The sequence below is a fragment of the Chlorocebus sabaeus genome, chromosome 13 (genome assembly GCF_047675955.1).
Source record: "Chlorocebus sabaeus isolate Y175 chromosome 13, mChlSab1.0.hap1, whole genome shotgun sequence".
Lineage (NCBI taxonomy): Eukaryota > Metazoa > Chordata > Mammalia > Primates > Cercopithecidae > Chlorocebus > Chlorocebus sabaeus.
Genome location: NC_132916.1, coordinates 1,979,069 through 2,267,426, shown reverse-complemented (window position 1 = coordinate 2,267,426; position 288,358 = coordinate 1,979,069). Strand labels below are relative to the sequence as shown.

The window sequence follows — 288,358 nt, the reverse complement described above, 5'->3', positions numbered from 1 at the left end:
CCAGGGCTGAGAGCCTCTGCACTTTGTCATACTTGCTCTCCCATCCCGGCTAGCTGGCTCCTGGCCACAGTCCCAGGTGAGCTGTGGTTGGATGCATTTGTGCTGGAAGGTTCTGCAGCTTGGCTGGATGGGGGATGTCTGGTTTTGGCCCAATTCCTGTCAGATGATAGATGATCTCACTGCTTCACTTCGATCATCTCTAAAATGGATCTGGACATCTTTTAACCTCATGTCTTCCATCTGCAAACACAGTGAGTATTTTGATCAATGCAAATACGGCCCCAAGAAATTGCAAACAGTTCTCTGATATCGCTAATACCTTTTACTATTAGGCAGTCCAAAAAAACCCAGTGCTGGGCATCTTAAAATTATGTTCTTAGTTGAAGCCTCTAGGTGAAAACCTGGTCTTAGTAAAACTGTACTTACAGTCAAATTCCACTGACACTCAAAGCATTATTATTATTTTCATTTTTCATCTTAAAAATTATTTGCAGATTCCCTGGCTCTCCTTGAATCTCTCAGTGTTTTGCATTTTAAGTTTTTTCAAGGTTCTGACAAATGCCATGACAAAACGAGGAAAGAGTGTCGCGTTTAAACGAAAAGTTTAGCAAAGAGGAGAGGCTGTGACGCTGGAGATGGACGAGGCGCCCGGACGCTGGAGATGGACGAGGCGCCCGGACGCTGGAGATGGACGAGGCGCCCGGACGCCGTGAATTTGTTCCTTCTACCCTCTCTGAATTTCAAACGAGAATTGGAAAATACAGTAAGTATTCAAGATTTTAAACTGTAATGCAGTGAAATACTCCTTTCTTCGCAGGGTCTTTCCTGGAGGCAGGGATGTGCGACCTCCTTTGGAAAAAGTCTTATTCACGGTGTTGTGTAAACCTGGCCGTGTGTTCACGTCAGTGGAGGCTTCAGGAGGGAGAATTTCCCAAGAAGAAGGTCACTTCTGGCCTCGCTTTCTGGGACATCAACAGACTCACAGAGAATCCGAAAATCAGAGAATCCATGCCAGGGGAAGGCAGAGGTGGCCTGTTTCTCTGCTTAGAAGGAGCTGAAGGCCCTTGTGAGGACGGGTCTATCCAGGAAGCTCCTTTGGGGAAACCAAGCAGAAAGGAGGCCTCAGCAAATTCCCCTGAGAGACACAGAGAGTAAATATTTCCCCCCCGCAACCCGGCCTCCTTATTTTGGTCCTCTCCTTGCTTACATGCTAATTGCAATACCTAGGTCAGGACCAAAACACAGGAGAAAGTAACAGCAGTAAGGGACATAGGAGTGAGGCCACCTGGCCAAGTGTGATCTTGCTTCCAGGACCAACGAATGCACAGCCAAACAGATGTGAGACCACACAGCTTATCCTGCCGCCTGCCTTCTGTAGCTGCGCTTCTCATTCTTCCTACCACCCCAGGATTCATCCCGCCTCGCCCAGCACTGCCCCTTGTGCTGTCCTGAAGGTCTTACCTCCTGTGGCTCCTTCTGCCCCATCCTGGTGACTGCCCACACTCCTTTCATGGCCTTCTGCCCCATCCTGGTGATAGTCCACACTCCTTTCGTGGCCTTCTGTCCCATCCTGGTGACAGTCCACACTCCTTTCGTGGCCTTCTGCCTCATCCTGGTGACAGTCCACACTCCTTTCGTGGCCTTCTGTCCCATCCTGTTGACTGTCCACACTCCTTTCGTGGCCTTCTGTCCCATCCTGGTGACTGCCCACACTCCTTTTGTGGCCTTCTGTCCCATCCTGGTGACTGTCCACACTCCTTTTGTGGCCTTCTGTCCCATCCTGGTGACTGTCCACACTCCTTTTGTGGCCTTCTGTCCCATCCTGGTGACTGTCCACACTCCTTTCGTGGCCTTCTGTCCCATCCTGGTGACAGTCCACACTCCTTTCGTGGCCTTCTGTCCCATCCTGGTGACTGTCCACACTCCTTTCGTGGCCTTCTGTCCCATCCTGGTGACAGTCCACACTCCTCTTGTGGCCTTCTGTCCCATCCTGGTGACTGTCCACACTCCTTTCGTGGCCTTCTGTCCCATCCTGGTGACTGCCCACACTCCTTTCATGGCCTTCTGCCCCATCCTGGTGATAGTCCACACTCCTTTCGTGGCCTTCTGTCCCATCCTGGTGACAGTCCACACTCCTTTCGTGGCCTTCTGCCTCATCCTGGTGACAGTCCACACTCCTTTCGTGGCCTTCTGTCCCATCCTGGTGACTGTCCACACTCCTTTCGTGGCCTTCTGTCCCATCCTGGTGACTGCCCACACTCCTTTCGTGGCCTTCTGTCCCATCCTGGTGACTGTCCACACTCCTTTCGTGGCCTTCTGTCCCATCCTGGTGACAGTCCACACTCCTTTCGTGGCCTTCTGTCCCATCCTGGTGACAGTCCACACTCCTCTTGTGGCCTTCTGTCCCATCCTGGTGACTGTCCACACTCCTTTCATGGCCTTCTGTCCCATCCTGGTGACAGTCCACACTCCTCTTGTGACCTTCTGTCCCATCCTGGTGACAGTCCACACTCCTCTTGTGGCCTTCTGTCCCATCCTGGTGACAGTCCACACTCCTCTTGTGGCCTTCTGTCCCATCCTGGTGACTGTCCACACTCCTTTCGTGGCCTTCTGTCCCATCCTGGTGACTGTCCACACTCCTTTCGTGGCCTTCTGTCCCATCCTGGTGACTGTCCACACTCCTTTCGTGGCCTTCTGTCCCATCCTGGTGACTGCCCACACTCCTTTCGTGGCCTTCTGTCCCATCCTGGTGACTGTCCACACTCCTTTCGTGGCCTTCTGTCCCATCCTGGTGACTGTCCACACTCCTTTCGTGGCCTTCTGTCCCATCCTGGTGACTGTCCACACTCCTTTCGTGGCCTTCTGTCCCATCCTGGTGACTGTCCACACTCCTTTCGTGGCCTTCTGTCCCATCCTGGTGACAGTCCACACTCCTTTCGTGGCCTTCTGTCTCATCCTGGTGACAGTCCACACTCCTCTTGTGGCCTTCTGTCCCATCCTGGTGACTGCCCACACTCCTTTCGAGTGCCCACCTGTGCAAATCCCAGCATGGCCTGCCTCCTTCTGTGTGTACTGCTCAACCCTGCACCCCGCCCTGCTCCCCACACCACGGTGGGAAGCAGCCACGTCTTTTCCTCCCCGTGTCCTGCACCTGGAGCACAGCCCACGTGACGGAAACCCAGGCTCTTTCCTTGAGGGAATAAAAGCAAATGGAGCTAGGCGTGGTGGCTCACACCTGTAATCCCAGCACTTTGGGAGGCCGAGGTGGGCAGATAATCTGAGGTCAGGAGTTTGAGACCAGCCTGGCCAACATGATGAAACCCCATCCCTACTAAAAATACAAAAATTAGTAGGGCGTGCTGGTGGGCGCCTGTAATCTCAGCTATTCGGGAGGTTGAGGCAGGAGAATCGCTTGAGCCCAGGAGGTGGAGGTTGCAGTGAGCCAAGATTGTGCCATTGGCACTCCAGCCTGGGTGACAGAGGGAGGCTCCATCTCAAAAAATAAAAAATAAATAAATTTTAAAAAAGGGAACAGAAGGCTCAGGTCAGTGCTCTGCTAGGCTCTTCAAATACTTGCTTTGGTATTTAAATTAAAACAATGTATCTAGTTGAGCTTCTTGTTTACATTTTAAAGGCCAGTCTTTTTTTTTTTTTAAGACAGGAAGATGCTTCCATCTTCCCACAGCTAATTGATTCTATCACCTACTAAAAGTAGGAAAGAGCTCTGGGGTGGAAAAGCCCCTTTCATCCTGACAGATGCTGAACACCCACGCACAGGGGCTTTCCAGCCCCAGGGAGAAATCCCACGTGGGCCTGGTGTGGTGCGTGCACACAAAACACAAGACAACATACGCTCACCAGCAGGTCATCCACGTCTCGTTTACATTTCATACTGTAGCTGACGCAGCGTCCCTACAACATAAAATCACAGTATGTTGCTTATAGATCTGAACCCTCAATATAATGTCACATCCGACTGTACGCAATGTTTCTACGATGAATACGTTTCAGTGCAACGAGAACATGAACAATGAACGCAAGTGTGAGCAGTGTCTTAGAGTTACTTTATTGGTAACATACAATGCTGTTTCTTTTTATTGTTGCAATAAAATGAACCCATAAGCTTTGTGCTATAGTGCCCAGGAGCTGACAGACAGCAGGAGAGGGGCCTCATTAAGAATTCATGAGAAGATTAGCCCCAGGCTGGGCAGGCCTGTCTGTCTCCTGCGCTTGTTCCTGAATTAAGAAGTGCTCACGTGGCAGGGCCTGCTTTGGACGGCATCACCACTGCCACCAGGGGGCACCCTCGGCTCACGCTGGGCCCTGCCCTCCTGTCCACGGCCGGGCTGAGACGGTCCTCTGGTCTGTGCCTGGCCTGGGACCCTTCTCTTTGTCTGTGCCCTGGCTGGGACCCTCCTCTGGGTCCGTGTCTGGCTTGAGACCCTCCTCTGGGTCCGTGTCTGGCCTGGGACCCTCCTCTGGGTCTGCGTCCAGGCTGGGACCCTCCTCCTTATCTGCGCCGGGGCTGGGACCCTCCTCTGGGATGCAGAAAGAGGCCTGGGACGAGTGGATGTGCACAGAGGCCTCCACAACTCCCTGCAAGCTTGGTTACACCCAACCTCAAATCATCTTCTCTCCACCATGCTAGAGCCAACCACGCCTCCCGAGGAGCAGGTGCCTCCTCTCTGAGTGGCCAGAGAGACCCGGATGTGATGCCAGCAGAGAAGCAGGCGAGAAAAGCGTAGAAGGGCGTGGGGTCAATCGCCGACGGCAGGACCCCGGGGGAATCTTTCCAAGGCGTCTTGGTGAGTCCAGGCTGGGCTCTGGATGTCCTGGCCACAGGGCTGGGGTGTGGGTCCCCAGGGGCGGCAGAGCTTCTGTGTCCCCGCTGTGTCCCCTCAGGCTGGTGGGCACATGGCACCCCAGGATACACAGGACTGTGTGATTTAGAAAAACACCATGCAGACGAATTGTTATTTTACAAAGCTGGCTTGTAATGAATGCTTTGGTCAGAAAATGCAAGGCTGCCTGACTCCCCTTTCTGTCATCTTCGAAAGAAGGAGGCAAAAGCCACGATCTGACCAGCACGGGAGCCCAGACTGGAAAGTCAGGAGAGATGAGGCTGCTGGCTAGACGCAGGTGTTTATGAAACAGGCTAGGCAAGATTTGGGGAGCGAGGGCCCGGCCTTTCCCCCTGCATCACTTGCCCTTAACCATTCTCATGTGAGCTTTGGAGCCACATTGCTATGAGCCTTGCTCTAAAGTAACACCAACTTTTTAAGCGGCAAATATTTGAAGGTGCCCACCGGCATGTTCCTCACTGTGAAACGCGTCGCTTGATCCTGCAGGGTCAGAGGTGAGGGCTGCTGAGGACCTATTTGTTGCCATCACTGATCAGCCTAATTTAAAAAGAAACGGTTGCTTGAGCCTCACACGAGCAGCCTGAGGCGAATTGATCTTAGGAGAAGCTGCGCACCTCCTGTGGCCCAGATGGATGATGGGAATAAACTCGTTTCCAGGGCTTTACAGGAAAATCACCTCCCTTCAGAAAATGACTAAAAGTGTTTTGTGTTTGATGCCACCATTTAGCTTGTCCCTCAGGTCTGATTTAACCTGCGGGTAGAGTTGATTCTATTCACCTTGCCATGTGTCTCTGTCTCCTCTTCTTACAAGGACACCAGCCATTGGATGAGGGCTGGCCCTAACCCAGGATGACCTCATCCGAATTGCAGTAAGTCTGCAAAGAGTCTGTTCCAGGGAAGTTCATGTTCATGGGAGCTGAGGGGAGGAATGGGACACCAGTTTCTAGGGGACACAATTGAACCCATAGCCAGTGGTCAGGCTGCATGGACAGGGAGGCCACCGAGGTGCCTCCTGTCCCCCGTGCAGAAGGTCACGGCCTTGCAGGAGTGGCTCTCCCACCATTAGACGGTGCTGCAGCCTCAGGGACGGGCCCTCCAGTGCTCCTCCCTCCTCAGTGGGGAAACTGATCCCAGGACCTGCACTTCTCAGGACATGGTGCTGTTCCCATGCTCTGTATTCTGATTCTGAAAAGACCCGCATAGGACGCTGTGGCCCGGCAATCCTGGCCTCCACACGCAGTTCCCAGGAGGGCTGGGAGGAGGTGTTGGGAGAAGTGAGGAATGGTCATGGCTGTTCAGGTGCCTTTGGGAGGAACCTTGGTTAGGCACCCAGGACACAAGCTGGCGACAACAGCCGGAGGCACTGGAGCTGGGGGTCAGAGGTTGGGCACATGCACACTGGCCCAGGCCCGTGCAGCCACGCCCATGTAAATGCACACACACACAAACGTCTACGCATGTGTGCAGCACACACCCACATCACCAGCCAGGCCCATGTACACACACACATGAACACCCACACATATGTGTGCAGCACACACCCACATCCCAGGCCAGGCCCATGTACACGCACACACACACACACAAACACCCATATCACAGGCCGAGACCATGTACACGCACACACACACACAAACACCCCCATCCCAGGCCAGGCCCATGAACATGCACACACACACACACACACACACGCCCACGTATGTGCTATGTGTCCAGCACACATCCCCATCCCAGGCCCATGTACACGCACACACACACACGAATGCCCACCCATATGTGTGTAGCATGCACCCACATCCCAGGCTGGGCCATGGCCAGGTGTGTGGCCTTCGGGCTGGGGGCTGCGCCCTGGGGTCTTTGTCTCCGTGGTGAGGCAGCCTCTGGACTTTCTCTCCCCCTCAAACCCGGGGGTGGTGCCATGACCCATTCTGTGTGGCCGCCTGTCTCTTTCTCAGAAGAGTGGTCTCATGGAAGGTCCTAGAGCTGACACCTGAGTGGGGTTAACAAAGCCTCATTCACCGGGCTGTGCTCATTTTATGGCCAATGTTTGGTTCCCTTGAAGACCCAGGCTACTTTGATGTGAACATTTGCTCCTTCAGAAGTCAACGCTGTTGATCTGGAGCAACGGTTCCCCTAACTGAGCTGAAACCTTCCCTGTAACTCCGCAGGGGCAGCTCTTCCTAATCGCCTTTTATTGCTTTATAGGTGCCTGCAGCTTGGATAAGCTGGGGCACAGCAGGCCGTTATTGATAAGGACATTTAATACGTAACAAGCGCCAGGTGACATTTCCTCGTGGCTGCCGGTAGGGATGTGGGCTCAGATGTGAACCAAATGGAGAGAAAGAGACGATTGTGAAGGGAACAGAAAACAAACGGCCACCTGCTCTGCCACCCATGGAAGAACACCTGTGTTGACTTAGCCCGCGGTGAGAATTCGCTTTCCAACCAATACCGTGTTTTATTTACCTAGAAAGACCCATATCTGCAGTTCTCCCTTTTCACCAGAAAACTGACAGCATCAAAAGGAGATAACTCCTTTCTTCTTTTAATTGAAGAAGGTGGGAGAAAGGAACTCTTTCAAGGGAAGCAGCCCAAGCTGTGGGGCAGGCTCAGATGTGGGCGCTGTGGTCGAGCTGTGGTGTTTGCTTCCATTTGCTGAGGGCCCGAGCCTGGGTAGGGTTCATCCTCCCTGGAGACAGAGGTGGGAGATGCGCTTTGCTGTCCTCTCTGGCTGAAGTCACCAGGGCAGAACTGCACTTCTGTGGCTGGCGTGGGTCACACTGACTCCCAGTGTGATCCCCACACCTGCCTCTGTTCCCTGGGTCCTGTCCCCGGCACCTCCGGAGGCCCCTTTTTCACCTTTGGGATGCAGGCTGTCCCCAAGGTCTCTACAGTCCACAGGCCCCAAGCTTCTTCCACCAATGAGTGTGCAGAATTTGGTGGCAAAATAATCATTCTCCTTATTTTTATTACGTACTCTTCAAGCAAACGCGGTACATTGAAGAATGGGAATGACAGATCCCTTCCATGCTTCTAACCTCTCTGTGAGGGTCAGTTCCTAGAACGTTTTATGGTAGATACAGTTAAGTAGTTCTTTCCCATGCAATTGTTAAAGATGAGCACTAGACAATGGTGTTGCTTTTTCCGGAGGTAAGAGAGGCGCTGATAAAGGGACCAAGCCAAGGTGTCCTCCAGGAAGGAGAAGGAGCTGGGGTTCAATGCCCAAATCCCAGGGCTCAAGCTGCTGGCTGAGGTGGATGGCCAGGCTGGATGCCACAGTAGGGGAGGCTGAGGCCAGCTGCTCAGCCTCTGTGATCCATGCTGTGACTTCCAGCAATCCTGGAGCGATGGGCATTGACGCTTCAGAGTTGAGGATTCTTGGCTCAACCCAGCGACCCAGACCCTCCCATGGTCCCAGCCTCAGGACTCCGTGAATGACCAGACAGCAGACACATGCTCAGGTGAAACTCAACTCACTTCCTCCCACCAGCTCCCGCCATCCCTGCCTGCAGGAGCTCCTCTGCCACTGGCTCCACGTAGCCTCCGGAGGGGGCTGGTTCAGGTCCAGCCCGGCCGCCATCCGCACAGCCTCCAGGTACAGCCCCTTGGAGCCTGGGCAGGACAGAGCCTGCTGAGGCACCTGGATCACAAGTGGGAAGTGGGCTCCTTTTCGCTTTTCTGGATGACACGGGGAGGGATATTGCTGGAAGTGAACCCTTCCTTCCAGAGTCTGCTGCTGGGTGAGGGCATCCCGCCTTCCTGGCTCCTCTTCGCCGAGGCTGAGCTGCAGGAAGCCCTGTTTGCAGCTTCCCTGTGGCGGCTGCTGTCAGTGTCTCTTGTTTCAGGGATCTCGGGGCAGATCTCACGCCGACCCAGGGTGAAAACAGACATCAGGCTCAGCTATGGCCCCTCTGGTTCTGGAAGCTGAGTCCTCCCAGCCAGCTGCTGAAACATGCGAACTGCACTCCACGGCTGCCCAGGGCAGTGGTATTTGCACTAAGTCCCCTGAACACTGGGGTTTTGCAGACATGACCTGGGGTGGGGTGCGTGACAGCAGGTGCCCCGGTCCCTCAGCCCCTTCTCCCTGCCATCAACCCTGCTCTTCCCATTTCATTCGTTGGCATTTCAAAGAATGATGTTTGCAAAAAAAGGTTCTGACGCCAAGAAACTGTGAGCCCCAGTGGCTAGGCCTCTTGTGTCAACACCTCTATGGACGCTGCAAGCCTGGTGCCTGCCCCACAGTCATGGCATGGTGGCCTGCCCCAGACCTATTGTCAGGCCAACCCAGCAACCGTTCCCCTGGGACAGGGAGCGGGCCTTGGACCTGCCTCCAGCCTGCCCTGTGTCAAAGTGACCCTCCACGTGGAAGCCACAGGTCCCTGGGGCAGGTTATAGTGCATGGATGTAGAGTAGATGGGTGGATGTGAATCTCACTTCTGTCACTATTTAGCTTTGGAAGCTTAATCACTGCATGTGATCCAAATGTCTTATCTGTGAGATGAACATAATAGTGACGACTTGATACAATTGTGCCGATTAAAGAAAGCAGTGTTCTTGGATACCTCACGGGTACCTGGAGAGTGATGCGTGATCCCTGTAGGCTGCCACAGTGCCCGCAGCTTCTGATGGGAACCCATGGCGCTGCCTCGGTCCTCCGTTCTCCTGGATTAGACCAGCCCCTAAGAGGCTCTGCCTTTCCCCTCACAGCGCCTTTGTTGCCCCCGCCTCTTCAGCCCCATCTTACCTCCTGTTTTTGTTTGGGAATGAGCTCCTGTGTTCATCCTGAGGCTGATGTGGACAGGGAAATCTAGGAGATAGAAATCCATGGCTCTTTTCTTTTCAGCAATATAGTCAACTATGCCTAAGGAAACTTTATTATGATAGAAAATTTTAAAAATATGGTCTAAAACAGGCTGGGTATGTTGGCTCACGCCTGTAATTTCACCACTTTGGGAGGCCAAGGTGGGAAGGTTGTTTGAGGCTAGGAGTTTGAGACCAGCCTGGGCCACAAAGTGAGATCCCATCTCTAAAAAACAGAAATATTAGCTGTGCCCGGCTGCACACACGTGTAGTCCCAGCTGCCTGAGAGGCTGAGGTGAGAGGATTGCTCAAGACCAGCAGTTTGAGGCTGCAGTGAGCCATGATGGTGCCGCTGCACCCCAGGCTGGGCAACAGAGCAAGGCCCTGTCAAAAAAAAAAAAAAGTCCTAAAACAGTAACCATGGGTATTATTTTAAGTCTGAGTGAGAGGAGGCATGAGAGAGCCGAACTATAGACAAGTAATATCAGTGCCAAGGTAAACTCTAGGGTATTCTGCCCACATACTCGGTTAGGAACTGGGGTTCATATTTGAAAATGGCCCGTGGATATTTAGTAATCAGACGCAGTTGTGAATCTGGTTTTGCATCTTAAAAGCCGGGACAGCCGTGTTTAATTTTGAGTTACTTTTTAAAGTTGTAAAAGAGGAATTGTTCTGGGGCGGTGTGATGCAGACGAGAACCAGGTGCAGCTGGGCCCCCTGTCACCTGGCCTTTCCTCTCAGCCTTTGTGGCACGGCTGGCCCTCTCCGCTGTGCAGCACTCTGCTCTTAACGAGGTAACTCAATATGAGAATTAATTACCCCGATTCTAAGAGCCACATCGAATCAAAGGTTGGGTACCAGCTAGACGCTTGGCTCATCTGTCTCTAGAAGCAGGTCAATATGATGGAATAATGTTTTTAAATGGTTTTCCCTTAAAAATCTCTCTCCATCTGTCTGTTTGTAAACAGCTTAAATTTATCAACATAATGGTGTCCACACATTTGATAAATTAGAATATCTAAGCTAATATATCTTTTTTCTAAGGCCTCATAAAATCTGATGTTTATAATTTTCCTGTAGTTACAATGTAAAAATAAAAGCCTGAGACCCCAGAGAGGGCCCTGTCACAGATGCACACAGCTAAATGCATTTTTAAAGTACAGGCATCTCTTGGGGGCTTTTTGTTTGGTTTGATTTTGGTTTGGGGTTTGCATTTTCATACCACAAGATGCTAAGTAATCTGTTGATTCAGTAAAGTATGTATTTAGTTTCCAAAGAGGGCTCTGAGAAAGCTGGCGTCGTGAAGCAGCCAGGACACAGAGCTGAATTAAGGGCCAAGACCCTTACGGCCCTCCACGTCCCGGAGGGCCCCACCTGGTGATGGTGGAGAAGCTGGATGCCAACTCCAGGAATTGCCCAGCACCGCCCTGAGCGACACTGGCAGGCTGTCTTGTGTTCCCTTAAAGCAAGCTGCTGGAACCTGTGTCCCGGCGACAGTGCTGGGCGTGGCAGACAGGCCAGGTTCAGGACTGGCTCATCCCTGTGGCAACACTGTCATCACTCTATTTTTTCTTGTGGATATTTTCTGTTCTTCCACCAGCCTCCGCTGTGAATCTAAGAGGAACAAATTAGTTAGTTTTTAAATCTGATGTTTGTATTTCCACTCTTCCCGGCCTCTTCCCAGCCTGGAATTCACCACCGTGATGACCTCCAGGCGAGGTCACCTCTCCCTGACTTCTGATATCCACATAGCCTAGGGCGGAGCTCAGACAAAACCTGCTAGTTCTGAATTCTGCGCTCTGGGAACCTCAGTGCCTCTGCAGTTCTCACCCCTGAGAATTCCTTATCTGTGGTCTGCACTCTCCACCTGCCTATGCAGCTGGGAAGGCTGACATTGATAGAATGGGTCTCCAGGCACCCCCGGCCTCGGAGGTGGGGTCGTCCCGGAAAGACAGTTCGGACACAGGCCATGCGACCACATGCTTCTTGCAGATGCAGCTGTGTGGCCAGCTCCTCCCCGCTGCGCAGTTTGATGGATAGATCTTTCCGATTTCCTCTTCTACTTGAATTAAACACCTACTCATATTTAACGGGCCAGAGCTGCCAATTCCCACTGGCATGTGGGGAGTCCAACAATCTCCCGCACAGTTGTCCTGTTCCGGCTCTGATACCGGCTGACGCCTGAGCTCAGGCGGCCAGGCCCCTGGGACCTCTGTTTCCTCCTGGCTGAAGCAAGAGATGGTCCCTCGGGCCTCTCCCAGAATTGTCAGCATTCCTCGCGTGTCTATGATTTAATTTAACTTTATTTCCAAACTGTTCTTCCCTGGCAACCTAATAAATCAGCGTCAGAACCGGAACACACTCCTGAGGTTACTCCTCTATTCTACCCCAGGTGCCGTTGGCTGCCTGTTGGACCCGTTCTCCCGCTCACCCCCAGTTTCTACTTCTCCACAGACTGTGCCGTCTGCCCAATGCCCTGGATACAGAGGGTGCCTCTCAGAGGAAGCGGAGTCTACCCCAGCTTTAAGGGATACACCCTCACTAGTCCAAAAATAAGGTTTGCTACAGAGTTTCTGGGGAAGGATTTTTGCTCTAAAAAAGACATACGGAGAGATTTCCCCCTCTCCACTGGATTTCGTCTATTTAGGTGCAATGGTGCGTTCTTACTCCTAGCCTGAGAATGACCACATGTAAGTTGGGGCAAAGCTGAGTGACCGGCAGGAGGCAGAGTCTCAGTCCCACAGAGTCTGAGTCCCGCACAGCCTGAGTCCACACAGCCGGGGTCCACATAGCCTGAGTCCCACACAGCCTGAGTCCCATGCAGCCTGAGTCCACACAGCCCGAGTCCACACAGCCTGAGTCCACACAGCCTGAGTCCCACGCAACCTGAGTCCACACAGCCCAAGTCCCACACAGCCCGAATCCTATGTAGCCGGAGTCCCATGCAGCCCGAGTCCACACAGCCTGAGTCCACACGGCCCTAGTCCACGCAGCCCGAGTCCACACAGCCCAAGTTCGAGTCCCACGCAGCCCGAGTCCACACAGCCCTGCTGGGTGATGCACTCATGACATGGGGCATGTGATTTTCCCACTGCAGCTGCAAAAACCACACACACTTAGTGGCTCAAAACAATACAAATCTACCATCTTGTAGTTCCGTGGGCCAGAAATCAGTCCCACTGGGCCCAAGTCAAAGTGTCCACAGGGGTGGCCCCTTCTGGAGGCTCCAGGAGAACCCCTTCCTGCCTGTTCTAGCTTCCAAGGCCACTGTGGTCCTCATCTCCTGGCCCCCGCCATCTTCAGAGGGCATTGCTTCAACCCCTGCCCCTGACACCATGGCCCTTCCCTCTCCCGAGGTCAGCGGCCCTCTGCCTGTCTTTTCCAGGGACACCTGTGATTGATTGAGGGAAATTTAGGGCCACCCAGATCATCCAGGGCCATCTTTCCTCTCCAGGCCCTTTCCTCAGTCACATCTGCAAAGTCCCTTTTGCCACGCAAGGCCACGTCCCCACGTGCCAGGGATCAGGGTGTGGCACCACGGGCATCAGATTCCAGGGATCAGGGCGTGGCACCGTGGGCATCAGGTTCCAGGGATCAGGGTGTGGCACAACGGGCATCAGATTCCAGGGATCAGGGTGTGGCACCATGGGCATCAGATTCCAGGGATCAGGGCACGGCACCATGGGCATCAGATTCCAGGGATCAGGGTGTGGCACCACGGGCATCAGATTCCAGGGATCAGGGCGTGGCACCGCGGGCATCAGATTCCAGGGATCAGGGCGTGGCACCATGGGCATCAGATTCCAGGGATCAGGGCGTGGCACCGCGGGCATCAGATTCCAGGGATCAGGGCATGGCACCACGGGCATCAGATTCCAGGGATCAGGGTGTGGCACCACGGGCATCAGATTCCAGGGATCAGGGCGTGGCACCATGGGCATCAGATTCCAGGGATCACAGCATGGCACTGTGGGCATCAGATTCTGGGAATTAGGGCGTGGCACCGTGAGCATCATGATTCAACCTTCCACATCGGGTAGGCTGTGTCCTTCATGTTGAAGTTATATGCATTCTGACAGGTACAAACATTCCAGGTTAATTTCTTCATAATTAAGGAAGAATTTCCAATGGCCCCTCACCCAAGCCATGCTAAAAAGGTGAATGAATCAGGCCTGCTGAGTGCCAGCCATTGCTGCCACCCATGCCCTCTCTACCCTCAAGTTCCAGGGTCCTTGTTTAGAAAATTACCTACTCCCAAGGTGCCAGGCTGCGGGCATCTGCACAACAGTGAGTGACATTCATTCAAAGAAAATACAAGAGCCCAGTATGGGAGCCATGAGTCACCTGCTGTCACGTTTCCACCAGACACCCGCCCACCACCCACCACCAGCAGGGATGCTGGTCTCCACGATGTGGTCATGTTTCCACCAGACACACCTGTCCACCACCCACTGCTGGCATGGCTACTGGTCTCCACGATGTGGTCACGTTTCCACCAGACACCCATCCACCACCCACCACCAGCAGGGCTGCTGGACCCCACGATGTGGTCACGTTTCCACCAGACACTCGTCCACCACCCACTGCCGGCAGGGCTGCTGGACTCCACGAGAGCATGTGAATGACAGCATGAACTGGTGCCAAAAGTCTCCCTTCGGAGCCTTACGGGCATTCAGCTGGTGACTGCCCAGAGTGGCCCTGCGGCCTATGGACACGTAGACGGGTTTTCTGCACGGGATGGTCATAGGTCTTTAGCTTTTCCTGCTTATTATTTTTAATCAGGAGAGAAACCAAAAATGATGGCTGGTGCAGGGTTGGATTGAGACGCAGTTGTGACATAGGTCCATTGGAAATGCTCCTGACACCCCCGCCTGCCGCTTTCTGTCTGACGCCCCTGGGGCTGCATGCGCTTGCCCGTGTTGTTCACAACGCCCGGTGCTTTGGTGTGTAATGTCACCAAGGGTTCTCCAAACCTTCAGAAGTGCCCACGCAGCTGTTACTCAAACTCAAGGGCTGTGGCAAATTAGGTAGAACCGGGACGGTGAAAGCTGGGTGGTGAAAGTTTTAGGGGAAGGAGGCAGGAATTACTGTGTGCTGGGCATGTGTTAGAGCCTAAGAATTCTGTCATGCACGTGCTCCTTATTCCATGTAATTTAAAATTTAAAATCCTGGGGAGCCGGCATTAGTGTCCTAATTTTACAGGCTTGGAGACAGGATTTCACAGAGGCTAACTCCCTTGTTTAATGTCACAGAGTCCTGTGCTGGGATTCAAAGCCAGCGCTGCCCAGGTCAGCCGACGGCGACCGGTTCTTCAGGAACTCACCTACAGTGAGTGAGTTTTGCTTTTGAAAACACCACTGGAAGGCCACCATCAGTGGCGTATTTTATGGACACCCCCTACCCGCACCCAGGTGTGGTCACAGGGCCTTAAGCCTTGGGACCCAGGGAGAGCCTGGGGCAGACTTCTCCGTGATCTGATCAAATATCTGGTCAGCTTCTAGGACAAGAGGTGACCCAGCAGATGTGATTTGGATGCTGGAATATTGGTGCTGAGGAGACATTTTACACGGGCCTTCAGAAGGAGGAGAATGTGTTGTGGACCATTTGTGTGTGTGCGTGTGTGCATGTGTGTGTATGTGTTTGCATGCGTGTGTGCGTGTTTGCATGCATGTGTGCGTGCGTGTTTTCATGTGTGTGCGTGTGTCCATGTGCGTGTGTGCACATGCGTTTGTGCACGAGTGTGTGCACGCACCTGTGTATGTGTGCATGTATGTGTGTGCATGCATGCGTGTGTTTTTACATGCATGTGTGCATGTTTGCATGTGTGTGCATGCGCGCCTGTGTGTGCACATGTTTTCGTGTGTGTGCATGTGCACATGCGTTTGTGCATGCGTGTGTGCGTGTGTGTGCGCACGTGTGTGCGTGTGCATGTGCACGTGTTTGCATGAGTGTGTGTGTTTGTGCATGGCAGTTTTAAGTTACTAGTTTTTAAAGTCAGCACATTTTCATTGACTCAACTTGGTCAAAAATCTATCTCAGAATTTGGAGCCCATTAAAAGAAAGTTCAATGAGAAGCCCATGTCTTCTCTTGGTCAACAATGGAACTTCTATAGAAATACTTAGGCAAAGACCTGAGTTTCCTCTGACCTACTTCTGGTGTTGAATCTGCTAAAGCTTGATAAGAATTTGATAATTCTGGGTTAGTAGTTTTTTTCTGGGTGGAATTGCTTTTTCACCACCTGTGTGTAAGGGGAGGGATCGTCTGTCCTAAGGACCTGGTGGAAGCTGAAAGGGGCTCTGTTGGTTTCTACAGAAAAGTGAAGAGTAAGTCTGTCCATAAACTGCCTGGTCAGAAGGCCAACTTCTCCCACAAAGGCCACATGACACATGGAGAATTCAACATCAATATTGAGTAAATGTGTCGGAATCTTACATTTTAATTTCCCAGTTACTGGACTGTGCATTCCCACATTTACAATTATTGAAGTATGTTCAGGAATGTAGAGTGTGAGGTTTATATAATCTTGAGCAGTGCCCCTGCTTTTAAGAGTGAATTATTTTTTAAATGTAAATGAGACTCATCTCTCTTGGATCTGAAGCTTGCTGTCACCTACCAGGACCTGAGACTCCTCCCGGAGCTTCCCGTTTTCCTTAGGAGGAAGCGCTATTGTTTCAGTGGATGTGTGGTGAAGGGCAAGTTCTCCTAATGTGAACACTGTTCATGAAAGTTTTGCCATTTTTCTTCTTCTTTGTGAACAGCCGTTAGCTGGTGAGCTGGGGAAACAGGGCCACAGGGGAGTCTGGCCTATGGGGGTGTCCGGACAGAGGGGCCGGCTGCGTGAGCCTCCTGGGATGCCTCTGCCAGCCTTGAGCATTCTGTCAGTCCGGGCGGAGAAAACATGCTTTTCCAAGTCAGAAACCACTCATAAATCATGGGTTAGGAGTTTCCACATCACCACAAATCCAGCGCTGCTGAGAGTTAAAACGCGTCCTTGCCCCGCACACGCACAGGCTCTCTCTGTGCTATCACCATCCATCTGGTCTCTGGGGCCCGTTTCCAGAATGTGAGGAGACGAGGGCTTGGGGCACGCCTGCCGCTGTCCTCACGGACTCCTGGGGCAGCCCGGGGCACCCGCGAGAACCCGCCCCGCCACCACCAGCCAACTTGGAGGCAACAAAGAGTGAATCAGAAATGCATGGCTGACATTTCCCTGAAAATAAATATATGCTAAAAAATTAAAGGGAAATGTGGTTGGCCAAATGCATTTGGGGTTTTAATCAAACCAAAGTTATGTGAAAAACAGCCTGAAATACTCAAGTCACCGAGGCCTCGGGCGAGGGTCCGCGAAGACTCCCTGGGCACTCGTCTGTGGGGGGGACAGGGCCGGCTCTGGCTTGGCCCCCTCCTTCCTCCCATGGGGCTTCTTCCCGGGCACACAGAGCCAGGCAGGGTTAATAATGTTTATTACGTGCTTTGATGAGGCAACTGTCTATTTGAAGAAAGTAAGATCAGTTTATATATTGAATCTGAAATAAACATACCCATATGAAGAGAATTTTTTTTTCAAATTTTCCTTCTTTCGAGAGGCCCCATATAATCCTTTTGCTGCTTTATGGAGACTGCACACGTCCCTTGAAAGCATTAAGGAGGGAAACAAAGCTCAGTGGCCGGTGGAGCTGCCCCCACTGAATCTGGGCATAATTCCATCTCAAATGAAAGTGGGCGGAAGAGCTATGAAAACAATTTTGGAAAGGTGGTCGGCTGTGACTCAACACCTCGGGGAATATTTAGGAAACTCATTGAATTTGCCTGTGGACATGGCAACTGAGTTCCCCAATGCACGTGTGAGAATATCGTGAGGTTGTCCTGTCCCGAATTCTGAGGCACAAGAAAGGACAGGAGCAGAGGCCTGTGTGGTTCGTGGATCACCCAAGTCCCAGCTCTGCCTTCGTCCTGATGCCAAACCGAGGAGGTCTGCATTTTCATCTGGGAAGGGGATGGAGTATCTGTGCCCCTGGCATGACCATGGGGAAAGCCTTCTGCTCCACCCATGGGAAGCCAGACCACGGTCTTGCTCACGTTCTGAAAGACAAGGACCTTTGGGGGTTGGCAAACGGAAATAATTCAGATGCATCCTCCCGGTGAGCAGGGCACCTCTGTGCCTGCCGGTGGGTCTGGCTCCGGTTTTGCAGCTGCAGGTCTTGTAAAGCCATGGGAGCTGCCTGCCAAGCTGCTGGTAGCTGGAGGCCTTGGCCGAGGTGGGCTGTAGTGCATGTGCCTGCACAGGTGTGCCCACCCAGGTGTGCCTGCCCAGGTGTGGGGCTTGTCTCACACACTCCTTGTGCCAGTTTTTCCTCCCAGCTGGAAGTCAACAAGGACAAATAGCCCCAGGTCCCTTAAACTGGAAACTGTCAGTCACCCATTCCTCCTGGTGTGATGTGTGTGAGAGAACATGGTGCTTTGTACACACGTGTGAATGTGGACGGCACAGCACGTGCATTCCACATGTGTTCTATGGGGGCTGCTGGGATGTTGCAGCCGCTCTTGCAGACACAAGCTGAATTCTCGCTTTCACATTATGGAAAAGACCTGGCACTGCAGTGGAGGTTGTGGAACCTTCTGCTAATATTTGGCCTGGGGGTGCTGGAAGATCCCTACTCCTTGATGAGACACCCCTGGAAGCTGGCTGAGGGCACTGCCTTCCTGTGAGTCCCTGCCGCAGCCTGGCAGCGCTTCCAGCTATCTGACTGGGCTTGCCACACACCTGGGCTGATCCCTGTCCCTGAGCAGGAGCCACACTTCACCCAACAGCTTTCCTTTCTCTTTTAGGAGGGGTGAGGTTGGAAGGAAAGACAGGTTTGATTGAAAACCAGGCAGACTTTTGCAGATTTATTTTTTAATTTTGCATTTCTTTGAGTCACAGAATCCAAAAATAGTTATGTGGATGCAAACACATAATTAAGGCAAACAGCAGCAAAGGGGACATGAGGAGTGGAACCCCCTCTCCACCACCTTTCACCAGCATTTCTGTGACCCAAGGGGACGTGAGGGAGGGAGCCCCCTCTCCTCCACTGTGCACCAGCACCGCTGTGACCATTGGTGTCATTATTCTTTAATGGAGGGTCCTGTGCTTGGTTTCAAAGACCTCCTCCAGCTGGGCCGCCTCAGGCAATTTCTTGCCTGGTTTTAACTCATCATGTGTGGATATATCATGTGTGTATGTGCCATGTTGTATATGCAGGGCATATGTGTATACACCACATGTGGACTCGCCAGATGCATTACATCGTATGTGTAGATGCCACGTGTGTATAAGCCACGTGTGTATATATGTGTGTTCATAGGTATGCACCACATACATTTAAACTAAAGCCCCTGCAGGCATGTGCTGGTCCACCCCTGCCTTGAGTGCCTGCACACATCCAAGTTCAGGGCTAGTCTGGACAGAACTGGGGTCTCGGGGGCTTACCCCGTCAGGGCCCCAGGGCTTGGCAGCCTTTCCCATCCTGAGTTTTAATTCAGTGCAGGAGGTTCTGGAGGCCTTGTGTACAGGCTGACCACCTCCTGAGCATTGAGTCTTCGGTGGGTGACGTTTACTGAGGTTCCTGCAGTGGGACTGTGCAGCCGCCACTGGTGAACTCAGAGCAGGACCTGCCCTGAAGGAACCGCAGGGGACAGGGCAGTGTCCATGCCAGCCTTGCGGCTCTCTTCCTCTTCTGTCCTCAGAGGCCTTGCAGGGCCGTGGATGGCCGGGGCGGTGTGAGGAGATGGGGACACATGGCAGCAGGGGCCCTTGGGTGGAGGAAGCCGGCAGGGTGCAGCTGTCCCTCTGTCTCAGCTGCCCATTGTGTAGAACTGGCCCAAGCCTGGGGCCTTCTCTCTGTTTAGCCTCTGTCCCCAGCAGAGGTTCTCAGGCCTGTGTTTCCGTCTGTCCATCAAAGGGGCTCCGTCAAGCCCTGGAGGTCCCCGGGGAGGAGACGGTGGCCTACCTCCGGCCACCAGGCCTGCCTCAGAGGGTAGAGCCCTGCTTTATCTATTTTGTTTGTTTGCCTTTCCAGGCAAGATTTTTTTAAAGAAAGAAATCTGAGTCTGAGGCTAAAAGAAAAAGTTTGGAAACCCCTACTTTAGGTTTTCGATGACTGCTGTGTACTTACTCTGCTAAAATAAATGCTGCTTTGCTCCACTGTCGTTCAGCTCGGCATCAGCAATCGTTGCTGTTCTCGTGAGAGCTGCTGGCCTCGCGGGCAGGATGTCCATATGGAGTGCTGCCTGCGGCAGCGGGAGCCGGCCGACCACACACACGGGCTGTGTATTCAACATCGCCTCTGTGAACTGTGCCCTGGAAGTGACTTCTGAGTCGACAAACCAAAAACTCAACAGCCCGTAAGAAACTAAGCTACAATCATATACAGAAAATGCCCACATCACATACAGAGATAGAGCAATACCTGCGTATGTTCAACTAAACTCAGTCTTTAAAGCTTCCATTGGATGTCAGCTCTGTCAGTTATACAAATTGAGGACAGTCTTGGTCCCTGCCCTTGAAATGAGATTGGTTGAAATAATATTCTGTTGTTTAAAATACTTTAATTTCCTGTAATAGCATCACCATGTTCTGGGTGCACATGAAAAGTTAGCCATTTCCTAAAATTATTACACAGTAAGATTTGCTCAGATTCCTGATAGTCTTTCGTTAGGAGTGTATTGAGCATGTGCGAGGTTGAACACACGTGGTGGCGGCCTGGTGAGGGGCCAGGTGTCTCCTCAGGCCTTGGTGGGAGCTCCCAGGGATCCTGAGGCTGCAGCCTCAGCCAGGGCCTCCTGCCCTGCTCCAGACAGGCCAGGGTGCTGGGGGCCAGGCCTGCTCGTGGGAGGAAGCCTGCGGTGCATGCTGTGTTCTGGTGCCCAGAGTCCCACAGAGCTGCCTGCCAAGTGGACAATTCATGACAACCCTCCTCCCTGCCCATCCCCGGCTCACACCCCGGGACCACCTCCCACAGTAACCACCTTCACTCAGACCCTTGTTTCCTGGGAAACCAAACCTTCCTAAGACACACTGATGTAGAAATCCCAGCACTCACGGAGCTGTTTACACAAATGAGTCAACAAAACCAGACACAGGTGCGAGGAGCACAGTGGCAAAGTCCAACCACCGCGGCCCCGGGCTGGGGTCAGACGGACAGGCATTTGCTCCGGCTGCTATGGGGGGACGTGGTCGGGTCGGCTGTCTCCTGAAACCAAACCCAGTGTCCTTTTCCAGGTAGGAATTTGAAGCGACCAGTTGTCTGCACCAGGGCGCAGGGGAGCTTGCTGTCTGCCGTGGCCTCGGGTCCTCTGTTGCAGCGTGAAAATGTGGGGTGAAAGGCCTTCACGCCTCTGCCTGCCCTCCTCAACCGAGCCCCGGGACACCCTGGCTCCTGGAGGTGGGAGGACGGTATCACCTCCTGACCTGAGCAGCACCTGCTGCTCCTGCCACCTTCTCCCGAATCCCTGGCTGCCTTATCCTCACACCTGAACAGAGGAAACCATCACACCTTTGTGCCTGATGAGGGAGGTCCAGAGGGCTTAAACCTCGCCTGCTGTGATTTCCACAGCGTTCTCCATAGGCATAAGCGGGGGTCATCCTCTAGCCGAGGGGGAGCTGTCCAGCCGACCGCCGGAAGCTGTTCTCCAGCTGCTCCCAGCCCAGCCCAGGCCAGCCAGCCCCATCTGTGTGTGCGGCCTGAAACCCATGATGCTGTTGCCAATCCTTGCTTCTCAGCGGAATGTGTTTTCTTATTACAATGTAGTACAGACTTAAAAGAGGACATCGAAAAGTTGAATTGGAAGGAGGAAGAACGGGAAGAAGTGTTATCATCTTAACACCTGGAAGTCTCTTCAAATTTTGATCTATTTCCTAAAATACACACATGCATGTGAACATAGGCACATGCATGGATACACTGTGTGCACACCGGGGAGGTAGTGAGCACATGTGCTTTGTGGTCAAATGGAATTAATTAGTGTTGCCAGGTAACACGCACTTCCTCAGGACACTCATTTTAAGGGTGATGATATTAATAATAGGAACCACCCCCCCGGGCTATTGCAGGGGTTACAGGAGGAAGTAGCACAGAACCCGGGGGGCTAGGGCAACTATCCTCAGGTACAGATACCAGCTTCCATATAATGGTACATACTTGTGGGTGTTGTGTAAACACGCTTACAAAAAACAACACTGAGACCAGACTGAAACATTTTCTCTTGACCCCATACTTTAAAAACTTTCCTATATCCCACATGAATCTTGTTCTGTAATTTATGAAACCCATCCCCTCTTGTGAGGGCAGTTTTGAGCTTCTCTCTTTACATGTCCTTCTCTGAGTAATCACAGTGGAGATTTCTGGCAATTTCTCTAAACTAAAATGGAGGAACTTTAGTTATATTCCTGTAGCCCTGGTGGGCGCGTGGCCACATCTCAGGATTGATTCTGACTTGAATTCACTGCCACCCTCCAGGAAATGGTAATTTCCAGTATCTCCTTGCTCCCCGCAAGGACTCAATGATCTCTCCTTTTTCAGCCAAGGAAATGAGGTTTGCTGGGGCGAGGTTCCCTGCATCTGTTGGTGCCCCATCCCCTCCTGTTTGCCTCATTTTCCCTTCCTCTTCATGGCCTCCCTCTCCTGCTTGTTACAACCACGGTTTCACCTACATGCTGCTAATTTTAAAAAACCAGGCACTATTGATAAAAATAAGGGAATTCACAACACGGGTCGTGCATCAATGGGGCCCCTCCTGGCTTCCCTCCTCCTGCTTCTGCCGGCAGACCCACAGTTCCGGTTTCTGTGGAAGGGCCAGAGGAGCAGGAAATGGTTAAACAGTGATCGATCAATTGAACAATCCGGATCCGAGGCTCGCAAGCTGCACTGCCCAAGGGTGTCTGACCCGCCCTCTGCGGCCCTGGACTGCCTGGGGCGCTGCACTAGCTACAGTTGGGAAGGCTCCAGCATAACATTCCCTGGGGCTGGGACAGGTTGACTTTGTCACTGGTGCAGTTTGTCAGGATGCAGGCTCTGCTGGCCGCTGCTCAGGGTCCCTCGTCATGAACCCCACTGACATGCGCATGCCCCGCACTTGCTCCTCCTTTTAGCCAACCACCCTTCTTCCTGAGGTGGTGACCAAGCAACCTCACAGCAAAGGCAGCGGCGCAGCTTCATGCCCAGAGAGACGGGTGGGTCCTGAGACCCTGGTGGCCCCCTCAGGGCTCCTCCCAAGTGCAGCCTGTGTTTGAACAAAGCAGTGCCCTGTTCAAATAACAGCAAGGAAGAGTGAGCACAGAAGGTGAAGCCCTGGAGCCCAGGAGAGCTTCCTGAGTCCCCATGACATGAAGCATGGGGAGCAAAACAACAAAGCTGCTCTGGATTCCTCGCCCCAAGACTCAGGGCTTCTAGAACACCCACACCTCCCGGCAGGCCTAGGGGACGTCTGGGGGGCTGGGAGGTCAGCTCTGCCCTCTGCTGAACCCAGTTCCTCACCCCTGCACCCAGAGCACACCTGTCCCTGTACCCAGAGCACACCTGTCCCGACCTCATCCCCCAGCACACCTGTTCTGTCCTTATCTCACAGCACATCTGTCCTATCCCCATCCCCCAGCACACCTGTCCTGTCCCTCATCCCCAGCACACCTGTCCTGTCTTCATCCCCCAGCACACCTGTCCCTCATGCCTCAGCACACCTGTCCCATCCCCATCCCCCAGCACACCTGTCCTGTCCCCAGCACATCTGTCCTGTCCCTCATCCCCAGCACACTTGTCACTCATGCCTCAGCACACCTGTCCTGTCCCCCTCCCCCAGCACACCTGTCCTGTCCCTCATGCCTCAGCACACCTGTCCTGTCCCTCATGCCTCAGCACACCTGTCCTGTCTTTCATGCCCCAGGACATCTGTCCTGTCCCTCATCCCCAGCACACCTGTCCTGTCTTTCATGCCTCAGCACACCTGTCCTGTCCCCATCCCCCAGCACACCTGTCCTGTGCCTTATCCCCAGGACACCTGTCCTGTCCTCATCCCCAGCACACCTATCTTATTCCTCACCTCCTGCTCACATAGCAGGCCCGGTCATGGGCTCTAGTAGTTTCATATATATATATATTTTTTTTCATAGCTCTAGGTACTCCTCCCTTATACTGAGGAGCTGTACTAGTCAACCTCACCCAGACAGATTCAGGACCAGAAATCTGCTCTCCCTGTGCCCAGTGTTTCAGACAGAATACTGACAAATGGCAATGTGCATATCCCTAGAGGCCAAGGCTCTGAACACACTCCTGGATAAGGAAACCACTTTGGGAGGCCAACACGGGCGGACCACTTGAGGCCAGGAGTTCGAGACCAGCCTGGCCAACATGGTGAAACCTCATCTCTACTAAAAATGCAGAAACTTAGCTGGGCATGGTGGCACGCACCTGTAATCCCAGCTCCTCGGGAGGCTGAGGCAGAAGAATCACTTGGACCTGGGAGACAAAGGTTGCAGTGAGCCAAGATCATGCCACTGTACTCCAGCCTGGGTGACAGAGTGAGACTCCATCTCAAAAACAAACAAACAAACAAAAAACAGAGTTAGAGATTTTAGCTTGTACTTAGGAGCTCAGAGCGGGAAGCCTCTGGGGACAGGAAAGCTTCAGTGTCCCTGTCACACCATCCTGGCGGTTTCCAAGGAACAGATACAGCATCACAGAGAAGGGTGTCACAGTGAGGGTTCCCCCGCCTTGCTCGTCCACGTTCCAGTTTCCTGGCTTTGAGGAAACCCAAGCCTCCCTGGCCAGGTTTCTCATCTGCCCAGTGGGGGCTGGGAAGGCTACTTCCAAGCTCTGTGAGCTGAGTCCCTAGTCCTGTGATTTGGGTGCTGCCCTGAACACCCGGTGAGGCAGCCCAGACGGGGCCCAGCACAACCCAGATGCTCCCGGCAGGAGGCGGTGGATCTCCCACCTCTCTCTGCCCTCTGCCCTGCTGGGCATGGAGCGGGTCTCCCTGGGGAAAGCAGGGCTGTGCCAGAAGGAACGCGTGGAACTGGGAATGTCAGAGCCAAGGGACTCTGGAGTTGGTCCTGGCCAGCCGTGCCTGAGGTGCTGGGTCACGGAAGCTGGAACCAGTGACTTGCAAGAGCCCCGTGGGTGGTGGGGGGTTCCAGCCCGTGTGCAATGTTGCAATGAGGGAGCCCACATAGAGCCCCACGGTGGTGGGTCTCTCCAGCCTGTGTGTGGTGTTGCAATGAAGGAACCTGCGTGGAGGCCCACGGTGGTCGGTTTCTCCAGCCTGTGTGTGGTGTTGCAATGAAGGAACCCGCGTGGAGGCCCACGGTGGTGGATCTCTCCAGCCTGTGTGTGGTGTCACAATGACGGAGCCCATGTCCACAGGGCCCAGGCTTGGTGTGGCTGGGTCACATCTGCACTGGGCCCTGATCCACAGGGAATCTGAGCAGGCTGAAAGAGTCCCTGAATTAGCACACGGGTGAATCCACTCACACCCGGCCTGGAGACACGTCGACTCTAGCAATGGGCAAGGGGTTCATGAAGGGATCAGTGGCACAGTGGATTCATCAACAGATGACTCACAACTAAGCTTTGCGCTTTTGGTTTCACCACACACACCAGGTTGCCCCCTGCATCCCCTCTTCTGGGGTCTGCCCCTCTGGAGAACCTCGCTTCCCCCTGCCCCTACCCCTGCCACTTACATCTGAGAGACAGAGATCTGAGGATTCTACCTTGACTCTGTCCCGGGGCCTGTCCCTTCCTCCTGTTCTCACGGCCTCATTTCGGGTCCAGGCCCTGCACAGGGCTCACCTGACCTCTGAAAAGCCTTAATTTCCTCCTTCAATCTTTCTCCCACATCCAGGTCAGCGCAGCTAAGATCTCAGAGTGCAGGGCTCAGGTCAGAGCTGGGGCTGCTCCCGTGGTCACTGTAACCTCAAACTCTCCATGGCTCCACACAGCCTAATACACAGAGTGCAAAATCTGTCTACCTGGGCAGAAGGCAGACGCTCCCCAAAATCCATGCATTGAAGTCCAACCCCCAGTGCCTGGGAAGGCGTCCTGATTTGGGAAAGGGCCATTGCAGCTGGGCTTAGCTGAGGGGCGGTCACCCTGGAGAACTGGGCCTAGTCCAATATGACGGTGTCCTCAGAGGCACAGAGACAGGAACATGGGGGATGACGGCTGCATGGCGATGGAGAGGGAGAAGGGGGCAGGACCACCAGCAACCACTGAAGCCAGAGAGAGGCCGGAGCAGAGCCTCCCCCACAGCCCCACAAGGAGCCAGCCTTGTGGCACCTGGACCTGGGGCTTCTGGCTTTGAGACTGTGAGACAACCCACATCTGTTTGTTGGGCTGCCCCGTCCACAGTCCCCTGTTCAGGCCCAGGACGCTGGTGACACCTGTTCGGGCCCAGGACGCTGGTGACACCTGTTCAGGCCCCACCCATAGTCCCCTGTTCAGGCCCAGGATGCTGGTGATACCTGTTCAGGCCCAGGATGCTGGTGATACCTGTTCAGGCCCAGGACACTGGTGACACCTGTTCAGGCCCAGGACGCTGGTGACACCTGTTCAGGCCCAGGACGCTGGTGACACCTCCCTATCAGTTCCCTGCACAGCACACCTGAGTCAGTCCCTGGCTTCGGAATATGTTTGCGTATTTCCCCAGGCCAGGCTCCAGGTTTTCCTGTCTTTTTCTCCACCGGTCAAGATCCTAATCACCCTTATGGCCTTGTCCAGCTGCTCCAAATTCCCCAGGCAGGAGTTCTCCTTTAATTCCTACCTGGACTGGGCGCCTCTCGCTTGGGCCCCGTCTGCCTGATTTTGCAGGCGTGTCTCTTCTTTCACTTCTTTCCCTCTCCCTCCTGACTACCTCGCTCAGTGAACTTGCGGGACCTTCGGGCGCATCCATCACACTGTGTTGGGCGCTGGGCACAGAAAATGAGGACCAGGTCGCACCTTTGGGCTTTTCTGAACGAAAAGGCAAAAGCGCACAGACATGTAACCAGAATGTGGGCAGGCCCCTCCAGTCTGCCCCTTCAGCCCTCCCCTCCCCACCCGCTGCTCTGGTTGCAGCTTCCCGCCGTCAGGAGCCACTGGGGGTGTCCCTGCACCTGCGTCCACTCCCAGAGCCCACCGGAGGGCCCAGGGTGGGATTCGTGATGGACAGAATCGTGCACCCAGAGTCACATGCTGGAGCCCTCACTCCCGTTTCCATCTGAGGAGGTGACAATGAGAAGTTTCCATCTACGCACCGGGAAGAGGGTCCTCCCCGGAAACCATGCCTGGCACTGTGACTCAGGACCTGCAGCCTGTCATTCAGGGACCTGCCACTGTGAGTCAGGGAGCTGCAGCCTCCGAAGCTGTGAGGGATCTTCATAACTACTCCCTGTTTGGGACTGGGGAGGGCATCCTCACAGGGACCAGACACCCAGGGCCGTGTGGACATCAGGATGGGGTCTAGAAGATGAATGGTGGGTGCCGTGGGGGAGCCAGTCTTTTTTTTTTTTTTTGAGATGGAGTCTCGCTCTGTCCCCCAGGCTGGAGTGCAGTGGCCGGATCTCAGCTCACTGCAAGCTCCGCCTCCCGGGTTCCCGCCATTCTCCTGCCTCAGCCTCCTGAGTAGCTGGGACCACAGGCGCCCGCCACCTCGCCCGGCTAGTTTTTTGTATTTTTTTAGTAGAGACGGGGTTTCACCGTGTTAGCCAGGATGGTCTCCATCTCCTGACCTCGTGATCCACCCGTCTCGGCCTCCCAAAGTGCTGGGATTACAGGCGTGAGCCGCCGCGCCCGGCCCGAGTGAGCGATTCTGAATGCTGAGGCAGGCGCAGAAGGACTTAGGGATGCAGCTGGCAGCGTGACACACTCTTCCTGGGAAGGTGGCACCCGCAGAGCGAAGGAGCCCCCAGCTCTGGGCTCAGCACAGCCTCGGCACCCTGATTGACCCCTCAGCTGCACCGTCTCAGGCCTGTGGCATCAGGCATGTGTTCTAGGGCTAGCCTCACAAAGTCCCACAAACCAAGGAACAAATCAATGGCAGGAATGTATCCTCTCACAGTTCTGGAGGCCAGAAATCCGAGATCAGGGTGCCAGCGGGGCCTGGCTCCCTCGGAAGAAGCCAGGGAGGGACTGACTCCAGGCCTCTCCTGTTTCGAGAATGTCCTCCACCTGTGACCAGTGAGCATAACACCAGTCACTGCACGGCGTCTCCGCATTCCCTCCTCTCAGGAGGACACGGGTCGTGTGGGATGAGGGAGCACAGTGCTGAGCTCGTTTTGACATGATCACCTGTGTGAAGGCGTCATCTCCACATAAAGTCCCATTCGGAGTCGCCAGGGTTAGGACTCACTCCACTGGGAGACCTTGGCCGGCAGCACGCGTTGGTCATTGGTTTCCTCCTCTGAAAAGGTAACAACGGCCTCTACGTCTTAAGATTGTAACAAGCATTTAATAAGGAAGGAATGTGAAGTACCGGACTCTGTTGTGAACACAGGAATATGAATAATTCTCTCAGAGATGCATCCAGACCCACCTGGCTTGTGCTTGCTGGCAGCATTTCTGAGCTGCGAACTCCCGCCCCGTCACCAGGAGGAAAGCCCCCAGCGGCGATGCTGTAGACCCCGGCTGACCAGGCCCGCAGCAGACACGAACCTCACCGGTATCCTTTAATCTAACGTCCAATAACTGGACTTTCAATATCTCCCTCGGGGACGCCTGCCTAACAAGCTGTCAACAACGTGGTTACTCCCATAGGGCACAGCCATGGAAATGAAAATTAGTCACAGGCCAGGACGCGCATGTCAAGGCAAACAGGTCGGAGGGAACAGGTGTGTCTTACACTGAAATGGATACAGCGAAAAGACAGGCTGACAACGAGCCAGGGAAAGGTGAACGGACACCTTTCCTAAACAATAGGGTTAAAGGTGCTTCAGCCAAAGCTCCAGAACGCCCACGTGGGAATGCTTCCTGCTGAAATGGAAACGTCTCACCAAGAGTGGACACAGTCCTGTCCAGATCCAGCCCTGGATACTTCCTGGTCAATAAAACCCCCTGATGTGCACCACTGATTGAGTCAGAGCAAATAAAGTGAGTTACGGAAGCCGAACGACGGGCGCTCTGAGGGCAGTCGAGCAGACACAGCTCCAGACAGAGTGCGGTCCAGCTCACACCGGAAGCCTCGGAGCTCCGCCGCCCACGGCCAGAGGTGAGCACATCACAACATCCCAGACGGTGCCCTCCTCCAGGGACCCTTCCAGCAAAGCATGGAATCCATGAGGTTATCGGATGCCCGTAGCCCGGTAACACGAAGATATTTATACCATCCCCATCAGTACATGTTACCACACTGCAAGCTGCAAACCCATTTTTGTTTTCAGTTATGCTCATACAGATTCATCTTTAAATGGGCAGGAGCTTTGGGAGTTTTTTCCAACAGCAGAAATTGATATGTTCATCCATTTTATTCTCCTATCTGATGTCCTGTGATCAGTAAAGTGCGTTTTCCAGGCAACTAACTGGGGTCAGAAATGTCAGCTGGGGAACAGAGGGAATATATCTGCCTTACAATGCATTCAAGATGTTACAGGAAATGAATAAATGCTGATTCACTTACTCAAAGCAATGAATATTCAACTTTATACTTTAACCCAGGAATAGACTACGAACTTCTTCCAGAGTGGGAAGCCCCTCTGGGACTTGTATTTCCAGAGACAGGAGTGATGTGCTTGAACCCTGGACCTGCCTGTGGGCTACAGTCACAGACACATTCTGCCACCATCCTGTTCTGCACCAGACAGGCTTCCCCTGGCAGCGACTTTCCCTGGTAACGATGTCAGGAAATAGTGCCGCATTGGGTTAATCTTGAGGGGCAAAGAAAGCTTGCTCTCCCATCTTTTGTGGAGGGATTTAGCAAAGCCAAAGAACGTGGCTTCTTGGTATCTGACAAGTTTTTAACCAGGTACAAGAGGGAGATACTTGTTATTTATAGTTATAATTGTCTTCTATGAAGATGGTTTCCAGGATCTCTGCAGAGTGTGGACGGCGGTTTTGTTAGGTGGACCCCTCATAAACCCTGCTGATAAATGAATGCAGATAGGGAGCCTGGTCTGAAGTGTCGGCTGGACAGACTTGAGTTGTTATGTGCAAGGGAGTCAGAAGCATTGGGAATTCCTGCCTAGTGTTAGAGAGGGGGTGTCAGGAGGTGAGGGAGAGAGAAAGATGGGGAGATGGATGGGCAAAGCCTGGGTGTTCTGCATAGAGACTTGGAGAAGGTGAGAAATCCCTGGGGTTAGGCTTCTAGGAACTTGGGGTTCAAGATGGTGGACAAAACGCATCCACTCAGCACCCGCTGTGCCCAGGGCCCATTGCATTGTAGTTCAGTTGTAAAGAAGGGAGTAAAATCATAAAAGCAATAAGGACAGAAGGGAGAACCAAGGGCAGATCAGAGAGCTTGACTGAAGCTGAGGAGATGAAAAGATGAGAGAGTGTCAGGTGGATGAGTAAGTCAAACAGAGGACACACATCTCAGAAAACACCAGGGGTCAGGGAAGGGCAATGGGATGCGCACAGCTGGCTCTCTGGAGGACTAAGGAAGGGCAGGTCCTCCAGGCCAGAAGAGGAGAATTCCATGAGAAACTGAGGCACTGTCTTAGCAGAGTGCAGCTTCTCTGTGCGCGCCAGTGCCTGAGAAAGGCAGATGTCTCATTGACCTGGCCTTTTGCTCCCAAATACAAATTAACAACCAACGGGGCTTTCTGTGCCTTCAACAGAGACAACCGATGTGAACAGAACCAACAAGTGATTCAGCATGGAAGACAAATGATCCATGAAACATGAGAACAGAACTCCGGAAACATCTGAATGACACAAAGTCAATGCTCCTGGGTTACTAAAAAATAATTTTAAAAAGCTTCTATGAAAACTGAATAATAAAAGAATAAGAAAATATTTCTGAATATTATATATGTGATGGAAGGAATGTTTTAGATAAAGGAGTTAAATAATAGAGTAAGGGTAATTAAAGATTGAATTTGGAAACTTGAAGATAAAAGCCAGATTCTTTCTCAGAACAAGGATTAAGACAAAGGGGTGAAAAACATGAAGGGAAGTTGAAGGAATGCAATCAGTCAAGCTTGGAACCTGATCTCCTTCTCACAAGGACATTAGGAGAGAACAGAAAATGGGATAGAAAAACAATCAAAGACATGACACAAGAAAAATGTCAAGCTGAAGAAAGGCAGAAATCCTTAAGCTGAGAGCACTCATTAGGTGTGGAGCAGGATCAATGGAAAATGAAGTGCACAAGATCATATTCTGTTTAAATTCAGACTTACAAGAATAATCAACTAGAAGATACCAAAAGTGTCCAGAAAGAGGCCAGGCTCAGTGGCTCACATCTATAATCGCAGCACTTTGGGAGGCCAAGGCGGGCAGATCACCTGCGGTCAGGAGTTTGAGACCAGCCTGGCCAACATGGTGAAACCCTGTCTCTACTAAAAATACAAAATTTAGCCAGGTGTGGTGGCTCATGCCTGTAATCCCAGCTACTCAGGAGGCTGAAGCAGAAGAATCACTTGAACCCGGGAGGCAGAGGTTGAAGTGAGCTGAGATTGAGCCATTGCACTCCACCCTGGGCAACAAGAGTGAAATTACATCTCAAACAAAAAATAAAAAGTGTCCAGAAAGAACCAAAAAGTATTACGTACAAAAACAGGAACCAGATCTGCAAACATCTCACTATACAAACTACCATACCCTTAAGGAAGAAAAAGAGAAACAACTTCGAAGTGATGAGGAAGAGTGATTTTGAACCCCAAATTCACAAACTATTAGTAAGTGTGAGAAGGGGAAAATGAAGGCATTTTCAGACCAACTGAGAATAATAAAATTTACCTTACACATTGACATTGATTTTAAAAGACCAATTTTCTTCAGTAAATCATACAAGGAATCTAGAAAACAAGGATGACGTGGGATTGATTTAAGAAGAAATGGAATTAATCCAGGAATTCAGTGGTGAAGAGACCAGGAGGACAGCTGGGCAGGGATCCTAGAAATCAGTCTGGAAGAGGCAGTCAGAGCCCCTGGAATACACTCTTCAAAGAGGAAGCACATTCCGTCCAAAAAGCTTCATGATGGAAGACCCAGAGGAACGGGGCTATGTCAGGAAAGCATGCGTTGTCTGCAAGAAACCCTGAGAAAACAAATAACTAGTTGGAAGCCCTGAGAAAACAAATAACTACAAAATACTCACCATCCACATGCATTGGCTCCCATCCCCTCTGGCCCTGCTCCAGCCCCTGCCCCTCATTGCTTCTTCTCTGCTGGATTTTTTTTCACGGCTATAAAAATATGCTGTTTTCCTTCTATCTCCAAAAAAATCCTCCCACTTTACTTCACTTTCTCCCTCACTTAGTGCCCTGTTTCTCTGTTGGTGTTTATATCAGAAACCCCCAACATGCTGCCCCCACTTGCTGTGTGCTTTTCCTCCTGGCTCCTCTTGAATCCACTCTTCTGCTCCCTCGCCTATGCTGGTAATGACAAGGTCCCAGGGACCTCTCCATTACGAAATCCAACTGTGCGTTCTTCCTGTTCCTCTTCCCAGGTCTACCGGTGGCATGTAGCACAACCTTGCCCTCATCTTTGAAATCCTTCCTTCCTGTAACACCTGAGGCCCCCACTTCCTGGCATTCATCCTGCCTCGTGTTTCTTCCTTAGTCTCACTCTGCCCTGACATCACCCGACCCGTAACATGGGAATAGCACGTGGCCCCGGGCTTGGACTTTCCTGTTGTCCTGTCTTCTTTCACTTCCCTGCTGATTCAATTAGGCAGAGTTCTCCAGAGAAATAAAACCAATAGGACGGACATGTAGATAGATGATAAATAGATTGAGATAGATGGAAAGATATCTGTTATAATAAATTAGCTCATGTGATTATAGAGGCTGAGGAGTCCCACGATCTGAAGCTGTCAAGCTGGAGTCCCAGGAGAGCCCAGGGTTCAGTTCCAGTCTGAAGGTAGCAGGCGTGAGGCCTCAGAAGAGCTGGTGCTTCCATTTCAGACCAAGGGCAGGAAAAGACCAACGTCCCAGCTCCACAGAGAGGCAGGAGGAAGTCCCTCTTCCTTGGCTTTTTTGTTACACTCAGATCACCAACTGCTTGAGCGAGGCCCACTCATATTGGGGAGGGCAATGGGTGAGTTCAGTCCACCATTCAAATGTTCATCTCATCCAAAACACCCTCAGAGACACATCTGGAAATAACACTCAATGAAATGTCTGGGCAGCCCATGGCCCAGTCAACACAAAATTAGCCACAACAATTCACTTCTTGTCAATGTGGAATCTGTACACATCTCCTCAAAGCATACTTAATCTCAAAATGAAGATAATTGTAAGGTCAAAATTCTGCCTATCATGATGTAACTGTCCTGAGTACAACCAAAAATGCACTAGCTCCTTCCTGCAAAAGAAAGCAAAGTCCTTGGGTGATGTTTTGGCTTCTATTTGATATCCCATGATTTAAATAGTATAATGTAAAATTAACACGACTTAATACTATGATATAAAGGCAACACATCATATGTTACATAAGGTAATGAGAGAAGAGCAAACATAGGTATTTATATATACACATATATAAATTAATCTTATTAAGGTCATAAGAAAAAATTACGACCTTATTATTGTCTTTATTTTGAGATTAAGTATGGCTTTAGGAGATGTGTATGGGTGCCAAGTTGACAAGAGGTGGACTCGTGGATAACTTTATGCATCAACTTGACTGGGCCATTCATACACACACACCACACACACACTCTCACACACACACATACACACACACTCTCACACTCATAACAAAATAAGGAGAAAATCCTCATGAAGAATACAGCCCTCATTCCTATAACTGGTCCCATGGTCATAGCTGGTATTTACAACACATGACTGGTAAGTGGTCCCACGATTATAGCTGGTATTTACAACGACTTTCTTCTACTACCCACTCTGTGTTCCCTTTGCTGTTAGCAAGCACCTTGGCTGCTCATGGTTCTTTACCTATGGAGTGACTCAAACCTTCATTCTTGAAGGTTCTGGGCCATGTGTAGTCCTACCTGGATTAGGCTGAGTTTTCCACTGACTTAATCACAGGGCAGGGTAATACTAAGAGACAGCCTCAGAAATCTCCTGTATTCCAGACACAGTCTTCCTTACCTCCACTTGGAATAGTATAGGCCAATTTCCTCTTAGAAGCCAGGATCCATCACCCCAGCTGCACAGGGACTCGCTTTTTTGCATACGGATTCAGAAGCAGAAGGAGCCTGAAGTGGCAAGAGCATTGGTCTTCACTTCCGGGTCAGCGGAATCAGTGCTGTGTCTCCTGGTGGAAGCATGCCTTTCTTTGTATTCTTTGTAACTAAGGACTCTAGGTTAGCAGAGCGTAAAGTTGGAAGCAAAAATGTTGCCAATGGGTTACTAGGGGTGATAGGGAGTGCCACTCCTATTTCCACCTCTTGATTCCTGGAGCATGATTCTGGCTCTAGGAGAAAGGGTGCCATTATCGGACACAGATTCAGAACACACACAGCATTCTGGAGAACCCTGCCCCAGCCCACAGGGTACTGCCACCTAGCTGGTGCTGTAACTGCATCTTCTAAAGCCATTCCATGGTTCCATCAAGCCAGCTGCCTCAGGATGGCAGAGAACGCAGTAAGATCCTGAATTCCAGGAGCATGGGCCCATTGTTAACACTTCTTTTGTTGCAAAGTGAGTTCCTTGATCAGAAGCAATGCTGTATTCTGTAAGCTCATGGATGGTAGGTGTGGCAGAAGTGTAGCATTCAGGGAAGGAAAATGCATACCTAGAGTATCTATTCTAATAAACACAAAATACTGGCCCTTCCATGATGGACTCGATCCAATGTAATCCCACCCCATGCAGCTGACTGATCACCCTGGGAGTGGTGCCACACTGGGGGCTCAGGGTTGGTCTCTGCTGCTAGCAGACTGCCCACGCAATGGCTGTTGCAGTGAGTGAAAGTCCATGTCACTGAGCCCATGCATATCCTCCACTCCTGCCACCAAGGCCACTTGGTTTCTGAGCCCACTAAATAATGACAGTGGTGGCTGGGGAAAGAGGCTGAGTGGCATCCACACAACGGGTCATCCTATCCACTTGATTACTAAGCACTCTGCTGAGGCACCCTTTGGTGAGCGTTCACATGGGACGCAAATGTCTTTATGGTTATTTTGTTATTTTTTTTACCCACTAAGAGAGGTTTATGCATGTATCTTTTCCCTACATTTTCTTGTTCCCAATTTTCTAATCATGTTCCTTCCAAGTTCCTGACCATCCAGTCACACCACTGGCTGCAGCCCATACACGGATATGAAAGCATACATCTAGAATTTCTCCTTCTAAGCAAAGTGCACAACCACATGCACTGCCTGGAGTTCTGCTGACCAGGCAAGTTTCCCTTCCCCGTGTGCTTTAGGGACGTCCCCGAAAGGGGCTGCAGTGCTGCTGCTGACTTGCGGGTGATGCCTGCATGTGGTGAAGAACCATCTGGAAGCCGGGCTCTAGCCTTGCTTTCCTCTCTCAAATGATCACAGGGAACTCTCGGTGGGGACACAGGTGCAGGCTGAGACAGAAGGCAGTGGAGCAGGGGTGAGGACTGTGGGCATTTGGGCCACTTCTTTACATAACTTACTCGTGCCCTCAGGGCCTACTGCGCCAGATCCCAGGCACGCCCCTTCCATTTGAGGACAGAGTGTCACTGTGCATGCTCAACTTTACACTTTGGTGGGTCAGATACTCTAGATATGAATGTTCTGTCCCTGAATGCAATGCTTCTGCCAAAACTACCATCCATGTTCTTACAGAATGCCTTATCTGCCATCATGTATTCATGCAGCATTGCTTCTCATCAAGGGACTCATTTCACAACAAAAGGTATCATAAGCTTATAATAATCCACTGTCATTTTCCAAGAGCCTGTCTTCTGCACAAGCCAAATAGAAGAGTTGAATGGAGATGTGGGAATCGCCATCCTTGCCTTCAAGCCTTCGATGGTGGTGCTAATCTCTGCTATCCCTCCAGTTCATGAAGGGCAGCTCAGATCACATAGCAACTTGGTGAGTCAATAGCTTAGCATTCAGGCCGGGGGCAGTGGCTCATACCTGTAATCCCAGCACTTTGGGAGGCCAAGGCGCGTGAACCACTTGAGGTCAGGAGTTCAAGACCAGCCTGGCCAAGATGGTGAAATCCCGTCTCTACTAGAAATACGAAAATTAGCCAGATGTGGCACGCACATGTAATCCCAGTTACTCAAAAGGCTGAGGCAGGAGAATTGTTTGAACCCAGAAGGTGGAGGTTCCAGTGAGCTGAGATCATGCCACTTAGCATTCTGTCTGCTAGGGCCCGTTAGCAGGCCAAGAGCTGGTACTCAGAAGGGGAAAAATTATTCACAGAGGATGACAAGGCTTTGCACTAAGATTCACCTACACGGCCCTGTCCAAGGCTCCCCAGGGCATCCCCGTCTGCCACTGACACCTCAAGCACTGCTGGCTCTGCTGGGTCAAGTGGCCCAAGTGGCAGAGCAGCTGACACAGCACCCTGCACCTGTTGCAGTGCCATCTCCTGCTCTGGGCTCCACTCAAAACCATCAGCTTTCTAGGTCACTCAGTAAATGGGCTGGAACAGCACACTCAAGAGAGGAATGTGTTGCCTTCAAAATCCAAGTAGGCCTGCTAAGCATGGTGCCTCTTTCTTGGATGTAAGAGGGGCCAGATGCAACAAGCCTTTCTCCACCTTACAAGGGCTCTCTTGACAGGCCCCACAACACTGGACCCCTAGAAATTTCACTGACATCGAAGGCCCCAGAATTTTTGTCAGATTTATTTTCCACCATTGAAACATAAATGTCTCACCAGTAATTGTAAGGCGGTTGCTTCTTCTGACTCACTAGGAACAACCAGCACAATGTCAATGTAATGGGCCAGTGTGACATCGTGTGGAAGAAAAAGATGAACAAGATCCCTGGAAACAAACCATGACACAGGGCAGGAGAGGGGACAGACCCCTTCAGTGGGACAGTGAAGGTCACTGCTGGCCTTACCAGCCGAAAGCAGACTGCCTATGAACAGAGGTGGAGAAAGAGGCTCTTGGTAGATCAGTAGCTGCATGCCAGGGAATGTGTTAGTTTGCTTAAACAGAGAAACCATATCTGCTACAGCAGATGCAACGACAGCCACCACCTGGTTAAGTTTATAAGAATCCACTGTCATTTTCCAAGAGTCTGTCCCTGCACAAGCCAAATAGAAGAGCTGAACGGAGATGTGGTGGGAATCACCACGCCTGCATGCTTCAGGCCTTTGATGGTGGCGCTAATCTCTGCAATCCCTTCAGGGATGTGGTGTTGCTTTTGACTTACTTTTTTCCTTTCACCAATACTTTGAGAAATAAGTTAGTAAGGGGAATTTTTGAAGGACGATCCCTTCTGATAATCACTTCTGTGATCTCTTCTCTACAGACCAGACCTTACAGTGAAAACTGCAGCCACTCAATTAGAAAACCTAAATGCAGCAGGAGTAATTGGATCCCAGGGTGGCAGGAGACAAGGGGAGGACCCAACTGCTAGAGGCATGGTGGGCAGAGTTTGCATGATGAATAGCAGAGTCAAAGAAGCAACCAGAACTGTCTGAATGAAGCAGACCTATGGCATTGTTGAGTTAATTACGGCATTTCTGGAAATGAAATAGGAAATCTATTGAATTCTTACTTGACCTGCATAAGCAGAAAAGCTATAGGTCAAATGAACAAAGGTCTAACTTGAATCAAAAATGGAGAATCATGGCTCCTCAATTAACTCTCAGACTTGAGCCAATTTACAGACCTAGAAACTCCGAATGAAGAGGAAGCCACATCCCCTTAAAGAAGTACTCCAGTAACATGCCGAAAATTTATACTGCTAATCTTTCTCCCAGTCTTCCCCCACAGGGACCTATCGTTTTCTTCCAAAGAAACTGTGCATTGGTGAAAAGGAAATAATTAAACCTTTCAGGGACTACTAGACACGGCTCTGAACAGACATTAATTCCAGAACTTAGATGTCACTGTGGTCACTGATACTTTGAGAAATAAATTTGTGAGGAATGTTTTCTGAACCCTCCATGTGTGGTGAGTAGATCTGAAATGACAAATCCACTCTAGTATACCAACATCTCTAAGCCTTTTGAATCTCTTCCTCTACGTTAGACCCAGGCAGGCCTGAGATTTTCACTTCACTCACTGACATCTAGCCCCACATACTGAGAGAGCTCTTTGTCACTTCCCAATCTCCAGCATTAAATGCAGAACCTCTGCTTACTGCGCCCATATCAATAAATTGTGGTTGGTCCAACTTTAGGTTCCTCCACAATTATTCCACACCCTTAATATCCATTTCCACAGTGCTCCCTGGATTTCAGTCTGTGCAAATTAGAAAACCTATGTAGTTCTCTTGGACAGTAGTGTGCTGCTTCATGGGGCACACTTTGAATCTCACCTTTGGGGGTCTGCAGGGACTTGAGCCTGGTGATTGGTCCAGAAGCAAAACAAAAGACGGGTGGTGATGGTGGTGGCCCCTGAGAAGTCAGAATTGTCTTGCATGGCAACTGCCTCAGGAAAAGTCATCACCACGTCCTTGGGCAAAGAAAGGTTAAGCCCCTCAGACAGAGGTAGAATGGCTGATGCCACTGAGGGTGGAGAGGCCATTTCCACCACGGGTGGGAAGGCCATGTTTGTTGGCAAAAAGACTCATCAGAATTTAGGAGATCAATGTCCCCAGCTTCACCAGGGTCTTCCCACACATCCTTGTCCTCACAGGATTCCATTCTTTCCCATTCAATGACCTCATTTTAACAGTAGACATCCTAAGAGGCTGAGAGTTCAACTTGGGCTGTAATTCATCCAGGTACAGGATGAGATTCTGGGTTTGATTTTCAGTGATCTCAACCCTGTAGCTACAGGAGAGGAAGGTCTCCTTTAGGGCGCATATAGAAGCTTCAGATCATTTATCTGGGGCGTGAGTTGGGAATCTGAATCCTTGAGCTCATTCTTTTCTTTCCCCATTTTGTCCAGTGACATTAGAAGCAACCAGCCAATCTCACTCTATTTGTTCATTTTCCAAACATGCTTGAAAGTATCATATTCACTGTTATCCAGATCGTTGCTTCTTATCAGCGCTTGACTAGGAGGATCCAGTGGAGATATTTTGCATGTCTTTATTTCCAAATCATGCCATGGACCGCCAGTGCTCTCTTTACCACTGGAAAATAGAATAGAATCATTAGAATCTCTAACTCTAATAAGATTAGAGAGCCAATTCTAGAAATACCAGAACCAATTCAGAAAACTCAGTCTTAAAATTCTCTTTCATATATATATGTAATTAACTCATAAAATTCTGAAGGCTGAGAAGTTCCAAGATCTGCAGTGGGCAAGCTGGGGGCCCAGGAGAACTGAACCCAGATCTTCCACCACTGCTGCCACACACTGGCCCAGGCCACCATCACTTCTTGTCTGGAATGCTCTACCATCCTCCTTCTTCCACCCTTGCTCATGTTCCACATCCCCCTCCCAATTTATTATCTTCATAGCAGAGGGAGTGCTCTGATTTAAAAACACAAGTCAGACAATAAGACCGTCTTGTTAAACAGTTCAGTGATTTCCAGTAATATTTGACTGAAATCCAAATTTCTCAGCATGGCCTTCGAGGCACTGCACCCTGATGACTTGATCTCACTTCTCCTATCACCACCCCCTCGGGGCCCATTTCAGCCTCAGGAGTTGCCTGACCACCCTGACCACACAGCAGGCAGCCTCAGAGCTGTTGCTCATGCTGCTCCTGAGCCTGAAGGTACTTTCCCCTGATATCCAAATGGCTTGTTCCTTCTCTGTCTTCCTGAAGTCTCCGCACAGCTGTCACATTCCAAGTGAAGCCTTCTCCTCTTCCTTGTTCGGGTGACAATGGCCTTGCCTCTGGCTTCCCCCGCCACCCAACAGTTCCACGTGCTGTGTCCCTGGAACATAAGCTCCAGGGATGGGGTGTTCTGTCTGCTTGCTGACCATGACACAGCCAGTCCTGACTCAATTAATATCTGTTGAGTGAATAAAACAGCATATAAAGCAAAGTAAAATTCGACATGGTTTTAAGCAGCAGAAAAAGTATAAGGAAAGAATATCCACTTAACAGCAGAAATGCTTTCCTTTAAGCAGTCTAGTTTGAACATAGTCTCAAGCTACTTAATTACGCAGGGAAATAATTTTATAAAAGGATAAAATATAAATGACTTTTTTAGTGTTTAAAATCAGCATAAGGAACATTTCAGAGTCATTGCATAGGAAGGAAAGTGACAGCCACATGCTTTAATCATCTAGAAGGAAGGCTCTGACAGAGCTGTGAGGTGGGAAGGAAGGGAGGAGAGCCGGGAATGCAGGTTGGCACATTTCCTTTTGGTATAATGCGGGGAAGCAATAGGCATAGTCTACAGGTGAGGCCTCGAACAGAGCCATGATCAGATTTGAGAAGTGCTAAGAAGGGGGCAGTGACAGGCAATGTAAATGTTAAATTCCCGAACTTTCACGTGTCAGTGGATAACTGCATAAAATTGATATATCCAAAGGCAGAAGGATTCATCCCCTGTAGAGGGCAATTGAGCACTGTGTGTCGAAGGAACAGGTGCACAGGTGCACAGATACACCCTTCGCCTGTGATCCCCTGCCCTGCAATGCCCTTGCCCTATCCTATGTCCTTGCAAACACATGCATTGATGTGCAAACGGCACCTGGAGCAGCTCAGATTCCAACGACGAGGGGCTGGTGGGAAAACCTGTAGCCCACAGGGCCATGGAATGCTACGGAGTTTACAAAAGAAGGAGCAGCGTCTCCAGGTGCCCAGATGGAAAGTTTTCTAAAATCAGCTGCTAAGTGAAAAAGCAAGGTCCTAAACAGTGTCTACATTGTGCTATCTTTAGTGTTAAAAAAAAAAAAAAGGCTGAAAGGGCCGGGTGCAGTGGCTCACGCCTGCAATCCCAACACTTTGGGAGGCCGAGGCCGGTGGATCACCTGTGGTCGGGAGTTTGAGGCCAGCCTGTCCAACATGGAGAAACCCCATCTCTACTAAAAATACAAAACTAGCTGGGCTTGGAGGCGTGCCTATAATTTCAGCTACTTGGGAGGCTGAGGCAGGAGAATCGCTGGAACCTGGGAGGCGGAGGCTGTGGTGAGCCGAGATTGTGCCATTGTACTCCAGCCTGGGTAACAAGAGCGAGACTCCATCTCAAAACAAAACAAAACAAAACAAAAAAAGGCGGAAAATAGGAAGGTCTATCTCTATTTTCTTTTGTGTGCATAAACTCCCAAAGGACACATGGATGGACCATGAGACATGACTGCCTCTGGGAGTGGGAAAGCGGCAGACAGGTGCACAGGGGAGAAGGAGTCACTGGATAGCTCTGAATAATCTTTGGTTTTTAAACTGTGTGGATGTATTATCTATGAAAACAATTAGAAATTAGTGGGCCTGCATATTAGTGGTATCTATGCACTATTCTGAATTACAGAAGTGCTCAGAAGAAGAGCTGAAAGCCAGAAACAAAAGGCGCTGGAACCAGACACTGGGGCCGTGGGAGGGACCTGAAAGATGGAAAACCTTCGCTTTCCGTTGCAGGACCCTTTCCACTGGCTGAGATTTTTCTGCACCCATGTTCGTGATGACTTTAATAAGTTGAAAACATTAGAGTTGCTTAAAAACGGGGGTATCTGCTACGTGACGTTTTCTGCGGTGTATAACCTGTTCCCTGTGACCCACAACACTTCCCTGAAGGATTCGCTGTGCACAAACGCCTCACATCTGTGGCTGTCAGAGAGGCATCAAGAAGGTACCAGCACAGCTGCAGGATGATGGACAGCCAATGAGAGCCGCGCAGCGCTGGCGTCAGCCTCAGAGGTGAAGCTGGGGGGCTCCCAGCAGGATGCAGAGAGTCTTGGGGTGCCCCGGGCTTCCCCGGGGCTCAGGTGGGGGATTGGTCATGGGAACCTAGGCCTCCATGGGCGAATGGCCCAGGAGTGGAGGGAAGGTCCACAGCTTAGCTTCTCTGAGGTTCTTCGGGAGGTGGAGGGAGTCCTCACTGTACTCCCTGAGACTGAGGTCAGTGTGGGAACTAAGTTTGCTCACAGAGTGAATCACACTGGAATTAAGTGCTACATTTTTGGTTTTATACAATAGAAAAATTGTTCCTTATTTCCTTCAAAGAAAACAAATTTGTGGCTGACTACTTAGCAGAGCTTGTCCCGTCGTCGTCGCGAGGCTGTTTGCCCTTGGGAAGGAGGGGTGGCCCGTCCCTGGCCCTGCAGGCATCCGCACAGCCAGATGGTCACCCACACGTTTCCTTAGGCATGGGATCCAAACACCAGACGTGCATGGAGCCTGGCGGGCCTTGGACTCTGCGTGAAAGGAAGGCTGTTCTCAGGCCTGCGGCGCACAGCCTGCCAGGGCGGGCGCAGTGGGGAGCTCTTGGCTGCCAGCCCTTCATGACTGGGTCTCTCTCTAGACATTCCTTCATGGGCCCCTCACCACCCTGCATACCCAGCCCAGCAGCTCTGTACCGTGGACAGGAGGGGACCCGGTTCTAGAAGACCTTCCATTGCGCTGAACCCAAGGCCCTGGGCGAGCTCCCCACCGCCCCGCCCCCACCTCCTTTCCTGGAGTGGCCAGAGCCAGTAAGTTCCACCAGTAGGTTCCCTGCCTGCTGCTGGGAGGCAGTTAGGCCTGTAGCCGCTGGGTCAGATGGCTGAGTCTGGCCTCTCCATGTGAGCTGGGCATGCATTTTCTCACCCCCAAAGCAGTAACGATGTTATCGACCTCACAGTGATTATTATTTTATTTTTTGATGAAGTAGGTTTTGATGTAAGGAAAATGCTCAAATGAGCAGCTGTGGGCACACACAGCAAGCTGCCGTAAACAGCCACGGCAACAGATTCTCTTATGACGGGTCTGAGCACGTGGCCCTGCTTCGGGACTGGACAAGCGTTTCACCTGCTTCCACCGGCCTGTGACAGGTCTCCTTTCACAGACGAGGGGGTCACGACAAGGGCGGGAAGGTGCCATCCTCCTCACAGAACATGCACATCACAAAGCCATAGGTGGCCAAGGCAGTCGGCTCCAGGGAAAGGCAGGCAACATGACTGTGGACAGAGGACAAGGTCAGAGATGGGGAGCAGCGGCCAGTCTTGGGGCAAAGTGTGGACAAGGAGCACCGCTGCGTCGCTCCAGGTCACCAGGCAGCAGCCTGTTTCAGGCTGGAGAACTCAGGCCTGCTTGTGGAAAGGGACTGTGGCCCCAGATAGCTCAGGGCTGTGAGCAGGGCCCGGCTTGCTCCCCCAAAATGCCATCTCTGTAGATCAAACCTTGAAGCTGGTGTGAAACACATTATCCACCAGACCATCCTTTCCAGTTATTGTTGTAAAATACAGTTACTGTTTTTCCCAATTTCTGCAGAAAACTACATTCTTCTATTCTCACATGGGAAGTGTGAGATCATAATCTTTGTGTAGAGAAGAAACTGGAGAAGCTGTAGTGGAGGGACATTCTTGACACCCAGCTGAGGACCATGGCATCCATACAGGTGAATTAGGACAGTAAGGGGCACCGTGGCATCTGTGCAGGTGACCTGGGACAGCGAGGGGGTACTGCAGCATCTGTACAGGTGACCCAGGACAGCAAGGGGCACCGTGGTGTCTGTGCAGGTGACCCAGGACAGTGAGGGGCACCGTGGCATCTGTGCAGATGACCTGGGATAGTGAGGGGCACTGTGCCATCTGTGCAGGTGACCAGGCATAGTGAGGGGCACCGTGGCGTCCATGCACGTGACCTGTGACACACACCCACAAGAAAAGGGTTTGTTCTGGGCACGCCTACAGGGCAGGCCAGGGGACCTGTCTATCCTCTCTGCCACGAGGGTCTTGATTTCCTAGCGTTTTCTGGGTCTTTATTTTAAGTATCTCTCCTGATTGTACCTGAAAGTTTTCTTTTAAATCCAGAAACTATTAATCACTGAATGATTCACTGAGAAGTACTGAACCGTAATTATGGAATGAATCACATGCAATTTAATAACGATTTAACTCAAATATTTATAAAAATGTGCTCATAGCGACAGTGTGGTTCTGATATTTAGCCAGGCGGGTGAAGAGAAATGTCCCTGCTTTGACCTGGGCCGGGTCGTCCGTCCTGCCTGAGCTCTGTGCCAGGGTAGAGCTCCGAATCCTCTGCCTGGAAAGTGAATAATTCACCGCCAGGCTCTGGAAGCCCAGCCGGGGAAGAGGCCGGGCTTTGGCTCACATCCCTCCCGGTCTCACAGGACCTCCCTGCCCCGTGGTGGCTGGCGTCCCTGTCCACCCTCGCTCTGACCATTCCCATCGACTCACCTCCAGAAGCCGCTGAGGCCTAGGCGAGGGGGGCACCCAGGCAGAGCTCACCAGCACTCCCGGGCGTAGCCGGCTCTTCACACAGGCCGGAGGCAGCTGGGCCTCCAGGTCTTGAGCCTGGAAGAATTTTCTACCTCAAGTCCCCTCGGGGCTCAGCTTCCTCCACCGCAGGCTCAGAAACCCCGTCTGCTTTCCAAAAAGTTTGTGGGTGTCATTTTCTCTTCTGTCACCCCCATCCTGGTAGGCACATACCTTAAAACATTCTCTTGACTTGAATAGGCCGTTTTCAGAGAGGAAATGTAGAGTTAGGTTTAATCCACAACCTTGGCCCTCCAGTTTCTTGGGGTTTAAGTGAGGGCGGCGGGCTCTGCCGGAGAGTGTACACTAAAGTGATGCTTTCTACCGGAGTGTGTGCGCGGGCGTGGAGCGCCCTGCGGGAGCACGTACGTCGAGTGGGGGGGCTCTGCGGGAGCGTGTACGTGGACTTGGGGGTGGGAGGCTCTGGGGGAGCGTGTACATGAGTGTGGCGGGCCCTGCGGGAGCGTGGACATAGACGTGGGGGTGGCAGGCTCTGCCGTAGCGTGTACATGAGTGTGGCGGTCCCTGCGGGAGCGTGTACGCGGGGGTGGCAGGCCCTGCGGGAGCGCGTACATGAGTGTGGCGGGCCTTGCGGGAGCGTGGACGTAGACGTGGGGGGTGGCGGGCCCTGCGGGAGCGTGGACATAGACGTGGGGGTGGCAGGCTCTGCGGTAGCGTGTACATGAGCGTGGCGGGCCCTGCGGGAGCGCGTACGCGGGGGTGGCGGGCCCTGCGGGAGCGCGTACGTGAGTGTAGTGGGCTCTGCGGGAGCGTGTACGTGAGGGTGGCGGGCCCTGCGGGAGCGTGCACGTGAGCGTGGCGGGCTTTTCGGGAGCGAGTACGCAGGCGTGGGGGTTGGGAGGCTTTGCGGGAGAGGCTCCTGAGTAGATGCTGCCAGGTTTGTGACTGAGGGAGATGATCACTGTAGCCAGGGAAATAGACTGGACATGCAAGAAACAATGGGAAGAACATGGCGTAACAGCTCGGCCATGCGCGCAGATGGGTGCGGTGGGGAGAGGAACTGCTTGAGATGGAGCCGCTCTCCAGGGAGACGCCCTTCCGGCTGCGGAGGCCGGAGCCGGGTCTGGAGAACTGCGCTCTGCTTGTCCAGGCGGAGGGAGGCCGTTCTCCTCAGGCTGATAAAGAGAGGCAAGCTGCCAGGTTTTCAGCCTGGGAATTTTCCTTTGTAACGTCTTTAATTGTGGTAAAAATCACATCATATGAAAGAATAGGCGTTTCCCACCTTCACCATTTGTAGGAGTCCAGGTCAGGAGTGTTAAGTCTTTTTACATCATTGTGAATATTTTCCTTTTCTTAGCACGAGAGGTTTGTAGAGAGGAGCTGCTACGGCAGCTTTTTCTTTTAAAAACGTTGCTAATCGTGGTGCTAGACTGAGAAATCCCAGGCCTGGGTAGTGGCCCCGGTCTGGCAGGGATCGGCTGTGCTGGGCAAGTGAAACTTGCTCGTCTCTCTCCGCTCCCGCCCGCCCGCGGGGTTCCACACACCCCTCCTCTTTCAGAAACACCTCGGTCTGTGCGACAGACGTCAGGGAGCCCAGGGTGCAAAACTCCCTCCCTTCTTAAGGTGGGCTCTTCCTCCCTCATCTACAGCGGGCTCCTTCCAGGCGTCTTTATGTGCAGGTTGGGGGAAGGAAAGAGAGGGATGAATTCTTGACTACCCTGCAGAAGTTTCCTGAGAACTGACTTCCTGGGGTGAGAAACGCCCCAGCTCCAGTCTGTGTGCCTCAAGGGTCACCGAAGCCGCTTCTGGGGAAAGTCTGCCTTACTTAACTCTCTAAACCAGGTCCTTTAAAATGTCCCCCGCTCATTTTTACCGGCGCTGAATACAACCTGTGAGGCATTTTCACCCTGGTAAAATCAACTGGACTTACGGTCTTGAAGATGCATCATCAGTGTTTGGGGAAAAATGATGAATCTGTAGCCCTTTGGTGTGATAGAAAAAGATCATGTCCACAAATAAACCAGGCCAGCCTTAGGAATAACCCAGACATTCTTCAGAAGCATATGAAATCTAAATAATTTGGCCGTACCACTTAAAAATTATGTTGAAGAGCGGAGACTGTTTTTTAAATACCCTCTCCCATGACTCAAAAATAAAACACAATTTTGTTCAGTCTTAAACAGTCACACAAAATCACCTTTCTGGGACAAAAAAACACCAAAACAAAACACAAGACTAAATAGTTTCAGCCAAAAATGTTTTCAGAAAGTTATGAATCACTGAATATAGGATTATAATGAGAGTCTGTGAGTAAACTTAACTAAAGCACAGATTCTATTTTGTATGTGGGAAATCACACACACAAAGAGAGAATAGAAATATTATGGACCCACTGTGTAGGGCTATGTTTATCTTGGCATGTCCGCATTGTAGTCCCGGCGTTGCCAATTCACGTCTGTTCCTTAAAGACCAGGCTCAAAATTCAGCTCCTTCAAAAGCCTCCCCTGATTAATCAACCTCGCCCAAATCTATTCATCCCCCTACACACCCTAAGTGATACGTTTCCTTTTGTTTCTTTACTATATCACTCGCAGTTGCTGACATATTGTCATGTAAACATTTTGTGTGTTCACAAGAAGTTGGAACTTTAATCATTCTCAGTCTCGTCTTTAATTTCTTCCATGCCTTTCCCACCGTGACCTGACTGCTCTGCCTACAGCAAGTACTTAACGGAGACACACAGCAGCAGGGAGACTGGGGTCACCCCACAACCGTCGGAGCAGCTGTGGTCTTTCCATTAAGAGGTAAAATTTGCATCTGGTCCACACCACTGTGCTCTGAATATCAGAAACGGGAAGCAGTGCCCAATGCTTCCAGCGATGCTAGGACAAGTCACAGCAGCACAACATCTACAGCTGGAGAGGGGATCAGCCTTTTCCAGAACATTCCCCTCCTGAGCCAAGGGGAACAGTGTGGTGGAAGCCAGGCTCGCTTCTCTCTGTTGGGGGGAAGTGGGGTCAAGGGTGGAGGGCTAGGAGGTGCCAGGTGACCACCCAAAGAAAGGTCTCAAGGTCAGGGAATCCTGGGGCAGGGTGCTGCCTCTTCAGAGTGTGGCATTTTAAAAGCCCAAAGGAGAACTTAGGTCCGAGGTGGGAGCTACAGCTTGCACTTCCTGCCTTGATGGTCTTGCCTCTCCCTTTGGATGGGGTGAGGCACCGTGTGGTCTGTGCTCAGAAAGGGTTAAGTCTCACCCGCAGCCCTGGGATCTGTCGGCGTTGGCGCTGAAGCTTCCTGTGGGGAGACCACTACCTTGGAGCGGGCCAGAGCCTGGCGCCCCAAGAGAGACGGTCACAGACTCCCTAGAGGGATGGTGTGTGGTCACTAGGGATGGAAAGGAATCGGCCTTTACTGGGCAGTGACCATGCGCCCGACCCAGGGGCAGAGATCACATCTCAGCTCCATGTCGCCGTTTCAAGACAGGTGCAATGCTCTCTGTTTTATAGAAAAGGAAACTGAGTCTCTGTGGGCCTGGTCCTAACCCAGTCACAAGCAAGCATTCATGCCTGCATGAAGTGTGTCTGGCTTCATGCTGCCCCGCCAAGTGGCCTCAGAGAGAGAGGACCCACGACTGGAGGCTGGGATGCCACACGGACTTCCCGTTCCAGCTTGGCACCTGCACACCATGCCTGTAGGCACTCTCGCCACAGATGCAGGAGGACAGAGGATGGGGAGTGGAGCCTGCAGACCCAACTCTGAGATGCTGGGGCTCGCACGCGGTGGGCAGGCCTCTCAGAACACACAGCCCACATGCCTGCCTGCCTGCCCAGCCACGGCCCCCGCACTGACAGAGCACCCCCAGATGCCCTGCTCATACCTTGGACCCATTCCTGGACCCCCTGGACGTTTCTGGCAGACCCCCAGGCAGTGATGCCACACGCATCCTGCTCTGGAATTCCATTATGAGCTCCCAGTGAAGACCAAGTACACCTTTATAATAAAAATACCACCCTTTGTTGGCATACAAACTCTTCATTAGATATTTCTCAAATGTTTAAAAAGTTGGCCCAGAACCACACATGCTTTACCATGAGGTTCCGTCATAGCTGGAGGAAAGCAAGGCCGTCGGAGGTGGAGCCTGGGATGCCTCCATCCAAGCCCTCCTCTTGCAGACGGGCAGCTCGCCTGGGCTCACCTGTGAACCCAAACATAGCGCCACCTGCAGTGTTTGCGCAGAACCTCTGTGGCTGCCGGGAAGTCACACAGCCCTCGGTGGGTCCACAGCGGATCAACACAGACACGGCTGCACCTGAGATTCAGAAGAACGGGCGGACGGTGCCTTCCTGCATGTGTAAGAGGAATTCATGGAGCGAACAACCCAACAGAGGTAAACATTAGGGGCTGAAGTGACTCGAGCATATTAAGATGTAGTTTTTCTATTTAAGCTGGTTTCTCCAGTGCCTCCATCACCCCATCCATCTATCTGTAGACACAGAGAGGTGTTACTCAATGCCCAGGAGTAATGTAGCATTTAGTTTTGAAGGGTGCCATGAAACAAAGAGATGCGGAGTGTTGCCAAAGACTGGGACCCAAAAACTCAACTTCTCAGCTCCTGGCCTGGCTGAGCATGGGCCTCGGGCACTCCGGTATTCCAGGGAACTGTGGAGGCCGCTGGGAAGGAAGCTGTTTATTGGCATCATCTTGGATTCACTGAAGAAAGCCTCACGTCACAACCGCTGGGTGTTGAAAGGACACAGGCAGGGGGCGCCCCGGGGCAGCCAGGGGCCTTGTGGCATAGTCTTCCCCGTGCAGAAGCAAAGGAGAGCATCAGGTCACTCTGAAACCCTAGTGCAAACACACTGGCTGCCGCAGTGTAGACAGCCGGCCTGTGCTGGCCTGTGGCCAGGCCTGTGGCTTGCTCCAGCCACCCAGCTCAGCGACGTGGACACAGCAGGCTCTCGGTGTACAATCGGCTGTCATGAATCCTGTCTTTCTCATCCTAAATGCCCATCAATTTTGCAAAGCAAACTTACTTGAAGACATGTCAAAAGCTGTGCACGTCCCAGGTGGGTTGAAGAAGAGGCAACATTGGTGTAAAAGGAGCCAAGAATTCTCATTTGTTGATGAAAGGTAAAATTACACACCTGGCACGTGCTGCCTGGCTGACCAAGAGTGAAATGTTTTTTTCTGGCCTTTTTTCTAAATGCATTTGCTATGCTAGGCCGAAACAGAAATGCTATTCACATCTGGTGGACCAGACCTTATTTCCACTCTCTGGACATGCTCCGAAGCACGGGCTGAAGTAGATCAAGTCCCCAGGGAGCCCAAGCCTGATTCCAAGGAGATTGCCAATATTTTGGGAGGAGTAAACATCTTCTGAAGTTTTTTGTTTTCTAAAGCCAAAGAATGCACTTGCGCCTCCTGAGAGGGCGAAGAGGAAGAGAGAGGGGGAGAGGGGACAAGGGAGCAGAGACGGACAGCAAATTCACGCGGAGGAGGGAAGGTGGGGGACGCCAGGCTCCTCTGGGTGAGATGAAGATCTCCACCAGAGGCCCGTTTCAAAGGGGAAGGTGGCACATTTATTTTCAAAAGAGGCACTGCTCCTGGCTTCCTGTAAGCTCCACTTCTACCCTAATTAGAGAAGGAGGGTTTGATGGAGCTCAGGGTCATGGCCGAGGCTCTCCGGCCTGTGTGGATGAATGCACTCGCGAATCTCATCTCTCTGCTACTCCCTCCTCAGCCTGATGTCCAGCCCTGCCCTTGCACTCCAGTCTCATATGCTATTGCTCACCTGGCATCTTGTCACTGACTGTGCTTTCCTTAGAGGATGGTGGAGGACATCATCAACAGGGTGGGTGCAAAGGAGCTCACCAGGCCAGTGATGCAAAGTTAGATTCGGGGCCTTTGCCTCCTAACGTGTATGCAACATTGATGATCGAAAGAGAAAAAAACTGACAGTTGCCTAAAACGTAATTCCAGCTTCTCCTTCCAGATTTGTTTCATCTCCATTTTGTCGCAGTAAAGGACAGCCCCACCCACTCAGCCACCTAAGCCAGAACCCCATGTACCATGCACCAGTTCTCCTTCTCACTTGTCTGCTGAATTAAATCCTCAGCGAGCCTTGCCAACGACACCTTGGAGGCTCTCTCAGATGAGTCCACTTGCCTTTCTCCCCTCCTGGGTCTTCACCCATGCAATCACCAGATCGTGCCTGGAAGACAAATAAATGCACCTCCCTGGTTGACTCCTGCCTGGACATCCAAGGACCCAGCACCCAGGGTGAGCCTGTAACTCAGAGCAGAGCTGAGGGCTGCATGGACCCCCAAGGATCCAGCACCCAGGGTGAGCCTGTAACTCAGAGCAGAGCTGAGGGTGGCCACACTGCACAGAGCTCGCGTGCACCCTCCCTGCCCAGGCTCCCCAGGGCCTGGCCTGGCCGTTCTCCCTCCACTCCCCCGTCCCACTGCCCTCCTCCAGGCCTGTCACGCTCAGCTGTGCTGGCAGTGGGTGAGCATAAATCTTTAGCAATGGCTTTCTGGGGGAAAAAAAAGCCTGAGGTTTGTAGCATTCACAAATTCCTGTACTCATACTCCCCTCCGGACTAATTGCAAGCTAACCACTGGCTGACGAAATTCCTGCAAATGTAACTGTCAGCTCTTGGAAGCCGGGATGGCAGCTTTGGCATCTTGTCACTGACCGTGCTTTCCTTAGAGGATGGTGGAGGAGATCATCAACGGGGTGGGTGCAAAGGAGCTCACCAGGCCAGTGCTGCAAAGTCAGATTCGGGGCCTTTGCCTCTTAACGTGTATGCGACATTGATGATCGAAAGAGAAGAAATTGAACAAAAAGAGTTGCCTGGGTAAAAATCATATGGCATACCAGAAAGAAGTGAATTTTGCCCCATTTTTAGCTGCATTTTCTCTCCCTTAGAGCAAACTCCCAACTCAGAGGGACAGACAAAGGGGCAGAACAGGGGTGGGGGACGTGTCCCTCCACCATCAGATGAGGGCCATCATCTTATTCACAGCAGGACACGTGTGTCTTGTGTGGCCTTTGGGAAATGAACCCTTGGAACAGCATACTTTCTAACATGTCCCCCGTCGACACCGGGACGTGGTTATTGTGTAGGTTGGTAGGGCCCTGCGTCCTCAGTGTTAAGACTATAGGGCTGGGGAAGGGGGAGAGAGGGGAAGGCTGACAAATCAAGGGGTCAGATGAAACAGGCCTGAGGGCCAAGGCCTGAGTCACCCCCTTCCCGTGCTACACTAGGGCTCCAGCACCCAGTCTCTACTCCTCCCCTGCCTCCTCCCTGGCTCTGCCAGGCTTTGGGACCACTTCGCCTCGCTTGTAAGGGACTGCTGAGCCCTCGGTTGCCCCTGTTCCAGGAAGCACTGTGGGGGCTGGCCGCCCTCCGTGTAGCCTCGTGGGCATCCGTCCTCCCCTGTCTGTACAAAACAAGGAATGAGGGGTGGGAGGCGGGGTTGCTGCTCCCAGGGGGGGCAGAGTGCCTTCTGCGTTATGAGGCCAGTGGCATATAATAGCACGTGTTTGCGACTCTATCACAATAGTCAAATCTATTCACAATCAGCCCACATATGCTTCTCTGCTTGGAATATCCTCCCTCCCTTGTCCACCTGGAAACTTCTAGGCATCTTTAATCCTCAGCTCCAATGTCAGCTGGAGGAGTCTCCCTCTACCCTGGCCCCTGAGGGGTGTCCAGTGCCCTCCTCTCTGCAGTGCACTCAGATCCCCAGTTTACCTAGTTTCCAGCCCTATACTCTTAAGAGAGGATGCAGGGCCCCATCAGCCTACACTGTAACCCAGTCCCAGTGTCTGTCTGGAACTCGTCAGAAAGTACGCCATTCTAGGGGTCCCTTTCCCAAAGGCTGCGTGAGAGGACACATGAGCAGACGTGCACACTGACGTTGCATACACGTGGAGACAAAGGCCTCGAATCTGACTTTGCAGCACTGGCCTCGTGAGCTCCTTTGCACCCACTCTGTTGATGATCTCCTGCACCCTCCTCTAAGGAAAGCTCCATCAGTGACAAGTTGTGAAGCACAGTCAGGATGGCCACAGCAGCCATGCCGGCTTCCAAGAGCTGACAGTGACATTTGCAGGAATGTCATGAGCCAGTGGTTAGCTTGAAATCAGTCATGAGGGGAGTATGATTACAGAAGTTGTGATTTTTAGTAGAGATGAGGTCTCTCTATGTTGCCCAGGCTAGTCTCCAACTCCTGAGCTCAAGCAGTCCTCCCAGCTCAGCCTCCCAAAGTCACTGCAGTGCTCTTGCTGGAGACGCTCCATCCGGGAATTCTCCAACCCTTGGAGGCTGAGATTTTATACCTCCCCTAGTGATTCATTCCTACTTCATTCATTCTCCAAGTAGATTTTGAGTGTCCACCACATTGCCCCATCTGCTGGGGACACAGAGCGGGTCACACCAAGGGACTCCCCTTGCACATAGGGTTGATGTTGTGGTTCACCTGCTGTTTACTTATGTGCCCCACCCCCCAAAACACACACAGAGTTGCTCAGTGTCTCTTGCAGAGTCTACCTTAAAGTCCCTTTGTCCTGAATGAAGATACCTCGCTCGGCCCAGGTGCTCGGAGTCACAGCCGCCTGCAGGATGCCTCCGAGGGGCTGAGGCGTTTCATCAGTATCCACATGGGCCTCATACAGACCAGGAGTTAAGGGCCACCTATCTAAGGATTCAGAGAAACAGGAAAAATACCAATGAAAAGATACTTTTTTTTTCTTTTTTTCCAGTTTTATGGAAGGATAATTGACAAGTAGAAATTATATATATTTAAGGCATACAACATGATGTTTTGATATGTGTATAAATTGTGAAATGATTGCTGCAATCAAGCTAATTAAAACATCTATCATATCATGTAATTATCTTTTTGTGTGTGTGTTGAGCATATCTGAGATCTACTCTGTTAGCAAATTTCAACTATATAATACACTGCTATTAACTACAGTAATCACACTGTACATAAGATTCCCAGAATTATTCAGCCTGCATAAATGGAAGTTTGTTTCCATTGACTAACTCCTCCCCAGTCCCCCCAGTGCCCTGGCCAGCCCCTGTAGTCACCATTCTATTCTCTTCTTCAGTGAGTTTGGCTTTTTCAGATTCTGCATATACATGAGATCGTGCAGTGTTTGTCCTTCTATAACTGGCTTATTTCCCTTAGCACTGTATCCTCTACTTCTGTCCACGTTGTCACAAATGACAGGATTTCATTCTTTTTAAAAGCTGGATGATATTCTGTTGTGTTTGTACACAACATTTCCTTTACCTGTTTATCTTTGGACACTTAGGTCGCTTCTGTATCTTGGCTATTGTGAATAATGCTGCAATAAATATGAGAGTACAGGTATTTCTTCAAGACACTGATTTATTCTCCTTTGAATATATCCTCCTAAGTGGGATTGCTGGATCATATAGTAATCCTGTTTTAAATTTGTTGAGGTACCTCTATACTCTTTTCCGTGATGGCTGTACTGGTTTACATTCCCGCCAGTAGTGTGCTGAGCTCTCTCTTCTCCACATCCTCCCCAACGCATAGCTTTTTCATCGTAGCCATCCTAACAGGTGTGGGGGCGATAGCTTGGTGTGGTTTTGATATGTATTTCCCTGATGATTAATGATGCTGAACATTATTTTCAAATACCTGTTGGCTATTTGTATGTCTTCTTTTGTGAAATATCTATTCAGGTCCATAGCCCACTTTTAAATTATTTGTTGTCTTCCTATAGTTTAAGTTCCCTACATATTTTAGACATTAACCCCTTATTAGGTTAATTAGGTGTCGTTTACAAATATTCTCTTCCACTCCATGGACTACCTCTTCACTCTGTTGATTGTTTCCTTTGCTGTGAAGAAGCTTTTCAGTTTGGTCCCATTTGTATATCCTTGCTTTAGTTGACTGTGCTTTTGGAGTCATATCCAAAAATTAATTGCCAAGACCTACATCAAGAAGCTTTTCCTTATGTTTTCTGCTAGTAGTTTTACAGTTTCAGGACTTAACATTTAAGTCTTCAATCTATTTTGAGTTGATTTTTGTATATGGTATGATATGAGTCCAATTTTTTTATTCTGCATGTGGATATCCAGTTTTTCCAATACCATTTATTTGAAGAGACTCTCCTTTCCCCAAGATGTGTTCTTGGCACCTTTGTTGAAGTTCGGTTTATTACTTTCCTCTCTATTATATTCCACTGGTTTGTGTCTGGTTTTATGCCAATATCATACTGTTTTGATTATGAAAGATTTGTGGTATATTTTAAAATCAGGAAATGTGATGCTTCTAGCTTTATTCTTTTTTTCCAAGATTGCTTTGGCTATTTGAAGTCTTTTATGGTTCCATATGAGTTTTAGGATTTTTTTTCTATTTCTGTGAAAAATGTCATTGGAATTTTGATAAAGATTGTCTTGAATCTATAGATTACTCTAGATAGTATTGGCATTTTAACAATATTTATTCCAATGCATAAAAATTGAGTATCTTTCCATTTATTATCTTCAGTTTCTTTTATGAATATTTTATAGTTTCCAGTGTACAGAGAAAGATACATTTTTTCTTAAAATAATTCTTTTGAGAAGTGGTGATGGTATCATGACTGTATTTGAGAATCGTGGAGCTTTTCTTTTTTTTCTGAGACAGGTCTCACTCTGTCAACCAGGCTGGAGTGCAGTGGTGCATTCTTGCCTCACCACAATCTCTGCCCTCCCCCCAACCCCAGGCTCAAGCAATCCTCCCACCCTAGCCTCCTGAGTAGCTGGGACTACAGGCATGCACCACCATGTCCGGCTAATCTTTTGTATTTTTAGTAGACATGAGGTCTTGCCATGTTGCCCAGGTTGGTTTCGAAATCCTGAGCTCAAGCAATCTGCTCACCTTGGACACCCAACATGCTGGGATTACAGGTGTGAGCCACCGCACCCAGCCCATGAACCTTTTAAGAAAGGCAAATGACTATGTCATACAAAAGGGTTGAGAGACACCCAACAAAAAAGAAAAGAACTTATTATGCAGCCAAGTTGAATAAAAAAGTCTTTAGTCCGCAATAAAACATTTGAGCAGATGACTAATTTCTACATCAGAATTTGATATAAAATTAAGAATTATTATAGCTAATAATTGTAATTAATATAATTAATAATTATAGTTAAGATAAAATCAGTTTATTTTTATTTTAAATAAGTAGTATATGTACATAGTATAAACATTAAAGAGACACAATGGGTAAGTAGTGAAAGCCTCTCATTCTGTGGACCATGCTTTGGTTTTAGGTCTAAGACTCTTTGCTTATCCTTATGTTTTCATCTACAAGGGCTGGCATAACAACATACCACAGCCTGGGCAGCTTAAACAATATAAATTAATTTCCCACAGTTCTGGAGGCTGGAAGTCCAAGACCAAAGTGCCGGCAGGGTTGATTTCTGGTGAGGTGTCTCTTTCAGGCTCATGGATGACTGCATTATCAGTGTCCTCACATGGCCTTTCCTCTGTGTGTGTGTGTGTTATGGGAGGAGAGAGTGCTCTGGTGTCTCTTCCTATTCTTATAAAGACACCAGTCCTATCATATCAGGGCCCCACCCTTATGATCACATTTAACTTTATTCTATCTCCTATCTCCAAATACAATTACATTGGAGGGTAGGTCTTCAACACATGAATTTAAAGGCAGGGAGCACAATTCAGTTCATAATATCCTAATTCTAAAATATATTATTCTATGTTTTGTCTAAAAGTTCTATAGTTTTAGGTTTTACATTTAACCCATTTATACCCAAGGTTGCAATTATTTGAATTTTTGCAATCAGACCTTGGTGATGACCTTGAGCAGTAGGATATAAATAACTCCCACGTGCTTACTCTTCTGATAATGGAACACTGGGCATAAATGGGCTAAGTTCATGATTCTTAAAAAGATGAGTGAATTTTTTTGAAAAAGGTGTGAAATTAGGTTGAGGTTCTACTTTCAATTTAATTTTTACCTATATTTGTCCAATTTCTCTAGCAACTATTGTTAAAAGACTATTCCTCCTCCATTGAATTGTTTTTTCATCTTGATCAAAAATCAGTTGGACATATTTTTATGGATCTAATTCTGTGTTCTCTATTCTGTTCCATTGATCTGTGTATTTATTTCTCCAGCAATACCATACTGCTGTATAACTATAGAGTAAGGCTTAACATCATATGGAGTTTCACTTTATATTTATTCTTGAAATTGTTTTAGTAATTCTTGGTTTCTTGCCTTTCCATATAGTTTTAGTTGCCTATATTTTTTCCATATAGTTTTAGAATAAGCTTATCTATGTCTACAAAAATTATTGCTGAAAGTTTGATAGGAATTGCATTACATCTATGACCCAAATTGAGAAGAACTGACATCTTTACTATGTTAGGGCTTCTGATCCATGAACATGGTATGCATCTTCACAGATCTTACTTAGGTCTTCCTTGATTTATTTCATCAGCATTTTATAATTTAAGAATACTTATTCTGTACATGTTTTGTTAGGTTTTGTTACATTTTATTTATTTGGGGTCATTATAAATTGTATTGTGTTTTAAATTTTAGTCTCCACGTCTGTCACTAATATTTAGAAATATAATTGATTTTTGCATATTTATCTTGTATGCTGCATCCTTGCTAAACTCACTTATTAGTTCCACAGGATTTTGTTTTGTTTTTTACATCTCTTGGGATTTTCTGTGTCAATAATCATATTACCTGCAAATTGATGCAATTTCACATCTTTCTTTTCATTCTGTATACCTTTTTTTTTTGTCTTATCTTATTATTGTGGCTCAAACTCCTAGTGTTATGTTGAATAAGAGTGATGGGAGCAATTATTTTGCTTTATTTCTAATCAAGTTGAAAAAGTTTCTATCTATTAGTAGTTTTCTGAGAATGTTTACCATGGATGGGTATCTTTTTTATTACTATTTTTAAGCCACTTTTATCGCCTGTTAGTCTGTTAAGAGGTGGCTGATAAGAGTAAAGCAAGTCCACTTTAGGCATGTGTACTAGACAAAACAGCACTATTTTAATTTTAATATTCCACTCTTAAAATATACTGAATTTAACAACTGAAAGGACATGAAAAATATCCTTTCGAGTTAGAATGTAGATAAGAAATTGGAGCCAGAAACTCAAAAGCCTGGAAGGAAATTTAAATTATAAGCAAACATTAAAGTATAAGAATATATGTACACTTAAAACTATAATAAAATGAATATGTATGTAACCAACAACCAGAGGAAGAACATTCCAGCACCCTAGAAAGCCACCTTTCTGTTCCTGCTTTTTTCTTCTCCCTTAGAGATAGACATTATTCAGATGTTGCTGGGTAGTATTGCCTTGTTTTTCTTTATATATGTCCTTATACAGTGCAGCTTAGTTTCATGACCTTAATTTTTATACACTTAGGGCAAGATACTATGGTACATAGATTTATTATTCTTTTGTTACTATCACCAATCTTACCTATGAGTTATAAAATAAGACAGGAGTAATTAACTGAAAGCAGGCGCTATCATGAACAACAAACTTCTTCAATCTTAAATTCTGATCTGGTCAATCTTTCATTGAAGTGGACATGCCAAGGTCACCAGTAGTGATGGCACCTTGATAAAATCTTTTAAATTTCTCTGTCCTCCCCTTCTTGAAGCTATTAAAGGGGAGGACATATCAAAAGGAGGAAAAAGAAAAGCCTGGAGATAATTTATGAACTGAGCTGTCCATTCCAACTTATATTGACTATAATTTCTTATCTGCTTATTCTTTTCTTTGAAGAGAGAATCTCCCTTGCTAAAAGACCTAGGGTGGTGCCAGAAACATAGTGGTGATTTAATAAGTATTTTTATGATGCTGTTGATAAAACTCTGTACTGTTAGAGAACTCTTCCTAAAGAGCCACGTTCAGTATACTCCAGTTCTAAAGTTTTATTGTTGCTATTACTCCCTGGCTCAGAAACGTATAGTGACTGTGATGGTTTAACTTATGTGTCCAATTGGCTGGGCCATGGTACTCCGCGTTTGACCAATCTGTTTCGATATTGCTGTGAAGGTATTTTTTAGATGAGATAAACACTTAAGTCAGTAGACTTTGAGTAAAGCAGTTGGGCTTCTATAGTGGTTGAGCCTCATCCAGTCAGCGGAAGGTCTTGAGAGGAGAAAGGATTCTGCCTCTAGAGGGGCTTTGAACTCAGGACTGCAACATCAACTTTTCCCTAAGTCTGTGGCCTGCTGGCTTGCCCTGCAGATCTTAGACTTGCCAGCCTCCAATACTGCATGAGCTAGTTCCTTGATAGCATTCTCCCTCTGTCTCCCTCCCCCCGTGTATATCACACAAACACGCACGTACGCGCACACACGTATATGTAATTCACTCATATATATATACACATACTATTGGTTTTATTTCTCTGGATGACTGCAAATAATATAGTGACTCCCTATTGCTGCTCATAAAACGTGACTTTGTTTCCTGGAGTCTGAGACTCACCATAGTTGGGTCTGACCTCATGCATGTAGCTGTATGAACCTCTACCCTCTACTCAGTTCTATTCTGGTCATGCATAGCTTTTCATGGACCAGCATTCAGTTCCTACCTCGATGGGCCATTATTCTGTGGATTGAATACCTCCCTTTCTCTTGCTTTGAGCAAACTCCTACCCATCCTAGGATGGGTAGTTCAATTCCGTATCCTCTGTGATTATATCTAACACGGTCATCCACAGTGACATCTAGCTTTCTAGTCCTCTTCGGTCCCCCATTTAGACCTCCATCAGAAGTTATAGACAAGCCTAGTCTGTGCTGGGGAACATGCCAGACGCTGGGGAAGCCGAGATGTGGTATCTCTTGCGGGATCTCACAGCTTGGGGGCCGAGGCAGCTGCCTGACTAGTTGGAACACAGTGTGATGGAGCAGCGGGTAGGAGGAGACAGGAAGAAAGAGGTGTTGATCCCAGCAGCCTGGCAGCGGCGGAAGCACTGTGATCAGTCGAAGGAAGTGGAATAGCAGAAATGTTAGAGATTTTCTGAGAGCCAAATTCAGGGAAAAGCCAGCCCATTCTCAAGTTTAATGAGTCCTAGACAACCTGAAAACAAAAGTGTGACCCACGGACCTGGTAGGCAAAAGACCCTTCCTCTAGGGACAGCCATGCTGGAAGGGTTGAGTCTAGGCAAATGTGAAAATAACACAGATAACAAGAACTGTCCCTTTCCATTGGGACAAAGACAAGGAGTTGAGGGCCAGAAACCCAGCGCCTGGAGGGAAATGGAAATTCTAGACATGCTCCACACTGTGCCAGGGAGCCTCTCTCTGTGATTTATCTCAGCTCGAAGCCATTTGTGCCCTCAAATGCCAGAGAAGATGTTCGTTACACATTCCAAACACCCATGGGCTGCGCTGGAGTGAGCAGGGCACAGGCTGGGTTTTTTTGGGCTAAGGGAAGCAAAAAAGCCCCAAATAGCACCGTCCTCATGGCCAACGCCCAACAGTGCAGGGTTACGTGCCTCACAGAGTGCAAACTTCTCATGGGGTCCACTGTGTCTTCTGCTACCATCCTTTCACTCAAGGGGTGAAGGTGCTCGACATTTTAGGACAGGAGAAAATACGAACACAAAAACAGTATGATTTTAAGAAGAAGAGCTGGCTGAGCTGGCGGCCACTGTGGAGCAGGGGCTCCTGAGCTGGCCTTCTGGGGTGCACGGCTGATACTGCAGACCTGCCAGATCTCCAGGCACCGACTCGCGCAGCTTGAGCAAAGACAAGCTCAGTGGTACACATGTCCCACAGCGGGTTAAGGCAAAACTCTTTCGTTGGTGTTTGGTAGGCTTGTTGGCATTCGGCTCAGCACAGCACATATAACTTCAATCACTGTAAACATTTCTAATCCCTGCTGGATAATCAGGAGTCCTGCAATGCCTAGTTCCCCTCCTCTCTGCTACCTGCAGGGAACCAACAATGCAATTCCTGCCTCCCCACAGTGTCTCAGTCCACACCCACTTCTACACAGGTGCTTTTTATTGTGCCCCCAACTCTGTCAACAGTTATTTAAACTTTTTTCTGAAACTCAGGACTAGCAAGATCTGCCCATGTGTTTCCTTCAGTCTCCTGTGGAGCCGCCTTGGCAGGGAACCTGAGGAGGGGGTGGGCTCAGGGGACGGCACCTGGGTCCAGTCGGCATGCTGAGCACATGGCTCTCTCCAGATGACTGGGCTGAGGGCAACTTGGTGGAGATGGGTGTATTTGTGTGTGTTTCGTGTGTGTGTGCGTGTGTGTGTATGGATTTATGTGTCTGTAGGTGTGTGTATTACTGTTTCCATGTATGTATGTATAGTATGTGTTTATATGTATGTGTATATTTGTGTGTATATGTGTGTGTGAATGTGTTTATGTGTATTGGTTTCAATGTCTGTGTGTAGTGAGTTTATGCGTATATGTGGTTGTGTGTACATGTGTGTTTGTGTGTATGTGTGTTGGTATGACTGTGTTAATGCATATTTGCTTCTACATGTGTAGTGTGTTTGTATGTGTGTACATGCATTTGTGTATATGTGTGTTTGTGTGATGTGTTTATGTGTATTTGTTTCTATGTAAGACTGTGTTTATGTGTAATGCATGTGTGTTTGCATGTTTGTGTGACTGTGTTTATTTGTTTCTATGTCTGTGGGTCTGTGTGTACTGTTTGCGTGTATGCGTGTGTTTCTGTGTACATGTATGTGTGTGTGTGTGAATGTGTTTATGCACATTTGTTTCTGTCTGTGTGTAGTGTGTGTCTGTGTTTATGTGTAATGCATGTGTGTATGTGTGTGTGACTGTGTTTATGTGTATTCGTTTCTATGTGTGTCTGTGTGTAGTGTGAGTCTGTGTGTGTGTGTGTGGTTTCTGTGTACATGTATGTGTGTATGTGTATTTGTGTTTCTGTGTATGTCTGTGTGTGAAACATGTCCTGTTTCCTTAGGGACACCTGGACGGTTTTCTCTCTTGGCTGCGCTGCAGGCTCCTGATGAAGTGCCTGGTTTTAGACCAGGCTCCTTCACTTCTCTGAGCACGTGGGGTACCCTTTCAATCTAGAAACAAGCTTTCTATGCCTGGGAGATTTTCCGAGGTCACTCCTGCCCCTGTGGTGACCTTGGGTGGTCCCTCCCCTGGGTGTGGGCCGAGCTTTAGTGACTCACTCCTGATGAGTAGAATACAGCAAACTGGCAGGTGACATGGTTGAGTTTAGGTCATAGAAAGACTGCGGCTTCTGTCTTGGGTGCTTTTCTTGTTTGCTATTGGGCCTCTTGGCCTGGGGGAAGCCAGCGGCCATCTGGGAGGCAGTGCTATGGCAAGACCACATGGTGAGGGACTGGGCCTCAGGAGGGTGCCCCCTGTCATGCTCTGGGACAAGAGCCCAGCCCCAGTCACTGTGTGAGCTGCCTGGAGCCAGAGGACCCACAGGAGCTACACCTGTTCCCCACCCACAGAAACTCAGGTAATAAATGCCTGTTTTTCCCAGCTGCTAAGATTTGGGGTAATTTGTGATGCAGCAAAATGTAACTGATGCAGAGATCAGTACCTGGAAGTGAGGTGCTGCCAAGACGACCCCTGCAATATAAAAGAACCTTTGAAACTGGGGAGTAGGTGGAAGGTGAGGAATTGGAAGAATTCTGGGGAGTGTACTGGTGAGAGCTTAGACCCCTGCACACACTCTTCATGGAATTCTGGACTTCCAGGAGGCAGCAGGAGGAAGCTTTCAGGAAGGTCAGGAAAATCTTATTTTTCTGGAGGAAGTGGGGCCTGGTTAACAAGTGGCAACAGTTCAGCGACACAGCTGCCTGTTGCTGCATGGAATTAGAAAACAGGCAGAGTCACTTTGGGATGCCGAGGTGGGTAGATCACTGAGGTCAGGAGTTCCAGACCAACCTGGGCAACGTGGTAAAACCTCGTCTCTACTAAAAATACAAAAATTAGCTGAGTGTGGTGGCTGGTGCCTGTAATCCCAGCTACTTGGGAGGCTCCGGCAGGAGAATCACCAGAGCCTGGCAGGCAGCGGTTGCGGTGAGCCGAGATCACGCCACTGCACTCCAGCCTGGTCAACAGAGCGAGACTCCATCTCAAAAAACAAAAAACAAAAAACCCCAAAAAACAAAAAAGAAAACAGGCAGAGTGCTGACAACTGACAATAGGGCTGCAGCTAAGGAGGCCCCTGGGAGTGTGGAATGTGCCCGCCTTGTTAACTGGCTTGGCTGGAGGGTGAGGTTTCTTTCTCATGTGTCTCTCTCCTTTCTTGGGGAAGGCATGTTGGGTGGAACTGGCTGCTCCGCAGGAAGGGCCGTGAGTGAAAAGGGGAGTGCCACTCTCGATCTGGCTCAGGGTTTTGACTTTTCATATTTCTTTCAAAGTCTGTGATGGCTTCATTGTTTTTTCTCTTGAGCAGCACCATCCAAGGACCCGCCATTTCCAGGAAGTCTTTGGAACCCCTAACTGTCCCCATCTCTTCAATTTGCTCTCTGCCCCATCCACTCTGGGGAAGCCTCGGCTTCCCTCTCCTCTCTTCAGGTCCCCACTCCCCTTTGGGCCTGTCTGGTGAGGGGGACGGGCAGAGCTGGAGGAGGAGCAGGAGGGAGGAGGGAGGCTGTCTCTCCTGTCCTCCTTCCGGCAGGCTTGCGCCTGTGCACACTCGGGCTCTCTACCCAGTCTCTGGCTTATTGGGTCCGCTTGAGTCTTTGCCTCTCACAGGAGAGGCTGTCCTCAAATGTCTGGTGACTGCTGGTGTCTGCTGCTATGTAAGGGTGACAAGACATCGCTGCTTGGTGGCTCTAAGTGTGTGGTGAGGTCTGGGGACCAAGTTCTTGCCGTCGAGGAGCCTGGCTGCCACGTCCTTGGGGGAATCCCGTTGTCACCATCTTCACCCTGATCTTTTTGTGCCAGCTGGACCCGACTGCATCTTGGATTTTCCCTCTGCTAAGTTGCTTCCTACTGTCTGTCTGCTTTCCAGCTTCTGGAATTTTCTTGCATGTTGTCTCCTCGTCTTTTTCCTTTTTCCTTATCCCTTTACACCTTTAAAGCCGCCTCATGCTTGCTTTGCAGGCACGTTGTGGAGGGCGGGAAGGTTTGCACCCACCTCTCCTCTTTGCTGGGAGAAATCTCAGTGTGGTTTAGCTGCTGCTTCTGTTTCTCTTTCATTTTTTGATTGTTTGGTTTTGATTGTTTTGTTTGGCTTTGTGGGGGTTTAGTGGATATACATTTTTCTTATTTGGAACAAAAATAGTAAAGTAAGATATAAAACAAGCCCATTACTAACTCTTACCATTGTTCCAACTGCAGAGCGCAGACATTTCCAATTTTCTGAATTAAAACATGCTCATTTCTCCTGATATTTTAGCACCTCTGAGGTGAGGGTGACTTAAAGAGACTTGCAAGAAAGTATTGAGTCATAATTTAATTGGAGGTATTTTTTTCTTCTTGTACTGATAGATAAAATAATGGCATGCTTCCTATAGATATTTCATATATAATCCCATATTTTACAGGTGGAAAATGAATTAGAAAAAAAGGATCACAAAATGACCTGGCAAATTCTTAAAATAATAACAAATTCTAAAATTGAATAAAGGGCTGAAAATTGCCTCCGATGATCCAAATTACCAATACTGAGTAATACACAAAAAACAAAATGTTCCCATTATTTTGGCTACATAGTTCCAACCACACTTTCCTGTAGACCAGCATTGCAAATTATATGCAGTCAGAAGTGCCAAGCCTTCACACAACCTGAGTCCCTGAATTTAACATGAGGCCGAGGAACAGACTGCAAAGCTTATTGCATTGTCTAATGTAAGCACCAATTTCTTTGCTATCCTTGAACTAAGCTGCCTCCTTCCAGGTAACAGAATCAAAACAGTCATGATTTCCTTTGCTCCTAGTGGATCGAGGCACGCTTACACAGAAGTGCTTCCTGGCTTTTTAATCGCCTGTCCGTGTGTCATGTGGAAGTACATGGCGCGTGTCTTGCTGTATTGCCTGTGGTACAGTGGTGTGGTTATTAAACTTGGTTCTATCGTTCAAAAAAGCATTTGGAGACGCTCAAGCATGTACAAGAATGAATAATTACTTAGGAGATAGAGGAAAGAGGTTCTAAGTGCTCAAAGAGACTTACTGAGGGCAGATAAGCCAGGAAGCAGCAGACAGGTGCTGTGTAATTTTCCACCTTCCCTTCTGCCAGCGCCTCCAGCCATGCAGGGCCTGGCATGCCTACACCTTCCTGTCCAGGGACCCTGGGGCACAGACGTGCTGCTCACTCCCCAGCCTTGCACATCCTATGTGCACCCCTGTGAGCCATGGACACATTGTGGGCATCTGGCATAGCCAAGGATGCTCCTTTGTCAGCTATAGGAGAGGAGCCTGTGTGCATGGCGTCCTTGGAGCTGGCCTCGGCAGAAATGCCATTAGCGTCAGTGCTCTTGTGGCTAAATTACTGTAAAGGCATCAAAGAATAAATCCGGTTTTATTTGGGCAAGCATCTGGACATATAGAAATAGTAATAAAATGTCCAAAATAATGTAACTGAATCTCCACCTTAGGGCACTGTTTTACAGAGAGGAAAGGAGCTAAGGAATTTGCCCAGGATGGGGGCAAAACTAGTCAAGCCCAAGGAGATGATGGCTTCCCGTGTAAAAGCCAGAGGAGGCTGCTGGGATTAAGAGGAAGCAAAGTCAGTTGATGATGGATGATGGTTCCAGGAAGGATGTAAAATCCCGTTGGCACTGTAAGATCAAGGGACAAATGTCTTTTTTGTTGCGGTTTCCATTACTATGTAGCCCAGGCACTATGCTATTTGTCTGAAATACCTAAGGATTTTTCTCTTTGTATGATTCATTTTAATACTCAGCTTAGGGCTGAGGGAGGAGGGCAGAAGTGGAGGGTTAATGGCACGCTGTCCTGGCCTGTGTGTTGTGCTAGGGAAGAGAGGGAAGAGGAGGGAAAACTGCTGAAGGTGATCAAAGCTTTCTTTATTGGAGTATCTTCTTACGCTGCTTTCTGCCAGTATAAATCGTACCTGTGTGGTCCATACTGCCCCAGAGTATTCTTGGCAAGCTTTCTGTTGCCATTTTAAAACTTTTTTTCTTTAAAGGTGGGTCTCACATGAAGAAAGGAGGAAGGGATCTCTAGACTGACTTAACAAGGAGCAAAAATTCGAAAGTAGTTTAGATCATCTAAGTTTAGAATAAGATGCCTCCTAGGAAGTTCACTAGATCTCCTCCTCTTTCCATGAGCACATCTTGTGCCTTAATGAGCCTTGGTAGTGGTCAGCCTTTATTAGCTCTGCAGCTGATAGAGTCTGCAAGTTCCATATACTAATGAAAGTTGTTTCCTGATTGGAAAGGCTAACATGGCCTCTGGATATTATTACAAATAGACTTCAATAAACTTGGGCTATGTATAATAGCAGTGGCAACATGTTTCAACTTGAGGTAAGGTTGGTTATTTAGATAGATCATATCTCCAACACCAGAACTACATCCTTTCAGAATGGCACAAGCATCTCCCATCAACTTTACAGGGACAGTTTTCACTGTAAATGCAGCAGTCTTGTGTCTGGCTTTCTTTGGAAACATTATCTTGGGATTGAAGCATTACCAGTAAGTCAGAACCAACTGTGAAGGGCTTTCTCCTTTGGTCTGGTGGTGGATCTTAAACACTATGCAGAAGGCTGAGTCACTGAATGAGTGTGTGTTTGTGTATATGTGCACACACACATTTCTTAGTGAAACGGCCCATGGTTTTCATCATACCTCAAAAGGGTTTATGGTTTCAAAAAGTTTAAGAACTGATTATCTTGACATCAGGCAGGAGATTCTGGACCCCAAGCCTTTTCTCACTCTAGTTCACATATTCTTCAGTAGTTTCTGAGATGGAGAATATTGGACGGTAGAGATCCTGTACACCAAACTGAAAATTGAGTTGAATTCTGCTCCTACCACTTCCTAGCTGTGTAAATCCAGGTAGTTTCTGTAGTCTCCCAGGATCTTATTTTTCATCTGTAAAATAACCATTTTGTAGAGTTTCCATGAAAGTTAATTAGATAATGTATGTAAAACACCCATCACATTCCAACCATTTATTAAAAATTTCCATAAAGGAGACATCATATTACCTGACTTCTAAGTATACTATAAGGCTACAGTAACCCAAACAGTATGGTACTGTCACAAAAATAGACACATAGACCAAGGTACAAAATAGAGGACCCAAAAATACAGCCATATACCTTTAACCATCTGATCTTCAACAAAGTCAAGAAAAATAAGCAATGGAGAAAGGATTCCCTATTCAATAAGTCGTGATGGAATAGCTGGCTAGCCATGTGTAGAAGATTAAAACTGGACCCCTACCTTTCACCATGTACAAAAATTAACTCTAGATGGATTAAATATTTAAATGAAAGACCTCGAACTATAAAAATCCTAGGAGAAAACATAGAAAACACCATCCTGGATATCAGTCTTGGCATAGAATGTATTACTAAGTCCTCAAAAGCAATTGCAACAAAAACAAAAATTGACAGGTGGGACCTAATTAAACTAAAGAGCTTCTGTACGCAAAAGAAACTAGCAACAGAGTGGACAGACAACCCACAGAATGGGAGAAAATATTTGCAAACTATGCATCGGACAAAGGTCTAATGTCCAGAATCTGAAGGCACTGAAACAACTCAATAAGCTAAAGAACAACCTCACTAAAAAGTGGGCAAAGGACATGAACAGACACTTCTCAAAAGAAGACATGCGAGAAGCCCACAAACATATTAAAAATGCTCAGCATCACTGATCATCAGAGAAATGCAAATCAAAACCACAGTGAGATACCATCTCCCACCACTCAGAATGGCTACTATTAAAAAGTCAAATAGCAACAGATCCTGCTGAGGCAGCAGAGAAAATGGAATGTTTATACACTGTAGGTGGGAATGTAAATTATTTCAGCCACGGTGGGAAGAAGTTTGGGGATTTTTGAAGAACTAAAAATAGAACTCCCATTCGACCCAGCAATCCCATTACTGGGTATGTATCCAAAGGAAAATAAACCATCTAACAAAAAAGACACATGCACTTGTGTGTTAATTGCATCACTAGTCACAATTGCAAAGACACAGAATCAACCTAGGTGCCCATCAATAATGGACTGTACAAGGAAAATGTAGTACATAGACACCACGGAATACTATGCAGCCATAAAAGAATGGAAGCACGTCCTTTGCAGCAACACAGATGCAACTGGAGGCCATAATCCTAAGCGAATTAGTGCAGGAACAGACATGCAAATACTGGATGTTCTCACTCATAAGTGGGAGCTAGACACTGGGTACACATTGAGATAAGGAACGAGATACTGGGTACACATGGAGATAAAGATGGAACAATAGACATTAGGGCTTGCTAGAGAGGCGGGGCAGGGAACAAGGGTTGAAAAAGCTGCCTATTGGGTACTACCCTCACTCTCTGGGTCTTTCATACCCCAAATCTCAGCATCACATAATATATCCATGTCACAGACCTGCACGTATACCCCCGAGTCTAAAATAAAAGCTGAAATTATTTTTAAAAACTGTTCCACAAAGTTCCTGAAAAGTATTATCATAAAAATTGTCTTCAGGCATCTTAGGAAGAAGAAACTTATTTACATTATTTTGTTGAGCACAAAGTCCAAATTCTCTGTTACTTAAATATATCAAAATAGGAAGAAAGCCATTGAGTCAGGCCCAAGGATCAAACACACAACTCCACTGTCCACTTTTCAACACGGTGTGTCAATGCTGGCCTCATCCTGCAGCCGCAGTGACAGTGAGCCTGGGTGGTGCTCTCTTCTGATTTTGTCAATTCTACCGATGTGGTTTCCTTTCTATATGGCTCACAGATTTGTGGAGCTTGGGTAGAAAACCTGGGATTGATGTGGAGATCGTGCATTATTTTTCCATGGGTCGAAGGGAACAAATTAAAAGGAAGATGCTAGCCATCAGAATGAACAAGCCAACAAGAGGACAGAGACTCCAGAAACCTGGGGAACTAGAGATTCTCGGGTCCAGCCTGGGGGTAGTCTAAAGAAAGTCCAGTGAACAGTGAAGACTCCTGCTCCTATGATTAAGTAGAAACCAGGAGGAAACATTAATAAAACAAGTGATTGGCAGGTGACTGATGATGTGGGGTGATTCTCAGAGTATGAACAGTGACCCAAGTTCAGTCCCAGATAATACTCAGTAATGGCAGAGGGGATTACTGGAAGCCACTGCATCAACAAAGAGGTACTTGACTAAATTTATGCTTTGCATATTGAGATGGGAAAATAGCCAACCAGAAGTTTTCTGGCTAAACATGAATTAGCCAGAAATAATAACTAAATTATATCATGTCTATAGTGAAAATAAAATCGTTTTGCAGTTTTAGCATAGTAAAATAAATAAAAAGGAAGCCAATACTCATGATAAAGCATTTTGCTAATGGCCTAAGAGGGAAAGTTAGTTTAGAAATGTGAGAATAGCTGGAGTCCTTGGTAATTAGTTTCTCTTGCTGTTCTTTATTGTAACTTTCATCAGTGACAAGCATTTAAATTCTGAATGCATAAGCCACATTTTAGAATGGGCCCTGCATCACTTTTTAATTAAAACACACACACACACACACACACACACACACACACACACACACACAGCCCTACATTTCCAAGAGAAGGGAACTTCTTCCTGCATCCTATAGGAACTCTTTGGAAAGTATAGAGCTGATTACTTCCTATCTTAACTTTGAACGAAGTGAATTACTTTTCTATCTTTTCTAACATGACAGCTCTCTGGCATTCCTGCCAGTAATAACTTTCTTGAAGACTTACAAATAAAAGCAGACATAACTATTTCCCAGTGTTTTAAATAAATATATTGTTTTTCTCCATAAAAATGGAGACTGATTATCTCTCCAAACTCCATTTCTAGAATTTTAAGAAACTAAAATTTGGCATTCAGGACACATGAGCTCCTCCAGATTTGAAAGGGGTTTCGAAGGCTCCAACCCTGCCTTATCTGTCAGAGTTTTGGACAAATGCATTTCATTTATCTTCCTAGAGTTCCCAGAGGATTCTGGAGTTGCTGCATGAAAGACGTGTTGAGATTCTTGAATACAAGGCACGAAGGGCCAAGGATTTTCTTCTGTTCTCCATGTTGCCGAAGGAAGTGAAGTGGATTTGCCAGTATTGCAGGTTTTAACATCTGCATTCTGTTTCTGATTTTGTTGCTTAGGAGATCTGGCTAAGACATCTGGCCCCTTTGACTTTTGTTCCTCGTCTGTAAAATGGGAATAATTAAGTCTACTTCTTGTCTGCCATTCTTGCAGTGGATGACGGTGGATAAATGAACATGCTTTCAAACTTTTGAGTTCTGATGAGCAGAACTCTCAATAAAGTGGAAAGTGAAAAACAGATTCTTTAGTAGCAAATGCTTCTTAAAGGAAGTATGTCAGCTTTGAGTGTAAATTTTATTCTTTGGATAATCTTAGAATTAGTGGTATGTAGTGTTTATTTTCTCTTTACTTTAATTTTCACTGCAGTTTCCTAACAGTGATTCCTATTTACTTAATCATTTGCAGCTGCGCTGCTCACCTGTTTTTCTCGACGCAAGAGCAGTCCCTGAAGAGTTTTATTATAATTTCCTTCTAAGTCCTTAAACCAGGAGGAATGTGTTTAAGTACTTAATAGATTCCCTGGGCTTTGGAATTTGAAGGAGAATTCTGAGAGTAGCCCTCCTTCAGGAAAAGATGCATTTCTTTCCCGTCTTTCCGTGGCTTGATGGACATCACTTTCCCGGTAACATTGTGTGGGAAAGGTTGCAATAGCATTGCGTTTGCCTTAGCAGCCAGTCCCAGAACTTGCTGATACAGCCCCCTCCCCCAGAGTTCATAGCCAAAGCAGTGGGCTGGACATCGGATGAAACCTCAGATTTGGATTTTCTATGTTTTGTGCTTTTCCCGATGCCCCTGACAAGTCAATTGATTCATTGTTCTTGAACAAATCTTCACTCTTCTGGCTTTCTGTGTGAGACAGAATTAGGGCTTTTTCCTGTAAAGTTATAAGCCAAGGCTAAACTATTTCAGCAATGTTGTCTGCAATGGATATTATCCAGAGTCTGGGTGTGCAAAATTTTCTTGGTTTCCAACGTAGTCTCCACGGGCGAGTTTACCGCCTCCACAAGCCCTGTGCTCCCCGCATAAACACCTGAAATGCTTTGACAGAACTGTTTTAAAACAGCCACATGTGTCTGTGAATGACGCCCAACCACTTGCTCCCCCATTTGCAGAGGATCAAGGCTACAGCCCAGGTCAGACCCAGGATCTTTAGGACCTAAATTCCACCATCCCTGCCATAGATAACTCCATGTAAAGATGCCAAAAGCGGGCTGCCCCCGGCGCAGCCTTTTCTGGACTTATGTTCCCAGCTGCCTTTGCTGGAGCGCAGCTGATCCTTCAGCACCTCTGAGAGGCGATGCTCTGGGCCGGACCAGGGGGCCTTGGAGGGCAGAGGTCAAGGAGAACCCCGGAGTCTGGGGACTGGCCAAAGCTTGGCGTTAACCCTTGTGGATGAAAAGGCCCGCTGGGCTGATCCTGCGCGGACCAGGCCTGGACCCTGGGGCGTGAGGAGGGCGCGGTGCGTCCCGTGGTTGTGCTTGGAAGGCCCCCGAGGGTGCGCGCGTGGACGTGAGTGCGTGCGTGTGTCTGGGTATGCGTGTGTGTGAGTGTGCGCGCGGGGAAGGAAGCACAGAGACAGCCCCGACAGGCCACCGCGCAGCTCTGGTAGCCCCCACTCCACCTCTCACTCCGCAGACCCGCGCCAGGGCGGCCTCTGGGCCGGAGCGGGCACGCGGCAGCGGGCGCTGGGAGGTGGGGCTGGGGGAGGAGAGGGAGAGGGAGGGAGGCGGGCGGGAGGGGAGGATCCGGGAAGCTCCAGGGTATTTGACAGGACCGAGGGCGGACGCAAAGGACGCGGAGGACCTCTGGGTGCCTGCAGGGGAGCTGCTCCAGCAGGGCCGCCGGGAGCGGTGGAGAGAGCATCGCGGAGCTGCCCCTCCACGCGCCTGCCGGGCCGCGATCGCCCTCGGGGCTCTCCTGGTAGCAGTGCCAGGGCGCAGGGCGCGGCTGATCTCCCGCCCCCGCCACCTCCGCCACCATGCTGCTCCCCCAGCTCTGCTGGCTGCTGCTGCTCGCGGTGCTGCTCCAGCTGGTGCCCGCGCAGAAGTTCTCGGCGCTCACGGTAAGCCCCGGCCCGCGGGACCTGGCGCTTAATTGGTGCCGCCTCTTGCCGCCCGCCGGGTTCGGGTCCCCGCGCCCCCCTCCAGGCCCACGCGCCCGGGCACGGGGAGCAGGTGGCCCCGGGGGCAGTGGAGCCTTCGCCCGCCTGCGGGGCTGGAGCAGGTAGGACCGCAGCGTGCGCGCCTGGGACCCGGTCGGGATGGGCTTCTGGGGACCCTGCCCGCCGGGATCCTGCCGCGACTGCGACGGGCTCCTCGGGTTCCACCTGGCTGGGACCTCATCTGCCTCGGGGGCTCTGACCCGGCTGTGAGAGGATCCTGGGGTCCTGCAGACCTTGAACAAGTGGGAGCTGCGGGTGCGCTCGGGTGTCCCCCACTCACTGCTGGGCCTGAGCCTGCGGGGAACCAGGTCTGGGAGCGCCGGCGCCGCCCCGCGGACTGTCCCAAGGCCAAGGCAGACCCTCCGGGACTGGGCGCCCACCTCACCCATGGGGACCCGGCCTGGTGTGCATTTCCCCGGCCGCTTTGGGCTCGCGCGCCGCGCGGATCCCGGGCCTCTCGCCTGGTGAAGGGGCTGCCAGTCGTGGGCCCCACTAATGGGTCTAACCGTCCCAGAGGCCCTCCTAAGTGAGCCGAGGAAGAAGCAGATGATGTTACAGATGATTCTTCACGGGCCGGAGTGTTATTAGAGAAGCGCTTTCTTCCTTTCTCAGGACAGAGCTGGAGGGAGGCGGCGGCTCCCCGCTCTGTGGGGCCTCTGGGTTCTTCCTCGTGGCAGGGATGCTGCGCTCCTGAGCGCGAGGGTCACCGCGGTTGACCGCTGTGTGTTTTTCTTTCTGAGCTGCAACTTCTATGCGACAGCCTTGGCCCGGCCGAGGCACGCGGTGCCAAACGAGGAGCTATGTAGAGGGGGCCGAGCCAAGCCCCCGCCGGCCAAGCCAACCCACAGCGGCCGCTGGGCCAGGGCCGGGTGTCTGCAGCCCCCAGCTCCAACCGACCTCGTGGGCTTGCAGGGTTTGCAAACCCATCATTAATGCAATCGCCAGAAACGAAAACATTCCACTTAAATGTGTTTTTGAACAAGTGCTTGAGAAAACACGAAGGTAGCGAGAACGCCTCTGGTGGAGAGCCGTCTTTTAAGTGGCGGGGGACTTGTCTTAAAGGTGTTTATTGTATTGAAAATAAAGATGGTTGAAATAAGCTGTGGTCGGTTCTGCCCTTCAGCAAATTTAAAACAGTCATGTGGGCATCTTTTCTTTCTCTTTTACTTTTTCTTCGTCTTCTTTCTTTTGCGTTTTAGCAGTGTGAAGGATGGTTTGTGAGTTCATTGCTCATACCTAAAATTCTTCTGCAGCAGCCCGGGGTCCCTGCCTTGTGTCTCACAAATGACTTGTAGATTAGAAACTGCTAACTGGGGCTCCAAGGAGGTTTTCACACACTCAGGCTTTCCCTGAAGATCCTTTATCTCCACAGAGGGGGCTCTCAGAGGACACTCACTGGAGGTATTCATGTATATGCACATCTGTACATGCATCTATACATAAATATAAACACGTATACACTCACAGACTCCCCACACACTCTTAAAGCACACTAAAGGAGACAGAGAAACTAAGGCCAGTTCTCCAAAGGAGATCATAGCATTTTCTTCCAGGACGGTAGCAGCAGGTACCTACAGTTGACACGGATTTTCAGATTTTCTGAAAGCGTAAAAAGTAGAGACTGGCATCTGCCTGCTGCCCTGGGTGTGTAGGGGTGGGGTCGGGCCTGTTGGTCCCCCGGGAAGAGCAGAATCGAGGTAGTTAGTAATTAGAACAGTTTAAGACTCAACAGGTTTTCTTGTCTTCTCTCCCCTTTCTCATCTAACTGTTTACTTGAACCCTCTCACCCTTTGCCTCCTTGAGGTTGCCCCAAGGATGTCTTGGGTTGCGGTGAGACCCACTGCATGTGGGGTCTCCGTGCAGGAGCTGATGCCCCAGGCGGGCTTTGCCCTTTGGCTGCATTCTCCAAGAACACTTTGCCTGAAACTTACATTTGCAAATAAAATCAGTATCCTAGAGAAAAGATTAAAGCCATAACACATCTTGGCACACTTCTTCTCACCCCACCCCCAGTCTAGAAAATCAAGTAGTTGAGTTACAAAGTAACTGAGGCAGGCTTGAGATCTGACTGGTCACTGGGAAATGTTAGATGTGCAGGATTTTTCAGTGCTGCTGATCTCTTTTCAAATTGCCGTCTGGTTTGTGGAAATCTCTTTTGTTTCCAGAGGCCCTCATTCAAAGAATGGCCTTCTCTCCCTACAACTTGCATCCTACCTACTTTAATAAGTCACAGGCAGCATCAGTCCATGCAGCGGGTGGGACTCACAGCTTGGGGTCTTGCTGGATGTGTGACTTTAGGTAAATTACTTAATTTCATAATCTTCAGTCCCCTTATCTGTAAAATGAGAATGCATGATATCTTTCAAGCATGGCATGAGGATTAAAGATAAGGCTTTTAATGTGCCTACTATATATGAGTTCTCCAGCTAACATTATTTTGGTGGTGCCCGTGCCATGGGTCCGTATAAGAGAGTGTTACCAGTTGGTGCCATAATTATCAATGCATATAGCGTTGTGGAATTAAGGTGTGTGTGGATTCGGCTTTGCAGTATTTTCACCTGCCGCAGATCCTCAGAGCACACCACTTGGCTCTGGGTGTATATGTGGGCTTTGTGGGAGTAGGCCGTGTGGGACTGTGTAGACCAAGGAGGAAAGCTTGCCTCTCTGCCTCCTTCTACTCCATTCATTTCTTCTCATGTAGAAGCAGGGATATGTGTCAGCCTCTCTAGGACTTTCAGTTTGCCACACCTGGCTTCTCAGGACCATGCATTTTTCTTCCCCACCTATGGTGAGCACGCTTTCTTGGTGGGCCCAGCATTGCTGGTGTGCTCACCTCTGCTACTTTATGTTTAAGACTCAGAATACACTTTGCTTAGTAATGCTCTCTATTCTTTTCACCAAAGTCGTTCTTTAGAAATGGCACCGTGAGGCCCTCTGTGTCTCTCTTTGTGACTTTCTGATGTCTTTGCACAACCTCCTGGTTATCGCTCAGACCCTCTCACTTCCAGTCAACAATGGTGTTCTTAAGTGTGTCCAGTGTGCCCTAATTTGGATCCAGTTCAATTTCTTCCTTGAAGAAGTAGGTACATCGAATGCCACACAGTGTCCATTTTCCTTTTTATTTCTGTGAATGACTGAGATGAAGGAGTGATCTCTAGTATAAATGGGTTTTATTACACATAATTCTGTTTTCAAAGATCAAACAGGCGTGATCACAATTATTCAACTTTATCATGGTTGTCATTATATGAATTTTGATGGACTGACCAGTAAGCCCATGCCTAGATGATTTCTTTAAAGGCAGAGAGAGGAACGATATCGCCTGTGACCCCTTTCCCAGAAGTTTTTGGTTAGAGCCAAAGTATTCATTTCCATGTTGACTAAATCGTATTTTGCTCACACTTAGAATGTTGAAGTTACAGGACCATCCTTCTTAGACTTCTCTTACTGCCAATACCTAATGCTCCCCTAAGTTCATACGCACAACTTCATTCAAGGTACCATTGTCTCCACATTCAAGAGATGAGGAAACTGAAGTTTTGAGAGACTCTGCAGGGCCCCTGGTCACTAAGCGGATCCGAATATTTTCAAGTCAACCTGCCATTATTTTTCTTTCTTCAGGAGGAGTTCCCTGCACTGTTTTTTGCACTGTCTTCAGGAACTTTACAATTCCACACTACTGCTTCACCTCTCAGACTATAGTCAACTTTTATCCTGAACCCTCATCTTCTCACAGAGCGTCTGGCACCTGGTAAATGCCTCTTATTGGTCTTGCGGAATGCACAACCACAGACCTGAAACAGTTATTTCCCACTCCTATTTGTGTTTATTTGCTTTGAAAGAGAAGAAAGGTGATAAGAAAACAGTATTTACCCATATGTAATTTTTTAAAAGTTTCACGAGCAAGTTCATGAGATGATTTAGTATTGATTTGGCTGAAACAGCAAAAATAAAAATGCTATTCCATTTCTGAGCAATTGTGGTTTGGAATGCCTACCTTGTCCTGTTTTGATGTAGTTCTCACTCAGCCTTGGATCTTCAAGGGAATTACTGTGATTTTTTTTTTTTTTCCTTTCTTCTTCCATTGCAAATGCCTTGAGTCCATTTCATGCTCTGGGAGGGCTTTACTGCATTCCCCAGTAGAAGACGGACCACGAAGGTGGTTAAGGAGGAGAGAACTAAACATAATCAAAACTTTCCAACTTAGAAGCCCATTTACATGGCGTCTAAAAACCCAAACATCTGGAAGAGTCACTTTAATTTTGCTGTGAAATCAAGACCGTAAATAACACTATAAGCAATTGCAGGCCGTAACAAGACCATGCAGCCAATGGGCATGGATGTAACGTCAGTTGCAATGGCTCAGAACCGAACAGATTTCTCAGTAATTCCAAATCAAAATAAGCCTTCTTGCCAATCCAGGATTTTAGAATGGGAGTTGTTATTAAGATTGTCAGCAGAACATTGGTTTGGAGGTCAAGGGTAACATTTCTGTATTTTTGAATTAAAAGATAAACCAGACTGGACACAGTGGCTCATGCCTGTAATCCCAGCACTTTGGGAAGCCAAGGTGGGCGGATCATCTGAGATCAGGAGTTCAAGACCAGCCTGACTAACGTGGTGAAATCCTGTCTCTACTGAAAAAACAAAAATTCACCAGGTGTGGTGACATGCGCCTATAATCCCAGCTACTTGGGAGGCTGAGACAGGGGAGTTGATTGAACTCAGGAGGCAGAAGTTGCAGTGAGCCAAGATCATGCCATTGCAGTCCAGCCTGGGTGACAGAGCAAGACTCTCTCTCAAAAACAAACAAAAACAAAAGATAAACTGTTCTACACATACAACACACAAACTTAGAATGATGAATTTCCAGTAGGATTTTGAAGTTAGAGGAGAAAATTTAAGAAATACTCTTTAAAACTGCCAGCCCTTATGTTTCTCCAATTGATGGCACTGAGTAATAGAATAAGATCCCGGCATTAGTCATTGTATGTCTATAAAGTACGTATAACAGTTAATATATTGGACATTTAACTGTAGCTCACAAGAGGAAAGATTTTATAATATGAATTAATATTTTATTGATTCCTAATTTCCTATGGGCTAAAAAGAAATAGCTCTGAATGTGAAAATAACAGACATTCTTATATGGTTTTCCAGTTCCAGGCCAGACATCAAACAGCAAAGATTGTAATAAAACACAAATAAAGAAAACCAAGTAAAATATGAAATCACATTTATATGTTTAGGTTTAAAAAAAGTACAAATGAAAGTTTTATATTATAATATCTGGCTAAATTTAACTAGATTTTTCAACACAGAGACAGTCTCAGAATGACTTCTTTTTGATAAACCACAGTTTTATTTTGATTTTTATTATGTATGACATAACGTGCCATATCCACCAATTAAACTGTCACTTAAGAGAAGGCAAATGTCAATATAGCATGTCCACGCTGTGTTCTCCTTCAGTACATATCTCTGCCCACTGTACAGTCTTCTCTTGCCTGGTCATCTATTTGTTTTATTTTTTGAGACAGGGTCTTGCTCCGTCCCATAGGCTGGAGTACAGCGGTGTGCTCTTGGCTCACTGTAACCTCTGCCTCCTGGGCTCAAGCGATTCTCCTGCCTCAGCCTCCTTAGTAGCTGGGACTACAGGCACACGCCACCATGCCTGGCTAATATTTTGTATGTTTTTTTAGAGATGAGGTTTCGCCATGCTGTCCAGGCTGGTCTCGAACTCCTGAGTTCAAGTGATCCACCCGCCATGGCTGGTCATCGATTTTCTTTCTCTTTTATGCTTCTGCCCAAATTAGAAGAAACTTCCTTTGCTTCTCTTTACCAAGATACTGACCATCGATGCCGCTATTTCTATGTTAGCACTGGCTGAGACTCCCTGAAGGGTTTTCTAGTTTCTGTTCCTCACACTCCTTCCTTCTGCTAAAGTGTGGGTGCCCTGGGCCCTGCCCTGGAGACAGCTGCAGCATCTGTCACCATTCCCATCCCTGCCCAAGCCCCTAGCCGAGGGCAGACATTTTTGGGGGCAAAGGGGTAGGCAAACTCTTAACATTTGAGGTTCTCGGCAAAGAGTCTTCGAATAATAAAGTTTCTGAAGGTGGAAGAGTTGTAGGTAAACACGATGGCGTGTGGTGTGTTTGATCAGGGGTTCGGAGCCCTTGAGTGCAGGCCACCATTAGGCCCATCTCATTTTGGATACTGAGTCTGTTGGATTTTAGTCACTTCTTAAAGGACAAGTTCACCAGTTTGTTGGCAAAAATATGCTGTGGTATGTAAGTTGATCTTAGGGCATTTTGTTTATCTCTTTTTCTGTTCAGTGATCAATCAAGGCGCTAGAATCAAATCCACCCTGCGTACCAGCCGGGTGCCACCATGGACATTTGATTTTTTTCTTGGGATTAGGGACATTGTCTGACTTCCGAAGGCTTTCCCTGCCTGGGTCAGGGCTGTCCCATGTGTCAGCCACAGTGGGCCAGGAAGATGGTAGGCATTCTCCCACATCAGGCCCAAACTGACCTGGGATTTGTGACTAGGATTAGTGGTGAGTTGATGATATTGAGGGCTGAGTTGTGAGGGAGAAAAATCCTCCCACGGAAGACTCTTTCGAATTCTCTGCCATGAATTTGAAACCTGGACCTGAGCAGCCCTCCTGGTGGTGACCTGGGCTTTCAGGAGCAGAGCAGAAGGCGTGGGGCCACTCCCAGGAGGCTGGGGAGGAGGACAGGGGTGGGTAGGAGGACAGAGATGGGGAGGAGGATGGTGATGGGGAGGAGGACAGGGATGGGGAGGATAGCACTGGGGAGGAGGACGGGTCTGGGGAGGACGAGGATGGGGAGGAGGATGGGGATGAGGAGGATGGGGATGGGGAGAAGAACGATGGGGAGAAGGACAGGGATGGGGAAGACAGCTCTGGGGAGGAGGAAGGTGTTGGGGAGGAGGATGGGGATGGGGAGAAGGACAGTTATGGGGAGGAGGACGGGGATGGGGAGGATGGCGCTGGGGAGGAGGAAGGCACTGGAGAGGAGGACAGTGATGGGGAGGAGGATGGGGATGGGGAGGAGGTTGGGGATGGGGAGAAGGACAGAGATGTGGAGAAGGACAGGGATGGGGAGGAGGAAGGCACTGGGGAGGAGGACAGTGATGGGGATGAGGACAGGGAAGGGAAGGAGAATGGAGATGGGGAGAAGGACAGCAATGGGGAGGAGGACGGGGATAGGGAGAAGGATGGAGATGGGGAGGATGGCGCTGGGAAGGAGGAAGGGGATGGGAAGGAGGATGGGGATGGAGAGGAGGATGGGGATGGGGAGGAGGATGGTGATGGGAAGGAGGAAGGGGATGGGGGGGTGGCACTGGGGAGGAGGACGATGATGGGGAGAAAGATGGGGGAAGGAGGACGGGATGGGGGAAGGACAGGGATGGGGAGGAGGACGAGGATGGGGAGGAGGACGGCGATGGGGAGAAGGATGGGGTGGGGAGGAGGACGGCGATGGGGAGGAGGATGGGGATGGGGAGGAGGATGGGGATGGCAAGGAGGATGGTGATGGAAAGGATGGGGATGGGGAGGAGGATGGGGATGGCAAGGAGGATGGTGATGGAGAGGATGGTGATGGGGAGGACGATGGCGATGGGGAGGAGGATAGCGATGGGGAGGACAGTGATGGGGAAGAGGATGGCAATGGGAAGGAGGACAGCGATGGGGAGGATGGTGATGGGGAGGACGATGGCGATGGGGAGGAGGACAGCGATGAGGAGGATGGTGATGGGGAGGAGGATGGTGATGGAGAGGAGGACAGCAATGGGGAGGACAGTGATGGGGAGGAGGATGGCGATGGGGAGGAGGGTGGCGAGGGGGAGGATGGTGATGGGGAGGAAGATGGCGATGGGGAGGAGGGCAGCAATGGGGAGGACGGTGATGGGGAGGAGGATGGCGATGGGGAGGAGGGCAGCAATGGGGAGGACGGTGGTGGGGAGGAGGATGGTGATGGAGAGGAGGACAGCAATGGGGAGGACGGTGATGGGGAGGAAGATGGCGATGGGGAGGAGGACAGTGATGAGGAGGACGGTGATGCAGAGGAGGATGGTGCTGCCTACCCTCTCTCCACTGAGGCAGTGAGGCTTACGCACATCTTGTGCTAAACTTCCTCTTCCTACCACGAGCCTCGTGATACATATTTACGTTTCAAAGTGAAGTACTAATTAACATATTCATAGCACTTTGAGTAAGGATGGAAACGTGTTGTTGGAGTGAGTAGACTAATAATTCTAATGTCTTTGGGCAGGTTTTCAGTTTTAGAATGGTAGGGTTGGTATTACCTTAATGGGGTCCCTGTGTTGGGCAGACACATACCACCAAAGCTTTTCCAATTTTACCATTGTATGATGCCCTGATTGCACTCAGTGTTGTAGGTCTAACATGCAGCTCAAAATCTAACTCCGATGTTCAGTTGTTTTACACCTAATTACCGTGTTTTTTCTTTCTTTGCTCACATGGAACCACATTTGTGGCCCGTCTTCAGAAGTGAATGCAGACCTGCCTGTGGCTCCCTGTGTCCAGCTTCTGTTGTCTGATTCCCAGTGTCTGCAGATTGATCTGTCTTCACATGAATCCACCCACACGCTTGCCCCCTTATTCCTCTGCCACGGCGTTTCTTATGACTTTGAGAAAAAAAGTAAATCTAAAGTTGTGTCTCAGAACCACTGTGTACAAACTTTCCTCGCATTTATAATGGTCACTGTAATATTCTTCCTGACATTAGCAATCAAATGGAAGGAGAATGACTTCATAAAATATAGTCACCTTTTAAATAAGAGAATTACTTTTAAATAGGAGATAGAAATTTCAAATAACAAAGGAAATTCCATACGTGCTTATAATTTTAAAAATAATTTGAGAGATCTGAATGAAAAAGAATCAGGCCGACTTTAGGGTATATGTTTGGTTTTGGTTGTATATTAATTCATGCCACATAGGATGTGGGTCGATGTAATCAAGAATTTTTTTAAGCGCAATTAAAACTAACCTAAAATGTACCTTGGAAAAAAGAAGTTAGTGTCCTTTCGTTTTGCGGTGGCTGGCGGCTTGGGACTGTCAGATGAACCGTGCATGGCCATTCTTTGGCATTAAGGTTCTGGGCGGTCCAGCTCCCTGTGTTTGACAAGCACTTCCGGACCCCCTAGAAGATTTCATTACCTTTAATGAAGCATAAAATAAACACGTGCTTTCCTGTCATCCTTTCATTTAAAAGGACAATTGAGTTAAATTTTGTAACATACATATTTTTAGAGGGACAGTCATATTCTTCACTATGAAATGGCCGCATCAAAGAAGAAGCAGTTAGCCGCCCATCAAATCCCATTCCGACCCTGGGCAGGACTGCGCCCTGTGGTCCTACATTCCCAAGGGCCAGTGAGTTTCAACCAGGATACTGTCATTGCTGCTTCCTTGAGATGTGCTGATCTATCAGGGGGAGGAGAAAGAGAAGACAGAAGAGAAAAAAGAAAAGGAAGGAGAGAGAAAAGATGAAGGTAGCTTTTACTGTTGAGTCAATCTGGATAATATGACATTATGGCCCTTTCAAAGACAGTCTAGGCCTCTGTCTTTGGAATACAAATGTCCATACAGTTTTGAACACCAAGCAAGAAAGATAATGTGAGCATTCTGGTGGCCTGCTGTCATGCCAGTCACCATAGAGCAAAATTTGTTCTAAGGAGAATTCCTCTTGGACCCTATATACGAAGCTGTCAACTAGGAATGCCTAAAGGGCTTGTGTTTGAATGAAGGCTGAGAGCCTAATCTTTAAATATTTGTCTATTAATGAATCGACAGGAATGGACATCATCTATTTTCCAGGGCCACTTATTTAAGTATTTAAAGAAGATGCTTAGCTTGTCAGCAGATGGGACCCCTTCCCAGCTGGTCCCTCTCTTCCCTGTTCCTCTACCCCTTTCTTCTCAGGCCCTGGGTTCTGTCTTCCAGTATTTGGAGTGTTTTGTGTAGATTAAATGAGATACTCATGTTGAAGTGCTGGATGCATATTAGATGCTGCTTCCCAGGATGTAAAGGAATGATCTCAGACCCTGACACTTTCAGTTTCTTTTGTCCACTGGGTTCTGTTTTGGAGCTTTGGTTCATTGATATCCTTTGAAGAATGTGGTCCGAAAACCAGATATACTATTGCACAAGCAGTTTGTCACTTAAACCCGAATGTGACCTTGTGAGATGGCACTAGTTGGTGCTTCACTAGTGCAAAAGTGTCTCTAAATTTAAGATTCTGCTAAACTAGTTTCCACCACTCATTGTTTTTTGAATTTTTTGGCACCCCCATATGATACTTTATATATTATTTTTATTAAAACTAGATTTTCATCTTGATTCCATTATCCTAGGTTGGAAATACAGCCACCAGTTGATGCAAATGTGTTACATGGTCCTGTTTCTTCCCGTGAATGGGTTGGCCTTAATTCTCCCAAGCAATGGACGTGGCTGGAGCTCACTCCCTGAGGCTGCCTTTCCATTTGCTGCATGTATTTATTCCCCAGGGGAAAGGCCAGGAGCACGGAATACTGAGTTTCCCTCCCTCGGATCGCACCTGCCCACAGCCGAGGTCTTAGAAATCATCGATAAAATGCTAAATTGAACTAACAAGTACATGTAACTGGAAATGCTACTCTAAAAACTTACACTAATCCAGTAATTGACACTTTGTGAAGAACGTTGTCCCATGAGCTCTGAATAGTTGTAACAACATGCTTTCTGCCTCATTCTACCACATGCAAAGGCTGTTTTCTGGAAACATGGACACCTCCAGAAACAGGATGAGTGCACCTGGAACATGGGATTAAGGCGCCTGTAAGAATAATAAACCGCCCTTACACTCTGTACCTTTCTCTCCTAAAACATGACAGAGCCCTCCCTATGTGCCTTCACAGACATGATCTCCTGTGTCCTCACAGAATTCCTGCCAGGCAGTGCTCTCTCTCTCTCTCTCTCTCTCTCTCTCTCTCTCTGTCTCTGTCTCTCTCTCTCTCTGTATATATTCTAGGTTTTGGTAAACATCTTAGGCTAAGGAAAGTGAGCAATCTCTCTGACCTGAACACACACGTCCGTTAAGTTATTTCTGTGTGGGATACGCAGATCTGTGAGTATGCTCATCAGTTCTTCATTCTTAAAAGATTTCTCTTTTGGAGAGAGTTGCCAAAGATAGATCTTTCTTTTCATTTAGAGATAAAATCCAGGTGGAGTCATAACTTCTTTTTTTGGACTCTCGGCATCTCTCCCACCTTCTACACACCCTGCTGGAAACATCCAGGTGCAGTCACCCAGCTGGTGTGAGGAGAAGCCCCTCTCCTTTTTTGGAAGAGGTTGTCTCCCAGGTCCCCTGGTTCCAAGAATCCACCACAGGAGGGAGCCCCAGAATGGCTGAGCTCTGTCTTTTAGGGGAGGGTCCCATGGTGGGGTCTGGGGTTGCCACCACCAGCAAAGTTTCTGCCACCTTGACAGCAAAAAGTCCCCACGGGCCTGCTGCCTCACGAGAGTTCAGCTCTCCAGCTTTAAAGAATTGGCTCATGATGCAAAATGCTAAATTAGGGAATTAAAAAGCAGGGCCATTTTAATTTTAGCCTGATGGTTCTACTGACTTTATTTAGAAGTCTGGGATATGCACGTTACACTCAGTATTACTACCCACATATCAGATAAGAGTATCATGTTATTGAAGCCGAATTTTGGTTTTAAAATAACCAGAGTGCGTGGGGGGAGTGTGAGGCGGGCTGCCGGCCTGGGGCCTGGACTGGCTAAATAGGGTGCTATTTTCTTTCTGCTGTGAGGTCAGTCCACTTTGTGAGTCGGGTTTTATTTAAAGCAATCGCTTAACTTATTTTATTTGCTAAATGAGTATTCTATTTCAGTGTTCTCCAGTGATAGGATTCTCAGACATATGATTTTCATGAGGGATTTTAACCCAAAAGAACAATAAGTGCAGCAAATCAAAATTTCTGTGCTCAGATATTCAAAAAACCACTTGCAATTTTTTGTACCCCAAAATCTGAAGGAAATTTTGAAAAATCATTAGCAGCTGTCATTTAGATTTGTACACTATTCCTAGCCCCTTCCCTCATTTCTACTACCTTTCTCTTTCGTTTTGTTTTGTTAAATTCCAAACATATCTGTAGTTTGATTCTAGAACTTTGATTCTAGAAGGCAACAGGGAGGAGGGTAGCCCGCCAGGCTGAGGCTTTTGCCCCGCTCTGCTCCCCGGAGGCTGACACCAGGCTGACTCCCAGGTCATGCTCTGTCAATTTCTGGGGCTTCCTCCTGGCTCCACGCAGGACGCCCTAGTGGCTCTGACAGCAGGGCTGGGGGCAGAGTTCCCTGGAAGTCGGTCTTGGGAGGACACAGCCTCTGTTTCTGCACCAGAGTTCCCAGGGCCTTGGCCGGACACTCAGGGTGCCGCCCTGAGGAATGCAGGGCGGTGTGGCTTGAATCTGCTGTCGGACACAGGCAGGTACAGGTTGCTCCAGAGTGTGCTCAGGGTGGCCTGACAAATGCGGACCCAGGGTTGTGCCCCAAGAGGGTGTGGAACAGCCAGGGGGTGTGGTGGCCTCAAGGCTCCGTCACCCTGCGGCCCTGTCATTTGCAGCTGTGCCTTTGTCTCCGGGTCTCCTCCTCACTCTTCTCAGTCTATCCTGGAGTTCAACAAAAAGGAGAAAAGAATTTCCCTGGCAAAGCCAAGTGGAGAGTTAGAGGCAAGGCTCTCTCTTTCTCTCTCTCGCTTTGTGTCTCTCAGTTCTGTCTCTCAGTTTCTGCCATTCTTTCTTTCTCTTTTTTTGTCTCTCTGTCTCTCTCTGTCTCTTTGTCTCTCTCTGTCTCTCTGTCTCTCTCTGTACCTCTCTGTCTCACTGATTCTATCTCTCAGTCTCTGCCATTCTCTCTTTCTGTCTCTGTCTCTCTGCCTCTGTCTCTTCCTGTCTCTCTGTCTCTGTCTCTTTCTATCTCTTTCTGTCTCTTCCTGTCTCTCTGTCTCTGTCTCTTTCTATCTCTTTCTGTCTCTTCCTGTCTCTCTGTCTCTGTCTCTTTCTCTCTATCTCTTTCTGTCTCTTCCTGTCTCTTTCTCTCTGTCTCTATCTCTCTAATTCTATCTATTGATCTCTGCCATTCTACATACTACATCTCTGTCTATCTCTGTCTCTCTGTCTCCCTCTTTCTCTGTCTCTCTGATTCTATCTCTGGGTCTCTGCCATTCTCCATCTCTGTCTTCTGTATCTCTCTTTCTTTGTCCCTCTATTTCTGTCTCCATCTCTCTCTCTGTCCTTGTCTCTGTGTGTCTTGTTCTGTCTTTCTGTCCATCTCTGTACTATCTCTGTGTCTCTCTTACTCTATTCATCTTTCTATTTCCCTGTCTTTATTCATCTCTCTGTCTCTGTTTCTCCCAGGCTCCACCCAGTCCATGATGCCTGCAGAGGGCCACTCCATGTCCTCCTGTGACTCTGCCCTGTGGCCGTCTCTCCTGCTGGGCTGCCTCTGGGCTCTGTGTGTCCCAGCTCCCTCAGGAAGGATGAGGAGGCCCGAGGGCTCTGTGGCTCTGAGAACTGAGGCACTGCTGAAGCGCTTGTGAAGAATTGAACTAACCCAGAACTAACCTCAGTCAAAATCTAACTGGGCTTTTTATTTTTGTCACACATTTTCTTGGCCCTTTCTTCTTTAGATGCTTTCTGGGGTTTCCAGGTTCATTGAGAACTGAAAATAGCCCCTCGTAACTTCACAGCATGAAACCCAGAGCTCTCAGGACACGCTCCCCCAGCTCATCTCCCTGTCCCAGGTAGGGCCAGACTGTGGCTCTGACAGGTTCTGCAGGTGGGAAGCACCTGGGCGGTGAAACCAGGTGTTTGCAGGTAGACTGTTCGCCCTTCAGCTGGTGCTTGATCAGATTGTTCTTGGGATTTTCTACACGCACATTCTGGGGAACAGAGGAGGCTTTGATGAAGAAAGGGAAAAGAAAACCCGCTAAAATACGTGAAAAAAAATCGTACCACAGCACTTGGCGTGTGTCTCGAGCTGGAGGTGAGCTCATGACTTTTCCATGGGACGCATCCTGAAGCTGCACCTGTACCAGCCATGTGCTGAAGACGCTGATGGGGACAGGTTGTGCGTGGTCAGTGTTCCAGCAGATGCCACAGGTGCACGTCCTGTGGCCAGGGTCCTGGTTTGAGACTGGATAATGGTGTGGGGCAGAGGGGCTGGCGCTGACCCAAAGGCGGCTCTCAAGCTGACTCTGGAGGCTCTTGGTGGCCGGGGTCTCAGATGGGGTCTGTGAGTATTGGGCTCAGGGAGCCCAGGTCAGGAGGGGAGGGCTCATTAGGGTCCCCTGCAGGGTGCCGGGGCGGAGTGAGGATGGGCCACCATGAAGGGCCTTGGGCAGAACTGGGGCTTTGTCCAAGAACCAGGCCAGCTTGAGGTGCAGCCCGGGGGTGTTGAGGAGGGCCTGGCTGTGACCCTTCAGTTGGCCCCAGACAGGACCAGGGGAGGGCAACCAACTTGGGGTCTGATCTATGAGTTTTCTTCTTTAAGATATAAAGGAATTAAATAGTGAACTACTTTGTAATCAACTCAACATTTTCCCATGTTGTGTCTTGTCGCAATCGTGGTTTTCTCTAAGCAGAATCAGAAATGATGGATTTAGAGAGAGGGGCAGGAAGGACGCTGGCTCGGCGGCCACCAAGCCCGGGCTGACCTGGCAGTTGGCTTTGGTGGGTGGCCCTCAGGTCTCAGCTTTGAGAGGCTGGGCCCTTTTCTCTCCTCATTCTCTCCTACTTAAAAAGGTTCATGTTTATACTTGTTTATTGTTCCCCTCTTAAAACGAACTTTCTGAAGAACATTTGATACTTCTTCACCTTATAAAGGTTATACAGATTTTATAAAATGTAAAGAAAAAGGTACAGATTTCATTATTATTTCTGGGGTGCCGCTCAGAATTATTGAGGTTGAATATCACAGAAAGGACATAGAATGAACCATTATATCCTGGGGGGCGGAAACCTTGGACTTAGAGGAAGACCTGAGGGGTTTAAAACAAACCAAACAACCTCACCTCACTTGATGCAAATGGGCAGCTTTGGGGAGAAGACTGTAAGTGACAGAATCGATATGGATTCAAAACCTCGCATCTCAGCAGCGTCAGAGGATGAGGGTGACCCGTCCATGAATCCATGCAAATGTCTGGGCAGAGTCTTCACCTCACTTCCCGAGTTCCTGGTCTGTTCCTATGAAAGGGCGCAGCACTCAGGCCAAGGTGGAGATGCCCCCAGCCCGGCCTCTGACTGCAGACACCTCGTACCAGGGCCACCCCAAAGCCCGGGGAGTGTGGAGTGGGCGTGAGGGCATGGGCCTGCTGAGAAGGAGTCATCACTCGGAGCTGGACGTGTGGGCCGATGTGTCTTCCCTGAGCTCTGCGAAGTCACTTCATCTGCTTCTGGTTCAATTGATAGATAGTTTAAAAGACGATCCCACATACGTCGTTCCCTAATGACGCAGCCTAGCTGTCGCCGTTTATGACTGGGATTAGCTGTGTAGGGGCAAGAGCAAGGCTCTGGGTTTTTGCAAGACTGGGGCAGGGTGGGTGGGGCATGGAGGGGCCGCAGGGCTGGCAGGTGGCCGCAGCCATTCCCAGGCCATGGGTCTGCCCTTGAGTTAACCTCTACCGGGTTGGGCTGCATTGAAGCAGGTGACAGAGAGAAGCCCCGTAGTGGGTTCCGTTCACACCAGACGCCTTTGGTGCTATGAGAACTTCACGGTGCCCCAGCAGGGTCTCTCATGGAGACTTCCCGGTGCCACTTGGCGGCCACAGCCACTTTCCCACTTGGAGCTTTCCTCTTTCGGCAACCCCAGCACCGAAGCTTGAGAAGGGAAGTGGCCTTCCCACGAGAACGCTCTGGCTAGTGCTGGATTTCAAAACGCGCCCCAGGTCAGGCTGATCCCAGAGAAGCCTCCTTACATTTTTAGGAGGGTGCTCCCGGATTGTCGGACATCAGGTACTGCTAACGGGAGGAGAAGGTGGGATTTCCTGGAGAGGACTCTGGATACATCGTTTTTGGTGGCAAGCAAAAGGCTTGTCAGTGTGAGGGCAGGAAAAATCCTGGGCTGCCCCGTGTGGGCAGCGGGCGGCGGGCGGGTCGTCACGTCCATCGAGGTGAATGAGTTCAGTCTTCATCCTTCTGCCCGTGAGGCATGAGCTCAGGGGAAAAGCAACAACAAGAAGACTGGGGCTGCAGAGTTTTGAAGAAGCTGCTCAGGACAAGCTTGCACACGCTCATGTGAAACAGCAACTGCTCCACGTCACGCTCCATTTTCTCCTTCTGGCAAACTGTGCACAACCTGGGAGAGACGGCAAAGCCTTGTGTCCTCATGCCGGCTCAGGCACAGTGCAGCCACCACGCCCCTTTCCAGCTCTCCCTTCCGCGGTCACCTGGAGACGGCAGCTCCTCTGGACCGTCCACGAGGGCTGTCAGGAGGAACATGCATTTAGACACTTTCAACAAAAACAAAGTGCAGCTTCCAGTGAGAGCCATTCATGTCTACAACAGACGAGTCAGAACCCAGTTGAAAAGCTGTCCCAGCACCCCAACGTGACGCCAGCCACTGGGATGCCACGCCTCCAACCCCGTCTCCAACACGAGCACAAGCAGTGCCTGAGGGACTGGCTGACTGTGATGGACTCAGTGACAAATGGCACCACCAACCCTGCACTGGAGCTGCAACGACTTCATTGCCTCGTTTTTCTGTGGGGTGTCCGGTAATCACAAAGTGGCCTGGAGTCACCGTTTGTAAATACACAGGAGCCAGCACTGATCATATGTATGCGGCAGAGTAATCCTCCCAGAACAGGAGCCCGGCATGTCGCCCTCCCAGCCGTGCGTGTGATCGCTGCCGGGGTGGGAGCCTCCCCTTGCGCTCGCTGCAGCCCCAGCCCAGGCCTGCCCTCCCCACACCTGCGAGTGCACGTGGCGCCACCTCCTCTCTGGGGCTGGTCCTAATGGAAATCAGCCTGACCCTGCTGAGGGGGATGGCAGGCCCAGCTCGGCGAAGCCCTGGAATTTTTCCAAGCCTATTTTGTTCTCTCTCTTCCCTTCTCTTTCTAATGAATCTAATAGAAACATTCCAGTTCTGTTTCTCTTTTCTTGGTGGTATTTCATGGTCAATTCGAAGTGGGGGACCCTTGCAGCCTGTGTGCCATCATCTTCTGGCGAGGGGCAGCACAGGGAGTGGCCGGTCTTTCCCACCTGCCACAAAGATGGGCCCTGAAGGTCCTGCTGCGCAACACACTGAGTTGGAATCAACGCAACCTGGGCCTCTTGGACTTACTCCAAACGATTAAACTCCTAGGAAGACTGAGGGGACCTCATGATAACATAATCCTGCAGTGTGATCCAGAGTCTGGGCTGTGGTGAGGCTTCAGGGCGTGGGGACCGTTCCCCTGGAGCCACCAACTTACTGGCTCATCAGAGAGAACTGGGATGCAGCAGCCTCCCTGGGAGGGAGATGGTCTCACCCTGCCCCTCTGGGGGCACCTGCTGCCTGTCCTGGGGGCCCTGGGCTTTGGTGTCACCAGTTCTGTTGTGAATCCCGGATTCCCACTCCCCATGGGTTTGGACCAGCTTCTGAGTCTCAGTCTTTCATGTTGTAAAATGGGAGTGCAGTCTTTCGAGTTCTGTGTGATCTTGGTGTGTCTTTGACAACATCCTTTGCCTTCATTGCTGAGGAATGGGGTCCAGGCTCCTCAGGGGAGAAACGAAGGCTCCCAGGGGCCTGGACCAGCCTGCACCCCTGTCTGGGCTGTCTTCAGGCTCGAGATGCGAAGTGCTTGTTCTGTCATGCCCCCCTGCCCCGCAGTTGTGTTTGTGCCATGTTGCTGTGTGCCTCAACACTCCCAGCTCTCCTTCTAGGAACACCTGCACCCTGCAGTGGTCTAAATGCCCGCTCTTTGGTGTAAAGGAAGCAGAGAGCAGGAAGACGTTTGCTTATTTTAATTCTCATTGTATAATAATTAAAGCTAATTCATTGTATTAAGTGTGTGTCGGAAAATAGTGTAACATGGAAGTTTAATTTATGGACATTAAGTACTCCCTCTGTTGTAATCAACAGTGTGGAAACATGGTCATAATTACGAATAATGCTTACTATATCCAAGGCCTTCTTCAAAATAATTTACTCAAACTCTATTCCCTGCAACATCCTCGATGAGGTGGATTCTCCAATTATTCCCATTTTGCAGATGAGGAACTTGAGACACAGATGGACGAGGTAATGTGATAGATTTAGGTCACAGGCCTGAGGAAATTCCTGGAGCAAATGATTTGACAGGAGAGATGTCATCAGTGCCAGTTGTGTCAATCCGAAGCTCAAAGGTGGGGCGTGGGCCTTGTGCTATGCGAGCGTCTAGGGCTTCGTAGGTATGTTTTGATGGAGGTCACAGACACACCTGGGTCCATGGTGGGGAATCTGGTCCATCGGCAGGAAGCGTGACATTGAGGACAACCCAGAAAGGTGGCGTCTACCACATCGGGAAGGGGATATTCTTGATGTGGGGAAGATGAGTTCCTTCGGTCATGCCTGGGATGATCCAAGTGAGTTGACGAAACCCGATCCTGGCGCCCTCATGTGTGAAAAGGAAACAGAACTTGGGTCTGCAGCTAGAGCCCTGGGGTGGGTGAGCCCTGGGGTGGGTCAACCCTTGGTGAGAAGAGCCCCGAAGTCAGTGTGATTGACACTGGCCTGATTTATTTTCTCTGTGCTTTGGTTTCCTCGTCGCTCAATCACACGTTTCCTTCAAGTGATAGGCTTCAAATATCTTCCCCGATCAATGTTTCTCTCACTAGAATTTTGAACTCTTTGGAAACCTTTCAAAGATAACGTTTAATTTGTTGTAAACAGGATAAAATTTGCTTTGACTGACTGATACCCCAAAAGATATTCTTGGTGCACTGCGTTTCCCCACTTACATGGCTACACTCACACCACAATTAAGCACACTTAAGACCTATGTATTTAAATGACCACAAAACTCCTCAAATGAAATCCCCTAGACCCCAGTCCTCCAAGCAGTTGCTTAGAAAGAAATTATGGGATATCCTTCTAAGGTAATTAAAGGAATTTTACAAGCAATGTAACAACATAATAGACACTTTGAAAAGTAGTGATGTTCATCCACAGTGGTACTACCCAACAATTTTGGGGTCTTTTCAAGACTTTCCTCACGTGACTTTCTTAGCACATTGTTATAATGAGGACATAAACATTTTATGTCTGTCTTACTTAGTAATATTTAGGGGTAGAATATTGTAAAGAGAATCAGTCTATTTTCAATTTACCTCCCTCACTTGAGCATTAGGAGGGGTTTGGAAGTCTGCCCACCCAGACCCTGCATTTTATATTAGGGCATCTGAGCCCTGGGAAGCTTCAGGAACCCGGCATGGGGCCAGGTGTCTTGTCTCAGCTTCACCAACTTCCTGCCACAATCTTTGCCAGCTTGACATTTAAAGGTGAATTAATGCCACATTTTAACATGAAGGTTGATCGTGATCTCTGTATCCAAACCCTCAAAGTATCTTACATCCGCTATGAAGAACTCATTTTGGTGGGAATGTGTTGAGACAAAAGCATCACTTGTGAGAACCAAAGATGCATAATAATGTCAACATATTGTAGATCTTCTTTGATTAAAATGCTTGTTTGATAATGAGTAATGATCTATGCACTGGGTTAGTGTGAGGGAGGGCCAAGGAAATCCTTGGACCTCAGCTCTAAACCCAGAGGTTCCTGCCTGTGTCTGTAGAAGTGCCCAGGTTTTAGGCAGTATTTTGGTTGAAAGGTGTGTTAGTCTGTTTTTACACTGCTGATAAAGACATATCCAAGACTGGGCAATTTACCAAGAAAGAAGTTTAATGGACTTACAGGTCCACGTGGGTGGGGAAGCCTCACAATTATGGTGGAAGGCAAGGAGGAGCAAGTCATGTCTTACATGGATGGCAGCTGGCAAAGAGAGAGCTTGTGCAGGGGGACTCCCATTTTTGAAACCATCAGATCTCGTGAGACATACTCACTCTCACCAGAACAGCATGGGAAAGACCTGCCTCCATGATTCAGTCATCTCCCACCAGGTCCCTCCCACAACGTGGGAGTTATGGGGGCTACAAGTTGAGATTTGAGTGGGGACATAGAGCCAAACCATATCAAAAGCATAAGAAAAATTTACTTCACTTTTCAATGGTGTTAGGTACACTCTGAATTGCAAATGAATCACTCGTAAAATTTTGTTGGGCACCTTTTAGAGAATACCTAAAAATGAACTTTTATGACATCTTTTTAGGTTTTCACCCTTTCAATTGAATGAAACTAAGGTTTAATCATTTAGTGGCTTTCATCTGACTTCATGTTGATTTTCTTAACTTTTTCGTTTAATATTTCATAAGAGTCTGATACTGAGTTTTAGTGCACTTTAAAGCATTTCGGATGTTAATTAAAATCTTGACTCTAGTAGCACATTTAGTTGGGTCAAGCCTCACTGTTTGACATAAATAGAGACATCTGGCTGTCACCCAAGTTTGGTAAGCTGACATAGCCATGCAGATGAGGTGGCCGTGCTAGAAACATCACTCGATTACGCCCAGTGGCATTTCCCTACCCGTATTGTTACAGTAGTGCTCATGTCCTGTGAATTTTTTTTCAGGGCTGCTATCATTTGAGAAGCTGTGATATTTTCGGTCAAGGATGCCATGTGCATCACTAGGCTCACCTGGCAATGGGACGATGCCTTAGTGTTTTAGCTCTTCTGACTGTCACCAACACATTCTCTCCCTTTCTCACAGTTTCTACTGGAGGAGGGCTCTTTATATTTTTTATTTTTTATTTATTAATTTTTTTTGAGGAGAGTTCTTTATGGTGGGTCTCCTTGTCCAGATCCACTGAGAGTAATGAACTGTACCCTTCCCTCACCCTGCCCGTCCTCTGATTTCTTCCCTTAACTTCGAGGCACACTTTTTCATGGCTGAGTGATTTCGATCCCTAGAACCCATCAATTTAGCTTGCTTTTAGGACACAGGGATTCCAGGTCTGTGAAATGTAATGAAGACTATGTCCATATTCTGAAGTTGATGCTAAGTTATCAAATTGTCCTGGGGGAAGTTTGACTTTTGCAGTGAAGCTGCAATGAGGTTGTAAATATGTCCTTGTCTGTCTGTTGAATTATCCTTTCCCGGCACCCTGCTGGGGCTTGGCCTCCCTGTCTTCCAAGATCCTTCCAGCTCAGCCCCCTCTTTAAAGTTTTCCCAGCTCTCAAAGTTCTGGCTGCTGCTCCAGGAGGGTGGTCCCCTGTCCTCCAGCAGGTCCCACATGACCAAGACCTCATCTCCATGGTGCTGGAATTCCCAGACGTCTCATGAGCTCCATTTGGTGCTCTCCAGTGGTGGCTTATGATGAATGACATGAGGTCACGTGACTAGAATGTTCCTCAGAAATTCAGGCTGCAAGCTTTGCAGAGATATTTAGGGAGGAAGAATAGTGACTTTAGAGGACTCAGGGAGAAAAAGGGTTTGGGCTGAGAGTCTTCATGTGTCAAGGTGGTGCATCTCTTTAGGAAGTGACTAACCTCAGGCACTTTGAGTTTGCTTTGCCAACTCTCTACGTAGAGCTGTGTGATTTAGTGAGAGCTGGAAGGCAGGACGGAACCTTGGGAAAGATGCTAAGTGGATGATCAGATGGTGAGAGGAGGTGACATTCCTGTAGTTTCTAAGATTCAAACGACCTCTATAAATGTTGGAAATTAATAATAATACACTAAAACTCTGCCAATAGGAAGGCTCCCACATTTATTTGAGGACAATCTTTGAATCAAAAAGCGGTCCCATTCCCGCAGGGGAGTTGGAGCCTGGCTTTCATGGAGCACGTGCTCAGTGAGCTGTGGTGTGACGGGGGCCCTGCTCCCACCGGAGGCTCAGGCTCACTGAACTTCAAATGCCCTGAACAAAACGAAACACAGAAGATATTAAAGTGCAGAATTGTCTTCCTAATATTAAGTAATAGACCCCCTTTTCCTGTATTTACCCCAAGGAGAATCTCATTCTCATAAATAGAAAACACTGGCTGTGAAGAAATGAAGGCTTTAGGAAATGAGGCCTCTAGAAAGCGATCCTGAAACAGTGTCGGTGGCTGAGCTGGCACCGGTTGCTGGTGTATGTGCTGAAATACTCGAGGCTCATTCCCCAGTGAGGCCTGGGAAGAAGCAGTTATTTTGAGGGGTTTGAGAGGTTACCAAAATCTGCTAGTTTTACATTTTTCAAGTAATGCATGTCAACATTTAAGGGAATTTGATAATCAGAATATGGAGGAATGTGAAGATGTGGGGAGCGACGTATCCCCAGGAGTCAGGGGAGTGTGAGAAAATGAAGTGAGATGTCTGGAAACGGAAGAAGGAAGATTAAGGTGCGGCTGAGTAACATCCTGTGCTTATAGAGAACATCGTCCTGAGAGAAGACTCTCCTAACACTTCCGGACTCCTCTCTGGAGGCAAGGTGCAGGCCCAGGCGCATTGCTCGGGCATCATCTCTACGGGGGCACACTCCTAGGTGGGAAGACGATTGCCCTGTAGAGACATCGGCTGAGATGATGTCTGGAGAACTTGGATGGACTTCTCCCTTATGTCACATTTTATCACCAGGATTTGAAATCTCCTGGCTGGGTGCAGTGGCTCACGCCTGTAATCCCAACACTTTGGGAGGCCTAGGCAGGTGGATCACTCAAGCCCAGGAGTTCTAGACCAGCCCGGTCAACATAGTGAATTCCCATCTCTGCTAAAAATACAAAAATTAGCCAGGTGTGATGGCGCATGCCTGTAATCCCAGCTACTTGGGAGGCTGAGGCACAAGAATCACTCAAACCTGGGAGGCAGAGGCTGCAGTGTGCTGAGATCATGCCACCTCACTCCAGCCTGGGCAACAGAGCAAGACTCTGTCAAAATAAAAAGAGAGAAAGGAAGGAAGGAAGGGAGGGAGGGAGGAAGGGAGGAAGGAGAGAAGGAAGAAAGGAAGGAAAGAGGGAGAGAAGGAAGGAAGGAAGAAGGAAGGAAGGAAAGAAGGAAGGAAGGAAGGAAGGAAAGAGGGAGGGAAGGAAGAAGGAAGGAAGGAAGGAAAGAGGGAGGGAAGGAAGGAAGGAAGGAAGAAGGAAGAAAGGAAAGAAGGAAGGAAGGAATCTCCTTCTACTTGGCTACTCGGATAACAGCTCTGGAGACTGGCTTTCTGATGATGCTCCATAACGATTAGCCATCACCATCTGCCAGGAGGGCAGCCTGTCCAGTGCCATTCCTGGATGTATTATTTCCACTGTGAAAGGGTAGACAAGTTCTCCAATAAGAAAAAAACATTTTGGGATCAAGTGATTGGTTCAGTTATAATCAGTTTCATGAATATTCAATCAGGATTTTCTTTTTTTTAAAAAAAAAAAAAAAACATACTTTCTGCATCTAAGGCCCAAAAACCAAAATGCCAGAATCTACTATGGTAGTATTTCCATGAAGCCCCAAATGGACAACTCCAAACATATCATGTGCCACAGCCTTTTAAACATTTTTATCGTTGAATGTGTAAACAGCAATGTTTTGAAGGTTTCCAGATTTCTCTCAGATTGTACTAGTTAACTTCATTTTGCCATCAGAGAAAAATTAAACAGAAGCATTTGGGCGAGGAATGAAAAAGTGCCAGGGAGGAGCATTGCAAGTCAGATGGCAGGTGCAGAAGTGCCCTGGAAACCTGAGGCACAAACTCACCTGGCCACATGGTGCCTGGGCCTTCCAGGGGTGACTCCAGGTGGATGGAAGTGCCAGTGTCTGAGAGGCTCTGGTGGCCCCACAGACCGCAGGGCAGCCCTGCCTGGAAGAGTGAGTGACTTATGTCCAGGAGCGGCCCCACCTTGCCCCACACAGACCTTCTCGGCCAGAGTTGGCTCCCGCCTCATGGAAGGAAGGAACCTGCCCAGCGCTTGTCTGCTGCCTTGTTTAATCCATCGCTGGTTGCCAAGGCTTCAACACACGCATTCCTTTCTCTTTTTAACAACAAAATGAATCTCTTTGTTTTTTGTTTATATATTTTTCACTCAGTGGAATAGGCCTCCATCCTGCTGCTGCTTTCTGTGGTCTTTTCTGTCTTTTTAAACCCTAGATTATAGATAGAACGTTGTCCTTTACACTTAAGCTCTACATGATAAGAGAGCAAACTTAAGGCACTTTCGTTTCCTGCAAAGTTTCCGGGATCTTCATGAAGAGACTTTTCTCGAATGGTCAAGATTTAGATGAAACTTAGGGACATGCAGTTCTCTGCTAATAAGCCATCAGATTTCTCAGCCAGAAAAAAAAAAAAAAAAAAAAAGACTTTTAGAAATTGCTATGTAAGAGAGTAGGAATCATTCTGGTTGTATGTGGACAAATTACTGTATTTGTGGTTGTTAAAAATGCTGCTGCTTTTTTTGTTGTTGTTGTTGCTAAGAGATTTCACGAAAGTGATATATTTTGTGAAAGCCAGATAGGGAATCAGATGAAACTGGGGAGCTCTGGATGAAGCGAGGTGCTGCTCTGGGAGCTGGAACTGGGGAGCTCTGAATGAATTGAAGCACCGCTTTGAAAGCTGGAACTGGGGTGCTCTGGATGAGGCCAGGTGCTGCTCCCACAGCTAGAGTCCTGCTCTTGTGCCCTGCTCCAGGGGTTCCTCTAGGGCAGATCAGCCGCTTCTGTGGGTTGGTGGTGGGGGAAGGGTTGAGAGACACTTGGGCAGTGCTGGAGGGGCATTCACTGTCAGGCCACTGCCTGCTGGATCAGGAGATGAGGAGGTCACCTCCAACTTTCTCCTTTTGCTCTTCTGAGTTGTAGCGAGTTCCCAAACGTCTCAAGAAAAAAGCATATTTGTCATAGTATTTGTGCATGCACTTTGTCTGGGCTTTCTGCATCCGTCCCAGAGGACAAATTCTTCAAAACCCCAGCTCCACGAAGGGCGCACCTGCAACATGTTTATTTCCATGTCAGCCAAGGCCGGTGGAGGGAGGAAGCGGGGCGGGGAGAAGCGCCAAAAGTCAAAGTCATCCTGGACGCTTGGTTTCTCCCGGATGTTTCAGTGGGGCCAAGGAATGGTGAATAGCGCGGTGGGGCCGTAAATCCCAAGCCGCTCCTCCAACATTCCTTTTGGAAAAGGGAGCTGTGTCTTCAGTTCCCTTGTCTACTCTGAGCTCTGCCCACAGGATGCTGGGCAGGCTGCGCCATTGCAGCCACATCCTGCGGTCTGGCGAAGGGACAGGCTCCCCACTAGCGGCGCCGCGCTGGTCACGTCGTGGGTGGGAACTCCACGTTTCGGGAGTTGCAGCACTTCTGCCATCCTGACTGCAGTGGGAATGAGACTAACAATCAAATCAGTGCTACCAAACTGAAATAAAACACGCACACGCGCGCGTGCGCACACACACACACACGTTTATTTTGAGACAGGGTCCTGCTCTGTTGCTCAGGCTGGAGTGCACTGGCGGCATCACAGCTCACTGTAGCCTTGAACTCCTGGGCTTAACACCCAGGGGACATGCACCAGCACACCCTGCTGGGTTGTTTTTTTTTTTTTGAGACGGAGTCTTGCTTCGTCGCCCAGGCTGGAGTGCAGTAGTGCGATCTCGGCTTACTGCAAGCTCTGCCTCCCGGGTTCACGCCATTCTCCTGCCTCAGCCTCCCGAGTAGCTGGGACTACAGGCACCCCCCACCATGCCCGGCTAATTTTTTGTATTTTTAGTAGAGATGGGGTTTCACCATGTTAGCCAAGATGGTCTTCATCTCCTGATCTCATGATCTGCCCCTCTTGGCCTCCCAAAGTGCTGGGATTACAGGCGTGAGCCACCGCTCCTGGCCCACCCTGCAAATTTTTAAACATGTTTTTGTAGAGATGGGATCTCACTGTGTTGTCCAGGTGGATCTCAAACTCCTGGGCTCAAGTGATCTTCCCCCTAAAAATTACATTTTCGACCAGGGTGAATTTTATGGTATGTGAAATATATTTCACTAAAGCCATACCAAATTATATTTTTATATGAGATGTCCCATTGAGTTTATTTGGCTACTTTTCCTGTTGATCAATGATTATTTTCCTTTTGATACTCCCAGCATGCTATCCTTATATAGATTTTGAAAATTTAATCCATTATTTGTTATGCAAAAGGATTTACAATATATGTACATATTGTATAATTTTATATACTATAAAACTATAGCAAATAGTTATCTGCAAATCTATCTACATTTCTCAGAAAGTACCAAGTTTTGTTTTGTTTTAAAAAAATAATGGATGCATTTCACTTACAATTACCCTGTAATAAAAGGAACTCGGGGGGTTCTGAGGTTTGTACTCTTCTCTTCTCCTTGGCTCAACCAAGTCTTTCTTGTTGAGTCAGTGTGAACAATGAGCACCATGAGGAGCTGGAGACACTGTCCTGCTATGGACACACGGGTTTATATCGAGGGACACAGGGGAGCTGCGGTGCTTTGTTTCCCACAGTGATCACAGCAGGTGAGGAATGTGTATGGTCAGGGCTCTGCCAGCCTTGCTGGAATTCCAGAAGCACGTGTTGTAAAGTGTTGGCAGGCCTTTCAGGTCAGTGATTTTCAAAACTTTGGAGCCAAGGGAATCCCCCCATTCAGAATTTGCAGATGCTCCTTAAGGAAAACCTATAACCACTCCCGACACCCACCCCCCGCCCCCACTGCCTTCTCCTTGCCATGGGCAGTGGGCACCATTTATAAAATTCTTCTGAATGCTGGTCTTGGCAATGAAGGTTTTTTGTTTTTTGAGACTGAGTCTCGCTCTACTGCCCAGGCTGGAGTGTAGTGGCACGAACTCGGCACACAGCAACCTCAGCCTCCCAGGTTTAAGTGATTCTCGTGCCTCAGCCTCCTGAGTAGCTGGGATTACAGGCGCTTGCCACCACTCCTGGCCAATTCTTGTATTTTTGTAGAGACGGGGTTTCGCCATGTTGGCCAGACTGGTCTTGAACTCCTCACCCCAGATGATCCGCCTACCTCGGCCTCCCAAAATGCTGGGATTACAGACCTGAGCCACCACACCCGGTGGACTGTGAAGGTTTTATTTGTAAAGCTCATTTCTGCATCTCTCAGTAATGTCTTTAAATAGTAGCTTAATAAGTTAAGCAGTTTTCTCCATAATTCTGTTTCTTTTGGTCTCAAGAAGAAACTCTAGAAACAGTACACTTACAGCCATCAGGTGCTACAAGCTGGCATTTTGGATTACTTATCTAAGGCAGGTCTGGCTAACCTTGACTGATGGATCCAGTGGTGTTTCTCTCACAGTCACTTCCTCCTGTTCTTGTTTCTCACAGGTCAGACCCAGCTGTGGCCCCAGCCAACGTGGCCCTTCTGTTCTTACTCCAAGAGTCCTTGCCGTGATGAAAGGGGCTGGCTCTCATCAGGCCCCTCACTGGTAAAAAGAGATAAGAGCCAGTCCTTCCAGGGCCTTGCCACTGCTCCCTGAAGGGAACCTGTTGGGAAGGAGCGGTTTCAGTCATGGTGGAACCCCTGGAGGTTCTCAGATTCTTACTCTTTGAAACTTCTGAACGGAGTAGTGCTTTCACCCCGGGAAAGTTTGGCAAAACTGAAAGGAGGGACAGGCTTTGCGAGGGGTAATTTAATGTGTTTTGTAAACAGATAGGGGTTCACTAGTGTATATAAACATGCAGACTTGGTTGGTTGAACTTCAGGGATCAATAGAATTCAGAGGGTCACGGTTTGAATACAGAAGCAATTTTGCAAATCTTTCTGTTTGTAAATGGTGTCTTGAAATCAATAAACTTCAGCAATTCAAATCATTGTGCAAACCCAGGCCTGTACGGAAAGCCAAATCACAAGCCTTTGTGGTGAAACAAGCAAAGCCTCTGGTTCTCCACCAGCAGAGCTGGTCAGAGCCGATGACATTTGCAGAGACTGACCACATGGCCAGCAGTGCCAAGAGTTCCCACGTGCAGCCTTGTTAGGAGTGCTTCCTCGCCGCTTCAAGATGTCCAGTGGAAATTTCCACTCCTTTCAGTGACATTGTGCATATGTCTTTCTCGTTGTCTTGGGTTGGAAGACTAAATTAGAAACAATAATTTTCTCTAAGTTTTATCTGCTCACAGAAAATACATACGAACTTTAAAATATATTCATTTTCCCAAAATTGGCCTTTGTAAGTGACTGTGTGCTTTAGTGCAGAGTTTCTTCTGCTGTGAGACAAGGCTAATCTCCATCAGAATCACCCACAGGGCTGGATAACAGTGCGATTTGGATCCTCTCTTGACCCCCTGCTCCAAAATCTACAGGGCAGAGCCAGAACGTGCTTTGTTCTAACGTGTGGCTTCGTGGTGATCCTCCTGCACTCCAAAGTCTCAGAATCAAAGTCTCAGTGTTAGTCTCTCAGTATTAGTCTCTGCTGTGAGTCCTTTTGGACATAGTTTCCTACTCTTTCTGTTATAAAGTGTCTTCACGTTTTGATTTAAAAAAGACCTATTGGTTAAGCTATTCTGTGGTATATATTTGTAATAATTCATTTTCTTAAAAAACCCAATTTTTAAACTGGGTCTCCTGGTCAGGCACAGTGGCTCATGCCTGTAATCCCAACACTTTGAGAGGCCGAGTCAGGTGGGCCACTTGAGCTCAAGAGTTTGAGACCAGCCTGGGCAACATGATGAAACCCTGTCTCTACCAAAAATACAAAAAATTAACCAGGGGTTAGTGGCTCATGCCTGTAGTCCTAGCGACTTAGGAGGCTGAGGTGGGAGGATCACTTGAACCGAGGAGGTCGAGGTTGCAGTGAGCTGAGATAGTGCCACTGCACTCCAGTCTGGGTGACAGAGTGAGACTCCATCTCAAAAAAATAAAATTAAATAAATAAAAATAAAATAAAATTAAATAAACTGGGTCTCCTGTGACATTACTTTGTTCTATGTTTAAACAAGGATAATTATGTCTTATTGAAGTCATATTTGACACATCCAAAGCCACAGATTCCAAAACACTGATAATTAAAGAGAAGTATAGATTCTCTCCACTGTCATTTGAGGCATTTCCAGAATAATTTTTACCCAAACATGAAACAAATAATGAATATCAAATTTGAGATGCTGAGAGTTTATTATATATAAATTTTGTTACATCTGCTAAATTTTGTAATATTGTTGTAATTCACTAAATATTTTTAATTGACGTAAAATACACATAAAATTTATCACCTTAACCTTTTTAAAAAATCTTAAGCATTTTAAGTGTGTGGCTGAGTTCTGTTTTAAGGATATATAACTGTTATACAACCAATATCTAGAACTTTTTCAACTTGCTAAATGAAACTTGACCCATTTCTCTCAGCCCAGCCCATAGTAGCCACCATTCTACTTTCTGTCTCTATCAATTTGCTCCAAGAATTCTGTCTCTATCGATCTGTCTTTATGAATTCTGCTCTAAGTACCTCGTATATGTAGAATCATACAGTAGTGGTCTTTTTGTGACTGTCTTACTTCACCTGGCATAATGGCCTCAAGGTTCATCCATGCAGTAACATAGTTCAGCTTTTCCTTCTTTTATGAGGCTGAGTAATATTCCATTGTATGCATACCCCACCTTTAGCTTATGCCTTCATCTGTCCATGGATACTTGGGCTAATGCTGCTATGGACATGAGTATCTCTTCAACACCCTGCTTTCAGTTCTCATAGATATGTACATGGAAGTTGAATTGCTGGATCAAATGGTTACTTTTGCTTTTTCAAGAAACCACCATATTATTTTCCATAGTACCTATATCATTTTATATTCCCACCAGAGTGTACAAGGACTCCATTTTCTTCACATTCTTACCAACGCTTGTTATTTCTGGGTTTCTCTCTTTCTCTTTGTTTTGTGTGTGTATTTATTGATTTTTGGATAGTGCCATCCTGATGGGTTGGGTGTGATCTCTCACCGGTAGGTTTTCCTTTTTATTTCCCTAATGATTCCTGATGTTGAGCATCTCTCCATATTCAAGTCCTTTGCCCATTTTTCAGTTGGGTTGTTTTTGTTGTTGACTTGTATACGTTTTTTACGTATTCTGGATAGCAGTCCCTTGTCAGGTACATGATTTGCAAGTCTTTTCTCGCACTCAATGTGTTTCGTTTCCACTCTGACGACAGTGTCGTTTGATGCACAGAAGTTTTACATTTCGATGCCGTCCAGTGTATCCATTTTTCCTGCTGTGGTCTGTGATTTTGGTGTCATAGCCAGGAAATCACTGCCAAAGTCTATGCCATGACCTTTTCCTCCATGTTTTCTTCTAGGAGTTTTATAGTTTTGAGTCTTAGGTTTAGGTCTTTGATCCATTTTGAGTTAATTTTTGTCTGTGGTGTTAGGTAAGGGTCCAACTTCATTCTTTTGCATGTAGATACCCAGTTTTCCAAATACCACCTGTGGAAGAAACTGTCCTTTTCCCTATTGAATGGTCTTGCCATCATTACTGAAAATCATTTGCCCATATATGTAAGAGCTTATTTCTGGCACCTCTACTCTATTCCTTTGGTGTATGTATTTATTTTTATGCCCTCTTCTGCTATCGCCTGGCCATTGCACAACACTGCAATTAACAATTTTTAAATTGCTCCCTTAACAAAACAAGTTTTTTAAAGATACTTTTAAAAAGTATTGGAGATTGTAGGGTGGGCAGCATGTTCCCATCTTTGAATGATGAGTGTGGCTGCCTAAGGTAACCATGTCTCGTGTTTATTCTGATAAGACTTTCCACATTGCTGCAATATTAAAATGCTATTGCTTTCGGGAGTCTTGAGTCTTTAGTAAAATTCTCATCCTCATGCAAATGGATGGGAATACGACATTTTTTCCCCTCCGAGGCATAATTAGGACACATTGCAGGAGAAAGTCAGATTTTCTAGAATCAATTTTTTTTTTCATATTTTACTAATACTGTAGGGGAAATGGAGAAATCCTATTTCTCATTCAAAAGCACTGCACTGGAGCATCATGATGTTTTGAAGCTCTCTCCTCTCCTCCTCCCACACCGTTTGGTGCTTAGCCTTGTCTTTCCATCAGAATCATTGCTGATGGGTGCGTCTGTGGTGCTACAGCACCGGGGAAGGCTCCGATTCACACAAACCCTCTCCACTGTCGCCTGGCCATTGCCAAAACACTGCAAAATCCTTTGTCCTTTGGCTGAGCAGCCCTTTGGTGTGTTAAGATGAAGAGTATGATTGTAAATTCAACCTCCACCCCTCAAGGTGACTACAATTCAGATGCTGCCCCAGGGCAGAATTCCAGTGGACAGAGCAGGGAGTGGGATCAGGGCTGAGACCACTGAGGCCTTCCTGGGTGAGGCAGATGCCTGGAGCTGGGTGGCCAGAATGTGGATCCTCCTACATGTTTATAAGACGCTGGCATTACTGAAGGGTATTGAATGGCTCAAAAGTTCAAGCCCTCTAGGCACAGCCAGGACTGCAGGCACTGCCAGGTGTCACGGCCCATTTGGCATTGCTCAGGTCCCTTGCCTGTAGCACTACCCTTACCTGCCACCTGTGTGCCCTGTGGTCTTACCTGCCTCCTGTGTGCCCTGTGGTCTTACCTGCCACCTGTGTGCCCTGCGGTGAGCCTGTGAAGCAATACTGTTACCTTCTCTCACTTCCTTGATGCCTCTTGCTTCTTCTCTTGAAGGAGCATGGTGCAGGTCTGGATTCTGCCTGAAATGGCTCCAGGTGACTGTGTGGGCAGGACTTTTGGAAGTGCATTGAGCTCCAGGTGACAGAGAAGACCGGGGACTCTGTGTCTTTGTTAGAAACAGACCAAATCTTGAGAATTCGGTGCAGGCCATCCTTGTCATCGTTACTTGGGTGAGGAACAGTTAGGGCTGAAACAGGTCACTGTAACTGATGAGGGCACAGTCTATGCAAAGCCAGTGCTGCTATGGAAAGGGTCTTCTCACAGATAAGACTCCTCTAGCACTAGTATCTTGTGTGTCTCAGTGGGTGTGAGCGTGTGTGTGAGGAAGGAGGCCAGGGGGCTGCTGCCTGTTGGGACAGTACGGCACGTGTGCTGAGAATTAATGAGATCTGGAGTCTGGAGACAGAGTCTTGTCCCTTCCCAGCTGTATGACGTTAGGCAGATCACTGACCTTACCACATCTCAGTTGCTTCTAAATCCAGCACTTAGCGTAACAACCCATTCGCCTCTCTGCACAGGCTTGTGTGAGGGCTCAGTGTAATGGTGGGATTTTATTCTTTCCTCTGTTCATCCATGCACTGATCGACTGGTTGCTTTGTTCAATAGTGAGCATTTAGCACAAGCCCGGGAGGCAAGGCCCCCGGGGAAGGGGCACAGACCGGATCCTGGCTTCGTACAGCTTGCAGGCTGCTGCACGTTTTATGGGGGAGGCCAATACTGAGCATCTGCTCTGTGCACCTGTGCATAAGCGGGAGGGACGATAAGGATCACATTGACCTTGTGCTGCCAGCTGGGCTGGGGCTACCTGGGGCACCTTTCACAGTGCCCCGCTCCTCCCTCCAGCATCTCCTGCTGCTCTTTGCTGATTCTACCCTCTCGTGATTTTGTTCCACTGATTGGTCCATTTCAGCTTCCTTTCCAGGCTCCAGCTCCTGCGTCTGAGCTCTCTTTGCTGGTGCAGTCTGGCCCCTCGGTGCTGGCCTCTCTGCCCTCTCTCTCCAAGCTCTTTCAGTAATGCCTCTATGTCCCTGCCTTTAAATACTGTTTGCACTCCATACTTTACAAACGTGTCTGTCCGGTGAAACCTCCAGAGGCATATACAACTGCCTCGTTGATAGTGCCACAGCCACGACCACCAGGCACAGCTGCGCAGGCTGTGCACTGCACAACTCCAGGGGCATTGTTGATATGCACGGTAAAGCACAGTGACCAGCCCGGCAGAACAGGGCAGGACACAGCAGTTATGTTCTATGTAGAAAACGTGTAAGAAATGACACCTTCTTAACCTTTTGAGGCATTTATATTACTCTGTATTTAGATGCTGTAGTGCCATAAAGAGGTTTTGACTACTAAACTACAGTTTCATAGTCGTGGGGATGCATTTGTGATTCCTTTCTGTTCGTAAGTGATACCATACTGCTGACTACCTAGAAAGCTTCTCATCTAGAACTAAGGATTCAGATACACTTCTGAAGTGAAAGAAGAAAAAGAATGTAAGGTCATGGTGGCTGTAGCTTCAGATGCGATCCCTTTATGGTAGGGCAGCACTCATGCCTCCCGCTCTCGTCAGCTGGTTTCTCATTTTAGGAAACCACGGTCTAGTGAAGAGTTTGGAATCTGGAAGATTAATTCAAATCCTGGCCCTGCTGTGGGTGATTTGGGGCTCGTTGGCCTCCCCTTGCTTTGGAGAAGCTAAACTTCGATGTGTGTGAAAGGCAGCTTGAACAGTCCTGGCATGTTTGACGAATGTCACATTTCAGTGCCTTTCCTTCCTCTTCTCTGTGGATGTAGATTAAATTGACTCTCATTTATTCCCGAAGCATTTGGAGAGCAGGTGCCAATGTCCCAGGCACAGGTGGAAACACGTGGTGTGTACAACATTGCTCAATCCCTCCCTCACCAGGTCGTGATCCCTGAGGGCAGCACGGTCTCATGTGGGCTCTGAGCAAGACAGGTGAGATGTTCTGTAAACCTGTGGCAGGCTGGGGAGGGGAGGCCATGGCCAGTCTGGCCCTGGGGGACAGGGCATGAGGGCACATGGGTCTGGAAGGCGGTGTCGGGACTGAGCAGACTGACAGGAGGGTGAGGCCAGAGTGGGGATGGAGGACAAGAAATGAGACCTGCTCCCCACACATCTGTGGCCCGGGGAGGCTGCGTATGAGACCTGGCGTGGGACGAGGACACTGCTCGGCATTAGAAGAGGAAGTCGTGAAGGGCGGTATTGGTGAAGTAGGCAGGAGAGGGAGACGACGGCTCCAGAGTCAATGGGTGGGAGCCGCAGGGCTGGGCAGTGGGCACGGGCACCAAGGGGAATGGGGTCAGGGTCCTCCAGGCGTGGGCTTCACGGGGGGCTGTCTCTTAACTGAGGGGCAGGCAGGAGCAGGTGGACCAGAAGGCATGGAAGGGCTGGGGTTTGCTAACCGTAGTCCACTTGGGACCTTCCTACATGTGGTCTCCCAGAACCATGCCAGTCTCATAGATACAGAGTTGAGGTTGCAGAAGTTTTAGTATTGTCACCCAATAACACACAAGCATAAAAAGATAGAGCTAGGATTTGATATATTGATTTCTGATTCAAACTCTATTTTTACTTTAACTATCTCCAACTGTGCAGAGGCAGTTGGGAAATATATGAAAGTCTTGGCTACACTTTAGATTTGGGAGTCAACAGATATAGTGGAAATAACTATGATGGGAGTGTTTTTGACCCACAATTTTTGTGATATCTATTTAATCAATCACTCAGTAGTTAATCACTTAGTAGATGAGAAAGTGATGTCTAAACCTATTTGAAGTGAACATGGCAGTTTCTATTTTTCATTGGATGTTTGGTGTGTTTACTGTTTGCTATTGTTTTCCTGTAATATCATTACTAAGAGATTAAACATTTAGAGTTTTGCAGTACTAAACAATTTGCAGTCTTTTATCTCGTGTGTGTGTGTGTGTGTGTGTCTGTGTGTCTATCTATGCATAGTGTATATAAAATTGGGGTCATATTCTATATTTGTATTTTAAAATATTTTGTTTGAAAATATATAACAAATATATTCTATAGTTTTTACATGTATTTTAAATGAACTAGTACTTTTATATATATAGATGTGTGTATATATATATACATGTGTATTTATAATAATGTATTTAGTCAAACTCATTGTTGGACATTTAATTTTAAATTTTACTTTACTACTAAAAATAATATTGCAGAGAACAACATTGTACATAATAATTTATGTGCATTTCTGATTTTTTCTTCACATATATTTTGGATGTGAAATTGTTGGGTCAAGAGTTATCAACACTTTAAGGGGTTTTAAGACATATTATAGAATTAGTCAGAGTTTCTGCATTTATGAAACATTTGGAACTGCTTGGAGCACGTCACTCCTTAAAGTTCAGCATCAGCAACTTTATTTTCCTTGGTTCTCAATCTAAGAATCTACATTCATTATAGACTTTTGCATGCAATAATACCAATGGTTCCAAACTTTTAACCAAAGTTGGACGAAATTAGAATACTTTCAAGTCCCAGTTAAGGTTGGTTAACTTTAAAAGCAGCAGTTGATGTAGTTTCATTTTCATGTGGGTCTGCACTTTTCAAACCTTGGTGTCAGCTAGGAACAGATGGGCTCAGATCCTGAAAGAACAGCCTTTCCTGTGGACACTCCAGCCCACGCCAAAGACAAAATTGAGAATTGCTCAGATAGATATCCAAACCTCAAGCCTGGGTGTGTGGACTGCACATTTGAGATCAGCAACCGCAACCTCATGCCCACACTGGCTGGCCCTGCTGCGTGTCTCTGAGATTCCAAATCTTACTCTTTACCTTTTCAGTTTGTAGAGCATGAAAAGGTATATTTGGGCTTGTAACATGGTCCTGAGTCATTCCATGTGTGTTTAAATGGACTCCTAATTATTTATCTCTTTCTCCCGGAAAGTATGACCAGCTGGTATTTTTTATAACCTCTATTTTCTACTGAGAGAATTGACAAGTACAGTGGAAAGTTCTGGACACATAACAGAGCCCTTTCTCTTTCTTTTGTGGACATCACAAGTCCTGAACAGAAAATGATGATGGTGCAAGAGAGATGTGTGATGAAGCAGGGTTGTTTCTCATTGGCTGTGTGCCCTCACTGTTCGCTGTTATATAACACCTTGGTGTGTGTGTGTTGGGGCAGGGGCAGGGGGGAGTCAGAACAGGAGGTGGGGAAACTAATTTGGATGCAGTGCTCTCAAGAACCATCCCCTAATGTGCTTTACTTTTAAGGATCTACTGGGGATGAAAGCCAAAAATACATAACAGAAGTAAAGGACGATTCTGCAGCACTGCGGATTCTACAAAGCATTTTCACATTCCACGACCCACTCAATTCTTCTTATGACCCAGTGAAGGTGGGATTATTGTCCCCAATTTCTCCATGAGAAAACTGCTTGTAAAAGTCTTCTCCTTACTCTGCTACTTCCCTTTTATCCCCCAGAGGAATCCCTGAGCATGTAGGATATTCATTTGTCTTTGTTGTAAGGACCTAAGGCATGCCATGCTCTGACAGTCCCTTTACCTATGAAGGGAAGTGGGGCCATTTCATCTTGACACCTTAGACGCCAGCTGTGAGCTCATTCCCAAACGTTAGCGTGATGTACAAGAGTCCTGGGCCATAGTTGCTGGCCTTAAAGACCTAAAGTCCTCTTGGGAAGGTAAAGCATAGAGAATTGGGACCGCAAGAGGACAGTCCAAAATGAATAGTCCAACATGTCTCCTGGTGTAGCCAAGAAGATGATGGTGGTAGGAATTTGGCTAGAGAAAGGATAATTGTTATTAGAGTGGTAGATGATGGTATACTAGAGGCAGAGTTTTAAGGAAGTCTTTAAATGTGTGTAGAATCTGCACCTATAAGAGAAAGTCAATGTGGGTAAGCACAGCATTAGGAGGTGAGGTTGGAAAATGGTAGTAAAGTAAGTATTCATAAAAAAACGAAATAAAATGAACTGCCTGAAACAAAGATCTCCTTATGCCCAGATTTGCAGCAGGTGAGGTTGACAAGTAAGGGATTACTTTGAGGTAGAGAACTTTCAACTCAGTGATTTCCTCAAACAGCACAGCTTCCCAGCTTCCTTAGAGTCCTGTGTGCTGCCATGGGAGAGAGAGAAGCTGTGCTGGATGTGCCTAATCTCTGTCTGCCCTGTCTCGGGGAAAGGAGTCAGGAACATTGAATGATTTATGGTATCTGGTCTAGAACAGCCCTGGTTGTCAGACCCTGTCTTGGGGAAAGGAGTCAGGAATGTTGAATGATTTGATCTGGTCTAGAACAGCCCGGGTTTACAGAGAATGATTCTGCTATTGATCATCAATTTAAGATACAATGTTTGATTTGTACTTGTGAGCATTGGGAAGACTATGTACAGGAGATCTTTTGGAAACCTGTTACAATGGATGTATAAGCTATATTTGTGAGTCATCTCTATTTTACAGCATAAAGGGAATTAAGAAATTAAAAGTTTTAGTAGTTTGGAGGAAATGGTGGAGAAGGAAACATCAGAAATCTGTATTCCCACCTAGATAACAGTCGCAGTGGCAAAATCTTTCTGGTGTAACTATTTTGTGAGTCCATTGAAAGCTTGCCATTTCTAGATAAAGGCTTGGACAGTAAAGTGTCGTTAATTTGGGTTAATTTCGGCTTTAGCACAGTAGCGGCTACCCACTCTCCACCCCAGCCTTGTGATGAAAGCTGTGCACATGTTCCTGGAACAGCCTGCATGCGGTTTGTGAGAACTAGAGCGGGGAAAAAGACCCCGTCCTTCAAATGTGAGGAAGTTGTGTTGTGAATGTTGATTGCAGCTGTTGATAACAGAGGTGCAGATGAAAAGGTGGCAGCTGACACTGTTGTTGCATCTTCCCCATTGTCCCAACCCTTGCCTCCCATGTCCACCAGCTGAAGTGACTTCCAAGGTATTTAAAGGGCTGGCACACTTCACCCAAAACTCTTTATTTTACTTTTTCCTCCTTGGAAGCCAGACATTAAAGACTAGGACATTCAAAAGCAACTTAATATATGGAGAGAATTAGAAAGCGACCACACATGCTCAGGGAAAGGTGCAGGCTCAGAAAAGACGTGAGAGGACCTTCAGTTTACACTCAGTCTCATCCTTGGAACAGAGACAGCCCACAATAAGAAAAAATTTATTTTTTAAATTAACAACAACAAACCCCATGCAAACCCTGGGGAAAATGAAGAATCTGATTTTGAGAGTTATCACAGTATTAAATTCAAATGTCCAGTTTTTAACAAGAAGTTACAAGGCAAACAGAAAATGAGAAAATGTGGCATATTCAAAGGAAGAAAATGAATCAACATAAAATTGTCCTTGAAAAAGACCTGATAGCAGATCTACTTGACAAACACTTGAAAACAGCTGTCTTAATGATGCTCGAAGAACTAAAGAAATACGTGGAGAAAGTAAAGATAATAATATGTGAACAAAATGAAAATGTTAATAAAGATACAGGAAACCTTAAAGAATTTGAAAAAGAAATTCTGAAGCTGGAAAGTAAAATAACTGAAATTTAAAAAATTGCTAGAGGGATTCAGAGGCATATTTGAGCAGATGGAAGAAAGAATCAGCAAACTTAAAGACAGGAAAATGGAAATCACTGAGTCTGAGAAATTCATTTTTTTTAATGGAAAAAAAGGCAAAAGAGACCAAGGGACCTGTGGGACAGCATCAAGTGGACCAACATACACATTATGGGAGTCCCAGAAGTAGAAGTGAAAGAGTAAGAGGCAGAGAATACTTGAAGAAACATGAATATAAGCATCCAAGAAGCTCAATGAACTCTAAGAAAGATAAACTAAAAGAAAATCACACAGAGACATTATGACCAAACTTTCAATAGACAAAGAGAATTTTTAAAGTAGCAAGAGGGAAGTAGCTCTCACATACAAGGATCCTCAGTAAGATTAATAGCAGATTTTTCCTCAGAAACCTTGGAGGCCAGAAAGCAGTGGGCAGATAAATTCAGGGTGCTAAAAGGAAAGTCAAAAACAAAACAATCAAACTGTCAACCAAGCACCCTATCTCCAGCAAAGCTGTTCCTCAAAAGTAAGGAACAGTTCAAAAATTAAGATATTGCCAGATAAAAGCTGAGGAAGTTTCTTCCCACTAAATCTTTCCTGTAAGAAATGCCAAAGGAAGTCCTGTAAGATAAAATAAAAGACACTAAATAGTAACTCAAAGCTGCACAAAGAAATAAAGATCTCAACAAAGGTAAATGCTTGTCAGTTATAAAGATAGTATCATTGTAACATGGTTTAAAACTCTACGTTTTGTTTCCTACACAATTTGAGACTAACACACTTAAAGGAATTATTACTTAATGCTTTGATGTACAGAATATATGAAGATGTGATTTTGTAAATCAACAATTGAAAGGTAGGAACACAGCTGCTAAATAAGAACAGAGTTTTTGTATGTTATTGAAGTTAAGCTGGTATAAATTTAAATAAAAATGTTCTTATTTTAGGATGTAACATGTAATCCTCATGGTAACCAAAACAAACAAACACCTATAGAGTCCATATGAAAGGAAGTGAGAAAGAAATTTAAATGTTTCACTACAAATAGTTAATCACAAAACAAGACAGGACATGCAGGAAATGAGGGGCAAAGTCGTTATAAGATATGTAAGAAATCAATAGAAAAATGACCAAAGTACATCCCTTTTATCAGAAATTAATTTAAATGTAAATAGATTAATCTCTCCAATTAAAAGACAGAGAGTATCAGAATGAATAAAAAATTTAACTATATGATGTCTATAAGAGACTTATTTTAGATCTTATGTAACTTGTATCTAAAGGCAAAAGTAGCTTGAAAGGAAAGAATGGAAAAAGATATTCCATGCCAAAAATAACCACAAGAAAGTAACCAAAAACTTAGGAAATGCAGTAAAACTAGTTGTAAGAGAAAAATGTATAGCTATTAATTCTATCCTTTAAAAAAATAAGAAAAACAACCTACCTTTACAACTTGAGGAACTGAAAAATAAGAACAAGCTAAACCTGAAGCCAGCAGAAGGAACTACATAATAAAGATTAAGGCAGAGATAAATGAAATAGGAAACAGAAAAATAATAGAGGAAAAATAGTTAAACCAAAAATTAGTTCTTTGAAAAGATCAATAAAATTGATGACATTTTAGCTATATGGACTAAGAAAAAAAGAGAAGATTCCAATTACTAAAATAGAAAGTGAAAGTGGGTTTTCCTAAGAAAAAGAGAGAAAGAAAAGTGGCAACAGTACTACCAACTCTACAGAAATGAAAATGGATTAACAGAGATTACTAGAGTAATTATATGCTAATACATAGGATAATCTAATTAAAATGGACAAATTCCTAGAAAAATAAAACATACCAAGACTAAATAATGAAAAAACCTAAGTAAAGTTATAACTAATAGCATGAGTGAGCCAGTGACCAAAAATCTCTGGACAGAGAAAACCTGTGGACCTCATGGCTTCACTGGTGAATTCTACCAAACCCTAAAAAATGAATGCTAACCCTTCTTGAATGATTTAAGAAGAGAGAATACTGCCTAACTCTTTGTATGAGGCCAGCATTATTCTGATTCCAATGCCAGACAAAGACATTCCAAGAAAAGACAACTAGAGGCCAATATCCCTTAGGAACATCGATGCCAAAATCTTCAACAGAATGTAGCAAACTGAATTCAGTAGCATATTAAAAGGAATATACACCGTGATCATGTGGGATTTATTCCTGAATGCAAAGATGAATCAATGTGTAAAAATCAATCAATGTAGTACATCATAGTAACAGAATAACAGGGTAAAAAGCATGATCTCAAGAGATGAAGAAAGCTTTTGAGAAAACTAAGCACACTTCCATGACTAAAAACTCTCAATAAACTCTGACTAGAAGGAAACTACCTCAACATAATAAAAACCATATATGGAAGAAAAAACATTGTAAACATTATATTAAATGGTGAAAGACCACAGGTTTTTTCCCTAAGATCGGGAGTAAGGCAAGGATTCCTGCTTTCACCACACTATTTAACATAGTACTAAAAGTTCTAGCTAAAATAATTAGGCAAGAAAAATAAATACAAATTGGAAAGGAAGGCATACACATTGGAAAGGAAGAAGTAAAATTATCTCTGTTTGCAGATGATATGATTTTATGTGTTAAAAAACCCTAACAATGCTGTACAAAAAACAAAAACAAAAACAAAAAAAAACCTTGTTAGAACCAATAAATGAATTCAGAAAAGTATCAGGATATAGAATTAAAACACAAAAATCAATTGCATTTCTGTACACTAACAATGGACACTCTGAAAAGGAAATCATGAAAACAATTCTGTTCAAAATAATATTAAAAAGTAAAATGCTTTGGAATAAACAAATAATGTGACTGACTTGTACAATAAAAATTATAAAACATTGCCAAAAGAAGTTAAAAAAGACATCAACAAATGGAAACACATCCCATATTCATGGATCGGTATTACTACTATTTATTTTTTTATATATATACTTTAAGTTCTAGGGTACATGTGCACAACATGCAGGCTTGTTACATATGTACGTATGTGCCATGTTGGTGTGCTGCACCCATTAACTCGTCATTTACATCAGGTATCTCTCCTGATGCAATCCCTCCCCCCTCCCCCAACCCCACGACAGGCCCCAGTGTGTGATGTTCCCCTTCCTGTGTCCAAGTGATCTCATTGTTCAGTTCCCACCTATGAGTGAGAACATGCGGCGTTTGCTTTTTTGTCCTTGTGATAGTTTGCTGAGAATAATGGTTTCCAGTTTCATCCATGTCCCTACAAAGGACATGAACTCATCCTTTTTTATGGCTGCATAGTATTCCATGGTGTTTATGTGCCACATTTTCTTAATCCAGTCTATCATTGATGGACATTTGGGTTGGTTCCAAGTCTTTGCTATTGTGAATAATGCCACAATAAACATATGTGTGCATGTGTCTTTGTAGCAGCATGATTTATAATCTTTTGGGTATATATGCACTAATGGGATGGCTGGGTCAAATAGTATTTCTCGTTCAAGATCCTTGAAGAATTGCCACACTGTCTTCCACAATGGTTGAACTAGTTTATAGTCCCACCAACAGTGTAAAAGTGTTCCTATTTCTCCACTTCCTCTCCAGCACCTGTTGTTTCCTGACTTTTTAATGATCACCATTCTAACTGGTGTGAGATGGTATCTCATTGTGGTTTTGATTTGCATTTCTCTAATGACTCGTGATGATGAGCATTTTTTCATGTTTCTGTTGGCTGCATAAATGCCTTCTTTTGAGAAGTATCTGTTCATATCCTTTGCCCACTTTTTGATGGGGTTGTTCATTTTTTTCCTGTAAATTTGTTTGAGTTCTTTGTAGATTCTGGATATTAGCCTTTTGTCAGATGAGTAGATTGCAAAAATTTTCTCCTATTCTGTAGGTTGCTTGTTCACTCTGATGGTAGTTTCTTTTGCTGTGCAGAAGCTCTTTAGTTTAATTAGATCTCATTTGTCAATTTTGGCTTTTGTGGCCATTGCTTTTGGTGTTTTAGACACGAAATCCTTGCCTATGCCTATGTCCTGAATGGTATTGCCTAGGTTTTCTTCTAGGATTTCTATGGTTTTAGGTCTAACATTTAAGTCTTTAATCCATCTTGAATCGATTTTTGTATAAGGTGTAAGGAAGGGATCCAGTTTCAGCTTTCTACATATGGCTAGCCAGTTTTCCCAGCACTATTTATTAAATAGGGAATCCTTTCCCCATTTCTTGTTTTTGTCAGGTTTGCCAAAGATCAGATGGTTGTAGATGTGTGGTATTATTTCTGAGGGTTCTGTTCTGTTCCACTGGTCTATATCTCTGTTTTGGTACAGTATTGTTAAGATGTCCATACTACTCAAAGACACATACAGATTTAACTCAATCCCTATCAAAATTCCAAAAACATTTTCTGTATAAATAGCAAAATTCACCCTAAAATTCATGTGGAATGTCAAGGGACACTGACTAGCCAAAATAATTTTTAAGAAGAACAAAACTGAGTACTCTCTCTTTGTGATGTGAAACCTCATTACAAAGCTACTGTAGTCAAACAACATGATATTGGCCTAAAGACAGATGTAGAGATCAACAGAATAGAATAGAGAGTCCAGAAATAAATCATCACATCTATGGCCAAATGATTTTTGACAAGAGTTCCAAGGCCATTCATTGGAAAGAGGACAGTCTTTTCAACAAACGGCATGAGAAAACCGGATATCTACTTGCAAAAGAATGATATTGGACCTTTACCTAACATCGGATACAAGAATGAACTCCAAGTGGATTAATGACCTAACGGTAGACCTAAAACAGTAAACCTCCTGGACGAAAGCCGAGGACAATAGCTTCACACTGTGAGATGTGGCAGCGACTTTGCGGATATGTCAAAGGCTCAGGCAACAAACGAAGAAAAATTCAAACATTTGTGCATCAGAAGACACTATCAACACAGTACAAAGGCATCCATGGAATGAGAGAAAATATTTGCAAATCATATATCTGGCAAGGGATAAATACCCGGAACATACAGAGAACTCCTTTTTTTTTTTTTTTTTTTTTTTTTTTTTTTTTTTTTTTTGAGACGGAGTCTCGCTCTGTCGCCCACACTGGAGTGCTGTGGCCGGATCTCAGCTCACTGCAAGCTCTGCCTCCCGGGTTTATGCCATTCTCCTGCCTCAGCCTCCCGAGTAGCTGGGACTACAGGCGCCCGCCACCTCGCCCGGCTAGTTTTTTGTATTTTTTAGTAGAGACGGGGTTTCACCGTGTTAGCCAGGATGGTCTCGATCTCCTGACCTCGTGATCCGCCCGTCTTGGCCTCCCAAAGTGCTGGGATTACAGGCTTGAGCCACCGCGCCCGGCCCAGAGAACTCTTAAAATTTAACAAATCAAAGAAGATACCTGATTTTTAACTTATGTGAAGGATTTGAATGGACATTTTTTTTAAAAAAAGATATACAAGTAGCCACTAACGACATGAAAACATGCTCAGAAAACATGCTCAGCATCATGGAGATGTGCAGAAAAACTACAATGAGGTGCCAACCCACACTCATTATAACAGCTACTGTTTTAAAAACAGAAAATAACAAATGTTAGCAAGGATGTGGAGAAATCGAAACATTTGTGCTTCGTTGGTGGTAATATGCAACAGTAAAGCTGCTGTGGAAAGCAGTATGGTTGTCTCTCAAAGAAATAAAAATAGGATTACTGCATGATCCAGCAATTCCACTTCTGATTATGTACCCAATAGAGCTGAAAGCAGGTTCTCAAAGAGATATTTGTATACACATTTTTATAGCAGCACTATTTACAATAATTAAAACATGGAAGTAACCCAAGAGGCCACCAGCAGATGAATAGATAAATGAAATGTGGTGTATATACATAAAAGGGAATATTATTCATCCTTAAAATGAAGAAAAATAATCCCGACACAGGCAGCAACGTGGATGAACCTTGAGGACGTGATGCCAAGTGATAGAAGCCAGTCACAAAAAGGCAAACACTGTGTGATTCCACTTATAGAAGCTACTTAGAGTCAACAAAATCATAGAGACAATGTAGAATCTGGTAGCCAGGGGCTGGGGAAGGGGAAATGGGGAGTGAGTGTTTGATGGGGACAGGGGTTGAGCTTTACAAGTTGGAAGTGGTTCTGGAGACAGATGGCGGTGACAGTTGTACAACATGATGAATGTATTTAATATCACTTAACTATGCACTTAAAGATAGTTAAGATGGTATATTTTATGTTATATGTATTTTACCATAATACAAATAATTGAAAAAAAAAAACAGTGAAACAGCATTTCTTATGCACTGGAATTAAAAAGTCAGAAAATAGCAAGTATTGACAAGGATATGGGAAAACCCTCATATAGTTCGGAGAGAAATGTAAAATTGTTCAACTGCTTTGGAAAACAGTTTTCCAAAGTTTAATCAGAGTTCTCTCATGAACCAGTAATTCCTTTCCTAGGTGTATACCAAAAGAATTGAAAGCAAAAGTCCTCAAAAAACACATACATAAATGTTCATAGCAACGTTATGCATAGCAGCCAAAAGGTGGAATCAACCTGAATATTCATCAGCCAGTGAATGAATCAGTAAAATGCGGCCTATTCACACAATGGAATGTTATTTGACTATACAAAGAATGAAGTGTTGATACACACTACAACAAGGATGAACCTCAGAAACATTATACTGAAAGTAGTTAGTCACAAAAGACCTCATATCATGAGGCGTTATATAAAATGCCCAGAATAGGCAAATCTATAGAGAAAGAAAGCAGATTAGTCATTTATTAGGGCTGAGGAGGTTGTGCAGAGATAGGGGTTGTGACTGCTAATAGCTGTGTTTTATTGGGGGGGGGAGGTGATGAAAATATTTTAATATTGATTGTGCTAATAGCATTGTGGAACTCTGTGAATAAACTTAAAACATCGAACTGTACAATTTGAATGCATGAATTCTATGATAGGGGAATTATATCTCAATGTGCATGGATTAGTAATACATTTCTAAAGTCTCCCTGTTAGGTTCCTATGACTTCATCAAATTCAAAAGTATTCTGTCTAATAGATTTATTTTGTAATGTTATGAGCAATTCCAAACATTTAACTGAGTCACAGAAAATGACAAGAAATAGGGGCAAGGGTTATGCAACTCCTTCCTCTTCTGCTTCTGTTTTGCACCGGTATGTACCATTCCTACGGTTCCTGTGTATGGTGTCATAATAATTTATCTTCTCTACTTCTTACCGTGGGGACCGTTTGTCTTAGTGTCCCTGGCTTAGCATAGTTTCTGGCTCACTTAATGTCAGTGGAACAAATATGAGTGAGTAAAGGCGTTACATAGATATATAACATTGTTCCCCAAATCACTGAATACAACGTCTAGTGGCAGAACTGGAAAAGAAAATGCTAGATGTCTACATTCTCAAGGCAGCACTTTGTCCATCCAACAGCCTTGTAGATTGAGTACTCACATCGTTTCCTTCTCTGCACACTCTGCACTGCTTAATGGAAGCTTTTCACTCCAGCATTTGCAAAGGACCCACATATTTCCTTGTGCAATTGAATACAAGAGAGAAAAGAGAAATAAAAATTATGAAAGAACTGCACTGTGTCTTCTCTTCACTACTTCTTCCCAAAAATTTGTAGTAAGCCATGCAGCAGAGATGGGAAGTTTGACTTGGCATCTTCTCACATGGAAGAGAGCTGTTCTTTATCACATTAATTTTGGAGTTGGCTCCTATGGCCTCCCTTCCCCAAGCCAGCACTGGCTGTGAGCACATCCAAACTGACTGATTCACCAAAGGATCAGAACTGTTTTGGAGGCTGATATATGAAAACCTATCTGGCTTATTCTGTTTGTTCATATTCTTTCGTGGTTCTACGTCATTTTACAAAATATATATATATATATATATATATATATATATATATTTTCTTAGTTCCAACTCTCTGCTATCCAAATCGTGTCTTCTGACTTTTCATTACCAAGTAAAAGTCCAGGGTAAGACCTTAGCCTCCATAGGGTTGCCACTTCTTGGAAGAAAATTATAAACCAACACATGAGTTATCTTACACCAAGGGCTGGGCAGCGTGCAGAGAGACGTACTCCGTCCCCTCACTCATTAGAAGGTCCTTTGCAACCTTTTGGTGTAACGATGTCTGGCCAGGGAACTGCAGATAACGCAAGAATTAAGTGACACGACCCTCGCTGGCCTCTGGGCTCCTCTCCCAGCCTCTCCTCTGCCCGGCGGCCACCTCAGCACTCAGACATCCCCCTGGTTCTTGTTGCTGGTTGCTCTGAAACCTTGGGTTCCAGACAAATCTTTTTCCCAGGCAAAACTACACCTCCACAGGGCCCCTTAAAATTCTATTTTCCCCAGTGTTCTGATCTCAGCTGCAGATGGGGAAAGCTCCAACTTAAATGCTAACTACATTGAAATATTATTTTTAACCATTTTCGAGCCACCCACACATTCTCCCCCATTCTTCTTTTTGGTAAACTTCATTTTCTCACTTTAGAAGGAAGTCTCTTAATGCTGAATTTCTTTGAACATGGCTCAGTGTTACTGGTCTGCATCTGGCATTACTAATGTGCTTAATTAAACAAAATAATATCTCCCCGATTTTTTATTCATGGAAGAGAAATTACAGGTTGTATCTGAAGGGAATATTTCTCTTGAAAGCAAAAATACAGGACTTTCCTGTCTAAATGAGAAAATTCAGTTATATTTAAAATGGAAGTTTCAATTTGCCAAGCACATGAGAATACCATTGGCTGGCCCCATCCTCTCCAAGATACAAAGCACACACGCACATGCATGATGGTCATTTTTAATCCACAAGATGTGCACCTACCTTTCCATAGCTTTCAGTTCACCTTCTATTTTCAAAGCAAGAAGTATACAAACATGAAGGAAGTTCTGCCACCTCTCAGCTCGCTAGTCCTAGGCTAAGGGACAAATTCGCACAACAATGGGTTGATCAAATCTGACTAATCTCAACTTGACAGTCACAAGTGTCACTCAAAACCAACAACAGTCCAGTGCTGGGGTGAAAAAGTGTGGCAGAAAACATACACATGAGCATCTGTTACGAATTCCATAGTTATTACCACAAGATTAAATAAAAAGCATTGCCGTGCGAGGTAGGTTTCTCTAAACTGACTTTTCTTTCAGTCTCAAGGTGATGTGACCTGTGAGGCTGCTGACATGTTAGAGAGAGCACTGTCTCACAGGACAAAATGTGGACGGTGACCAGAGGCACATACCTGTCCTGACACCCTCTGACCACCATGTGGACGGTGACCAGAGGCACATACCTGTCCTGACACCCTCTGACCACCATGTGGACGGTGACCAGAGGCACATACCTGTCCTGACACCCTCTGACCACCACGAAATAATTTGTCACTCTGGGCAAGGTGTTGCATTTCTCTGGCTTTAAAATTTCCGTCTACAGAGTAAGGAAATGTGCCTTCTTTTCCTTGTGTGGTAGGTTTGTTAGGATCAAACGGGATCTGGGTTTCAGCATCACCGCATGACATCATAAGGCTGACTGTCCTTGAACTCTCCATACACTGAAGGTAGCCTCAAAGGAAGAGTTCACAAATTTGAATGAAGACTAAATTGTTGGAATGTTTAGATGTGCTCAAAAGTGATTTTTTATTTTTTATTTTTTTGGAGACAGAGTCTTACTCTGTTGCCCATGCTGGAGTGCAGTGGCAGCATCTCAGTTCACTGCAACCTCCGCCTCCTGGGTTCAAGCAATTCTCCTGACTTAGCATCCTGAGTAGCTGGGACTACAGGCGCATGCCACCACACCTGGTTAATTTTTGTATTTTTAGTAGAGACGAGGTTTCACCATATTGGTCAGGCTGGTCTCAAACTCCTGATCTCAGGTGATCCACCCACCTCGGCCTCCCAAAGTGCTGATATTACAGGTGTGAGCTACCGCGCCCGGCCTCGAAAGTGATTTATTTTAAGAACTGACTTGAACATTGATCTGCCTAAGTACGGATTTGTTAAAAACTTAATTCCTGTTCCTTCATAATCTTACCTTGTACAAGATCTTCTGCAGCTTTGCATGATGATGAAAGCAAATGTTTTGTGAATGATGTGTAGATGGCAAAGTAGGTGACCAGTTTCCAGAAGCAAAGGGAAACTGTTACTGTTCAGAAAATGATGTTCAAAGTACAAAGGCCAAGGTATCTTCAGAATGGAAGCCACTGTGATAAGATCTGGCTGTCTAATAGTCTTGCAACTTAAAATTATATTAATTTGATATATTAGTATCAACATTTTAGGGATATTAAATCCTAGGTAGTTAAAATTAGCTTTTGACAAACAAGTTGACATTGTAGACCTGATTTTATTTTTCAAAAAAGTGTATAAATGCTAGTTTTGCTTCTCTTAGTTAAATGACAGAGAGCCAAGAAAATCAATTTCATCTGAATATGTATTTCACCAGACATATGTAGTTTCTAACCATCTTTATTGTTTCTATTTTAATTGGTTCTTGCTATTCAGTGTCTGCCAAGAATAACTTCCAGAGGAGTTGCTCTTCAAAAAACAAAATTAGATTCTATGTGGTAGCCACCTTTCATAAGTGCGTTTGGTAACCTTAAAATATTATGAGTGTGGGATCATTCCGATGCCATCGGAACGACCCTAAATTAAAGTCTTGTCTCTGTTTCCATCATAAACCTCATTGTTTTCTTGGTTTGACATTATTCCAGGCATATTGGTCCGAATCTTGGCAAGTGTATTAGATGGTTATTCCAGATGTTACTAAGAGCAGTTTTCCTTCTACACACTCTGAGTGCAAGCATTCTTTATGACATGGCAAAGTATTTGGTCTGGGCTCAGGTAGCTCAGTGGTAGGGCAGGCGTGTGATAAGCTGGTCTCTTTAGGTTTTAGCAGACATGCACCTCATGCACACCCAACCAGCAAATGCATGAAAAGAGTGAATACTTGGCCTCTCTTCTTCCTTCTTCTCATTTTCTGAATTTAACACCTAGATAGACGTTTTCTTGGCTTTAGCTGAAACACTTTACTAGGGTTAAAATGCCCATCAGAATCTTTTTGGATAAATGAACACACACAGAAAATGTTTTCATCTATGCATTTTTGCAGCCAACAAGATAGGAGATCACTTCCTAAGTGCATTGAAAATGAGTGGGCAGTGCCCCTTGACTTACTCTGCTTAGAGTGTCGCTGATTTCCTGGGAAGCCTAAGACTTGGAGGAGATGTGAATGGAGAAATGCAGCTCTTCTCACACTGGGGTTTTGTGATTCTTTCCCAAAGGGCTGGGAGTGAGAGTGAGCCCTGGGCTGGAGCAGCTGAAGGGCAAGGGAGGTGGCTGGGAAGGGCGAACACCACTTTGCTTCCAGCTGCTGGGATGGAATCATAGCCTGGTCTAAGTGCACTGGGCCTGGGAGGCCTGGGATGGACCATCCTGGTGGAGGCCTCCCTCTGCCTGCAGTTCCGGGGGAACAGGGAACCTCCCTTGGGCCGGGGTGGGCTCACCTCACTCAGCCTTGCCCCTCCCTCATGCTGGCATCCTTCAGGCCCCGCCCCTGGCACCTTCCTGAAACCCACAGGGAGCCTGCTAACACCATGACCCTTCTCAGAGGGTCTAAGGTAAGAGCAAAGCAGGGTGGGCTCAGGACACAGACACCTCCTGGCTCAGAGTGGTCTCGGGAAAGCCATGCTCCTGCGCCCTACGTGGGCTCCTGCAGACCGGGCTTTGTCTTGCTCTGAGTGAATCAGAAAGGAGGGACCTGCGTCCGAGGGAAAGCCTCCTTGTGGCCCAGGTGTAGGTCCCTCTGCGGGGCCAGCCCCCTCTAACCGAGGCAAAGCCCACCGTGGCAGGTGGATCTTCCTCACTTCCTCTCTCGGCCACTGGCTGATGCCAGCCGGGGTGACCTTGTCCGCGGCTCCCAGTGCCCACTGCTGGGGTCGCTTCCAGAGCTCCAACATTTTCCTTGGAAACCTGAGTTTTTAATTCTATCTCTTTGTCACATTTAATTGTTCTGTAAAATACAGATCGTAGATGTGGGATGCTGTGAGCAGCTCCCGAACAATAAATGAGCATGTGTTTACTGTGGCAACAGCCCTGAAATTCGCAATGCCCGGGACGTGTTTGGTGAAACTTTAAAGAAAGCCCAGGTGACACTCCTGGGGAGCAGGGCTCCGCAAACCCCTGCCTGCACCTGCCACCCCCACACTGCCTGCCCCTGTTGGCTGCAGGACACAGGTGTGACCCGGGTCACAGGGCTCTGCTAGCTCACAGCTTCACCCCCCTGCGCGGTTCCCTATGGTGACTTCACCCACCTACAGGGTTCACCCTGGGGGCTCCACCCACCTGTGCAGCTCCCCATGGTGACTTCACCCACCTACAGGGTTCACCCTGAGGACTCCACCCACCTGCGCGGTTCCCCATGGTGGCTTTACCCACCTACAGGGTTCACCCTGGGGGCTCCACCCCCCTGCACGGTTCCCCATGGTGGCTTCACCCATTGGCACAGTTCACCCACCCACACGGCTCGCCCTGCCCTCCTTGGCCTCCTCACTGATGAGCGGTCAGGGCCAGGTGGACCTGGGAGCTCAGACCTCAAAGCCTATGGGTGCCCTGTGTGCATTTCCTCTCCCTCACCGCCTCCTTGCTCTTTTCTATTAATGTCTAAAATACCTTTGAAGTCCCTCGAAATCCTCTGTACTCCCTTCACAAAAGTCTCCAAGCTTCTCATCCTCCTGTAATTAAGGTGTTTCTATTTTCTCTATAATTAAAAGTGTGATTTTCAAGACACTTTTCTTAAGTTACTCTGCTTGGTATTCAGGATTGGTTCGATTGGTCACAGAGCCAGGAAGCGTTTTTGTATTCATCTTGTTGCAACTGTTTGTTTCTTGGGCATTCAACTGTTTGTTTCTTGGGCATTCTGTGGAAAACGCTGGGGTTTGGGAAGCCAGGGTGGGGAGTGCTTGTCCTGCCGTCCCTGTTTCTAGATAACACTGTCTGGAAGAGCTGTCTGCAGTGACGGAAATGATTTATGAGCTGCCTTGTCTCGGACAGCAGCCACTAGCACAGGAGGCCATGAGGACTCAACACATAGCAAATGAGTGGCTGGTTTCAGATTTTACTTTATTTTAGTTAATTTAAAGGTGAATAAAGGCTCATGGTTTGTGTGTTGGACTGTCCAAGCCTGGAGGAAGCCTACCCGTGCTGGGAGGTGACGGTGGAGTTGCAGATGGGACCAATCGCCTGTCGACCCAGCCCTCGAGTTCTGTCCCAAGAGCTCCTTTCTTTCTGAGAGGTTTCTTCCTCGGCTGGCACCTGGACAGGGCTGCGGTCCGAGAGGTGTCAGGTGAAGGACTGCAGGAGGCAGTGGCGAGGGCCCCCACCCTGGGGCCCCCTGAGCCCTCCCCTGCCCATCTCCGAGATTGCACTGTGCACCTCAGCGTGAGGACCCTTCTGAATGGGGTATGACGGCGTCTCAGCTGTTCCATTTCAGAGGACTGCGGGGAGAATTCTCTTGGAAGGATTCCATGTCTAGGCTATCGCATAGAGTAAACAAAGGCTGTCAAAAATTCAAAGAATCTGTTTTAATGCGTGACCCAAGGTGAGAGGGGAACAGGAGCCTGACTGGAGCCCCTACTGCCTCTCCTCCAGGGGAGGTGAAGATGCGGCCCCAGCAAGCGTGGGGGAGGCTGGGCAGAGGGCTAGAGGGGGCTCTGTGGCCCAGGCCTGGCCCCTTCCTCTCAAAGCCTGCGAGTATAAAGCTATGCTGTGCAAGAGCCCTGGGGCTGCGGTCCTGGGGAAAGAAGGCCCAGCCTGGGCCCTGTGGTTAAGGGTCTTGGTTGGAGTGGAGGGCAGGGGCCTGGGCCCCAGGCCTGTGGCTGGGTTCTCCTTCCCTTGCAGAGGAGCCAGGTGACCGCTGGGAGCCTCAGCTCTTCATGGTCAAATGAGGCGCCTGGGCTGGCACCTTCGTGTGTTCATGCGTGACCCTGTGAGCAGCTCCATTTAGCCTCCAGCCCTGACAACATCGCTTCCCGAGGGGATGGCCTCTGCACCTGCCCCCAGGTGTAGGCAAAGGGGATCCAGCTCTTTTTATTACAGATAAAAGAATTCACCCTTCCTTTCACAGGTATCTGTGGCCTTCGTGGCATGTGGTGGTGAATGGGGACGGTGGTGGGGGCCTTCTTGAGTGCCCTCTCTCCTCCAGGGACCCTCCTGCCCGCCTGGGCAATGAGCATGCAGATCCCTCAGTGATGGCGGAAGCAGGTTCCCAGGAGTCCTGCGTGGGAGCAAGAGGCCTGCCCCAGGAGCGTACCGTTCTCTGGACATGCACTGGACAAATGCCCATTAGGAGTCCGTGGTCTCGTCAGGAAAACCCGGCTCAGATGAAGCGAGAGACTAACTCCGTCTTCCAGTCATTCAGTCGTGGCCCTGCATTGGCAGCTAAGCATTCTTAGTTTTGAGATCTCCCTACATCGACGTTTTGCCCCCCACAAAGCAAGATAAATGGACACAGTCAGAACTGTGGTGATGGGGGCTGCTGAAGGGCTGTGGGTGACATTTAGAATAAACTGAGGTCTCACTGCCTTTAGATAGAGACACAGGGCTGGAGGCTGCCTGGACTTCATGAGGAGATCAGAGGCCCCTGACTTACATGCTGGATCATTTTGTCACACTGACCTTTACACACTGGGCCATTTTGTTGTACTTGTACCCATGGGACTGCACGGCGGCTGCCCATTCCTTTCACAGGGGAGCCGTTTCTCTTCACCAGGATGAGTGGGAGACAGGTGATCTGTGGAGCTGCCTCTCGGACATACTGTTTCCAGCAAGGATCTGCCTTTTATGGTTCCTATTTTAAATCCTTCAGTTATGCCTCTCAGTGAAAATGATTTCACCGAATAACACAGTCTCCACTGAGGTTTGGCGAAGAAACAAATTATCTGGTATCTCGGCGTTTGGATGCATTTCCCTGGCTTTCCAGGTTCCTCTCATATTCTCTAACATGTATTTTAGTGTAATTTGCTCTAAATGCTTTGAAATGAGCAAGAGCCTCAGAAAAGAAACTCTGGCTGAATGCCTTTGAAAATGTCATTTCATCAGCAAATGCATTCGCTATTCCAGGGAAACCTAAGGACAGAGAGGGAAAGAGTGGCTGTCTGTCGGGTAGTTTAGCTGTTCCAGAAAATGTCAAGGCTATCAGGGAATTTGTGAATTATATACTGTAATAAAAACAGAGCTAGTTCTTCAGTAAAAGAGGTCGGGTCATTGGGGTTGTCTGTGTCATTGGAATGGTAGGGGAGCCGTTCTTTTCTGATCGCCCTTCCTGCTGCGGGCTGAGTGGTCAGAGAGCCGCAACATGTGACCATGTTTTGTGAGGACTGCCAGGGCCCATAGCCTGTCTCATAGCTTGTCTACTACACATGGAAACCCCGGGTTCTCCCAGCCCTACGAGTCAGAGTCTGGGGGGACGGTCAGGGCCCATAGCCTGTCTACCACACATGGAAACCCCGGGTTCTCCCAGCCCTACGAGTCAGAGTCTGGGGGGACGGCCAGGGCCCATAGCCTGTCTAGCACACATGGAAACCCTGGGTTCTCCCAGCCCTACGAGTCAGTCTCTCGGGGGACGGCCAGGGCCCATAGCCTGTCTAGCACACATGGAAACCCTGGGTTCTCCCAGCCCTATGAGTCAGTCTCTGGGGTGGAGATGGGAGTCCACTGCCTGGGAGACGGTGCTGCACGCTGCCACTGAGAGCCACTGTGATTCCGGGTGCTGTTGGGCATGTGGGAACCACAGTCCAACTCGTGCTTCATACTTATTTTCATGGTTGATTTGTACTTTTATTTTCAGACACTTCTCATTTAACCTTTGTAATCTTATCACTGGCTAATCACTCTCCAGGTAGCATGTTTGCTTTTGCTGTCAGTAAAGGTTGGAGTTTATCTGCTCTTTTGTGAGTTGCAGCCCAGAGACCGATGAGCTATACATGAGCTCTGAAGTGTGCCGCAGATGGGGCAGTGATGAGAGTCAAACCTTCAGGTTAGAAGTCAGATCTGTTTTTTCCCTGTACATCTACAGCAGAGAAATCCAACTGTGTCACCTCCCAAAGTTTTAACTGTCTTCCATGTGTGAAGGAAGTAAGTTTATGTATTTCCATTGTGTATGTTTTTATGTTAATTGGAAACTACTCCTTTATATCCAGTTATCATGTAAGTTTTCCACTGGGAGCCCGTGAGGAGCTACACATTTCATTTTTTTAACCAGAACCAATAGGGGACTGTGGAGCAGACTGGACCCTGGGGTCCCACGCTGACCAGCAGTGCAATCAGGAAGGTGTGAGTTGATTAATCACTCTGTTTCCACATTGTTATCTGCACAATTGGACTAATGATAGCATTTAATACAGAAGATGGTTAGGTTAAAGGTACTAATGCAGTAAAGTGTTTAGAACAATGCCTGACCCAGGTGCTCAGTGTTCAAGCTGTGAGCAGGGAAAAAGGCTAACAGAGATGAAGTCCATGTCAGGTGCGGTGGCTCATGCCTGTAATCCCAGCACTTTGGGAGGCCAAGGCCAGCGGATCACCTGAGCTCAGGAGTTCGAGACCAGCCTGGGCAACATTGCAAAACCCTGTCTCTATCCAAAAATACAAAAATCAGCTGAGCGTGGTGGCACCTGTAGTCCCACAGCAACTCGGGAGGCTGAGACAGGAGAATCACTTGAACCCGGGAGGCAGAGGTTGCAGTGAGCCCAGATTGCCCCACTGCACTCCAGCCCAGGTGACCGAGTGAAATTCTGTCTCAAAAAAAAAAAAAAAAGAAAGAAAGAAAGAAAGAAAAAGAAAAAAGAGATGACGTCCAAAGAGGGTAGAGCCAGAGAAGGGGAGACTGAAGTAGGAGGGAGGGAACTCTGAATGCTGGAGGTGTTTTGTACTTGGCGTTCACGGGCCTCCTGTTGACTCGGGTGGAAGGATGGCATTCACGCGTGGCACCCGACAGGGTCCCTCACGGAGGTGTTCCAGGGTCTCCACATGGTCAGGCCCTGTGTTCTTGCACTCATTTTCTCAAACGCCTTCTCCGCCCTGCTACTTGCCCCGGTGATTCTATAGGGACCCTGGGTGGCTCCGCGAATGTGGCTCTGAAGACAACACTCTTCACTGAGCCTCAGTGTTGGCCAGACACTGCTGGACTCCGAGGCCATGTGGGTGCACAAGCGTCTCTGCCCCCGAGGAGGTACCGTCCGTGGGCTCAGGAGCACTGGACTTAGAGTCTGTGCCCATGCATTCCGCGTCTACAAGGTTACTGCTTCACAGTGGCGGCTGAGGACGTACACTAGTGCTTCATACTCATCCAGGGGCGTCTTGATCCTCACCAAGACCCTGGATAAGAAGCACTTTTGTAGCTAGAGCAATGAGGATGGTTCCTGAGGCTGCATGAACCTCCTGGAAACACTTTTAAGTGACCGAAAGCATGACAAGACTCTCCGATAGAGCGGACATTGCTTACGAGAGGGCAAGTTCAGCTGTGTTAGTGTTTCCTAGGGGACTTGCAGAATCTACCTTGTGCCTCTAGACACCTCTGACCCGTAAGAATTGTGGTCGGATGCTAAGCGTAATCTTTTGTTGTCATTGCCAGAGATAATTATTGCATTAAGGTAACACCATCCTCATCATATCTTATTAGGAAGAATTTTAGAATAACAGAGTTCCTACTGAATCTCAATTAAACCTAGATTGGAACAATGAATAACCTAAGATATTTCTTAAATTATCTCAAAAATTACTAACAAGGGGCAAAAATATCCATTTTCATCATTGAAATTAACATGGATGTGGAGACAGGGAAAGACAATAAATAGAAAATAAATGTTTTGGAAAAGGAGAAGAGAGTTGCAGAGCAAGAAGTACAGTAAAGCATTGTCCGTCCCTCGCTGCGGGGCCGGGAACCTTTATTGTCCGTCCCTCGCTGTGGGGCCAGGAGCCTGCATTGTCCGTCCCTCCGTCTGGGGCTGGGAACCTGCATTGTCCGTCCCTCCCTCTGGGGCCGGGAACCTGCATTGTCGTTCCCTCGCTGTGGGGCCAGGAACCTGAAGCCCACCCTGCAGAACGTGAGGTGGGGGGAAGATGGATGGAACCAAGAGCTCTAGGAAATCCTGGGTCAGGGGACCAAAAGCCAGTAAACCGTTGGTAAATACACTTATAAAAAGTTGCAGGTCTACTAAAAAAAAAACAAAGGCAGCATGGTAAACAGAGAGAAACAACCATGGCCTCAGGTCTCCTGCTTTCCTCTGGGATCTGCGTACTCAACAGTGTCACCTGGGGGTGGCTGGGATTCAGCCTGGCTTGGTTGTGTGTGCATCCTGAGAGGCCCGTCTTGGTTCCCCACAGAAGGTGGAAGTGTCTGCAGGTGTTTGGTCCTGAGAGGGGCTGCCTCACCCTGGCCACGTCCTCCTGCACATCCCTCGGGTCCTCCCGCTGGCTGCAGATACCTCGCTCTGGCAGCTCCCTTGCAGGGCTACGCCCTCGCCCGCTTTCCTGCATCTGCCTCCATCTTTCCCAGGCTTGCTGGAGAAACCTGCTCTCTCTTCTTGAACTTCTAATTTAGTTCCTTTTTTACTGCACACTTCTCATTTTCTCTTTGAAAATGATCACCAGCAGGAGGATCCCTTAGTGCTCACACACTAGAGTTGAAATGGCAAACATACCCTATATTCATTTAAATGGTAAATAAGCAGGACCTCTGCTCCAGGGCCTTCTTGCAAACAACATCTTCATATCTTTTCCAAACACTTTCTCGTGCACTGTCACATTTTGTTTTCACAATCATCTTTATGAAACAGTCATCATCGTTATCACCTCCACTGGACAAGTGAAGAAACCAGACCTCACATGGCTCCATACATGTCCCTGGTCACTTTGCTTTTCTATCCTCCCCAAGGTCAGCATGTTCCCTTTGACCACAGAGCCTTGCCAGTGTGATGGCCTCCGTGCCCTGCATCTGCCCACAGTTACCTTCTGCATATGTATTGGGTTTGTAGCTGTAATCTGGTCATGCAGATTAAAACAAATTCATCCCATTCAATCGTTTGCTCTTGGTTTTTAAAGTCCTGTGGGTACCCAATAAATAGAATGAAAAGGCAAAAGGGGGTGAGGAGTGCTGATGGGACCTGCATTATCACCACTGTCCTAACTCTCTGAGTGATTTCACTCAGACTCTTAAACTTACAAAGACAAGCTGCCTTCGAAAAGCTGATGCCCAGTGTCTCTGATTCACGCCTCACTTACTTTTCAATTTAATTTAATTTTGAGACGGAATCTTGCTCTGTTGCCCAGGCTGGAGTACAGTGGCACAATCTCGGCTCACTGCAACCTCCGCCTCCTGGGTTTAAGTGATTGTCCTGCCTCAGCCTCCTGAGTTGCTGGGATTATAGGTGCGTGCCACCACACCTGGCTAATTTTTTGTATTTTTAGTAGAGATGGGGTTTCATTGTGTTAGCCAGAATGGTCTCGATCTCCTGACCTCGTGATCCGCCTGCCTTGGCCTCCCAAAGTGTTGGGATTACAGGTGTGAGCCACCGCGCCCAGTCTATTTTTTTTTTTTTTTTTTTTTTGAGACAAAATCTCACTCTTGTTGCCCAGGCTGGAGTGCAGTGGTACAATCTCTGCTCACTGCAACCTCCGCCTCCTGGGTTCAAGTGATTCTCCTGCCTCAGCCTTCCATGTGACTGGATTACAGGCACCCACCACCACGCCCAGCTAATTTTGGTATTTTTAGTAGAGATGAAGTTTTACCATGTTGGCCAGGCCGGTCTTGAACTCCTGACCTCAGGTGATTTGCCTGCCTCGGCCTCCCAAAGTGCTGGGATTACAGGTGTGAGCCACCATGCCTGCCCACCTTGCTTGTTTTCTAAACAAGCAGAGAGCACTTATGTCACATCTTCACAGTGAGCTCCTCCTGGTGAGTCTCCGTGCTCCTGTAAGGCACCTCCGTCAGCAGGGCTGTGCTGAGGCTGGGAAGCAAATGCCCTCCCCACATGCTGGTTTTCTTCACGGTCCTCGTCCACATGTGGAAGAGCTTGTTATTTTATCCTCACAGCTACCTCAAAGGTGACAAGGTATTATTATTCTTATTTTCAGATTAGCAAATCGAGTCTCGGAGATTGCACAGGTGGAAAAATGCAGAACCAGCATTAACTCTCCCCTGTTGGTGCAGAGCCCAGTGGCACCACCAGATTGTGCTAGGAACGTGATGCCCTCTCAGTGTCCCACAGAGGCTGCAGTGGCCAGAATCCAATGTTGATGCCCCCACACTGAGTGTCTGTGACTCAGTCTGGTGCATCAGGGAGGATTAAAAAACTGCACCACAAAATTGGTGAGATCCTGTGCAGAGTTTGTTCCTTGGCCTCATCTGTGTCGTGGTGAGGACAGCACACTCCTCAGAATCCTCTGCCGGAGGGAGGAGCCCAGCACCTCCTTGTTTGCTGTTTGAACCTTGGTTTCCTCAGGTCCTCAGGTGAGGCCAGCACATTGATTTGAGAGGCACTGACCACCACGATGACACACGAGGCCTGCTTTCAGTGGCGTCCTTTCCGATTTCTTCCTACTGCTGGCCTTGACACATCCACACGTATGGATTTGCCCTGGGATGCCAGCTCACATGGCTTCTCATCCAGCTTCTCTGGGTTCCTTAGATCAGCAGTCCCCAACCTTCCTGGCATGAGGAACGTTCGACAATTTTTCCATGAACCGGTGGGTGGGGAATGGTTTCCGGATGATTCAAGTGTGTTACATTTGTTGTGCACTTTATTTCTATGATTACATTGTAATATATAATGAAATAATGACGCCACTCATCATAATGTAATATCAGTGGTAACCCTGAGCTTGTTTTCTAGCAACTAGATGGTCCCATCGGGGGTAGATGGGAGACAGTGAGAAATCATCAGGCATTAGATTCTCATAAGGACCCGCAACCTGCGACCCCTCACATGCGCAGTTCACAGTAGGGTTCACGCTGCTATGAGAATCTAATGGCACTGCTGATCTGACAGGAGGCGGAGCTCAGGGGGCAATGTGAGTGATGGGGAGTGGCTGTAAATACAGATGAACACAGGGTTGGGGACCTCTGCTTTAGATCATCTTTTAGGAAGCAGCAGATATCCCCCCAAATCGGCTTTGACCGATCTTCCCTCTGAGCCACTCAGGCACCTGTGTTCTTCTTTATACAGCATGGTCATCATTTGTAAATGTACATTCCTGCCCTCTGGATTTTCAGCTTCATGAGGGCAGTCTCTTCTTCAAAATCCCATCCTCCAGTAGAATGCCTTTTACAGAGAGGGGACACTTAATAACTATTTAATATGTTCCGTTCAAGCTGGGTCTGACTTTTGAGCTAACTGGAAACATGAGGCTTTATTCTGAAAGACTGGGAGCAAGAAGGCGAAGACAATAAAATACTGAAGTTAAGGGTTTCTAAAATACATATAAAGTGGTGCAACTAACTTCCACAGATGCCAGATGAATGAGTGAATGGAACGTCCATCTCTCAGATGCCAGATGAATGAGTGAATGGAATGTCCGTCTCTGAGATACTGGATGAATGAGTGAATGGAACGTCCGTCTCTCAGATATTGGATGAATGAGTGAATGGAATGTCCGTCTCTCAGATGCTGGATGAATGAGTGAATGGAACGTCCATCTCTCAGATATTGGATGAATGAGTGAATGGAATGTCCATCTCTCAGATACTGGATGAATGAGTGAATGGAACGTCCATCTCTCAGATATTGGATGAACGAGTGAATGGAACGTCCATCTCTCAGATATTGGATGAATGAGTGAATGGAATGTCCATCTCTCGGATGCTGGATGAATGAGTGAATGGAATGTCCGTCTCTCAGATACTGGATGAATGAGTGAATGGAACGTCCGTCTCTCAGATATTGGATGAATGAGTGAATGGAATGTCCGTCTCTCAGATATTGGATGAATGAGTGAATGGAATGTCCATCTCTCAGATGCTGGATAAATGAGTGAATGAAATGTCCGTCTCTCAGATATTGGATGAATGAGTGAATGGAATGTCCATCTCTCAGAGGCTGGATGAATGAGTGAATGGAATGTCCGTCTCTCAGATATTGGATGAATGAGTGAATGGAATGTCCATCTCTCAGAGGCTGGATGAATGAGTGAATGAAATGTCCATCTCTCAGATACTGGATGAATGAGTGAAGGGAACGTCCATCTCTCGGATGCTGGATGAATGAGTGAATGGAACGTCCCTCTCTCAGATATTGGATGAATGAGTGAATGGAGTGTCCGTCTCTCGGATGCTGAATGAATGAGTGAATGGAATGTCCATCTCTGGGAGAAAATGTCCCGTGGAGAGTTGTGTTTTCCTTTTATATTTAAGCTTCGCATTGCGGGCTCTGAAACAGGATTTCCATATTTGCATGGAAGATTTAGGTTCTGTGTTCTAAAAGAATAGGACCCTGTTTTCTGTACCTGAGAAAGTCCAAGCTTTAAAATGGAGAAATGATTCTTTAAAACAGGCTTGAGTCTGTAACCACTCTCCCACCTGTCCCCAGTGACTTTCAGAATTGTGCAGGCTCTCCAGGCACTGGGCTTTGTTGCCAGCACTGTCCTGTCTTCTGTTCAATCTCATTTCTTCCTGTGTGCACCTCCCATTCAGAGAAAGCAAACACGTGGACACCATTTATTTTCTCTTGGCCTATTATTTAGAAAGTGTGTGCTTTTGAGATTTTTTTTTTTTTTTTTAGACAAGGTCTCACTTGCCCAGGCTGGAGTGCACTGGTGCGCAGTCATAGCTCACTGCAGCCTCCAATTCCCCAGGCTCAGGTGATCCTCCCACCTCAGCCTTCTAAGTAGCTGGGTCCACAGGTGCACATTTATTGTGCACTTTATTTTATTACACCACCACACCTGGCTAATTTCCCCCAACTCCGATAGAGACAGAGTCTCACTATGTGGCCCAGGCTGGTCTCAAATCCCTGGCCTCAGCAGATCCTCCCGCCTTGGCCTCCCAAAGCTCTGGGATTATAGGTGTGAGCCACTGCGCCTGGCCTTGCAAATCTTACAGCTACAGAATTATGTATTTCAGAGGCAAAACTTCCTTAATGTCTCCTCATGCCATGCGTTATCTCATATAGTCAGAGAAGTATTTAATCAATATTATAAGGAGAAATTTTAAACATGTTAAGATTTGAAAAGTGCTTTTACCTGTTTTGTAAATGGTTTTTGTTTTAATCTTTTTCTTCTGGCCCAAACCCAGTAATTTATTAAGAAGAAGCATAGACCATGACTTTAACCCATTGAATCTGTCTGACTGGTTTTCTAATGTGTGAGCTACTTGGTATCCACAAAGACACTTCGTGTGCCCCTCCCTCCCCCAACCCTTACACCTGGGCTCCTTGCACCTGTGCAAATAGCACTGCTTCGTGGAAATCAAAAGAAATAAGAAACCCCTGCAATTCTGAGTTTTCTTTTTAAAATAAAGTCACTCGATGTCCAATTGATTGCATTCTAAATTTAGCAAAGTACTTTTTATCTTGAATTAGTTTTAAGACTCTCAACCGAGTTCTTTTAACACATAGTGAATTCTTTGGAATAGGAATATTTATTTTTCTTGAATGGGCTGTTTATTAATGAACACAACTTAGTTAAAAGCTTGTTTTCTTACATGCACTGTCTCCCATGAAATTTAATTGCTATTAAACAGGAAGTAGGGGAGAAACATATACATAACCTGTGTGTTCTCTTATTCCTGAGAAATCATACTTCCATTGTTAGTTCTGCACCAGTAAATTATGGTCAAATTCCAAATGCCTGGATGCTGCGCACTTTTATTTGAGAAAAAATGTTGAGGCTGTCTGTTTTCCTTTAGAAAAAATGATAATTACAGCGTCTTCCTAAGTCCTCAGCATCTCCTCACTTAGGGGTTCAGGAAATACATAGAGACCACCCCTTAAACATAAAAACTAACAGGATTTAGGTTATTCCATCTTTTCCTCTACAGTAGAAGACAGCTATGAATAGGGCGGGCCCCTGTGTGAAACAAGGCACCTGGGGCTCCTCTGAACACACGGCAGGTTCACGTTTTCTTTCTGGTTTTCCCCCTCTTTCTTGGGTACAAAGCTGCGCTGCTCCGGCCAGCTGTGTGCTGCGAGAATGAGGCTGTCGAGATCCTCAAGTGCTGGGAGGCGAGGAATGACTCCGAAGCATTTTATAAGATCCAGGCAGCATCTCAGCGGGTGGAGGAACTTCCCAAGGCACAGCACCTGAAGGCCATGTCTCCCAGGAGCCGCCTACCCCCGGGGTGCCCCCCCACTGCTGGAAGAGCTTGGGCAATGCGTGTTGGTGAAGTGAAAAACATGATTGAGATTCATCCGTGGCAGAATTCAACTGAATGTATTTATGTGCCGGCTCTGCCCTCTTTAAGTAAAGCACACATTTTTGCAAAACCTGAAAGGCAATGATCTGTTTTCACTTGCCTCTTAGCTAAAATAAACCTGAATCATTTCAGCAGGTGAGCTTATCCTCAGGAAAATTAGAGCACGCTGTTTGAAACGGAACAAATGTGAAAAATAGCTCACTCTGAGATGGCAAAGGCCCCATCACCTCTGGGTGCTGCTCACCTGTCCCTTGGCTCCAGCCTTCATCCCCATACCTGGGGAAGGCCACTGCCAAGTAGCTTTGTGAGCTCCAAAACACACAGGCTCACCTGTTCTTAGCCACACCTGCCGCTGTCACAGTCCTCAGGTCGGGAGCTCTGAGGACGCTGCCTGGATTTCTGGTGAGGTCTGGGGCTCCCCACGGGCCATCCCACCCCTACATCATCTTGTGTGCCCTTCCTGGCTTTGAGTCCAGCTTCGGCTTTTGGCTAATCTCTATTTTTAGTTTTTTTTTTTTTTTAATCACTGTGAAGGTTTAAAAAAATTGTATATGTAACACTGGGCAAATTATTTAAAGTTGATAAATTTTCATTCAGGAAATCACAGGTTATGATTCATTCCACTGCCCATCAAGGTCACCATAGTTCCTGCAAAGCTTGGGTCAAGATTTATCTTCAAGATAGCACAGCACAGTTTTAAAAGAACTGAGACTTAACTCACAGTGGTGCTGACAGCCCTATGTGACAATAATATGCAAGTGAGTGTAATTTCCACGGCCAGCCTTGCCGAGTTAGCTCCACTGACACAGCCCGCCTGGCGATCCACAGCACTGAGGGTTACAATGCTGATTAGCTGGGCAAAGCTAACCTTTGAACAGAGCCAGTTGAGATGCAGACTTCAAGTCAGAAAGTTTCTTAGCTTCTCAAGGAATGCAGCATCCTGAGTTGGTGAATTTCTTTTTCCTCTCTTACTGGTAAAGGAGCATGTTGATGAGGGCCCCCCAGCTTCTGCGAACCTCAACCCTATCTTCCCGCTGCTCAAACTGGAAGAGGGATTGGAGCAGCACTCTCTTAATCTCCACCAATATGGCTGGAAGAATAATGCCACATAGCCCCGCTCACGTGCACACCACACCCAGAGGGCCATGTACTACCGTAGCCTATGTTCTGCCAGCCACAGCTCTGCACGCTTCTTTCTTTCTTCTAGTTAATGTATTATCTCTGCTCTGAATCAGGGAAAACACCCCTGGGGCAGGTGATAGTCTGGGGACCAAAGGCCTCTGACAATCCTGGTTGTCCTGGAGCACAGATGCTTCCTCAGGGTCACTTTGAGCTTCACCTTGGTGTCTGGTGTTTCGTCTGGCTGATGGAGGCCCGGACAGGACTAGTGGCTGGTCAGGAAGTGGCAGGACACTGATGACTTGTCCAAGGAAGACACGCGGGGCCAGCACGCCCAGATGGGAGGCTTCCCTGGGGTCTGGTGAGCTCTGAAGAGTATGTCAGGCTGTAAAAGAGCAGGAGGGAGATCAGGGGCCTGGGGCTGCCGTGGGAACTGCAGGGCACACATGGCCATTAGGCGATGTCTAGGGCCTACAGAGAGTGTTCCTGTGCCTTAGACATTTTCAGAGAAATACACAAGCTTCCTCTGGGCCATGAGGTCACTCATTCATTCAACAAACATTTATTCAAAGAACAATAGTCCAAGTGAATGCAACCTAGTCCAGTTGAATGTGGAGTTCATCTGCATTTGGAGAATGTAGACGAAACTGTGTGGCACCATTTAAATCAGGAAGGATTCCCTCCCAGTTCCAGCCAGTGGACATTCCTGATACTTGTCACTTCCAGAAGAATGGTAATAATGTGGTGAATGTGGAGGCAAATTCGTCAGTGAATTCACAAATTAAAAGGAAAACATTGCTACTCAGACTTTTAGGAGTGAATCAGGCACACGTGCATCCCTTTCAAAGATCAACGATTCACATGTTGTCCTGTGTCAGACGGCCAATGTTCATATAGAGAACGTCCAAATTAGCGAGGCTGTTGAAACAGACAATGGCTAAAATGTTCAGATGTGCCCGTGATGCTTCTGGCAGGGGTGAGAACCGGGGGCGCGTTATCCCTCAAGCTTTTATTCCCTGACCGTGAAGTGGCCTGGGGCAGCCTTCTGTTTGCTGCTGCTCTGAAGAATGTGTCTTTAAATTTGTCTGGCTTCTTTTTTTCTCCTTTAAGTTTTTGAGAGTTGATCAAGATAAAGACAAGGATTGTAGCTTGGACTGTGCGGGTTCGCCTCAGAAACCTCTCTGTGCATCTGACGGAAGGACCTTCCTTTCCCGTTGTGAATTTCAACGTGCCAAGTGCAAAGACCCCCAGCTAGAGATTGCGTATCGAGGAAACTGCAAAGGTGAGCTACTGTTTGATCATTCATCCAAAGATGGGGACATCCGTCATCAAAATGAATGCAAACATATTTTCATACTTGATAACTTTTTACGTTTACAAACTCGAGTTTATGTTGGCATTTTTTTCACAGCATGTAAGGAACAAGAGTAATTTCTATGAATTTTAAGAGCAGAGTCTTTTTCTACTTATCTAATATTCTTTTCTTAGAATGCCTTATTCCATTGAATAAGGAAGAATTTATCCAAATATTTCAGTTTTTTCCCCTAAGTCTTCTAAAATTATTCTCAATAAGATTTCTTACTGATTCTTTCTCATTTTTCTTTTTAGCAAGTGGGATGTGTACAATAGCATGTGTGCAGTTTTCAGTGATTTTTTTGGTGTTGATTTTATACTCTCAGTTTTCAGTTTTGCCAGTTTAAGAATTAGATGCAGAGTTAGGAGTCTAATGCTTAGAGCCAAAGATTGAAATGCTTCCTACATCAGTGAAGGGTTTGGTTCAGCAAAAGATGCTGATATTTCAGAGTTATTTTCAGAAAGAGATTTACCTTCTTTGTCATATTATCTAGGAAAAAAGACCACAGAGACTAAAAGTGCCTTTGAGATGGTGTTCTGCATCATCTGGCAATTAGCTTCAACAATCCTCTTAAATGAAACAAGACAACAACCACACTGCAAACCAGCACTATGAGTGCCGTGTCTAGACCCATGCCTACCCAGGTGTTGAATAAGCTTGTTCTTCCTTTCATAATGCAATATGATACCAGGTAAACAGATTTCAGTTACTTTTGCAGACGACAAAGGCAGAATTTTGCCTTTAGGCCTAAGAATGTTCTTTAGGCCTAAGAGTTCTTCCTACTGATGTTACGAAGACATTCCTATACACAGTCACAAGGATGTTTCACTCAATGCCAGACCGCATGTCCAATAGTGGTCCCATAACATTATAATGGAGCAGATATAGAAACCTGTTGGATGGCACTTGATATTGGCATTGAGATCAAGTAGGGGAAATGACTGATGTTCAGTAATGATACTGGGACATTCTGTTTTCCATATGGAAAGATAGGTATATCAATGAAGTTGTATATATCACGTAAGTGTGTGTAAGTATACTCTATGATGTTCACACAATGATGAACTTGCCTAAAGGTGTGTATTGGTTTGTTCTTACACTGCTAATAAAGACATACCCAAGACCGGGATGTTTATAAGGAAAGGGGTTTAATTGACTCGTAGTTCTGCACAGCTGGGGAGGCCTCAGGAAACTTACAATCATGGTGGAAGGGGAAGCAAACACATCCTTCTTCACGTGATGGTAGGAAGGAGAAGTGCCGAGCAAAAGAGGGGGGCCCCGTATAAAACTGTCAGATCTCATGAGAACTCTCTATCATAAGAACAGCATGTGGGAAGCCACCATGGGGGTTAAATTACCTCCCACCAGGTCCCTCCCATGACACGTGGGGAACTACAATTCAAAGTGAGATTTGGGTGGGGACACAGCCAAACCGTATCGGGGTGATTTCTCAGAATTGATCCCTGTTATTAAGAAACACGTGACTTTACCCAGATTTAGTACTCTGAAAACAAGGAACAGCATAAACTACCTCTGGAGCCCTGGTCTTTGCCCGGTGGCAAACCCAATCCCTGTGCATTTACCTGCCTGCAGTGTGCACAGACTCCTGATTTAAAGGTCAGACTCCTCTCCACATGCACCTGTGGCTTTGCCCATGACAAATGGCTATTCATTATCAAGGATTTTTTTTTTTTTCCTGAAATTACAGTTTGTTCAAAGTCAGAGTAGTTTGGGATGCAGCATTTAAAGGCTACACAAATGCCAGGTATGGGGCACGGCAGGTAGGCAGGTAGATTCTCCAGTAAGAGTCCCTGGGAAGATGATTTTATTATACATCTGAGGGCACAAGAGAGAATGGTGCTGTGGAGCTTCAAGTCCCATTCTGGTTTTGCAGTCAGATGTTCTTTCTAAAGTGTTCATCACATAATGGTGTTATCCTCCCCTCATGCTGGGGGAGTCATGAAGACCCCGGAGCAAAAGCCCACTCAGAGGATCCTATGAGGACCGACAGGAGGGCCTGAGAGGGAAGCAGGTGGAGCCAGGCTGGCAGGGCTGAGTGCTGGATCCCGGAATTTTCGTGACTATGGAAAATGGAAAGACACAAGAAGTCGTGGGCAGAACAGGGATGCATGAAAATTGCCGTTCTGCATGGTGCACGCTTCCCTGAGCTCACCAAGCTGCCCCATCCCAGCACCCACCTTGGGCCTTTGTCCAGGTGTGCCAGGCCCCAGTGTCACCAGCACAACTGCAGTGAGTCTTGCTGTGCTGAAACCCTGGCGTGCTTTAGAAAGGACCACAAATGGAGGGGTGAGCTACTTTCAAAGGGGAAATGGAACTTTAATTCACTCATTAACCTCAATATGCTACTGAGATTGTAAGGAACAAAATGCAGTAAAAAAGTATTTGATTTATACTTTAAATAAATGAAGTGCAGTGGCAGTATCATAGCCAGATCCCAAACACAAAGTTTAAAGATGCTGACGTGAACTTAGTGGGACAGGTGTGGCAAGCACCACAGCGAGTGGCCTGGGCTGGTCGCTGCCAGCTCATGGAACCCACCCCAGACCTCAGGATCCATTTCAGAAAGCTGGGCTCTGGATACTCATCTGTTTGAAGCAGCTCATGGGGACTCTGGAAAACCACTTTCTATGGCCTGAGGTAGTGCCAGCCCCTTCTAGAAACAGCTAATAGCTGGTGATGATGCTACCCATTGACCCTCCAGTGTACCTGCACACTGAGGAACTGACTCCATCTAACTTTAGCCCAAATAGAAAATAACAACACTTGGAAAATGTGTGAAAGAGAAAGAACTATAAATATATATATACACACACACATATATATATTTTTTACTGTAGTAGAAAAAATAGTTTAAAGTTATTTAAAATACAGATGTGAAATATCTTTCTGTGAAAAAGTCCACAAAAATAAAGATAACATGATTAAAATTGAAAGCATTTGACATTCTTTCACTGAATTGTATACTTGTATGCACTATCTACATTAAAACACACGTTGAAACTTTGACTATAGCAGCAGCAATAGCTGCTCCAGCTTTCTTTGTGGTGTAGGGAAAATAGAATATACCATTTAAAGTAAATGATGTTCTGTAAATGACTGATTTATTTTTTTCCCTAAGCATCCCTTCTTATCTCAAGGAAAAGAAAAATAATTTGTTGAATCTAATGTACCTGAAGTTCTATAGTTCTATATCACTATTTTGTCCTTATATGCTTTTTTTTTTCCTCAGTAGACATTTAGGTTTCAGTAAACTGTACATTATTTTAGTTTTAATTCCCTTGGTGAAAACTTGGATGAAATATCTTCGATTCATTTAATGGGAGACACACACACACACACACACACACATACACACTCACATAAACACACACACAAAACTCTTAGTTTATTCAAGTGGACAACTGACATTTCCTGAGCAGCTTGGTTCTATGTGATTCTGAAATTTTATGATCAATTTGCTTCAACCTGATTCTTTTAATAAGTCCTGACATTTGGTAAATTGGCATTTTCTTCTTACTGAGTGATTCCTCGAAGAGCACTGGGGCTGAGAGTGAGTCCACGCTGTTCTTCATCAGATAACCTCTCAGGGAGCTCATCTCTTCATTTGATTCAGTCCAGCACTGGGTTCCCCAGAACTCAGGGACTCTAAGAATCTTTGTCCCTGGCAGCATCATCCAGATGGGAACTGGCTGGCCTGCTTCTAGCACTGGAAACAGTTTCATGTGAGATTTTCAATAGGATCCCGGACGCTTCCAACACCCAGGCTGTCTTCAGACCCTCCTATGAGGTGGACGGCTGGGGCCCTACGGGGTGGCAGGACACCTCCCTCCACACAAGGGCCAGCCATGGGGCACACAGTGGTGTGCAGAGGGCGCCCTCATGGGAGTTCTCCAGAGCCTGGCGGTGCCTACTTTGTGGGGTCATAAGCATAGGACCCCAAAGTGCTGCTTCCTTAGCCTGCCCCAACACTGCAAATTTGTTTACCCTGCATCTGAGAAAAAACAAGTTAGTCTGTTTCTTTGGAGATCAGCTACTCTTTTAAGAAGCATCTTTCAGACTCAAGGACACACGCCTACCAAGAACAATGAGTCTTCTTCCACGTTTTGCTTCCTTGCACCACCAGTGCTCTACTGCTAGAAGTCTTGCTTCATTGGCTAGGAAGGACAGTGGTGCCTTGGACAACTGTCCAGGGATAACGTGATTTCCAGCATGCTTCGCCCGCGAAACCACACGGCCATAGGTTATGGAAAGTCGACGTGGAGCCAGGTACATGGCTTGAAGGAAGCATGTTCTTCTCTCCTTTGTGTCTGACCGATGTGTGTGAGATTCACACTGGAGAAAGACTCAGATGTGATTTCATGCCTTGGCTGTAGTTATAAATCTCAGTTATCTGTGCTGAGAAAAGAGAAACAATTTAAGAATAAATTTACATATCAGATGATGTACTCATCACAGAAGATTTTAGAAGTGATTACCTGTAAAGTCTCAGCTTGTGGAAACAAGTGCTGTAGAAGTGGGGAGGTCACAGCACCTCATTAAACTTGGAATTTCATGTTCCCTTTTCTTGCCATGTTCCCTTAGATAACGCCAGTTGGGTATTCCATTGAAAGGCTGCGAGGAAGCCTCTGCTTTAGCTGTAGCCTTTGAGGAGGAGTGTGTGAGGGATTTCTTAGACAAAGGAGGGAGGATGGTCGGTCCATCTCTCTGGGTGGAAGCTCGTCATCTGTGACCCTCTCTGGCTCGTGGGTTTTTCAGGTGTCTCCCCAGCATGTGACTTCAGATCTTTGCCATACCCAGCTGCAGGGTCAAAGTGACATTCTTTTTGGATAGGGAGAACAAATGTCAATTAAACACAGATGTCCTTTTTGGTAATATCCTCGTTAGTTTGTTTGCACCTGCATCGAAGCCAACTTTTCTGGATGATTATTTCAGTGGGAATTCTCATTTATGTTACCAAAGTAGTTTTATACCATACATTTATGACACGAAAAAATATAAGGAAGCAGTAGGTAAAAATAAAATGTCGGTCTCACTAACCAAAGTCGGTCTCACTTGAATCAAAAGGATTCTATTGGAAAGAATGCACAGGCATCTGTAGTCTTCAAAATCCCATGTGTGTGGTGCTGCAGCTGCCAAGGTAGCAAACATTAAAATCAGTCTGAGGAGAGATTGTTCACCGTGCATTATAGATCTTGAAATAACTGGGTGTCACACTTCTCTGATAGTCTAGATTTGCATGTGGGGCTGGGCTCGGAGAGGCTCCGTCTGCTTTCCATCTACATGTTGCCTCCAGTTAAGTCTGTTCCCTGCTGGAGGCTGCCTTTAAAAAGGGGCCTCCGCCTCCCATCTGCAGGTGGAGTTTTCCTAAAGAAGCAGCCTTGTACCTGCATCCTGGCTCGTGCTGGAAGAAGGGCCTCTCCCTGAGGGGCTGACTCCTTCCTAGACCTCGCCCTGAGGGGCCGGCTCCTTCCTCTAGGCTGTCATACTGTCAGTCACTTACACACTCATCCCAGCATCCAGCCTGTCCCAGTGCTGCAAACACAGCAGTCGCAGCTCCTGGGGAGCAGGAGCAAAACACACTGAGCCCAGGAGGGGTGAGAACAGACACAGGGCTTGGTGTCTACTGAGCAAATTGTGCTTCCGTTTCCCTCTAACAGCATAAATATTGCACATTTCACGACGAAACTCAGGTTGAGAATTTTTTTCCCTGAAGGTAAAAGAGGGAGCACAGGATTGTCCCTTTAGATCATTTGTGTAACACAAATAAACCTCCAAATTTTCTCTACGTGATTCCTGGAGTGGGCCTTGGCTAGTGTAGCACAGTGTCACCTTGGCACATGTGAGGCTGCTGCTGCTGTCTTTAGTATTTTGGGGGCACTTTTACATTTTTGGTGGGTGACAGTTCTGTAGGCCTGTCTCTTTTGGATGTACTATTTGGAAATAACAATTAAAATAGTTTAATCCATATTTAATTACATTCGATTTAAATGTTCTGCACACTTCACACTGTGATCTAACCATTGACCCTGAATAGAACTGCAGTGGTTTACACCGATGCATTTTTCTCATATTTTCATAGAAATTTGTGGAGTTTGTGTTTTCAGAACTCTGCAAATACATTAATATTTTTCTTTTGATCTGAGACTTTTGGGGCTGTCTTTCTTTTCAACAAAATCTCTGGCATTCCATAGAAAAGCCAAAAAAAAGAGAAAAAGCCAAATGCCAGGAGAACTTGGAACTATTTTGAGATTTCTGGAAACACGTATTGGACAAAAGCAGCTTCCTTGGAGATCTGAGGACCAAGAGCTTCAGAACGGGCGAGTCCGAGTGAAAGAAACGTGGTGACAAAGGCTGTAACATCCACCCATCGCTCTGCGCACCCATCTCCGAGGCTGCATAACGACCTCCGCAGCCCTCGGAGAGCCGGTGGGACTCAGCCAGCACCTGGCACACAGGAGGCCCGCGGCGCCGGAAGTCCGCAGGTATCACAGTCAGATTCGAATCTCCACAAGATGAACACACATGCTGTGATTATTAAGATTATTAGGCGGCAGATCATGAGGTCAGGAGATCAGCCCGGCCAACATAGTGAAACCCCGTCTCTACTAAAAATACAAAAAAAAAAAAGGAAAGAAAACAAAAAAATTAGCCGGGCGTAGTGGCAGGTGCCTGTAATTCCAGCTACTCAGGAGGCTGAGGCAGGGGAATCCCTTGAACCCAGGAGGTGGAGGTTGCAGTGAACCAGGGTCGTGCCATTGCACTCCAGCCTGGCGACAACAGTGAAACTCCATCTAAAAAAAAACCAAAAAACAAAAACAGATTACTGCTACGATGAGGTTTAGAGACTGTTCTTTCCGCTGGTGAACCCCACCCCCCCGAGCGATACACACATAGAAGTTTACTCCCTTGGCCAAGTGATGGTTGTAACAGGAGCCTAACTGTCGGTTTTGGGGTTGCTTATCCAAGTTCGCTGCGCCATGACAAGGCGTTTCGTGTCAGCGCTTCCCGGGAAAAGCTCCTTTCTTCAGGATCGCCCGAGACAGTCGGCTGTGAGGCCTGGCCTGGAGATCTGTCTGCAGCTGTCTCTCCGGCATTCTCTGCAGCTTTTGCAGAGCTGGGGCGGGGTGGGGACCACTGTGCTCCTGTGGCCGGTGGCGCCGTGGCCTGGCTGTGAGGCCCCGCAGGCGTTTGGGGTGGCACCTTCCCAGGCCTTCTCAAGCTGCCTCAGGCCTGCTCCTGATGCTTCCAGCGAGGAACAGCGGGGCAGGAGTGTCTCCAGGAGGAAAGCCAGGCGGCCTCCCGCCTGATGTGGGTCGAGGTGCAGCTCCTTCCACTTCCCAGCGTGGACCTGAGGGGCTGCCCCTGCCTGGGGAGCAGCTTTGCCATCCTTTCAATCAGCAGCGAGAGCTCTTGGGCTCCGAGGCCAGGCGCTGCCTAAGAAGCCGGAGCCATGGGCATCTCACACTCCAGAGGAACCAGGCCTCTGGCCCATGGGGATCCCTCCACGCGCTCCGCTCCTTCTGTTGCAGTTTTCCTGAAAGCACAGCAGTAGCCCCTGCGGCCCGCAGCTGCTTCTCAGCACCTGCAGGGAGGACCTGCCTTCTCCTCATCTGGGCCTGGGCAGGCTCCGCCGGGTGAGGCGCTGGCAGCAGCCACGTGGGAAGCCCCTGTGTGGGTGAAATGCAGGGTCCTGGGCTGTGGAGGGAGCCTGGGCGGTGGATGGCGGGCTCTGCAGGTGTCCCCATGCCCAGCCCAGCTCCGGACTCTCAGAGCCACGAGCTGAGGGCACCGGAGCACGAGCCCGGGCCAGGGCGCTCTGTCCTCGCATGTCTAGAATGAGGAGCCGGCTCAGAGGAACCCGAAGAATTCTTTCTCTCTGGAGGTTTTCCCCTCACGTGAGTGTTTCCATCGAGCTCTTCCTTGTACTCTGCGACCTAGAAACAGGCCAGAGAGCTCCGCACCCGCCCGTTCCTTCGAATTCCACAGCCTCGCCTTCGCCTTCAAGGAAGCGGAACTTGCAACGTCCCCATGAGGCTCCTTCATCCCTGCACAAGCGCCTGGGGCCGGAGTGTCACCTGGCTCCTATAGGGTGCATCAACCTGCTCATTTTCCTCAGAGAGACGGTCATTTCCACGAAGGAAATCTATGTGGGGGTATAAGTGTGAAAGTGTGAGTGTGCGAGAGTGCATTTCTCTTGCGTGTGTGTATGTGTGAAGTGTGTGTATGAGTGTGAATGCGTGTTCATGTGCATTGAGTGTGCATGTGTGATGTGTGATTGTGTGTATGCTTGTGTGTGAATGTGTGCATGAGTGTGCATGTGTGATTGTGAGTGTATGCTTGTGTGAGTGTGAGTTCGTGTGTGAATGCTTGTGTGAATGTGACTATGTATTCATGTGCTTGTGCGTGTGCATGTGAGTGTGCATGTGTTAATGTGTGAATGTGCGTGTGCATGTGTGAGAGCATGTGTATGCTTGAGTGTGCATGTATGTGAGAGTGCACACGTGTGTGTGTGAATGTGCATGAGTGTGCATGTGTGAGAGCATGTGTATGCTTGTGTGAGTGTGCATGTATGTGAGCGTTTGCATGTGTGTGAATGTGTGTTAATATGCATGAGTGTCCGTGTATGTGACAGTGTGCATGTATGTGTGTGTGAATGTGTGTGTGCATGTGTGAAAGTGTGTTTACGCTTGTGTGAATGTGCATGTATGTGACAGTGTGTGTGTGTGAACGTGCATGTGTGCATGAGACTGTGTATGCTTGTGTGAATGTGTGAATGAGTGTTTATGTGTGTGCATGCGTGTGTGAGTGTGCATCCTTGTCTGAGCATGCATGTGTGTGAGAGTGTGTGTGTATGCGTGCATGTGTGAGTGAGCATGAGTGTCTGTGATACTGTGCCCTGGGCTTCTGGGCCAGGTGCTTATCCCTGGCTCCACCCTTTCCAGGTTGGATTTCCTTCCCGCAGACGCAGCTATCAGAAGCAACTTCAATAGGATCTGTGCTTGTGTCTTGCAGAAACTCTACCCAGTGTATGTTTACCTTAACTCGCTTATGGTATTTTAACACGTGTGATGTTTGGGAGCGCCCTCCTCACAGGCTGGAGTAGACATAACAGGAGGTTCAGGGCCTTCAGTCTCGTGTGCAGCCGTGATCAGAAACACAGCCGGACGTTCCTGGAATGTTGCACATCCAAAGGACCTTTCCTCGGTTTGCTTTAGCGGCACCACCAAACCCAAGGCACCGGCTCATCAGAGGAGCAGGGGCCTCTCCGCACAGCCTACGGAGCTTCTGCCCTCTGGAAGGCTCTAGTCAGCCTTCCTGCAAAGGATTTGGTGACCATTTACACAGTCGTCCATTTCGATCTGTTGAAAATCACTGTTACTAATTTTCGTAGAGATGGGTATGATCAGTGGTTTCTTGTGTAACTATTATAAAGGCTGTCTGAACACTGTAATATAGTCTTGCAATGGTCTGCAGTTTCTCTTTCTCTTTACAGTTTGGCAATCTCAGTTACATATTTAGGGATTTCCTATTGTCATTTTGTTTCTGCCTTGATGCATTTTAAAAGAGAATACTTACGTAAAATGAGAATGTCGTTCCTGTCTCCCTTAGCTCTGGAACAGTGTCGTTCTGGTTATGGTCGGGACGGTTCGATGGATGTACTAGTCTGTGGCTGGGGGATGCACCGTGCTGCTTTTGCTGACCAAGGGCTGCAGATCACTGGGATTGGGAGTGCTTATCACAGCACTTCCATCTGTATTAGGATATTAGGATGGAAAAGCAAACTTCAGTTCTGCTGGACAGCATTGCAGCACAGCATGCTTAGTTTTTCTGACTCTGGCCTTCAAAATTACGGGTGGGTAAAATACTACAACTTTTAAAACACAGTGTCTGCCTTCATTTGATGCCAAAATCAATAAAAGCCATGCCACTCTGAGGGCTATCATTGCCGTGGCCACTACAAAGGCACCATATGTGTCCTCTGCCTGGCTGCCATTTGCTCGTTCAGCCCATGGTGTTCCCACACCAGCCCCGTCCCAGCCAGCCCTGCACTGGGTCATGGGGAGATGGTAGTGGAAGCTGAGCCTGAACTTGAAGTGTTTACATAGCCGTGGCCATAATCATAGCCATTCAGTGACCTTGTGAGATCCAGAGTCAGAGCATCTGTTGGCCACATACCCAGCTAGCTGCTCCTTCTATATCGATGAGTGAGACACCACAGTAATTACCTGTGTCCCAAAGTTCTCTGGCTATTGCAGTAGGAAGCTGAGCAGCATCAAAATCTTGAGGCATCATCTCTGGTGTAGACAAAGCATCTTGGAAGACCAACAGAAAGAGTTACTTTGATTCGCTTTTGCCTAGCTTAGAGTGTTTATGTTATTCTATTCTGTTAGAGACAGGAGTCCCTGAAAGAGGAACTCTCTGGGCTTAGGACTACCAAATTCAGCATCACCTGTGAAGATCGCTGTTTTATGGCCCTGTTTTGAAGTTTTCTCAAAGATCCCTTTTAACTGTTCCTTTTCATTGTTACCCTCCAGAATTCTCTGTAAAATGTCCGGCAAAGCAGTCTCTGCTGATTCTTGCCTCATTCTGTTTTGAGAGATTCTAGCAAAGTAGGGAATCATCTGCTTCCTGTTTAAAAGAAAACACTCATCATAAGTAACCATTATAAAACACTGCATTCATTTCTGCTTTGTAGTGAGCATCACACTTAACCGTTTCCATGACATATCTTTTTTTTTTCTTTTGAGACGGAGCCTCACTCTGTCACCCAGGCTGGAGTATGGAGGTGTGATCTTGGCTCACTGCAACCTCCACCTGCCAAGTTAAAGTGGTTCTCCTGCCTCAGCCTCCTGAATAGCTGGGATTACAGGTGCTTGCCACCAAGCCTGGCTAATCTTTGTATTTTTAGTAGAGATGGGGTTTCACCCTGATGGCCAGGCTGGTCTCGAACTCCTGACCTCAGGTGATCCACCCGCCTTGGCCTCCCAAGGTGCTGAGATTACAGGCGTGAGCCACTGTGCCCGGTCTCCATGACATATCTTGATACATAAACAAGCTTGCGATCTGATTGTAGCCGATTTTATTTTGTAACTGAGAGGGAAAATATCATCCAACAGGTAGAAATAAATTGCTCCCACAATTAACTACCATTAACCAAAAATTCATCAAAATATTTCTGTTAGGGCTAGGCGTGGGGGCTCATGCCTATAATCCCAGCATTCTGGGAGGTGGGAGGACTGCTTGATACCAGGAGTTCAAAAGAAGCCTGGGCAACAAATCAAGACCCCATCTCTACAAAAATTAAAAAATTAGCCGATCAGGGTGGTGCCTATCTTCCCAGCTACTGGGGAGGCTGAGGTGAGAGGATTGCTTGAGCTCAGAAGGTTGAGGCTGCAGTGAGCTGTGATGGCACCACCGCACTCCAGCCTGGCTGACAGAGACACTGTCTCTAAAACAAAACAAAACCTGTTGTTAGTGATGCCTTGCTAAGCAACGATGAATTCTTTATTTATAACATCCCGGCTCTGCAGGTAAGAGCAAAAATTTTCTAAAAATATATGACAAAATTCACATCAGAAAGTTTGTCTTTGGTCTAGTAAAAAGAGACTACATTCTTCAATTAGATTAACAATTTTATTTAATTAAAGTATTAATATTATAATTTCCAGCCGATTTTTTTTGAGGTAGATATTTATTATAGTAATATAATACTATGAGCCAAAGTACTATGAAACCATTTCATCCCAGTCAGGTGGTTACATCAGCTTAAAAAAGACAAAATAAATTCTGGGTGGATAGGGGACTGGAAACGCTTGTCTCTGTTGGCTGGACATACAACGGTTTAGCACTGTGGCAGACGGCAGGCACTGCCTCAGTAAGTTAAATGCAGAACTGCCATGTGAGCCATCATTTCTACTTTCTACCCAAAAGACTTGAAAACAAGCGTTCAAACAAAAATTTACATCTGAATGTTTATAACAGCATTATTTACAATAGCCGGACGATCCTAAGTGTTCATCCATGAGTGAATGAATAAACAAAATATGGTCCATCCCTACAACAGAATATTGTTCAGCCATTAAAAGGAACATAGCTCTGAAACATGCTGTAACATACATAAGCCTTGACAACATCACGCTAAGTGAAGGAAGCCAGACACAGAAGGATACCTCGTGTGTGATTACATTGACAGGAAATGCCCAGAATAGGCAAATTTGTAGAGACAGGAGGCAGATGGATAGTTCTAGGGGTTGACGTGAGGGGGAAATGGGAAATGGCAGCTTAATAGGCGCAGACTTTTCTTTTGGGGATGAGGAGAATGTTCTGGAACTAGGCTGAGATGGTGGTTGCCCAACACTGTGAATGTGCTAAATGCCACTGAATTGTTCACTTTAAAATGGATAAGATGGTAAATTTTATGTTATGTGTAGTTGTACAGTAATTCTTTTTTTTGAGACAGAGTCTTGCTCTGTAACCCAGGCTGGAGGGCAGTGGCGCGATCTCGGCTCACTGCAACCTCCACCTCCTGGGTTCAAGCGATTCTCCTTCCTCAGTCTCCCAAGTAGCTGGGAACACAGGTGCCTGCCACCACACCTGGCTAATTTTTTTTTCTTTTTTTTGTATTTTTAGTAGAGATGGGGTTTCACCATATTAGCCAGGATGGTCTCGATCTCCTGACCTCATGATGCACCCACCTCAGCCTCCCAAAGGGTTGGGATTACAGGCGTGAGCCACCATGCCCAGCTGTCATACAATAATTAAAAAAATTATGTTGCTTGTGTTCTATGGATTTAATAATCAAACCATTAAACATAAAGTGTTCAGAGTGGAATCTCAACAAGGCCATTAAACAGATAGGACTCGGCTTAATTTTTAACTCAACAAAGAATCATACGGAGTAAAAATACATTTAAGGAGAGGCATTTATCATCATCTGTAAATAAGGTTTCCAGGGGACAGTGTTGAAGCACCCTATTCCATTCTTTCAAAGCGATTAAAAAGTTGGAAAGTTGGAAACAGCATAATGTTGAGGGTGTGTTTAATATTTTGATGTTTACAAAGAGGGGAATTTAATTCAGTCTAAGATGTGTCTGTATCAAGCATATATTGGCTTTGAGTGATATTGAGAACACACGGGGGCCATGACTATTTCTTGAGTGCTCATTCCCTGGCGATTTTGTGCCTCTCGATAGAATGGACCTTATCAGATGCTATTTGGGCTCTTCTCGGTAGTAAAGATCTTGAACCTGATTTAAACATGAGATACCCAGAATAAGGAAGAGCAAATCTGTGGAATAAGCCGCAACCCTGTAGCAGTTTTACTTCGTAACATGACTGCAGGTTTATTTTGAGTGATGATTTATGTGGGCCCTGTAATTTCATGCTAAGTCTTAATTGTTTCCTATGACTAAATAGTCTGCCATAGGCTAGACATAAACTTGGAATTTAATATTCTATTAAATCCAAGAGCTGCAGATTTCAGAACTATCTGACCAGTGGCAAATGTGAAGTCTTTAAAAGAAGTCCATGCCAAGAATGGAGCCCACAAGGAGTTTGGAAAACTTAGCTTTCTTGGCATGTTCCATGATGGCTCAAATATTAGAACTAATTTATAGCTCCATCTGTACCTCATGGAGACCTCGCAAGCTGGAACTCATATCACTTTTCCTTTTTAGACAGTCAAAACCACAGGTTATACTAAAAAACGAGGACAGAAGTCCAGCAAAGCAGTGATTTCTCCTCAGCTAAAACACAGACTGCATTAAAACCACATGTTGCTGAGTGCTGGCTGGCCAGGCCAGACTTTAGAGTAAGGCTGAAGGCACGAAGCTGGGATGGATGGAGGAGCGTTTGCTCAGATGTGTAGGCCCTTAATGCTCCATGCGGCATGTGGCTGGTGGTTCTGCAAAAGCCAGAGAGGAGTTGCATAAAGGCCCTGGAGCTTTGTCAGAGGCAGAGTCTGTAGGAGTCCACTGTGATGGGTGGAGCCCAGTGCTGGTAATCAGATCGCATTTTGCCATAGCCAGAACTTTAACCACTAGGGAGTCAAAAAGTCACCATCTGAAGACGGAAAGAACAACATTTGAAGAAGAGTCCTCAGAGTTGAGAGGGCCTTTGTGCTCTCTCAAGATGTAGGCACTTGTGATTTAAATCTGGAAATACTTTTTAAAAAGGAAAGCCATTTTTTCAAGTTTTAAAATTCAAATGAGCTATATTGTGTGATGATTCCAAGAAGTAAAGCGTGCATGTGTGTTCTGCTTCAGGGGCAGGCAGCCCATGGCAGCCATCATGGCGTCTTCTCCTGTGGTGGGAGGCTGTTCTTAGGATCTGCTTCCGGGGCAGGTGGCCCATGGCAGCCATCATGGCGTCTTCTCCTGTGGTGGGAGGCTGTTCTTAGGACAAGCCTTTTCCCCCTGAGGGCACCGAAAGGCGAGCCTGGTTGATGCTGGGCTCACAGCTTTTACTCCCTGAGCTGGAAGGCTGAGAGTAGCATCAGTAAGCAACCGACTTTGTGGTCCTCACGTGTCTTAACCTGGCCCTGATTGTGCAGGTTAGGGAGAAACAAGGCCTGTTCGTGGCACACATGGATCCTGCATTAATGCTTTTCAAGTCTCTGGAAGTCTAAAGACTTTTCCAGTTTTGCTCGTCCTTGGGGTGTCTTCTTAAGTAGTAGCAGCGACATTGTGCCTTCTGTGAAATCTCAGTGTTGTTGGGACGGTGGGATGTGGAGCAACTGGGGCAGAGGACGAGGCTTTCTAAGAAGACCCGACCCTTGTATCCACGTGATGGTTGGATTTCCATGTGAAGGTGGAAGAGGCAGGACGGGAAACAGAGAAAAGGGACGAGCCAAGTTCTCCTCTCAGGCTGGTCTCAGTGAGACAGTGCCCTGGGCTGCAGCTGTGGTTGGAAGTCCCACCCTGTGCATCCTAAGACCCCCCCCCCCCGGTCAGTTCCCTTTGGTCTGTTTTTAACGGTGGCATCTAGCCCTCCCCACCCTCTGCATCTGGACTTTATCCTGGTGTGTTCAGGTGGACGTCCTTAAATCTGAGGACAGCCTGCCTGCGTCCCACCGGACAGCTGGCATTTCCCCATTTTCAGGAAGCAGGGGCCACCTGTTTCCCCAGGGATAAGCTGTGGGGCCTTCCTGGGCCTCAGTGTTCTTACTCACTCAATGTGGAGAATGGTCCTGCCCTTCCCACCCCTGGGCCTTGCATCAGATAGGACCAGGACGGCATGTGACAGGCACCTGCCCTTCTTCTGGGGCTCCCTTTGCTGAGAGCTGAGCTGCCTGCGAAGCCCCTTCCAACCTCCAGGTCCTCAGCACTCCTGCCTGACTCATGCCTTCGCATTTTTCAACGTTCCTATCTGTTCCATCTTCTTCCCATTGCATAACCGCTCCTCTGCCCTGTTCTTCCCTACAGACGTGTCCAGGTGTGTGGCCGAAAGGAAGTACACCCAGGAGCAAGCCCGGAAGGAGTTTCAGCAAGTGTTCATTCCGGAGTGCAATGACGACGGCACCTACAGTCAGGTTACCAGCCTTGCTTGGGAGGTTCTGCACCTGGGCAATTAGGGAGAGAGATGTGGAGTGGGTGTGGGGAGAAGGCAGGTGAGGGGGAGCCGAACAGAAGAAGCAGCAGGTTTGTTCTCTGGGGAAATCAGCCTTCTGCATTTTAGAAGTTAATTCATGATGAGCCTACTTGACATACATAGACACATAAATGAAGTGTGTGTTTATGTCTTAGTTGGTGCAGGCATTTATATCATTGCTGCTGTCATTCACACTTTCATTACTATGAGTTTAGCACAGGAAGCTTCCTTAGTGAGGCCAATTAGACCATGCTAACCTGGCTTGCAGCTTAGAATTTAATTTTAGTTTGATGTTAATTACGGGGAGCACACAGTAAAAGATGTGTCTGTGCCAAGAGTGAGCTCCGGGATCATTCATTCCAACCTGATGGGCCCACAGGCATGGAGCTGAGCCAAGTCAAATTCCCGTTGTCAGCCAAAGGCACTGTTGAGAAAGTCACCCAGCTCTCCGTTTTGAGTGTGTCAATGCTGTTATTCCTTATTAAGGAAAAACAAAGTACTAACATGCAATGCTAACTCACACAGGGGCAGAAAAAACAGCATGGGTTCTGCACTTTGACATGCCTGTGGCCCATTGGGTGATGATGTGAGTTCTGTGTGTTTACATCATCGTTTGGCCTTTGGGAGACAATGAGGGAGAGAACAAGAGAGAGACAGAAAGAGAGAGAGAGGAACTGGAGCTGAAGGAACTGGCTGCTCTGACTGTGGTTGCAAGGGGAGTGGGCGATGCAGGCTGCAGAGTGAACACTAAAGAGGCCGAGGTTGCTCTCCTGGCTCTGCAGTGGAGAGCTCCTGACCTTCCCGGGCCTCAGTTTCCCCATTCATAAGATAAGGGCTGGGGCTCCATCTGGAAGGTGGTGAGGATTAGTGACTTCACAGGTAATGTGTCCAGCACACACTAGCAGTCAGTAAAGTGCTGATTTGGGCCCCTTTTGTCTTTAAAACCTTGGGGTCAAGACCTGCACACTTTCTTTACCGGGGACTCAAATGCAGCCACAGAAGTAGCTCTGGGTATCCCACGACCTGTCTGAGCCAGTGCCGCAGAAAGCAGAGTGGGCCTCGCAGCCGTGAGGCGCTGTGCTGCGGGCCCGGGAGGCTCACCTGTCCTGTGCTTTCTCGCAGGTCCAGTGTCACAGCTACACGGGATACTGCTGGTGCGTCACGCCCAACGGGAGGCCCATCAGCGGCACCGCCGTGGCCCACAAGACGCCCCGGTGCCCGGGTAGGTCTGACGTGCCTTTCCAAGTGGAAGGCTTTAAGGGAATTGGTTTGCCGTGTCTTCTAATCATCTTCCCTGGGTTCACTTATAATTCAAAGGGAAATCCAGTTTGGGTGACATTGTGAGCCACAGTGGGAATAGATCTTGTCGCTGACAAAGCCTACGTTTTAGGGAGCGCTTGTTTTTAAGAGGGGAAGGGCGAAGCTATGTGAATGTATGCGTATGACTGGAGGTCAGCTTGCTGAAGGAAGGCAGCTCTGCATCTGATCATGATGGGTTGTGATGATTCAGGTCCCTTAATTGTTTAAAATAACCACAAGGACTTGGAGTCACCAGTGGAAATGACCAAATGTTTTCTTTGGCCAAAAAAGTGAAAATTGCTGGTTTTGTATGTACATGTTTTCAAAGAAAAATGGTTCTTTCTTCATAAGTCAATTTCAAAATGGTTTGTATTATTTTATTACTCGTAAGAGGGTTTGATGTACTAAAAGTAATAAAATTAGAAGTTTAAAAATCTGTAAAATATTCTCTTTCCCATTAGTTCTTTTTTTTTTTTTTTTGCCAACCATGCTGTAAATGATTTATATCATTTTTATTTGAAAATAATCTGCAGCCCAAGTTTGATTAATCTGTGGGGCAGACTTATCAGACCATCTGTGAAGAAATGCTATGATCTAGCCCTCCAGATTCCTGGATCATCTGTGTTAAGACAGTCAAAACACATCATTATATAGCAATAATAAACTACAAAATGCCTCTCCCTGTTTTTCATGTACAATCTTGAAACATTTACATTTAGAGTTTACCTTTAGATTTTTTTTCTATTTAAGGGACAGGTATCTTTTAATCTGGAATTCTGTTTGTTATTCAGATATTTTTCAAGCTTCCTGAGCCATGGCCCTGGCCAGAACTCATGACCTCTGTGGGTTCCATGAGAATGAAGGTGTCCACAGTCAGCAATGACATAAGGTCTAGTGTTTCCAGTGACTGGCCATGGGGATGCACAATGTGGAATTAAAATACGTTTGTTTGTAAAAGCTTTTTCTCCAGAGCCTAAATAGTGCTGGAAATATATCTTTAATTAAGCTAACATGTATACCTAACAGTTCTGTTGCAAACTCATGGAGGAAATGAAACAGAAAAACATCACCAAGATTAACTGGGTCTGTGTGTGTCCCTCTTTCACTTTGAGAGACACTTTCATATCCTATTTCCTTTATCCACAAGCAGCATTTTGAGGTGAGCCTTGTTTTATGAAGGGGAAAGCAGTATGGGGTAGGGGCATCTATTTATGTTGTTCTAGTGATATCATCTGATAATTAAGGAGGGTCCCAAAGAACTTACTTAGAAAACATGTGCAAAATTGGCTGAATTTTGTACAATCTACAAATAGTGGCTTGTTTCTGGAATCAAATCAGTGTACCGTTTACTCAACGTTGTTGCTTCCAACTAGGTCTCAGTAACCTTTCACTGTATAGAAATATTCCTTTTGTTTTAACTGCCTATGTGGAGTGTTTGGTCCAAGGAATGGACTGGGGAAGAGAGTAGACGGGCCTTTGCATATAGAAGTCTGGTGTTTATTGGGTAGCACATGGGCTGGGCAGGAAGCCAGGCGTGTGAGATGAAAAGCTTCAACGCTGAGGGGCAGTTTCCCTGGGGAGATGGTGCTGTCTGGGAGGGGGCAATGTTTCCACATTGGGGCAGGGTTCCGCTGGCTGCACCCTTGATGCTGGCATGGCCAGCATCCTTCTACCCCTGGTTCACCTGGTCGGTGCGACTAGTATATTCCACAGGTCTACAGAGTTATCAAAAAACTCTCTTAATCCCCGGCTGTGTTCCAGGCTTCCCCTCCGCACACATGTGGGCACGGGGGAGCCAGTGTCGTGCGAGGGTCACTTTGGAAGCTTTATGGAGTCATGGCAAATTATGGAGAGAATTTTGAAATTGAAGGGAGAATTATGGGGGAGAGAGTTGTTGGGTATACTTACCCCCCAAACACGAAGGATTTATCATCGGTGTTTGCATACTGCAATTTAACTTCTTCCTGGAAGTTACCACAGCCCTCACAAATAATGCAGAGAAGCAGAAAAGTGGGCATCACCTGTGAGATCGTGGTCAATAGCATGGACCACAGCTAGGCAGCGTCTTGATCTGTAGGCACCAGGGAGCTGACCCTCTGGGCACACCCTCGGGGGTTCACGGAGAAGTCAGCACATACACAGAACGGCTAATCTGCAGCATCCACTGTCTGTATGTGGCGGGAGTACTTTTCACCAAGTTTACTAACATTGGGTAAATTTCAGTATTTAATAAATGTTTTTTGCCCTCAAGTTTATACCGAGGTTACCATAGAAGTAGACTGTAAAAATTTGAAAATCAGACAGTGAGATTTAAAATGAACAGTAGATAGGAGCTGTTTTTTGGAAAGTGCATGTTTGTGTGTTTATGAATAATACATGCAAACGTACCTTGAGGCCAGCCACAGTGGAGGGAAACGGAGGTCCACTGACTGGCATGATTCCTGGAGAGTGGAGAAAGCCCTTGCCCCAAAGCCTCTCAGCAATTCAATTGTTTCAGAATGATCTTTAATAGCAAATGGATTCCTTTATTTCATAATTATGTATTCTTAAAGCCATGAATGCAAAATACCTAAATTCCTATTAATCCATAAATTCCTATTAATCAAATAATATAATGAGAAAATCCAGCAGAAAAATGGCCAAAAGTCTTGAGCAGGTGGCATTTTATTTATAAAGGAAAAAAATCCTAATGATCAGTAAAGGCAGGAAAAGGTGCATAGGTTCTTCAGTCCCAGGGAACTACAAATTAAAGTCACAAAGTCACAGTGCAACTCCCCTCCACACCCGCTGGTCTGGCAGAAATGAAGAAGCACAATTCTATGACTTGCTGCTGAGGACAGAGCTGTGGGTGTGATGGGAACTGGTACTGCCCTTTGCAACATCAGTTTGCCCCTTTGCATGTGGGTGATTAAGATCCCAGCTCTTCCGTTCCGGGAGGGAACCCAGCAGAAATGCATTCACCTGTTTGGGAGGAGACCTGGGAGGGTGTTCCCAGCAGTGTTCACACAAGAACCAAAGCCTAGAAACAGATCTATGTCCATTGGTGTCTGACTCGGTGAACACTGCGATTTGCTTGGTTCATCCTATAGAGCAGCGAGCACTGATGAAAAGGTCCAGTGCCTTCCTCAATGGTGCTGTGTGCTAATGTCCTCCTGAGTCCACGGAGCCCCACACAGAGGCACCCCAACCACAAATCCTCCCACAACTGAGAGTCAGAAAACTCAGCTCCAGCTCTGAGGGGTGCATCCAGGGGTGGCCGACCACGAAGAACAGCAGAGAGCGATGGCCACACACACAGGGTGATGGTCGCTAGCAATGTGGTGGAGGACAGGGGGGTTAATTTTGTGACTGTAGACAGGGCTGACCTGGGGAGTCCTTTTCCTGCCCTGGAAAATGTCTTCACAGGTTTTGGTTGATAATAATTCATGACGTGTATATTTATCTTTTGTGCACTTTTCTGTATGGGTGTCAATATTTCAGGAATTTAAAATGTTAAAACATGCGATGCCACTGAAAGAGGTAATGCAGGCTGAATTCTCCCCACATGTACACATTTCTCTAGCGTCCTTCCCTCAGGATGTTTACAGGGGGAATGGGACCAGATGCTTAGGAGCTGGTAGAAGGAGAAGATAGAAAGACACATCCCTGAGCCTGAGGGAGGGCTGGGAAGGAAAGACCTAGGGGGGATTTGGGGAACAGGAAAATTAAGGTTTGCCTCTGGGGATGCTCTGGAGAGCTGGAGAGAGCGGGCTGGGCATTGCGGCCCCCCACTTGGCCACACAGAAGCGCCAGTCATGTGCTCACACCTGCCAGGGCTGAAGCCTGGGTTCCTCATAGCAGCCTAAGCTGCAGGGGTTAAAACGACTCTTTTACAGGCAAGAAAACTTTCCAAGGTCTCTGTGCTTGGAAGTGGCAGAGCTAGGATGTAAATCTACATCTTTGTCTCCATAACCCATGTTTCTCCCCCAGATACCAAAGTATCAAAATTCTTGGGGCCTTGAATTCCTATTTACACTTGGCTGGAAGTCGGGCATAGGAGAAGGTGGGCAGAGATGGTCAAGGGCTCTGGAGAGTGGGGTGAGGTTGATGGCAAATGGTGTGGTGCCTTGGATGTGGCAAGGACAAGAAGCCAGCTCTCGGAGACGTATCCAAGTCCACTTCGTGTTCTGTGCTGCCGAGAGCACTTGTTTCTTGCTCACAGTTTAGAGACGTATGTGCTTCTCAGAGCCCTGCTGAGGTCAACCTGTGGGGTCTGTAGATGGCTTTAGGGCAGGTGTTTCTTGCTCACATTTAGAGAAGTATGCACTCCCCTGCTGATGTCAACCTGTGGAGTCTGTAGATGGCTTTACGGCAGGTGTTTCTTGGTTGTAGTTTAGACATGTATGCACTCCTCAGAGCCCTGCTGATGTCAACCTGCGGGGTATGTAGATGGTTTTACGGCAGGTGTTTCTTGCTCACAGTTCAGAGGCGTATGCAGTCCTCAGAGCCCTGCTGATGTTGACCTTCGGGGTCTGTAGATGGCTTTATGCTCAGGGAGTGCCTTCCTGCTCCAGTGTTCAAGGAAGGGACAGTAAAGGGCAGGGTGTGCACTACATAACAAGTCCCTCATGTCCTTCGTCCTGGGATTGGGGGCCGGCTCCACGTGTCTCTTGAGAGACAAAGTTGATTCTTATTTCTTCTGTAGGCATTTTCTTTTTGTTTCTTTCTTTACTTCCCCATCCGCCCCCACCCACACCGCCCCCACAAAGATTTGAAGCCTAACATTTCTGGGGGCAGGATTAGAGGTTGTGAACAAAGGCCTTTTTGCCAAGAGAGGGTGTTTGCAGCCCATTATCTAGTATTTGGAAATAGCTTCAGGTTTTTAATCTCATCTCTCCTCTGTGACTGTGCACCCTGACCAAGAGCTGGTTCCTGGCATGAGTACAAAGTGGGTTAAGATGTTGTAAGCTGAACCTACATGCAAGAATTTTTAATATTACAATATTCAAAGAATCTTCATATATAGCTTGGAGTTATGTGTTTGAAGGAAGCTACGGGTTTCGAGTTAGAGAAGATGGATAGACACAGCCCATGTGCAGTAGCTGGTGCCCATCTCAAGACCCCCAGCCCACCCCTGCCTTCTAAAGCAGGGACCAGGCCTCGTACCCTGCAGCTATAGGCCTATCCCCACAGAGCGGACATCTTCCTGTTCCACCTGACACAGCTGTGTCTGGCATAGGCATCCTTTCCTGTAGCATGGGGAAGAAGACATCTGTTTCTTCCTGTTTATTTCCTAACAAACTCTATAACATGCAAATTTATAATTTGGTTTTAATTACTAAAGTCTGTGTGATACCTGTGACAGGCAGGAGTAGGTCAGTGGCCTTCTCTAGGAGTTTCCTGTCTGGGTCTGAATTTCCTCCCTTCTCCAGGCATTTCCTGTCTGCGGTCTGAATTTCCTCCCTTCTCCAGGCGTTTCCTGTCTGCGGTCTGAATTTCCTCCCTTCTCCAGGCGTTTCCTCTCTGAGATCTGAATTTCCTCACTTCTTTAGGCGTTTCCTGTCTGCGGTCTGAATTTCCTCCCTTCTCTAGGCGTTTCCTCTCTGCGGTCTGAATTTCCTTCCTTCTCCAGGGGTTTCCTCTCTGCGGTCTGAATTTCCTCCCTTCTCCAGGCGTTTCCTGTCTGCGGTCTGAATTTCCTCCCTTCTCTAGGCGTTTCCTCTCTGCGGTCTGAATTTCCTCCCTTCTCTAGGCGTTTCCTCTCTGAGATCTGAATTTCCTCCCTTCTTTAGGCGTTTCCTCTCTGAGGTCTGAATTTCCTTCCTTCTCCAGGGGTTTCCTCCCTGGGTCTGAATTTCCTTCCTTCTCTAGGCGTTTCCTCTCTGCGGTCTGAATTTCCTCCCTTCTCTAGGCATTTCCTCTCGGCAGTCTGAATTTCCTCCCTTCTCTAGGCATTTCCTCTCTGTGGTCTGAACATGACTATGCACTCGTCTTCACTGTGGATGCTTATTCCAGAGATTTCTAAATCTGGCTTTGGAGAAGGCCCTGTTATGGAATGATCTTGGATTCGCATGAATCACTTTCAGTACATGGTATACATTGATTTAACTATGACTTCTGCGTTTTTCTGCAAGGCCTAAAGTCTTGTCCTCCATCTGAATTGGTGGGATTCCATGTTTGGAGGAGTATCCTAAATGACTTCAGAAAAAAATACACTTCATAAGCCAAAGCTAACTGAATTTTTAATTTTTCACATGAATTTCCCTGGCACTAAGTTAAGGACCCTACATAGCTGAGGGACTTGAAAGGATCACCCAGAATAATTAAATTCCCAAATCCTGAGATCAACAAGGCAGCTGCGTTTGGTCTCCAACATCTCTGAAGCACTTTCTGGTAGAAATCGTTCAGGGCCAGTGTGCAGTGGCTCTGCTTGACCTGGAGAGCTTGTGCCTCGGAGGGAATCCAGCTTGCTATTTGTCTCCACCTCAAAACGGCTTTTTCTTTAGCCTTCATAGGTCTTTTCTTGAAAAGTGAAAGTTATTAAGGTAAAATATTTCAATACTATTGAAAGAAATGTAAAAGAAAATGTAAAAACAAACAACCTTAAGAAGTAGGAAATGCACTGAAAATTGAAGCCTCTTTCTAGATGGTCATGGAAACAATGAGAGGTGGTCACTTCAGGAATCAAGCTGCAATATCAGATATAAATCTGAATTTTATCAATTAAAAATACTTGTAGGCAGGGAGTGGTGGCTCGTGCTTGTAATCACAGCATTATGGGAGGCTGAGGCAGGGGGGTCACTTGAGCCCAGGAGTTTGAGACCAGCCTGTGCAACAAAAGTCAGACCCCCACCATCTCTACAAAAAATAAAAATTAAAACATTTAAAACAATTAAAAACTTGTGACTTTTTTCAGAGAAAAATATGTTACATTTACTGTAACACGTAAATTTATAACACCTTTTATAGTGTCGAGGACATTTATTTTACATCCATGATGAGATAAAATAGTAATTTGATAAAGCCAACACAGGATTTGTAAAATTTTCAATAAAACATTCAGATTAAATTCTGAAAGTGTTCAAATGATACTGAATTTAAAAACATAATAATAAGTAAAATGTTAAAGAAAAAGACCACGGGGTGTAGGTTTAGTCTGACAAGCGGCTTCAGCCCGGCTTGGGAAGAGGGGGAGGTCCCTGCGTCTGCCAGGACCTGGACCGGAAGTCAGGTTCCCCTGGATCCTGCCCTGGTCCTTCCCTGGCTGAGGACTCCTGAAGCTCCCATCTGGGCCCAGCCTTTCCTCTGCTTCAATTTTCTTTCCAAAATTGGACTTAGTGTTGAGTTATTCACAGCTATTCTATCTGATAGACAATATTTTGGTGTAACTTTTTCTATTCAGGAAAAATACTACTTTTAACCTCAGGAAAAAGTATTTTCTGGTGTCTAATACTTGCGTTTTTATTATAATCTGTGCCTCTGTTGTACTTTAGTGTACGTTTAATTTGGCAGCTAATTTGTCCTGGAACCTCACATGAGTTGAGAAGAGTATCCTGTAAAACAGCCCTTTACTGCACCTCATCTACTAGTGGCTTTTGTCTTATATTCTCTGATAGTTAATATGTTCCCAAAGAAATCAAGAGGTCTTTGGAAGTAAATGACCCCAATCTGTATAGCTCTATTTAAAGAATAATGGGTGTGTGCTTCTAGAGGATTTATTTATTTATTTATTTATTTGAGATAGAGTCTTGCTCTGTCACCCAGGCTGGAGTGCAGTGGCGCGATCTCAGCTCACTGCAACCTCCGCCTCCCGGGTTCAAGCGATTCTCCTGCCTCAGCCTACTGAGTAGCTGGGACTACAGGCACCCGCCACCACGCCCGGCTAATGTTTTGTATTTTTAGTAGAGATGGGGTTTCACCGTGTTAGCCAGGATGGTCTCGATCTCCTGACCTTGTGATCCGCCCGCCTCGGCCTCCCAAAGTGCTAGGATTATAGGCGTGAGCCACCGTTCCCAGCTTCCAGAGATATTTTATGTATATAAAAACAAGTATATTATTTTTTCTTCTAATTATTTTTGGGCAAATGCTAATTATTTTCCAGCACCTTTTTTCACTATATGCAGCCACAACAGTTAAATGTTGAAAAGATTTATGAAGCTGTTAAAATGTCGTGTGACGTAGGACGAGGTGGCTGAGTGGTTAAGGCGATGAACTGCTAAAATGTCGTGTGGCCCTTTAACAAGAGTGATACAGCTGTACTCAGACATTTTTCTCCTGCCTTTGAATCAGGTTCTCAACTCAGACATCAGTAAATTCAGAACATTCCTTTTATCAGATGCACCTCAAATCAGGAATCCCAACTGTTTAAAGGCAGAATCACTAGGATAGAAAAAGACCCGCGAAGCGTAAAAGCCGGTGCCACAAAGTCCAGCGAAACTCTCCTCCAGGTCCGTGAATAACATAAAGGTTCACTGAGCAAAATCAAATGGATTCCGTTTGGTTTCTTCACCCACAGAAACACCGAAGTGGCAAAACTGAGGTTGAGCTGGAGATGAGGGTGGCAGGAGGGAGGCAGTGCCGCGGGGGGGACGGAAGGGAGACACAGGAGCAGTGACAATGATCCTGGGGACACATGAGGAATAATTATGCAGCAGTGATGCAGCTTCACAGGCACAGGGGCTTGGCCATTCTGTCTGGATTCTAGCTCGAATTTTCACGTGTACCAGCCTCACTCAGAAGGCCTGATGAGCCCAGGCTCAGCTGGCTCCTGGAGTTTCTGGCCTGGCAGGTCTGCCGTGTGGCCAGAGTTTGCTTTCTGCTGAGTTTCCAGGCAGCGCTGGTGCTCGTGGCTGGCCCCACACTCCAAGCCCTGAGTTGAAGTGAGGAGCCTCATTTCAGAGGAACACAGGCCCACAGGGCAGCCATCCATGACCATCTCGTCGCGGGATCCTAGGATGGTCACAGGGCCAGTGGGGGAGTCTATGGCTGCCAACGCCCCTCCTGACCCTGGGTGAGGGATGTCTTGACCGCTTGGGGTTCTGGCCTGGCCATGCAGCTCAAGGCTGAGACGGAGAAAGAGTACTCGGGAGCAGTGCCTTCAGAGGCTGATGGGAGCTGGCGGGTGAGGAGGTGGGTGAGTCCCCGGGCATGGTGTCTGTGACTCTGAATGTCCCACATGGACCAGAGGGTGAAGCTCAGCCTCAAGGTGACCCAGGGCCTCCCTGGGATGAAGCAGGAAGGAGGTCCTATCACTTCCAGTCATGTTGGTTTGAGGATTATTTGACCACGGGCACTCAAGAAAATGGAAAATAGGTGATATTCCTCCTGTGCAAATTACTTCTCCACTAAGCCTCCCCCTGGGCTCAGTGTGGAGAGAGGGGAGATGAGGTGGGAGGAGCTAAGGGCAGTGTGGACCTGGGCTGCGCCGTCCCCGCTCCAGAATGCCCCCGAGGAGTGCGTGCAAGTCCTGCTTGGCCCCAGTCTGCGGCCACGGTGAGGCTTAGGGATAGGACCCGGTGAAGTCAGATAGAGCAGAGACATTCCCTGAGATCTGGCAGCAGGACTGCAGAGGACAGGTGCTGTGCGTGTCTGAATCCTGGGGTATAAACCCTGGCAGGGTCGGGGCTCCTGCCAGTGTCAGGACAAGAGTGAACATGATGGCGGCAGCTCTCAGGGTGCAGGGGAGATGAACCTGTGGTCACCTCGCTCGGCCGGCCAGTGCCGGGATTCTGGCTCATGCCAAGGAGACCCCGACTGGTCCACAGGCCTTGTCTATTTCTTAGCTGAAAGCTGGTCCTATCTAGGGAGAGCAGCGTCCATTCTAATACAGCACTCTGCAGACTGTGAGAAGCACGTTCTGTTCTTCGCTAGGACTCATCCCAGGAGGCTGAGTGACTGGTTGGCTTCTCACAGGCCTAAGGCCCTTAAGAACACAGGACAGCTGCCCTGGGGCCGAGAGCCATGTGCCCTGGGTCCTCTGGGAGGACGCCCTCCCTGCCACGGCCAGTCTGTTGCAATCTAAGGAGTACAGAGGAGTCTCAGGCGGCTGGAGCCCACAGGGTGGATGGATGTGGTTCTGTCAGCATGAAGGGGAAAGGGCCTGGCCTGGAGTTCACCTTCCCTGCCCTCAGAGGGGCACCTGGGGACAGGCTCTCAGCCCTCCCCAGCCCACCTGTGTGACATGGCAGGGAAGCCCAGAGGCACTTCCTCACCCTGGAATCTGGGGAGAGGGGTGACCCTTGCTGGAATCTGGGGGAGTGGGGTGACCCCCACTGGAATGTGGGGAGTGGGGTAACCCCCGCTGGAATGTGGGGAATGGGGTGACCCCCGCTGGAATGTGGGGAGTGGGGTGACCCCCGCTGGAATGTGGGGAGTGGGGTGACCCCCGCTGGAATGTGGGGAGTGGGGTGACCCCTGCTGGAATCTGGGGAGTGGGGTGAGCCTTGCTGGAATGTGGGGAGTGGGGTGAGCCCTGCTGGAATCTGGGGAGTTAGGGGACCCCCGCTGGAATGTGGGGAGTGGGGTGAGCTCTGCTGGAATCTGGGGAGTGGGGTGAGCCTTGCTGGAATCTGGGGGAGTGGGGTGACCCCTGCTGGAATCTGGGGGTGTGGGGTGACCCCTGCTGAAATGTGGGGAGTGGGGTGAGCCCTGCTGGAATCTGGGGAGTTAGGGGACCCCCGCTGGAATGTGGGGAGTGGGGTGAGCTCTGCTGGAATCTGGGGAGTGGGGTGAGCCTTGCTGGAATCTGGGGGAGTGGGGTGACCCCTGCTGGAATCTGGGGGTGTGGGGTGACCCCTGCTGAAATGTGGGGAGTGGGGTGAGCCCTGCTGGAATCTGGGGAGTGGGGTGACCCCTGCTAAAATGGGGGGGAGTGGGGTGACCCCTGCAGAAGCAGGTGTTTTGGTGCAGATAAAAGGCCCTTTAGAGGAGAGGGCTGCTGACCATGTCCTCAGCAGCGAAGATGAGCCCAGGGTGAGGTTTTCTGTTGTCCCATCCCAGGTGGTGCCGGCAGTCAACCCAGGAGAACCGCCAGGGGTCGGAGCTGCTTCCTCCCTTCGCTTTGGGCAGTGCTCAGTAACCGTGGCTGGTGCTCCCTGACACTGACAGGACCTGGACGGTCACACAAAATACCTGCATGTCCCCTCTCGCTCTTCACGCTGACTGAAGCATGAGATTGCAAAAAATATAGATGGCTTCTCTCTTTCCTCCCTTGATCTTATATATCCTTAGATCAAAAAACTTAAAACTTATTTATAAACATGAAACTCACTGTGTGTAGAAAACCATTTCTTGTCTAGCCAGAGAGGCACCTGCTTGAGCTGTCTCTGACAGAGAATCCCCACGGGGCTGGCTGGCTTTCATGAACTCTGACTCCAAGGGTATCTCCATGCCAGTGCCCAGACGGCTCTGTCCCACTGCACCGTTTCACACACCACTCTGTTCCACCCTTCTCACTACGCCCTGGCCTGTTCATAACTGGGAAGGGTCCTGAGAGCAAATCATGGATCTGATGCCAACCAGAGCCCACAAGCTTCATAGTCCATAAAGGTGGACACTGTGCATGGTGTCTGAGTCCCAGGACAGCGGGCTCAGGCCCTCTATACCATCTCCAACAGGCTCCAGCCTGAGAGAGCCCTGCCAGGCGGGCACGCCCAGTGGGGACAGAATGCTTCTAACAGGTGGGGCTTGCAGGGGGCACTTCCAGCGTCTGGAGCAGCTGCATGTCCCTGTGGTGGTGGACGGGCTGTGTGCTGCTCTCTGCCAGCCTGTGTGTGGTCTCCTGGACCTCCTGGTCCACTCTCCCTTCTTTTCTGGCCTGTGCCTACTCACCCCTTCATTCTTTCTCAGAGAGGCCTTTCTTCTCAAAGTCCGCTCTCCTGAAGGCTACAAAAGCAGGCCTGGATCCTGGCTCTGCCACTTCCTAAGTGGCCCTGGGCCAGTTACTTACCCCTTTGGTCTCACTTTCCTCATCTGTGTAACAGGCACAATGGCAGTCCCACCTTGCAGGGCTGGCATCTACATTAAATGACTTCAAGTCAGTGAAGGACATAGCAGGGATTGGCGCACAGTAAGAGCTACATAGACACCAGCTGTGTACACAGTTGCAATAGACATTGCTTGAGTAAATTCTGTTTAATGCCCACCTCCCCACATTGGACTAAAGCATGTAGTGCTGCGTCCCTGCCATTGTTTGCCTGTGGACACGTGACGGGCGTGTATGAGGGGGTGAGCCCAGGAATGAATGAATGCACGTAAGGTGATGGCGGCAAGGGCCTCAGGGCTGCAGGCCAGTTGGTGCCCTCCTAGAGGCTGCTGTGTTTTGCATAGCTTGGTCTGAGTGGGGAGCATTGCTCTTCTGGAGGGGACTTTCCCCCAGCTGCATGTCCAGCAGAGCACGTGGAGAGGCAGCTTCCGATGGCACACACAGCACATCTTTGGTGAACGTTCATCGTGCACTTCTGTGTGTGGGTTGCTCTCCTAGGTCCATTCAGCTCTGCTTGGTGGGTTTTCACCACACTACCCACTCCAGAAATGAGGAAACAGAGGTTTCGCATGGTGAAGGTGCCTGGCCAGGGGCACGGAGCTAGGAGGGAGGGACGTTTGTTCTGCTTCCCACGCCCTGTCTTCTCCCTGCAGGCCACATCCTCAGAATTTGGCACCCTCCTTCCTGTCACCCTCCTGTTGTCCCGATGAGAGGATGGGAGGGCAGGAACCTTGAGAAAAGCCAGGTAGCACAGAGACACCATCTAGACCAGAGAATGCAGCCCTTGCTGTTCCCTTTTCTTTTTCTCTCGCCTCCCTCATCTGATGCTGTAAACCTGCCCCCGGGATGCGAAGTTCTCGGAAGGGGTGAGCCGTAGGCTTGTTTAACTGCTCTGAAGGAGGACTCCCCGCAAGAAGCTGCCCCCTCACCCCTCTCACGTCTGTGCCACAGACCTCCCTCTCCTCACTCACGTGTGAAGGGCGTCCGGAAGGAGCTTGTGTAAACCACTGGCTCCATCAGCAAAACACCATTCCCTCCACTGGGCTGTTCTGGCAACATGTTGTTAAGGCTGAGAGCAGCTGGATTTGAACCAAGTGCTTAAGCTACAAGACTTAATAGCTATTATTCCTCCCTTAAAGCACATACGTTTCCTCACATTGTACTTTGTGGTTTCTTCCACCAGCAATTCATATCCCCATTACGACAAAGCCCACCCCTTTAGAATAGCATTTAGGTGGGATGGGATCTCACAAATGGGAGCAATTCAGATGTGTCCTTTGGAATCCAAGGCTGAGGTGGATCACGTAGCAACCTCTTTGTGTCTGTGAACAGCAAGCAGATCCTTAAGGTCCAGCCTCCAGCCCAGGGTTCACAAAGGTGTTCACTGACTGCAGACATGTGCGTACCAGTCAACCCTTCTTTCTCGGCCCCCTTTCTGCAAGTACAGCCTGCACTCTTACTTGTTATAAACACTTGGAAGTTCAGCAAATCCTTATCTCCAGAAAAATGCAATGACAGCCTCAGGGTCTGGATTTGTGTGTTTGCATGGCTCTGCTGGCCTGTGGAAATATGTGGAGCTATTTTCCCATCCTGGAGGCCAGGATCTTGCAGGAAGGCAGGGGCAGCAAGGTTGGGCGTCATCTTTTCATCCCAAGGTAGTTAAAAGGTGAAGTCAATGCACTATCAGGATCTCCTCCAATTTCTGTCTTGTGAAATATTTGAGTCATGAATCACAGAGCAGGTGATCAAGGGACACTTGGTTCTGTCTTAAAATTATCTCTTACATATGAAGAACAAGATCAAATTATTTTTGTGTGGATTTATTTAACTAAACACTGATTGAATGCAAGGGCCTGATGAGAAAGCCACAGTCCTGGTGGGCTCAGAGACAGAGGCTGCCTGAGGGTAGAGAATGTTTAAATGTTGGATTCTGACCTCAGCCCTCATGAAATTTTGAATCTGCAGTCTGTACCGTTCTGTCTGTATAGTATAAAATATTTTCTTATTTCAATTGAGAAACTCTCTCATGAAGAATATTACAATTATTAGCATATTTACATTTTCCTTATGATATTAAAACCTGCACAGAAATATTCAGAAATATTACCAAAATATGATCATTTCCCGTCAAAAGTAGAAAATACATTCTGCCTCTTTCGGGAACACATGATAAAAATAAACTGATGACTAAGAAGCTTAAGCTCTTTAAGAAATCTGGATTTGTAAAGAGATGGTCCAAAAGGCAGAAACAAGGGAAGGAGGATTTTGAGAACTTCAGGAAGTGGCCACACAGTGGGGTTAGCTTTGTATCCAGAGGGATTCTCACCAAGAAAAACCTTGCGTTGCAAGGCCTGGAAACAACGTAATATGTAACCAAATGGTAACAGTAACAGCCGGGAAAGAGAGAAGGGCTGGCTTTGATAGATGAACCAGGAGAATTGTGTTCCTTTTTATCCCCTGGGGACAGCAAATTCCCAAACGCATATTATTTAGTTATTTTTAGATATGCAGCCAGCAGGGAAACCGCTGAGAACATTCCCATGTAAATCCTCATTCAGCTTTCCTGAAGTCAGCATTGTCTGATGAGTACCTGTTACAGAGGAGGGTTTGGGATGGCTGCACTGTGTTCCTTCATGGGAACCACTGACGTGTGTTCAGGGGTGTCTGGGCAATGCGACCCCGAGGCAGCGTCCGCCAAGAGTGCCGGAGGATGGATGGCGCCTCCAAGTTCCTCCGTTTTCTCTGCTATCCAATGAATTGCTTGTAAATTTCCTGCCACATTACTATTGCATTTCCCAAACATAAGATAAGCATCCTCAAAATGTCATAAGCTATATTTTTAATGTGAATGTTGGTCTGTATTTCTGTCATATTCAACATTGTAAAAAAGAAAACAGAAACAAATAATGTCAAGTTCCAAAATGTTTCTGCTGAGGAGTTTTACTGGGCGTGTCTATGGCTATGGGAACTCCAACTTAATTCTGAACAGAATATTCAACTGCCAACAAACTCTGAGAAGAACCGTTTTTATTTCTCAAGTAGGTATACTAATGATGAGGGGGAAGTGGATCTGTATAGTGGCGTCAGTCTGTGGGAGGAGAAAGAACTACACTTTCTATTTGTAATATACATCTTTCAGCATCATATAAACATTCAAATTTGGTCGCACATTACTTAGTAGATTTTCAATAGTCTACAAAAAGGTAGTTCCTCACCATTCTCCTCTATAAATCAGAATCAAGCTGAAATCAGGGTTTTTAGTTATCTTTGGTTGTGTAATGTCTTAAGATTTTAAAAACATTTCCTTTTTTACCTAATTCACTTCAGTACCCCGACATGGGTATGTATGTTATAGTTATGATGACATTTTTCAGGTGAAGAGACTGTAATATATTGGGTTTTAAGGTCTTCTATACATGTGCAACCCCTTAGCACCTGAAGTAGAAGCTAATCTTTTGTTGCTGAGTCCTGGGTCTGCAAGTTTACGTGACAGTGTCCCCTCAGGGTACTAGACAGCTTGCAGAATTTAAGTAGAAAATGCCAAAGCACTGAAAATTAATCAAAATGGAGCAAAAACATGTGCGTAACTTAATTTGTGATGACTATTTAAGAGTCCAAAATAATTTCATTTCACTCCACTCCTTAATTTTCTCTTCTAGGTTCCATAAATGAGAAGTTACCGCAACGCGAAGGCACAGGAAAAACAGGTAACTATCTTAGAATAAATGTCTGTGATGATATACAACATCTAATTTAACCTATCCTGTGAAATAACTTCTCAAGTTTGAACATCCACTAGTGACAATGATGACAGCCGAGCCAGTTACTTCTTTATTCATTCAGCAAGTGCCATTCACTCTTACGATCACCAGCTCCACTGGGTCTGTACTCTGCTGGGATCACTGGTGTTGGGCCTGTGCTCTGTGGCTTGTTTCGGGACCATCAGCAGACACTGTTAGGACCGCCTGGAGCCTCCCAGTCTGTGACTGTGGAGAGGGCTGAGGCTCAGTGTTTTGGCTCCCTGTGGGATTCTAAACCATTGCAGTTATTGAGGACCCTGATCAAGAAGCCTCAACTCCTCCCTACAAGGAGGAGGAGGAATCGTTTTTTCTACCTACTGCAATCACTGCCTCTGAGACTGGCGCAAACAAGAGCCGAACAAAACCCTTAAACTTAAGCATCATATCACAGCCTGTGGGTCCTGTTTTGGGGTCTGTCACGTGCCCACCACCACTCCCCCGGGAAAGTCTCCATCCCCTTCTCCGCCCTTGCCTCGGCCAACACCCTTCAGTACCAGGACACATTTCTGCTTTTCTCCTACATCAGCCTTTAAAGTCAGAGGTTGTTTTCAAGATGACAGTGTAGTGAACCAGTAACGAACACAAGTAATATAAAGACAGACCAGGCCAAGGCAGGCAGATCACCTGAGGTCAGGAGTTCGAGACCAGCCTGGCCAACATGGTGAAACACCATCTCTACTAAAAATACAGAAATTAGCCAGGTGTGGTGGCACATGCCTGTAATCCCAGGTACTCAGGAGGCTGAGGTGGGAGAATTGCTTGAGCCCAGAAGATGGAAGTTGCAGTGAGCCGAGATTGTGCCACTGCACTCTAGCCTGGGTGACAGAGTGAGACTCTGTCTCAAAAAAAAAAAAAAAAAAAAAAATTCGGAGTTTTATTCAACCAGTCCCTTCTGCATGTGTGGAAACTGTGGTGAGGCCCGTCCCTGCCCTGAAAGATCCTTTGCAAAAAGAGTTCTGTATTACTAAGACACAGACATGTTGGAGGGACAAGCTGGTATGAGAGTAAATGTCAGGCTGTCCAGAGGGCGCCTGCCAAGAATGAGGCAGGAGCAGCTTCCTGGAAGGGGAAATATGTAACAGGTGTGAGCTGGGACAGAAGAAACCTCACCATCAAGGAAGATAGCTCATTTTCCAGCTGAAAAATGATGACAGGCATAATGGGGACACTGGGTTGGGAGAGGGTTTATGTTTAGAAAGGAAGGGATAAAGTTGCATAGAGCAATAGTGAGCTGCGTGAATTGAGTCAAGAAGATAATGGGGTGGGCATGTCGACATTTGTAGAGAAAGGAAGGGACAATCTCATGACTAGAAAAATTAATCAAATGTGGAAAGGGAGGAGGAGACGGAAGGATCATCTTCTTTCGGAGGCCATTTCCTAATCCTGTTTATTATGATATTTATTGTACCCACTGTAAAAAAAAATCTAGAGGAATTAGTACATGGGCATGAAAGTGAGTTAAGGAAAGAACATGCCCCCCACTTTAGGCCTGAATACGCAGAGGGGATACCTGGATTAAGCAACAGAGCTGGTTTCCAGACACAAATAAGACGAGACACTTCACAGACTCTGATAGAGGGAAAATAAAAACTGCACAGGCTCTTCGAGATTTTTGTTTTATTTCTGTAAGGCTGACTTCAGCAGCCACCAATGGCCTTGTTCTGTTGGGACAGAGCCACCCCATCTGTGAGGGACGGGGGCATGGAGCAGGGCCTATGATGACCGTGCTGAGGGGGAAGCGTGGACAGGGCAGGAAGGGGAACAGCCTCTGGTGCCCAGAATCAGGGCTGAGAGGAGGAATGGACAGTGGGCCTGTTAGTCACCCTGTCCCCAGACCACACCTGCCCTCCCTGCTTGCCGTTCAGGCTGAGCTTTCAGACTGGCCTGGCCCCAGTGACTGGGGAATGGGCTGGTGGCCTCAGAGTGGTGACTTGGTGAGGCCTCAGCAAAAACACACAACAGTAATAATGTATTTGATTGTCCTCATTCCAAAAAATTTCAAATATGTTATTTTAAGACTTTTTGTATGTTCTTGTGTTTAAAATATGTTTCCCATTTTGTTTTATTTTCTTGGAAGAAGATTGTAAAATATTCAACCACAAAATATTCCTAGTTTATTGTTATTATCAGTGTTAGACTTGGATATTTCAAATAACTGATGTTACATTTTTGTCAGTATTTTGATAGCTAGCAAACTGTTTTCGAGAGATTGCTCAATGTTAAAATTTTTTGAAAATCTGTTTTGATTTTCCCCCTAAAATAAAGTCTTATGACAGACTTTATTCTTTAGACCACTGGGAAGTTCGTGACTTAGTTATCTACATAAGTCTTATGGCTGGACCTCATCTTTGCCACTTTTTCCTGTATTTCAGTCCAAAAGTTACTATTTAACAAAATGATATAAGCAAGCTTCACTGAAAAAAAAAAAGGATGATCCTGAGAGCACCACAGTGCCCTGTGATTGCTTCCCGGGTGGGGCCCTGAGTGTCTGGAGGACTCCTGGCTAACAGGACTGCCATTCTGCCAGGTCTCTGAGCCACTTAAAACCTCTTACTTTACCAGGGAACCCAACATGTGTGTGTCAATTAATCAAATACAGATTCTCCACTTGGAAAATGCAAGTCCATGAGTGGTGCAGGGGCCTGTGACACCCCAGCCCGCCCTTTCCTCCATTGGCTGATAACTTTCGCCCTGTCCCCTCCACCCCATGCGCCCCTCAGATCCTCGCTTAGATTATTCCACGGCAGCAGTGGTGAGAGGGAGGGCCAGAGGTGTAGAAGGGGGTCCAGAATTCTCCAGCCCTTGCCTTTCTCTTGGGGAAAACAGAGGGCGTGTTAAGGGGACATGGCTCTGCTCAACCCCACCCCAGTCCCTGCCAAGCCCTCTTCTGTAACCTCCGGTGGCCCGAATTTATGACTTCTCTTTCCCAGGGCTAGACTTTCTTTACTCTGAATTATTTTGATTCCTTCCTCATCTGCCCTATGGCCTGTCATTGGCTCTGAGAGTTTAGAACTGATCGGATGTTTTCCACGCGTAAGTTAGGTCAGTGTCTAGCCTGGAGCATTTTAAATAGCAGCTGACTGGAGAGTGGGCGCGGATGGCGCAGGCAGCATCCGGTCGGGTCTGTGTGGGGTTGCGTTATGGTTGATCTGTGGGGACTGAGTGGAAGTCCTCAGCATCCACCCGCACGCACACTTACTTCACTTACTCTCATAATTGTAGTCTCCTTGCAAATCTTTTCCGTTCTGAATTCAGATGATGCCGCGGCTCCGGCGTTGGAGACTCAGCCTCAAGGAGATGAAGAAGGTGAGCCGGGGGCGGGGATCGCACAGTTTGGGTTGGGGAGGAGCGTGAGGGATGGCGCGGAGCTGGGAAGTGGGGCGAGTCATCCTGTTAGAGCTCCTTTCAGTAAGGAGTGTAACATGCCAGACACAGAAATGACCACATGATCTCACTTATGTGTGGAATCTATTAAGAAACAAACAGGCCGGGCGCGGTGGCTCGAGCCTGTAATCCCAGCACTTTGGGAGGCCGAGGCGGGCGGATCATGAGGTCAGGAGATCGAGACCATCCTGGCTAACCCGGTGAAACCCCGTCTCTACTAAAAAATACAAAAAACTAGCCGGGCGAGGTGGCGGGCGCCTGTAGTCCCAGCTACTCGGGAGGCTGAGGCAGGAGAATGGCGTGAACCCGGGAGGCGGAGCTTGCAGTGAGCTGAGATCCGGCCACTGCACTCCAGCCTGGGCGACAGAGCAAGACTCCATCTCAAAAAACAAACAAAACAAACAAACAAACAAACAAAACCCCAACAGTGAGAAGAAGGAAACAGCAAGCCAAAAGGTTGTCACCAAGGGTAGGGTAGGATGGAGAAAATAGAGAGATGAGGTCAGAGGTTGCAAAGCTGCAGTTATGTGGGATGGACAAGTCCACACATCCAGCGTACAGCACAAGGAATCTAGTTAATGATGAAATGACAATGGATGGCATCCCACACATCCAGCCCATAGCACGAGGAATATACTTAATGACAAAATGACAATGGATGGCATAGTAAACATTTCCTAACCACACACCCGTGAAGTAACTGTGACATGCTGGGAATGTGAATTGCTTGGCTGTGGATATAATTTCACTGGGTAAATGTGTATGTAAACATCATGATGTTAGACAGGGATAAGAGAGCAAACTCACAAGCAGAAACGGACTGCGTGTGGCCGTGTCCAGCCTTATGAGGGCACCCGCTGTTTTTCCTGATGTCTTTGGAGCGAGGGGTTTTCCGATATCGCCATGTCACCTTCTCATGAGGGTTTCGTTAAATACACATTTCTAAGTTGAAATTTTACAGTTTGGATAATATAAAATGTATGGCCATTTTCCCTGTTTACATTTCACATCTTTACAAGTGGTCATAACAAGGATAGATTTCCTGTTTTTACCTTTAATACATTGTCTTAGGTATTTACTAACGTATAAAAAATTACCAGGTCAAAGGGGACCAGGGTTAAAAGGCAAAGTGTAAGGAATACACAGTATAAATTAACAAAACATGCCGGGCGCGGTGGCTCACGCCTGTAATCCCAGCACTTTGGGAGGCCGAGACGGGCGGATCATGAGGTCAGCAGATCGAGACCATCCTCGCTAACACGGTGAAACCCCGTCTCTACTAAAAATACGAAAAACTAGCCGGGCGTAGTGGCGGGTGCCTGTAGTCCCAGCTACTTGGGAGGCTGAGGCAGGAGAATGGCGAGAACCCGGGAGGCGGAGCTTGCAGTGAGCCGAAATCGCGCCACCGCACTCCAGCCTGGGAGACTGAGCAAGACTCCGTCTCAAAAAATAAATAAATAAATAAATAAATAAACAAAACATTAAAGTGTAGAACTGCATTATGCTTTGCAAATAATAATAATGGTGACTAATGCTGCATGGCCCTACGTGCTACACAATGTGGGCTCTGCTGCTGTGAGTCCCTGGGCCTTCTGAATGCCCTTCTGCAAATAAGAGCCCTGTGGCAATTGACCCAAGTCCGTCTGGGTGTAAATGGCAAACAGCATTCAGACCCAGATGTCTTCTTCAGGCTCTTCAGGGTCTGTGCTCTCACACACTAACAGTAACCTGCACTATATTCCTTTTTTTTTTTTTTTTTTTTTTTTGAGATGGAGTTTCGCTCTTGTTGCCCAGGCTGCTAGAGTGCAATGATGCGATCTCAGGTCGTTGCAACCTCCATCTCCCGGGCTCAAGCGATTCTCCTGCCTCAGCCTCAGGAGTAGCTGCGACTACAGGCACCTGCTACCATGCCTGGCTAATTTTTTTTTTGTATTATTAGTAGAAATGGGTTTTCACCATGTTGACCAGGCTGGTCTTGAACACCTGACCTCAGGTGATCCACCCGCCTCAGTCTCCCAAAGTGCTGGGATTACAGGTGTGAGCCACCACACCCGACCTATTCAATCCTATTTGTTAAACAAGATTACTACAAAAGGGGTGTTCCTAAAAAGTTTCAGGCAAAAGTTATATTTCACATGTTGCATTTTATATTGAATCTTTCAATGGAGTGAAAATGTTCTATGTTGTGTGAATAGCCATTTTAACCACACAAGGATATCTTTTTGTACATTGGGTATTTTTCTAAAATCTGATTCTTTTAAAGTGAATTCTGTCTAGACCCAAAGAGCTTTTAACTATACTTTTGGATATAGAGAAGAATGCCAAAAATATTTCAAACGTATGTTATGGTTTCCTTTTGTCTCATGCATATAATCATTAGAACTATTTCTTGACAAGTGTACAATGTGAGTTATATTGATTTATTTTAGCTTTCAGACTGCTTGCTGCACTGTGTGACTAAGGAACATCGTGCATTCATGATGAATTAAAAATGCTTATCATTTCATTTTGGTTCATAGATATTGCATCACGTTACCCTACCCTTTGGACTGAACAGGTTAAAAGTCGGCAGAACAAAACCAATAAGAATTCAGGTAAGACGCTGCCTGATATCACTTTGTAAGGAGGGATTTAATAGATGTAGAAAATGATGGTTTTTTTGGAGTTAAGTGTTTTGTACAGTTGACCCTTGAACAACATGGGGGTGAGGGGCACAGACCTGGCACAAACATCTGAGGATAACTTTCAACTCCCCCCAAAATAATAGCCTATTGTAGACTGGCAGCCTTACCAATAATACAGTTAGTTAACACATATTTCGTATGTTATATGTATTATATATTGAATTCTTATAAAAATAGAGAAAATATTATTAAAAATCATAAGGAACAGAAAATATATTTACTATTGGTTACGTGGAAGTGGATCATCGTAAAAGTCTTCGTCCTCCTCATCGTCTTCACGATGAGTGGGCTGAGGAGGAGGAAGAAGAGGAGGGGCTGGCCCTGCTGTCTCAGAGTGGCCAAGGCGAAGGAAACATCCTTGTAACTGTGGACCCATAACATCAGAAACCTGTTGTTCAAGGGTCCGCTGTAAATACTTTCACTTGGTTACTCAGTCATGAAAATAATTCCGATTATTTGATCACCAGCATATATTTTAACATTTGGCATTTGAAAATTAAATTTTCTAAAGTCTTTAAGAGATTTCTCTGTAGATGGCAAACAAACTATAGCTTTAGGTATAAATTGGAGATGTTTGTTAATAAGTAAATAATTATAAATTTGCTTCTGGCCTGATTTCAGAGATGTTAAAAGACTTTGCTAGTTTAGTTTAAAATCCTCCAAATGGTGTGCATTTTGTTTGCTCTAAAACAGTGTTTGAGAGAACGTTTACCTTTTAAAGCCGACTATTTTGACATTTGGAAGACTAGTAATGGGTTGCTTTGTCTTTGGTTAATGATTTTGACTGTTTTCATGGAAAAGGGTCTGTTCTGTAATTTTCATTTAGGCTCTCAGTTGATTGCATGTGTGTTTCTCATTGCCTTTTCAAATGAGGATTTCACAGATTCTTACTGAAGGGAAGCAGTCGTGTACGTTTAAAGTAGTTCAGCTGCTGAGGAAATACGGCGTTAGTAACAGCTTGGATTTTCTACGATCAGCTTTGGGTGAAAAAAATTGCAAACATTCACAGAGGCTGCTTATGCATTAAAACTTTATCTGTGGTTATGCATCCGTATATTCTTCTGCTTACAAAAGAAATCAAAAGGTTTATTAAAGTTCAGGATACTAAGAGTGGTTCAATTCTCTCTTCACCCACCTATGCCTCTTAGAGATCCAACCTAAAAAGGACTCTTGAGGGAAGTGCCTGAGTCCCCTTAAGCCAGCAGCCACCTCAGAACCCCATGGCAAGTCTATGGTGGGCCTGCCCACTGATTTTCACCTGTAAAACTCACGTGGCGCAATGCCAAATGAGCTGGCACAGGTCCAGTGTGTGATTTCTGCCCCATGATACTCTTAAATCACTGTCTCCAGCCCCAGAGTCTTAGCTGTGTGGCATCTTCTTGTTACTTTACCCTTCTGGGCTGAGATGAGGAAGAGCACACCCCAAAGGCTCCCCACCGTCTACAGGCACACATGGCAGAAACATTTAACACCTATTTATAACATTTTTCTCAGAAATGCTTGTTATAGATGAATTTTTCCTATTGTATGGAGATATTAATCCCATTACATGTCTCATGCACTTTTGACACTGGGTTTTGTTCAATTTTGTCACCCCACTTTAAAAAGCTATTTTATTTGATTTATTTCTGTTTCATACCAATTTGTATATGAGAGATTAATTAAAACACTATATGTTTCAGGTTTACTGGTTGATGTGGTTGGGCATTGTGTCCCCACCCAAATCTTATTTTGAATTGTAATCCCTATACTCTGCACCTGCTAGTGGAGAGACCAGGTGAAGATAATTGAGTCTTGAGGGCGGTTTCCCCCGTTCTGTTCTCATGATAGTCAGTGAGTTCTCACGAGATCTGATGGTTTTATAAGGGGCTCTAACCCCTTCGCTGGGCACTTCTCCTTCCTGCTGGCTTGTGATGAAGGTGCCTTGCTTCCCCTTCACCTTCTGCGTGATGGTAAGTTTCCTGAGGCCTCCCCAGCCATGCTGAACTGTGAGTCCATTAAACCTCTTTCCTTTATAAATTGCCTAGTCTTGAGGAGTTCTCTATAGCAGGATGAAAATGGACTAATACACTGGTAGATCTTGAAAACTATTGGAGAATAAATATGTTAGCACCTAAACTTAATTTGAAAAACAAATGTAAAATTCTTGTAAATGATTTTACTGGAAATATACATTATTTTATTTTATTTTATTTTATTTATTTTGAGAGGAAGTCTTGTTCTGTCACCTAGGCTGGAGTACGGCAGTGCAATCTTGGCTCACTGCAACCTCCGCCTCCTGGGTTCAAGCAATTCTCCTGTCTCAGCCTCCTGAGTAGCTGGGACTACAGGCACCCACCACCACGCCTGGCTAATTTTTGTATTTCTAGTAGAGATGGGGTTTAACCATGTTGGCCAGGCTGGTCTCGAACTCCTGGCCTCAAGTGATCTGCCTGCCTCAGTCTCCCAAAGTGCTGAGATTATAGGCGTGAGCCACTGTGCCAGGCTAGGAAATACACATTTTTTTAAAGCCAATGTAACTATTTCAGGCTTTGGCAGATTAAGCTCCATGTAAGCTTGTGGAAGAAGAACATTTCTGTGTCTCACCTCTCACTTGCCACTTGCAGATTTCCAAGACTTCACGTGACCTGCCAATTATAATTAACCAGTAAAAACTGAGCAGGCTTTTGGTATTTAGTGGGACTGAAAATAATGTTTTAGGAAATTCCAGTTTACAGAAGTTACCCCACACTATAATTTGATTTAAGTCAGCCGAGATGAGTGGAGCACGAAAGATGGCATTGAGTTGACTTACAGGCACAGGGCGTGAAGCTACTGGACTCTGTTTGTGTTTAATACCAGTTTTCCAGCTACACGTTCTTTCTGAGGGGCTGAAGAAACACCTAGTTGGTATTTTAGGACGTTAAAAATAATAATTAATTTATTAAGTTTTAACAATGAAATGACAAGCAATCATAGGATATATATAGTGACCACTGTTTTTGACATTTCAAATATCAGAAGAGTGTCATTTATACTTAATTTTTACTTTAAAAATATACTTTTACTTATAATCATCTTTGGTACATGTAGACACATTCATTTGAGAAAATGTAAATAATTTTTGACAATTATTTGGGTATTTTTAAAAATTTACCTAGCTTGTCAGTACTTTTTCATGTTCTTTTATAAAAAAGGGCCAAACTGAAAATGCATTGCTTTTTGTTTCTCTCTTGTTTCTTTATATCAGTTAAAAGTAGTATTTTTCCCCATGAATTTGTATGAAAATAATGTAATGTGACTTTTGTTACTGCAGACATAGAATATGGTTGCCATGCATCTACATGCCTATGTGTACACTAGGAAGATGTGGTCCATATGCTTTGGAGCATATAATGATAGTAGTTTTCTTAAAAGGGACTATTCTTACAAAGGAAAATAAAATACTTCTACTCTGAAAATTTGCACATGGTAGCTACACAATAAAATCATGCCTTCTGTGGGGTTTGAATCAAATTGGGATCTGTAGCTCAGGCAGAATTCCTTCATACCCAGGCCAGATTGGATTTAGATTGGCAAAGAACCCTCCCTCACCACCAGCCTGTTGCTCACCCTAGGCCCCAGCAGAGAGCCCACCGAGCGTGGCCCCTCACTGCCCTCTGAGATGCTCTGCAGGTGTTGAGTGACGGCACTTGAAAATTTGCACATAGTAGCCACACAATAAATATGTATTAAATTAATAAAGAGTTATACCAGCATATGTTCCACGGGCCCTATTGTAGCATCATTACTCTTTTTAAAACAAGCTGAATGAAACAAACAAAATAACCAAATTGATAAATAACTGGAAAACAGAGAATCTAGGCACCCCTAGAGGTTGCCTATTAGACTTATATTGATTTACATTTAATAAATATATAAGTCAAACATTCTCTTGGCTCATTTAGTAAGAAAATCAACACTTTCATCACATGAATCAATATACATTAAATAGATGAGTAAAATCTGAAGTTGCCTGTTACTTAAAAGTGCATTACTCCATTTTTCCCATCAATATAAAATTGTGTTAATTCTTTTACTGTCTCAAATAATCTTTGTTTTATTACTCTTTTCATAGAAGATACATAAACTAGTTACAAGATTTTTATCAGATAAGACATTTTGTAAGATACAGTCTTTTAATTATGTAAGATTTAAACAAATGTAAATTGAATTAGTACTCTTCCCTACTGGCATATTAAGTACTCTCTAGATTTCTGCCTGATTTCTTTTAAAACCAATCTAAAATATTGAAGAGGAGACTGCAACTTCTTTTCTTACTTGAGCCAGCTACCAACATCTTCACAAAATAACACTCTTCATGAATTACAAACACCGAGGTGCTTAGGGTTACATAACCCATTCATAATAAAACACATCTCCTCTAGACAAAAAAGCGTATAATCGTGGCACGTCAAAGCCAGAAGGGCTCTGTCTCTGGGGCGAGGAGGCATCCAGGCTCACAGGACGGTTTCTGTATCATGGGTGCCGTTTGCCATCATTTGCCGTAGTGACAGGACCCAAGGGAAGGAGCATTCAGAAATAATGGGAAGATAGAGAACGTGTGGAAGGCCAGCTGTCTCACATTTTGGTAGGACGATTATTTAGTGGGATGAGTCAGTGAAAACTCACGTTTGAACTACGTGTGCTGTGTACATCACCCGTTCCCCACCAGGTATCAGTGTTTTTCACATTTTGGTAGGATGATTATTCAATGGGATGAGTCGGTTAAAACTCACGTTTGAACTGTGTGTGGCGCCCGTTCCCCACCAGGTATCAGCGTTTTCCACATTTTGGTAGGAATTATTCAATGGGGCGAGTGGATTAAAACTCGCATTTGAACTGTGTGCAGCGCCCGTTCCCCACCAGGTATCAGCGTTTTTCACATTTTGGTAGGAAGATTGTTCCATGGGACGAGTGGGTTAAAACTCGCGTCTGAACTGTGTGTGTGTGCGGCGCCCCTTCCCCACCAGGTATCCGCGTCTTTCACGCACAGTGAGCTGCCATCACGTTGTTTTCAGGTGCCATAGTCTCCCACAAGACAGGGGACCAGATAAGCCCCATCATGTTATACTTACTCTGTGTAGATTTCTTAACGTCATGCTGAAAATCTTCTCTCGATTTCCACCAATTAATCAACACGTTAAGGTATCCTACTATTATGCAGAGCACTGAAGAGAACATGAAAGAAGTAAGAAATAGGTGCAGGAGCTCAAGAAGCTTCTGTTAAGCTTCTGTAGAAACTTTTTTGTACTTAGGAAGTTAGAAGCATTCTGCTGGGCTCCTGGGCTCCTGGGCAGCCTGCCCCTGGAAGGGGTGGGGGTGCAGAGGAGGGGCATGGAGGCCCCCCCATCTCAGGCCTGCACGGGACGTCCTGGAAGACCTTTCCTGATTATCAGGACACAAGGCCAGACGTGGGACCACACACAGTCCTCGGAGCTGGCAGTCAGAGGCAATTCGGTGTTCGTGGCCCGCTAGCAAGGTGGATTTGGTTGCTTTCCTTAACATCGTGTGCTCAAATCCCGACAGAGCCGTGCTGCCACAGGGCTTTGTCACGCGAGGAGACGGTCAGGTCGGCCGCCCATCTACATTCTGTGTTTTGGGGACCTCATTTGGTTCTGAAATGGGATTCACTTTGCCCAAGTTGCCGGGAGCATCTGCTGCCGGGGTCCCTCTCACCATGGGGCGTGTGCTCCCTCGGGCACGAGTTCTCTCTGGCATTTTTGAAAGGGCCTTTATATCACTGAAAACGAAAGCTGAAGCAGTGCCTGATATAGAGGGGAAATGGATTTCGCCAAGTGGGCCTGGCTCCTACCGTCGTCTGCACAGCCCTCGCCTGCAAGTGCAGCTCAGGGCTTCCCTGGGCCCAGCTCCCGGCTCGTGTCGGCCTCTCCTTCAGGTCGGACTTTCCTTCTTTGGAAACATGCTGCCACCCGGCCTGCAATCATAAGCCGGGATGAGACCAACTGGTTAAAGGCTACTTCATGTTGGAGATTTTAAAAAAATACATATTGCAAAAGCGGTTCAACATGCAGAGAAATTCACCCACTCTTGTCTCCACCCGTCAAATATCTGGGGTCCTGTGACCTGGGGTCCTGGGGTTGGCTGGTTGCGAAGCAGGGTGACGAAGACGGAAGAGCTGTGCCAGCATGCAGCTCCCACCCCACCAAGCTTCCCACCGGGGGCCAAGCAGGGAAGCCCTTACCTTCCCGTCACCTACACAGGTGGCTGGGTAGAGACAGGCTGGGTGCTGGCTCAGCCAGCCCAGGGAGCTCCTTCTCCCTCTGCCAGCACCCTGCTCCCCGTGGGATTTGGGATGGATACACGGAGTGCAGGGCCGCCTGTTACGAGGTCCCACTCATAGCATGCACTGTGGAACCTAAATCATGCCTCTTGCGGGGTTTGAACCAAATTGGGATCTGTAGCTCAGGCCGAATTCCTTCAGACCCAGACCAGATTGGATTCCGATGGGCAAAGACCCCCCAGCAGCCTGCAGCGGGGAGTGGCCGCCCCGGACACACCTTCTCTTTAAAGGAAGGGCAGAGGCCCCTCGAGCTTGACCCTCTCCGCCCTGAGCACCTGTCTCTGTTGACCCCTCTCCGCCCTGAGCCCCTGTGTCCTGCGCCGTCTTCCTAAGGCCGAGGCAGCACCCGGCAGTCCCATACCAGCAGGGTGGACGGCTGCTGGCTGGGTCGGGTCCAGACACCACTGGGGGCATTGTGTGGACTCTGAAGTTCAGGGCCTCAGAGCAACACCCTCCTCGCTGTGATGGGGCCCAGGCAGAACTGGGTCCTCGGGACATGCGGGTCTCAGCCCGAGGCGTCTTCTCCATTGTTGCTGGGGACCACCCTCCAAGTCCAGGCCTTCCCCTCCCTGCACGGGGATGCTGAAGTGTTGCTGGGGGTCCGCGGCTGCGCGGGAGGGAAGGAGGGACTCGGGTGGGGGTCCCAGCTCTGAGGGCATCCATGGCCTCTCCCGGCTGGGGTGGGGCTGCCCACAGGACTCTCTCCCCGCCCACGCTCGGGAACCACTTGAAGCTGTGGGCTCCTTTCCTCCAGCATCCTTGAAGTCCGACGTGGGGTGCGGGAGTGGCCTCGGGATGATTAGTTTTTAAGGCGAGTCCGGCTCTGCACCCTCCGGCCCCAGCAGCCCACCCTGCGGCCCCTGCGCCTCCCCACGCGGGAAGCTATTCCTCATGGCCTCTCAGACGGTGCGGGCCCCGGGCACTGATGCTTCATCGCCTTTATTTCACATCTCACGCGGGCGCTGGAGGCGACTGTTTCCTGCCTCCTCCAACGCTCTCCCAAAAGCCCAGGGCTGTTTGAAGCCCCCAGAATGCGCCTTGGGTTCCCAGGAGCTTGCTCTAGGCCGAGCCCCCAGGACCCTGCGGCCTTTTCATCTGTTGTGTTAGGTTTTGCTTGTGAGCTGGAGAGAACAGAGAGGCCCCCAGTTTTGTCATCTGTGAAATTCCTCCTCCTGCTTGGGAGAAAAATGCCTTCCTCCCTAAACCATTAAAAGCAGTTCTGTTCAATGTCCAGAAAGAGTCCTTGATGTCCAGGACGCCCTGCAGTTCACGGAGCCCCTCAGTGGAAAGACTCCTGCTTTATTTAGGGATGATAATTTTTGTTTTAGCGCACATATTAAAATTAGTGCCAAAAGATAATTATCTTTTGATTCTGCTTTAAATCATGCTAAAATGCATTCCCTACGGGAAAATGATACAAATTATATTTTCTTTTTTTATTTCTAAGTTTTTCCTGTTTATTCTGTTTTTCAAATATGACATTACACAAACATCAAGATACCAATTAGATTCATAAGTTATTAATTTTTGGTCATTTGAAGAGATTAAAATACTAAATGAAAGCAAATACCACCTCATAAGTATAGACTGTAAAAGTGTATTGTTTGAAAACGTTCATTAACTTACCAAAATATGCATAACTGAATGTATCCAATTTTCATAATTATAAAAGAAGGTTTTAATTTCAATCATATTCGATTTTCAGATTTCAATATTCAATCACACTGTGGTTAAGTAATCAGAATGAAGCTTTTCAACATAAGTACGGAAAATAGTAATAAAAGCAAACCCTATCTCAGTGGTTTGGAAATGCACACCAACACGTGTACACACAGGCCTTGAGCTCTCGCCTTGGAAGGAGGGGTATTTGCCTGACTTCGTTTTCTAAATCTAAATGACATTCAACTCCTCCTTGAACTAAGGAGGTCTGATACTGGCCTCATATGATGCTCAGGGGGCACCAGGCAAAGCACTGTGTGTTCTAATGCATCACAGAAGCTGATTCTTAGACTAGCCCTGTGAACTTGGAGCTGCTTGTCTCCTAGGTAAGTTCATTTTTCAAAATCTCTAAGTGGCCGAGGCCGGGGTTTAGCCCAGAGCTGTGATTTCCAGCCTCCTCCCGCAGCCCGCAGATTGACAGGCACACTGAGTTCCAGAGCTGCTGGCCTCCGGGGCATCTCTGAGGCTGACAGTGTGGGAGGGGCCCAGTGGCACACACCTGTGAATGCTCCCACTCCCAGTGATCCTCCACCAGGCAGGGGGCGTGGCTTCAGAAGCCATCTCATGGCAAACAGCACCAGGCAGAAGCTCTCTCAGGCACACCCATGGGGCCTCCAAAGTGAGAACCAGGAGAGCGGCCATGTCTCCACCCTGGACCCTTCAGGCAGAGCTGCAACCTTCTCATTGTCTTATTTAGGAGGGACCACGTCAGGCATGGGGAGGAGTGGTCGGCGTTGTGTACCGTGAAGGTGCATTAGGACACTGCCTGCCCCAGAAACCATCTTTTCTGCACAAGGGAACACAGTGGCTGGAGAGATATTAGGTGTGCTCACTCCTCCTCCTGCACGCCGTCAGTCCCCCGGAACCTTTCTTCCCATCGAAGTTATTGTTGCCGCTGCTGGGAGCCTCCCTGGTCCCTGGGAAGGACAGAAGAGGGGCCTGGGCCGGTTCTCGGCCCCCACTGTGCGATCCTGATCAATGCAGTTTACCTGCCTGGGTTTCAGCATCTCAGCTTTAAAATGGTAATGGTAAGACCGACCTCCCAGAAAAGCCCCAGAGCTCAGTCTGGTTGGATACACCAGTGTCCACTTGGTGTCTAGGAATGGAATTAACTTCCAGGTGTGCACATTGAGCTTGGTATTGGACTCGGCAAATAGGAGGGATTCAGGGCATCTCTTGAGGCTGTTCCCTGATTGTGTGTGTGTTTGTGCATGTGAGTGTGTGCATGTGTATGTGCATGTGCGTGTATGTGATCGTGTGTGTGTGCGCATGTGCATGTGTGTGTGCCTGTGTGCATGTGCGTGTGTGTGCATGTACGTGTGTGTGCATGTGTGTGTCTGTGTGCATGTGTGTGTCTGTGTGGATGTACATGTGTACATGTGTGTGCATGTGTGCGTGTGTGCCTGTGCACGTGTGTGTGTGCATGTGTGTGTGTGCATGTGTGTATGCCTCTGTGTGTGTGCATGTGTGTGTGTGTGTGCATGTGTGCACATGCGTACATGCATGTTTATTGTAATAGTAACTAGGTTTTTGAGAAATCAGGTACTAGAAATGGTAATAACAGGATTAATAGCACCAAGATTTACCTGTTGCTAAGAAATTTGTGTCTTGTGATTACAGATTTGGCTTGAAGCATAAACTGAGTGAAATATCTCTTTTTGCTGTTCACACTTAAGAATAGTGACTTAGGGCCAGGTGTGTGGTGTCTCATGCCTGTAATCCCAGAACTTTGGGAGGCCAAGGTGGGTGGATCACCTGAGGTCAGGAGTTCGAGACCAGCCTCGTCAACATGGTGAAACCCCGTCTCTACTGAAAATACAAAAATTAGCTGGGCATGGTGGCGAGTGCCTATAATTCCAGATACTCAAGAGGCTGAGACAGGAGAATCGCTTGAACCTCATAGGCAGAGGTTGCAGTGAGCTGAGATTGTGCCATTGCACACTTGTCTGTGCGACAGAGTGAGACTCTGTCTCAAAAAAAAAAAAAAAAGAAAACAGTAATGTAGTAGAAGAGATTTCACTGTGATTCCGTTTCCATGGTCTTCCCATCAGTTAGCTTAAAGACCCACAGATAATTAATATGGCCCATGAATAATATGACCCTTTGGGAAATGACTCATGTGGTCAGGTCACACTGAGATGAGAATTCCTGCCAGCTCTCACCTACCAGCCAAGGAGCACCCACCAACGGCGTCTTCTCCAACTGCATCTTGTTCTATCAACAGCAACCCTCTTCCTAGCTGTGAGTGATTAACGATTTATGTTGGGTGACTAGTAAAGAATTTTACCAGCCCCCCAAATATTTTTACCAGTCCATCGTCCTTTGAGAAAGGACAAAGTTCGTACAATTAATGAACTAATCTTTCTCTGTAGTCACCCTTATCAAGTGCTGATTGATGAGGACTTATTTGCCAAGCACGAGGCATTACTATAGTTACAATCAAGGCAATGATTGCACTGAGAGTTTAAAAAATGTTAATGCATTTGCTAAGGAATTTTATTCATTCCCCAGGAATGACGTGGTGCATGAGTGTGCACATGTATATGTGTCTAACCACACATGTACTTCATCATTATTTTTCTCTAAAAAGACAGCTTTATGTTTTTAATAGAGGCAACCCTTTTCCTTACCTCTGTTGCTTCATATTTATCATCTTTCCCCTTTTATGTACCTGCATCCTACATTCGTGTCTCAGATAAAATCTGGTACAGACATGTATCTCTCTGCTTCTGCCTGAAAGTCGCGTTAGTAACCAATGCCAGAATACGTCGGGCTATTGTGTTTCAGATGAAAGGGCAAACAAAGAAGTCATTTCAAAAGCACTGGAAAACATGTTCTCCAGTTATATGTTGCATCTGCATCAAAACACAGAATGTTTCAGTGATGTAAGAGTTATGTTCACTGACAGTCTTGAAAGTAATATTTATTTTTTAAAACTCTTTCAATAACTGAAGAAGAATGCGTCCTCTGTGCCCACTTTTCTGGCCCTGAGACACGAGGCTCTCACTGCATTCTCGGAGGAGGTGTTATCTGGCCCTGAGACACGAGGCTCTCACTGCATTCTCGGAGGAGGTGTCATTTTCATGCTATCCTCACTTTGGGGGTGAGGAAATGATATTGTTTTCCCTGTTTACATATGAAAAACTGCAAATGTTCACCCAAACAGTAGGCGAGGGTCCAGATGATCTGCCTGACGCTTCAGTTTGCCTTGTTTATCATTAGAGGGTGTGTTTCTGAATTACGCATCTGGGGTTATCACACAGCAGCTTAAACTGTGGAAAGAAATGCAGCCACATTTCAGAGGCTCAGCAAGTTAGAAGTGCAGTGTTTCATCACGTGATGGTCCTGCCCTGGGAGAGCATTGCCCGTGGAGCTGTTTTCCATGTGATCACGCAGGGATCTGGTTCCCTCCTGTCCATGTTCTCATGGATGACAGTTTCAGGAGGGGATAGATCATCAGGAGGAGGCAGAATCTTTCTCCTGAAAGCTCCAGCCCAGAATCGAACCAACCCTGTTCCCTCCATCTCACTGTTCATCTCCATCTCACTGTTCATCTCCATCTCACTGTTCATCTCCATCTCACTGGAACAAACACAGTCATGTAGGCACGCTCCCCAGAAAGGGGGCTGGGAGTGGAGACTCGCTATGTGCCTGCCATAATTCCGTCTGCGCCAAGACAGGGGGCGGCTCGGGAAGCAACTGGGCACCTCTGCCACATCCGCCACAGACTCAGCCTGTGCTGTCATTTTAGGAAAAAGCAAGTGTTAATTGTGATCTCTCTACATGGGGTGGATCCTGTGTTTAACTCACACTGATCACTTGTTCACTTTTCATTTTACGACATTCCTGAGCTTAAACACACACGTGCATTCATACGCAATATCGATTTATCTATGTGTGCGTTTAAGTTTTGTGTGTGTGTGTATATGTGTGTATGTATATAAAGTTTATATATGTGTATGTGTGTATATAAGTGTATGTGTGTATATATGTGTGTATATGTGTAGCTGTGTATGTATATAAAGTTTATATGTATTTGTGTATATATACACATGCAGATACATAGATACACAGTCATACACACACACACACACACACACACACACACACATAAACTTTCTTTTTGCTAAAATATCATGTGTTTGTTTCCCGTCTCCCTGCTATGGTCGCTATGGTCTAAATGTATGTGTGTCCCTAAATTCCTGTGTTGAAATCCTCACCCCCAGGGTGATGGTGTTAGGGGGTGGGGCCTTTGGAAGGTGATGAGGCCGTGAGGGCAATGGGATTAGTGCCTTATGAAAAGAGGCCTGGGCGACCCTTGCCCCTCCGGCCACATGAGCTCAACCGAGAAGGCGCCATCTGTGAACCAGGAAACGGGTCCCCAGCAGACCCCGAATCTGCCTGAACCTTGATCTTGAGCTTCTAACCTCTAGAACTGTGAAAAATGAATGCCTGTTGATAAGCCATTGAGCCCACGGCACTTTTGTTACAGCGGCACACGCCAGCACCAGGTAAGACTCCTCCCAAGCGGAGGCACGGTCTGTGGGGCAGTCAGAGCTCTGCATCTCAGGGGCTTCATAGGCCTGCAAGGGGCAGGGGCAGCTGCTCACCTGCCTCATCTCACCTCTAGTCATGGTTAAAGCCCACCCTGGAGTAGAACCTCTGGGGTGGGTGGGGCCTTGGAGATGCAATTTAAGCAGCTTCTAGGTCAACTGTTTTATCTTAAAATGTACAGATCACTGTGACACATGGTAACTATTATCCATAAGGTTTTGCACGTACTTTAATTTTTCCCATAATCATGTATAAGACAAAACACAAAGTTTCTTGAAGGCATTTGAGTATTAGACTCCATTGTGTATTCTAGATACAAGTCCTTACCGGATTTATGATTCACACATATTTTCCTCCACTCTGAACTGTCTTTTCACTCTCTTGGTGGGGTTCTTCGAAGAGCAGTGCCTATTCTTTGCACCCCCGCTGCATGTCTGTGTGTGTGTACACCACTGCCCAAGTCTCCATACAGTGTGTGCTTCTAGGGCACTGTCTAATCATGTACACGTCCGCCTATGAAATGTAGCAGTTCAGACTTTATGACAGATCCTTGCAGCAGGTTATTTGTCTTTACTTGTATGTGTGTGGATTTAATGTATTTTCAGAGGTAAAACTCTTAGCTAAGCTAGAAAACCTCAAAGGAAGTTTCAGGCTTTGTTATGGATATTGTAGCACTTCTAAGGCAGAGTTAGACTTTGTAAAGTGTAGTGGATGACACGTTCCGTCATACTCGAAACACACAGTGTTTTTAATTTTGGTAAAGCCCGGTTTACCCATCTTTTCTTTTGTGGCTATGCTTTTGGTGCCATGTCTGAGGAACTAGTGCCTCACCTGAGTCCCCCTTTGTGAGCCAGTCTCGAGCCCATGATGGGAGGCTGATGACGGGCAGCTGCTGCCACCCAGGGTGACACAGGGCTCACTACCCCTAAGGCAGCGGGTCTCACTGCTGTGCAAGAAATGCACTCTGATGCATTCTGCTGACATAAGGTTAACCCAGACCTGGAGGGTAGGGTTTGAAGTTAATCCCACTGGATAATTTTCTCCTTTGACCTTGAACATGTTTTTTTTTTAAGCTAGTAAAGCTGGTAAAAGTAACATCAACAGCATCTCTGAATGGGGAAGAATAAAAGGCAATGCTATTTTAAAAAGTATAAAGTTTGCAGCAGATGTTTGTTACTGAAAATTATTCCTTATTTATCTGGAATTCAGATTGAACGTGGCATTTGCATTTTATCTGACAACTCTGCCTATAAATAAACGCAGTTCCTTTAGTGAATCTTCAGTTAAGGAAATTTCCTTGGGCTTTCTTTAAAAATCAAATGTGAATAGAGTGTATTAATCAGCTAGGGCTGCTGTAACAAGTAGCACAGTCTGGTGGTTTGAGCAGCAAAAATGGATCCTATCAGTGTTCTGGGGGCTGGAAGTCCAGGCTCGAGGTGCTGGCAGGGCTGGCCTGGTGAGGGCTCTTTCTGTGACTGGCCTCCATGTGGTCTTCCCTCTGCGTTCTTCCCTCTGTAGTCTTCTCTCAGTGTGCTCCTTAGATCTCTCCATCTTCCTGCAGGGACACCAATTATGCTGGATCAGGGCCCCACTCTTATGATGACCTCATTTATCCTTAATTAACTTCCTGAAGGCTTTATCTCCAAATATGGTCACATTCAGAGTTCAGCCTTCCGTCCATGAATTTTGAATCCATAACAAGCAGGATAGAATTATTTCTGTCAGTGTAGCTTGGATTTGAATTTCTCGCATTGAAAACAAAGCCTATCAATAAAAGGCTCAGCATGGAGCTGAAATTGCCCCCTGCTCTGTCCTCAGGTCTATCGACGGCACCACCAACGCCATCACCCCTCTTTCTGCAATCACCTAATGTCCCAACTATCTTCCCAGTGAGAAGTCACTTTACAATAGGAATGCTTGTGACGTCTAGTGAAGAAAAGGGATACTAGTGAAAGAGGTCTGGGAGATTCTCGCCTGTCCTTGATGCAAGTTTCCATTGTGAACTGGAGTGAAATTTCTTCCGGTGCATCAAATATTGGCTAAAGACGAAGTGAGAATTTCCCCCAAATTTATCTTTTGTTTTCATGGCCACATATATTTTATATAAAATCGTTATTTTTAATTGGTGATTCTTTTTTTACTATTTTTACGGGAACCATCCAAGTACAGTTGAAGTGAACTAAGAAAAAATTCAAGTCTTTTATGAAGCTACAGCAACGCGTCTACCACCTTGGCTGGCAGGGAGGTTTCTCTTGAAAGAATAATTAGTATTTATCCTAGAAAAAATAATTCTATCCTATTTTTGTGCCCCCTCTGCATGCCTGTGTGTGTTTATACACCACTGCACAAGTCTCCATACAGTAGATGATTCTAGGGCACTGTCTAATCATGTACACTGCATGAGAAATTATGATAGTTCGGACTTTATGACAAGTTCTTACAATAGGTTATTTATCTTTAACTTGTATGTATGCGGATTTAATGTACTTTCAGAACTAAAATTTTTAGCTGAGCAACAAAACCTCAGATGAATTTTCAGGCCTTATTACGGATATTGTAGTACTTCTTTTTTCTTCTTCTTTTTTTCTTTTTTGAGATGGAGTCTTGCTCTGTTGCCTAGGCTGGAGTGTACTGATGTGATCTCAGCTCACTGCAACCTCTGCCTCCTGGGTTCAAGCGATTCTCCTGCCTCAGCCTCCCGAGTAGCTGGGACTACAGGCACCTGCCACCACACCCGGCTAATTTTTTGCATTTTTAGTAGCATTTAGCAGAGAGTAGAGTATTTTGTATTTTTGTGTTAGTCAGGATGGTCTTGATCTCTTGACCTCATAATCCACCCATCTCAGCCTCCCAAAGTGCTGAGATTACAGGCGTGAGCCACTGTGCCCGGCCTGTTATAGCACTTCTAATGCAGAGTTAGACTTTGCAAAGTGTAGAGTGGGTGGCACATTCCGTCATCCTCAAAATGCACAGCAGTATTTGGCAAACTGTTTGGAAGACACTATAAAAAAAGACAGGACGATATATGGAAAATAAGAGACAGGCCCACTATCTTTATTTATAATTAAATCCTGACCATGAAGCATTCTCTCTAACCTCGTGTTTTTACAGCTCATAACTCTTTGAAGTTAACTTGGGAAATAAATTTTCCAAGATTAGTCTAAACTAAAAGGCATTTTTTCTCTTTTGTTTGGAAACTTGGAAATAAGTTTGTTTTTCTGTTTTGGTATGACTTTGCATCAGAAAAAAAGAAGGATACTTGAATTTTATAAGTCAATATTCAAAACAAAAAAATGAGAAAACTTTCTTAAAAATACTTCTTTGGGAAGAGAGATTTTATTGGCTCAATAATTTTTTTAAATGTTAAGCATTTTCAATCATTATGTTTTCTCATGAATGCTAAAATACTTTAAAACCATTACTTCAAATTTTTGAAATAGCAATGTGTTACAAGCAAAATGCGTAGGAAGTTAAATTATGGGTATATACGAAATTTTAGGTTGAAGCAGATGTTTGTTGATAAATTACTGAAGATATTTCTCTTTGTTTAATGCTTTACCTTTGTGTTTAAAAATACTGCCTTTTATTTGTGTATGTGTGTGTGTGTGTCTTTTTATAATTTGTAAAGCCATGTCGAATATCTAGTATATGCCCAATAAAATACTGAACACCTCTGAGTTTCCAATGGCATCTGGTAACATTATTAATCATTTTCAGAGGTGGCAAAGCAAAGATTTGGAGTTTTGAGCAAATAAAAGGACAGGGAGAAACCAGAACCATTTCTGAGACTAGAGATCTTGATTAGGTCGAGAAACGTTATCTGAAGCTCAATGAGGAGCCACAGGCGAACTCTGGATGGTGTGAGTCGGTGTCTCATGTTAGCATTTAGCACGTCTTCCCTCATCTACTCTTAGGGTGGAACAGTATTTCTTTTTCACAGACTTTATTTTTAGAGCAGTTTTACTTTTTGAGAAAAAAATTATGCAGAAAGCACAGTTTCCAGGTATTTCCTAAGCACCCACACCTCCACCGCTTTTCCTGGAATGAACATCGTGCATTAGTGTGGTGCATTTTTATAATCGATGAACAAATATTGATAGATCATTATTAACCAGCTTCCATAGTTTCCATTAGGGTTCACTCCTGATGTTGGACATTCTATGAGTCATCACAAATGTGTAATGACAGGTACCCACCATCATAGTGTCATACAGTGTTGATCCACTGCCCTGAAAACCCTCTGAGCCCCACCTACCCATCCCTCCTTCCCCCTCACCCTTGGAAACCACTGATCGTTTTACTATCTCCATAGTGTTGCCTTTTCCAGAATGTCAGAGAGTCTGACTCATACAGTATGCAGCCCTTCCTTTGCTTACTAATATTCATTTAAGGTTCCTCTGTTACTAATATTCATTTAAGGTTCCTCCATGTCTTTTCATGGCTTGATCACTCATTTCCTTTCAGTGCTGAATCGTATTCCATTGTTTGGATGCACCATAGTTCATCTGTTTACCTCTGGAAAGGCATCTTAGTTGCTTCCAATGTTTGACAATTATGAATAAAGCTGCTAGGAACACTCATATATAGGTTTTTGTGGACATCAGGGTTCAGCACACTTGGCTAAATACCTAAGAACATGATTGGTGGATGGCACAGTAAAACTCTGTGTGTCTTCATAAGAAACTGCCAAGCTGTCTTCTGTGGCGGCCGCACCGTTCTGCAGTCTCAGCAGGAAGGCGTGAGAGCTCCTGCTGCTTTGCCGCCTCCCCAGCAACTGGTGTTGTCACTGTTTTTGATTTTAGGAATTCTACTAGGTTTGCAGTGGTGTCTCATTATTGCTTTAATTGCAATCAGCTAATGACATAGGGTATTAAATGCCTTTCATATGCCTATTTGACATCTGCTGCATACCTTCTTCGATAAGGTGTCGGTTCAGATATTATGCCTGATTTTTAATTAATTAGTTTTTTATTAAATTGTTGAATTGTAAGTGTTCTTTGTAGATATATTTTGGACATAACTTTTTTGTTTGTCTGTTCTTTTGAGACAGGGTCTCACTCTCTCACCCAGGCTGGAGTTCAGTAGTGCAATCATGGTTCACTGCAACCTCCACTTCCTGGACTCAAGCCATCCTCCTGCCTCAGCCTCCTGGGTAGATGGGCGCACACCACCGCTCCTGGCTAGTTTTTATATTTTTTTTTTGTAGAGGGTTTGGCCATGTTGCTCAGGGTAGTCCCCAACTCCTTAGCTCAAGCTATCTGCCTGTCTCGGCCTTCCAGGGTGCTGGGATTACAGGTACGAGGCACCATGCCTGGCCTGGACTTAAGTGATTTATCAGATGTGTGTTATGTAGAGATTTTCTTCCCATCTGCAGCTTGTCTTCTCATTCTCTTAATGGTGTCTTTGCAGAGAGGAAGTTTTCCACTTTGAGGAAGTCCCGTTTATCAGTGATTTCTTTCACAGATTGAGCCTTTGAGGTTGTCTTTAAAGAGTCATCGCTGAATCCAAGGTCGCCTAGATTTTCTCCTGCGTTAGCTTCTAGGAGTTGTATAGTTCTGTGTTTTACACATGGCTCCATGATATATTGGAGTTAATTTATTAAGGGCGTAAGGTCTGTGTCTAGACGGCATTTTCTTTGAGTGTGGACGTCCCATCGTCCTGGCACCATGCCACCTTGCTTCGCTCCTTTGGGAACCATAGGCTGCCTCTGTAGGGGTGCGGGGCAGGGATCCTACTCAGCTCTGGAACTGGGTTAAGGCTTTAAAATATTCAGCAATTGGCCGTGGGCTGAGCAACTGAACAGGAATAGAATTAAAGGTGACTAGAAAAAACATCAAAGAAGTTAGGAAATGAGGGGTGCGATGTCGTACGGAAGACAGTGAGAAGATGTGACTTCTCCTTGGGAGTTTCTTCAGGAGCAACCAGAGGAGCCTTGCCAGAATCATCAGGCTCATGCCCACCACGGGGGCTGACTGTGGGAGGAAGGTCTTGCCCACCCTAGAAGACTAGGAGAGAATGGTGGAAATAAATGCACCCGATGGCCCAGGGCATGCACCTGCTAATTCTCGGTGCTCAGCTAGGAGGGAGCCAGGTTTGCACAGGGCTCTGTGTTGTGTGTGGGATATAGTTCACCTCTTTTGAAAAGTGTCCTCTTTGAAAGCAAATCGGAGGCACTGAAGAAAGTTCTAAGAGAGGAGAGTTGGAAGCATCTACCATGGGCCTTGTTTCCAACAAGATGTTTAGGACATTTTTCACACTTCGGAGAGGGACTCTAAATACTTTTGCAAAGAATTTAAAAAGAAAACTGGAGGAAAGAGAAGAACTGAAGGTAACGTAACTAATGACCAAGAAGCGTATTTTAATCATTCTGTGGTGGATGGAAAATGTAGATGTCTAATTATTTTCAGGAACATCTCTAATCCTTTCCTGTACTTATTTCTGTTTTATTTATTTGTTTGGAGAGCAGTGTATTTTTTAAACAGCTTGTTTTCTTTTCTCTCCTAATCCCTTCATCTTTTCCAAGAGCACATTACTCACAGTGAAGTTTTTAGCAACCAATGGAGTGTAGCTGTCTGAGTGGTGCAGGATTATTGGAAGGAGTGGCGTTCAGGGTTCCCACGACCCTCTTTGCAGTGACAGTGGCACATGGCCTGGCCTTCGTAACAATGCATTTTTGTTCTCAGCCCCCAAGCACCAACTGCTGTGTGTATTACCTGAGAATTGGCTCTGCTGAGGTGCAAGCTTGGCTATGTTCAGAATGGCAGTTGAATACATCTTTTTGCTTAGTAAAAAAAGTTTATTGTAGGAGATATTAACAAGCAAGGAAAATAAACTAAAATATCTTGTGAATGCATAATCCAGTGATGACTGCCAGTGGAAACACCGGTGGGTGTGTGAATACCGTATTCTGTTATGCAGTCCTGCACCTGTGCTGCCACGCCTGTGCCGTCAGCAAATGTTACTCCATGTGCTCCATACATAACCATCTCAGGTTATTTGGAAAAATGCAGCCTCCGAGCCTGACGTGCTGATGGGACACAGGGATCCTGAACGTGTGGTCAGCTCTCCCGGTGATTCTTCGGTGTGGCTGTGTTTGTCAGGTGTTTTTCCACAGCATGGCGTGTATGGTTCTATTTAGACGATTGCATGATGGAACATAGTTGACCAAACCAAGTTCTGAGGAATAGATTCTTGCACCGTGTTTGGTATTTTGGTATGGACACTTCCATAAGGAATACTTCTCTATGGATATGATGTTCTGTGCTTCTGTGATTGTGTGGATTTCCTGGGGACTCACGGAAGCGCCCTGCCGAGGGAGACTGATGTGTCCGACGTTTGTTCGCTGAAGGCGATGTTCATGTCTTCCCCGCATCCCCGGGTGCTGGGACCAGGCTGCGTGCTCTCTTGGGGACTTCGTTGAAAGGCAGCTCTGCTTGGGCTCCCAGGCGAGGCTGCTCCTGGTGCTGCTCGTCCCACTGTACCTGTGTGTCCAGCCTGGGAGGAGGCACAGGGGCTGGAGTAGCCTCTGCCCACACACACGTGTGGGCAGTGAGTACCTGTGACAGGGCGGAGAGCAGTATGCATGGGGCAGGCAATCTTCCCGGGAACTCCGCAGCCCCTGCGTGCCCTGGTATCAGCTCCACAACACCACCTCAGGACTCTGTCTCCCCAGCAGGACCCCGTCTCCCCACCCTGCAGGCTCATCTCACCAGTGTCCTTCTCAGGCAGGTGCCCTCGATGTGGTGTCCCTCAGGTTTCATTGCCCATCCCACCAGCGACCCAGTGGAGGTTTTTGGTTTTTGTTTTAAAATGAAAGTCCCAGATCTTATCTCCAGTGACTGTCTTGGGTCACACGTCCACCCCGAGCCAATTGCTGTGGCCAGCGGGATAGGATATGCTCTCTGGCCATGAGGGGCATGTGCCCTTCTCTGGAGGGGGAGGGATGGGTAGACCCGGGCCTCACACCCACCACAGGGCCTGACTGTGGGGAGGAATGTCTGGCCTACCCTAGCAGATGAGGAAAGGAGGCTGGAAACAAGCGCACTCAATGTTTCCTACTGCCACCTTTTCCCTGCACATGTGATCTCTGTGGCTGGAGACCCTCCTTCAGGGACTGAGCAGCGCATGGGCAACTGTCGTCCAGCACCAGGAAGGCTGGAGTGGTGTGACAGCGCTGGTGGGGGAAGCCAGGCCCCGAGCGTGCTCATGAGCAGGACAGGTAGGTCGAAGGCTGCTCCAGGACCCCGTAGGCCTGGCCTCCCAATGGGGCAGGTCAGTAGCCATCCTGGAACAGGATTAAGGCAGCAGGCTGGGAGGAAGCCCCCATCCTTAGGAATGAGCTTGGAGAACGCGGCGTGGATCCTGTGGGCAGCACAGGGAAGAGGTCGCCTGAAACCCTGGCAATCTCCAGATGAGTGAACCTTCCCACTGGGCCTTGGGGAGTTGGAGAATATTCTGGTACAAGTCACATCACAGAGGTAAAGAATGCAAGAGCAGCTGTGGAGAAAGGTGAGGAGGGAGGTTTGCCTGGAACGTCTGCAGATGTATTTAGAGCTCGGATTTCTCCTGAGGGGCCTGAGCAATTCTGCCTGAGTCAGGAGGTCATCCCGTGCCACGTGTGTGGGGGGTCTGGTGGGTGACACCACAGGACGAGGTGCAGACCCATCCCGAACTGCCGGACTTGGTGCCCTGTCCTTCCCAACCTCCCTGAAGACTGGCACACCCCATGCTGGTCTCACTTCGGACAGCCAGGAGGGCCCTCCTTTCTCCAAGTCAAAACAAAGCCCGAGCACCACGTAGGCACAGAGGGTGACATGGGGGCCGCCACCCTTTGCATGAACCAGAACAAAATGTTGCCTTATTAGGTGACTTTGTGCTGGGGTGGGGGGGCCGCTTCCCGTGGTACTGCTGATCTGTGAGAGCTAAACATTTAGACTCTGCTCCACTTGAACGCTCCTGCCAAGAAATCTCTTGAGGTATTTTCTCTCGTTGTCAGGAAGGGCTTCCAGCTTCGCAGCACCCTCGAGTCTGGGAGGCAGGAGGAAGTGTGTCTATGGGGAAGGGTTTGTGCGAAGCGCTGGGCGGGCGTGGGCTGGGTCTACCTTTGGGGGCTGCACCCCTCCCAGGGTTAATTTTCACAGGGAAGAGCTCTGCACCGAGTGGCTCACTTTTGCTGCTGAACATTTAAGGCTGTTATTCTGTGGCTTAAAATGACAGTAGGTTATAAAATGAGCACTAAATATGCATTTCTGATGTTTCCTTCAGAATATTTTTCCTTCCTGAGATTCCCCACGCCCCTTCCTTATAAGGATAAATCTCTTACTCTCCTAGCATATCTAGTAAAATATCGTTGGGAAGATAAATGCGTGGACAGCGCTTTACTGTAGTGGGTGGGGGCCTCTGTGAGCAGGGTGGGGGGACCCTGCAAACAGCCAGAATAAGGAGCGTGGACACAGCAGAACCTCCCTTCGGTTCCCCGGTGGAGAAGACGGGGATCTCCTCGCAGGGGTGTGGGTGTTTCTGTGAAGTTTGAAGGTGGAGCCACGCCAAGGGTCTGTCTTTACTGTGGAAAGCAGAACACAGGCAGAGCCATCTGAACCAGCCAAAAACATCTGAAAAATAAACCACGCTAAACAGCACCCACACTGCTGCAGCTAAAGGACTCGCCCCAGGCTCCCGGCCCCAGCTGTGCCCCTGGCTCTGTCTCGTTCAGGGACATGACAGGACACCAGCCAATTCCAGTGGCTGCTCCAGATTTGTTCAGCTCTGCGGTGAAGATGCCTGACTTCCTTGATCATCACTCAGTTCTTCTCTCAGGATCATCCTCTGTCATTGTGACTTTACTGACTTGGGTGCCCACGCAAGCACCCAGCTGAAGGCCAGTGCACCCCTGCCTGTCAGCCACATGCTGACAGGAGGCAGTCGGCCATGGGACAGAGGCAGGGCGGCCGGGGTTAGCGGCAGGACCCTGGAACCTCGTGGCCTGGGTCTGAAACCGGGATGTCCCCTCCCTGCCCTAGCCTTGGTCAGGTTGCAGTTGCTCAGATTTAGTTGTGCCGAATGGTGAAGACTGGGTGAGGCCGTGCTGGGCAGGTGCACACAGTCAGCCCTGTGTAGGTTGCCTCAACTCTGCTCATTCAAACAGGTAAATACATAACACACAACCCTTATTCTCAAATAGCTCAAGTTTATGGTCTAATTCAGCAGCTCCCACAGTTTTTTGATATAAAAATTCTTTTGTGTTGTTACACCTCATTGAGGACCCCAAAAAGCTCTTCTAATCCTGGGCTACATCTACTGACATCAGTGAACATGTTTGCACTAAGCACATCGCTACCCAAGGCACGTCCAGTTGGGCAGCAGATGGTTGACATTGCAGATCACCTAGGCTCACACGCTTCCAGAGTGCAAGGCCAGAGAACACCTTAGCAGTTTATAAAAGTGGTTCCAACCTCATGGATCTCCTGTGAGGACCTTAGGGAGCCCTGGGGGTCCCTTCAGACCTCGCTCTGAGAATGGCTGGTCTAACAGCAGGGACACCAAATGGACGCATCACAGGCAAACCGGCAGGCCTTGCTCCGTGGAGCCCCAACCACTAAGTGCAGCGGGATTCTCAGGCGATCCGAGTCCTTGGGCTGGAAGGATTGAGGGAAGGTTTCCTCGAGGAAGCAAGGCAGAAGTAAAGTAGAAGAAAGGTTTTCTGGCAATGCCATGATCTTGTTCAGGGATCACCCACGAGAGACTCATCCTTGATGTGAACACAGATCCCTAAATCTAGTTTACATGCTTAAATCAAGCACTTTGCTCCTCAGTCTCAAACATCTACACGCAGGCATTTAGATATTTCCCCGCAAGCACGCATGGGATTTCCTTTATACCTGGAGAAAGAAGGGCCCGTCTTGGAGATTTTCCCAGAAGAAGGAATCCCTGGAAGGTGAATTCCAGTCACCGAGTCTTGGGTGACACTTGCTGTTTTGAAATGGCCCTTTGCCTGTTGAAAACTATGCATGTTTCAAAAACATCTTAAAACCAAAGTTCCACCAGGATGACTTCTTCCGTCTAAACACACTCTCTCTTCTTATTTCTAAAAGACCCTGCTGGACCAGGATGCCTTATTCCATCTAAACATGTGCTGTCTTCTCATCTCTGTAAGACTCTGCTGGACTAAGACACCTTATTCCATCTAAACATGCTCTCTTCTCATCTCTGTAAGACTCTGCTGGACCAGGACACCTTATTCCATCTAAACATGCTTTCTTCTCATCTCCGTAAGACTCTGCTGGACCAGGATGCCTTATTCCATCTAAACATGTGCTCTCATATCTCTGTAAGACTCTGCTGGACCAGGACACCTTATTCCATCTAAACATGCTCTCTTCTCATCTCTGTAAGACTTTGCTGGACCAGGATGCCAGTTCCATCTAAACAGCTCTGTCTCATCTCGTCTCCGTAAGACTTTGCTGGACCAGGATGCCTTATTCCATCTAAACATGCGCCGTCTCTCTTTTCGTCTCTGTTAAGACTCTGCTGGCACCTGAACTCTGAGATATTTGGTTCTTTTTCTTTGACTCAGTTGCAGATGAAGGTTCTGGTTTCCATTGTGATGGTTATGTTGCATCCAGCGATCAGGCTGAAGATAACTGGAAAATAGCGGAATCTCTCCACGTGGCCGGTCTGTGTGGGAAATGCTTTATACACATGTCCCAGCCTTGCTAAGATCGCCAGTGGCTGCTTCTGGGTGACACACACCCTCATCCTGGACTCTAATCTGGTCCTGCAGCCTCTCCCAGCAGCGATTCATTCACTCCTGTTTCATCTGCATGAGAGTCACGTACTTTTGGATCTGGTTTAGGGACAGGACCCTGCAGTGCTGAGGGCAGCACATCAACAGAGCCCTGTTGAGACCCTGGAGGTGACGAGACCGCAATGCATAGCACCTGGAGGTGGCCACTTGGATGTTCCCTGAGCTGAGTCCAGAACTGAGAGTTTGGCTTTGGAAGAGACCTGCCTTGATCACAGCTGACCCCACTGAATCCATCTTTTTCTAAGTTTTGGGCTCCTGAAGAAAACGAAAGTAGCTTTGTTTGACTCTGGAGTTTGAACCCTTGGATTGCATTCTGCTTCTACCATAACTTGTTGCAAAACCTTGGGGAAGTCACCTCACTCTCCTACATCTGTATCCGCAGAGTTAAAACTCGCATACACTGATACCTGCTTCACAGGGTCCTGGGATTCTGTGAGAACAATCACCGTGCGTTTGCACGTAGCTGCCCGTCTGCTATGTGTAGCAGCTCCAGACGGCTGGAAGCTTGGCCACGCCCTGCCATCTTCTGTGTCTTCTCCCCTCGTCTGTGAAGTGGGGGCAATGAGAGTCCTTTGCGAGCTGAGGGTCTAAGTAGGTAGCTCACGGAAAGTGACTGGCATCGTGGCTGGCACATCCTAAGCCTCAGGAAGCCTTAGCAGTTTTACTTGAATGAGGTAGTGAATGGGAAGTGTTTGGAGCTTGAAAGTGCTGTCGCAATGTTATTTTTTCCTTTAAATTCCACTGAAGTGGGAGACGGGGGCAGACAGTCTCTGTCCTGTCTGCTGTCGTTGAATTTGAGTTTGTTCATCTCTGAATAATTTCTTTGCAAGTCTAGCACGTGCCCTGACCTTCCTTGCCCTTGGTGCAAAAGGGACCAGCCCTTGTTCAGGGCTGAAGGTCCCCAGGGCTTCATGTAGAGCAACAGTTTCTCCTAAGAACAAGCATGGCGTCATTCTGGGGTTTTCCGAGAAGAGAGAAGAATTCTCCCCACGGGTTGAGTTGTCTCTTGGGATTATCTAGAATACCAATGGCAAAGACCTAACACAGCCGCGTTCTAACCTCATGTCATGAATTTGCCGAGTTCTGGCTCAGCAAAAGTGCCTACTAGGAAGAACTGGACGAGGGCGGTGGAGTCTGGGGCACGTCTGGGGCTTGTGGCATCTTTTCTTCCTTGGGATGAAGGTTAAGGATTTTCAAGTAGGGATCGCCGCGTGGTGGAATGAAATGCGGCATTCCCGCCTCTGATGCATGCATCTCTCCTGACTGGCGTCCTGGGCCCTCAAGTCATTTATCTGCACCCTGGAGAATGGGACTAACGGCCCTGAGTGCCCACCACAGACAGACTTCAATTCTTACAGTAACGCAACGCATAGAAGCTGTTATTCTCCTTCTACAGATGGGGAAACAGGCTTTAAAAAGGTCAACCTGAGAACACACGGTTAGTGAGGATTCAAACCGGGTGACCCTTATCCCCAAGTCACGTGTGTCTCTTTCCCCTCGGGGCAGGCAGTGGCACTGGGTTCCCAAGCATCTGTCGTTTTTATCAAAATGCTATTTTGATGTTTCCTTTTTCTTGTCTCATTTTTTTTCAGAGCCACTATTTTTTCTTTCGTCCACATGAAAAATGAAGTGGAAAAAAGTGTCCCCCTCTGACTACTGACTTATGCAGCCTATCACAGTCTATTTTAAAGTAGGATTGTCAGCGTTGGTTTTATTTGTAATCAGCTGTGTTAGATGAAACCACTGGCCCTAAGGCAGCACTTTTGGAAAATGGAAGCTATTCTGATTGTTTTTGTAAGGTTTCCAAATATAAAATCAGGTGACTTTTATTAACTTCCTTTAAATAGAATCCGTGTCTGAATTCTACAGAATCTTACAGGAGAATAAAGTCACATTTCTGTAGCGCTTTCGTGGCATAGCTGTGTTTGCACCTGTCCCGAGGGTAGCTGGTGAGGGTGTTATCATCACTGGTAACAAAGCATCAAGGAACTTTATGAGTAGCAACCAAGTTCCAGTCCTTGGGGGACATCACTTGGAGAGACTTGCTGTAGCCTTGATTGTGGTGGATGGGGGTGACCTTTGCAGCCCTGTGGGTCAGGGCTGGGGACCCAGGGACGACGGGAGGGAAGCGATTGAGGAGATACCATAGAAACTTAGGCTAAACGAGACCAAGGAGAAAATGGAATCGGGGCCAACTTGGACTCCGGTTTTCAAAGCTTATGTTGATGCGGTTGTCACTGATAGAAAAATGTGGAAAGTTGGCCTTTCAACACAGGTAATTCCCCCGCAAATGCTGAGGACACTGGGGAGGATACAGAGAGAGGTAGGAGGTTTGGGTGGGAGGCAAATGGGACTTGGCAGGCATTCCCATCAGGGGCCCTGAGATGCGTTCTGAGATGGTCTTTGTCACGGCTTAAGACGCAGTTTTCCCTCCTCCACCAGGGCCTAGGATTCATGTTTCAGAATGAAAATTAACTTACAGGTCTATGGTTACTTTATGTCTGAGTTTGTGGCTATGGCAAATACATGTGAAAAGAAAGAAATCAGAACAGACACCTGTGGTCATTACTTTCTCCCAAAGATACTGGATCCGTGCATTTTATCCAAACCCTGTTTTTCAGAACATACATTTGAGTATGAGCTTCCCATAGTATCTAATTTTCCTTTTCATAAGTGTTCCTGGAAAGGGCCTGGTCCTCAGACGCCGAGGCTGGGAGAGGCAGGGGTGCCGTATTTGGGACGGAGGGCGTCTGTCACTAGTGTGAGTGTGAACTCCTGTGCAGCCTTTCCTGGCTCTGTGATCTTGAGGAAGATAGCAACTTTGTCTGAGCCTCAGCTTTCTCACCGATAAAACACAGGCATTGGTTTGTTTCTTTGTTTTCTTTTGAGACAGGTTCTCACTCTGTCACCCAGGCTGGAGTGCAGTGGCACAATCGCTACTCACTGCAGCCTCGACATCCCAGGCTCAAGTGATCCTCCCACCTCAGCCTCCTGAGTAGCTGGGACTGCAGGCACAAATCACCACTTTTTTTTTTTTTTTTTTTTTTTTAATTTTTCATAGTGATGAGGTCTTAGTATGTTGCCCAGGCTGGTCCCAAATTCCTGGGCTTAAGTAATCCTCCTACCTCAGCCTCCCAAAGTGTGGGCAAGCCACGATGCCTGGCTTAAAACACCATTTTAATGCATAATTTTAAAACACAACGTTAATGCTCTGTTGTTATGAGGATTAAAGGAGAGCACGCAGAGCACCTACAGTGCATGTAAATGTGATGGCAAGCATCTTGTATTTAATAAGTAAAAGTGAGTTTTCAAGTATTCCTTGGGAATTAAAGTATGTAGTATGTGTGTTGGTGAGTTAGGCTTTTCCATCTTTTACTGTCATGCAGATATCTCATTGTTCTAGTCATCAATGAATGCCTGTCATAGGCACAGTCTTAGCATCTGAATCCCCCTTCGTTTTTATACCAAAAGTAAACATATGAAGAATTTTATTCCAACAGAAGTATAAGTTTCAAGGTCTCCTTCCCCCCGCCCCGCCCCCACACCTGGTCTGCCCTGTCTAGCAAATCAAATACTAAAGGGGCACTTTTTAAATTTTATATTTTACTTTCTTTGATCATCTTATTTAAATGTTGTATAATTAAAAAGAGAACCACAAAATGTCCATGACTGATGAAGATAACATATGTAAAAATTAAGTAAAATCAATTCTGAAAAAAAAGAAAAGAAAACCCCCATGGGGACATCTGCGACAGGTAGAAATGTGTGCCTGGCATGGATATTATCTGGAAACATGTTAGACAAGAGGACGCAGGAGCTTCACCCAGACCCACTGGCCGGGGACCTGCAGCCAAGCACCTGCCACCTGCAGCTTCAGAAGCCCTCGGACGGGTCTGACACTGACGTTTAAGAGTCGCTGCCCTAGTCACGTTCCTGCTGGGCGCATTTCTTGCTGTCACTGAGTTTTGGGCAATGCAGTCATTGCACAGTTATTAACAGATGAATATCAATCATTAGCTATTAATAGTTACCAGGAGTCTGAAATTCTCTTTTGATAAGAAAGGGAGAACAATTATTGATGTCAGATGTACCTGTGGACACACAAGCTCAAGCTGATATTTAGGCAGGATGGGCGTTGTGAATGATTCCACTGAAAAGCCGCAGACCTGCTTGGGACCCCACTGCCTCCTTGCAGCCCCCTCCCCTCCCTTCCTCATTGACGGGGGCTGTGTGCAGGTGTCTGTCCCACACGTGGGGCCTGCACTCAGCTGTCTTCACCATTGGCTTCAGTGTCTCCTTCAGCCTCAGCTCTGAAGTCTCCTCTCTGCAGAGGCCTTCTCTGACCCCCCTTTCCGAGGTGTCCTGCCCCACTGCCCCCAAAACCATCAGCATTAGCTTGTCTGCTTGCTTCATGGAGTTCTTCCGAGATTATCTGGGTCATTTGCCCGTTTCCTGGTTTCTTCATTCCATCTTAAGCTCCAAGCTGGAGACTTTCTCTGTCAACACAGCATCAGGTTCCAGGCACAGAGCAGGAGCTAAACTCATAGTTATTTTGTTGTAGGGATCCCATGGATTGGTTGTGGGGGTAACTTCTCTATGTCACAGCCCTGGAGTCTCAGACTAAATCTGTGGTTATTGCTGAAGGGATCCCATGGATTGGTTTTGGGGGTAACTTCTTTATGTCACAGCCCTGGAGTCTCAGGCTAAATCTGTGGTTATTGTTGAAGGGATCCCATGGATTGGTTTTGGGGGTAACTTCTTTATGTCACAGCCCTGGAGTCTCAGGCGATTCTGCTAACAGCAAGGATAGCCGGAGATGTGTGAGACTGTTACTAGCTCTCCCCACTTTGTTGTGAATGGGTGAGTGGGTGTGTGAGCACTGAGCCTTCCTCAGTCCCGAGGGTCCCAGGACAGCATCTGAGAGCTTATGGGCTCTTGGGGGCACCGCTGGGCAGGAGAGGATTAAAGGTACAAAGGAGGCCGAGGGAGTGGCAGTGCCCGAAATGCAGGCTGTGGGGGGGCAGAGCTGGAGAGAGAGAGTGAGCAGGAAACCAGACATGTGACTGGAACACAGCCACCTCCGCCACCGAGAGGTGCAGGCTCCCACCACCTGGGAGGAGTGTGTCACGCGGTGTTTTCACCTGTCTGGGGCACACCTGACCTGCCGGGAACTCAGAGCTTAGTAACATTCAGAAGACTCGGCTCAAACGAACCGACACACACAGGGAAGACCCAGGGACCGAGGGTCTTCCCTGACAGTGGCCTTGCCCCTCCCGGTTTTTATCTTTCTTGAACCCACTTTTTTCACGTAGACGCTGTGGCGCCCTCTCACCTCTGCCCCCCACAATCTCCACCTCCATCAGGACTCTCGCCAGCCCCGTCTAGGCTCCGGCCTCCATCACCTTTGCAGAGGCTGCCCAGTTGCAGCTGAAGTCAGTAATTCTGAACCGTTTTGAACAGGAGGAGCCATGCTACTTACTTAGGAAAAGTTACCGTTGCTTGTTTTTTCTCAATTCAAAAGTAATTCATGCTAGTCATAGAAAATTAGAAAAACACAGGTGGAAGGAAGAAACCTAAATAACCTGCATCCAGGCGGAGCAGCTGAGGTGGAGTCACTGCCAGTGTGGACTGAGGAGTCTGTGCCTGGCTCAGCCCTGCCCTGCCTCACCCCTTCCCGGCTCCACTGGGCTCAGCCCTGCCCTGCCTCACCCCTTCTCCGCTCTACTGGGCTCAGCCCTGCCCTGCCTCACCCCTTCTCCGCTCTAGTGGGCTCAGCCCTGCCCTGCCTCACCCCTTCCCCGCTCCACTGGGCTCAGCCCTGCCCTGCCTCACCCCTTCCCCACTCCACTGGGCTCAGCCCTGCCCTGCCTCACCCCTCCAATGGCTGTTGTATCGGAAGCTGTTCCTTCACAGCAGATAAACACACAATGTCTGTGTATTGGGTGTTTACTTCTCAGGCATCTGCTGGCCTGCAGGCTCTGCTGGGGGCTCCAGGCTGCAGGGGTGTGGGTCTGCCCTCCGTCTCTCATCTTCCTTGCACTTATCAGTAAACTGGGGGTGTTCTTCTCATGGCAGCAGCGGAGGCACACAAAAGCCGGGCCTCACACACAAGCAAATGGGACACAAAAGCCAGGCCTCACACACAAGCAAATTTGGAGCCCCCCTGGCCTGTTGCTCCCCAACCTCCTGCTGACCATGTTAAGTTCACAGGCTCTGTGCAAAGTCCCAGGGAGGGAAGAGCACCCAGCCCCTCTATGGGAGCGCTGCAGAGACCCTGGCGATACAGAGAGAGTGGCCAGTACTGCTGTCTGTTCTTCCTGGAATGAGGACATCATTGTCCTGAGTGGGACAAGCTGAAGAAGGGAGGAGGGCAGAGGAGGGCGGGGGAGGGCGGAGGAGGGCGGGGGCCCTGCAGCCACTCCATCAGGGGTGAGGCTGTGCACGGACGAGGAAACCAAGCATTTCCAAAACTTCCAGGCTGTGGGTGCCACAGTCATCAGGACTTGGCAGAGGCCGTCAGAGGTAAACAAACTCTAGTGCCTGCACGTCAGAGCAGCACAGCAGCAGGCCGGCAAAAAGTGGGGAGCCGGGCCGGCCACTAGTAACAAGACTTGGGGCGGGCCCAGGAAATTGAAGCAGGTGATAAAGAAGTTCACCAAGGAAGCTGAGACGAGAGAGAGAACCACAGATGGCCGTGCAGGGTTGCAGGTGTTACAGTCGGCTGGGCGTGAAGACCTGTGAGACAGTTGCTCCTGCGGACTGGACTCACACCGGTAGGAATCTGTGTTCTTCCGACCTGGGACCTAAACTGATTTGAGACGTTCTGGTGGGTTTATTCACACTTTCTAATGAAAACTTCCTCTTGCCAATAAAGTCAGCACTTCAAGGCCCACAAGTGTTCTTATAAACAAAACGAAACTTGCATAGATAAAGCCAAACTTGGCCAGAGTTGGGAATGCTCAACTCCTGTGGTTTAAATCACATTAGTGGTAAGAGGTCTCTGTTTAGTCGAGTGTACACTAGTGGAACACCAGGTCCTCTTAAAAAAGAAAAGAAAAAGCGTTCATTAAATGCAATTTTCTGGGAAGTGGACTATGTACTTTTGCCTATCATTGAGTCTAAGATACTATTCATTTTTAAGACATACCAAACAGGCAAAAAATATGTTGCCAATTAAAATGTGAGCAATATTTTCTCATCTCAGCATTCCCCTTTTATGCTTACTAGGAGCACATTTTAAGGCTTATTTAGGCATGGATGTTGTTTATGGAGAGCATCTATGGAGAGTGAGATGCACAGATGGCCGTGCACAGGGGGAGGAGCTTTACCCAGTTCTGGTACCCAGGAAACCTGTGCACCTGTCAAGTTAGACAGCACTTCCATCTCAGGACAGCCCCCCAGAGCCACTTCCAGTCGATGCCCCCTCACTCTTGGAAGCAACTGCGCTTTTGATTCCAATCTCCATACATTACTTAAAAACAAACAAAACAAAACAAAACAAACAAACAAACAAAAACAAAAAGATATCCCTCCGTTGCCCAGGCTGGAGTGCAGTGGTGTGATCACAGCTCACTGCAGCCTTGATGGCTCCAGTGATCCTCCCGTCTCAGCCTCCAGAGTAGCTGGAACTACAACTACTAGGTGCCAACATGCACGCCTAATTTTTCTATTTTTTGGGTCATGGGGTTTCGCCATGTTGCCGGGGCCGGTCTTGAACTCATGGGCTCAAATGATCCTCCTGCCTCAGCCTCCCAAAGTGCTAGGATTAGAGGTGTGAGCTGCTGCGCCCAGCCTACATTACTTTTGTCTGTTCTAGAGTTTCATGTAAATGGAATCCAGCATAAGTACCCCTTTGTTCCTGTCTTCTTTCGATCCAGTGATGGTTTTGAGCTTCATTCTCACTGCATGCGTCCCATTCATTCTCTGCAATTTACATGCATGATTGTAGACTGTGTACGGATGCCACAGCTTGTTCTGCATCTCCCAATCAATGGATATTTTGTGTTTTTCTCTTTAGGTTGGGGCTACTACAAATAAACATACCAGGTACTCGTCATTGTGCTAGTCATTCGTGAGTGCGTGTTTTCATTGCGCTGGGGGTAAATACTTACGAGTAGGTTTCCAGAGTAGCCCCAGCATTTCACACTATGTGGCTTACCGTTTCGTTTTCTTCATGGTCTCTTTTGGTCAGTGTCTGTTCTAAATTTTAATGAAGTCCACTTTTTTTTTCCTTTGTGTTACGTGCTTTCTGCATTTGCCCTAGAGATCTTTGTCTAACCCAATATCTCAATAATAGTCTCCATATTTTCTTTTAGAGTCTTTATATTTTTAGGTTTTACGTTTAGATCTCTAATTTATCTCCAATAAATTTGTGTGTGTGGTGAGTTAGGCTTTTCCATCTTTAATTGTCATGTAGCTATCTCATTGTTCTAGAACTATTTGTTGAGAAGGCTTTCCCTTCTTACTGAATTGTTTTAGTGCCTCATCAAATATCGATTGAACATGTACGTATATTTACATACATTTCAAAGGTATATACTTTTTTATTCAATTATAAACTTTATAAACTTATAAACTTTTTATTATTTTCCACTCATCTACTTAGCTATCCTTTTTCCGCTAACATCTGGTCTAGATTACTGGCTTTGTGATGATTTTTCAAGTATAGTAATATTAGTCCCCCAACACTGTTCTTTCAGAAGAAAGCTTTGAATATGTTTTTTTGCATTTTCCTATACATTTTAGAACCATAACGTCAGTTTCTATTATAGAACTTCCTAGGATTTTGATAGGAATTATGTGGGATCCACTAATCAAACTGGGGGGAATTAAAGTATTTCTGAGTCTGCTCATCCATTAACATGGTACATCTCTTTATTTATTGAGGTGTTCTGATTTTTTCAGCAATGCTTTTAGTTTTCCATGTATTGTACATCTTTGATAAAATTATTTCTACGCACTTTTATGTTTTTGATATTATAGCAAATGACTGTTTTTAAAATTTTCCAATTATTCATTAGCAGTATATAAAAATAGAAGTAGTTTTTGTAGATTGACCTTGTATTTTGGGACTTTGTCATCTTCACTTGTTAATTCTAGCAGCTTTTTCTTTGTAAATATAAAAAAGTAGTGAGATTATTACTAATCTAAAAGTGAAAGTGGTCGGTCTTTTGTCATTAAATATGATGTTAGCTGTAGACTCTTTAAAGTATGCTCTTTATCAGACAGAGAAGGCTTTTCTCTACACCTAGTCTACCGAGAGTTTTGCTATTTGATTAATGAAGTACTTAATAAAAATGAGTAACTAAATTTACTTGTCTAAAGACTGATAATTTTGCTACAGCTGAAAACATTTGCATTTAGGGTATAATGCTATTGCAATGTCTAAAAGAATTGTTGGTTATGATTTGTAGTATTTTAAATAGTCCCTTCAATTTTGCAAAATGCTTTATCTTTCTTTCTAAATACACTCATATATTCTTCCACTAGCTCCTCCTGCCCACCTTGTGAGGCAATTAGACAGGTTTGATACTGTTGTGAACCCAAAGTATCTGAGACAGGTCTCAGTCCATTTAGAAAGTTTATTTTGGCTGGGCGCAGTGGCTCACGCCTGTAATCCCAGCACTTTGGGAGGCCGAGGAGGGTGGATCACGAGGTCAGGAGATCAAGACCATCCTGGCTAACACAGTGAAACCCCGTCTCTACTAAAAGTACAGAAAATTAGCCGGGCATGGTGGTGGATGCCTGTAGTCCCAGCTACTCAGGAGGCTGAGGCAGGAGAATGGCGTGAACCCAGGAGGAGGAGCTTGCAGTGAGCTGAGATCGCACCACTGCACTCCAGCCTGGATGACAGAGCGAGACTCCGTCTCAAAATAAAAAATAAAAATAAAAAAGAAAGAAAGTTTATTTTGCCAAGGGTGTGGATGTGCCCATGACATGGCCTCAGGAGGCCCTAATGACACGTGCCCAAGGTAGTTGGGGCACAGTTGGTTTCATACATGAGACATCAAATTGGTGTGTGTAAGAGGTGCATTGGTTCAGTCCAAAAAGGCAGGACAACGTCTTAAGTAGATGTGAGACAAATGGTTGCATTCTTTTGAGTCTCTGATGAGCCTTCCATTGAATATGCAATGTACATCTGAGAGAAGGATAGAGAAATAGTCACTTCTGCCTTAGTCTGGCTTAGTGAGGCAATAGGGTGGAGGAAGCCGTCACATCTGCACCTGTCTCAGGTGGGCTGCAGAGGGATGACTGAGTTCTGTCTGTCCTTGGTTCACGGGAATTTCCTGCAGGCAAATGGTGAGGGAGGTCTGTAGCTTTTTTACCTTTGTAGCCCTCTTATTCAGGAATAAACTGAGAGACAGGTTTGCCAAACACAGTTCCTGGCTTGACTTCCCTTTGCTTTCATGACTTTGGGGTCCTGAGATTTCCTTTCCTTTCACACCGTCTTAGTCTGTTTGGACTGCCGTGACAAAATCCCTTCCACTGGGTGGCTTATAAACAACAGAAATTCATTCCTCACAGCTCTGGAGGCTGGAAGTCCAAGATCCAGGCACTGGCAGATTTGGTGGTGGGGTGAGGGGTGGGGTTGATTCATGTTCTGGTTCGTAAGTGGTGTCCTCTTGTTTCCTCACATGTTGAAGGGAACAAACCAGATCCCTGGAGCCCCCTGACCTTATTTATTTATTTATTTATTTATTTATTGAGACAAAGTCTCGCTCTGTCACCCAGGCTGGAATGCAGTGGCGTGATCGCGGCTCACTGCAACCTCTGCCTCCCGGGTTCAAGCAATTCTCCTGTCTTGGCCTCCTGAGTAGCTGGGACTACAGGTGCACGCCACCACGCCTGGCTAATTTTTGTATTTTTACTAGAGACAGGGTTTCACCATATTTGTCAGGCTTATCTCGAACTCCTGACCTCAGGTGATCCACCCGCCTTGGCCTCCAAAGTGCTAGGACTTCAGGTGTGAGCCACTGCACCCAGCCGGAGCCCCTTTTCTAAAGGTTCATCTCATTCCCAGCTGGAGCCTCTTTTCTAAAGGCTCATCTCATTCCTGAGGGCTCCAAGGCCGCACCTCCAAATGCCATCAGCTTGGGAGAAAAGATTTCAACACAGGAATTTTGAGGGGGCACAAACATTTGACCAGTGCAGATTCTGTGTGACAAGTGACTCCCAGCATTTACATTACAGGATTGGAGCTGAGTGGCCAGGCTGGGGCTGAACTGAGACAACCTATTTCTTCTCCTCCTGTTTTATTTTCTCCATTTCACACTGTGCAACCTGCCATGTTTTTGGAATGACTACTACAGACTTAAATACAAACTCTGACTTTGAACATTAAATTTGCTTAACATAGAAGTAAATACTGGCTGGGTGTGGTGGCTCATGCCTGTAATCTCAGAACTTTGGGAGGTGAAGGGTGGATCACTTGAGGCCAGGAGTTCGAGACCAGCCTGGCCAACATGGTGAAACCTCATCTCTACTAAAAAATACAAAAAATTAGCTGGGCATGGTGGTGTGTCCCTGCAGTCTCAGCTACTCTGAAGACTGAAACAGGAGAATCACTTGAACCCGGGAGGTGGAAGTTGCAGTGAGCCGAGATCATGCCACTGCACTCCAGCCTGTGGACTTCGTCTCAAAAAAAAAGGAGTCAATAAGAAGATGAGAGTACCAGAAAACAGCACCCACCAACCTAAACTAGAAGTGAATTAATGTCACTATGATGTTCATTTCTTTAATAGTTAAGGCCCATTAGGGTAATGTGTGGGCACAATTTCAATACTTGTAATAATTCCTAAAGAACTCTTAAGGTGTTGGCTGCTACTAAATAACAATGTTATATGCTTTTCTTTAAAAACAAGGTATGTCTGGGACAGCATCGTATTCTCAGAGCAGACTGGATGTGGAGAAAAGGGATTCAGAGTCCCTTGACAATAACAGCAATGACATCCAGTCAACCACGCAGCCGCCAGCAATGGGCTCGACAGCCCAAAACAAAACAGCAGCAGAGCTGTGAGGCACTCTCAGGGCCAGGGGAGGTGTCCAGGCCAGTGCACGGATAGCTCAGGGGGACATGGAAAAGCTGGAACTGGGCAGCGCCAGCCTGCAGGTTCTGTCTCCGTGGCATTAGTTTAGGGGCAGCCAGCCTGGTGGTGCTCAGGTGTGGCATTAGTTTAGGGGGCAGCCGGCCTGGTGGTGGTCAGGTGTGGCATTAGTTTAGGGGGCAGCCGGCCTGGTGGTGGTCAGGTGTGGCATTAGTTCAGGGGCAGCCGGCCTGGTGGTGGTCAGGTGTGGCATTAGTTTAGGGGGCAGCCGGCCTGGTGGTGGTCAGGTGTGGCATTAGTTCAGGGGCAGCCGGCCTGGTGGTGGTCAGGTGTGGCATTAGTTTAGGGGGCAGCTGGCCTGGCGGTGGTCAGGTGTGGCATTAGTTCAGGGGCAGCCGGCCTGGTGGTGGTCAGGTGTGGCATTAGTTTAGGGGGCAGCCGGCCTGGTGGTGGTCAGGTGTGGCATTAGTTCAGGGGCAGCCGGCCTGGTGGTGGTCAGGTGTAGCATTAGTTTAGGGGGCAGCCGGCCTGGTGGTGGTCAGATATGGCATTAGTTCAGGGGCAGCCAGCCTGGTGGTGGTCAGGTGTGGCATTAGTTCAGGGGCAGCCGGCCTGGTGGTGGTCAGGTGTGGCATTAGTTCAGGGGCAGCCAGCCTGGTGGTGGTCAAATCGATACTTTCAAGTACTTCTGGTTTTCAAGAGCTTCACGGGATCCTGTGCCTGCTGGAGTTGAGCAACAACTCTCCAAATGTTAATGCAAAGCTCTTAAGGGTGTGAGCTTGCCAAAAAACGTACATCTGCAGCATGCGATTTCTTGAAATATGGCCAAATATGGAGATTTCATTTTTAGAATGGATGTGATTTGTTCTTGCTTCCTATAAAAATGTTTCAGGCATCGTCATATTGAATCAAGTAGACTTCATTTAATGAGGTAATTATGTAAGAGGTTTTTTTAATGTTCATGAATGTCTGGCAGCCGCTTATTATCATCTAAAAACTCCGCTTGGTTGTCAGATTATTTGAACAAACTGTCAGACACATTATAAGTCACAAGCATCTAATGCTAGTTTGGGAAATGAACTCATATTTTTTTAATAGACCTTCTACCAACTTTACAAAGGTAGCTTTCTACAAATTAAAAAAAAAGTTGTTACATGGTTATAAAACTTAAAATTTATAGAAGTAATTTGGAATGGGAATCATGTTTCTATAAAACTTAAAATTTATAGAAGTGAAATGGAAATCATATTTCTATAAAAGTTAGAATTTATACAAGTAAATTGGAATTGAAATTGTGTTTCTATAAAACAACATTTATAGAAGTAAATTGGAATTGGAATCATGTTTCTAATATTTAATGAGACAATATGGAGGAAGACTGTCTCCAATGTGCTAATTACTTTTCAGGAGTGTGTTCAGGATGAGGCCCACGGGCCTGCAGGCCAGGGATCTGAGCCTCAGACAGCAGTCAGGGCAAGGAGCACACAGGCAATGCTAGTGGAACTAGAAAAGCACAAACCACGCAATAGAACTAGCTATGAAAGAGAGCACCATGCAGTCATATTTATACTACAGAATTATTGCAGAACTTATACTGTAGAATTAATACATTTCCTTCTGGGTTCTGAGTACCAGCGGGGTGTCACTGACTCTGTGGCAAGAGCAGAAACCTTCAGATTGAGGCAAAGTCAAAGCTTTGAGTGAGAATGAACTTAATACGCTAAATGGAAGGCTATTCTTTGGTTAAAAATGTTGTAATTTGGGAGAATAATAAATTATACATATTCTGTATTGTTCATATAATATATAATTACTATAATAATACTATAAGTAATATATATTATATATATGTATGTGTGTGTGCGTTAAAAGTCAGCCTCTTGAATGCCTTCATGTCGGAATTGCTTCTATTTGTGTTTTTTTCTTTCAGATTATTTTTTCTTTATACATTAACTCCTCAAAATTTATTATGTGAGAAAATGATGTAGTTAAAGGCCTTCTGAATAGGAAAAAAAGTGACATATTTTCATAAATATATTAAAATGGAATATTGCAATAGGGATTTTGTAATCATTCATTATTACTTTTTTTTTCTGAATTATTTCCAGAATTTCTAGCTTTATTTTTCTCTATCCATGGTCATTTTTGGAAGCTTAGCCTATTCCATCTAGAATCAAACATAACTTATAGTAATATGATTAGTTGAAAACTTTAACTTTGGTTCCCTGTCCCCACTTAACAGAGCCAAGTATCTCCACATTTCCACCTCGGTGTAATGCGCCCTGTGGTCCTTGTGTGGTCCTGCCGGTGACTCCACCACAATCCTGGGAACAGCCTCTCCTTCCCTATTTCCCTGTCTCTACGCTTGCCATCCTGCTTCTCTCAATCTTCAGATTCACTCAGTTCCCTTTTTCCTGCACCGTTAATGCTTCCTAAGGCCTCAAGGACATTTTTCTACAGGATCGCTGAGCTCCTCCTCCTTGGGCTCCTTTCTGGAGTCATTGCCCCGTGCGCCTCCCAGGACGGAAATCTCCTGTGCTGTAGTGACACAGGACCTGTCATGTGCGGATTCAACCCCCTCCCTCCCTCTACCGGCATGATTAAGTCCTTTATAGAATAAGGACTTGTTTCCTGCCAGAGAGAACCACCCCAGTCAGCTCTGCCTGCAGAACGCTGCATTCTGGGATGTCCCGGGGGGAGGTGACTGTCACATGTGGAAATTATGTTCTGTAACCTTCTCTTCCCAAGGGCCATCATCGGTTTGTTTAAAGATCTTCTGCCTCCATTGTGGCCCTTACTAAAAGAAAATGGAATTGCATTTCTCCAGTGAGTTTGAATTTCCCTCATGGAGCCAGGTTTATCACATAAAACTGCATGGATTAACAGCCTTCATCAACCACGATGTTTATCTAAACAAACATAAGGTTTCTTCTGACTCTGCTATAATATCTTTGATATTTTATATCATGCTCATCAAATTTTAAGAGGTTGACGTAATCCATCTTATTTTGCTGATGATAAGCTTTCAAATATCACATAAAATCCTCAAGAGAGACGTTTCAAGAATTTTTGAGAACGGTTTCTATAGATGCAGCATGTCCCTGGATAGAGCACAGAAAGTGTCTCGTGTCTGGATCATCACACCATCAATTCTGTGCACTAATAAAATTTCTGAAGAAGCGCCACAGCAGTGCTGAGTTTCCAGGGTGCTGCTGGAGAGGCACGAACAGGCACCTCGTGAACACGGCGGTGCTGAGTTTCCAGGGTGCTGCTGGAGAGGCACGAACAGGCGCCTCGTGAACACGGCGGTGCTGAGTTTCCAGGGTGCTGCTGGAGAGGTGTGAACAGGCATCACATGAACACGGCAGTGCTGAGTTTCCAGGGTGCTGCTGGAGAGGCGGTTCCCGCCATCCTCAGCGGCTGCTCTCTGGAGACGCAGTTCCATTGAGTGATGCACCATGTGCTCTGAGGATTTCTGCAAAGCAACAACCTCCAGAAACATTTAGCGCAACCCCTGCTGTTCTCAGTTTCTTCCATGACCTAAAATAACTTACTGAGCAATTCAGAGAGAAATGCAAATCATTGTCCTTTTTATTTCTTACCAGTTTCCTTGTTATCGTTGGGGCAAAAGCCTCTTTACTATAACCCAGAGGTGGGTTTTATTGATGCACCTGTGCATTTGCTGAGCAAAACCTGGAGCCCACAAAAAAGTACAGAACTTATAAGACAGAATCTTATGAAATTTCAGTCACTGACAGATTTCTTTCTGCTGCTTCTCTTGTTCATTAAACGCATTTTGAGCACCTATTGTGAGATTTGAATGACCCGTGAGTTCTGAGCTTATTCAAAAAAATGTTGATCTGAGCAGACACGATGACTTCACTTTAATGTTTATCATCCTCTCTTTCAAGTGTCTGAGTACAGCGTGTGGGATCAGCAGGGAAGAGTGATTGTTAGTCACTTTGGAATAGAACTATAGGGGAGAGTCCGAAAGGTAACATTTGTTTTTACATTCTTGCAGTGAAGACACAAAACTTACATGCTTTTACAAAATCTAATAGTAACATTTGGTAATATAGTCAGTAATGGACTAATCATAAAATTCTGTATCTGATTATCCTCAGATGTTAAACAGAGTTGCTAGATATGCTAAAATCAGGGTGGTTTCCATTAATACCATCACAATTATTTATTATCTCAAAAGAAATGTATTGAGTGCCTGTTATAAGCCAGGCATCCTTTTAGCATTGGAAAAATAATCAAAGCAATAGCTAACATTTGTGGAACTGTGTCAGTATGCCACAATGCACCTATAATCGCTTTTAATCCCCAGAGCAATCCTTTGTGCTGGGCTGTGATATGGACTCACCACACCAGCTTTGGCGGTGCTGAGCGGCTCTTATCAGCTTCCTAATGTGTCCCACCTGTCTGATATCCCCTTTAGGGTCATAAAAGCCCTATAAACTATACACTGTAGCTAATCAGCTTCAAAGCAGTCTTAAAGCACCATTTGTGGAAAATCACTTCCAGTAGGAGAGATTCGTGACGTCCCAGCCCAAGTTCCCTTCAGGCTGAGCAGAGGGGCTGCCCCTGCCGCTCCATCTGCGTGTTCCTGCTGCAACCACCAATAGGTCACATGGGCTTTCATTCCTAGATGCTACCACTCTCCCCCTAGTGAGGGCCAGTCAGGAAGGGGTTGCCAGCACGCGCTCATTCTCAGGTATTCCTGGCTTAACTATTTCGGGCAGAAGATGGATGTCAGACATACATACCTAAACACAAGGAGAAACTGAGTTTATTGACAAAAAGAGACCAACCTTTGCACATGGCAATGTGAGGTCCTAGAATTTTTGTCATTGTTTTATTTGCATGTGAGTGAGTTCAGTATTCATGTAGCACAATGCCTGGTTCACAGGCCGAGTATGAATACCTCTCATTATTATTCTTTACCAGTTTTCAGTAACAAAGCTTGTTTTGGAAATCGTGCAGTGGAAATTTTCACGATTTGGGGATGAACAACTTTTAGATAGCCTGCACCTGTTCTGCTTAGACCTAAGTCAGACCTTGGGGAGGCCCCAGGTGAGAAAGTGGATTTTCTTCCAAGTCATCCTTTCGTTTGGGGCTTGGGGGAGGACGATGAACCGCATGTTGAGAATGAGGGCAGAGGGATCACACAGGGAACCTCGGAGTCTAAACACGACCTTGCCCTGGGGCCCACTCTGAGGAGTCTCCAGCCTCAATGACAGGTGGCTCAGAGCAGGGAGCAGAGAAGAGTTCCAGCCACAGGGCTGGTTCTGCCTGGTCACATTCAGGAGTCCTGCGGGCGTCAGAACTGCTCGTGGATCCCCTCTCCCAGGCGACTGCCCATGCTGACTTGTGAGCTGTGCTGCGTGTTGAGCAGCAATGTCCATCGCTGTGGGGATGCTGTTGACAGTTCTGGGATCACAGCGCGCCAGGCTGCGGGAATTGGAGCCGCTTGAGCTTCCCCATGAGCTTCTGCCTCTCCCGCTGTGCCCCCGACGCTGGCAGGCCCTCCTGCCCCCAGGATGAAGGAGGATCACACCGTTCTTGGCAGTTCTCTGTGGCCTCCCAGGAGTTCTGCAGGTGGGACCTGACGTCCCTGGATCCTGCTCACCTTTTGCCTTCTTCTTCCCCGCAGTGTCATCCTGTGACCAAGAGCACCAGTCTGCCCTGGAGGAAGCCAAGCAGCCCAAGAACGACAACGTGGTGATCCCTGAGTGTGCACAGGGCGGCCTCTACAAGCCAGTGCAGTGCCACCCCTCCACGGGGTACTGCTGGTGCGTCCTGGTGGACACCGGGCGCCCCATTCCCGGCACATCCACAAGGTAAATAGGCCGCACCCACCCCCCTGACCATGGGAGGCTTTGGGGTGTGGAAGCCAGGAAAGCAGAACCCTCACATCCCCGACGTGCGCGCACACTCACACATGCACACACACACACTCCCCCCCGACACTCAAACACACCCACACTCATACAATCCCCCAAACACACACACTCACACGGACACTCACACTCCCCCCCCACACACACACCCACACTCATACAATCCCCCAAACACCCACCCTCACACGGACACTCACACACTCCCCCCACACACAAACACACACACTCATACAATCCCCCAAACACCCACACTCACACGGACACTCACACACTCCCCCCCCACACACACCCACACTCATACAATCCCCCAAACACACACACTCACACGGACACTCACACACTCCCCCCCACACACACACCCACACTCATACAATCCCCCAAACACCCACACTCACGCACACACTCATGCACACTCACACACTCCCCACACACACACACTGCTCCCACACACACTCACACACACACACATACAATCCCCCACACTCACACATGCACACTCACACACTCCCCCGACACTCAAACACACACACTCATACAATCCCCCAAACACCCACACTCACACACACAGTCACACACTCCCTCCCTCACACACTCACACTCACACCCACACTCATACAATCCCCCCAAACCCCCACACTCATACACACACACACTCCCCCCACACACACTCACACACACTCACACCCACACTCATACAATCCCCCAAACACCCACACTCACACGGACACTCACACACTCCCCCCACACACAAACACACACACACCCACACGCATACAGTCCCCCAAAACACCCTCACTCACACACTCATGCACACTCACACACTCCCCACACACACACACTGCTCCCACACACACACACACACAATCCCCCACACTCACACATGCACACTCACACACTCCCCCGACACTCAAACACACTCACACACTCATACAATCCCCCCAAACACCCACACTCACACACACAGTCACACACTCCCTCCCACACACACTCACACACTCACACTCACACCCACACTCATACAATCCCCCCAAACCCCCACACTCATACACACACACACTCCCCCCACACACACTCACACACACTCACACCCACACTCATACAATCCCCCAAACACCCACACTCACACGGACACTCACACACTCCCCCCACACACAAACACACACACACCCACACGCATACAGTCCCCCAAAACACCCTCACTCACACATACACTCATGCACACTCACACACTCCCCACACACACACACTGCTCCCACACACACACACACACACAATCCCCCACACTCACACATGCACACTCACACACTCCCCCGACACTCAAACACACTCACACACTCATACAATCCCCCCAAACACCCACACTCACACACACAGTCACACACTCCCTCCCACACACACTCACACACTCACACTCACACCCACACTCATACAATCCCCCCAAACCCCCACACTCATACACACACACACTCCCCCCACACACACTCACACACACTCACACCCACACTCATACAATCCCCCAAACACCCACACTCACACGGACACTCACACACTCCCCCCACACACAAACACACACACACCCACACGCATACAGTCCCCCAAAACACCCTCACTCACACATACACTCATGCACACTCACACACTCCCCACACACACACTGCTCCCCCACACACACACACACAATCCCCCACACTCACACATGCACACTCACACACTCCCCTGACACTCAAACACACACACTCATACAATCCCCCCAAACACCCACACTCACACACACACACACTCCCCCCCACACACTCACACACTCACACTCACACCCACACTCATACAATCCCCCCAAACACCCACACTCACACACACACTCACACACTCCCCCCACAGACACACTCACACACTCACACTCACACCCACACTCATACAGTCCCCCCAAACACCCACACTCACACACACACTCACACACTCCCCCCACAGACACACTCACACACTCACACCCACACTCATACAATCCCCCCAAACACCCACACTCATACACACACTCACTCCCCCCCACACAAACACACACACACCCACACTCATACAATCCCCCCAAACACCCACACTCACACCACACTCATGCACACTCACACACTCCCTACACACACACACTCATACAATCCCCCACACACACAGGTGCACACTCACACACTCCCCCACACACACACCAACACTCACACACACACAATCATACACTCCCCCAAACACCCCCACACACGCACATGCACACACACACTGCCCCCCCACACACCCACTCTCACACACACCCACACTCATATAATCCCCCAAACACCCACACTCTCACACGCGCACACTCACACACTCCCCCCACCCCCCCACACACTCATACAATCCCCCAAACACCCACACTCACACACACACTCATGCCCACACACACACTTCCCCCCCACACACTCATACCCACACTCACATACTCACCCCACACCCACACACACTCACACACACACACCCCCACACTCATACAATCCCCAAACACCCACACACACACTCCCCCACCCCCCACACACTCACACACACTCCCCCCCACACACTCGTACAATCCCTCAAACACCCACACTCACACACTCCCCCACCCCACACACACTCTCACACACACACTCCCCCCACACACTCGTACAATCCCTCAAACACCCACAGTCACACACTCCCCCACCCCACACACACTCTCACACACACACTCCCCCACACACACTCTTATACCCACACTCACATACTCCCCCCCACACACACACATACAATCGCCCAAACACCCACACTCACACACACACTCACACCCACACTCATACAATCCCCCAAACACCCACACTCACACACACTCCCCCCACACATACAATCCCCCAAACACCCACACTCACACAAGCACACACACACTCATGCCCACACTCACACACTTCCCCCCCACACACACACTCCCCCGACACTCATACACACACTCATACCCACACTCACATACTCCCCATACACACACTCTCACAAACTCACACCCACTCATACAATCCCCCAAACACCCACACTCACACACTCACACCCACACTCATACAATCTCCCAAACACCCACACTCACACACTCACACCCACACTCATACAATCTCCCAAACACCCACACTCTCACACACACACACACTCCCCCCACACACACTCGTACAATCCCCCAAACACCCCCCACACACTCATACACTCCCCCAAACACACACACTCACACTCATACCCACACTCACACACTTCCCTCCCACACACTCTCACACACACACTCCCCCCACACTCATACACACACACACTCATACCCACACACATACTCCCCATATCCACACTCATACACACTCACACCCATGCTAACTCCCCCAACACACCCCCACACTCACACACATTCCCATTTACACACTTCCCCCACACACTCTCATGCACACTCACCCACACACTCACACACTTCCCACACACCCACACTCACACTTACACACACTTACTCTCCCCACACACTCTCATGCACACTCCCCCACACACACTTCCCACACACTTCCCACACACACCCACTCTCCCCACACACTTGCACAGTCTATCAGCTGTGGGTGTTGCACCTCCTCACCTGGGTGGTCTGGGGCTCCAAGTTGCGTTCACCCAGCACAGGGCAATCCTGTGCTCTTGCGCATGAGGTGCCTGTAAAAGCCAGTGGCTAGGCCGGGCGCGGTGGCTCACGCCTGTAATCCCAGAACCATGGGAGGCTGAGGCAGGTGGATCGCCTGAGGTCAAGAGTTCGAGACTAGCCTGGACAACATAGTGAAACCCCATCGCTAGTAAAAATACAAAAAATTAGCCGGGTGTGGTGGCAAATGCCTGTAATCCCAGTTACTTGGGAGGCTGAGGCAGGAGAATGGCTTGAACCCGGGAGGCGGAGGTTGCAGTGAGCCAAGATCGCACCATTGCACTCCAGCCTGGGCGACAAGAGTGAAATTCCGCTTCAGCTGTTGGAGGAAACCCTTTCTTTCATGGCCTCCAAAACTGCCCGAGTGGCAGCTGGAGAGCAGCAGGGCCTTCGCCTTCACAGGCAGCGCCAGCTCCTCTGCCCCACTCAGGCCAGACAGAATCTGAAAAGTGGCTCTGGGGCCCAGTGCCAGGGTGGAAAAGTGGACAGCATCAAATACCAGTGGCAACTTCCTTCTGCTCCTGGTTTTGGCAAAGGGAGCTCAGCATTTCATATGCTGAAAGAACCGATTGTCCAAGATGGCTTTTTATGGTATTCACAGATGTATACCCGGAATTTATCACTTCTAGAAAAAGTGAGACTGTGCTAAAGACAAGGGGAATGAAAGTTATTTGAGGGTCTGAAATACAAAAGTAACTTGTTCACTCGAGTTTTGTGTGAGTTGGAGCAGTGTGAGGGATTTCACTGTAGCACCTGAAGAACAAGAGCTGTGTGTTCATGGAAATTGTATAACCGTGAGTAGAAATGGTTTTGCAGCTCTTTGTAACATGAATTTGACTTTGATTTTTCCTAGATTTATATAAAAATAGTTTTAAAATCTATGAAAATACTATCTCTTAAATGTTATCAAATGTAGACACTGATGTCACCTCTAATGCTTAGGCATGAGCATTTGGATGCTTCCTAAATTATTTTCCAAATTTGTCATCAAGTGTCACCAGTAGACATTTGTGGGGGAAACTGTGTAATTTCCAGGGGCTCAAGGGGACTAATGCCTGTTTCACCAAGATCGGGTCCACCCATCACCGTCTGGCCCGGTGGGAGTCCTGCTTTGGGGAGTGTGATGACGCCGGGGTGTGAGTGCCGCCCCTTCCTAGCCGGCGCTCCACTGTCCGGTCGCCCTGGCTGACCGCCTGCTCTTGACACCCCACTCAGCCGACACTGCACAGGGGTGCTGAGGCCAGCGGCTGAGGCTTGGCTTCTGCCGGGCTGATATGAGGGATTGGTTCAAACCCATGTGCTCTGCAGGACCTGAAGAGAACGTAAACCCGTGTGCTCTGCGGGGCTTGAAGAGAACACAAACCTTTTCAAGGTTTTGGTATGAGAATTATATAATAATTCCTATATTATTTTCCAAATTTGTCATCAGGTGTCACCAGTAGACATTTGTAGGGGAAACTGTGTGGTTTGCAGGGGCTCAAGCTGACTAATGCCTGTTTCACCAAGATTTTTTTAGTTTCTGTGCCTAGGTGTACAGGGAGTACTGTTGTCCGAAAAACCTTTCTTGGAAGCGATGTTTCTGGGTCTCTTAGAGCTCTGGCTGGTTTACTGTGCATATAAGTTGGGGCAGCCCCAGCCCCCAGTGAGGCCCCTCTAACAGAGGTGGAGACTGCTGGCAGACGCTGTTTTACACACGCCAATGAAAATCTTTAAGCTGTCAAACCCGGAGCTCCTCAAACGGGCTCTGAAATTATGAGATCAGCATTTATCACGTTGTCCCTGAAGAACCTGCCAACATCCAATATTGTGATAGGCTAGGAACACAATAACCCCTCTCTTCCCGTCCATCGATGCTGGTTTCATTCCGCCTGGACTTCATCCTGCTTTCACGGTAGAAAGAAAAGTCTCTGGCTGTCCCGTTCCCTATTTCTGCCTACAGAAGGGGGCAGCTCCGTCTTCTTGGAGTTTCAGAAAGAACTTGAAATTAAACAAATGGAGACAACTCCTTAGATTAGGCATGTGATTTTACCTTTATTATTTTCCATTCATTCATTCACCACAAATACTGATTGTCGACAACATTCAAACCCTCTTCCAGGGACTGAGGAAATAGCGTTGAATAAGAGAGGAGAAGCCCCACGTCTCCTGTGGTTTACACTCTGCCAGGGGGGCGTCAGGCCCAGAACTGTTGTACCTTGCTGTCAACAGAAAGTCCTCAAACTTACCTAGTCTCAAAATGTACTTCTCACTCAACTCTATAGAGACAGGGAAGTTCTGGACGATTTCAGCAGTTCGAAGACGTAATTGTCAGATGTTGTGGGTGAGGGGGCGGTAGTTGTTGTTTTCGTCTGTTCTGCCGTCTTCCTCTTCCTGGGGTGCTTTGCGGCTTGTTCATGTCATAGCTGTTAGGGCATCATATGTAGCAGTGATAATGTATTTTGGAGAAAGAAAGACTGTTTTTCTGTTTGTCAGCAGAGAAAACCCTTCCCCACCCACCTGCAGTGGTTTCGCCTCGCCCTAATTGGCTGGAATATCACTGAACGCCCAGACCCAGACCTGCCTTGGGCTGGGGAGAAAAGAGGAAGGGACATGTTGTGGTTCCTGTTTCAGCACCCAGGGCTGGACTAGGATTACCCTCTCGGCGCCCACAGCCACATGGAGCAGGGTCTGTGGCTAAGAAAGTCTTGCTTTTGTTACAAACGTGGAAGGGGAGGCAGCCTGCAGGATCTGGTTCCTTGTGCAAACAGTTAGACAGGTGGTAGACACAAAGATGGTAGAGGTGGTGGGGCAAGACCAGGGCTGGGCCCGGTGAGGGCAGGTCAGGGTGCCGGCACAGGCCTCTCTGAGGCTGAGATGCTGGAGATAGTTGTAGCCACAGTGGGTGGAGAGGGTTGTTTCAGGCAGAGGGCAGGGAGTGCAGAGTCCTGGGAGAGATGAGTCTGGTGTGTTTGAATGGGGAGTGACACGGTTTGGCTGTGTCCCCACCCAAATCTCATCTTGAATTTTAATTTCCGTAATCCCCACGTGTTGCGGGAGGGACCTATGCTGTGGGAAGTGATTGGATCATGCAGGTGGTTTCCCCTGTGCTGTTGTCATGGATCTGATGGTTTTATAAGTGTCTGACGTTTCCCCTGGTTGCACTCATTCCATCCCGCCACCCTGTGAAGAGGTACCTGCTTCTCCTTTGCTTTCCTCCATGACTATAAGTTTCCTGAGGCCTCCCAGCCATGCTGAACTGTGAGTCAACTAAACCTCTTTTCTTTAGAAATTACCCAGTCTCAGGTATTTATTCACAGCAGCATGAGAACAGATTAATACTGGGGGTGTCATAGGGGAGGGGCGATGGGGAGCAGCTAGAGAGCTGGCGGAAGCCAGAGAACAGAGTGGGCCCACTCACCATGGGGCTGGAACACCCGTCACATCCCAGCTCCCCTGGGAAGCTGTGGGACAGTTTAGCAGAGGAATGATATAATCTCTCAACAATCCTGAAAAACACTCATATTTATCCATTCACCTTTTATTCAATAAACATGTGAATGCCCTCAATGTTCCAGGCATCGTTCTGGGAGCTGGGGATACACCAGTGAACAAAACAGGCACAGTCCCTGCTGCCACGGAGCCTGCATGCTAATGGGAGGACGCAGATAATAAGCCAAACAAACACATCACACTTAGCAGACATGAATAAACATGTGGTATCATGTCAAATGCTCTGGAGGAAAAAAAACCCAATAATCCACAAGAGAGACTTGGGATGGGGCACAGCTTGAAGGAAATGGCAGGGGCGACTCCCTGAAATGCCGACATCAGAGTTGAGACCTCAAGAAGTTGGTAGGGGAGCAAGGAAGCCTGCAGAAGGCCAGCCCGGTCAGAGGTGGTGAATGCCACTGAGGGCCCAGCCCCAGAACACAGTGCAGTTTTTATCAAAAGGTGTAGTGTATCGGTTAGAAAGCTTTTGGTTTCATGTAGTGAGATGAGAAACTGACAAATAAATATAAATGAGCAGAGACGGCATGATCTCGCTGAGAGGCATAGCAGTGGAGCAGCCTCAGCTTCGGTTGAGGCTGTCACCTGGCAATGTTGCCGAGGACATTCCCTCTCCCAAATCTGCCCTGACACCCTCATTCTGTTTTCTTGGCCATGAGGCAGGTTCCCCTCTTGGTCACAGGATGGCTGCAACAGATCCGGACATCTCATCCAGATGCCACGGTGCTCAGAGGACACAGGAACCCATCTCTTTGTTTCTCTGGAGCCAAAAATACCTTCCCTAGAATTCTGCTAGCAAATTTAATTAATGGATCATTGGTCAGAATTAGATCATATGCCCATGGCTAAACCCACTGCTGGCAAGAAAAATTGAGTTGATCACCCAGGGAGACATGGGTACTGGGCACCATGCAAAATAGTCAATATTAGGCAGTATCTGATAAGCCACAGCCAGCTTCACTAGTCCTCATCTCCCAGTGATTCTGCCATTACTGAGTAGCCCGGTCCCATTTCTATTTAAACACCCTCTGTTCCATCAGTGCAATTTTTTTATTAATTTTCTGAAATAACAGTCCCAGGGAGACACTTTATAGTTTTGATTTATACCTGGGTTGGCAGTTAAAGTGTTTGTTTTCTTTAATCATCCTCTAAATTTCCTGATGGGGAAGAAACATTTAATAATCCAATAACAATAAGAAGCTATAAACACAAAATGCATCATCCTTTATATGTGACCTCTCTTTTCCTCATGTCACCGTGCATGAGAATTAAAAGGCATTAGCTTTGTGGTGGACTCATCCCAAGGACCACAGACACATGCCACTCTGCCTAGACGAGCCGGGGGCGGGGGCAGCTTGCTCTGGTGCAATTCCTAGTTGGAGCCATCACTTTGAAGGAGACATGAGGAGGGGCAGAGGCTTCAGCCCTTCCTAGTGCTCCTGACTTTTGTGTCAAAATTGGCATCTTGGTCATTGTTTGCAGATCCCGGAAGGAGGGGTCCAGGCACCTGTCATGAGTGCAGGCCCCCATGAATGGTGGAGTCCACGTGGGAGCCAAGGGGCAAGTTTCCCCTGGGCCACTAACAGTAGTGGGGAGAGAGTGGGAAGGGGCTGTCGGACTGAGCTAAGTCAGGCCGATGGCCAGATTCTGCATTTGTGCCCAGAACAGAGAGGCTGATGAAGGCTTTGTCTGTCTGCCATCCACCCGCTGGCTGTTCCTACCTCACATCTGGGCAGCCTCTGTTCCCTGACCCCAGACCATGTGTCTCAGTGAGGTGTGTAGCCTCTGTTGTCCAACCCCAGCACGTGTCTCTCAGTGGGGTGAGCAGAGGGTCGTGTGGGCATAGGACTGCATTTCTCCCTGGCAGAGAGCCTGGTATCTGACGGGCAATGACAGAAGAGACATTTGTGTTTTTTCTTATACAAATAAGTTAAACTAAACCTATTGAAAAAGAATGGTGATGTAGGTCAAAGCTGAAATTAACGGACTTATTTCTCCTCTTTCTCCTGTCTTGAGAATGCCAATTCTTCAAGTCATGGGCATTTCACACTACTCATTAAAAGAAGTGGAATACTGTCACTTAAATATATTTTTTTATATTAACATCAGTGATGAAATTTGCAATCTACCTCTAGCCCAAATTTGGAACAAAACCGAAATGCCCATCCAGGGTGGCGGGCTTCCGGATTGCTTTGGAGCTAGGAGATTCGGAATGAGGGTAAGAAATGATCTAGTCTCATGCTGCCCACGTGAAGGATAAAAGTACTGATCCTGAAGGGCTTCGGGAGCACAACACAGAGTTCATGTTAACACTTCCTTTTTCTAACGCTACAGAGCAGTCCAGGGCTCCAACCAGGTGTGCCCTCCGATACTCTGAGAAGCAAGATAGCCCCTGAGGGCTGGGACTCTATCCTCAGAGTCTACGTCATCCATTCCGAGCTGGGACATTTGCCAGGCTTTTTGCAGCTCACCCTTCACAAGCCCTCGGGTAGGGAGGTGTCCATTCTAATATAGGTCTCAATTCAGCCCCCAAGACACTGACCCAGAGCTTGAAGTGAAGATCTTTCAGCCCTGAGAGTGCCCTAGTTCTACAAATTTAAGATGCATGGGTAAAAATAAGAGCTTACTAATCCCTCAGGAAGCCAACTTCTTGTACACATCATCTCTGGGTGAATGTTTTACTTTTCACCTGCCGGCCGCAGCAGCAGCTGCATTAGGAGATTCCTGGCTGGGTAACAGGTCCTTTACTGAGTTCACCTTTCTTGTAACCTCTTGGGGCTGACCCCCATCCCCACTTTTTTTTTTTTTTTTTTTTTGAGACGGGGTCTTGCTCTGTCACCCAGGCTGGAGTGCAGTGGCACCATCTCTGCTTACTGCAAGCTCCGCCTCCCGGGTTCACGCCATTCTCCCACCTCAGCCTCCTGAGTAGCTGGGACTACAGGCTCCTACTACCATGCCTGGCTAATTTTTTTTTGTGTGTGTATTTTTAGTAGAGATGGGGTTTCACGTGTTAGCCAGGATGGCTTTTGCTTAGAATGTGATAACTTAATTGTTTGCCAGAGTGTGTCAGAGACTTTAATTTCAAAAACAACATTTCAAAAAGATAAATTAAGTTTGTGTGACTGGGGCGGCACATTTTCTGGTATCAAAGAGGCTATTGGGGGCCAAAGGCGGCAGGAGTGTGCGGTTCCTGACTCTTATGACAGCTGGGTGGGGTCCTTTCTCTGGGACTGCTGGACTCTCTGGGGCCTCTGTTAGAACACTTCACATATGTCCCTTTAGAGAAAAATTTCGTTTTATTTTCTATGACTGAAAAGCATGTAAGCAATGAAAAAAATAGAATCTAAAATGATCTCTCTGAGGTAAATAGGATCTTGTAGCCCTTTCTTTAAGAATGAAAAAGGAAAATAGGGCAGAGGGAGAGAATGAGAACCGGCAGAACTCTGGCCTCCTGACAACCTCAGGGCTGCAGACCGGCACATTCCTCCCACACCCCCTCCTGCCGGCCTCCTGCTTATCTTCCTCATTTTCCAAGGAGTCTTTCCGGAGCCCCAAGACTGCGCCTGTGCCCCATGACGGTGCCGGCGGACTGTGTGTCTCCCAGTGTGTCACTTGCCAGGGCCTGAGGAGGCCTCCATGAAGGATTCCACGTGCCTGGCACGCATGGACGAGAGGGGCGGGGGCTGGGGAGCTGCCATCCAGCATGAGGTCAGCTGAGTGGAGGGGAAGCGAGGAAGGTTGGCGTGGGCTGTCTGGGGTCCTGCGAGTCCACAGGAAGGGGCAGTGGGTGCGCTGACCCAGGAATCTCCCATCTCCCAGTAACGCACCTCCCCGGCGTCTCCTTCATGCCGGTGAGAAGCTCCACTTCTTGGTGAAAGCCACGGTGAAGGACTTCTGTGTGCAGAAGATCGTCCTCCTTTGGGGTGGGGGCTCTGGGAGGCAGGTTCTCATGGTGGCCCGCGCTCTATTTAAATGTCCACCTCCTCCGCTGGATGAGGCTGGTGGTCTGCGTGAGAGGGGTCCCCTTGCCCTACACCCAGGGCAAGGATAAAACCTGGGCAAAGCAGGCCTTGGTCAAGCGCTGCTGAATGGCACCCATATGTCAGTATTTATGAGCTGTTTATCCGGATTTGGATCTGACACCCTTAGGGACAGGCGCCCGGGTTCCCACCTCAAATTCCATAGAACCACGGAGCCACCTGCTCCCACGAGCCCTGCGACCACAGCAGCCAGGGCACCTGCCCTCTTGGATGTCAGCCCCACCTGTTCAGGACTTCACCTGCAGTTTGCCATTGATGCTAAGTGGGACCAGAGAGTCTTTTTTTTTTTTAACACTGAGGCAAATTTTTGTAGCTTCATGAGGTGGACTGGAGATGAGTTGGCCTTTGGTGCTACAGGAATCTAAATCCTGAAGTCCTTTGTGTCCTTTCCTTGGGCGGGGTGGGGGTAGTGGTCACACCCTCTGTCCTCGTGCACACACTCCTGCTCTGATGAAACAACTCAAGTGCTTGCTCCATACAGCCCTGCGGTAGGAGGAGGGGAGGTGTGAGCACTGCTCCATACAGCCCTGCGGTAGGAGGAGGGGAGGTGTGAGCGCTGCTCCATACAGCCCTGCGGTAGGAGGAGGGGAGGTGTGAGCGCTGCTCCGTACAGCCCTGCGGTAGGAGGAGGGGAGGTGTGGGCGCTGCTCCGTACAGCCCTGCGGTAGGAGGAGGGGAGGTGTGGGCGCTGCTCCGTACAGTCCTGCGGTAGGAGGAGGGGAGGTGTGGACGCTGCAGTAGGAGGAGGGGAGGTGTGAGCACTGCTCCATACAGCCCTGCGGTAGGAGGAGGGGAGGTGTGAGCACTGCTCCGTACAGTCCTGCAGTAGGAGGAGGGGAGGTGTGGACGCTGCAGTAGGAGGAGGGGAGGTGTGGACGCTGCTCCGTACAGCCCTGCGGTAGGAGGAGGGGAGGTGTGGACGCTGCAGTAGGAGGAGGGGAGGTGTGGACGCTGCTCCGTACAGCCCTGCGGTAGGAGGAGGGGAGGTGTGGACGCTGCAGTAGGAGGAGGGGAGGTGTGGACGCTGCTCCGTACAGCCCTGCGGTAGGAGGAGGGGAGGTGTGGACGCTGCAGTAGGAGGAGGGGAGGTGTGGACGCTGCTCCGTACAGCCCTGCGGTAGGAGGAGGGGAGGTGTGGACGCTGCTCCGTACAGCCCTGCGGTAGGAGGAGGGGAGGTGTGGGCACTTGGCAGCTGCTAGGTGAGATTCCTTTCAGAGACCGATGGAGAGACGGCCCTGCGGTGTGATTGAAGTCACAGTGTGCTTCTTCCTACTGACTGCAAGAATAGCTTTCTCTGCCAAATGTCCACGGAAGGGAGTGAGGTCATGGGTGTTGCAGCATGAGAGCCACAGGTCACGGTGTATGCTGGGGTAGGACACTGCAGAAATGGAAGACAAACCACAGCCCGTCTCAAGGCCGTTGTTTTCTCTCTCCTTCCCCTGCCTTCCCCCGGCCCGTAGGTATGAGCAGCCGAAATGTGACAACACGGCCAGGGCCCACCCAGCCAAAGCCCGGGACCTGTACAAGGGCCGCCAGCTACAAGGTGAGTAGCACCCACAAGTGTGGCCCGAATCCACAGGCCCCATCATGAAGTTTCTTGCAAATGTAGAATGTAAAAGAGTTTATCTGACCATTTCCCAGGCGGCCTGTCTGACTCTGGGGCCTCCTGCCTCCTTGCAGAGGGCGCTGAGTCCATGCAGGGAGACAGGGGTCCAGGAGCCACACCGGGAGCACCTGAGGGGCTCCTCCCTGCTGCTGTGTATGGAAGGTCAGACATGGAAGAGAAAGAAAGGACCCCTCACAAATCAGATCACACAGCACCCCAACATCTCTAGATGTTCCCAAACCCCACAGCCCAAAGAACCCTTGATTGATTGTACCTACGTTTCACTGTCATTTTCTGACATTCCTTTTGCATTGAATCAACAGTTCATGAAGCTAAAGTTTAGGTTTTAAGAAAACATGAGTTGAATGTGTGTACTGAGTTTAATTACAAAGAAATATTGGAATGAAACAGAGGTGAATTAAAATTTACAATATTTGAAAAATGCGGTCACAAAAAGACATCATGGGGTGAATGTGATATCATTGAGAAGCTTCAGAGCTACTTGCTGTTTGTTTCATTTTGACCTTTTTTTTTCTCTAAATATCTCCAGATCGTGTATGTTTAACCAACGTCTCAGAGACATGAAAATCACACTACCGTGTACTTTGTTTAGAGTGTGTGCTTGATCTTGGTCTCTCGCAGAAACTGGATGAATTCCTGATTAGTAAACTTTTTTGGTTCCTGTACTATTTGTACCGTCATTGATAGAAAGGGTTTTAAATTGTAAAAAGTAAAGATGTTCGGTTTGTAAATGAGGACAGAGGAGAGCAGAATATCCACAGTGTATACATTTTTCATTGCTACGTGTTCGTAGCGATTCCACAACATTAGTAACGAAAATGCATGACACGGGGAAGCAGAGGGCGGAACATGGTTCCGGGGACACGCAGCATGGCTGTTCCGCCAGCTCTTGGTAAACACCGCGCTGTTGACTGACTTGGCTTGTTCGGAGCTGTCTTTGCCTTAGTTCTTCATGGTGTCCCAGCCGTGTACCTCCCCAGTGTCTTCCTTGTGAGGCAGGTTTGAGGAATCTGTTGGTTCTACTATTTTTTTTTTTTTTTTTTTTTTTTCAATCAGAGTATGGTCCTTGTGTGAGCAATCAGCTTGCTTTCTGTTGAACCAATCAGCTTCTTTCTGGATCTTGCAGGTGAGGGCGGGGGAAGAGATCATGACGGTGTGAACGCGACACCCGTGCATGCACACGCCTAGTGGAGGGCGTTTTGCCTTTGACACCGTGTCTGCAGGCTGTGCTCAGCTGCTGGCTGAATTCCATCCCGCTGATGGCCCTGTCAGGAGGGAGCGCTCCTCCTCCCTTATCTAGTGTAATCTCTTGTCTCTGAAGTCCGATTTTAATATTGGTGGGCAAGATGTTTCCTTAAAGGACGTAATGAACTTCTCACGTGCTTGCTGCATGGAAAGCCCTCAAAAAACATTTGCTGGTTTTGGTTGGTCTTGACCTTGTCACATAAACTTCAGTCTGTCTCTTGCCCCTAGGCTACTTCTTGAATGGTCCAAGACTCTTATTTTTTTTTTTCTATAACACAAAGTTGCATGATTTCTAAGCCAAGCTGCACTGTGGTCTTCACACATGTGGTACGAGTGCAATTTATGGAAGTCACGTTGTGCTTCTCATTGGTAAAAGGGACCATGACAGAGGGTGGCTTCTGCTGCCTCTCAGGAGTGCACGTGGTAGGAAGACCTTTTCACGGTGGAATCAAATCTGTTACACTCCAGACCCGGACTATTGATGTAAAGATATGACACAGCCGTTTGTCCAGTGAGAACAACTGGTCCCTGATATTGAGAAACATGGAATGATGTCATTGTCTTCTCTGAGTGTCAGATGTGCCGTTTGGAGAGAGAGCATCCCACACTGTGAGGATGGGCACGTCAGGGCTACAGAAACCATGCTCCTCTCTGCTAAGACGGGAGGAGAAGGATGGTTAGATGCTCACGACGAAGACGGCATTTCCTGGCCTGCACCTCAAACGAAAACCAGGTTGCTGAGGCACCGAAGCCGTGTGACGCAGACTGTGAAAAGGTCAGCTTGTGCTGTTGCTGTGATGTTTGGGAGTGCGCTGTTCGTGACCGCTTAATTATTTTGATTATTTGGAGATAATTATCCTTATTAGGAAAAAACAAGTAGGTCTTAAAATAGCTCCAGGATAGAGGCTGTTCCTGGTAGAGAGGAGAAACCTATTTCCAAAATAACATGGCAACATCTGAGTAGAAACGTCCTTCAAGTCCCATATAGGCTGACATATTTTCTTCTTAAAAGGTACTGTTTTCTTTTGAAGTTGCTTTTCTAAGGTTTTGCCAATGAAGGTTCTTTATTTTCCATGTAAAGCTGGTAATATTTTCACACAAAATTCACTTATTTGGGGTGAGCCGTGTATGTGTCACCAAATACTTATTCACATCTTATGTAGGACACTTAGCAGGTGTTTGGCGGCAAATGACCACTGAATCTTTGGAGGGCATCATTTTATTATATGGCACAGGAGATCAAGGTCTGGCTTAAACGGCTACATAGTGAGGACTGGGTCACCGTTTTGGCTTTTGAAGATTCTTTCATTGGTAGCTTTCCTCCTGGGACTATCGCATCCTGTGTAGCAGAAATTCTAAAAAGAGGCACAAAACCACACCTTCCTAACCACACCTTAAACTGCACCTTCTTAAACCACACCTTCCTACACCAGATCTTCTTAAACTAGACCTTTTTAAAAACCACACCTTCTTCTTGGACAAGTTCACCTCACTTTATCTTGCCCTGGCATCTCTGATCACACTCTAGTTGGTGTTTTAAATAACAGGGTTACTCTGTCTCTCCAGCCTCCCCAGCCCCCTGACATCCTCCCAGGTCCTCTTGTGAGGTTGGAGAACCACACACTTGCATTGAGCTGTGGTTCCTGTGTCCAAGACCCACGGTGGCTCCCATGTCAGGCCCAGCTGTGGCTCTCTTGTCAGGTCCTGCTGTGGCTCCCGTGTCTGGGCCCCACCATGGCTCCCGTGTCTGAGCCTTGCAGGAATTCTTCCCTCTGCTTGAGCTGTATCTCTCTTAGCCCCTGTGGCTCCCACACATCCTTCAGGATGACTTCCTTGGGATGCCCAGGTGGCCGGCCACTCACATGCATCTGTCCAGCGTGTTCCCACCTGGTGGGGCACATTGTGTGGTGTGGGGGTGGACTTGCACGCTCTGCCCCGTGCCTCACAGGGTCCCTGGGGAGGTAGAGACTGCATCTCTGTGTTCCCGGCATCTGCGAGGTGGGAACGAAGGATGTAGGTGGTTTTCTTTTCCTACAAGAAGACCTTTTCGGCTAATCTGTACTGAGTGATATTGGTAAGCTTTGACTTACTAGCCATGTGGTTTTGCTTATCTAGGGCCCCGCAGCACTGGTCTTGAATGGGCTTCCCAGTGTGGGGAGAGGATGCCCTGAGCCTTTACTTGAAGAGTGTCACTGGGTTCGTGATCTCCATCATGGGGAGAGGGTGACCCCAGCCTTTACTCAAACAGCAGTGCTGGGTTTGTGATCTCCGTCAGGGGAGAGGGTGACTGGAGCCTTTACTCCAACAGCAGCACTGGGTTCGTGATCTCATCTGGGGAGAGGGTGACCCCAGCCTTTACTCAAATAGCAGCGCTGGGTTCGTGATCTCATCTGGGGAGAGGGTGACCCCAGCCTTTACTCAAACAGCAGCGCTGGGTTCGTGATCTCCATCACGGGGAGAGGGTGACCCCAGCCTTTACTCAAACAGCAGCGCTCGGTTCGTGATCTCCATCAGGGGGAGAGGGTGACCCCAGCCTTTACTCAAACAGCAGTGCTGGATTCGTGATCTCATCCAGGGAGAGGGTGACCCCAGTCTTTACTCAAACAACAGCACTGGGTTCGTGATCTCATCCGGGGAGAGGGTGACCCCAGCCTTTACTCAAACAACAGCACTGGGTTCGTGATCTCATCCGGGAAGAGGGTGACTGGAGCCTTTACTCAAACAGCAGTGCTGGGTTCGTGATCTCATCCGGGGAGAGGGTGACCCCAACCTTTACTCAAACAGCAGCGCTGGGTTCGTGACCTCTGTCAGTCCTCAGGGCCCCTCCTGCTAAGTGAGAGGGGAAAGAGCCAGCACAGCCCCTTGCTTGCTTTAGCTGCGGCGCCAGCTGCATTTGTGATTCAGGCTGGTAGGCCCTCGGTGTGGCAAGGCAAAAGGCCATTGGCCTGACCTTCGCAGAGAGGAGATGCAGGCGAAAGACAGAGGCGCAGGGAGATGCACCTGTCCAGAGCAGAGCGGGCCGAGTCGCCGGTGGGTTCAGGGCAGGAGCATCCGCCGAGGGGAGTTGGCTCAAAAATTTACAATGGAGATTTGATCTAAAGTGAAGTCAAAATAAGTGATTTCATGGCCTTCCTCTCACGTTTCCTGATCATGCAATTGTATCTTTCACGCTCGGATAAGGTTTTTCCGGCTGACTCTCATTCTCAGGAGCAATCTTAGTCGAATGAGCAGACTGGCTTTCCTGTGGGTGTTGCTTCGTTTCGGTCTACACTGGTGGGGAACACCCCCGTTTTCCTGATCATGACGAACTGCGCTGCGTGCAGTCTGATCTCACTCTCAGGCACTGTGGTCCAGGCTTCCCCGAAGGCAGCACAGGAGCTGGGCCCTGAGGGTCAGGAAGGTGCAGGGGAAGTCTGACGTCTTCTGGGAGCCGTTCCTTCCTCCACCAGCTCAGGGGAAAACTGCACTGTCTTTCTGTGGGTGTCCTGGTGTTGGTGGTTCAGCAATGGCACCAGAGTGAGGACAGAGGGGGTGGCATGAGGAGCCCCTCAGGGACCCTGGGCACCCTGGGCATGGCCCCTCTGTTACTGCCCTGTCCCCCAAGCCAGGGTCCTCTCCTGGGTCCCCAGAGCTTCTCCACCTGGCACGCAGTCTAGGAAATGGTCTTTATTTTGGTCAAACAGCCTCTCACCCAAGTGTCTCTGGAAGCTCTGTGGACCCAGCAGCCTTCATGAATGGTCAAGTCCTCTCCCTAAAGGGCACGGCACAGGGCCTCTTCACATCTACAGCCAGGAGCATCTCTTTTCTTGGGGCCGCAAGCAATTGCCGGCGTAATTATAGTCTTTGACTCTTGTAGAAACCTTTTTTTTTTTTTTTTTTTTTTTTTGAGACGGAGTCTGGCTCTGTAGTCCGGGCTGGACTGCAGTGGCCAGATCTCAGCTCACTGCAAGCTCCGCCTCCCGGGTTCACGCCATTCTCCTGCCTCAGCCTCCGGAGTAGCTGGGACTACAGGCGCCCGCCACCTCGCCTGGCTAGTTTTTTGTATTTTTAGTAGAGACGGGGTTTCACCGGGTTAGCCAGGATGGTCTCGATCTCCTGACCTCGTGATCCGCCCGTCTCGGCCTCCCAAAGTGCTGGGATTACAGGCTTGAGCCACCGCGCCCGGCCTAAATTTGATGTCTCTGAAATTAAATTTGCAGATGAATAAGATTAGTAACACTTTTGAAGAAAATCACAGTTTTTAGGAAGCATAACAGTGAAATGGACCATTAAATCAGTTTTATTGAGGAAAGACTGCTGCAAATAAAAACTCAGAAGAATCACACCTATAATTGCCATCCCAGAGGCTTCATGAGACAGGAACAGCAGGGGCGAGGGGTGCCGAGGACTCAAGCGGTTGGGAAAAGGTGGTTTTCAAGAACCGGTGTCTGTGGGAGCATCCTGAGATGCCGCTGCACTGCGGGGGTGTTGCAGGGAGCTCCTCCTCAGCAGCTGAGGGAGCCTGAGCAGGTGCAGGGGACACCGGTGAAGCGAGCCTTTCACTCAGCGCTTGCCTTTTCTCCTGGGAAAAAATAGGGGACAGGATGCACCCTGCAGAGGGCACATGAAAGATGAAAACTACGAAGGAGCGATATGGCTACCCTTGCAGCAAGGCCAGCAGAATTCTCAGTGGGGTTTTCTTACAATATTTCCTTTAGCTGATATTTTGTCTCCATGTTTAAGAGTGAGGAGACATTGGAGAAGGCTTGGGGGAACGTGGGAATTCATCCTTCTCAAAAAAACAAGAACAGGAAAAGAGAAATTAAATAAACAAAGGCTTTTTATTTTCCTCAACATGTAGAGGAAAGATTAACAAATGTCTAATTATGTACGGGAGGGTGCTGGGTGCTTTTTCTGTTTATTAATTGACACTTCGACGGCTGGGTGTGAATAACCGAGCGGGCTGGCTGTTTCTCACCGATGCGGCTGGGCAGGCGCTTTTCTCACACACAAGGACGGGTCTCCCAGGCCCAGGGCACTACATTCGTGGACTCTGAAGACAGGACAGGAAACTGGAGCCATGGTTTCTCCCACGACCTTTCAAGCAAAAGTTTAGGACTCTGATGGGTCAGGGGCACTCTGCTCTTGTCCCGCACTCACATCCGCTTGGACAAGTCCTGTCTCCGCTCCTAGCTCTCCCGAATCTCTCTGGCTGCCCCGCTGCTTCCTCCAGGTGAGTTTCCAAATAGGCTGTAAGTAGATTCTGATCCCCACCCACGCAGTGAGAAGAGGTGTCTGGAAACCCCAGACCTGGCCTGTGTTGCTTCCGATCGTCAGGGTCTCCTTGCTCCAGATTAAATGTGAACTGCTTGTTGTGACCAATGGGACCCCTCCTGGCCTGACCGCAGTACCATTTCTGTTTTCTTCTCTCTGCCATGCATGGGACTGTGTCTCGCCTGATTGGATGGCCTGCTTGGAGAGGTGGGGGACGTGTCCAGTACCTCGCTGAGGAGCCACGCCTTCAGCCCACAGGACACAGGTTGTTTTCCTGAGAGGCATGCTGACATGGATTGCCCAGTGTGTGGGGCCTGCCAGGGATAAAATAATCTGAGATTGTTAATCCACCCATTTATTTCCCATCCAAGGAAACAGATCTGTCCTATGGCGTATTATTAGCGCAAGGCTGGCTGCATGGGAGTGGCCTGGAGCATTGCCCCGGGGCCCAGTGCTCCAACAGGACCCTCGCTTTATTGTTGTGCTATCACCACCATCAACTAATTAATTTTTAAATGTGAGGCCCCCCATGCTCCATTTCGCATTGGGCCCTACAAACCAGCTGGTCTGTGTTAGTAACAACACACGGTTTGCAATTCATTGGGCATCCAATGGCAAAGATCTTGCCAGTGTAGTGGCATGAAGAGGCGAGTCGAGGAGAGGCGGGTAGTGGCATTAAGAGGAGAGTTGGCCGGGTGCGGTGGCTCACACCTGTAATCCCAGCACTTTGGGAGGCTGAGACCGGCGGATCATGAGGTCAGGAGATCGAGACCATCCTGGCTAACACGGTGAAACCCCGTCTCTACTAAAAACTACAAAAAGAAAAATTAGCCAAGTGTGGTGGCGGGCACCTGTAGTGCCAGCTACACGGGAGGCTGAGGCAGGAGAATGGTGTGACCCTGGGGGGCGGAACTGGCAGTGAGCAGAGATCGCACCCCTGCACTCCAGCCTGGGCAACAGAGCGAGACTCCGTCTCAAAAAAAAAAAAAGAGGAGAGTTGAGGAGAGGTTGTAAGAGTTAAGACAGGGCCAGGGAATGACGATGGATGGGCTGGGAATGTCCCCCATGGGGTGAGCACAGATGCAGACAGGAAGACGGTGCGCTCAAGACGTCAGCAGCCCAGCTTAGGCGACCAGGAAGGTGCCATCGTCTCCTGCGGGGACTATGGGCTCTCGCCACAGCAGGCACACGGGCATCCGGCCGGGGAGAGACAGCGATGGCAGGAAAGCTGGACTGCCCTTCAACCACTACTCCATAGACTCCACTAGACCAGGACCCAATTTCTGAAATTTATGGGCTTCAATTTTATTTTATTTTTTCAACATAATAGGACAATAAGTATCTTACTCTTAAAATACCCAGGAATTTGCTAGAATGTCAGAGAACCAAGTGTTAGATGACGTGACACAAAATGACCATCAGCATGGATCAGGGAACTTGAGTTCTGAGCAGCGCTGGTGACTGCAACATCACATTGTTGAGTTATTTTAGAAGCAATGTGGCTGGTGTTCATTTATGGTTTCCTTTAGAGCCAGATTTTTCAAGATAAAGTGCCATTTAAAAAATTCCCAAAGACAGCAGGGAGCATTCTGAACGACAACACGACGGTCAACTCTGGCCAGTTTGGCCTGCGTTATGTTGAAAGTTATGATTATGCAGAAGAGAGATGGAATAAAGTTTAGATTTACATTCATCCTGAGAAAGGCATCTGCCAGACAAATTAATAGTGTAAGCAATATTTCAGAGACAGTTTAAATAACTTGAGAACAAACTGGTCTCCAACACTATCAAATATATTAAATTGATTTCTAAACAATTGTTATTCTATTGCAAATAATTCCTAACTCTATTAAAGCAGTTTATCCTAAATGATTAACTACTTTAAAAGCCTTCCAAGTACGGTATACACTTGAGAATAACAAGTATGCTTTTAACTGGCCTACAGTGATTAGTTTAGACTTCCTTCCTATCTCATCTGAATAGATTGAGGCTCTACCGTAATCAAATTAAAACCTCCTATAATGCAAGGCTCACTTACTTCATGTTTGCCACTGACTCAAGCAGGAAACCACCATGGCATTCCTAAAAGGGCCCTCCTTTCTCTGAGGCTGTGCGCTTCAGATGAGACCACAGTGAGGCCAGTCCGGACAGCGGGGCCTCTGCCTGGAATCGGAAGGTCTCCACAGCCAGTTGTCCCTTGTGTAGCTGGTGCCTGCCATGGTTAGAAAGCCTACAGCTTCGGTTTACATGCGCTGTGTCTTGCGGCCCTTTTACTCTATGTACCAGTCATGGTCACTGTGCTCCTGCAGGCTGTTGTCCAGCTCGCTCTCAAGGTTTCTGCCATACAGGCTCTGTGCTCCCTGAGGTTGGTGGTCACCACCTTCACGTCTTCAGATCCCGTGCACCGGTTGCTCAGAAGGCATGAAACACACAACTCTACCTGCATGTAATATTTGCCTGTGGTCTCTCCCCTCCACCAAACCAAGCAAGTCAGATGCCTTGAGCGTTCTTCTTTTTTTTTTTTTTTTTATTATTATACTTTAAGTTCTAGGGTACATGTGCATAACGTGCAGGTTTGTTACATATGTATACTTGTGCCATGTTGGTGTGCTGCACCCATCAACTCGTCAGCACCCATCAACTCGTCATTTACATCAGGTTTAACTCCCAATGCAATCCCTCCCCCCTCCCCCCCGCCATGATAGGCCCCGGTGTATGATGTTCCCCTTCCCAAGTCCGAGTGATCTCATTGTTCAGTTCCCACCTATGAGTGAGAACATGCGGTGTTTGGTTTTCTGTTCTTGCAATAGTTTGCCGAGAATGATGGTTTCCAGCTGCATCCATGTCCCTACAAAGGACACAAACTCATCCTTTTTTATGGCTGCATAGTATTCCATGTTGTATATGTGCCACATTTTGCAGTATGGCGATTCCTCAAGGATCTAGAACTAGAAGTACCATATGACCCAGCCATCCCATTACTGGGTATATACCCAAAGGATTATAAATCATGCTGCTATAAAGACACATGCACACGTATGTTTATTTCGGCACTATTCACAATAGCAAAGACTTGGAATCAACCCAAATGTCCATCAGTGACAGACTGGATTAAGAAAATGTGGCCTTGAGCGTTCTTTAGCTATCTGTATTTCATCTCTTCACTGAATCATGTTTATTGTTTTCACTTGGAAGCGCTTATCTTCCTGATTCCCCTATGTCTTTAAACCCAAAGCTGGCAGAATACTAAGACTGCATGGTGCCTTCTCTGCTTTACCTTCTCATGAGAATTACAAATCCCTTTCTTTTCTAATTTTGTGAGCAACTATTTATTACATGCCTGTTACAGAGGCGGCACCTGCCAATGTTCTGGGAGATGCAAGTCAATAGAGATCCGGCTCCTGCACTCTGGAGCAGAGACCTGGCTGCGAGGATTGCAGGTTTATGACCCTGGAATGAATGCTCTTGAACAAGAAAGCAACCTTATTTCAGTTTGAAATATTGGGAAAATGGAGACTGATATATACGAAAATTTTCCCTATGTCTAAAAAGATTATGGTAGAATTCTTGTAAACCCTTTTCCAGACTTATGCCAATGTCAAGGACATTTCACCCTCACCCCAGATAGTGCCCTTGGAGTCAGGGAACCCTGGACAGCGTGGGCAGCACGGACACTGTGCAAAGCGAAGGAGTAAACGTGAAAAATCGCTTCTGCAGGAGAAATTAATTCCAAGGGGGATCGAGACAGGGAAAATCCAATTATCCAGGTTGGATATTGGCCAGAGCACTGCAGTTATTACTTCCAGAATAAAGGCAAGACTAATGGAAATGGCCCAGCTGATAGGAGCAATTGAGTTATGTTCTTCCTGATAATTCCTTAAGAATTTAATTGGACAGACGAAGGCTGCAGTGCCCTGATGCATCAGCTGCATGTCAAACTACTTGGACACCCTGGATAACCAACCAAGGTAGAAAACCTCTCAAAACCCGGCTTGTGATGAATAACCGCAGGCTATGGAAACCCCTATGATGTTTTCTGGGAAAGCATGATTTACTTTTTTTCTTAGTTCTCTTCTAACTTGTCAAATTAAGGACAATCTTTCAGAAACATCAGAGGTTTCCCTCTCTGACAGAGAAGTATAAGTGGATTGCCTGTTAGTTGTTAATTAGCTTTCAGAAATTCCTGAGATACATTGTTCAAGTGTGAATTTCAGCAGACACACTTTAGTGTTTTGAGTTTCTGTCCTATTTAATGCATCTTTTCTCTATGCTTTTCCTGATGTAATCAACTTACTCGAAATGTATAATCCCCTTATTTCCGGAGGAGAATAGTATTAGATCCCAGTGTCAGATTTCTGATTTTAAAAGCGTCTCCTAAGGAACACACATTATCTGCCACGAAATGCTACTTTTTGGAGCATTCTTTGATATGCTCTTTAAAAATATAGTTGAAGTCCATGTTTTATTTACAATTTTGCTCTGTTAAATAGTAACCCACTTGTATTAGTTTGTTTTCATACTACTATGAAGAAATACCCGAGACAGGGTAATTTATAAAGGTAAGAGGCTTAATTGACTCACAGTTCCACATGGCTGGAGAGGCCTCAGGAAACTTACAATCATGGCAGAAGGGAAAGCAAACATGTCCTCCTTCACATGATAACAGGAGAGAGAAGGGGAAGTGCCAGATGTCCCTCTTCACATGGCGGCAGGAGAGAGAAGGGGAAGTGCCAGATGTCCCTCTTCACATGACCACAGGAGAGAGAAGGGGAAGTGCCAGATGTCCCTCTTCACATGACCACAGGAGAGAGAAGGGGAAGTGCCAGATGTCCCTCTTCACATGACCACAGGAGAGAGAAGGGGAAGTGCCAGATGTCCCTCTTCACATGACCACAGGAGAGAGAAGGGGAAGTGCCAGATGTCCCTCTTCACATGACCACAGGAGAGAGAAGGGGAAGTGCCAGATGTCCCTCTTCACATGACCACAGGAGAGAGAAGGGAAAGTGCCAGATGTCCCTCTTCACATGACCACAGGAGAGAGAAGGGGAAGTGCCAGATGTCCCTCTTCACATGACGACAGGAGAGAAAAGGGGATGTGCCAGATGTCCTTCTTCAGATGGTGGCAGGAGAGAGAAGGGGAAGTGCCATATGTTTATAAAACCAACAGATCTCATCCGGACTCACTCGCTATCTGGAGAACAGCATGGGGGAAGCTGACCCCATGGCCCAGTCACCTCCACCTGGTCCTACCCTTGACATGTGTAGATTATGGGGATTACAATTCAAGGTGAGATCTGGGTGGGAACACAGAGCCAAACCATATCACCACTCATTGCCTTACTCAGGGGTAAAATTGTTTATTCAAATGCAGCAGAATAGCATTGTTGTCTTTGAAATTTCTCTAATGGATTATTTATTTATTTATTTATTTATTTATTTATTTATTTATTTATTGAGATGGAGTCTCACTCTGTTGCCCAGGCTGGAGTGCAGTGGTGTGATCTCGGCTCATTGCAAGTTCTGCCTCCTGGGTTCATGCCATTCTCCTGCCTCAGCCTCCTGAGTAGCTGGGATTACAGGCACCCCCCCGCACCATGCCCGGCTAATTTTTTGTATTTTTAGTAGAGACTGAGTTTCACCGCGTTAACCAGGATGGTCTCAATCTCCTGACCTCATGATCCACATGCCTCAGCCTCCCAAAATGCTAGGATAACAGTGTGAGCCACTGCCCCCGGCCTCTAATGGATAAATCTCTTTGAAGCAAAGAATGGAACAAAATGAATCTTCTTCCACCACATAGCTGCACAGGAGTATCAGAGCCTATTCTGGCTTAAGAGGCTGCCTGATTCGTGAATTGTTCATTGTTCAATTAATCTCCTTTACATAAATAAAAAGAGAGAGAGAGAGATAAGGATAGGCCTGTGCCTCTCCTGGTGCCCTGCAGGCTTCCCCTTTGTTCTCACCATGGCATGCTGTGTGTTGACATTACTCTTTATTGTTTAGAGCCCTGGCTTTTCTTGCACATACTATTTCCCAACAGGCAGTCCTAGAGTTCACGTATGCATGGTTTCTTCCTGACCACTTAACCGACTCATTAGAGGTGAGGCTGTTGCCATGTCAAGAGAGCGACAGGAGCAGGGCTGCCTGTCTTGTCTTCCCACCACTATTTCCAAGCCCTTTCCACCCTGAGATGCCATTTCTCTAATTCACATCTCCACAGAGAGTCTCCTGGTCAGGGGGAAGCTGAGGTACAAAATGCTTGACTGCAAAAGTAGCCGTCTTTTGTGCCTGGTGCCTGGGGTACATAGAAGGGACAAGGTAGAGGACGTGCAAGGCCACCCTCAGAGACCGACACCGTGCCCACATTTCTCCATGAAGAGGACAATCTGTAGAAAGCCGGATGCACTCGGGCTGAGTGTGGGATTGAGCTTCCGAGCAGTCAGCCTTAGTCTGCGCTGGGAAGGGCATGCAGTGGCATCTTTTCTGGAAGCCCCTCTGGGTAGAGGAGTTTCTGACTTCCATAGCTCGTCCATCTGGACAGTGAGTTAGCTCTGCTTCTACATAAATGTGAGTAAGTGGGATTATCTGTTTCTGTTTAATTCTCTTATTGCACTATTGTCCAGGGTATTTCTATAGAAATGCTCTAAATATAGGAAGCCCAAGAAGTTAGTAGAGATTGAGTCAGCAAACCAAGGTCAACATGCAATACTCTAAAAGGACAGAGCAGGCTGGAGGGCTGCAGGGATTCCAATCAGACCCACTAAGGCATTTGGACCATATCCTGCAAGAGTTTTGGCTGAGACGTGGATAATTATTATTATTTTTATTTTTATTTTTTTGAGATGGAGTCTTGCTCTGTGACACAGGCTGGAGTTCAGTGATGTGATCTTGGATGACTATAACCCTCCCAGGTTCAAGCATTTCTCCCATCTCAGCCTCTGAGTAACTGGGACTACACACCACTCCACCCTGGCTAATTATTTTTTTTCTTTTTTCTCAGTAGAAACAGGGTTTCACCATGTTGGCCAGGCTGGTCTTGGACGCCTGACCTCAAGGGATCCACCCACCTTGGCCTCCCAAAGTGCTGGGATTACAGGCATGACCCACTGCACCTGGCCAATAATTATATTTTTATTTTTAATAAATCATTTGGGTGCAGTGGCTCATGCCTGTAATCCCAGCAACTCAGGAAGCTGAGATGCTGGGCGGAAGGATTGCTTGAGCCTGGGAGTTCCCATCTAGTCTGGGCAACATAGAGACCCCCCAAAATATCACTTCAACAGCCTCCTGGACAATGGTTCGGAGATGCATGAGTCTGGGGCAGCCAGAGTGGCTGATGCGTGCTGAGGCCTGGGCTGTCTGTGCGGTGGCTGTGGGGAGGGCAGAGGAAGGGAAGAGGGGGAGAGGCGTGCTCACCTGCTCGAGGTCACAGAGCCTGTCGACTGGGTGGGGCATCACCACAGAGGAGGCTCCTGCAGCTCGTGGGTGCTGACCTGAACGGCTGCACAAAAGCCCCAACTTCCCACAGGGCCGTTCTTAGAACCAAATGGAGACAGTGGCAGGGCCAACAAACACCACCACAACATTCAAAATGGCAAATATTTATTGAGAACTGAGACGGTGTCAGCCTAGGCACTTTCCCTATGAGTTCATTCATGACTCCTGACAGTGCTATGAGGAAGCGCTATTGATTTGTTCATAAATTAGTGGATTGATATTAAAGGCACCACCCTCTGTAACTTCGTTTCACTCGGTGCTGTGGTGACCCGTCTAACCCACATGGAAGCGAATCTGAGCTGCATGTGAACACGTGCACATGTAGACCGAGCTCACTGGAGAAACATTCTGTACAGTACAGTAAAGCACTCGTTGAAAAGCAGGCTCATATGGAGAACCTTCTGCAGTCTATTATTGAAGGAACTAGAAAAGAATTGTTATGAAGTTATCCTGTCATGTAATGGAGCACACAGACACAGACAACAATACAGATTCACACACAGACATGCACACACACACACTGACATACAGAAACACAGGTGCTCTAACACAGATACACACACACAGACACAGATGTGCACAGACAGACAGACACAGACAACAATACAGATTCACACACAGACATGCACACACACACTGACATACAGAAACACAGGTGCTCTAACACAGATACACACACACAGACACAGATGTGCACAGACACACACACAGACACAGATAACAATACAGATTCACACACAGACATGCACACACACACACTGACATACAGAAACACAGGTGCTCTAACACAGATACACACACACAGACACAGATGTGCACAGACAGACACACAGACACAGACAACAATACAGATTCACACACAGACATGCACACACACACACTGACATACAGAAACACAGGTGCTCTAACACAGATACACACACACAGACACAGATGTGCACAGACACAGACACACAGACACAGACAACAATACAGATTCACACACAGACATGCACACACACACTGACATACAGAAACACAGGTGCTCTAACACAGATACACACACACAGACACAGATGTGCACAGACACAGACACACAGACACAGATAACAATACAGATTCACACACAGACATGCACACACACACACTGACATACAGAAACACAGGTGCTCTAACACAGATACACACACACAGACACAGATGTGCACAGACACAGACACACAGACACAGACAACAATACAGATACACAGACACATGCACACACACACTGACATACAGAAACAGACACTCAAACCCAGATACACACACACAGACACAGATGTGCACAGACACAGACACACAGACACAGATAACAATACAGATTCACACACAGACATGCACACACACACACTGACATACAGAAACACAGGTGCTCTAACACAGATACACACACACAGACACAGATGTGCACAGACACAGACACACAGACACAGACAACAATACAGATACACACACACATGCACACACACACTGACATACAGAAACAGACACTCAAACCCAGATACACACACAGACACAGATGTGCACAGACACACAGAGACACAGACACAGACAGACACAGACAATACAGATTCACACACAGACACATGCACACACACACACACACACTGACAGAAACACAGGCACTCAAACACAGATACACACACATAGACACAGATGTGCACAGACACACAGAGAGACACAGACAGACAACAATACAGATACACAGACACATGCACACACTGACATACAGAAACACACACTCAAACACAGATACACACACACACAGATGTGCACAGACACACAGACACAGACAATACAGATTCACACACACACTGACATACAGAAACACAGACACTCACAGATGTGCACACACAGAGACACAGATACACACAGACAACATACAGATTCACACACAGACACATGCACACACACACTGACATACAGAAACACACAGACACACAGATACACATTCACAGAAATACACAGACACAGACACACAAACACAGATACATACACACACATACGTACACAGACACACAGGCACCCCACCACCACCACCAGCACCATCTGGGTCAAATTGGAATAGGGCTCAAATTCCCGAAATGAACAGAATGATGTGGACCCCCACCCCTGCCCCGACCCTTCCTCCCAGGGGCTCCTGCTTCGCGTTTGCTCCCCAAGGTCACGAGATGCCTGGTGCTCCAGGCAGTAGGAAAGCACTAGGGCTGGTGGTGCACGTTGGTCGTCCTCACTGTGAACACCCGCATCAGCTCAGGCACAGGAGACGGAGCTTAGGATGCTTCCCCTCAGGAATCAAGCCACTGGATGATAGCACTGCAGAGCCCCCTTCTTCCAGCCTGCTGGGGTTTCAGACCCAAGGCAGATGGCAGCTTTGACGCGGGAACACTGGAGCAGGTGGTGAGCAGAGAGCACCTGGTCCAGCTCCTCGCCCTGTAGGAGAGGCCCGGAGAGGTGCGGAACTGGCCCAGTGTGGCCTGAAGGTCAGCTCAAATGCCCCTCATGGCGTTCTTGGACTTCGAGTTTCTTTTTATCGTAGTATTTGCTTTTGGTGGTTTACTTACTCACTTACTTCTTTCTTTCTTAAAAATAAATAGCGTAGGCTCAAATCCAGGGAGCAGATACCTAGCCCTCAGTCTCCTGCCAGGTTTTGTGCACTCGCTCTCGGAGAGCCTAACTTTTCTTTACGACTCTTCGAGGGCGTATACACAGCCAAGCCAAGCCACGTGCCCATGTCCGTGTGAGCCCTGGGCCCCAGGAGAAAATGAAAGCAAATACGCCTTCCACACCGAGACCTGCTTCTTCCCTTTGTAAGGGCAGGGCAGCCGCTCCAGCTCCACCGCTCAGCCAGGAAGGCCGGCCTGCGGGCCGGAGAAAACAGACCAGCTCTGGGCTTTCTCACTCTAGAGGCGAGGGGCCTCGGAGGAGGAAGTGAGTTCCACGTTTACATATTTAATCGCCTGGCAGGAGCCTTGTTGGACACCGGAGTGAAGGTCTTGATCTGGCTCCCCTGTTCTGCAGTGAGCAAGGCAATGGTTGAGACGAGAGGTGCCTTTCTAAGAGAGCTAAGAGCTCACCACTGTTTCCTCAGTCACTGAAGAAATTATTCAAGTAGCCCCAACATGAAGCAGACGTCTTGCCGCATGAAAAGAGGCAAGTTCCTTACGCTGTTTCGGAAAAGACAATCTATATTGTAGAGCAATGAATTCGTTTTACTTTTAGGTTATGTGAGACAGTCCTGTCTCACTCCTCGCACAGACTCACATCCGCGTCCGCATTTCTGCTCCCTGTGCAGAGGCAGAGGCTTCGCCACTGTGGCTTGGGGTGAAAGGAAAGAAGGTAGAAAAATCTGGATTCTGACGCCAGCCTCTTTTTCCTCGTCAGGAATAATTGACGATGTGTGCGAGATGTCTGCAGGCACAGCTCAGATTACTTGAGGTAGTCCAGAGAAGTGGGAGACAGCTGTGTTTTTCTCTATGTTTTACGAAGAAATCAGAATTGATGCAGTTAATAGGAACACCTGGCCATGGCGTTTCCGCAGCGGGCCTGAGGCACTTGGGTTCCATCTGTGTTGACCATGACACTCCACATTGTGCTGCAGCCTGCGTCTCCTCTGCATCACTGTGGACCACAAAAGGCAATGGGCCCTACCCTCTGATTATCACCCAAAAGGAAGGGCTATAGGCCAGTCACTCTAAAGCCAAACACCATTTAGCAAAAGTGTGTGGCAACTTAATGCATTCTGTTACCTAGGCCTGTGTTTAACGGCCGGTGTATCTTGGAGAGTGCGCCAGGAAGTGACATCACTCAGATTGCAGGGGTCTTTACCAGAATTTCAGGTAACAGCTGAAGGAGATGTTGGGCTACACCTGCATGAATTGTTTGTAGGCTGAAAATGTGGTGATAGAGACCCAGAGCCCTGACAGCCCAGTTCTCTGTTGCCTGGGTTGGCCTGGGTTGGCCGGGGTTGGCCAGGGTTGGCCAGGGTTGGCCGGGGTTGGCCGGGGTTGGCTGGGGTTGGCCGGGGTTGGCCGGGGTTGGCCTGGGTTGGTCTGGACATGCTGGGAGGGTCATTCTTCTACTTGCTGTGTTTGATTATAGGCGTCTTAGTTTATGTGATTCTCAAGACAAGGAGCTTCTCATCTAACGAGCTTCAGAGAAGAGACACACTCCAGGCCCCATAGCCTTGGAGGAGCTAGATATTTGTAAAAATCTAGCCCAAGAAAAATAGGTGTAGAAAATTACCATGAAACACCCCCCCGTTCCTGAGAGGCCAGCATGTTGACTTTGGGTTAGCTGTGAGCTGAGTGTATTATAGACACCCTTTCTCCTCTAGTAAAACTGATTCTGCCGATCACAGGGTTATGCCAAAGGCTGACAATTGAAGCACCTTATAAAAATTGCCCTTTGAAAAGTGTTATATTGTTTGTTGAGATTTAGGTGAGTGCACTGTTAGCTGTTACGTCAGCGGCACAGAAAAGATTTCTCTTGTTTTAATATCAGGAATTGGTATTTTTTCTCCTGATTGCTTGCTTCATGCTGAGTTTTAATTTGTATGAGATTTCCCTCTTCTTCTTGTCTGTATTACTCTCTGGGGGCAGGATGTCAGGAAGAAAAATGATGTGTTCCTTAATGAGAAAACAACTGAAAACTGCAAAATCCAGTGATTCTGGTAGTTGCTCAATGTGATTCAATTCAAACAAGAAATCAGTTTAAAACTTCCACTCAATGGAGTCGTATATTGCTTTGTCACTGGCAGATTCAAAATGGCCTTTAGCTCTGAGCCTGCGGTCCTCGTCTCAGGGAGAGGCAGCAAGCACTCAGTATACAGCAGGAGCCACCGTGCCCTGAGATGTGGTTGTAATCAGCCTGCACACGGGTGGACTGTACTGCACAGCCGTGAGGGCACGTGCAAGGGGCACTTTCACACTGTGCCTCTGCTAGAAACTGAAAGTTGTCAGAATCCAAATGGAGTTGCTTATGCCAAGTCCAGCTAAGCAGAGGAGAAAGGCCTGCAGGAGGGGCCCTCACACACACTGGTGGGGAAAACCACAGCCTTGCACAAAGGCACTGCAGGCTCCCACAGAGAAGCCTTCTGTGTGGACATCAGCCAGCGACTGCCTGTTGAACCCTGGACTGACGCCACTCTTGCCATCCATCCTTGCCGAGGAGGTATGTTTCACAGCCACCTTCCTCACCCCACAAGCCCTTGCCTTCCTCTGCCTTCCTGGGCACACCTGTGGCCCCCTAGGTTTGCCATGGCTTATGCATTCTGGGGTTGCAATTCTTTGTTCATTCCCAGATAAACACACACTTTGGAGAGCCTCTCTTTCTGTTGATATTTTAGGTTGACAAAGGGCCTGGTTAAGACATACACATTCTTAAAAACAAAACAGTAACATCCCGTTGTCCTCTGTGTGGCTACCTCCCAAATAAAAACCGAGGGCTGGAGAACATCGTGCTGCCATAAATTAATATCACCTGGAAAAATATAAGTAAACACTGAGCTTTAAGTGAAACACTTCGTTCCAAAATGGAACTGGATTTCTGTTTCCTGTTTCAGTAACGGTTTGTGACAGTCTGTTTAAAAGACTGTGGGCCAGGTCTCCGGACACTCTGTAGTAGATACTAAACACAGCTTTCACATTAGGAAACGGGAGTATGTAATTTGGAGAAATAGTCTAAATTAAAAAATGCAAAACTAGCAGCATGTAACCAACATAAATTATACTTTTATTTGACTAATTCCTTTTCCTAAGTCCCCGTGTCTCACTCTTGTCTGTCTATTTAACAAGGATTCTGGAGGGCCTGCTGCAAGATTACTAAACTGCACATGGTACAGTCGGTGGGACTGTGCCGAAGGCATTACCTGCTCTCGCTCTCCATAGATGCCTGACTCTGAAGGCCTTTCCTTCAGTCCCTTGGCCCTGCTTTTGAGCGTGGTGCCCCACCAGAGAACGACCTTTATCCAGGCCATTCACTGCTGCAGAGACCACTCTTCTCCGAACACAGTTTCCAACCTTGGACCGGCCACGGAGGCATGGGCAGGAGGCAGTCCGGTTGGCTGGCGGGCAGGCGAGGGGGACTCATGGCCTCTTTTCAGCTCTCTTCTCTGAGGGAAACATGCTCTTGACAGCCCTGCTTGCTGCCTCGAGCTCTGAGAGGAGGCCTCACAGTCACTAGAACAGCTGTGCTTCTGCCTTTGCTGTTCCTGGAGTTTTGTGCACACAATGTGTGACATCACTGGTCCTCTGGAAGGAGCTGCTGCACTATTGTCCCCTCACTCAAGCTGCAACGCACAAGCCTTGGCTTCAGGGTCTCTGACAGGTCCTCGTCACCCCCAAATGCCCCCAGTGCTGTCTTTTGATTCTTCCCACGTGGGAAGGGATCAAGATGGGGCGGCCTCCCGGAGACCCCATTCATCGCCCTCTTTCGACGGGCCTGCTGCTCTCCCAGTGCCGCTGGCTGTCAGAGGCTCTGGGTCCCAGGCAGGGCACCTATTGCCGCAGGACAGGCTGATTGGGTGCCAGGCTGCCTGAGCTCTGGACCCCAGGGATTTAATTCAGCTGGTCTCTTGTCATCTGGGAAATGTTAATCCAGTTGGGATTACTGTCCACAAATCACATTGTCCTGAGTTTCCACAAGAAGGAATCCCCGTAGCTAGATATCACCTTTTCTGTCTAAAAGCACCCTCCTCAAGTACAGCCTGGGGAAGCCAAGAGTCATCAAGGAATGAAATGGACTGTTCAGGCCTTTAATTAAGCAGACGTGCGGCTGAATGGCCAGCTGACTCTGTGAACAGACGAATGTGCATGGGGAAGCTGTGCACGGGGAAGCTGGTCCCAGAGCTGTCTCCATGCAGAGCTCCCATCACCGGTTTAGGGGAATAGTCTGTTTTTAAAGCTCTGCTGAAGTGTAACTGTTTCTGGTGTTTATGAAGCTGACTTGGTAAATCCTTTCGCCAACTTACTTACATTCTCTTTCAAAGCTTGTTCTTTTGCTTGAAACACGGGGGTGGGTGGCTTGGTGGAGGCAGCCCTCGGGGAGCTCCGCTGTGCCGTGAGCTCCTGTCCCGTTCTTCAGGAGGACCCTCATTGATCAGGGTTCCGCGGCTGCCTGTCACGTTGTGGGGCATCTGAAGAATCCTTTACATGTTTGCAGCGTCTCGTTCATCTCCAACTCAGGGTGCCACACCAGTGCTCTCCCTCCGTGGCCGCTTCTTGCTAAAGACGTGTGAGGTCGAAAGAAGACAGGTCCTCTTAGCTTGGTCTGAACTAAACTCAACAGAAATCTGTCCCAGAAAAGTCCAGCCTTGGAACATCAGAGATGACCCCTCAGAGCATTTGGCAGTGTGCTGGGTTTGAAGTAGGTACACACTGGGCGCGAGAAACTTAGAGTATAGTAATGATTCGGCTCTGCAAGACTAGGAAATGAGTGTTCCAGAGAAAACGGGCTTTGAACTAATTGATTAACAATGAAAAAGATGTGAGTAGGTGGAGGATAGATGATGTTCCTATGAGGGTGACACGGGCTGCACTGCAGACACGAAAACGTAAGGACACAACTAAGAAAACGAAGGGTATGTGTTTGGGAAAAGCTTTTCTTGAAGGAATGCAGGCATTGGTTTGGCGTGCTTGTTTCTGGTTGGTTGTGTTTTCATATTTTCCTCCTCGTGTTACATGTTTTCTCAGGAGGGTAGAGTTTCCCATTACAGCCTTTGACTATGGGTCCAGGTGAGAAGCTGCATGAAGTCTTTCTTCAGGAATTCTCCCTGAAGAGCAGAGTGAGGGGATCATTTCCTGCACACCTCGACTGAAAGCTCAGCCTTCCAGACCAGGCTCATGATGATGATGACCTGCAGGAGGACAGGGCTGCTCAACCAGGGATCTGAGTGGACCCTGCATTCCACATACAATCCCTAAAGATCCAGGCCTATCGCAGTCATCACACGTGAGCTCCATTCCCCTCACTCAGCATTTCTAGACCTGATGCTTTGTCACCATGAAATTGCATAATAATTCCCAAATCTTACAAACATCTTCATCTGAACATTTTTCAATGACAGGAGGTTTTTGGTCACCTGGTTGATTAATGGTTGGTTGAGTTGGTTAATAATTAATGGCCTAACTCAGGAACATCAGAAGTGACGTTCATATTAACCATCCATCTCCACGGCCAGAGGCGTCCTTAATTAGATCTCTTTTCAAAAACTTTTGGCCATACACAGTCATTGAACAAGTTATCAGAACATAGTTGTGCCAAGAATCAACAACTTTGCGATCTTTGACAAATTTTTGTGAGATAATTGCTTTTAAAGTACAATACCAGAAACATGTATGAAAATAATCACTCTCCCCTTATCAAAGGAAGTGCTTTCACTCTAGAGAGTTGATGAAATTATCTAAGCATTTGCTTTTTCACTGCCTAGTTTCAAATCAGTGATTACTTGATTGTTGAAAACACTGCACCTCCAGCACGTGCACAACCCAGGTGCATGACTTTGGCTTCATTATATTTCATATTGTAGGTATTGACTCAGTGTTGCAGCCACAATAATTTTGAGCTATGATTTTTTAAAAATTTTGCTATCCAGCCTATTATAAGCTATCCTTGTGTTTATGCTATTTCTGTTTGATATACAGATGGTTAATGTCTTTCTTCATCCACGATATTGTAACTGGTTTTGGAAAAAGAGCAGGCTAAGGACAGAATTCTGTGGCTCCTCCTCAGAAGCTCCCAGAGACTGTCATCAGCCCATCCTTTCGATGCCTTTTCCCTAAAGCTATTGAAACAGATGCGAATTTGCTGACCTCTATTCAGAGATGGTGGCTCCTGGGGAAGCCTTGCAGGTCCCACTCATTCCTCTCAGGTCTGCAGGTGCAGAGCGGCTTCCCCCTTCCCCAGGGGTCCTTGGATCAGCTCCCAGGAGCCCCAGCTGTCTCTCCAGCTTCAGACCACAGGAGTTCCCTCTCTGTCAAGTGTTGATGAGAAACCAGGTAAACCCAGTCTGCACTGCTGTTTGAGGATGTGGGGCTGAGATGACTTCATTTTCCTCCTCTATGTCTCCTGCCAGGAATGAGTAGGCAGGTGGATAACGTACAAAATAAACTTCAGAAAATTTGCTGTATTCAGATAATCATTTGAACCTTGAGGAATGTATGCATGTGAAATGTTTTGCTATTTGAAAGCTTCTGAAACTGAATCAGACATGCCCCACCCCACAGAGGTCCTGATCTGCATTTCCCCATTTCTTAATTTCAGTGGACAAATACCCAGAGCTCTATAGATGGCCCAGGATGTGCGGGAGGGGAGCCCAGAAAAGGGCGGGGACAAGTAAGTGCTCCTTGCACTTGGCTCGCTGCACACCTGCCTTGCCACATGGACTCCGGAGCAGCAAGGAAATAGGCCCGTGGCCCTCATGCACAAAGATTTGAACTATCGTAAAGAAAGAGGAAAAAAATATGAAAAACTCAATAATTTAAGAATTACCCCACAAAAAACAATACAGAAGCTGTCACAATGCAATGCTTGGCCACTTGCCATTGAGGCAGAAGAAGTGAGTCCTCCTTGCAGGAGACACAGAAGGGCCAAAGGCATGGGAGAAAATAACAGAGGCCAAGGTATGAAAGCAGGAGGGCGTTCTTGGAGCAGAGACACTATCATTTTGGGCTTAAGTTGAGTTTTTGTACAGAGATAGTATGTGGTTATGGCACGGTGATATGGTTTGGCTGTGTCCCCGCCCAAATCTCATCTTGAATTTTAGTTCCTATAATCCCCAAGTGTCGTGAGAGGAACCTGGTGGGAGGTAATTTAATCACTGGGGCGGTTACCCCTACACTGCTCTTCTCATGATAGTGAGTGAGTTCTCAAGAGATCTGATGGTTTTATAAGGGGATATTCCCCCTTCACTTTGAACTTCTTCTTCCTGATGCCTTGTGGAGAAGGGCATGTTTGCTTCCCCTTCTGCCACGATTGTAAGTTTCCTGAGGTTTTCCTAGACATGGGAAACTGCGAGTCCATTCAACCTCTTTCCTTTATAAATTACCCAGTCTTAAGTATGTCTTTATTTAGCAGCATGAGAATGGACTAATACACACAGGCTTTGCAGTCTGGCTAGGGGATTTCTAGAGTCTGCAGTCTATCATTGAACTGGCTACTTCACGGCTGAGCCTCCGTTTACTCATTAGGAAAAAGAGAATGATACTAAGTCCTGAGATTGTTGGGTTATTGTGAAATTTGCATGAGCCCGTGTCTGTAACTTTGCATGGCACAGGACTTATTGCATGAGATAATTGTGCATCAAGAGTTGGCTGTGATTAAAATGAGCATATTTATAACCTTTTTATGGGGATATTCTCCCCAGGTGGTCAGTAGATTTAAGAGTGGGTCATAGGTCTCAGGATCCTACCACTTCATGCCCAATTTGAGTCTGTAATGAATACTGCAAACAGCTCTCACTGAAGAGAACATTGTTTCAGAACTATTAAAAGTTCATGGTCCTAAGAGAGAAGTCCAGCAATTGAGATGGGAGCTAAAACTTTTGCATAGTGCAGCTGGTTTTCCAAGGGCTAGGCTACAAGACCAAAACTTGGCAGACATCTGAGCACCATAATTATTTTGGAGAGTTTCCTATAGGAGAAGCTGTGTTATTTAAATGCTTTCCAGTTACAGAAATGGGCCATAGTAGACACTGTTTCTCTGTGTGAATCCAGGGACAGCAACCATTTGGGAGCTGTCAGCCTGATTTCTGATTTCCTTTGACTCTAAAAAATGTGTGTGGCTTTTAGTCACTTTCTAAGCATTATTTCAACACGACTTTATTGTGGTTTCATAAAATAGGCTATATTATATTTGGCTCAAGGGATACATTACTTTCAGAGGCCAATTTTCAGATGCTCATTTAAACAATGAGTTAGCAGCCCGCACGTCTTCAAGGATGCTTAAGTGACTCCTGATGCCACAGGGTGTAGAGCGCAGCCTTGCTGAAAGGGTCAATAAACAGATTCCTAGGAAGAGCCTTCTCACGCCTCATGAGCGCTTCATGAGTTCTCTCTTATTTCAAACTTTAGAGCTATTTTATGGGGGTGGTCAAAATCTATCAAGAATTTTATTACACTCTAACTGTGGTTCCTACTCTAGGTGATAAATAATTTTAAAGGCAGGATAAAGGGTATTCATCAGACATACACCTGACATCGAGCAGTTTATCATCTAGCTGTGGAGGTTTAACATGTACTAAGCTGGTGCTAATGCAAAATCCCATGAGGAAATAAAGAGCATAGGGAAAAAATAAACCCTCAGATCGTTCCATTCCATGGGGGCAGTGCTTTCAGGGGTCCCGTGGCCCTGCGTGGGGCCACCCAAGCCTCCCTGCCAGCACTTTTATTTCATGTCTATTTTAATCAGCCTTTTATGTTTAAGAAACACTTTATTTTTGGAGGAAAGTATTTTTTAGGTTCATCTGTCTAAAGGTTGCTTTTAAAGCATAAATCTTGCTGAGTCAAAAGTTTACTGGGGCTGGGTGCGGTGGCTCACGCCTGTAATCCCAGCACTTTTGGAGGCCGAGTTTTGCAGATCACTTGAGGTCAAGAGTTTGAGACTAGTCTGGTCAACATGGTGAAACCCCCTCTCTACTAAAAATACAAAAATTAGCTGGCTGTGGTGCCATGCGCCTGTAATCCCAGCTACTTGGGAGGCTGAGGCATGAGAATTGCTTGAACCTGAGGGATAGAGCTTACGGTGAGCTGAGATCGTGCCACTGCACTCCAGCCTAGGCAAGAGAGCAAGACGCTGTCTCAAATAAATAAATAAATAAATAAGTTAAAGTTTACTGGTTTAACCAACAGTTTTCTTGGTGAGACTTCTGTAGGACTCTCGCTTCAAATCATGCCAGGAAACTTATAAAAATAAACATTTTGCTCACTAATTAATTTATATCCTCCTAATTTGAAAGCAATTTTACATAAAATTGAAATCTGGCAATGAAGATTGAGTTGACTTCAGTGGATACACAGAGAGGACTTGGAAGGAGTGAGGGAGGTGGGGGGAGGGAGGGAGGCGGGAGGAGGGAGGAGGGAGGCGGGCAAGAGGGAGGTGGGAGGAGGGAGAATAACAGGTCTGTTTCGTGACTGATGAGGACAGACCCCAGCCTGTGAGAAGCGTCTGCACTCAGAGCTGCTGACTCTTGCAAAGACTTCTACCGTGAAAGCTTTCAACCCAGTATGTGATTCAGTGGTTCTAATGCAGCTGTCCCCATTCCTGGGAGTCATCTATCAGCTGCATTCGGTTAAGGATGAGTGGCATGGTGCCCGGCACAGGTGGTCACACCAACTCATCACGCCAGCACGTGCACTAAGAGCAACGTAGACAGACGCTTATGTCTCAGAGCCTGTTTCTTAGGGACGCGTCTTCCCATCAGGAGCCATATAGTACAATGTGAACAGTTGCAATCAGCCTTCTCCTAAATGTATGCACTTTATTTCCTGATAACGTGTTGATTGTGATGCCAGTGTTGAAGTCAGTGTCATGACTAGCTGATCACATGTTTAATAATGTTGTTTTGGATAGGTTTCTCTATTTAAACATGTACCAGGCAGTAGAGCTAGAAACCACTATAGTTATTTCAGGCACACCGGGACTCCCCATGAAGGAGTACAGACTCACAACATCGCTGGAGGGACAGAAAGTGATAGCGGTCAAAGCTGCTGCTGGGCTACTGCCGACGAGGGTCCCTCCCTGTCACTGTGATCCTGAGGTCAGGAATTGGCTGACCCTGCTGTGACTGCTGTCTGAGAACTGCTTGTTGCTCACCCTAAAGAGAGCTGGTGACCGAGGCTGGTGTTGCAGCTGCTCCCAAGGGCATACATGCCTGGCCCTGGCCAGCAGTGGGGAATATGACTCCCACCTCCCTCCTCCCTTCTGCCCTCCTCCCACCTCCCTCCTCCCTTCCTCATCCCTCTTGCTCACCTCCCTCCTGCCTCCTCCCGTCTCCCTCCTCCCGCCTCCCTCTTGCCCACCTCCCTCCTCCTGCCTCCCTCCTACCCGCCTCCCTCCTCCCACCTCCCTCCTCCCACGTCCCTCCTTCCTCATCCCTTCCTCATCCCTCTTGCCCACCTCCCTCCTGCCTCCTCCCGCCCCCCTCCTCCCGCCTCCCTCACTCCTTCCAAGTCCTCTCTGTGCGTCCACTCAAGTCCACTCAATCCAGATGCAGATGTGAGGTACACGAGGAAATGGAGTTTATTTATTCACTTTTTTGATCTTTCTAACTGAGGTAGTTGGCCCAGAGGATCTAACACTGAGTAATTTGAAAGCCAGCATGTTGGGAATAAACACAATACCATGTTAACCTTGCCTGAAAAAGAAAGTGTGGATGAAAACCAAGGAGTGTGAAGTTGGGTGTGGTCCATTAATAAACCCAGATGATGCCTGTGTGCCAGGGTGGCCACGGCCTTCTTGGGAGCTGGACTGTGTTTGTGGGGAAGGTCGTCACTGTTTCTGCAGTTTCCTGGACCTGGAAGTGAGTTGTGGCATCCACAGGATGGCTGAAATCCTGCACGCTCGTCACCTTATCGTGGTGACAGCAGCAGGGAGGTTGCTGCGTTTAATGGAATACGCCTTTCTACTCCTTGCGTCTTCTTACGCAATTCTATCACAATACTTGTAAGAAATGAATGCTGCCCAGCTTTGTGGGTGTCGACTTGCTAGAGGATCCTGAAGAAGCATACAGCTGAGTTGCCGAATGTTTGCATTTTCCTTTGCAAAAAACATCATTTCTGTTCCCAGCCTCCACCAGGCTGGTAACATTTCATAGAGTCCACTGATTCATCGAATTCCTAAGTTAGGTATAATCTGTGAAAGACCACGACATTGGCCTCCATCTAAAAACTGCTTCTTCCGAACAAAACTGCAAAACTAGTGTCTGAGACCCTGAGAGGAGAGAAGGATTCCTGTCTGTCTGTGCTGCTTGCAATTCAGGAGCAGCCTCTTCCTCCCCTTCCCTTGCCTTTGGGCCTGCGGAGGCCGCATGCGTGAGTGTGTTTCCCGGGTGGGCGTGCTGGATGTTGAGTGGGGGGCCAGGCGTGCCCCTGCCCCATGCCCCGCCCCTCCACGCCCCGCCCCACCTCACAGTGCCCCTCCCTGCCCTCTCCCCACCCTCTCCCCGCCCTTCCCTGCCCTCCCACGCCCCTCCTCGCCCTCTCCCCGCCCCCCTTCCCGCCCCTGCCTCGCCCCGCCCAGGAAGGATTTCCTCTCCCTGCGCATCCACGCAGTCCCTGGCCGATCCCTGCCCTGGCACAGTTCGTGGGACACCGTTCAGCTGATTGGGCCACAGACTTTAGTCCCCAGATGAATAATGCTCTCTTTAAATAACACTGTTATTATTATTTACAAAAATAGAAAGTATAAAGACGGACCCTTTTGACTTTGTTTTTCTAAGAACCTACTTCACATCCTGAGAAACTGAGTCAACTCCATTTTGTTAGGTTGGGAACATAACTTTGAAAGCAAGTGTCATTAAGTTAGACGCTAAGCAAGCATGTGTTCCTTCATGTTTCTTGTGACGGGGTATCAAAGCAGCCCTGTTTTACTCTTATCTTTAGCTCTACTTGGTGGTGGGGGGTGGATTTTAGCCCCGGAGCTGCTGGAAGAGGGGTCTGGAGGGAACGCTTTCAACCAGAGGGTGAGCAGGGAATGTTGTAGAAAAAAAAAAACTATTAGAAGTAAAAACAAATTAGGAGTTTGGAAAGAAAAGTTTCTCTTTTGAGTTGAAAGCATTTCCTAAACTACGTATGTGGGGAAAAAAGACAAAAACGCTAGCCTGTGCCTGAACATCTGGACACCGTCAGTGCTTCCTGGGCAGTTGGTTTTGCATATTTGGTGTCCTCATGAGGCCTAGAGCAGCCTGCCGGGGCCAGTTGTTTTGAAAGTAAACACTTAAAAGTCATTCCTAAGAATGACTTAGTTCTACCTAAGGATTTCATTGTCAGTTGGAAATGTTCCAAAAAAATTTTTCAGGAGAAAATCCAAGCAGAAATAGTTGTTTTGTGATGCTGAGTAACACCGAGAGTGAGAAAAAAGTCTTGCAAATAAGGAAGGCTTTGACGCCAGAAATAATCCTAATGCTTGGCAAAATATTGATTGCACAAAACACCTCCTTAAAGCATGAGTGTGCCCTGAAATGCTCGCTCCTCGCCGGATGGCAGATTACATCAGCTTGATCTCCCCTCAAACGCTAGATCCGTCCTCAAGCCTGTGAAACCCGAAGAAAGCCCACGTACTCTACAGCATTGATGTCAGTCTTACCTATGTCACCATAAACCCTCCGTGCTCTTCACCAATACCTTCATTTTAAAGCTCCTTGAGGGCAAAATTGGTGCTTTTTACTAAGCATTTTTTTAATAAGTAGTTTTCAAAAAATGGTTGAATGACATAACGTTGTCCTTGAGAAATGTAGGAAGACTTTAGAAACACACACGTCGGTCTTTAAGATAAATATTCAGAGTTAACTTATTAGCTGAGATAAATTCCGAGTGCACATCCTGGCCTTGGATAGCCTGACCCAAAAGAGAATTAAAGTCAAAGGTGAAGAATTTCGGGAATGTGATGGTCAAAGGAACCTTGGGGAGTTTACGGCAGCACTCAGTTTAATGGATGACCAGAGGCAGGGCCAAGAGTAGGCACCTTCACCCAAAGCCTCGGGTTTCCTGGTCACTTCTTCACTGGAGGAACTTCCTGATTCTTTTCAGGCGCTGACTTCTAAACAAGCGCTCACTTCTGTCAGCGTATTCGTATCAGTGTTCACTCATCAAAGCACTATCTAAAGCCTATGGACCTCTTTGTCTAGAATAATGAAAAGATATATTGAAAAATCAAGAATATGAAAATACATACAGAAAACGTGAATCTAGAAAATGTAGAAAAGTAGAGTGAATGCACAAAAGTAGTGATTTTCTTTTCAGCTTAAGGTTGTGAAGTTTTATGCTTTTTCTTTAGTGCCTCTTTTAAAGTATGAGTAGTCACGAGCAAATTTCATCAGATAAAAGAAAAGCTTCAGCTGAATTAAATTTGAAAGAGTTTAATTGAGCAATGAACGATTCGTGAACAGGGCAACCGCCCAAGCCGAAGTAGGCTCGGCGACTCCAGCACAACCACAGGGTGGAAGAAGATTTGTGGACAGAAAAAGGCAAGTGATGGACAGAAAACAGAAGTGAGGCACAGAACAGCCGGATTGGTTACAGCTCGGAGTTGGCCTCATTTGAACACGGTTTGAACAGTTGGCTACATTGGATTGGCCAAAACTCGGTGACTGGCGCAAGTGTAGGCTACGGTCTGTTGACGCCTCCACTTGTTAACAGTTCACAACGTACACAGAAACCTTTAGGCCGAACTTAAAATAGATGAGGCAGCTTCAGGCTAAACTTGATTTCATACAACTGATGTGCTCTTAACCGTCACTGGCCGGGACTTCTTTCCCTACTGCGTGGTGGTTAAAGCATGTACCTGTCGTGAGGAAACTGCATCTGTCTTGAATCATCTAAAAGAGGCACTTGGCGTTGTCAACATTCCCCACATCAGGGCCCTCGAGGGTCCAAGGCCAGGCCCTTGAGGATGACGCCCTGACCAGGTCTCAATTTGGAGGGGGGATTTATCAAAATAGACTTTGTATACATTTTATACACTGCAGGCACTTTATGAATCTCAAAATCAAAGTGCCTGAAGAAACTTGCCTAACACTATACTTTTTCTTCGTATGTTTAAACTGCATAGAAAGTTAAAAGTTGGAAAGCCATGTGTTAAATGTAATGACAGGCGTCAAATGCTTCATGGAGCAAGTGGGGTACTTGGGAAACATCTCACACCCCTTTCTGTGGCTGTAGAACTAGATGGTGGGGGTTGAATTAAATCCTAAGAATGGGCTTGGGGGATGACGTCAGAGCTGTGTTCTACTTAGAATATGTCTGTGTACTTGTTATGTTCCAGAGGCTCTATTTGGCCCCGGTTATAACCAAAGCTCCAAAGCCCTAGGCCCTCTAGCTCCGTGGTTTCTCCTGAACATATTTCACAGGACTCTCCAGGGTCCCTGCTCTAAACTTCGCCTCACAGCCCCTTCCCTGGACCACACAGCAGCCTCAAGCTGCACTCCTGGGTCCTCCCACAGCTGGCTGAGACCCATAGAGGGAGTGCTGTGACACTTTAAAACAGAAATGAGATTGTGCCACTTCTCAGATTCTCCCAGCAGCTTCCAGTTTCCTTTCAGATAAGGCCCACTTGTTTCTGGACTCTAAGACCCCCTGGGTTTTGGGCCCCCCTCAGTTCCTCAGCTTTGTTCCCTAGGACCGTCCTTCCTGCCTCGCTCGACACACCCTGGCATCCTCAGGGCCTCAGGAATGCCACGCTGCCTGGGATTCCGGGTCTTCGGGGGCCTTCCCTGTGCCCCCAGCACTCTCCTCCCTGTTCCAAATGGCTCACTCCACACCCCCACGCCTCTGCCTGGCAAGCAGAGGTTAACATGACACCAGTGCCCCCCCTGCCAGGACAGACGTGGCGGAGGGCAGGGACCTGGTCTGCTGTTTCTGGCCTCATCGTGGCTGCGGGGCAGCGGGGAGAGCTCCACAGCTGCTTGGCACACGTTCACCTGGATGTAGGATGCACTCCTGCCTCCACCCCCAGAGAGGTCAGGGTTCTTAGCACCATCCAAGCCTTCAGCCTCCCACTGAGTGGGACGTGGGCCTCAATTTCTCCCTCAGACACTGATGTGCTGATTCGTTTCGCCAGGTGGTCGCGAGGCCACGGTGTGGTGCTGAGTGTCAGCTGCATGAGAGTGACGTGCACACGGCCCCACGTGTAGATCAGACAGGAATGCTGTGGTCCTGCCTCTGTGAACCCCGTCACCCGTGTGACACTCCCTGGACCACACAGCCGGGACATGCTCGTTGAAGACTGCTGGAGGAAAATCTGTGCTTGGAATAAAGCAGAGAAGCACAGCATTTACTACATGAGCATTGACTACCTAGAAAGGGCAGTCTGCTTTGGCTGGGGATGCAGCGTTGAGATTGCAGTGCTTTTTAATTCTGGCAATGTCAGGATTTGAAGCAGACTTTTCAAATTCAGCAAATGTCAGTAATCCAGAGCTGCCAAGTGTGAGAGCACACGTGTTTATGGGCATGGCTTCAGGACACCTCTGCCCTGGGAGTTTCTTCTTTGTTTCTCTGATGCCTTCACTTCAGCAGGGCTGTCACTCGGCGGCTCATCTTCCCTTCTTTTCTGTACCAGGTCGGTGTGTTTTAAACTGTAAGAATGAGTAGCCATGACATTTTGTTTCTAGTTGTTTGTAAAAAGACCAGCCAAATGCAGGCGCTGTTATTGGCCTCTTTCTCCCTCCGCAGCCAGATGAAAAGAGCTTTTTCTACCAGAAAACAGATGCCCTTTATTTGGTGTGCACACAATGGAACCTTCGTCGTAAGTCCCCAGTGATGTTCAGGGTCAGGGAGGAACTACCTAGTACCCAGAGCTCTTTCCAGGCACCCAGCTGTGCACAAAGAAAGGACCAATCAGACGTTGGGCCAATGTGAATGCCTTTCTTTTCTTTATTTTATTTTATTTTATTTTTATTTTTATTTTTATTATTTTTTTTTGAGACAGTGTCTCGCTCTGTCTCCCAGGCTGGAGTGCAGTGGTGCGATCTCAGCTCACTGCAACCTCCACCTCCCAGATTCAAGCGATTCTCATGCCTCAGCCTCCCAAGTAGCTGAGATTATAGGCATGTACCACCACGCCTGGCTGATTTTTGTATTTTTAGTAGAGATGGGGTTTCACTATGTAGGCCAGACTGGTCTCAAACTCCTGACCTCAAGTGATCCACCCACCTCGGCCTCCCAAAGTGCTGGGATTACAGGCGTGAGCCACTGCACTCACCCGTGAATCCCTACTTACAAGTAAAGATAACTTAGAAAGAAAATTAGAAACTATTTGCTTTTATGTAGTTTGAAATAGTTTATATTCAATAAAGGGACTTAAAATCCAGCTTCCTAAAATTCATCATAGAGTTAGTCAACGTAACATTTTGTTAGTGTCAAGGCAACCCTGGATTCAACTCATAGCAAAGGAGAAATTATCAGCACCTTTCTTACAGATTCCTGGAGGAGAGAAGGAGTCACAAAAACATCTTAGTAACATTATTTCCATTTCTCTCAACCCTTAGAGGCAACAAAAACGTCTCATTTTCTGTCTAGTTTTAACTCTGCAGTTTAAAATGTATTTCTATTACCTTGGGGAAATGGCACACAACTAGAGCACACTCAAACTTTTCTATGATACATTCTTACAATGTGGAGAAAGTGTGCCTAAAACCCGCGGGGAAGGGCGGCTCCGACAGAGAGACCTGTGCCTTATTCCAGTGAAACTGGGACCCGCAGCGAGTTAGCACCGGACGGAGGCTCTTCAGTTCACCTGAGTTCCTCTCCTCAGGCCTTTTCTCCCTCAGGGCACCACACAGGCTTTGAGAATGCTCAGTTCCTACCTTAAAATTCTGACCAAGTCTTCAAACATCCAACCCCGTGGACTTTCTCCTAACCCACATGTGACAGCCCGGGCATAAGAGTGGAAACGGTATTTTACTGCCGCCTCCTGCAAAGTGACCCTAAGATGCCCAGCAGGTGTTCTCAGCAGACAGGGCACACGTTCCTGGCCCAGACCGAGAGAACCTGTTTCCCCCTAGCTCACCACGCAGGCCCCCAATGGGAGATGAGGACAGTCTTTTCCCAGGTGGCTGACCTGACCCCTCACGTCAGGCCAGCGAAGGCATTCCCGGGGGCCATGGCTGGCGAATTAGAGCACGGGCTGATTGCTTGATAGAAATTATTGGACTTCCAAGCCAGAGGAGTTAAACCTGTGAGTGAATAAATAGATAATTATGATGACGTGAATACCTCTGTGCACACACAACTCCTCAGAAGCATCTGAACAACTTAGAGAAGAAAGTGCTTTCATTATTCATTCTTTTTTCTTCATTTCCCATCTATACTAGTTTCCTAAACATTGGATCTGAACATAAAACTAAGAGAACCAATTTTTAAGCCACTGCTAGATACTTAAAACCAGGTGAATGAATCTCATTATCCCCAGACACTTCATGCCCGATAAGCCAATAATGTTACTTACCTGTGAAATCTCTGGTCCCCCTCCATCCACCTGCTTCCCTCGTGTTCCCCATCCAGACCCTGCAGGCCTCACCTGCCAGGCAATGCACAGACCCCATGATTGTGCCAGTGTGCGGCTACTGTTATCCAGTGGTCTCTTCTCTTGATCAGTGAATGAGGAAACCACTCAGCTCCACTTTCTCCTGTATTTGATCTCCTTTAGCGGCAGTACTGAGTATTCCAGGTTATGGGAAGGAAGTGAAAGTTAATTATTATCCAGAGAGGAGGTAACTGAGGGAGCAGCTGGGAACTTGTATTCATTTATATTTAAAAGACAAAGAGAAAAGAAGAAACTACATACACTTACTGAAAACAGGAATTTTTCTACAAAAAAAGGTTTTTGTTTCTTAAAATAAGGACGTTTCATAGAAAGTGCAGAACACATTCATTTCAAAAGAGTGAAAGTCAAAAATGCTTTTAAAGCATCAGAATATTAACCCAGTTCCTGAAAAGTCCCTCGTCCATGGGCTGGGGTCTCAGGGACCAGCCAGTTCAGCCACTTTGTTGACTGGACGGGCTTCAGGATTGAGAAGGGCTCAGGGCTGTGTAAGGTGCAGCACCTTTACTGTGGGGCAAAACCAGGATAGAACCCAGTGTTTCCACAGAAACCTAACAGAGGTCAAGAACTTGGATTCTGCAGATGGGCTGGAGCATGTGCGTATACTTGGGCTAAGCTACTCCCTTCCTTGTTTTGCCACAGATTGGAAATAAATCGGTGAACTTATTCTGTTTCTACTTTGAAAAGAACAATCTGGTTTTCTTTCTTGAATTGGCTTATTATTCCCCCAGGAGCCTGGGCGCAGGATGCTCCCGCATTGTGTGGCTGGGAGAGGGCCTGGCACGTCTAACCCAGGTGGGAGTGTGTGTGGGCTGGGCCTGGCACGTCTAACCCAGGTGGGAGTGTGTGCGGGCTGGGAGAGGGCCTGGCACGTCTAACCCAGGTGGGAGTGTGTGCGGGCTGGGAGAGGACCTGGCACGTCTAACCCAGGTGGGAGTGTGTGGGGGCTGGGCCTGGCACGTCTAACCCAGGTGGGAATGTATGGGCTGGGAGGGGGCCTGGCACGTCTAACCCAGGTGGGAGTGTGTGCGGGCTGGGAGAGGGCCTGGCACGTCTAACCCAGGTGGGAGTGTGTGTGGGCTGGGCCTGGCATGTCTAACCCAGGTGGGAGTGTGTGTGGGTTGGGAGAGGGCCTGGCACGTCTAACCCAGGTGGGAGTGTGTGTGGGCTGGGAGAGGGCCTGGCACGTCTAACCCAGGTGGGAGTGTGTGTGGGTTGGGAGAGGGCCTGGCACGTCTAACCCAGGTGGGAGTGTGTGGGGGCTGGGCCTGGCACGTCTAACCAAGGTGGGAGTGTGTGTGGGGTGGCACCTTCCCACTATGCCTCTGTTGACCTGAGACTTCTGAACTCAGTTCTGTGGGTGGTTGGAGAACTTACTGTGAGTGGAACTGTCCCAAAGAAAAGAGTGACTCTGGGTGCATCGCTGAGCCTGCACGGGACGGTTTTGACGCCAACCTTCCCATGACGCAGTATTCACAGGGGCCATTAGACCCCACCGTGTAGGCAGCTGAGTGAGAAGAAGGCCCGGGATGGAGTGTGCTAGAAAGGACCCCCCGAAACACCAGGCTCCTCACACAGGTTCTCAGCAGGCAGCTTCCCCAGGCTGAATCACACACCACAAAATGCCAGAGCAAAGGGCGGCTTTGCTCTCAAGGTGGCCAGAGGAGTTACAGCAAGGGTTGACGGGGGCCGGCACCCCTGCGAGGGACGAGGGTCTCTGCAGCCATCGCTGTGCCAGACACAGCTGTCATGGGAGAAGCGGAATAGCTCCCTGTGGGCAGCAGTGGGGAAAACCCAGCTGCTCTGGGGTCGTTTGTCTTTTACCTCAAGCCTCGTTGCTCCTCTCATGAATTTGCTAGATCTGGGACATTTCAGGGTGATGAAATTTTCACTTCGTGATACTTCTGTGATTTCTCATGCAGTGAACATTCACTTTAACATAATGAAAGTTAGTTTTTTCCTTCTGATTGCTTGTAATCTTTCATTTTTATTCACCGTTTTTCCTTCAGAAAGAGTTTTGAAGTACAATCATCCCTGAGCAGTAACAAGCATTATTCCAGGTCCTGGGGTGACTGCGACACGGGAGAAACAGCCAGGATTGAGCAGGACTGATTTACTGTTTCTTGTTTTAGAAGTACATTATGCTTTTCATGTTCAGTTTTTCTTTTGGCATTAAAGAGTCCTGCAGCTTTTACATTATGTTAGTCATGTTTTGTGATAAGCATCTATTATTTTCTCATTTGAAATAGTGTGTTGCTTTATCTCATTTGGGGGAATATGATTAAATTAACAGCCAAAAAAATCCCCTTGGGTATATCCCTGTTACCACACCAAATATAAGCATAATTCTTTCTTAAAGCTGTTCAGTACTGAGGATTATCTAAAATGCCTTTTCTCCCAGACAATAATATTCTTCTCCATCAACTCCACATTACTCTCAGAATCTCTGGAGGCCAGTGGAGGACTGGGAATTCATAGAGAGCAGCCCCGGCAGGCAGGTGCCCGAGGTCCCATGGGTCCCAGCCTCACCTGCCCCGGCACCTGCCTCCTCACCCTGGACAAGTTCTCCTGGATGACTGGCCTGGCAGGCTTCTGCCTGCGTGTTCCTGAGCCTGTGCCCTGGAGGTATTTTCAGCCCTCCAGGTTGGTTTTCTCATTTCCTTTCCTGGTTAGTCCTGCAGCCGGGGAGGTCAGCCTTCTGTAGACCAGGAGGCCCATCCTAGGGAGTCGAGGTCCGGTGGGCTGGGCAGCTTTGGAAGCACCACGGCCAGCAGCCTCTGCAGCCTCAGGTCCTCTGCCTTTCTGAGGGGTTCGATGATGAGATTGTTACTTCTTTCTTGGAAAGTAGCATTTGCCCTGTGGCCGTGAGGCTTTTTCCTATAGATTTTGATCTCCTTTTTCAGTTGTGTGCAAAGGGACTAAGGCAGACCTTTTTTCACTCTCAGAACCCCCCGGTGAAGGCTGCACATTTGTTTTCTGACATGTGTGTTGAATGAAGTAGAAGCCAGCATGACTGGAGTCCTGCTGTTGGCAGCTTACATGCACTTCAATAGCGATCACACAAAACTCCAGTGTCAAAAAGAAACCTAGGAAAACCAGGGTGTCCCTAACTGCATAAACATGCTGGTCTCCGAACGACTTGGCTGCTGTCCACACCGTGGCCACGTGGTCCACGCCCATGTGCCCTTGACCTCGACCCAGGGTGGTCCACACCAACGTGCCCTCGACCCAGGGTGGTCCACGCCAACGTGCCCTCGACCCAGGGTGGTCCACGCCAACGTGCCCTCGACCCAGGGTGGTCCACGCCAACGTGCCCTCGACCCAGGGTGGTCCACGCCAATGTGCCCTCGACCCAGGGTGGTCCACGCCAATGTGCCCTCGACCCAGGGTGGTCCACACCAACGTGCCCTCGACCCAGGGTGGTCCACGCCAACGTGCCCTCGACCCAGGGTGGTCCACGCCAATGTGCCCTCGACCCAGGGTGGTCCACGCCAACGTGCCCTCGACCCAGGGGTGGTCCACACCAACGTGCCCTCGACCCAGGGTGGTCCACGCCAACGTGCCCTCGACCCAGGGTGGTCCACGCCAATGTGCCCTCGACCCAGGGGCCTGAGAAGCACGTGTGGCACTGCCTTTCCCCACGGCACCCTCAGCCTGTCCTGTCCCCTGAGGAGTCCCAAGACAGCCTTTCTCATCTCAGACAATTCTTCCTCCGAGGGCCATGGGGAAGGCAGGGGAGGGGCTGGCCTCAGTCCCACTCGGCTTTCTGCCTGGGCTCTGCAGCTCTGCACATCCTCTACTTACTGAGTGGGCTCCTGAGATTTTCTTTGGAGGGGCCGTCTAAAACTTCTTAGTAAAAAACGGAATCTAAATTGGGCAGAAGGTGTGTGGTGTAAACTCCCTTCCTGGCGTGGTGAGGACGGTCGGAGCAGACGTTCTAATGCCCGAGGTGCTCTCCAGGCTCAGAAGTCACCATGGGGCATCCCCAGCCCCAGCAGAGCCCCAGGGAGGGGCAGCCGCCCCTGGCAGGGAGTCTCAGTGCACAGCGTGGCACAGTGGGGACGCTGTCCTTCCAGGGCCGGTGCCTGGTTTCTGTCTTCTGTTTTCCCCTCAGTATCTTTCTCTTCTTTCTACTGAATTCTGGAAGGGTTTTCTTTAGAAAAACTTAACAAAATGTAAATGGTGACGAGCTCCATTTGTCACCTCTCCCATGGCTATTTACACACAGATAGACCCAGTTGGAATTGGCAGATTTTGCTCCCTGCTCCCTGCTTGTGAAGCTCTTAGACCCGCCGTTCTCATCGGGGAAACGAGAGTGGTGCTTCTACCTCTTGCATTTGCTTATTGATCCAGCAAGCATGTATTGGGCGGCTGAGTGGCTTCTCTATGCTGAAAGGGCATCCAGAGCGAGGAGACCCACGTCATCCATGCCACCCTGGGCCTAAGGACATGGGATGCTGCCTGTGTCCGGCTGTGACTGGGGCAGTAGCGCCGGGAGCAGTCTCAGGAGAAAAGACCCCAGAGAAAGTGGATGGCTTCTTTCAAACGTTATCTTGAATTTGGGGTGGGACGAGTGTCTCAGGCATGGAGCTCAGGGAATGCCTAACCGGTGTGAGAGGAGAGTGGTGTTGAGGGAAGGATGGAGGGGAAAGGCATGCTGCAGAATGTTGGGTGCCTGAATTATTCCCTGATCCCAGAATCCATACACAGTCAGCTCTGGGCTCCAAAGCTATGAGCGCTAAACCCTGCTGCTGACTATTCGCGCCAATGCCGTGGTCTGGACAAGTCCCAGGAGACAGGCCTTGCAGATGCTGACTCTTCACGCTGATGCCATGGTGTGAAAAAGTCCCCAGAAGACAGGCGTTGTGGACGCAGATTGTTCGCACAGATGCCGTGGTGTGGACAAGTCCCCAGGAGACTGGCATTGCGGATGCTCACTGTTCACACAGATGCCGTGGTGTGGACAAGTCCCCAGGAGACTGGCATTGCGGATGCAGACTGTTCGCACCGATGCTGACTGTTTGCGTGGATGCTGTGGTGTGGACAAGTCCCCAGGAGACGGGCGTTGCGGATGCAGACTGTTCGCACCGATGCTGACTGCTTGCGTGGATGCTGTGGTGTGGACAAGTCCCCAGGAGACGGGCGTTGCGGACCTCCTGCTCTTTGCCCTACTGCCTCCTTCAGCTCTGAGAAGCAAGGTGGCTCTGGACGGGTGGGGGTGGCGGTGAATCACAGGCTCTGGCCTCGTTTGCCAGGATGGCCAGCCTCATGTGCTCCCAGCGTGTACTCCATATGTCCAGTGTCCCTAAGCACCCAGTGCCTCTGCTGTCACGCTTGCTGGGTGAGTGACACTGCCCACCTCTGAGTGCAGTTCTGAAGATCAGTGAGACACTAATGCCTGTGAATTTTAGTCTCACGTAATAATTCAAACAATACTGGAATTAATAATAACTATGGCTCAAAATCAATATACATAGCACAATGTGTTTGTGTTTAAACTAGCTCATTAAGATTAAGGTAGCCCAAAATACTCATTTCCAAACACTAAAACAACATTGCCCTGTATTTTAGAGGAAAATCTGTTATGCTTTATGAGTTAACTGTGACAACATACACATGTTTTTCAGGTTGCCCGGGTGCCAAAAAGCATGAGTTTCTGACCAGTATTCTGGACGCGCTGTCCACAGACATGGTCCACGCTGTCTCCGACCCCTCCTCCTCGTCAGGCAGGTACGCTGTGTTCGCTGTGGGACAATGAGTTGGTGGGGTCCCAGAATTCCGGGGAATCTGGAAAGTCTGAACATTACATATTGGCGACCTTCTCAGCTTATTTGGACACAGTAGGGCCTTAAAAAGGAGCCCTCTGCAAACACAGGACGTTGCTTAGCAGGTTTTTCTTGTAGCATGACTAAATCACTGAACGCGCTCCCATTGGGGTACGTGGCCCTGAGCCGTGACTCCTGGGCCTCCATGGGGTAGTAGGCTCTGACCCTGGCCCTGTTGGTGGGGAGTACGGCAGGGGGAGCACCTCCTGCCGAGGGCTCTGTGCTTTGAAATTGCACTTTAGAGTTATCCATTGGATTTTAAATACTTGGAATGACAACGTTTAATTTGAAGTTCTCAAAGTGCAATTATGTTTATTGCAGTAAAATGTACAGCACGTACATTTGCCATCCTAACTACTTTCAGGCGTATGATTCAGTTGTGTCAAAGACATTCACACTGCTCAAAATAGGATTTTTGGAACCCAGAAATGTTCCCTGAGTACATTGTAGACATTCCCGCACTCCTGGACCTGGGGCCTGCAGCACAGTGTAGTGGACTTCAGTGAATTTCCCACCACTCCTCTTTTCCACCCTCTGTAGATCAGCCTCAGGAGAGTGGAAGAACCCCAGGGTTTTACTGCGATGGCGTCTCAAGCATCGGATATTCCCCCTGAACTAGCAATAGTTTATCTGTTTCTTTCAAATAAATTTTGAATGGAGATTTTCACTTTTTTCTTTCGTTAGAATGTTGGCCTTTCTCCCCAGAGCCCCGACACCCAAACCCTTGATGATCTCAGCCTCTTTAGATGACTTTTTTGGTCTCCTGAACTAAAAGCCTCTCTTCTCACTCTCTGTCTGCTAAAGAAGACTTAAGGAAATAAAAAGGCAATGCTAACAGAAAATGTCATGAATGTGTAGGAAATTAAATGTAATAGAGCAGGCCAGGCACGGGGTCTCACACCTGGAATCCAAGCACTTTGGCAGACCAAGGCAGGCGGATCACCTGAGGTCAGGAGTTTGAGACCAGCCTGGCCAACATGGTGAAAACCCATCCATACTAAAAACACAAAACTTAGCCCAGCATGGTGACAGGCACCTGTAATCCCAGCTACTCAGGACACTGAGGCAGGAGAATCACTTGAACCTGGGAGGCAGAGGTTGCAGTAAGCCAAGACCGCACCATTGCACTTCAGCCAAGGCAACAAGAGCAAAAACTCTGTCTCAAAAAAATAAATAAATAAATAAAAAGAAAAAGAAAAAGAAATTTAATGGAGTCAAAATTTACGTAAATTTCAACTTTACATCTTCTATTCTTGGAAAGATTGTTTTTGCAAACTAAACTAAACTGCAAACTAACAACAAAGGCAGTAAATGAATTGCTAACTAAACTAAATTGCAAACTAAACTAAATGCAAACTAAAAGTGAAGGCAGTAAATGGATTGCTATCTGAAAAACTCCTTTGAAAGTTTGAGAAATTGGCAGTGGTGTCGGAGTTCATGGTGTTCTCATACCTGGAAATGCGCAGCTCATCCCAACAGGCAGAATCCAGAGGGCAGCACCTCCAGGAGGGCCTGCCCATGCACACACACACACACCCTCCATCTCAACGAGAAGGTGCATTTCTGCCATTTGGTGCACTTTTAAAGATCTGACTCCCATCCAGACCTTCTAGAAGAGTTTTACTTATTTATGCCCTAAAATATTGAACCTGTCATAATCCAAGGAAAGCTATCTAGTTCCAACTTAAAATGTTTTAGATTTGCATCGTCCGGTATACCTATGACATAAAGGATGTGTAAAAGAATTAAATTTACAGGGCTAGAAAAGCTCAGGGTTCTGGTGTATCGGGTGGGTATAGCTGCATGTGCTGACTTGCCAGTCCTGTGCACACAGAAGCCAGGGTAAGGGGACTTTTGTCCTTCAGGAACAGGCCAACTGCATCTTTGCTGGGCACAAATTCACTGCATCATTTGCAATTTTGAATCCAACCTGAAAAATCTTTGCTAAAAGTGTTCTTCTAAATTACTTATTTAAATTGTTGTATCTGATTACCAATGCTGCAGGCTTAGACACCAGGACCATGAGAACTACAAGCAGGGGTTGTGGGTTTGATGGAAGGACAGTGGCGAGAAAGGGGCAGCTGAGGGGTTTAAGCGTCCTGACAGCGTCTGTGTTCCTTCCAGGCTCTCGGAACCCGACCCCAGTCACACCCTAGAGGAGCGAGTGGTGCACTGGTACTTCAAACTACTCGATAAAAACTCCAGTGGAGACATCGGCAAAAAGGAAATCAAACCCTTCAAGAGGTTCCTTCGCAAAAAATCAAAGCCCAAAAAATGCGTGAAGAAGTTTGTTGAATACTGTGATGTGAATAATGACAAATCCATCTCGGTACAAGAACTGATGGGCTGCCTGGGTGTGGCTAAAGAGGACGGCAAAGCAGACACCAAGAAGCGCCACAGTAAGAGCCTTCCCACCCCCCACCCTGGGCCATGGTCAGGCCCTGAGGCCTGGGAGGTCCGCTTCTCACAAGCACAATTACAGATTGTGTTTATGGCCTGGGGGTGCAAAAAAATCAAATATGCTGTTAAATTGTAGGTCATCTGTTTGCAGGAAAAATAACGATAATTGATGACTCGTGTCATGCCACTTGCCCAGGAGAGCCCAGGCTCAAAGGGCATGAACTCCATGTTGGTTTGCAATGAGCCTTTTCACTGTTCACCATGGTTGGTTTCCCCTAGAATGGATTGTCTTCTGGTATTTGAGGTGCAAGCCTGGGAACCATTGGAATAACTCACCAACCCTGTACCTGAACTCCAACCAAGTGTTCAGGCCAGTTCACAAGACGTAAAATCATTGCTGAGGCCCAGACCAGTCATTCCAATGCTTATAGCAGTTTTACCAATTGAAAATACTTTTTTTTTTGTGGACCTGGCCTACCCACACAACCGTGACAGGAAGCAAGAGAATCCTATGATGGCCAGAGCCCAAGTGTTCTCAGGAGGCAAGCCAGGAAAACCCAGGTCTGACTTTTCAGCTCAGAGACATCACTGTGAGACGCACGCATGCCTTAGATTCCACTGCACATGTGTGTTAGATACTCCTGCATGTGTGTGCTGGATCCCACTTCATGTGTGTGCTAGATCCCCCTTCACATGTGTGCTAGATACTCCTGCACATGTGTGTCAGATCCCCTGTGTGTGTGCTAGATCCCTTGCACATGTGTGCTAGATCCCCCTGCACATCTGTGCTTGATCGCCTCACATGTGTGCTAGATCCCCGTGCACATGTGTGTGCTAGATCCCCTGCGTGTGTGCTAGATCCCTTGCACATGTGTCCTGGATCCCCTGCACATGTGTGCTAGATACCCCTGCACATATGTGCTTGATCACCTCACACGTGTGCGAGATCCCCCTGCATGTGTGTGCTGGATCCCCTCACATGTGTGCGAGATCCCCCTGCAGGTGTGTGTGCTAAATCCCACTGCACGTGTGCCAGATTCCCCTTCATGTGTGTGCTGGATCTCCCTGCCCACTTGTGCTAGATCCCACTGCACATATGTGCTCAATCCCTTGCATGTGTGTGTAGATCCCATATGTATGTGCTAGATCCTGCTGTACACGTATACTGGATTCCACTGCACGTGTGTGCTGGATCTCATTCCACATGTGCATTAGATCTCACTGTCCTTGGGGATCTCTGTTTCCTGATTTGTATAATACTTGCTGGGTAAGGCTAGCAGAGACCTCTCAAATTCCTGTCGTTTATGACTCTTTTATTTGTTGTCAACTTCGGTAACAAATGTGGAAGAGAAAACAAGCTTGAGACTGTGTTGTGGAGGGCTGATTCACCATGGTCTTTAAAATCCTCCTGGCAAGGTGCGGTGGCTCACACCTGTAATCCCAGCACTTTGGGAGGCTGAGGCGGGTGGATCATCTGAGGTCAGGAGTTCAAAACAAGCCTGCCAGCATAGTGAAACCCCATCTCCACTAAAAATATAAAAATTATCTAGGCATAGGGGCTCATATCTGTAATCCCAGCTACTGCAGAGTCCGAGGCACAATTGCTTAAATCTGGGAGGCAGAGGTTGCAGTGAGCTGAGATCATGCCACTGCATTCCAGCCTGGGTGACAGAGTGAGACTCCGTGTTAAAAAGAGAGAGAGGAAAAAAAAAACCCTCCTGTGTTTGAAGCTCAGCTGTGAGACAGGGGCCCTTTGATCTGACCTGGACTGAGGGTTCCTGGAGGAGGCAGTGACCATCGTCTGCCTCCTCTTCTCGGTGTCCTAGTGCTTGTCACGACAGTCACTCAGTGCTATTCAACCAAATTAGGGACAGCCTAGATCTGTGTCATGGTGAAGCACTTCCTACTAATTGCTCTGTGAAAAGTCAGCTCTGAAAAATTAAGCTCTATTTTGAAGCTTTCTGTGTAGGGCCTTTGTGGTTAATGCACATCCTGCCCCACAGCGTATTCACAGGAGAGTAGATGGCTATACCTATGGCTGCCTCCGTTCACTCTGTTTGCAGGAGGCTGCCCTCTGTGCTGGCCCAGTCATCCAATGAGGTCAGAGAATCCTCAGTTATGTTCAATGTTCTGTCTCCATCAAGGATTCTTTGGCAAGTGTGGGAGGAGTTCGCCTCTAACATGACAAAAAAGAAAAGAAATCACTCTGGGCTGATCAACTCTGATGCATGAAGGCAGCAAATGCCCACTCACCGCTGTGGGAAGAGGGGCACTAAACATGCTGCCACAGTCTGGCAAGGCTCATCATCCAATATCCAATCCCACTTCATGGCTCAAGACTTCATTTCATTTTCACAGCCATCCTCTGGGGGATGAGGTCGCAGACAGATGCTGCCAACCCTGACACTTGCAGACAAGGACACACAGGCACTGCAGTCATCAGCACTTTGATCTGAGTCTTCCTCAGCAGTGCTGCATGCAGCAAGGGCAGTGCTGTTGGAAATCATCCACTGTGCTGGGCTGCACTTCCTGTTAGGGCTCCTTCACCCACACTGGGGTACACCTGCAACCCTGCAGGCATTTGGATGGATAACCAAGAATGCCCATTCTCAGTAGTTGCCCATGTGTGATTTTGTCCTTGCGTTTCCCTTTCTCTGTATTCAGTACCTGCCCATTGGGTTTCCTGGGCACTTCTGTCTTACTGCCACCTGATACTGCTTTTGGCTTCTTGGACTGGGACTGTGTCTTAGTCCACTTTATGTGCTATAACAGAATACCATGGATGGGGTAACCTATGAACACAAATGTATTAGCTCATGGATCTAGAGGCTGGGCAGTCCAAGATTGTGGAATCAGCATCTGGTGAGGGCCTTTGTGCTCTGTCATCCCCAAATGGAAGGGCAAAGGGAAGGTGACAAAGAGAGAGAAAGCAAGGGGGGCCAAACACATTCTTTCCTAGGAGCTCATTCCCAAGATAATGGCATTCACCTGTTCAGAGGGCAGAGTCCTCATAATGCAGACCTCTTAAGCCTCCCAACGCCTCTGCATTTGGGATTGAGTTTCCAGCACATGAACTTTGGGCTCACCTTTAGACCATAACAAGCTGCTTTCTTCACTTTTTTCTCTTATTTTGGTCCTTGCTCAGTATCCCAAAAGACAAATGGTATATTGCTCTTTGAGACTTAAAATCTACCAGCAGGGTCCACATGGGAGGCCTGGGGGAGTGATGGGGAGATGGAGAGCAGGTGGCTGTCAGATTAGCAGCTGGAGCCAGGGAACCATGGTGTCCCTCACCCCTGATGATTCCACATAGGGAAGATGAACACCCACTCAGCAATTCACGAAGGGAGCTGCTCACATTCTGTTGTTGCCCTATCTGCACGTGATGAGTGACACCTTGTGGCACCTGGGGGTTTCCTGTGTAGCTCCTCCTCCATTATGGAAGCCAGTCTCTGCATTTCTATAGAAGGCTAATTTTTATGGTTATAGTGAGAAAATTAAGGATGGACAGAGCCAAGTGTAGATCTGTTTTTGACCTTTTAATCTTCTTCCATGCCTGGATGGTACAGGCTGGTCTTTTCTTTGCAAGGGCTCCTTCCTGTTCGCCGTTGTCAGGTGGCTTGAGTAGCACCCAAAACTTAAGCCACATATGGCCTCTGCCCTCCTCAGCCTGGTGCTACAGGGTCATGTGGTCCATGGCCCTTGCTGGGGCAGATTCCTGTCTACTGATTTCTTCAATTAAACTGAAGTAAATATAGACTCTTTGTGAGAGGGGTTGGTGAGTTCCGGTTTGTGAGGGGATGGGTGAGTTCCGGTTTGTGAGGGGATGGGTGAGTTCCGGTTTGTGAGGGGGTGGGTGAGTTCCGGTTTGTGAGGAGGGTGGGTGAGTTCCGGTTTGTGAGGGGTGGGTGAGTTCCGGTTTGTGAGGGTGGTGGGTGAGTTCCGGTTTGTGAGGGGGGTGGATGAGTTCCGGTTCGTGAGGGGAGTGGATGAGTTCTGGTTCGTGAGGGGAGTGGGTGAGTTCTGGTTCGTGAGGCGGGTGGGTGAGTTCCGGTTTGTGAGGGGAGTGGGTGAGTTCCAGTTTGTGAGGGGTGGGTGAATTCCAGTTTGTGAGGGGAGTGGATGAGTTCCGGTTTGTGAGGGGAGTGGGTGAGTTCCGGTTTGTGAGGGGAGTGGGTGAGTTCTGGTTTGTGAAGGGTGGGTGAATTCCAGTTTGTGAGGGCGGTGGGTGAGTTCCAGCAATTGGTGAGTTTTCAAGTAGAGTAATTGGGCCCAGAGCTGTGATTATGGTGACAGAATTTTGAAAATTTCGGGATCAAATTATTTCAAGATAGATTCACAGCAGTTAAGAAGATAGTTTCCTGGAGGCCCTGTTCCTATGCTACTCTTCCAGAGGAACCCATAGCTCCCCGCATCCTGCACCACCTGCAGGACGCAGCTCAGACTGTGTGTGTGTGTGGTATGTGTGTGTGGTGTGTGTATAAATATGGGGTGTGTGTGTATATGTTGTGTGTGGGGGATGGTTTGTGTGTGTGTGGTGTGCAGTGTGCAGGGGGTGTGCATGGTGTGTATGTAAGGTGTGTGGTGTGTAAACACTAGCATTGGCGTTCTGGGCTGGATCAAGGTCTGTTAGGGCAAATGTCTGGCATTCGTCTATGCGTCCTACTATTTTAAAACATAGTATATTGATAGGAAATTTGAGGTGTCATTTGGCAAACAGATCAGGAGACAATTAAAAGATAATTTGTTACTCACAGATCCGAAGGAGAGGAGGCCATGCTGTGCTGTGGGAGGCCACATGGGAGGCACCAGGGTCAGCCAAGAGACAGAGGAAGTGAGAGACTGGGTCTGAGCCCTTATCATGATTTCCCAGGAAGGCTTGCCTGTAAATGAGGTGGCCAGGTTATAGGCTGGGTGAGGATGGAGGTTGTAGGCTGGGTGAGGGTAGAGGTTGTAGGGTGGGTGAGGATAGAAGTTGTAGGTTCGGTGAGGGTGAAAGTTATAGGATGGGTGAGGGAGGAGGTTGTAGGTTTGGTAAGGGTGGAGGTTGTAGGTTGGGTGAGGGTGGAGGTTGTAGGCTGGGTGAGGGCAGAGGTTGTAGCCTGAATGAGGGTGGAGGTTGTAGGCTGGATGAGGGTGTTGGTTGTTGTCTGGGTGAGGGTGGAGGTTGTAGGTTGGGTGAAGGTGGAGGTTGTAGGTTGGGTGAGGATAGAGGTTGTTGGCTGGGTGAGGGTGGAGGTTGTAGGTTGGGTGAAGGTGGAGGTTGTAGGTTGGGTGAGGATAGAGGTTGTTGGCTGGGTGAGGGTGGAGGTTGTAGGTTGAGTGAGGGTAGAGATTGTAGGTTGAGTGAGGGTGGGTGTTATAGGGTTGGTGAGGTTGTAGATTATAGGCTGGGTGAGGGTGGAGGTTGTTGTCTGAATGAGGATGGAGGTTGTTGGCTGGGTGAGAGTGGAGGTTGTAGGTCAGCCTGAATAGGAAAGGCTGCTCCTCACTGTCTCTGGGGATGGGCTAACTCAGAGGGCAGCCTCTTCAGCATAAGCAGGGTTCAGATGTCAAAGCATTAGATAAAGGAAGTGAAAGTCATGGTTAATATACCCACTCTCCAAGGAACTAGCCCATGGATTGGGTTCTGATAGAAGGATATGAGTCCCTCATGAGCAAACTAAATCCCCTAGACAGTCTCTTGGGAAGGTGGCAGCATACAGACAACTGTTGTGAGCCGCATATCCTGATTTGGAAAGGTGGTCAGGTCCTTCTCGGACGGGTCCACATTGCTCTCTGCTAAGGCTGAGCAGGACCCTGGTGTTGAAGGATACATGGAGTTCTCAGTAGCTCTGGGAGAAAGCCCTGGGAGGAAATGTTTTTTCCTTGCATATATTGATAGACTGAAATGAAGGTGACCTTTATGAGTCATGACCTTCCATGGGTCATGCTTCACACAAGTGACTACAGAATCACAATGGCTTAGGACCCAAGCATTTCCTTCTGGTTTACATAGCATAAAGGCTGTGGGTTGCCACCATGCTGCCCTGGGTGGGAATGCAGTTCAGCACAGGTCAGCACAGGTCAGCACAGGTCAGCACAGGTCTTGGGGAGATGTGGCAGAGAAGCATGAGAGGCTGAGCCACTTGCACAGCCACAGGGGAGGCGGATGCTCGGAGATGGTACCTCTCAGACTCCCACCTTCCAAAGGCTCAAGCCACAGTGTGGGGCAGGGAAGGGGCATGGATGGGCTGGAGTGCTTAGACCCTGGCAAGGAAGAATGGATGGATGGTGGAGCACAACGTGATCTCTTCTGATGCCATCATCTGAGGTGAAAAGTTTAAGTTGCTGCAGAAGTTTGAATTATCTTCTTTAGATCCCTCTGAATAATCTGATATGTCTCAGTGTTATTGTCTTCTTAGTAATCAAGAAGAAAGCATATGATCGCTCCTAGCAAAATAAACTGCAATTTGGCAAAAGAGGCAATTTGGTCATGGTCAAAAATGAACATTGTGGTCTCGGATACATATTTAGCTGATTTTGCAGCCCTTTCATTTTCCTTACGGAATTTTCCTTTTTTCTGACTTAAAAAAATTCATTATCAGTCATATGTTTTCTACTCTATATAGTTTGTAATAGCAAAAAGTCAGAAAAACCTTAAGATCCAGGAAGAAATTAGCGAGAACATTCTAAATATCCACATTGCTACTAAGTTTTTTTGTTTCCTGTATTTTTGCTCACTACTGAACAGCACACTTTTTATTCTAAAAAATACGAGAAATAAGTCAGGCGCAGTGGCTTACGCTTGTAATCCCAGCACTTTGGGAGGCCAAGGCCACCAGGTCAGGAGTTTGAGACCATTCTGGCCAACATGGTGAAACCCCGTCTCTACTAAAAGTACAATAATTAGCTAGGCATGGTGGTGCGAGCCTGTAATCCCAGCTATTCGGGAGGCTGAGGCAGGAGAATCGCTTGAATCTGGGAGTCGGAGGTTGCAGTGAGCCGAGATTGCGCCATTGCACTCCAGTCTGGGTGGCAGAGTCAGACCCCATCCTCCCTGGCAAAAAAAAAAAAAAAGAAAGAAAAAAAGAATATTAACTTTTTTTTAAATAACCTCCAGCATATCCCAGGATTTTTATATGCCTCCAGCATAGCCCAGGAGCCTCGGCTGCTTCTCTGAGTGAGACGGTTGGAAGGATGGGTGGACAGGGCAGAGCACACCCCGCCTCCAGCATAGCCCATATAAATTTCTTTTTATAACTTTTTTTATAACTTTAATCTACAACTACTTCCTTTTATAACTTTACAGCTACTTCTAACTCCAAGGGAGAATTCTGTTAATCAGCAAACAATCCAACAAAAAACTGGCAATTGTTGAATAGCCAAATTGACTCAGAATAGACTCAAAGTATCACTCTAATACTATTTAAATTTGAACTGTTGGCTGAAAAGCCTGTTTTTTTCCTGTAAAGTAATCATTTCAGTCAAGACAAGTAGATGAGCAGCAATATTCATTTGGGCACTTAGACTATTAAAACCAGCTATTTAAAAAAATCATAGATTTAGCCACTGCTTAATGTTTTTGCAATTTACCTAATATGCTTGTTTCGTACCTTTTCATACTGTGTTTCTACTTGCGTTATGGCAAGGGAAGACAGTTTGAAAACAGAACAATTTTGCTCTTTACTCCATGTTTTTTATTGAGTGGATAGAAATCAACAGTTAATCAAGGAATATGGAAAGAAGGTTGCTTCCCTCATCTGTTGATTCATTTGAAAACTATTGACCAAGTGCTTTCTGCTCTAGACATTGACAGAATAACAGTAAACACACAGAAATCTGTGTCCCTTTTGGGATTACACTTTGGTGTGGAAGCAAGTCATCAGATAAATAGGAAACCCCACAGCACAATAGGGGTTACTTGTGGAGGAGGCAGAAGGGAGGGTCAGGAGGCCTGGAACGTTAGATGGGGACGGGGAGGAGGCCCTGCAAGGTGAGATTGACTGGAGACTGGAGGAGCAGAGGAGAACCAAGGGTCATCCAGTAGAGTGCGGCCTGCAGAGGATGGCAAGAGTGCCATGCCCAGCAAGCCCCAGAGGTGGGGAGAAATTGGGCACTGGAGGGGAGCAGGCATCCTGAGTGATGTGGTGCCACATGGGTGAACGGGGCAGAGCACACCCCGCCTCCAACATAGCCTAGAAGCCTCTGGCTGCTTCTCTGAGTGAGGCTGTTGGAAGGATGGGTGGACGGGGCAGAGCACATCCCCCCTCCAGCATAGCCCAGGAGCCTCTGGCTGCTTCTCTGAGTGAGGCTGTTGGAAGGATGGGTGGAATGTTATAGAGGACCCCTGGTTGCCATGTCTGTGTCGACAACAGATGGGAAGGGCTGAAGGAGGAGAGTGGTGAGGCGTCTGCTTGGGTCCACGTGGGAGAGGCAGGAGGTTCTGGCCATGGAACAGCGTGTACTACGAGGGTTGGACTCTGGATAGACTCTGGGTGTAGAGCCCGAGGGATTTGCTCCCAGATGAGATGAGAAAGGTAGGAGAAGAGAGGCATGATCATGACTCCAAAAGTTTGTCCTGAGCAGCTCAAGAATGGGGTTACTGTGTCCTGAGAATAGAATACGTCAGAAAGTAGGTTTGCAAGGGAAGATAATGAGTCCAGCTGGGTCCTGTTTCTTTTGAGCTGCCTATTGAATGAAAATCCACATGGATAATGAAGCTGGATCTGATCATCTGGACTGAGGAGAGAAAGAGGTCCATGCTGAAGATTACAGCAATTTGTATCCTTGGAGCTGTCAGGAAATAGAGTATTTAAAATCTTGAGACCAACTGAGCCCACTAGTGAGTGGGTGAAACTGGATAAGGGATGAGGATGCTGAAGCCCCTGGGGGGCTTCCCAGAGGTTTCCGTCTAGACGCAAGTGTGGAAGCTGAGCTGAGAGCAGGAAGGAGAGTTCCCCGGGAAGCTCCGCTGTGCAGGGGCGGTAAAGCCAGGAGACAGACAGCACAGCTCCCTCCGGCTTTGACTCTACTCGAAGCTTTGGAAAAAACTATTTTGAGTCAAACACTTTCATTTCTCCGGGTTTTAATATAGAAGCAAAAGACTTCAAAGAGCCCTAGTTGCGGCATTGCTGATGGCTTTGCTCCCGGCACCCCAGGGACGTGAACCCCCTCCTTCTGGGGAAAGGTTGAGAAACATCTAGAATTCAGTTCTCCAGAGAAGGTGGATTGACCTTAGAGTTTGGGGTAAAGTAAAACATTCTTCTAAGGCTGCACTAGAGAATCTGTGTTGTTAGAAAGTACTTACATAGTAACTTTCGAATCCATTACTCATAATTTATGTTCAATGCATATATAGTTAGCTCTTCTGTGGATTCAAGCAAACTTGCATCAAAAATTCTCAGAGAACAAAAAAGATACAAATAAAAAACAATGTAGTATGTAGCAACTATTTACACAGCGTTAACATTGCACTAAGCATTTTAAGTAGTCTATCGATTATTTGAAGTACATAGGAGGATGTGTTTATATTGTATTAAAATATTACATGATACTCTATAAGAAACTTGAGAATTGGAGGATTTGGGTTTGCGGGAGTCCTGGAGCCAATCCCTTCTGGATGCTGAGGAATGACTGTATGCATTTGTTTTTCATGTAAATGAGTTTGCCAACTGATAACGCCTTCCTAAAGTGATGTGGACTCCTTCCTGAAATTATGTTGAACCTTTCATTAAATAATGAATCTCTGATTTTTAATAATATATATTTTTTTCCTGCCAGCCCCCAGAGGTAATGCTGAAAGTACGTCTAATAGACAGGTAAGTATGTTTATATTTTACTCCTAACCATTTCCTTTTTTAATTATAAACAATAACAATGCAGAGTTATGTAGATTTGCAATGGCCAGTGCCTTCCAGGAAAAGAAATAATTCAAGGGAGGCAAGCTTACTGTCTACCCCCTGTGGGGACTAAAGCAGTCTTACAGAATTCTATCCAAAATCACCAACTTGTTAATTGAAAAAGTTTATTATTTGAACTTTCAATTATTAAGAAAAATTTCTGAGTTCCCTTGTTTGGTAGATTTTTTTTTTTTTTTTTTTTAAGAGAAGGAGTTTTGCCATGTTGCCCAGGCTAGTCTTGAACTCATAGGCTCAAGCAGTCCACCTGGGATTACAGGTGTGAGCCACTGTGCCTGGCTGAATTTTTTCAAGCAGTTGTCTGAGGGTTTGTAATTTGGTTCCTGCATTTTATCAGGGAGGTTGCAGGAACAGGAGGCATCCTTCATACATGGGTGAATTTGTTTCTTTTTGGGGTCCCAGCAAGAGAAGCGTTGGGCTCCAAAAGGTACTTTCAGCTCCTGCTGTGTGTTCACAAACATGTGTTTGTGTTTGTGGTTCTCCCTCTCAATTTGCAAGTAAAGGATGCGATGGTGGTGTCCTCCAGCACCCAAAGCCGCAACCTATCCCATGTCAAGAACATTTTCCAGACGATAAACATGAGTGGGTTCATGTCTCTCTCCTTCAAAGCCAGGGCAAAATCCTCACTTCTTTGCTACCACGAGTCAATTTGTGATTTATTTTGCCTGCACCTGTTTGATGTCAGGTTGACATTTCCTAAGGCAAGCCCCTGTATTTGTTGTGGGTTTAAGTGGAGGCGGCCAGCACACACCTTGGATGTAATTTAAAACCATTTCATGAGGAAAGATGTGTGATACGTTTTCCTTTGTTTAGCAAATGTTTATGGTTTTAACTTTAAATCTCACCGCAAATCACTTACACTTTAAAACAGGGCTGGTCTGAAAGTAATTACCCTCCCTGAGTGCCAAGACCTCCAGAAGTTGTTTTCATTCAAGAACGGCAATCACTGTACTCATGCGCTGCTCCACGCATATTAAATGAACTCAGTTCAAAGCACACGCCTCCTGCTTCAGCTCTTTTTTTCCAAAGTGAGAAACGGAAGGAGCTTCCCCTTTTTTTTTTTTTTTTTTTTTTTTTTTTTTTTTTTTTTTTTTTTTTTTTTTTGTGGGAGGGGGACGGAGTCTCGCTCTGTCACCAGGCTGGAGTGCAGTGGAGCAATCTCGGCTCACTGCAAGCTCCGCCTCCCGGGTTTACGCCATTCTCCTGCCTCAGCCTCCTACAGCCGCCCGCCACCACGCCTGGCTAATTTTTTGTATTTTTAGTAGAGACGGAGTTTCACCGTGTTAGCCAGGGTGGTCTCGATCTCCTGACTTCGTGATCCGCCCGCGTCGGCCTCCCAAAGTGCTGGGATTACAGGCTCCCCTCCTTTTATAGTGCCTGAGTGGACACGCGGACCTCCATGCCTTTCATTTTGTGGCTATTTCTGCAGACTACGATACTGGGATTGATCCTAACGGGCAAGCCAATTGCGGCTCCTACCGGCCGTGGCCATTGAAGGTCACCATGTTTCTTTGAAGCATCTCAGAGAACAACATGGTGCCGGCCAGTCAGGGTTTCCCTGTATGCATGGCCCAGACAGGAACTATCAAAAGAAGGGATCACAGGAGGGTGATGATGCTAACGTGGAATCTAGAGGAGCTATTTCCTGATCTCTTCAGCTTCCACTGCAACTCCAGAGTAATCAGAGATGTTATTAAATAAGTTAAGATGTTAGTCCACCTTCTCCTCCAGCAATCCTGACCATCTTTAATGACTGGTAAAATACTTTGACAGGTTGTCTTTATGCACAACGAATTTAAACCTCAAGTTTAGTGTAGGAGATGGGTTTGTCTTCTCACCTCTTCAGATCTTTATCAAGGGGAATAAAAGCCAACTCAGAAACCTCCTAAACTTTAAAATTTATTTATTTAAATAGTAAAACAGAAGAATAGATCAACATTTGTAAGAATTGGCCCTCTCGGAAAACTGAGTCTAGGAGATTGTATATTACTTTTCTTTTTCATTCTAAATTACTTTTAATGGAAAGTCAAGGTGCTGAGTTACTGTTGTTTATCATTATAATCAGCAAACTTTTTAAGTTGGATTTCTTCTTAAAGAGGTAAAATAGTGAACAAAAGAGATAAAAAGGAAAATTAAGAATCAACTATGCCTTTATCAAATTTGAAGCATAAGTTATAGTATTAAAATTATTTTTGCATAATCAAGGTGATAAGACATTCTGGAAAACATTTAATGTATTCAGTACTTAAAATATTTACAGTGGATGTTACTTTTTTGAAATGATATAGTTTTCCCAATATTTCTATCATGTCAAGGAAGGAAAGCGTTAAAAAGTTACCAGTGTCCAAAATGTCTTCATCATTTCTCATTCATCCTCACACCTCACACAACCTGCCCAGCCCTCTTTGGTTCAGTTCATTCCCGGAAATGTCTTCATCATTTCTCATTCATCCTCACACCTCACACAACCTGCCCAGCCCTCTTTGGTTCAGTTCATTCCCGGAAATGTCTTCATCGTTTCTCATTCATCCTCACACCCCACACAACCTGCCCAGCCCTCTTTGGTTCAGTTCATTCCCGGAAGCCACTTAGTCTTCTCAGATGAGGGACACACACCTCTGAATATAATGTCTCTTTTTTGTCTTTTCTTTTCAGCCAAGGAAACAAGGATAAATGGCTCCCACAGCGAAGGCAGTTCCTAGACACGTGGGAAATCCCCTCACCAACGAGCAATTAAGAAAACAGAAACAGAAACACGTAGTATTTGCACTTTGTACTTTAAATGTAAATTCACTTTGTAGAAATGAGATATTTAAACAGACTGTTTTAATCTGTGAAAACGGAGAGCTGGCTTCAGAAGATTAATCACATACAATGTATGTGTCCTCTTTTGACCTTGGAAATCTGTATGTGGTGGAGATGTATTTGAATGCATTTAGGCTTAATTTCTTCGCCTTCCACATGTTAACAGTAGAGCTCTAGGCACTCTGGTTGCAATCCTATGGCTTTCCCTAACCCCTGCAGTCACTTCCAGACGGCTGTGCTTACAGCATTGTGGAATCATGTTGGAAGCTCCACATTTCCATGGAAGGTTGTGATGTACGGTTGACCCTTCAGGCAGTTAATATACACGGGCTGGTTTGTTTCTTGGGGTTTTCTGTTAGTTTGTCTTGTTTTGCTTTCCAGAGATCTTGCTCGAACAATGAATCACGCAACCACTAAAGCTATCCAGTTAAGTACAGGTAGTTCCCCTGGAGGAAATACTATTTCCAAACTGTCTTTGGTGTGACACTTTGGCTCAAAGGATGTTTGCTTTTCCATTTTAAGCTTCTGTTTGAGTTTTGCCCTGGGGCTCGAGCGAGTCCTGGAGAGTCGCTCCTGATGGTGGGAGGCTCCCTAGGAGGGGCCCATCCTTCCAAAATGTAAAGCCAGTCACAGTGTGACTGAGCTAGCCAACAGGCTTGTCTGCTGGGTTTTTCTCCTACACGATCCTCCTACCTGGTCCACCCCAGGGCTACCGGAAGGTAAAGTCTTCACCTGAACCAATTATGAGCAGTCTCCTTACTGAAGGCACAGCCAGATCCATGGTGCCCCCTGGGCTGGTGTTGGCAGCCGGGGAGAAATGCCTGCGGGTCCCCACGGTTCCTTTCTGCTTTTCTGAACGCATCAAGGGTACAAGAACTTGCCAATGGGAAATTCATCTGAGTGGCACTGGCAGAGAAGGATAGGAGCGGAATGCCCACACGGTGACTAACGGAACTGGCCTGTGTGCACAGCCAGCTGCCCCGCTCAGGCCTGGGTCCGGAGCTCAGGGCGCCCTCTGTCTGTAGGAACTGTTTGGAGGACAGTCTGAGAGTGGAAACTTCCATGTGATTCTATCTCGGCTCAGACTGTTGGTTGGAGAAACATCTTCGAGGCCCCAAATCCCCTGAGACGTGCCTTGTAGAATGACGTTTGTGAGGTTGGGATGCTTGTGGAGCATCGCATAAGGCTTCTTCCTTATTTAAACTGTGCAAGGTAAAAATCAAGCCTTTGGAGCCACAGAACCAGCTCAAGTACATGCCAATGTTGTTTAAGAAACAGTTATGATCCTAAACTTTTTGGATAATCTTTTGTATTTCTGACCTTTGAATTTAATCATTTTTCTTAGATTAAAATAAAATATGCTATTAAAACTATGTTAGTCTTTTTTTTTTTTCCAACTAAATGCAGATTTTGATAATTGCTTAATTGTACAGGTGTCCACTGTAAGGGAGGGAAAGATGAGGGCTCTGGGCAGAAAGAATGGGAATCCTGGCTGTGTCCCTGAGTGGGGTGTGACTTTAGACATGACCCCTCAGTTCCCCCTCTGGGATGCGGGGATGCTGGTGGCATGCATGAACCTCCTCCTTCCACACATGGGAAGAGAATTATGTGAGTTGTTAATGTATGCAAAGTGCTTGGAACCTGCACCCCAGGTGTGCCACGTACACGTGTTTGCCCTGACCGTGTGGAAGGTCATCTTTCCGTGAGTCTTAACTCCACACTGCCCAGTGCTGCTGACGTCACCCAGTGCTATAGGAAACTTCAGAAGAAACAAAAAGAGTGCCTTATTTTGATTAAAGCCGGTGGCCGGGCACAGTGGCTCATGCCTGTATTCCCAGCACTTTGAGAGCCCGAGGCGGGTGTATCATTTGAGGTCAGGAGTTTGAGACCAGCCTGGCCAATCTGGTGAAACCCCATCTCTACTGAAAATACAAAAATTAGCTGGACATGGTGGCAGGTGCCTGCAATCCCAGCTACTTGGGAGGCTGAGGCAGGAGAATCGCTTGAACCTGCAAGGGAGAGATTGCCAGTGACCTGAGATCATGCCATTGCAGTCCAGCCTGGGCAATAGAATGAGACTCAGTCTCAAAAAAAAAAAAAAAAAAAAAAAGCTGGTGCTTTTCTCCAAGTTAACACAACTAGAAGCCTGAGGATGCCTTGATCTGCCCCTCCCCCACACCCCACATTCCCCTCCCCCACACCCCACATTCCCCTCCCCCACACCCCACACCCCACATTCCCCTCCCCGGCACCTCGCATTCCTCTCCCCCACACCCCGCCCCCCTACACCCAGGTCCCCCTCCCCCACACCCCACGTTCCCCTCCCCCACACCCTGCATCCTCTCCCCCACACCCCACACCCCACACAGCATCCCGTGTCCTCCTCCCCCACACCTGCATC

General features: G+C 47.6%; 1 protein-coding gene across 2 annotated transcripts; it reads left to right on the top strand.

Annotated features, from left to right (window-relative positions):
• Nucleotides 1–71,164: 71,164 nt before the first annotated feature.
• On the top strand, nt 71,165–287,330 carry SMOC2 (SPARC related modular calcium binding 2). 2 transcript variants are annotated; one of them, XM_008007877.3, is made up of 13 exons: nt 71,165–71,475; nt 136,588–136,759; nt 152,275–152,381; nt 153,563–153,662; nt 169,361–169,408; nt 172,757–172,807; nt 175,405–175,479; nt 217,671–217,857; nt 230,596–230,678; nt 270,656–270,758; nt 272,978–273,252; nt 283,016–283,053; nt 285,808–287,330. In XM_008007877.3, the coding sequence occupies exons 1-13, from the start codon at nt 71,392–71,394 to the stop codon at nt 285,823–285,825; spliced, it is 1,341 nt and encodes a 446-aa protein (XP_008006068.1). In that variant the 5' UTR covers nt 71,165–71,391; the 3' UTR covers nt 285,826–287,330. The 2 variants fall into 2 exon arrangements, with proteins under 2 accessions (XP_008006068.1, XP_008006066.1); XM_008007875.3 differs by having other exon boundaries at nt 172,724–172,807.
• The last annotated feature ends 1,028 nt before the right edge of the window (nt 287,331–288,358 follow it).

What these genes read in the sequence shown, in the direction of transcription:
- SMOC2 (XM_008007875.3), top strand. Translation starts at nt 71,392, where the DNA reads ATGCTGCTCCCCCAGCTCTGCTGGCTGCTGCTGCTCGCGGTGCTGCTC. An exon ending in CGAAGGCACAGGAAAAACAG is followed by an intron (nt 169,409 to 172,723) that starts GTAACTATCTTA and finishes TCATAATTGTAG; the next exon opens with TCTCCTTGCAAATCTTTTCC. An exon ending in CAAAACCAATAAGAATTCAG is followed by an intron (nt 175,480 to 217,670) that starts GTAAGACGCTGC and finishes TCTTCCCCGCAG; the next exon opens with TGTCATCCTGTGACCAAGAG.